Source organism: Malus sylvestris, chromosome 17 (genome assembly GCF_916048215.2).
Source record: "Malus sylvestris chromosome 17, drMalSylv7.2, whole genome shotgun sequence".
Taxonomy (NCBI): domain Eukaryota; kingdom Viridiplantae; phylum Streptophyta; class Magnoliopsida; order Rosales; family Rosaceae; genus Malus; species Malus sylvestris.
The window spans coordinates 21,925,081-22,213,438 of NC_062276.1; the positions used below are offsets into that span (position 1 = coordinate 21,925,081).

The 288,358-nt window shown below is 35.5% G+C and overlaps 7 protein-coding genes, 8 long non-coding RNA genes and 1 pseudogene across 33 annotated transcripts; 7 read left to right on the top strand and 9 right to left on the bottom strand.

Annotated features, from left to right (window-relative positions):
- The first annotated feature begins 17,380 nt into the window (after nt 1-17,380).
- Nucleotides 17,381-86,214, top strand: LOC126612383 (NEDD8-conjugating enzyme Ubc12-like). Of its 10 annotated transcripts, none has more exons than XR_007619022.1 (10): nt 17,381-17,512; nt 17,616-17,729; nt 18,017-18,125; nt 18,234-18,312; nt 18,417-18,533; nt 18,655-18,869; nt 19,753-19,811; nt 20,847-20,914; nt 21,001-21,075; nt 21,186-21,476. XR_007619022.1 is itself a non-coding variant. In XM_050280789.1 (6 exons), the coding sequence occupies exons 2-6, from the start codon at nt 17,621-17,623 to the stop codon at nt 85,210-85,212; spliced, it is 570 nt and encodes a 189-aa protein (XP_050136746.1). In that variant the 5' UTR covers nt 17,381-17,512; nt 17,616-17,620; the 3' UTR covers nt 85,213-85,350. The 10 variants fall into 10 exon arrangements, 2 of the variants coding, with proteins under 2 accessions (XP_050136746.1, XP_050136745.1); XR_007619024.1 differs by having other exon boundaries at nt 21,189-21,476; XR_007619023.1 differs by having other exon boundaries at nt 20,851-20,914.
- LOC126612399 (uncharacterized) lies at nt 38,630-211,016 on the bottom strand. The gene is made up of 3 exons (XR_007619044.1): nt 210,536-211,016; nt 115,797-115,858; nt 38,630-38,915 (listed from the first exon to the last, which is right to left on the bottom strand). It is a non-coding gene; the product is annotated as an uncharacterized LOC126612399 (long non-coding RNA).
- LOC126612385 (NEDD8-conjugating enzyme Ubc12-like) lies at nt 43,948-123,210 on the top strand. Of its 3 annotated transcripts, none has more exons than XR_007619030.1 (7): nt 43,948-44,020; nt 44,124-44,237; nt 44,531-44,639; nt 44,748-44,826; nt 44,931-45,047; nt 45,169-45,383; nt 123,151-123,210. XR_007619030.1 is itself a non-coding variant. In XM_050280791.1 (6 exons), the coding sequence occupies exons 2-6, from the start codon at nt 44,129-44,131 to the stop codon at nt 45,322-45,324; spliced, it is 570 nt and encodes a 189-aa protein (XP_050136748.1). In that variant the 5' UTR covers nt 43,948-44,020; nt 44,124-44,128; the 3' UTR covers nt 45,325-45,539. The 3 variants fall into 3 exon arrangements, 1 of the variants encoding a protein (XP_050136748.1); XR_007619031.1 differs by lacking the exon at nt 123,151-123,210 and adding an exon at nt 86,155-86,214; XM_050280791.1 differs by lacking the exon at nt 123,151-123,210 and having other exon boundaries at nt 45,169-45,539.
- LOC126612378 (NEDD8-conjugating enzyme Ubc12-like) lies at nt 43,997-122,423 on the top strand (annotated as a pseudogene).
- Nucleotides 56,096-72,208, bottom strand: LOC126612407 (uncharacterized). The gene is made up of 3 exons (XR_007619053.1): nt 72,043-72,208; nt 70,821-71,862; nt 56,096-56,717 (listed from the first exon to the last, which is right to left on the bottom strand). It is a non-coding gene; the product is annotated as an uncharacterized LOC126612407 (long non-coding RNA).
- On the bottom strand, nt 57,566-58,205 carry LOC126612405 (uncharacterized). Its single transcript, XR_007619051.1, has 2 exons — nt 57,939-58,205; nt 57,566-57,758 (listed from the first exon to the last, which is right to left on the bottom strand). It is a non-coding gene; the product is annotated as an uncharacterized LOC126612405 (long non-coding RNA).
- LOC126612398 (uncharacterized) lies at nt 73,452-75,484 on the bottom strand. The gene is made up of 4 exons (XR_007619042.1): nt 75,321-75,484; nt 75,115-75,237; nt 74,506-74,572; nt 73,452-73,681 (listed from the first exon to the last, which is right to left on the bottom strand). It is a non-coding gene; the product is annotated as an uncharacterized LOC126612398 (long non-coding RNA).
- On the bottom strand, nt 82,660-83,205 carry LOC126612397 (uncharacterized). The gene is made up of 2 exons (XR_007619041.1): nt 83,033-83,205; nt 82,660-82,852 (listed from the first exon to the last, which is right to left on the bottom strand). It is a non-coding gene; the product is annotated as an uncharacterized LOC126612397 (long non-coding RNA).
- On the bottom strand, nt 106,018-115,079 carry LOC126612395 (uncharacterized). The gene is made up of 7 exons (XR_007619039.1): nt 114,911-115,079; nt 114,655-114,776; nt 113,831-113,889; nt 108,442-112,851; nt 108,186-108,307; nt 107,362-107,420; nt 106,018-106,340 (listed from the first exon to the last, which is right to left on the bottom strand). It is a non-coding gene; the product is annotated as an uncharacterized LOC126612395 (long non-coding RNA).
- On the bottom strand, nt 128,268-159,777 carry LOC126612390 (uncharacterized). Its single transcript, XM_050280806.1, has 3 exons — nt 159,354-159,777; nt 130,408-130,461; nt 128,268-128,632 (listed from the first exon to the last, which is right to left on the bottom strand). The coding sequence occupies exons 1-3, from the start codon at nt 159,442-159,444 to the stop codon at nt 128,454-128,456; spliced, it is 324 nt and encodes a 107-aa protein (XP_050136763.1). The 5' UTR covers nt 159,445-159,777; the 3' UTR covers nt 128,268-128,453.
- On the bottom strand, nt 131,947-132,581 carry LOC126612400 (uncharacterized). Its single transcript, XR_007619045.1, has 2 exons — nt 132,320-132,581; nt 131,947-132,139 (listed from the first exon to the last, which is right to left on the bottom strand). It is a non-coding gene; the product is annotated as an uncharacterized LOC126612400 (long non-coding RNA).
- LOC126612387 (NEDD8-conjugating enzyme Ubc12-like) lies at nt 144,264-200,876 on the top strand. Of its 3 annotated transcripts, XM_050280795.1 has the most exons (9): nt 144,264-144,395; nt 144,499-144,612; nt 144,906-145,014; nt 147,951-148,029; nt 149,469-149,527; nt 150,560-150,627; nt 150,714-150,788; nt 150,899-150,964; nt 200,721-200,876. In XM_050280795.1, exons 2-6 carry the CDS (start codon nt 144,504-144,506, stop codon nt 150,606-150,608), a joined length of 405 nt encoding a protein of 134 aa, XP_050136752.1. In that variant the 5' UTR covers nt 144,264-144,395; nt 144,499-144,503; the 3' UTR covers nt 150,609-150,627; nt 150,714-150,788; nt 150,899-150,964; nt 200,721-200,876. The 3 variants fall into 3 exon arrangements, with proteins under 3 accessions (XP_050136752.1, XP_050136751.1, XP_050136750.1); XM_050280794.1 differs by lacking the exons at nt 150,560-150,627; nt 150,714-150,788; nt 150,899-150,964; nt 200,721-200,876 and adding an exon at nt 150,415-150,547; XM_050280793.1 differs by lacking the exons at nt 149,469-149,527; nt 150,560-150,627; nt 150,714-150,788; nt 150,899-150,964; nt 200,721-200,876 and adding exons at nt 148,133-148,249; nt 148,372-148,472.
- LOC126612382 (NEDD8-conjugating enzyme Ubc12-like) lies at nt 172,715-225,044 on the top strand. Of its 6 annotated transcripts, none has more exons than XR_007619020.1 (7): nt 172,715-172,846; nt 172,950-173,063; nt 173,360-173,468; nt 173,577-173,655; nt 173,760-173,876; nt 173,998-174,212; nt 224,985-225,044. XR_007619020.1 is itself a non-coding variant. In XM_050280786.1 (7 exons), the coding sequence occupies exons 2-7, from the start codon at nt 172,955-172,957 to the stop codon at nt 199,240-199,242; spliced, it is 564 nt and encodes a 187-aa protein (XP_050136743.1). In that variant the 5' UTR covers nt 172,715-172,846; nt 172,950-172,954; the 3' UTR covers nt 199,243-199,257. The 6 variants fall into 6 exon arrangements, 3 of the variants coding, with proteins under 3 accessions (XP_050136743.1, XP_050136741.1, XP_050136744.1); XR_007619021.1 differs by lacking the exon at nt 224,985-225,044 and adding an exon at nt 199,224-199,283; XR_007619019.1 differs by lacking the exon at nt 224,985-225,044 and adding an exon at nt 175,096-175,155.
- On the bottom strand, nt 186,323-186,957 carry LOC126612403 (uncharacterized). Its single transcript, XR_007619048.1, has 2 exons — nt 186,696-186,957; nt 186,323-186,515 (listed from the first exon to the last, which is right to left on the bottom strand). It is a non-coding gene; the product is annotated as an uncharacterized LOC126612403 (long non-coding RNA).
- On the top strand, nt 222,991-224,253 carry LOC126612391 (NEDD8-conjugating enzyme Ubc12-like). The gene is made up of 4 exons (XM_050280807.1): nt 222,991-223,122; nt 223,226-223,339; nt 223,633-223,741; nt 223,850-224,253. The coding sequence occupies exons 2-4, from the start codon at nt 223,231-223,233 to the stop codon at nt 223,887-223,889; spliced, it is 258 nt and encodes an 85-aa protein (XP_050136764.1). The 5' UTR covers nt 222,991-223,122; nt 223,226-223,230; the 3' UTR covers nt 223,890-224,253.
- A 42,877-nt stretch (nt 225,045-267,921) lies between the features above and the next one.
- LOC126612154 (uncharacterized) lies at nt 267,922-268,897 on the top strand. The gene is made up of 3 exons (XM_050280484.1): nt 267,922-268,070; nt 268,321-268,383; nt 268,473-268,897. The coding sequence occupies exons 1-3, from the start codon at nt 267,999-268,001 to the stop codon at nt 268,680-268,682; spliced, it is 345 nt and encodes a 114-aa protein (XP_050136441.1). The 5' UTR covers nt 267,922-267,998; the 3' UTR covers nt 268,683-268,897.
- Nucleotides 268,898-288,358: the final 19,461 nt, after the last annotated feature.

Genomic DNA, 288,358 nt, shown 5'->3' on the forward strand with positions numbered 1-288,358 from the left:
ATTTATTTTACCCTTTATTTTGTCTTTATCGTTAAAACTCAAAGTTTTCAAGTCATTTTCATTAGTTTTCCTAAAATTATATTGTTTGTTGAATGAGAAGGTCCAGAATAACATTTGGAGGCTCCTCAATCCAAACTACAAGCCTAAACAAGAAACATGTTTAATAGCCGATCCTTGGCATAAGGTCATGCTTGGAAAGACCTTTAGGAGTGGTTTGGGAGTGAGGTGCTTAAAAAAAAAACACTCATGAAAAAAAGCTGTAAGGGTTTTAGGTGTTTGGTAAACTAAAAAAAAAGGCTTATTTTGGAAGCTGTTGTGAGAATAAGCTGAAATCAAAGAAAAAAGCTGAAGCAGCTATTTACAGCTTTGGAAAACTAGTTTTTTTTCAAAGCACACAGAGTTACAGTGCTCCTTTAATGAAAATACCCACTATCAGACTGCTTTTTTTTTCCAAAAGCACTTTTACAAAAAAATTTACCAAACACTCGGCTGATTTATTTCACAGCCGCTTATTCTCACAGCAGCTTTTTGTCAAAGCACAACAATACCAAATCAGCCCTTAGTTACACTGAGCCACCTAAGACTAAAGGATTTCGAGTGTTCAAACTGGAGTGTGATATTGATGCTGGTCCACAATGGATGGAGGTTGTTGAACTTGGTGGTCGGGTATTATTTGTGAGCAACCACCATTCCGCCGTATATTGTACTCTATGGTCAAAAGGTAGAAAAAAAAACAATATTTATTTTGACTTTGATTACTCGTGTTATGACTCAACCGGATGTAACTATGGAATATTTTCCTTCACAAATAAGAGTATTAGGCATTTTAGTTGCCCCAAAAGTCGTTCTTGGTCGCAGTTGTATACCACATCTTTATGGTTCGTACCCAATCTTTGATAGGCTAGTTTAATTAAATTTTGTTTTGTTTCCTTTTTTAGTTGGAAATATTTGCTTTTTTATTCTTATTCTTATGAAAATCGTTTACTTCTTATACTTATATGCACTTAATACATATATAACTAATGTGAATATATGTATTTAATACAATCTCTTTTATAAGCTAGAAAAATTTAGAGCATCCAGATATTATATTAATTTGCATGGTTGATCTTATAATCCTTGTGCGGTATAAATAAAAAGTGTATATGTACAATCGTGGAAGTCGAATTGTGATGGTCCCGAGCTACATGAAACAAAATAATAAAATTCTAGACAAACTGTATATATGTGACCGGATTAAAATATAGAATACAGTAGCGTTTAGTACAATGCAAAAACGTCAAAGAGCCTTGCACTCTGTTCTAGCAAAACCATTCCTGATTTCATATATAAAATGAGGTACATGAGAGATGTAGTCTTTGTACTCTTTTCTAGCAGCCAAACATACAAAAATGGACTTAAATTAATGAGATCCCAACAAAAGTAGGCTTTTTAGCTAAAATGATCACTGAGATTTGCATAACTCATCACTTTGATACCTAAGATTTGAAATCAATAGAAGTGGTCTTTGAGTTTGTCGACAAGCAATCATTTTGGTCATTCCATGAAAAATTGTGTTAAATAAGGAGCAAAATGACAAAAATACCCTCAATTTAATAACAATGACCAAATGATTTGACAAAAAGTAAGGGTATTTTTGTCATTTTAGCATTATTTAATGAAATTTTTTCATGAAATGACCAAAATGATTGATGGTAGACAAACTCATGGACCACTTTTATTGATTTCAAATTTCAAGGACCAAAGTGAGAAGTTATACAAATTTCATAGACCATTTTGGCTAAAAAGCCACGAAAGTATTAGGCAGGATAGAGATCGCATTTACATAATTATATGTGTGATTTAGTACCGAGTAGGCATGCATCCCATTGTCCAATTAAAGCACAGCTTAAATTTTGAAAGAGAAATGATAAAGCAATAGAAATTCCAATTCACACCTAAATAAGGAGATCATCATTCGCCATTATTTATACCGAGCGAAGAGAGACTTACTTGCATATTAAACGTTAAGATGTCATTAGTTATAATAGTATTTTGAATTAATTACATATTATTTTGTTGTTTAATTTTTCTTCACGATAATAAATAATTGGTTTGAGATCTCACAACAGCGACATCGATCATGGCAATTTAAATTTGCGTACCTGTAGTAATGTTATGTATTATGCATTGATATATATATACACACAAACACACACGCACACATATATATGTGCATATATATATATATATTCATATGCAATTGCAATTTTGTGTAAATAATTGAGAGATGAAGTCATTATTTGCTGTTTTGAGGATCATGTATATATTCATATACAATTGCAATTTTGTATAAATAGTGCAACCTTGATGGATAATGTTACTGTTTTTGTGTAATTTTTCTTAGCCTCCGTCTGACTAACACCTAGTGCAACCTTGATGGATAATGTTACTGTTTTGTGTAAATGTAATGATAATCATGTTTCATATAGTCTATTTTCCTAACAAAGACATATCAAACACTGCAAGAAAACACGGCTACTGGGACAATATTTTATGCGAAGCCCAACAATTGTAACATTAGATCATGAAACATCGTTTCACCTATTGAGCGTAACTTGCACCTGGAAATCGCCATGCTAGGCTCAGTAACCATTTGGATTATAGGTCTCATTCTGTCGCAGTTTTCGATATGCCTAAAAGTACGAAAATACAGATAAATAGGATTTACCATTATAGTAATAACTAATCTCCGAGCTCAAAGACAAAAACCAAGACAACATCAAATTGTCGAGAAAATTTTCAGTGTCATGAGAATATGTCAAGTACACTAAGTGTTGAATACGTAAAAAAAATTTAACAATTTATATTATAACACTTTGCATCCTGTGCCGTTTTCGTGACACACTGAACACTTCCTCTGAAATGGGCACATTGAACACTTCCTCCAAAATGCCAGCTAATGACTTACCAAAGTTGAATTGAAATCCAAATTTCCAATTGAGGTGTGAAGAGGAGGTGGGAGGAGGAGGTTGGCTACACGTTTTTTTGTTTTTCTATTTTCATTTTTTGTTTATCCAAAGGGGTACAAAACAGGTCATGGCCTGGAGAGGACAAAGACGACGTTCTCGGCTCCCGGTTCAATGCCGCCTCATACGCCTTATTTTTTTTCTTTTTTTTTTTCTCTATTTTTTCAGGAATTGCTTTCAATAACAACACCAAGCATGCTCCAACAATTTTGGTCTAGCAATAGGTGGCTGCTTCGTTGTTTTGGTTTGTATTGTGGGAGAGCAAGGTGCCGGCCAAATGTGATGGAGAAGCTGGAGCTTGGTTTGCAAGAATAGTAGATATGTTGGTGTTCGGTTAGAGAGGTAAGAATGATTAAAATTTTAATCATTAAATTAATTTAATGTTGTTTAATATATACCCCTCTTACGATTTTCAGTGTACATATTCAAAATATTTGTGTACAGATTCAAAATATTTGTGTACAGATTCAAAAAATTTATTGTCGAAAATTAGAAATCCATTCCGACTTAACTCCTAGTTGAATCTTATTATTTAAATCATAAAGATATCATAAGAGTTGAACTCTAGCTTACCTGAAATAAATAATTTCATCTTTATCACAAACCGAATGTTGTATCCACCATTAGCTATTCATGGTTGGAACATAAAAAAAAAATAGAGATAATTAGTAAGTGATAATCATTTGACACGAACAATTCATAAGTTAGTTATCATTATCCATTCTATTTACGGAGCTATTTTGCTCTTGTTTGTCTTGTACGCCTGTTATTCTTACCGTAGAACCACTGGAGAATATGGAGGGGAATGGTCAGCAAGGTCAACAAGTAAGCCGCGATCAACAGGGGCGGGGCGACCGTGGCCGTCATCAACAAGCACGCGGTCGTCGTAGACGAGATCAACAAGATGTCGGCAAGGGTGGCAAAAAGCGGGAGTTGTTGCTGAACCGAAAATCAAATTCACCACAACAACAGTATGGTTTAGGGTTTAAGTGTTTTTCAATGCTTCTTTATAGCATTGTCTATTTTACTAATTACAGCTACCGCAACCATCACGTCCCCCATAGAATACCTTCATACACAGCTCCATCTCTAATATAATTATGGGGGCAATCATTCATTGATTTAGGTCAAAAATCATCCCAAAAAATAGTCATGTTCTTAGGAATAGGATGCATCAAGGAAGCAACAGAGATATTTTTATGGGCTCTAGGTATTTATTTACATATTATTATAGATCTCGAATGCATAATGTGCGTTTTTTTACCCTAGTATGTTGTTCCTACTACCTGATTTCCTTTGTCTTATTATTTAGACATAGTAGAGCCCTAAGTTTTCTGGATTTTGCCCTAGGGATAAATGCTGTAATTCTAATGCATTTTATAAAATTAACGGACAGTGGAAAAAATCTGAAAGATTATGAATATGCATTATTCGGGCTTTCAATTACAACTTGCATGTCTCTACTTTTATTTAAAAGTGATCAGGAGACTGTAATTGAAGGGATTGAGAATCCATAGACCTTTTTTCATTTTTAGGTGTATCATATATTTTCTCATTATTAGGGTTGCGAATTAAAATGGTACATATTAAAAATAAAAACATTATGATACACCTAAAAATGAAAAGAAAAACAAAGTTTTGTGGATTCACAATCGCTTCAATTACATTCTCCTAATGACTTCTAAATAAAAATAGAGAAATGCAAGTTGTAATTGAAAGAACGAATAATGCATATTCATAACCTTAAAGATTTTTTCCACCGTCCATCAATTTTATAAAACGCACTGGAATTACAGCATATATCCCTAGGGCAAAATCCAGAAAACTTAGGGCTCCACTATGTCTCAAAAATAAGACATAGGAAATCAGGTAGTAGGAACAACATGCTAGGGTAAAAACACAAATTATGCATTCGGGATCTATAATATTTTGTAAATAAAGACCCAGAGCCTATAAAAATATCTCTATTGCTTCCCTGATGCATCTTATTCCTAAGAACTTGACAATCTTTGGGGTGATTTTTTACTTAAATCGACAAATGATCTCCACCATAATTATATCACAAATCACATATTGAACTGTGGTACAAAGGTAATCTATAGGGGACGTGATGGCCGCGAAAGCTAGAATTAATAAAATAGATGGTGCTATAAAGAAGCATTGAAAGACATGGAAGCATACTGTTGCGGTGGTGAATTTGATTTCCGGTTCAGCAACAGCTCCCACTTCTTGACCACTGCCGCCAATATCTTGTTCAGCAATTGGTCCCCTTCTTGACCACTGTTGTCGACATATCATAAAGGATCCTGAAAGAGTCCGCATACCATTAATCCTGTTATTTTTGTGCTCTGCATTTTTTTTTTCACCGACTTTAAATTTCTTATCACACTAGCAAATCTTATACATAAATCTTAAAATAAATTACAAATTATTGAGTCTAGGATCAACAGAAGCAATTACGACATTTCAGATATGGGATAAAATACATTTTCATAGTTGGAAAATGATGCTAAAGCCTCTTGTGTTTCAGAAGGAAGTATATCCTTGCAGTGATGAGAGTTAGGAGGAATTGAGAAGGGAGAGAGAGTGAGGCGTGAAGATTGCAGAATGAATTGGGAAAAGATGAGGGTCTCAAGGAAGTATGAAATGATTTGGAATTGGGAAGGTGGTAGTGTTATTATATAGTGTTAGAGAAGCGAAAGGTTTTAGGGTTTTCATGTCTCAAATTACCTGACTCTCACTTCCCAAATTAACCTTGTAATGACCTATGAATATCCGCTAAAATATGTTGTGTGATCGCATAATTTGGCATGAGTAGTGGGGATACCTTGGTAAAAGAAAAGAGGTGAGGTTGGTAGGTGAGAGTAATGGGGATATCTTATTCAGTACGTACTATTTTGTTGTTTTTTTTATCTACTGCATTATTCACATCAATGCGTTTCGGGTTGGAAAGATAGAGAGGAGAGGGCTCGGCCTTGTTAGTTGTCACCATCCCAGAAACAGGCCCTTCACTTTCTGGGGCACATGAAAGTTGCATAGCATACAAACCCCCAATAGACATGCCCATTCAATTCAACTTTTTGTCCTCTCTCTTCCTCTCTGGTAACCTAGCTACATCCATTGTATTTTTTCAGTTTGCTTGCTCAATTGCTTTCTAGGAAGAAATTAAACATTCGATCAACAAGGAAAGTAATAATAATGATTTGTAGATGAAGGTCATCTCATATCTGTCCATCTTCTTTCTTGTGCCCAGAGCTTGCACCCACCTCAGTATATCAACATATCGAGGACTAGTGATTAGCGCGTACTGATGACTAATTACATGTTCGATTGAAATTTCTTTTCATTAAGATCAATGAAACAAGATGTATCTCTAGACCATCCATAACCGAAATGCAAAGTAAATCAAAGCTCTTATATCTGGGTTCAATCTTTTTATTGTTGGGAATACAAATCGGTCTTCAAAATATGTTAATTACTTGATCATATTTTCCTTATAATTTTGGGGTATTTTGATATGGGTCCAAAGTAACTAAAAATTGGACCTATTTCAAAAGTCAAAAGTCACTAAAAATTAGACCTATTTCAAAAATATGTTTATAAAATTGGACCTATTTCTAATTTTCCCTATAATTTTTCAGTTTTCAGGCTAATAATATAATAAGCATTCTTCATTACACATTGAAAATGCTAATTTACTTATTGTCTTTCATTTTTTTAGTGTCAAAGCGTAATTAAAATTGTAAATTTAATTCTCGTTTGTCAACAGCCTAGCCTAGGATTTAGCCAACTGGTTTCACACTAACGACCTCAACAATTTGGAAGATATTTGAGAATATGTATTCTAATTTATTGGAAGGTATCTCTATGGTTTAACACCGTCAACTTATTGGAAGATATTTTTATGCTCCCGGTGAATTAGCTCTATTTTCCAAATTTTGCAGCTATGTCAAGAGAAGGAGAAAATGGTATTGATTCCCCTCGATTATAGGAAATTAAACAAAGAGTAAATGGTAAGTTTTTTTTTCTCCAAAATAAATAATTAAATGCATAAACATAACCAAAATTACAGAATCACGTAATTTGAATTGAATAAAAACTGTTATTAGTACTTCAAAAATCTTATTCTACATTCTTCACAAATATATATATATATATATTTTTTTTTTTAATCATAAAAAATTTGGAATGAAAAATATAATTTGTGGAGTGCTAATAACAATTTACATTTTTAATTTATAGCTCTTTCTTACTCGTTCTTTTTATTTCTTTCAAAATCTGTATGCTATTTTTTTATTTATTTCTTTTTCATTATTTTTCCCTCCTCATGTGCCATATTCAGTTTTTCTCTCCCAAATATGAAATCTAGAATGGTTGACTGCTATTATTATTATTTTTTAGCACATCGATTTATTTTTAGAGTGTTGATAGACCAACTTCATTGTCCTATTTTTCCAGCAACATTCTAATTTCACTCACCTTAAAAAATTAAAAAATTGAAATGTTATTTTCTCACCCTTTATTATTTCTAAAGTAACCTTTAATATATATTAAAAATTTTATACATTTTTTTTAATCTATCCCATCCTTAATCGCAGCACCACATTCACGGTGCAGCCGAAGCCCCAACCCGCCTGCCCACTCATCCCCATCTCGCAACCCATCCACCACCACCTCTCAATAATCAATATCTTTGTCCCCTACCCACCACCACACTCTCTCCTGATACCTACCCCTCTGCCACCGAAACCTGTCCCCCTTTTCACGCCATAACCAAATCCTTCTCCAACTACATGGCCAACCCATAATAATTACTCTAGATAGCCCCCAACCCCTATCCTCATTTGGGATTTCAATGAATGTCATCCAACCTAAACCCTAGAACCCAACAATTTTTTTTTGGTTCAAATCTGTGGGTGTTCAAAAGTTTCTCCATTGAAGTGGTTATAGTAGTTGATGGTGGCGCAGTATTTACATGTCAGCTGCCCAATTATAAACAAGGGTTTAAAAGTATTTTTCTAAAATGAATATATGTCAATAACATTTTGATTACAAGGTGGGTGAGAAATGGGGTGAGTTTAGTAGCACTCTATTTTTATACTAAATGGAGGGGAGTTTGGCTAAACCACACAATGATCAACCTAATTTGGCATCAAATTCACCATCCACGCAATTCGAACCTAAAACATCTTACTTATGATGAATATCACCAAATCATAATACTGAGTGGCTGATTGACTGTTATTTAAATTAAACAAGTAACCTATACTTCCCATAAATGTACGAAAATGGTTTTGAAGAATCCGATGCATAGGATAGAAGCATGATGGGATTTGAACTCACAAGTTCTTTATGACGCATGACTAGGATTTAATAACCAACTTGCAAGGATTTTTAGGGTTTGGCCTGAGTAGATCAGGGATTTTACTTGATGTAATCAAAATTTGTAACTAAACACCAGTTGAAATCTGTGAGGGTGTTGGCAACCGGCAATATCTTCAATTTCGATAAACAACACTGAAGTCATAGAATTAGCCGACCAATGAGCACTTTCAATTTAGATAAACAGCATTGCTTTGAGACGGACTGATTATCTAAGTCTCTGTCATTAAATAATCTCTAAGTACTAGTTGGAATAGGTCATCTTATTAGTCTAAAATTTCATCAACTAATGATAGCTCGATCAAGAAATGAAAGCAAGCACGTGAAATTATGTACAATCTTTTATTACATTCTTATTTTATTGATTACATTCCTATTTTGTTTGTGCTTACGAAAATGGCATATCCCGTTGACGGTAGAGTCGAAACCGAAACTGCATGGTTAATCGCTGAAAGATGTTTCTTGTGTGGAAGAAATTTCATGAAAATTATAGCAGTCGGTATGGAACTAGTTGTAGGAAAAGTGCACTTACTAGTTACTAATATGATAAAAATTTTGAGTTTTGCATTAGGCAAATATAGAGATGCTCAGACAAAAGCGGTGAAAATTTATCAAGGTGACACAAATATTGGGGATGAGGTAAAAAAATTTCTAAGTTTTTTATTAGCACCTACTTTTATTTTTTTTGAAATAATTAATTTTTTCCCACTTTATTTGTTTTAGTTGATGCAAGCAAACAGTTGGTACCTAATTTTGCCCAAATTCATCACAAGGTTCAACCATCACAAATGTTGGAAAGTTGTGAAAATTTTGCCTAAAATACTGAATTATTAAGCTTGTTTCTAATGTTGTTCCCAAAAGACGACGCTAAGAGGTGAGACTGACAGGGAGAGTGGTTCATTTTATAGAAGTCAAGTTGAGTATGCAAGGAACTTGAGATTGATAAAAAAGATCGAAAAGCTATGTTCATGAAGGTTGACGACAAAGCATCACCAAACACACAAGCTTTTTGAACGCACAAATGAAGGAAAGTGACAAGAAGAAGAAATCTTTTCCATGATGACGGACATGGCATCTCGAATCTTAGTGAAGACGAACCTAGCACCACAAATTGGTCTGGGTACATATAATTATCAGGTTATCTTATTAGATTTTTAAGATGTACCCGTTTTTATTTGAGAAATAGAATTTAATTATAATGTGTCATTGATTTATGAAAAAATAAAAATTAACAAAGCACTTTAATTAAATATAATAGAACTATGTATTAAACAAATAAATCTCGAATAGTTACAAAAGTGTCCTTTAATATTTACTCCTCATTATTTGGGCTTTAATTAATATAATCGCAGATTGCATCCGCTATATTAATTGAACATAGCACCAATTAATTTACTTTTGCTCCTTATATTGTTCTTTTGCACTTTTCGAATTTACAGTTTTGTGAATTAAATCTTTGAAAATCTATATGCGCAGGTTTGAATCCCCAAGCATGTCGTAGGTTTGGGATATGTCACTTATGTCACTTGCGTTCGAGTTCAAATCTTTTTTCTCATAAGTTAGATGAAAGTGGAGTATTCACCAACTTGCATGGTCGGTCTTATAATTCTTGTGCGACATAAATAAAAAAGTGTACATGTATAATTGTGTATTAAAGTCAATTTTGATGCTCCCAAGCTACATGAATAAAAATGGTTACACCATTCACAGACTGTACATACATCATTGGATTTAGATTCATTGTCTCTGTTAGACTAAAAACTTGAGGGTTTTAGAAAATTGGAGGTCTTGTGCGGTAACACTACATGCACCATCCTACTTAAGTTAGGGAAAATAATACTGGTTTTTTGGATATTCAAGATAGAACAACCTGCAACTTAGCCGGGAGGCAGGAAATGGGTTTTTGGATATTTAGGGTGTGTGAATAGTTGAATAGAGAATACTTTATTGTACCGCAAACATAAATTGATAACCAAGTGTTATTATATAAGTAATTGAGCACTTCAAAATGATTTTTTGTTTGTTTATAATATGATATTTAGTATGCCAGACCGTGTTTTTGATACAATGAAAATTTTATGTGGCATGGTTACGTTTTTGTGACATGGCGGTTCCGTAAATGAATCCAGAGGACATAGAAAAAAAAAATGAAACGAAAGAACCTGAAGTCCCACGTCTAAAAGTGGACACATCAGCACTCTCAACTCAGTGGGTAACCAGAGGTTTAGTCAGCTATGACTGCCCACTAGGTCTCTTGACTTGGGCTGGATCTTGTAAAAAGTTGATGGGCCTCAACGTGGGTTGTCTCAAAGCTTTCACACAACGGTACTTGAGAAAATAAAAAGTTAGGATTAGATGCAACATGCATGTTTGTAACTCAAGTGATTGATCTAAGTTGTATGTTATTTTTTTATGAAACATGGTGTGGCTAAGGTAGCTAGAGTAATGTACGAACATTGTTCTCGTTATATTTTCAATAATATCTCCAAGTTAGCACGTGTGTTATAACGGATAAAATCGTAATAAGAGAACAGTCAAAATCATAATAGGAGATGGAATTTAAGAATGTTTTTAAGGAGACAATAATACCATATCTACTTGAACAAGGTTGAATTGAATTCCAGATTTCCAATTGAGGAGTGAAGAGGAGGTGGTACCTAGTGACCCTGTCAATGGGTGTAAAACTTGGGAAATTGACCATCTCCGGATTTCTTTCACCGACTTCACTAAATCAATAAATTTGGATCCTTGAAATTTGATTTAACGGTTAAAGTTATTATAACTTTTAAAGGAATCTCCAGTTTTTAACCGTTTGATCAAATTTCAAGATCCGAATTTATTGATTGGGTGGAGGGGTAGGTACCCCCTAGCTAAGACTGGACAAGATCAGCTTATCTCCTACGATTTTGGTACGATGTAGGCAGCTTATCTCCACAGACTATGACCTCAGGTCTGTGGCTGATGGGTGGAGACGTCCAATCGGTACAAATTAATTGATTATGATGGATCAATAGTAGAGCATTACAATAGCTGTGATTTCGTTCACCTAGCAAAGGATTCTGCATTTATGGAGTTGTTTATGATTTTTCATAAGAAAAATTAAAATAAAATTCAAAAAAAAAAAAAATAATGAAAAAAAAAAAACAAATAAAGCCGTAGTGAAAGATACTACAAAAAGATAAAAAGGTAATTTTAGTCGGACCTGGATTCTCTCCGAGGCAAACCCTCGGGATCTTGTTGAGCGACAAACACTACAAACAGGGAGTTCCTTTTAAAGTTATAATAATTGTAACCGTTGAATTGAAATTGAATGACCCATGTTTGTCTCTCAGCATGATCCCTAGGGTTTGCCTCAGAGGATCCAGTTCCATTTTAATCACCATTCCGCCGTTATATAGTATCCTATGGCCAGAAGGTTGAGAGAAACAATATTTATTTTACCTTTGATTACCTGATTTATGACTCAACCGGATGTGATTTTGGAGTATTTTCCTTCACAAATAAGAGAATTAGGCATTTTAGTTGCCCCAAGAGTCGTTCTTGATCCCAGTTGCATACTGCACCTGTATGGTTCGTACCTAATCTTTGATAGGTTAGTTTAATTAAATTTTGTTTTGTTTCCCTTTTTTAGTTGGAAAGATTTGCTTTTTTTTTTTTTTTTTATAAAAGTTGTTTACTTCTCATACAGTCATACTTATATGCACTTAATACATATATAAATCATGTGAACATGCATATTTAATATAATTACTACATTTAATCATTCATGAACGGAACATAACTACATTGGGATCAAATTATATAAAATAGATTTAATGTCGTGTGGAGTCTTGATTCAATAACTTTTTATTATTGTAGCAAGACGTCAATATAATGATAATCCCGTTTCATATAGTCCATTTTCCTAACAAAGACATATCAAACACTGCATGAAAAAACGGCTACTGGGATAATGTTTTATGCGAAGCCTAAGAATTGTCACATTAGATCATGAACATCGTTCCACCCTATTGAGCATAACTTCCACTTGGAAATCTCCATGCTAGGCTCAGTAACGCTATGGATTATAAGTCTCCTTGTGTCGCAATTTTCGATAAGCCTTAAAAAATGAAAATACAGATAAATAAGATTTACCATTATAGTAATAACTAATCTTCGAGCAAAAACCAAGACAACATCAAATTGTTGAGAAATTTTTTAATGTGCCGATAATATGTCAGGTACACCAAGTGTTGAATACTTAAAAAAATATTCAAATATTTGTCTTATAACACTTGGTATACCATGTCATTTTCCTGACACTGAACACTTCCTTTGAAATGGGCACACCGAACACTTCCTCCAAAATGCCAAAATGCCAACCAATGTCTTACCTAGATGTGAGAAGAATTCGTTGAGTTCTCCTAACAAGTCTCCAAGACCAAGCTCTCGGTCACAGACCAAACCTAAAAGGCTAAAACTAGAAGATGGAATTCAGTACTCACGATCTATATTGTGGAACTGTTAGCTACATTGCAAAAAATGAAAGATTAGTTCAAAAGAAGATGATATAGAGAGAGATTGAAGGCTCTTGAATTGATTGATGTCTCTGATACAATAGGTCTAGCATAATACACAAACACACATTACACCAAATGTTCTAATGCAATTTGTAGATTTTTTTTTTTAACTTTTCAACTAATTAAGTTATTACATGGGAACTTTAATGAAAAACTTACAGTATTGTTCACTTTAACGAAAAATCACATTTTTACACTAAAAAGTCAATCATGTTACTATTCATTATACCCTTTGTTTTATTTTTATATTAAAACTCAAAATTTTTAAACTTGTTTCATTAGTTTTCTTTTATTACATTTTGTTATACCAAACATTGTTCCTAATAGATTTTCAAAAATCTCTACAAGTTATCATGTGTGTTATGATGGATAAAATTGTAATAGGAGAACAGTCAAAATCGTAATCGGAGATTGAATTTAAGAATGTTTTTGACGAGACAATAATACCATATATACTTAAAAAAAGTTGAATTGAAATCCCAATTTCCAACTGAGGTGTGAGGAGGAGGTTGGCCACTTGTTTTTTATTTTTCTATTTTCATTTTCTGTTTGTCCAAAGGGGTACAAAACAGGTCATGGCCCGGAGATGACAAACACGACGATCTCGGGTTCCGATTCAATGCCGCCTCATACGGCTTTTTTTTTTTGGGAATTGTTTTCAATAACAACACCAAACCTGCTCCAACAATTTTGGTCTAGCAATAGGTGGCTGCTTCGCTGTTTTGGTTTGTATTGTGAAAGAGCAAGGTGCCGGGCAAATGTGAGGGAGAAGCTGGTGTTTGGTTTGCAAGAATAGTAGATATGTTGGTGTTAATATTGCCTGCGAAAATATGTTGTTTCGACTTGTATGGTCGGTCTTACGATATTTGTTTATGTAAATGAGTCTGGAATGTTCGAGTTCAAAATTTTCTTTCCACAAGTTAATTGAATTTAGAGCATATCTAAATATGTTGTTTCAACTTGTATGACCAGTCTTATGATTCTTGTACGGCACAAAAAAAGCGTGCACATGTACAATTGTGAAAGTCAAACTTGTGATGCACACTAGCTACATGAATAAAAATAGTAACATTTTGCGTAAAATGTATATTTGTGGCCGAGTTTAAAAATCTAGCTAGTCTACATACTTGCATGACTACATGGACAAAAACAGTAAGAGTATCCATAAAATGTATAAAGTTGATTGCAAAAGGAATGCAAGGGTATAATGATATTTTGCGTAAATATATATTCATATATTAGAGGATGGGACATAAATAGGAAAATTAAAAAGTTCCACTATTTTTATTTTATTTTTCAAATTAAGAAGCATCTGGTTGCTTCGTCAAGGTAGTCTATTTTTTTGGAGTCCAAAAAGACTTACCGAGTCATTTTAGCCTCCATAGCCATTATTGTGTATGCACAAGCGTCAAAAATTGAACAGAGGACATTACCGTGTGAAACATTGAAGATTGATTGTGGTCAACGAATACCATATAGGGAAAGAATTGTGTAGTCCTAATTATCTTCCTCGGACACTTACCTGAGCTTCTGTTCTTATCCGTTTGATAAAAATCCCATGGTCGTAATATAAAGATCAAAGTTAAAATTGAAAATATAATTTTTTTTCTTTTAGATGGAAGTTTCCTGCATGTTTCACTTCCCCTCTTTACTTTACGTCTCAATATCCTCCAGCAATTATTCAGCAGCCATGGATGAGAGGGAGAGATAGAGATCGAGACGGGCGATATTTAAGGGTGAGAATCAAACTCAAGATGTTGAATACTTAATTAAATAAGGGGTACCCTTAAATAAGCTACAAGTCCATCGTTGGTTGAATTGAATGCTTGAATTTAGGTGAACTGTTATGTCTTCGGGCCATTGGGGCCAAGCCCGTCTAAGCTTAATTGTTGCTTATAGATAATTATTTGTAAAAATAGTGTTTATTAATTAGCATATATGCTTCATGTATTCTTGGAACAATATGGGTTCACAATTTTAGTTCCATAGCTTTGAATACAAAATGATACGACAAATTCAAAAACTAGTTCCCGTTGTTACACTCGTGTAACTTTATTAACAAAAAAGAAAAACATCAACCTTGTTTTATGAAACTGGCGGGGTGAGCTAGACCAGAGTAAATGAGCATCCAACCATAGCTTAATCCGAGTGACGCCATTTTTGTCTCTGACTTGACGGGTCATATACTGTATTCTGTGTTACAGTTGCATCCCAAACTTGTTATATGAGAATAGTATGATATTTATTATTTCGATAAACTCGTTTTCGAGTTGCAAATTTATTGGTTCCTCCCATAGGCTCTGTTTACTTCTCTTCCAACCCAAAACCCAGCAAAAGGCCAAAAATTTCAGTGGGTATATATGTTCTATGTTGGGTCTGCAACATCTCACATCGATCAACAGAGAGAAAGTGATATTCCTTATATATACATGTTCTCCTCCATTTACTACGAGACCTTTTGAAACCTCACTGGCTTCGAAGTTCATCGGAACACCGAAGTTAAATGAGTTCGAGCGAGAACAATCCAAAGATGGATGATCCACTAAGAAGTTTTTGTGTTTTTCCATAAACAAAATCGTGCAAGATGAGCCTAAAGCAGATAATATCGTGCTACGATAAAATCAGTCTGGAATGAGACAGGGTCTGCGTTGCCGTGCTTGGTGTGTACTGAGGGGAGAAGTGCTGGGTCTGCGTTGTCGACACACCATCACAATATTTCAGTAATTTTCTGGGTCACCAAAATTATTGTATATATATAATTTTAAATTAACTTGGTCGTTGCTTGGTCTTACACACCAGTCCAAAAACAAGGCTAATTTGGTAAATTCATCAAAACCAGAAGCAGCAGAAAAGCCAGCCTCTTCCCTTCCCTCCCAAGCCCACTTAAACACCATGACCCAACCACTCCCACCCTCACCAGAGAAAAATGCGTGACAGAGTCCTTACCATAGGTAAATGAAAGTTGTGGCCCTCCCTCAGCCTGCGGTCAATCAGTCATCCCTCCCTCAGCCTGCGGTCAATCAGTCATAGCTTGTCACATCTTTCATAAGTTCATAGGTTCAACTGGCGTTTCCAAAAAAAAATGTGGAAACAAAGAATTTTGTTATTGCCAGAATCCAAATAAAGGTTTTACATATAATATTATTGTTTGTGTCAAACGATTATCACTTACTAATTATCTCCACTTCTTAAAGTTTCTCTTTCCACAAGTTAAGTGAATTTAGAACATATCCAAATATGTTATTTCAACTTGCATGACCGATCTTATGATTCTTGTACGATACATGAAAAAAAACAGTAACATTTTACGTAAAATGTATATAAGTGACCGGGTTTAAAAATTTAGCTTCTTTACATACTTGCATGACTACATGGACAAAAACAGTAATAGTATCGATAAAATGTATAAAGTTAATTGCAAAAGGAATGAAAGGGCATAATGGTATTCTGGATATCAGTGGACTGAGAGGGATAGTGGTTGGTGGGATTAAGTTTTAGGTTAAGGAGGTTTTGCACCAGTATACAGTTGCGGTCACAATGGCTACATGTTTTTTGATTTTCTGTTTTCCTTTTTTATTTGTCCAAAGGAATTTTTAGTACCTATTCCTACCAGCTGCTGCGTTTGAAATCCTATATTTACAGCTATAGTCACTCACTCACTCCCTCTCTCCCTTCTCTCTTACTCACTCCCTCTATCTCATTCCTCTGTCCCTCGTCTTTGTAAACTCGCTCCCTCTATCTCCTTGCTCTCTCCCTCTTCTCTGTAAACTCGCTCTCTCTCCTTCTTCTTTCTCCCTCTTCTCTCTTCCACCTTTCTGAAATGGAACATCCCGAGTTGGCTAACATTCTACCTTTCGTTTACGGAGGTATTTTCCTGCTTTTTATTCTATATACTTGTATTGTTTACTTAGGACAACCTGCAGAGGATGACAACCTGCGGAGGGGGAATGCTGCTCAGTTGAGCGTCATTCCCCCTCCGGAGGTTGTCCTTGAGCGTCATTCTCCTCCTCCGCAGGTTGTCCTAAGTAAATAATACAAGCATATAGGATAAAAAGCAGAAAAATACCTCCGTAAACGGAAGTTAGAATGTTATGTCGTTGATATAATTTGTATTTTTAGTTTTCGAATACATTTTTATTTTTTTATCAAATACAGTCAAGGATATGTTGTTGATATGATTTGTATTTTTAATTTTTGAACACATTTTTATTTTTATTTTTTCAAATACAACTGACGGCATGTCATTGATATGATTTGTACTTTGGAATTTTTTTTTCAAATACAGCCGACGACATGTCGTTGATATGATTTGTATTTTTAGTTTTCGAATACATTTTTTATTTTTTATTTCCAAATACAGTCGACTGCATGTTGATATGATTTGTATTTTTGGAAAGAGAAGCCTATGGCCGCACGAACCAGTAGCAGGAAGACAAGAATAGAGAAGAAAGGAAGATTATAAATCCGTTTCATTCCTTGGCCGTCTTCATTGTGCCTCTCCTATCTTTGCTTTCCCATTCCATTTCCTTTCCTTTTGCTTTTCTGCGGCATTTCGTCGAGCAGGTTTTCTTCGATGTTTTTGTTCACAAATTGTTAACACTTACAACAGACATGTATGGTTCATCTTATTACCCGTTTTAAATTTGTGCTTTTCTTTTAATTACAGAAACCATGATCAGATTGTTTAAAGTGAAAGAAAAGCAAAAGGAAACAGCTGAAAACGCAAAGGAGAATGGTCTCGTAAAGAAGCAAAGTGCAGGAGAATTGCGTCTTCATAGAGGTAAATATGATTTTAGGATGTATATATGTTATGATTTGTTGCAATGTGGTACAAAGTTATACGCTTACATGCATATTAAGTTCCTAAATACACGTTTAACTCCAACGTACGTAAAGGCAAGGTTTCTGTGTTTATTTTAATTCCTTCAACCAGTCCTTCAATTGTATTATGACACAGAAATCAACGCAATGACATTTTAGGATTCATATTGCCGATCCTATTTAGTGAGAAAAGGCTTTGTTGTTGTTGTTGTCGTCCTTCAATTGTATTATGATGTTGTCTTGTAGATATAAGTGAGTTGAACATGCCAGAAGAATGCAAGATTTCATTCCCCAATGGAAAGGATGATTTGATGGACTTTGAGATTACCATTACACCTTATCGGGGATATTATATGTAAGTAACCTTTGATCTGAAGCTTCATTTGGCTCTCTATACGTTGTTTGGATTTTGCAACTTCGATGTCATCTTGCTGACACCGACATTTTGTACCTCTTGTCGCAGGGGTAGTGGGTTTGTCTTCACGTTTAAAGTTCCCGCAGTCTACCATCATGATCCTCCGAAGGTCAAGTGCAAAACCAAGGTAACGAAACCTTAGTTATATCAGAACTTAACTTTCGTGTATATTGGTTACGATCCAAACCATAATATATATCTGGTGTTGTATAATGCATACCATATGTGCAGATCTACCATCCCAACATCGACTTAGAAGGAAACACTTGCCTTAACATTCTTCGGGAAGACTGGAAACCTGTCTTAAATATAAACACTGTTATTTACGGATTGTATCACCTATTCACGGTATCTTTGATCGCAACACAAAATATTTCGTGACCTCAAACAAACTATCCGTTTTGTTTTTTCTAGGTTTTATTTGGATGTGTTCCTGTTGTGAACTCAAATCCTGCATTTCTTCATGCAGGAACCTAACCATGAGGACCCTTTGAATCAAGAAGCAGCTGATCTTTTGAGGGACAATCCAAAATTGTTTGGTTTGAACGTGAGAAAATCGATCGAGGGAAACATATGGGTGGGAGGGGCCCATTTTCCTGGGTGCAAAACGGGTGACTTCTACTGATTTGGTTTATCTAGGGTTTTGCTTCTTCGTGGTCCAACCATGGTTGTATGAGGTTGAAGGTTTGTATGTTTTTTGGGTGTTTTCTGCATTTCAGGTGAGTACTTGGTGGGGGATTGTCTGGTGGCACATTTTCAGCCCATACTTGTAGCAGGAGAGTGTGTATTAGTGTAATTTTGATCTTCCTTCCATTAATAAGATGGCATCATGTTAAGGCTTGGTTTTGACTTGCTATTTCAATTTAACTGTCGTGACCTTTTTTTGTTGATGGTTCGATAATTTGGGGATGCAGTTATTAATAAAACAACAATTCAACATATCGTGTCTCCCAGTTCAACCTCAATCATTTACGGTCTTGTCTTGTGGCAAATTTTCAGCCCATAATTTGCGGGTGCATGTATAAAATCATAACTATTATACGTATGATTTAGCATTTTGCTCATTCGGAGTATTAGATTAAACTCATGAAAACATAAAACTTCAGAGAAATGGGACTACATAGTGGCAGTGTCCCAATCCCTCATGCATCGTCATGTGCTTTAATTTACTGACATAACATTTCATGATTAGTTTAAAACATCATCACTTTAGCATGTTAGTTGTATGCGAGTTCTTCTCCCAAAGATGCATCAATGCAAATTGCAATCAGTTTTTCTGCATGTTTGATCCATATCCCGTAATTTTGGGTTGGGCCTGGTGAAATAGGCATTAAATGTTGGAATTCAAAGCCCATTATCTTACCCAAAAGCCGTTTTCCTTCTTCCTCTTGTGCAACTCAAATCCCCATGAACACTGTTATTTACGGATTGTATCACCTGTTCACGGTATCTCTGATCGTAACACAAAATATTTCGTGACCTCAAACAAATTATCCGTTTTGTTGTTGCTAGGTTTTATTTGGATGTGTACCTGTTGTGAACTCAAATCCTGCATTTCTTCATGCAGGAACCTAACATCGACTTAGAAGCGGGAGCTGTTGCTGAACCGAAATCAAATTCATCACAGTATGCTTCCATGTCTTTCAATGCATCTTTATAGCACCGTTTATTTTTCTAATTCCATTTGTGAGATGATATGGTGGCGATCAATTGTCAATTTAGGACAAAAATCACCCTAAAGATAGTCAGGTTCTTAGGAATATGATGCATCAGGGAAAGCAATAGAGATATTTTTATGTCCTCTAGGTTTATGTAACGAAGATTATAGATCCCGAATGCATAATTTGCATTTTTACATAGTATGCTGTTCCTACCACCTGATTTCCTTTGTCTTATTTATTAGACATAGCCCTAAGTTTTCTGGATTTTGCCCTAGGAATAAATGCTGTATTTCTAGTGCATTTTATGAAATTGATAGGCAGTGGAAAAAATCTTAAAGGTTATGAATATGCATTATTTGGTCTTTCAATTACAACTTGCATCTTGTACTTTTATTTTAAAGTCATCAAGAGACTGTAATTGAAGGGATTGAGAATCCATGGACTTTTTTTTCTTCATTTTTCGGGTATCATACATAAAATGAAAAAGGTATGATACCCCAAAAATGAAAAAAAAAAAAAAAGTTCGTGGATTCTCAATCCCTTCAATTACAGTCTCTTGATGACTTTAAAATAAAAGTACAGGATGCAAGTTGTAATTGAAAGACCAAATAATGCATATTCATAACCTTTAAGGTTTTTTCCACTGTCTATCAATTTTATAAAATGCACTAGAATTACAACATTTATCCCTAGACAAAATCCAGAAAACTTAGAGCTCTACTATGTCTCAAAAATAAAATAAAAAAGGAAAGCAAGAATGCGAAATTATGTACAATCTTTTATTACATTCTTATTTAATTGATTACATTCCTATGTTGTTTGTGCTTACGAAAAGGCATATCCCGTTGAAGGTAGGGTCGAAACCGAAACTGCATGGTTAATCGCTAAAAGATGTTTTCTTGTGCGGAAGAAATTTCATGAAATTATAGCAGTCGGTATGGAACTAGTCGTAGGAAAAGTGCAGTTACTAGTATGATAAAAGATTTGAGTTTTGCATTAGGCAGTTGTTGAGATGCTCAGACAAAAGCGGTGAAAAATTATCAAGGTGACACAAATAATGGGGATGAGGTAACAATTTTCTATTTTTTTTTTTGTCAGCACCTACTTTTATTTTTTTTAGATAATTATTTTTTTTCCCACTTTATTTGTTTTAGTTGATGCGAGCAAACAGTTGGTACCTAATTTTGCCCAAATTCATCACAAGGTTCAACCATCACAAATGTTGGAAGGTTGTGAAAATTTGCCCAACATACTGAATTATTAAGTGTGTTTCTAACGTTGTTCCAAAGGAGACGACGTTAAAAGGTGAGACTGACAAGTAGAGTGGTTTATTTTATAGAAGTCAAGTTGAGTATGCAAGGAACTTCAGATTGATAAAAGAGATTGGGAAGCTATGTTCATGAAGGTTGACGACAAAGCATCGCCGAACACACAAGCTTTTTGTAGGCACAAATTAAGGAAAGTGACAAGAAGAAGAAATCTTTTATGTGATGAGGCACCTCGAACCTCAGTGAAGACGAACCTAGCATCACAAATTGGTTTGGGTACATATAATTATTAGGTTATCTTATTAGATTTTTAAGATGTACCCCTTTTTATTTGAGAAATAAAATTTAATTATAATGTTTCATTGATTTATGAAAAAAAACATAATTTAACAAAGCACTTTAATTAAATAATAGAACTATATATTAAACAAATAAATCTCGAATAGTTACAACAATGCCGTTTAATATTTACTTCTCATTACTTGGGCTTTAATTAATATAATTGCATATTGCATCCGCTATATTAATTGAACATAGCACCAATTAATTAAGTTTTGCTCTTTATATTGTTCTTTTACACTTTCTGAACTTACAGTTATGTGAATTAAATCTTTGAAAATATATGTGCCCCGGTTTGAATCCCCAAGCATGGTGTCGTAGGTTTGGTATATGCGTTCGAGTTCAAATCTTTTTTCTCATAAGTTATATGAATTTGGAGTATTCATCAACTTACATGGTCTGTCTTATAATCCTTGTGCGACATAAATAAAAAGTGTACATGTACAGTTGTGTTTTAAAGTCGAGATCTTGATGCTCCCAAGATACATGAACAAAAATAGTTACACTATTCATAGATTGTACATAAGTGATCGGATTTAGATTCATAGATTGTCTCTGTTAGACTAAAAACTTGAGGGTTTTAGAAAATTGGAGGTCTTGTACGGTAACACTACGTGCACCATTCTACTTAAGTTAGGGAAAATAATACTAATACCTTTGGATTAAGCCTAATGAAGTAGGTTCGAGGTTCATGGGTGGTCTTGCTTTAAGTTGATTATAGAAGGAGTGCAAAGGTATTACTGGTTTTTTGGATATTCAGGATAGAACCACCCGTAACTCAGCCGGGGGGCGGGAAATGGTTTTTGGATATTTAGGGTGTGTGAATAGTTGACAGAGAATACTTTAGGGGTGTGATATTCCCACACCCTATTTTACTTCTCACGCATACCTTTTTAATTTTCAACCGTAAGATTGGATGAATTGAAGAATATCAGCTGACATAATTTATCAATGGGTGTGTGAGAAGTAAAATGAGATGTGTGGATAGCACATCCCATACTTTCTTGTACCGCACACATAAATTGATAACCAAGTGTTATTATATAAGTAAATGAACACTTCAAGGCACTTGCCATTTAGTATGGTTGTGAGTTTGCTAGGCTTGCATAGAATTATTGTTGAATCAGATTCTAAAGAGAACATTTCTGCTTTGGCTCATGATATGTCCTCTGGCCGCTAGGAGGCTTATCCTACGTTGACTAAAATCTTAAGGCTTAAGGATATATTCCAATCATGCCGCTGGTCTTGGGTCCGAGATCGGTCAATCTGGCGGCGAACCGCTTGGCGTTGAGAAGTAACACGGAGATGTGCGGGTCTACTTGGATTAGCCGTCCCCCATCGTCGTTGGTTCATATTTTGAACAAGGATGGTCTCCCTTGTCCCCCATAATTGTATTTTGGTAGTGAAAAGGGTGACGCTTGGCACTTGGTGTTGTGTCTTTAGTCTGTACTCCCATCTTCACTGCTTTCTATTTTTCTCCTCTGGTTGTTGCCTCCTGGTAGGCTTCCTTGTGTTTTAGCTCCGGCCCTGGTTATGAATTTATCCAGTTTCTCAAAAAAAAAAAATTGGACACATCAGCACTTCAACTCAGTGGGTAACCAGAGGTTTAGTCAGCTATATGACTCGGTCCACTAGGCCTCTTGACTTGGGCTGGATCTTGTAAAAGTTGATGGGGCCTCAACGTGGGTTGTGTCAAAGCTTTTACACATTACAGTACTTGAGCAAATAAAATGTTAGGATTAGATGCAACATGCGGGTTTGGAACCCAAGTGATTGATTTAGGTTGTATGTTATTTTTTTTATGAACTTTGGTGTGGCTTAAGGTAGCTAGAGTAATGTACAAACATTGTTCTCGTTATATTTTAAAAAATCTCTCCATGTTAGCACGTGTGTTATGATGGATAAAATCGTAATAGCAGATGGAATTTAACAATGTTTTCAAGGAGACAATAATACGATATCTACTTGAATAAGGTTAATTGAATTCCAGATTTCCAATTGAGGAGTAAGGAGGAGGTGGGTCCCAGTGACCCTGCCAATGGGTGTAGGATTTTCTCCCTTCCTATTACCATCCCATTACATCCCCTCCTCTCACTCTTCTTTTTGCCTTATTTTCTATATAAAATTTTCGAAACAAGATATAAACATGGCGTAATTGCAATCGTTTAAATAAGAGGTGATGGAAGGGGGGAGAGATTAGGAGGGGAGTTCCTACTCCATAAAACTTGGACTCAGCAAATGTCACGCCTGTACAGCAATTGTTGATGGCAGATCACCGACTGCTTAGAAGCCGGACTTGTCTTTGTTTTATAGGCTCAGGCGCAGACGGCGTGTCTGGCTCTGATATGGACAAGGATTGTCTGCCCTCCATTTCCAGTGCCCTCCCCGTGCCCTCCTGTTTGTGTAATCACGGTTAAGCCACTTCAACATTTTATATTACTATTCATTTTTGTCTTATTATATATATAAAAAAAACAATATAAAATGTTGACGTGGCTTAACCATGACCACACAAAACAGAAGAGCACGGGGAGGGCATCAGAAGTGGAGGGCAGACAATCCTTATCCCTCTGATATGCCATGCTGCAGGCTATAGATGTCCTAAACCCTTTTTTTGGAGCTTTGTTTTTTAAGAAAACTAATGAAATGTTTGAAAACTTTGAGTTTTAATCATACAGACAAAATAGAAGGTAAAATAAGTAATATCATAATTGATATTTTAGTGTAAAAATGTAATTTTTCGTTAAAATATACAGTACCGAGAGGTTTTCTCTAAAATTTGTTTGTTTTTGTTGTTTGGGGGTAGGGGTAGACACCCCCTAGCTAAGACTAAGACTGGACAATATCAGCTTTTGTCCTACGATTTTGGTACGATGTAGGCAGCTTATCTCCTCAGACTATGACCTCGTTGCTTTGGTCTGTGGCTGATGGGTGGACACGTCCAATTGATACAAATTCGTTGACTATGATGGATCAAGAGTGGAGCATTACAATGGCCGTGATTTCGTTCACCTGCCAAAAGATTTTGCATCTATGGAGTTGCTTTTTTATTTTTTGGAAGGAAAAGTCGACATCATTAACTTGAAAAATTATAAAGAGTTATAACGAAAAGATCATAGTACTGTTTATTTTAACGAGAATTCACATTTTTATACTAAAAAGTCAAACTTGATACTATTTATTTTACCCTTTATTTTGTCATCATCGTTAAAACTCAAAGTTTTCAAGTCATTTTCATTAGTTTTCCTAAAATTATATTGTTTGTTGAATGAGAAGGTCCAGAATAACATTTGGAGGCTCCTCAATCCAAACTACAAGCCTAAACAAGAAACATGTTTAATAGCCGATCCTTGGCATAAGGTCATGCTTGGAAAGACCTTTAGGAGTGGTTTGGGAGTGAGGTGCTTAAAAAAAAACACTCATGAAAAAAAGCTGTAAGGGTTTTAGGTGTTTGGTAAACTAAAAAAAAGGCTTATTTTGGAAGCTGCTGTGAGAATAAGCTGAAATCAAAGAAAAAAGCTAAAGCAGCTATTTACAGCTTTGGAAAACTAGTTTTTTTTCAAAGCACACAGAGTTACAGTGCTCCTTTAACGAAAATACCCACTATCAGACTGCTTTTTTTTCCAAAAGCACTTTTACAAAAAAATTTACCAAACACTCGGTTGATTTATTTCACAGCCGCTTATTCTCACAGCAGCTTTTTGTCAAAGCACAACAATACCAAATCCGCCCTTAGTTACACTGAGCCACCTAAGACTAAAGGATTTCGAGTGTTCAAACTGGAATGTGATATTGATGCTGGTCCACAATGGATGGAGGTTGTTGAACTTGGTGGTCGGGTATTATTTGTGAGCAACCACCATTCCGCCGTATATTGTACTCTATGGTCAAAAGGTAGAAAAAAAAACAATATTTATTTTGACTTTGATTACTCGTGTTATGACTCAACCGGATGTAACTATGGAATATTTTCCTTCACAAATAAGAGTATTAGGCATTTTAGTTGCCCCAAAAGTCGTTCTTGGTCGCAGTTGTATACCACATCTTTATGGTTCGTACCCAATCTTTGATAGGCTAGTTTAATTAAATTTTGTTTTGTTTCCTTTTTTAGTTGGAAATATTTGCTTTTTTATTCTTATTCTTATGAAAATCGTTTACTTCTCAGACTTATTTGCACTTAATACATATATAACTAATGTGAATATATGTATTTAATACAATCTCTTTTATAAGCTAGATAAATTTAGAGCATCTAGATATTATATTAATTTGCATGGTTGATCTTATAATCCTTGTGCGGTATAAATAAAAAGTGTATATGTACAATCGTGAAAGTCGAATTGTGATGGTCCCGAGCTACATGAAACAAAATAATAAAATTCTAGACAAACTGTATATATGTGACCGGATTAAAATATAGAATACAGTAGCGTTCAGTACAATGCAAAAACGTCAAAGAGCCTTGCACTCTGTTCTAGCAAAACCATTCCTGATTTCATATATAAAATGAGGTACATGAGAGATGTAGTCTTTGTACTCTTTTCTAGCAGCCAAACATACAAAAATGGACTTAAATTAATGAGATCCCAACAAAAGTAGGCTTTTTAGCTAAAATGATCACTGAGATTTGCATAACTCATCACTTTGATACCTAAGATTTGAAATCAATAGAAGTGGTCTTTGAGTTTGTCCACAAGCAATCATTTTGGTCATTCCATGAAAAATTGTGTTAAATAAGGAGCAAAATGACAAAAATACCCTCAATTTAATGAACAATGACCAAATGATTTGACAAAAAGTAAGGGTATTTTTGTCATGCTAGGCTCAGTAACCATTTGGATTATAGGTCTCATTCTGTCGCAGTTTTCGATATGCCTAAAAGTACGAAAATACAGATAAATAGGATTTACCATTATAGTAATAACTAATCTCCGAGCTCAAAGACAAAAACCAAGACAACATCAAATTGTCTAGAAAATTTTCAGTGTCATGAGAATATCTCAAGTACACTAAGTGTTGAATACGTAAAAAAAATTTAACAATTTATATTATAACACTTTGTATCCTGTGCCGTTTTCGTGACACACTGAACACTTCCTCTGAAATGGGCACATTGAACACTTCCTCCAAAATGCCAGCTAATGACTTACCTAGACGTGAGAAGAACTCGTTGAGTTCTCCTAACAAGTCTCCAAGACCAAACCCCCGATCATATACCAAACCTAAAACTAGAAGATGGAATTCAGTACACACAATCTATCTAATGGAACTGTTAACTACGTTGCAAAAGATAAAAGATTAGTTCAAAAGAAGATGATATAGAGAGAAACAAGAGAGAGATTGAAAAGGAAAAATGAAAGCTCTTGAATTGATTGATCTTTATGATACAATAGGTCTAGCATAATATGCAAACACACATTACACCAAATGTTATAATGCAATTCGTAGATTCTTTTTTTTTTTTTAAGTTTCCAACTAATTGAGTTATTACATTTTGTTGTACCAAACATTGTTCCTGATAGATTTTCAAAAATCTCTCCAAATTATCATGTGTGTTATGATGGATAAAATTGTAATAGGAGAACTGTCAAAATCGTAATTGGAGATTGAATTTAACAATGTATTTAAGGAGACAATTATACCATATATACTTAAACAAAGTTGAATTGAAATCCAAATTTCCAATTGAGGTGTGAAGAGGAGGTGGGAGGAGGAGGTTGGCTACACGTTTTTTTGTTTTTCTATTTTCATTTTTTGTTTATCCAAAGGGGTACAAAACAGGTCATGGCCCGGAGAGGACAAAGACGACGTTCTCGGCTCCCGGTTCAATGCCGCCTCATACGCCTTTTTTTTTTTCTTTTCTTTTTCTCTATTTTTTCAGGAATTGCTTTCAATAACAACACCAAGCATGCTCCAACAATTTTGGTCTAGCAATAGGTGGATGCTTCGTTGTTTTGGTTTGTATTGTGGGAGAGCAAGGTGCCGGCCAAATGTGAGGGAGAAGCTGGAGCTTGGTTTGCAAGAATAGTAGATATGTTGGTGTTCGGTTAGAGAGGTAAGAATGATTAAAATTTTAATCATTAAATTAATTTAATGTTGTTTAATATATACCCCTCTTACGATTTTCAGTGTTTTAACAAAACTCCCTAGATTTTAAGAAGAGAAATTTTATTTGAGCTCAAATAACTTCATACGACTTAAAACCAACTTTAAATGTGGATTTTTTTTTTGTTATTTTTTTGGTTGTAATTATTTCATAATTATCATCAAGTAAAAGTTGGAATTAACAACAAAACTAAAATTTATGTATAAACTCACATTTAGTAATCAAACCTACTTCGCTCAATATTTATCATACGTTTTCTAGTGTGTTAATATTGCCTACGAAAATATGTTGTTTCGACTTTCATGGCTGGTCTTATGATATTTGTTTATGCAAAGGAATCTGGAATGTTGGAGTTCAAATTTCTCTTTCCATAAGTTAAGTGAATTTAGAGCATATCCAAATATGTTATTTCAACTTGCATGATTGGTCTTACAATTCTTGTACGACATAATAAAACGTGCACATGTACAATTGCGAAAATCGAACTTGTAATGCGCACGAGCACATGAACAAAAACAGTAACATTTTGCGTAAAATGTATATACGTGACTGAGTTAAAAAATCTAGGCTAGAGCTAGGCTTTTGACAAACGAGAATTAACTTTTCATTTTTATAATTGAGTAGACAACTATCAGAAATCAAACCATTTTGGTATCCGAATAAGTTGGGTGCATACTTTGAAAAAATTTATATCAGAAATTCCTAGTTATCAGAATTGCAAAATGCCATTCTGACTTTCATTTTAACTTTTGAAAAAACATTCAGATTCAAAATATTTGTGTACAGATTCAAAAAATTTATTGTCGAAAATTAGAAATCCATTCCGACTTAACTCCTAGTTGAATCTTATTATTTAAATCATAAAGATATCATAAGAGTTGAACTCTAGCTTACCTGAAATAAAAAATTTCATCTTTATCACAAACCGAATGTTGTATCCACCATTAGCTATTCATGGTTGGAACATAAAAAAAAATAGAGATAATTAGTAAGTGATAATCATTTGACACGAACAATTCATAAGTTAGTTATCATTATCCATTCTATTTACGGAGCTATTTTCCTCTTGTTTGTCTTGTACGCCTGTTATTCTTACCGTAGAACCACTGGAGGATGGGGAGGGGAATGGTCAGCAAGGTCAACAAGTAAGCCGCGATCAACAGGGGCGGGGCGATCGTGGCCGTCATCAACAAGCACGCGGTCGTCGTAGACGAGATCAACAAGATGTCGGCAAGGGTGGCAAAAAGCGGGAGTTGTTGCTGAACCGAAAATCAAATTCACCACAACAACAGTATGGTTTAGGGTTTAAGTGTTTTTCAATGCTTCTTTATAGCATTGTCTATTTTACTAATTACAGCTACCGCAACCATCACGTCCCCCATAGAATACCTTCATACACAGCTCCATCTCTAATATAATTATGGTGGCAATCATTCATTGATTTAGGTCAAAAATCATCCCAAAAAATAGTCATGTTCTTAGGAATAGGATGCATCAAGGAAGCAACAGAGATATTTTTATGGGCTCTAGGTATTTATTTACATATTATTATAGATCTCGAATGCATAATGTGCGTTTTTTTACCCTAGTATGTTGTTCCTATTACCTGATTTCCTTTGTCTTATTATTTAGACATAGTAGAGCCCTAAGTTTTCTGGATTTTGCCCTAGGGATAAATGCTGTAATTCTAATGCATTTTATAAAATTAACGGACAGTGGAAAAAATCTGAAAGATTATGAATATGCATTATTCGGGCTTTCAATTACAACTTGCATGTCTCTACTTTTATTTAAAAGTGATCAGGAGACTGTAATTGAAGGGATTGAGAATCCATAGACCTTTTTTCATTTTTAGGTGTATCATATATTTTCTCATTATTAGGGTTGCGAATTAAAATGGTACATATTAAAAATAAAAACATTATGATACACCTAAAAATGAAAAGAAAAACAAAGTTTTGAGGATTCACAATCCCTTCAATTACATTCTCCTAATGACTTTTAAATAAAAATAGAGAAATGCAAGTTGTAATTGAAAGAACGAATAATGCATATTCATAACCTTAAAGATTTTTTCCACCGTCCATCAATTTTATAAAACGCACTAGAATTACAGCATATATCCCTAGGGCAAAATCCAGAAAACTTAGGGCTCCACTATGTCTCAAAAATAAGACATAGGAAATCAGGTAGTAGGAACAACATACTAGGGTAAAAACACAAATTATGCATTCGGGATCTATAATATTTTGTAAATAAAGACCCAGAGCCTATAAAAATATCTCTATTGCTTCCCTGATGCATCTTATTCCTAAGAACTTGACAATCTTTGGGGTGATTTTTTACTTAAATCGACAAATGATCTCCAAAATATGTTAATTACTTGATCATATTTTCCTTATAATTTTGGGGTATTTTGATATGGGACCAAAGTAACTAAAAATTGGACCTATTTCAAAAGTCAAAAGTCACTAAAAATTAGACCTGTATTTTCCTTATATATATATATATATTTAATCATAAAAAATTTGGAATGAAAAATATAATTTGTGGAGTGCTAATAACAATTTACATTTTTAATTTATAGCTCGTTCTTACTCGTTCTTTTTATTTCTTTCAAAATCTGTATGCTATTTTTTTATTTATTTCTTTTTCATTATTTTTCCCTCCTCATGTGCCATATTCAGTTTTTCTCTCCCAAATATGAAATCCAGAATGGTTGACTGCTATTATTATTATTTTTTAGCACATCGATTTATTTTTAGAGTGTTGATAGACCAACTTCATTGTCCTATTTTTCCAGCAACATTCTAATTTCACTCACCTTAAAAAATTAAAAAATTGAAATGTTATTTTCTCACCCTTTATTATTTCTAAAGTAACCTTTAATATATATTAAAAAATTTATACATTTTTTTTAATCTATCCCATCCTTAATCGTAGCACCACATTCACGGTGCAGCCGAAGCCCCAACCCGCCTGCCCACTCATCCCCATCTCGCAACCCATCCACCACCACGTCTCAATAATCAATATCTTTGTCCCCTACCGACCACCAAACTCTCTCCTGATACCTACCCCTCTGCCACCGAAACCTGTCCCCCTTTTCACGCCATAACCAAATCCTTCTCCAACTACATGGCCAACCCATAATAATTACTCTAGATAGCCCCCAACCCCTATCCTCATTTGGGATTTCAATGAATGTCATCCAACCTAAACCCTAGAACCCAACAATTTTTTTTTGGTTCAAATCTGTGGGTGTTCAAAAGTTTCTCCATTGAAGTGGTTATAGTAGTTGATGGTGGCGCAGTATTTACATGTCAGCTGCCCAATTATAAACAAGGGTTTAAAAGTATTTTTCTAAAATGAATATATGTCAATAACATTTTGATTACAAGGTGGGTGAGAAATGGGGTGAGTTTAGTAGCACTCTATTTTTATACTAAATGGAGGGGAGTTTGGCTAAACCACACAATGATCAACCTAATTTGGCATCAAATTCACCATCCACGCAATTCGAACCTAAAACATCTTACTTATGATGAATATCACCAAATCATAATACTGAGTGGCTGATTGACTGTTATTTAAATTAAACAAGTAACCTATACTTCCCATAAATGTAGGAAAATGGTTTTGAAGAATCCGATGCATAGGATAGAAGCATGATGGGACTTGAACTCACAATTTGTTTATGACACATGACTAGGATTTAATAACCACCTTGCAAGGATTTTTAGGGTTTGTCCTAAGTAGATCAGGGATTTTACTTGATGTAATCAAAATTTGTAACTAAACACCAGTTGAAATCTGTGAGGGTGTTGGCAACCGGCAATATCTTCAATTTCGATAAACAACACTGAAGTCATAGAATTAGCCGACCAATGAGCACTTTCAATTTAGATAAACAGCATTGCTTTGAGACGGACTGATTATCTAAGTCTCTGTCAGCAAATAATCTCTAAGTACTTGTTGGAATAGGTCATCTTATTAGTCTAAAATTTCATCAACTAATGATAGCTCGATCAAGAAATGAAAGCAAGCACGCGAAATTATGTACAATCTTTTATTACATTCTTATTTTATTGATTACATTCCTATTTTGTTTGTGCTTACGAAAATGGCATATCCCGTTGACGGTAGAGTCGAAACCGAAACTGCATGGTTAATCGCTGAAAGATGTTTTCTTGTGTGGAAGAAATTTCATGAAAATTATAGCAGTCGGTATGGAACTAGTCGTAGGAAAAGTGCACTTACTAGTTACTAATATGATAAAAATTTTGAGTTTTGCATTAGGCAAATATAGAGATGCTCAGACAAAAGCGGTGAAAATTTATCAAGGTGACACAAATATTGGGGATGAGGTAAAAAATTTTCTAATTTTTTTATTAGCACCTACTTTTATTTTTTTTGAAATAATTAATTTTTTTTGAAATAATTAATTTTTTCCCACTTTATTTGTTTTAGTTGATGCAAGCAAACAGTTCGTACCTAATTTTGCCCAAATTCATCACAAGGTTCAACCATCACAAATGTTGGAAAGTTGTGAAAATTTTGCCTAAAATACTGAATTATTAAGCTTGTTTCTAATGTTGTTCCCAAAAGACGACGCTAAGAGGTGAGACTGACAGGGAGAGTGGTTCATTTTATAGAAGTCAAGTTGAGTATGCAAGGAACTTGAGATTGATAAAAAAGATCGAAAAGCTATGTTCATGAAGGTTGACGACAAAGCATCACCAAACACACAAGCTTTTTGAAGGCACAAATGAAGGAAAGTGACAAGAAGAAGAAAACTTTTCCATGATGACGGACATGGCATCTTGAAACCTAGCATCACAAATTGGTCTGGGTACATATAATTATCAGGTTATCTTATTAGATTTTTAAGATGTACCCGTTTTTATTTGAGAAATAGAATTTAATTATAATGTTTCATTGATTTATGAAAAAATAAAAATTAACAAAGCACTTTAATTAAATATAATAGAACTATATATTAAACAAATAAATCTCGAATAGTTACAAAAATGTCCTTTAATATTTACTCCTCATTATTTGGGCTTTAATTAATATAATCGCAGATTGCATCCGCTATATTAATTGAACATAGCACCAATTAATTTACTTTTGCTCCTTATATTGTTCTTTTGCACTTTCCGAATTTACAGTTTTGTGAATTAAATCTTTGAAAATCTATATGCGCAGGTTTGAATCCCCAAGCATGTCGTAGGTTTGGGATATGTCACTTGCGTTCGAGTTCAAATCTTTTTTCTCATAAGTTAGATGAAAGTGGAGTATTCACCAACTTGCATGGTCGGTCTTATAATTCTTGTGCGACATAAATAAAAAAGTGTACATGTATAATTGTGTATTAAAGTCAATTTTGATGCTCCCAAGCTACATGAATAAAAATGGTTACACCATTCACAGACTGTACATACATCATTGGATTTAGATTCATTGTCTCTGTTAGACTAAAAACTTGAGGGTTTTAGAAAATTGGAGGTCTTGTGCGGTAACACTACATGCACCATCCTACTTAAGTTAGGGAAAATAATACTGGTTTTTTGGATATTCAGGATAGAACTACCTGCAACTTAGCCGGGAGGCAGGAAATGGGTTTTTGGATATTTAGGGTGTGTGAATAGTTGAATAGAGAATACTTTATTGTACCGCAAACATAAATTGATAACCAAGTGTTATTATATAAGTAATTGAGCACTTCAAAATGATTTTTTGTTTGTTTATAATATGATATTTAGTATGCCAGACCGTGTTTTTGATACAATGAAAATTTTATGTGGCATGGTTACGTTTTTGTGACATGGCGGTTCCGTAAATGAATCCAGAGGACATAGAAAAAAAAAATGAAACGAAAGAATCCGAAGTCCCACGTCTAAAAGTGGACACATCAGCACTCTCAACTCAGTGGGTAACCAGAGGTTTAGTCAGCTATGACTGCCCACTAGGTCTCTTGACTTGGGCTGGATCTTGTAAAAATTTGATGGGCCTCAACGTGGGTTGTCTCAAAGCTTTCACACAACGATACTTGAGAAAATAAAAGGTTAGGATTAGATGCAACATGCATGTTTGTAACTCAAGTGATTGATCTAAGTTCTATGTTATTTTTTTATGAAACATGGTGTGGCTAGCTAGAGTAATGTACAAACATTGTTCTCGTTATATTTTCAATAATATCTCCAAGTTAGCACGTGTGTTATAACGGATAAAATCGTAATAAGAGAACAGTCAAAATCATAATAGGAGATGGAATTTAAGAATGTTTTTAAGGAGACAATAATACCATATCTACTTGAACAAGGTTGAATTGAATTCCAGATTTCCAATTGAGGAGTGAAGAGGAGGTGGTACCTAGTGACCCTGTCAATGGGTGTAAAACTTGGGAAATTGACCATCTCCGGATTTCTTTCACCGACTTCACTAAATCAATAAATTTGGATCCTTGAAATTTGATTTAACGGTTAAAGTTATTATAACTTTTAAAGGAATCTCCAGTTTTTAACCGTTTGATCAAATTTCAAGATCCGAATTTATTGATTGGGTGGAGGGGTAGGTACCCCTAGACTTGGCAGTCGTGTCGTGTTTTCCGTGTTCGTGTCGTTTTCGTGTCATACCCGATATCTTAACGGGTCGTGTCGTGTAACACCCGTTAAAATAAACGGGTAAAATGACCCGACCCGAAATCGACCCGATAATATTAACAGGTAATATGACCCGACCCGTTACCCGTTAAGGAAAATATATTTTAAACCAATAAATAATCAAATGAAAAACATAATACTAAATAAGTATATACATTCCATATTATCACATCCAAAACAAAAAAACGCAATTTTGTTTTAATTATATTTTCGCTTACCTAAAGTCTTTAATAGTTTTTTAATTAATGTAGAAGTGTAAAAAAATATAGAAAAAAATATATAAACACTCGTAATGACAAGCTTTATAACTTTCATGAAGAGCTTAACTTCGAAATTCGCCACTATAATCATATAAATCATAGATCAAAATTTAACCTTTGATTGTTGTTTACATTTATGCTTCATTGTTCTCATCAAATTTCATTTTTTTAGATTTTCTTTTTTGAAAATATGATCTATTAGAGGGTGCAGGTAGATGAACGGTTAGGATCGTTGATATTATATTTAGAGTTCTACGGTTAGTGAAAATATTGCTTGATGTTTATAAAGTTTCTACAAATTATATGACATTGACTCATATTTCAGTTAATCGTAAATATCGAAACGTGATATCATCTCCTTATATCCACCAGATGATCATGTTTTCAAAAAATAAAATTTTAAAAATGAAATTCAGTCAGAAGAATAAAGTGTAAATAACAATTGACGGTTAAATAAATTTAAGATTTCACTACTACAAAATTATCTATTGCTGGCGGTCCAAAATTTTTTTTCAACGATCCAACCGTCAAACTTATTTGTACACATTCCAAGATTGCATACATAAAAAATCTTTAAAAAACAAACATTAAGAGATTACGTAACGGAACAAAAGTTTTCGACGGTTATAAACGAAAAATCACAATTTAACGGTTATTTTAGCTCCGATCTTGATGATTTTTTACAAATACACTCCTCGACCTTATAAGACTGTAATGAATAAATTTGATCTTTAATTTAAAGTATTTACAATAGTGGATACCACAAAAACTTATTTTATACTTAATAGAAGTATAATATTAACTCTAAGTGTTTGTTTAATCTACCGTTTTGACGCAATATGCATTCTACGAAACTTTTTTCAACGATCCAACCGTCAAACTTATTTGTACACATTTCGAGATCTCATACGTAAAAAATTGTAAAAAACAAACATTCAGAGATTACGCAACGGAACAAAAGTTTTCGACGGTTATAAATGAAAAATCACAATTTAACAATAATTTGAGCTCCGATTTTGATGATTTTTTACAAAAACACTCCTCGACCCTATAAGAATGTAATGAATAAATTTGATCTTTCATTTAAAGTATTTACACTAGTGGATACCACAAAAACTTATTTTATACTTAATAGAAGTATAATATTAACTCTAAGTGTTTGTTTAATCTACCGTTTTGATGCAATATGCATTCTACGAAGCATTTTTCAACGATCCAACCGTCAAAATTATTTGTACACGTTCCAAGATCACATTCGTAAAAAATCGTAAAAAACAAACATTCAGAGATTACGTAATGGAATAAAAGTTTTCGACGGTTATAAACGAAAAATCACAATTTAACGGTTATTTTATCTCTGATTTTGATGATTTTTTACAGATACACTCTTCGACCCTATAAGAATGTAATGAATAAATTTGATCTTTAATTTAAAGTATTTACACTAGTGGATACCACAAAAACTTATTTTATACTTAATAGAAAGTATAATATTAACTCTAAGTGTTTGTTTAATGTACTGTTTTGACGCAATATGCATTCTACAAAACTTTTTTCTACGATCCAACCGTCAAACTTATTTGTACACATTCCGAGATCGCATACGTAAAAAATCATAAAAAACAAACATTCAGAAATTACGTAACGGTACAAAAGTTTTCGACGGTTATAAACGAAAAATCACAATTTAACAGTAATTTGAGCTCCGATTTTGATGATTTTTTACAGATACACTCCTCGACCCTATAACAACGTAATGAATAAATTTGATCTTTAATTTAAAGTATTTGCACTAGTGGATACCACAAAAACTTATTTTATACTTAATAGAATTATAATATTAACTCTAAGTGTTTGTTTAATCTACCGTTTTGACGCAATATACATTCTACGAAGCTTTTTTCAACGATCAAACCGTCAAACTTATTTGTACACATTCCGAGATCGCATACGTAAAAAATCGTAAAAAACAAACATTCAGAGATTACGTAATGGAACAAAAGTTTTCGGCGGTTATAAACGAAAAATCACAATTTAGCGGTTATTTTATCTTTGATTTTGATGATTTTTTTACAGATACACTCCTCGACCATATAAGAATGTAATGAATAAATTTGATCTTTAAATTAAAGCATTTACATTTTTTTATATATGAGTGATTGTATATATATATTTTACATTTTTTACACTTCTACAATAATTATTATTAATTTTATTAATTTTGCCCTCAAATAAAAAACATTATTCATGAGGGTTTGAAGGATTTTAAAAATCTAAACGATAATATAAGTGTAACAATTATCTATTTGTGGAGGAATAATGATAAATCACGAGTGTTTATATATTCTTTCACATTTTTCATACTTGTATGTATGTCTTTTTAGTTCTTGAATATACAAATACTATACCAGTATATTTTAATTTTGGACAAGAATATGTTATGTAAAATTTATCCTAGTAATGATAATAAGGAACTCTCATAATAAAAATAAATAATGACTAAAACTTTTTTTTTTAATTTTTTTTAAATTTATATAGAACAATAATACAAAACTATATATTTAATATAGAATATATTGTATATATTAATATGACTATTGTATTTTATAATAAATCTTTTAGTAATTAAACTTTAAAATTATTAAAATAATTTTTTTCTTAACGGGTCGAAACGGGTTACCCACGTGTTACCCGCGTGTATACCTGTTAAGAACTCGTTATTAACGGGTTCTTAACGGGTCACCCGATAGTGACCCGATAAGTTATCGTGTTGACCCGAAACCCGTTATTTTCGTGTCGTTTTCGTGTCGTGTCATCATGTCGTGTCAAAAACTGCCAAGTCTAGGTACCCCCTAGCTAAGACTGGACAAGATCAGCTTATCTCCTACGATTTTGGTACGATGTAGGCAGCTTATCTCCTCAGACTATGACCTCAGGTCTGTGGCTGATGGGTGGAGACGTCCAATCGATACAAATTAATTGATTATGATGGATCAATAGTAGAGCATTACAATAGCTGTGATTTCGTTCACCTAGCAAAGGATTCTGCATTTATGGAGTTGTTTATGATTTTTCATAAGAAAAATTAAAATAAAATTAAAAAAAAAAATAATAATGAAAAAAAAAAACAAATAAAGCCGTAGTGAAAGATACTACAAAAAGATAAAAAGGTAATTTTAGTCGGACCTGGATTCTCTCCGAGGCAAACCCTCGGGATCTTGCTGAGCGACAAACACTACAAACAGGGAGTTCCTTTTAAAGTTATAATAATTGTAACCGTTGAATTGAAATTGAATGACCCATGTTTGTCTCTCAGCATGATCCCTAGGGTTTGCCTCAGAGGATCCAGTTCCATTTTAATCACCATTCCGCCGTTATATAGTATCCTATGGCCAGAAGGTTGAGAGAAACAATATTTATTTTACCTTTGATTACCTGATTTATGACTCAACCGGATGTGATTTTGGAGTATTTTCCTTCACAAATAAGAGAATTAGGCATTTTAGTTGCCCCAAGAGTCGTTCTTGATCCCAGTTGCATACTGCACCTGTATGGTTCGTACCTAATCTTTGATAGGTTAGTTTAATTAAATTTTGTTTTGTTTCCCTTTTTTAGTTGGAAAGATTTGCTTTTTTATTTTTTATTTTTATAAAAGTTGTTTACTTCTCATACAGTCATACTTATATGCACTTAATACATATATAAATCATGTGAACATGCATATTTAATATAATTACTACATTTAATCATTCATGAACGGAACATAACTACATTGGGATCAAATTATATAAAATAGATTTAATGTCGTGTGGAGTCTTGGTTCAATAACTTTTTATTATTGTAGCAAGACGTCAATATAATGATAATCCCGTTTCATATAGTCCATTTTCCTAACAAAGACATATCAAACACTGCATGAAAAAACGGCTACTGGGATAATGTTTTATGCGAAGCCTAAGAATTGTCACATTAGATCATGAACATCGTTCCACCCTATTGAGCATAACTTGCACTTGGAAATCTCCATGCTAGGCTCAGTAACGCTATGGATTATAAGTCTCCTTGTGTCGCAATTTTCGATAAGCCTTAAAAAACGAAAATACAGATAAATAAGATTTACCATTATAGTAATAACTAATCTCCGAGCAAAAACCAAGACAACATCAAATTGTTGAGAAATTTTTTAATGTGCCGATAATATGTCAGGTACACCAAGTGTTGAATACTTAAAAAAATATTCAAATATTTGTCTTATAACACTTGGTATACCATGTCATTTTCCTGACACTGAACACTTCCTTTGAAATGGGCACACCGAACACTTCCTCCAAAATGCCAAAATGCCAACCAATGTCTTACCTAGATGTGAGAAGAATTCGTTGAGTTCTCCTAACAAGTCTCCAAGACCAAGCTCTCGGTCACAGACCAAACCTAAAAGGCTAAAACTAGAAGATGAAATTCAGTACTCACGATCTATCTTGTGGAACTGTTAGCTACATTGCAAAAAATGAAAGATTAGTTCAAAAGAAGATGATATAGAGAGAGATTGAAGGCTCTTGAATTGATTGATGTCTCTGATACAATAGGTCTAGCATAATACACAAACACACATTACACCAAATGTTCTAATGCAATTTGTAGATTTTTTTTTTAACTTTTCAACTAATTAAGTTATTACATGGGAACTTTAACGAAAAGCTTACAGTATTGTTCACTTTAACGAAAAATCACATTTTTACACTAAAAAGTCAATCATGTTACTATTCATTGTGCCCTTTGTTTTATTTTTATATTAAAACTCAAAATTTTCAAACTTGTTTCATTAGTTTTCTTTTATTACATTTTGTTATACCAAACATTGTTCCTGATAGATTTTCAAAAATCTCTACAAGTTATCATGTGTGTTATGATGTATAAAATTGTAATAGGAAAACAGTCAAAATCGTAATCAGAGATTGAATTTAACAATGTTTTTGACGAGACAATAATACCATATATACTTAAAAAAAGTTGAATTGAAATCCCAATTTCCAACTGAGGTGTGAGGAGGAGGTTGGCCACTTGTTTTTTGATTTTCTATTTTCATTTTTTGTTTGTCCAAAGGGGTACAAAACAGGTCATGGCCCGGAGATGACAAACACGACGATCTCGGGTTCCGATTCAATGCCGCCTCATACGGCTTTTTTTTTTTTGGGAATTGTTTTCAATAACAACACCAAGCCTGCTCCAACAATTTTGGTCTAGCAATAGGTGGCTGCTTCGCTGTTTTGGTTTGTATTGTGAGAGAGCAAGGTGCCGGGCAAATGTGAGGGAGAAGCTGGTGTTTGGTTTGCAAGAATAGTAGATATGTTGGTGTTAATATTGCCTGCGAAAATATGTTGTTTCGACTTGTATGGTCGGTCTTACGATATTTGTTTATGTAAATGAGTCTGGAATGTTCGAGTTCAAAATTTTCTTTCCACAAGTTAATTGAATTTAGACCATATCTAAATATGTTGTTTCAACTTGTATGACCAGTCTTATGATTCTTGTACGACACAAAAAAGCGTGCACATGTACAATTGTGAAAGTCAAACTTGTGATGCACACTAGCTACATGAATAAAAATAGTAACATTTTGCGTAAAATGTATATTTGTGACCGAGTTTAAAAATCTAGCTAGTCTACATACTTGCATGACTACATGGACAAAAACAGTAAGAGTATCCATAAAATGTATAAAGTTGATTGCAAAAGGAATGCAAGGGTATAATGATATTTTGCGTAAATATATATTCATATATTAGAGGATGGGACATAAATAGGAAAATTAAAAAGTTCCACTATTTTTATTTTATTTTTCAAATTAAGAAGCATCTGGTTGCTTCGTCAAGGTAGTCTATTTTTTTGGAGTCCAAAAAGACTTACCGAGTTATTTTAGCCTCCATAGCCATTATTGTGTATGCACAAGCGTCAAAAATTGAACAGAGGACATTACCGTGTGAAACATTGAAGATTGATTGTGGTCAACGAATACCATATAGGGAAAGAATTGTGTAGTCCTAATTATCTTCCTCGGACACTTACCTGAGCTTCTGTTCTTATCCGTTTGATAAAAATCCCATGGTCGTAATATAAAGATCAAAGTTAAAATTGAAAATATAATTTTTTTCTTTTAGATGGAAGTTTCCTGCATGTTTCACTTCCCCTCTTTACTTTACGTCTCAATATCCTCCAGCAATTATTCAGCAGCCATGGATGAGAGGGAGAGATAGAGATCGAGACGGGCGATATTTAAGGGTGAGAATCAAACTCAAGATGTTGAATACTTAATTAAATAAGGGGTACCCTTAAATAAGCTACAAGTCCATCGTTGGTTGAATTGAATGCTTGAATTTAGGCGAACTGTTATGTCTTCGGGCCATTGGGGCCAAGCCCGTCTAAGCTTAATTGTTGCTTATAGATAATTATTTGTAAAAATCGTGTTTATTAATTAGCATATATGCTTCATGTATTCTTGGAACAATATGGGTTCACAATTTTAGTTCCATAGCTTTGAATACAAAATGATACGACAAATTCAAAAACTAGTTCCCGTTGTTACACTCGTGTAACTTTATTAACAAAAAAGAAAAACATCAACCTTGTTTTATGAAACTGGCGGGGTGAGCTAGACCAGAGTAAATGAGCATCCAACCATAGCTTAATCCGAGCGACGCCATTTTTGTCTCTGACTTGACGGGTCATAGACTGTATTCTGTGTTACAGTTGCATCCCAAACTTGTTATATGAGAATAGTATGATATTTATTATTTCGATAAACTCGTTTTCGAGTTGCATATTAATTGGTTCCTCCCATAGGCTCTGTTTACTTCTCTTCCAACCCAAAACCCAGCAAAAGGCCAAAAATTTCAGTGGGTATATCTGTTCCATGCTGGGTCTGCAACATCTCATATCGATCAACAGAGAGAAAGTGATATGCCTTATATATACATGTTCACCTCCATTTACTACGAGACCTTTTGAAACCTCACTAGCTTCGAAGTTCATCGGAACTCCGAAGTTAAATGAGTTCGAGTGAGAACAATCCAAAGATGGATGATCCACTAAGAAGTTTTTGTGTTTTTCCATAAACAAAATCGTGCAAGCTGAGCCTAAAGAAGATAATATCGTGCTACGATAAAATCAGTCTGGAATGAGACAGGGTCTGCGTTGCCGTGCTTGGTGTGTACTGAGGGGAGAAGTGCTGGGTCTGCGTTGTCGACACACCATCACAATATTTCAGTAATTTTCTGGGTCACCAAAATTATTGTATATATCTAATTTTAAATTGACTTGGTCGTTGCTTGGTCTTACACACCAGTCCAAAAACAAGGCTAATTTGGTAAATTCATCAAAAACCAGAAGCAGCAGAAAAGCCAGCCTCTTCCCTTCCCTCCCAAGCCCACTTAAACACCATGACCCAACCACTCCCACCCTCACCAGAGAAAAATGCGTGACAGAGTCCTTACCATAGGTAAATGAAAGTTGTGGCCCTCCCTCAACCTGCGGTCAATCAGTCATCCCTCCCTCAGCCTGCGGTCAATCAGTCATAGCTTGTCACATCTTTCATAAGTTCATAGGTTCAACTGGCATTTCCAAAAAAAAAATGTGGAAACAAAGAATTTTGTTATTGCCAGAATCCAAATAAAGGTTTTACATATAATATTATTGTTTGTGTCAAACGATTATCACTTACTAATTATCTCCACTTCTTAAAGTTTCAAAGCTCATTTGATATCTTAATGATTTAAATAATAAGATTCAACTAGGGGTCCAAGTCGGAATGAGATTTTAATTTTTGACAATAAATTTTTTTGAATCTCTACACAAAAATTTCGAATTTGATGTTTTTTCAAAAGTTGAAATGAAAATTTGAAAGGATTGAGAGATTCTGATAACTAGGAATTTTCGATATAATCTTTTTTTCAAAGTGTGCACCTAACTTATGTCGATACCAACATGTTTTGATTTCTGATAGTTTTCTATTAAATTATAAAATGTGTTGTCAACTCTATATTTTAGTTTTAGATATAGTTTGTTCATTGATTTTTATATTAATCATACTTGTAAAATATGTTGTTTCGACTTGCACGGTCGATCTTATGATATTTGCTTATGCAAAGAAATCTTGAACATTCGAGTTCAAATTTCTCTTTCCACAAGTTAAGTGAATTTAGAACATATCCAAATATGTTATTTCAACTTGCATGACCGATCTTATGATTCTTGTACGATACATGAAAAAAAATAGTAACATTTTGCGTAAAATGTATGTAAGTGACCGGGTTTAAAAATTTAGCTTCTTTACATACTTGCATGACTACATGGACAAAAACAGTAATAGTATCGATAAAATGTATAAAGTTAATTGCAAAAGGAATGAAAGGGCATAATGGTATTCTGGATATCAGTGGACTGAGAGGGATAGTGGTTGGTGGGATTAAGTTTTAGGTTAAGGAGGTTTTGCACCAGTATACAGTTGCGGTCACAATGGCTACATGTTTTTTGATTTTCTGTTTTCCTTTTTTATTTGTCCAAAGGAATTTTTAGTACCCATTCCTACCAGCTGCTGCGTTTGAAATCCTATATTTACAGCTATAGTCACTCACTCACTCCCTCCCTCCCTTCTCTCTTACTCACTCCCTCTATCTCATTCCTCTGTCCCTCGTCTCTGTAAACTCGCTCCCTCTATCTCCTTCCTCTCTCCCTCTTCTCTGTAAACTCGCTCTCTCTCCTTCTTCTTTCTCCCTCTTCTCTCTTCCACCTTTCTGAAATGGAACATCCCGAGTTGGCTAACATTCTACCTTTCGTTTACGGAGGTATTTTCCTGCTTTTTATTCTATATACTTGTATTGTTTACTTAGGACAACCTGCGGAGGATGACAACCTCCAGAGGGGGAATGCTGCTCAGCTGAGCGTCATTCCCCCTGCGGAGGTTGTCCTTGAGCGTCATTCTCCTCCTCCGCAGGTTGTCCTAAGTAAATAATACAAGCATATAGGATAAAAAGCAGAAAAATACCTCCGTAAACGGAAGTTAGAATGTTATGTCGTTGATATAATTTGTATTTTTAGTTTTCGAATACATTTTTATTTTTTTTTCAAATACAGTCGAGGATATGTTGTTGATATGATTTGTATTTTTAATTTTTGAACACATTTTTATTTTTATTTTTTCAAATACAACTGACGGCATGTCATTGATATGATTTGTACTTTGGAATTTTTTTTTCAAATACAGCTGACGACATGTCGTTGATATGATTTGTATTTTTAGTTTTCGAATACATTTTTTATTTTTTTTTTCCAAATACAGTCGACTGCATGTTGATATGATTTGTATTTTTGGAAAGAGAAGCCTATGGCCGCACGAACCAGTAGCAGGAAGACAAGAATAGAGAGAAAGGAAGATTATAAATCCGTTTCATTCCTTGGCCGTCTTCATTGTGCCTCTCCTATCTTTGCTTTCCCATTCCATTTCCTTTCCTTTTGCTTTTCTGCGGCATTTCGTCGAGCAGGTTTTCTTCGATGTTTTTGTTCACAAATTGTTAACACTTACAACAGACATGTATGGTTCATCTTATTACCCGTTTTAAATTTGTGCTTTTCTTTTAATTACAGAAACCATGATCAGATTGTTTAAAGTGAAAGAAAAGCAAAAGGAAACAGCTGAAAACGCAAAGGAGAATGGTCTCGTAAAGAAGCAAAGCGCAGGAGAATTGCGTCTTCATAGAGGTAAATATGATTTTAGGATGTATATATGTTATGATTTGTTGCAATGTGGTACAAAGTTATACGCTTACATGCATATTAAGTTCCTAAATACACGTTTAACTCCAACGTACGTAAAGGCAAGGTTTCTGTGTTTATTTTAATTCCTTCAACCAGTCCTTCAATTGTATTATGACACAGAAATCAACGTAATGACGTTTTAGGATTCATATTGCCGATCCTATTTAGTGAGAAAAGGCTTTGTTGTTGTTGTTGTTGTTGTCGTCCTTCAATTGTATTATGATGTTGTCTTGTAGATATAAGTGAGTTGAACATGCCAGAAGAATGCAAGATTTCATTCCCCAATGGAAAGGATGATTTGATGGACTTTGAGATTACCATTACACCTTATCGGGGATATTATATGTAAGTAACCTTTGATCTGAAGCTTCATTTGGCTCTCTATACGTTGTTTGGATTTTGCAACTTCGATGTCATCTTGCTGACACCGACATTTTGTACCTCTTGTCGCAGGGGTGGTGGGTTTGTCTTCACGTTTAAAGTTCCCGCAGTCTACCCTCATGAGCCTCCGAAGGTGAAGTGCAAAACCAAGGTAACGAAACCTTAGTTATATCAGAACTTAACTTTCGTGTATATTGGTTACGATCCAAACCATAATATATATCTGGTGTTGTATAATGCATACCATATGTGCAGATCTACCATCCCAACATCGACTTAGAAAGAAACACTTGCCTTAACATTCTTCGGGAAGACTGGAAACCTGTCTTAAATATAAACACTGTTATTTACGGATTGTATCACCTATTCATGGTATCTCTGATCGCAACACAAAATATTTCGTGACCTCAAACAAACTATCCGTTTTGTTTTTTCTAGGTTTTATTTGGATGTGTACTTGTTGTGAACTCAAATCCTGCATTTCTTCATGCAGGAACCTAACCATGAGGACCCCTTGAATCAAGAAGCAGCTGATCTTTTGAGGGACAATCCAAAATTGTTTGGTTTGAACGTGAGAAAATCGATCGAGGGAAACATATGGGTGGGAGGGGCCCATTTTCCTGGGTGCAAAACGGGTGACTTCTACTGATTTGGTTTATCTAGGGTTTTGCTTCTTCGTGGTCCAACCATGGTTGTATGAGGTTGAAGGTTTGTATGTTTTTTGGGTGTTTTCTGCATTTCAGGTGAGTACTTGGTGGGGGATTGTCTGGTGGCACATTTTCAGCCCATACTTGTAGCAGGAGAGTGTGTATTAGTGTAATTTTGATCTTCCTTCCATTAATAAGATGGCATCATGTTAAGGCTTGGTTTTGACTTGCTATTTCAATTTAACTGTCGTGGCCTTTTTTTGTTGATGGTTCGATAATTTGGGGATGCAGTTATTAATAAAACAACAATTCAACATATCGTGTCTCCCAGTTCAACCTCAATCATTTACGGTCTTGTCTTGTGGCAAATTTTCAGCCCATAATTTGCGGGTGCATGTATAAAATCATAACTATTATACGTATGATTTAGCATTTTGCTCATTCGGAGTATTAGATTAAACTCATGAAAACATAAAACTTCAGAGAAATGGGACTACATAGTGGCGGTGTCCCAATCCCTTATGCATCGTCATGTGCTTTAATTTACTGACATAACATTTCATGATTAGTTTAAAACATCATCACTTTAGCATGTTAGTTGTATGCGAGTTCTTCTCCCAAAGATGCATGAATGCAAATTGCAATCAGTTTTTCAGCATGTTTGATCCATATCCCGTAATTTTGGGTTGGGCCTGGTGAAATAGGCATTAAATGTTGGAATTCAAAGCCCATTATCTTACCCAAAAGCCGTTTTCCTTCTTCCTCTTGTGCAACTCAAATCCCCATGAACACTGTTATTTACGGATTGTATCACCTGTTCACGGTATCTCTGATCGTAACACAAAATATTTCGTGACCTCAAACAAATTATCCGTTTTGTTGTTGCTAGGTTTTATTTGGATGTGTACCTGTTGTGAACTCAAATCCTGCATTTCTTCATGCAGGAACCTAACATCGGCTTAGAAGCGGGAGCTGTTGCTGAACCGAAATCAAATTGATCACAGTATGCTTCCATGTCTTTCAATGCATCTTTATAGCACCGTTTATTTTTCTAATTCCATTTGTGAGATGATATGGTGGCGATCAATTGTCAATTTAGGACAAAAATCACCCTAAAGATAGTCAGGTTCTTAGGAATATGATGCATCAGGGAAAGCAATAGAGATATTTTTATGTCCTCTAGGTTTATGTAACGAAGATTATAGATCCCGAATGCATAATTTGCATTTTTACATAGTATGTTGTTCCTACCACCTGATTTCCTTTGTCTTATTTATTAGACATAGCCCTAAGTTTTCTGGATTTTGCCCTAGGAATAAATGCTGTATTTCTAGTGCATTTTATGAAATTGATAGGCAGTGGAAAAAATCTTAAAGGTTATGAATATGCATTATTTGGTCTTTCAATTACAACTTGCATCTTGTACTTTTATTTTAAAGTCATCAAGAGACTGTAATTGAAGGGATTGAGAATCCACGGACTTTTTTTTCTTCATTTTTCGGGTATCATACATAAAATGAAAAAGGTATGATACCCCAAAAATGAAAAAAAAAAAAAGTTCGTGGATTCTCAATCCCTTCAATTACAGTCTCTTGATGACTTTAAAATAAAAGTATAGGATGCAAGTTGTAATTGAAAGACCAAATAATGCATATTCATAACCTTTAAGGTTTTTTCCACTGTCTATCAATTTTATAAAATGCACTAGAATTACAACATTTATCCCCAGACAAAATCCAGAAAACTTAGAGCTCTACTATGTCTCAAAAATAAAATAAAAAAGGAAAGCAAGAATGCAAAATTATGTACAATCTTTTATTACATTCTTATTTAATTGATTACATTCCTATGTTGTTTGTGCTTACGAAAAGGCATATCCCGTTGAAGGTAGGGTCGAAACCGAAACTGCATGGTTAATCGCTAAAAGATGTTTTCTTGTGCGGAAGAAATTTCATGAAATTATAGCAGTCGGTATGGAACTAGTCGTAGGAAAAGTGCACTTACTAGTATGATAAAAAATTTGAGTTTTGCATTAGGCAGTTGTTGAGATGCTCAGACAAAAGCAATGAAAAATTATCAAGGTGACACAAATAATGGGGATGAGGTAACAATTTTCTAATTTTTTTTTTTTGTCAGCACCTACTTTTATTTTTTTGAGATAATTATTTTTTTTCCCACTTTATTTGTTTTAGTTGATGCGAGCAAACAGTTGGTACCTAATTTTACCCAAATTCATCACAAGGTTCAACCATCACAAATGTTGGAAGGTTGTGAAAATTTGCCCAACATACTGAATTATTAAGTGTGTTTCTAACGTTGTTCCAAAGGAGACGACGTTAAAAGGTGAGACTGACAAGTAGAGTGGTTTATTTTATAGAAGTCAAGTTGAGTATGCAAGGAACTTCAGATTGATAAAAGAGATTGGGAAGCTATGTTCATGAAGGTTGACGACAAAGCATCGCCGAACACACAAGCTTTTTGTAGGCACAAATTAAGGAAAGTGACAAGAAGAAGAAATCTTTTATGTGATGAGGCACCTCGAACCTCTGTGAAGACGAACCTAGCATCACAAATTGGTTTGGGTACATATAATTATTAGGTTATCTTATTAGATTTTTAAGATGTACCCCTTTTTATTTGAGAAATAAAATTTAATTATAATGTTTCATTGATTTATGAAAAAAACATAATTTAACAAAGCACTTTAATTAAATAATAGAACTATATATTAAACAAATAAATCTCGAATAGTTACAACAATGCCGTTTAATATTTACTTCTCATTACTTGGGCTTTAATTAATATAATTGCAGATTGCATCCGCTATATTAATTGAACATAGCACCAATTAATTAAGTTTTGCTCTTTATATTGTTCTTTTACACTTTCTGAACTTACAGTTATGTGAATTAAATCTTTGAAAATATATGTGCCCCGGTTTGAATCCCCAAGCATGGTGTCGTAGGTTTGGTATATGCGTTCGAGTTCAAATCTTTTTTCTCATAAGTTATATGAATTTGGAGTATTCATCAACTTACATGGTCGGTCTTATAATCCTTGTGCGACATAAATAAAAAGTGTACATGTACAGTTGTGTATTAAAGTCGAGATCTTGATGCTCCCAAGATACATGAACAAAAATAGTTACACTATTCATAGATTGTACATAAGTGATCGGATTTAGATTCATAGATTGTCTCTGTTAGACTAAAAACTTGAGGGTTTTAGAAAATTGGAGGTCTTGTGCGGTAACACTACGTGCACCATTCTACTTAAGTTAGGGAAAATAATACTAATACCTTTGGATTAAGCCTAATGAAGTAGGTTCGAGGTTCATGGGTGGTCTTGCTTTAAGTTGATTATAGAAGGAGTGCAAAGGTATTACTGGTTTTTTGGATATTCAGGATAGAACCACCCGTAACTCAGCCGGGGGGCGGGAAATGGTTTTTGGATATTTAGGGTGTGTGAATAGTTGACAGAGAATACTTTAGGGGTGTGATATTCACACACCCCATTTTACTTCTCACGCATACCTTTTTAATTTTCAACCGTAAGATTGGATGAATTGAAGAATATCAACTGACATAATTTATCAATGGGTGTGTGAGAAGTAAAATGAGATGTGTGGATAGCACATCCCATACTTTCTTGTACCGCACACATAAATTGATAACCAAGTGTTATTATATAAGTAAATGAACACTTCAAGGCACTTGCCATTTGGTATGGTTGTGAGTTTGCTAAGTCTATGGGCTTGCATAGAATTATTGTTGAATCAGATTCTAAAGAGAACATTTCTGCTTTGGCTCATGATATGTCCTCTGGCCGCTAGGAGGCTTATCCTACGTTGACTAAAATCTTAAGGCTTAAGGATATCTTCCAATCATCCCGCTGGTCTTGGGTTCCGAGATCGGTCAATCTGGCGGCGAACCGCTTGGCGTCGAGAAGTAACACGGAGATGTGCGGGTCTACTTGGATTAACCATCCCCCATCGTCGTTGGTTCATATTTTGAACAAGGATGGTCTCCCTTGTCCCCCATAATTGTATTTTGGTAGTGAAAGGGGTGACGCTTGGCACTTGGTGCTGTGTCTTTAGTCTGTACTCCCATCTTCACTGTTTCTATTTTTTTCCTCTGGTTGTTGCCTCCTGGTAGGCTTCCTTGTGTTTTAGCTCCGGCCCTGTTTATGAATTTATCCAGTTTCTCAAAAAAAAAAAATTGGACACATCAGCACTTCAACTCAGTGGGTAACCAGAGGTTTAGTCAGCTATATGACTCGGTCCACTAGGCCTCTTGACTTGGGCTGGATCTTGTAAAAGTTGATGGGGCCTCAACGTGGGTTGTGTCAAAGCTTTTACACACTACAGTACTTGAGAAAATAAAATGTTAGGATTAGATGCAACATGGGGGTTTGGACCCCAAGTGATTGATTTAGGTTGTATGTTATTTTTTTTATGAACTATGGTGTGACTTAAGGTAGCTAGAGTAATGTAAAAACATTGTTCTCGTTATATTTTAAAAAATCTCTCCATGTTAGCACGTGTGTTATGATGGATAAAATCGTAATAGCAGATGGAATTTAACAATGTTTTCAAGGAGACAATAATACGATATCTACTTGAATAGGGTTAATTGAATTCCAGATTTCCAATTGAGGAGTAAGGAGGAGGTGGGTCCCAGTGACCCTGCCAATGGGTGTAGGATTTTCTCCCTTCCTATTACCATCCCATTACATCCCCTCCTCTCACTCTTCTTTTTGCCTTATTTTCTATATAAAATTTTCAAAACAAGTTATAAACATGGCGTAATTGCAACCGTTTAAATAAGAGGTGATGGAAGGGGGGAGAGATTAGGAGGGGAGTTCCTACTCCATAAAACTTGGACTCAGCAAATGTCACGCCTGTACAACAATTGTTGATGGCAGATCACCGACTGCTTAGAAGCCGGACTTGTCTTTGTTTTATAGGCTCAGGCGCAGACTGCGTGTCTGGCTCTGATATGGACAAGGATTGTCTGCCCTCCATTTCCAGTGCCCTCCCCGTGCCCTCCTGTTTGTGTAATCACGGTTAAGCCACGTCAACATTTTATATTACTATTCATTTTTGTCTTACTATATATATAAAAAAAAACAATATAAAATGTTGACGTGGCTTAACCATGACCACACAAAACAGAAGAGCACGGGGAGGGCATCAGAAGTGGAGGGCAGACAATCCTTATCCCTCTGATATGCCATGCTGCAGGCTATAGATGTCCTAAACCCTTTTTTTAGAGCTTTGTTTTTTAAGAAAACTAATGAAATGTTTGAAAACTTTGAGTTTTAATCATAAAGACAAAATAGAAGGTAAAATAAATAATATCATAATTGATATTTTAGTGTAAAAATGTAATTTTTCGTTAAAATATACAGTACCGAGAGGTTTTCTCTAAAATTTGTTTGTTTTTGTTGTTTGGGGGTAGGGGTAGACACCCACTAGCTAAGACTAAGACTGGACAATATTAGCTTTTGTCCTACGATTTTGGTACGATGTAGGCAGCTTATCTCCTCAGACTATGACCTCGTTGCTTTGGTCTGTGGCTGATGGGTGGACACGTCCAATTGATACAAATTCGTTGACTATGATGGATCAAGAGTGGAGCATTACAATGGCCGTGATTTCGTTCACCTGCCAAAAGATTTTGCATCTATGGAGTTGCTTTTTTATTTTTTGGAAGGAAAAGTCGACATCATTAACTTGAAAAATTATAAAGAGTTATAACGAAAAGATCATAGTACTGTTTATTTTAACGAGAATTCACATTTTTATACTAAAAAGTCAAACTTGATACTATTTATTTTACCCTTTATTTTGTCCTTATCGTTAAAACTCAAAGTTTTCAAGTCATTTTCATTAGTTTTCCTAAAATTATATTGTTTGTTGAATGAGAAGGTCCAGAATAACATTTGGAGGCTCCTCAATCCAAACTACAAGCCTAAACAAGAAACATGTTTAATAGCCGATCCTTGGCATAAGGTCATGCTTGGAAAGACCTTTAGGAGTGGTTTGGGAGTGAGGTGCTTAAAAAAAAAACACTCATGAAAAAAAGCTGTAAGGGTTTTAGGTGTTTGGTAAACTAAAAAAAAAGGCTTATTTTGGAAGCTGCTGTGAGAATAAGCTGAAATCAAAGAAAAAAGCTAAAGCAGCTATTTACAGCTTTGGAAAACTAGTTTTTTTTCAAAGCACACAGAGTTACAGTGCTCCTTTAATGAAAATACCCACTATCAGACTGCTTTTTTTTCCAAAAGCACTTTTACAAAAAAATTTACCAAACTCTCGGCTGATTTATTTCACAGCCGCTTATTCTCACAGCAGCTTTTTGTCAAAGCACAACAATACCAAATCAGCCCTTAGTTACACTGAGCCACCTAAGACTAAAGGATTTCGAGTGTTCAAACTGGAGTGTGATATTGATGCTGGTCCACAATGGATGGAGGTTGTTGAACTTGGTGGTCGGGTATTATTTGTGAGCAACCACCATTCCGCCGTATATTGTACTCTATGGTCAAAAGGTAGAAAATAAACAATATTTATTTTGACTTTGATTACTCGTGTTATGACTCAACCGGATGTAACTATGGAATATTTTCCTTCACAAATAAGAGTATTAGGCATTTTAGTTGCCCCAAAAGTCGTTCTTGGTCGCAGTTGTATACCACATCTTTATGGTTCGTACCCAATCTTTGATAGGCTAGTTTAATTAAATTTTGTTTTGTTTCCTTTTTTAGTTGGAAATATTTGCTTTTTTATTCTTATTCTTATGAAAATCGTTTACTTCTCATACTTATATGCACTTAATACATATATAACTAATGTGAATATATGTATTTAATACAATCTCTTTTATAAGCTAGATAAATTTAGAGCATCTAGATATTATATTAATTTGCATGGTTGATCTTATAATCCTTGTGCGGTATAAATAAAAAGTGTATATGTACAATCGTGAAAGTCGAATTGTGATGGTCCCGAGCTACATGAAACAAAATAATAAAATTCTAGACAAACTGTATATATGTGACCGGATTAAAATATAGAATACAGTAGCGTTTAGTACAATGCAAAAACGTCAAAGAGCCTTGCACTCTGTTCTAGCAAAACCATTCCTGATTTCATATATAAAATGAGGTACATGAGAGATGTAGTCTTTGTACTCTTTTCTAGCAGCCAAACATACAAAAATGGACTTAAATTAATGAGATCCCAACAAAAGTAGGCTTTTTAGCTAAAATGATCACTGAGATTTGCATAACTCATCACTTTGATACCTAAGACTTAAATTAATGAGATCCCAACAAAAGTAGGCTTTTTAGCTAAAATGATCACTGAGATTTGCATAACTCATCACTTTGATACCTAAGATTTGAAATCAATAGAAGTGGTCTTTGAGTTTGTCCGCAAGCAATCATTTTGGTCATTCCATGAAAAATTGTGTTAAATAAGGAGCAAAATGACAAAAATACCCTCAATTTAATGAACAATGACCAAATGATTTGACAAAAAGTAAGGGTATTTTTGTCATTTTAGCATTATTTAATGAAATTTTTTCATGAAATGACCAAAATGATTGATGGTAGACAAACTCATGGACCACTTTTATTGATTTCAAATTTCAAAGACCAAAGTGAGAACTTATACAAATTTTATAGACCATTTTGGCTAAAAAGCCACGAAAGTATTAGGCAGGATAGAGATCGCATTTACATAATTATATGTGTGATTTAGTACCGAGTAGGCATGCATCCCATTGTCCAATTAAAGCACAGCTTAAATTTTGAAAGAGAAATGATAAAGCAATAGAAATTCCAATTCACACCTAAATAAGGAGATCATCATTCGCCATTATTTATACCGAGCGAAGAGAGACTTACTTGCATATTAAATGTTAAGATGTCATTAGTTATAATAGTATTTTGAATTAATTACATATTATTTTGTTGTTTAATTTTTCTTCACGATAATAAATAATTGGTTTGAGATCTCACAACAGCGACATCGATCATGGCAATTTAAATTTGCGTACCTGTAGTAATGTTATGTGTTATGCATTGATATATATATACACACAAACACACACGCACACATATATATGTGCATATATATATATATATATTCATATGCAATTGCAATTTTGTGTAAATAATTGAGAGATGAAGTCATTATTTGCTGTTTTGAGGATCATGTATATATTCATATACAATTGCAATTTTGTATAAATAGTGCAACCTTGATGGATAATGTTACTGTTTTTGTGTAATTTTTCTTAACCTCCGTCTGACTAACACCTAGTACAACCTTGATGGATAATGTTACTGTTTTGTGTAAATGTAATGATAATCATGTTTCCTAACAAAGACATATCAAACACTGCAAGAAAACATGGCTACTGGGACAATATTTTATGCGAAGCCCAACAATTGTAACATTAGATCATGAAACATCGTTTCACCTATTGAGCGTAACTTGCACCTGGAAATCGCCATGCTAGGCTGAGTAACCATTTGGATTATAGGTCTCATTCTGTCGCAGTTTTCGATATGCCTAAAAGTACGAAAATACAGATAAATAGGATTTACCATTATAGTAATAACTAATCTCCGAGCTCAAAGACAAAAACCAAGACAACATCAAATTGTCGAGAAAATTTTCAGTGTCATGAGAATATGTCAAGTACGCTAAGTGTTGAATACGTAAAAAAAATTTAACAATTTATATTATAACACTTTGTATCCTGTGCCGTTTTCGTGACACACTGAACACTTCCTTTGAAATGGGCACATTGAACACTTCCTCAAAAATGCCAGCTAATGACTTCCCTAGACGTGAGAAGAACTCGTTGAGTTCTCCTAACAAGTCTCCAAGACCAAACCCCCGATCATATACCAAACCAAAAACTAGAAGATGGAATTCAGTACACACAATCTATCTAATGGAACTGTTAACTACGTTGCAAAAGATAAAAGATTAGTTCAAAAGAAGATGATATAGAGAGAAACAAGAGAGAGATTGAAAAGGAAAAATGAAAGCTCTTGAATTGATTGATCTTTATGATACAATAGGTCTAGCATAATATGCAAACACACATTACACCAAATGTTATAATGCAATTCGTAGATTCTTTTTTTTTTTTTTAAGTTTCCAACTAATTGAGTTGTTACATTTTGTTGTACCAAACATTGTTCCTGATAGATTTTCAAAAATCTCTCCAAATTATCATGTGTGTTATGATGGATAAAATTGTAATAGGAGAACTGTCAAAATCGTAATTGGAGATTGAATTTAACAATGTATTTAAGGAGACAATTATACCATATATACTTAAACAAAGTTGAATTGAAATCCAAATTTCCAATTGAGGTGTGAAGAGGAGGTGGGAGGAGGAGGTTGGCTACACGTTTTGTTGTTTTTCTATTTTCATTTTTTGTTTATCCAAAGGGGTACAAAACAGGTCATGGCCCGGAGAGGACAAAGACGACGTTCTCGGCTCCCGGTTCAATGCCGCCTCATACGCCTTTTTTTTTTCTTTTCTTTTTCTCTATTCTTTCAGGAATTGCTTTCAATAACAACACCAAGCATGCTCCAACAATTTTGGTCTAGCAATAGGTGGCTGCTTCGTTGTTTTGGTTTGTATTGTGGGAGAGCAAGGTGCCGGCCAAATGTGAGGGAGAAGCTGGAGCTTGGTTTGCAAGAATAGTAGATATGTTGGTGTTCGGTTAGAGAGGTAAGACTGATTAAAATTTTAATCATTAAATTAATTTAATGTTGTTTAATATATACCCCTCTTACGATTTTCAGTGTTTTAACAAAACTCCCTAGATTTTAAGAAGAGAAATTTTATTTGAGCTCAAATAACTTCATATGACTTAAAACCAACTTTAAATGTGGATTGTTTTTTTGTTATTTTTTTGTTTGTAATTATTTCATAATTATCATCAAGTAAAAGTTGGAATTAACAACAAAACTAAAATTTATGAATAAACTCACATTTAGTAATCAAACCTACTTCGCTCAATATTTATCATACGTTTTCTAGTGTGTTAATATTGCCTACGAAAATATGTTGTTTCGACTTTCATGGCTGGTCTTATGATATTTGTTTATGCAAAGGAATCTGGAATGTTCGAGTTCAAATTTCTCTTTCCATAAGTTAAGTGAATTTAGAGCATATCCAAATATGTTATTTCAACTTGCATGATTGGTCTTACAATTCTTGTACGACATAATAAAACGTGCACATGTACAATTGCGAAAATCGAACTTGTAATGCGCACGAGCACATGAACAAAAATAGTAACATTTTGCGTAAAATGTATATACGTGACTGAGTTAAAAAATCTAGGCTAGAGCTAGGCTTTTGATAAACGAGAATTAACTTTTCATTTTTATAATTGAGTAGACAACTATCAGAAATCAAACCATTTTGGTATCCGAATAAGTTGGGTGCATACTTTGAAAATATTTATATCAGAAATTCCTAGTTATCAGAATTGCAAAATGCCATTCTGACTTTCATTTTAACTTTTGAAAAAACATTCAGATTCAAAATATTTGTGTACAGATTCAAAAAAGTTATTGTCGAAAATTAGAAATCCATTCCGACTTAACTCCTAGTTGAATCTTATTATTTAAATCATAAAGATATCATAAGAGTTGAACTCTAGCTTACCTGAAATAAATAATTTCATCTTTATCACAAACCGAATGTTGTATCCACCATTAGCTATTCATGGTTGGAACATAAAAAAAAAATAGAGATAATTAGTAAGTGATAATCATTTGACACGAACAATTCATAAGTTAGTTATCATTATCCATTCTATTTACGGAGCTATTTTCCTCTTGTTTGTCTTGTACGCCTGTTATTCTTACCGTAGAACCACTGGAGGATGGGGAGGGGAATGGTCAGCAAGGTCAACAAGTAAGCCGCGATCAACAGGGGCGGGGCGACCGTGGCCGTCATCAACAAGCACGCGGTCGTCGTAGACGAGATCAACAAGATGTCGGCAAGGGTGGCAAAAAGCGGGAGTTGTTGCTGAACCGAAAATCAAATTCACCACAACAACAGTATGGTTTAGGGTTTAAGTGTTTTTCAATGCTTCTTTATAGCATTGTCTATTTTACTAATTACAGCTACCGCAACCATCACGTCCCCCATAGAATACCTTCATACACAGCTCCATCTCTAATATAATTATGGTGGCAATCATTCATTGATTTAGGTCAAAAATCATCCCAAAAAATAGTCATGTTCTTAGGAATAGGATGCATCAAGGAAGCAACAGAGATATTTTTATGGGCTCTAGGTATTTATTTACATATTATTATAGATCTCGAATGCATAATGTGCGTTTTTTTACCCTAGTATGTTGTTCCTAGTACCTGATTTCCTTTGTCTTATTATTTAGACATAGTAGAGCCCTAAGTTTTCTGGATTTGGCCCTAGGGATAAATGCTGTAATTCTAATGCATTTTATAAAATTAACGGACAGTGGAAAAAATCTGAAAGATTATGAATATGCATTATTCGGGCTTTCAATTACAACTTGCATGTCTCTACTTTTATTTAAAAGTGATCAGGAGACTGTAATTGAAGGGATTGAGAATCCATAGACCTTTTTTCATTTTTAGGTGTATCATATATTTTCTCATTATTAGGGTTGCGAATTAAAATGGTACATATTAAAAATAAAAACATTATGATACACCTAAAAATGAAAAGAAAAACAAAGTTTTGTGGATTCACAATCCCTTCAATTACATTCTCCTAATGACTTCTAAATAAAAATAGAGAAATGCAAGTTGTAATTGAAAGAACGAATAATGCATATTCATAACCTTAAAGATTTTTTCCACCGTCCATCAATTTTATAAAACGCACTGGAATTACAGCATTTATCCCTAGGGCAAAATCCAGAAAACTTAGGGCTCCACTATGTCTCAAAAATAAGACATAGGAAATCAGGTAGTAGGAACAACATACTAGGGTAAAAACACAAATTATGCATTCGGGATCTATAATATTTTGTAAATAAAGACCCAGAGCCTATAAAAATATCTCTATTGCTTCCCTGATGCATCTTATTCCTAAGAACTTGACAATCTTTGGGGTGATTTTTTACTTAAATCGACAAATGATCTCCACCATAATTATATCACAAATCACATATTGAACTGTGGTACAAAGGTAATCTATAGGGGACGTGATGGCCGCGAAAGCTAGAATTAATAAAATAGATGGTGCTATAAAGAAGCATTGAAAGACATGGAAGCATACTGTTGCGGTGGTGAATTTGATTTCCGGTTCAGCAACAGCTCCCACTTCTTGACCACTGCCGCCAATATCTTGTTCAGCAATTGGTCCCCTTCTTGACCACTGTTGTCGACATATCATAAAGGATCCTGAAAGAGTCCGCATACCATTAATCCTATTATTTTTGTGCTCTGCATTTTTTTTTTCACCGACTTTAAATTTCTTATCACACTAGCAAATCTTATACATAAATCTTAAAATAAATTACAAATTATTGAGTCTAGGATCAACAGAAGCAATTACGACATTTCAGATATGGGATAAAATACATTTTCATAGTTGGAAAATGATGCTAAAGCCTCTTGTGTTTCAGAAGGAAGTATATCCTTGCAGTGATGAGAGTTAGGAGGAATTGAGAAGGGAGAGAGAGCGAGGCGTGAAGATTGCAGAATGAATTGGGAAAAGATGAGGGTCTCAAGGAAGTATGAAATGATTTGGAATTGGGAAGGTGGTAGTGTTATTATATAGTGTTAGAGAAGCGAAAGGTTTTAGGGTTTTCATGTCTCAAATTACCTGACTCTCACTTCCCAAATTAACCTTGTAATGACCTATGAATATCCGCTAAAATATGTTGTGTGATCGCATAATTTGGCATGAGTAGTGGGGATACCTTGGTAAAAGAAAAGAGGTGAGGTTGGTAGGTGAGAGTAATGGCGATATCTTATTCAGTACGTACTATTTTGTTGTTTTTTTTATCTACTGCATTATTCACATCAATGCGTTTCGGGTTGGAAAGATAGAGAGGAGAGGGCTCGGCCTTGTTAGTTGTCACCATCCCAGAAACAAGCCCTTCACTTTCTGGGGCACATGAAAGTTGCATAGCATACAAACCCCCATTAGACATGCCCATTCAATTCAACTTTTTGTCCTCTCTCTTCCTCTCTGGTAACCTAGCTACATCCATTGTATTTTTTTCAGTTTGCTTGCTCAATTGCTTTCTAGGAAGAAATTAAACATTCGATCAACAAGGAAAGTAATAATAATGATTTGTAGATGAAGGTCATCTCATATCTGTCCATCTTCTTTCTTGTGCCCAGAGCTTGCACCCACCTCAGTATATCAACATATCGAGGACTAGTGAGTAGCGCGTACTGATGACTAATTACATGTTCGATTGAAATTTCTTTTCATTAAGATCAATGAAACAAGATGTATCTCTAGACCATCCATAACCGAAATGCAAAGTAAATCAAAGCTCTTATATCTGGGTTCAATCTTTTTATTGTTGGGAACACAAATCGGTCTTCAAAATATGTTAATTACTTGATCATATTTTCCTTATAATTTTGGGGTATTTTGATATGGGTCCAAAGTAACTAAAAATTGGACCTATTTCAAAAGTCAAAAGTCACTAAAAATTAGACATATTTCAAAAATATGTTTATAAAATTGGACCTATTTCTAATTTTCCCTATAATTTTTCAGTTTTCAGGCTAATAATATAATAAGCATTCTTCATTACACATTGAAAATGCTAATTTACTTATTGTCTTCCATTTTTTTTAGTGTCAAAGCGTAATTAAAATTGTAAATTTAATTCTCGTTTGTCCACAGCCTAGCCTAGGATTTAGCCAACTGGTTTCACACTAACGACCTCAACAATTTGGAAGATATTTGAGAATATGTATTCTAATTTATTGGAAGGTATCTCTATGGTTTAACACCGTCAACTTATTGGAAGATATTTTTATGCTCCCGGTGAATTAGCTCTATTTTCCAAATTTTGCAGCTATGTCAAGAGAAGGAGAAAATGGTATTGATTCCCCTCGATTATAGGAAATTAAACAGAGAGTAAATGGTAAGTTTTTTTTTTAAATGCATAAACATAACCAAAATTACAGAATCACGTAATTTGAATTGAATAAAAACTGTTATTAGTACTTCAAAAATCTTATTCTACATTCTTCACCAATATATATATATATATATTTTTTTTTTTAATCATAAAAAATTTGGAATGAAAAATATAATTTGTGGAGTGCTAATAACAATTTACATTTTTAATTTATAGCTCTTTCTTACTCGTTCTTTTTATTTCTTTCAAAATCTGTATGCTATTTTTTTATTTATTTCTTTTTCATTATTTTTCCCTCCTCATGTGCCATATTCAGTTTTTCTCTCCCAAATATGAAATCTAGAATGGTTGACTGCTATTATTATTATTTTTTAGCACATCGATTTATTTTTAGAGTGTTGATAGACCAACTTCATTGTCCTATTTTTCCAGCAACATTCTAATTTCACTCACCTTAAAAAATTAAAAAATTGAAATGTTATTTTCTCACCCTTTATTATTTCTAAAGTAACCTTTAATATATATTAAAAAATTTATACATTTTTTTTAATCTATCCCATCTTTAATCGCAGCACCACATTCACGGTGCAGCCGAAGCCCCAACCCGCCTGCCCACTCATCCCCATCTCGCAACCCATCCACCACCACGTCTCAATAATCAATATCTTTGTCCCCTACCCACCACCACACTCTCTCCTGATACCTACCCCTCTGCCACCGAAACCTGTCCCCCTTTTCACGCCATAACCAAATCCTTCTCCAACTACATGGCCAACCCATAATAATTACTCTATATAGCCCCCAACCCCTATCCTCATTTGGGATTTCAATGAATGTCATCCAACCTAAACCCTAGAACCCAACAATTTTTTTTTGGTTCAAATCTGTGGGTGTTCAAAAGTTTCTCCATTGAAGTGGTTATAGTAGTTGATGGTGGCGCAATATTTACATGTCAGCTGCCCAATTATAAACAAGGGTTTAAAAGTATTTTTCTAAAATGAATATATGTCAATAACATTTTGATTACAAGGTGGGTGAGAAATGGGGTGAGTTTAGTAGCACTCTATTTTTATACTAAATGGAGGGGAGTTTGGCTAAACCACACAATGATCAACCTAATTTGGCATCAAATTCACCATCCACGCAATTCGAACCTAAAACATCTTACTTATGATGAATATCACCAAATCATAATACTGAGTGGCTGATTGACTGTTATTTAAATTAAACAAGTAACCTATACTTCCCATAAATGTAGGAAAATGGTTTTGAAGAATCCGATGCATAGGATAGAAGCATGATGGGACTTGAACTCACAAGTTCTTTATGACGCATGACTAGGATTTAATAACCACCTTGCAAGGATTTTTAGGGTTTGGCCTGAGTAGATCAGGGATTTTACTTGATGTAATCAAAATTTGTAACTAAACACCAGTTGAAATCTGTGAGGGTGTTGGCAACCGGCAATATCTTCAATTTCGATAAACAACACTGAAGTCATAGAATTAGCCGACCAATGAGCACTTTCAATTTAGATAAACAGCATTGCTTTGAGACGGACTGATTATCTAAGTCTCTGTCAGCAAATAATCTCTAAGTACTTGTTGGAATAGGTCATCTTATTAGTCTAAAATTTCATCAACTAATGATAGCTCGATCAAGAAATGAAAGCAAGCACGTGAAATTATGTACAATCTTTTATTACATTCTTATTTTATTGATTACATTCCTATTTTGTTTGTGCTTACGAAAATGGCATATCCCGTTGACGGTAGAGTCGAAACCGAAACTGCATGGTTAATCGCTGAAAGATGTTTTCTTGTGTGGAAGAAATTTCATGAAAATTATAGCAGTCGGTATGGAACTAGGCGTAGGAAAAGTGCACTTACTAGTTACTAATATGATAAAAATTTTGAGTTTTGCATTAGGCAAATATAGAGATGCTCAGACAAAAGCGGTGAAAATTTATCAAGGTGACACAAATATTGGGGATGAGGTAAAAAATTTTCTAATTTTTTTATTAGCACCTACTTTTATTTTTTTTGAAATAATTAATTTTTTCCCACTTTATTTGTTTTAGTTGATGCAAGCAAACAGTTGGTACCTAATTTTGCCCAAATTCATCACAAGGTTCAACCATCACAAATGTTGGAAAGTTGTGAAAATTTTGCCTAAAATACTGAATTATTAAGCTTGTTTCTAATGTTGTTCCCAAAAGACGACGCTAAGAGGTGAGACTGACAGGGAGAGTGGTTCATTTTATAGAAGTCAAGTTGAGTATGCAAGGAACTTGAGATTGATAAAAAAGATCGAAAAGCTATGTTCATGAAGGTTGACAACAAAGCATCACCAAACACACAAGCTTTTTGAATGCACAAATGAAGGAAAGTGACAAGAAGAAGAAATCTTTTCCATGATGACGGACATGGCATCTCGAATCTTAGTGAAGACGAACCTAGCACCACAAATTGGTCTGGGTACATATAATTATCAGGTTATCTTATTAGATTTTTAAGATGTACCCGTTTTTATTTGAGAAATAGAATTTAATTATAATGTTTCATTGATTTATGAAAAAATAAAAATTAACAAAGCACTTTAATTAAATATAATAGAACTATATATTAAACAAATAAATCTCGAATAGTTACAAAAATGTCCTTTAATATTTACTCCTCATTATTTGGGCTTTAATTAATATAATCGCAGATTGCATCCGCTATATTAATTGAACATAGCACCAATTAATTTACTTTTGCTCCTTATATTGTTCTTTTGCACTTTCCGAATTTACAGTTTTGCGAATTAAATCTTTGAAAATCTATATGCGCAGGTTTGAATCCCCAAGCATGTCGTAGGTTTGGGATATGTCACTTGCGTTCGAGTTCAAATCTTTTTTCTCATAAGTTAGATGAAAGTGGAGTATTCACCAACTTGCATGGTCGGTCTTATAATTCTTGTGCGACATAAATAAAAAAGTGTACATGTATAATTGTGTATTAAAGTCAATTTTGATGCTCCCAAGCTACATGAATAAAAATGGTTACACCATTCACAGACTGTACATACATCATTGGATTTAGATTCATTGTCTCTGTTAGACTAAAAACTTGAGGGTTTTAGAAAATTGGAGGTCTTGTGCGGTAACACTACATGCACCATCCTACTTAAGTTAGGGAAAATAATACTGGTTTTTTGGATATTCAGGATAGAACTACCTGCAACTTAGCCGGGAGGCAGGAAATGGGGTTTTGGATATTTAGGGTGTGTGAATAGTTGAATAGAGAATACTTTATTGTACCGCAAACATAAATTGATAACCAAGTGTTATTATATAAGTAATTGAGCACTTCAAAATGATTTTTTGTTTGTTTATAATATGATATTTAGTATGCCAGACCGTGTTTTTGATCCAATGAAAATTTTATGTGGCATGGTTACGTTTTTGTGACATGGCGGTTCCGTAAATGAGTCCAGAGGACATAGAAAAAAAAATGAAACGAAAGAATCCGAAGTCCCACGTCTAAAAGTGGACACATCAGCACTCTCAACTCAGTGGGTAACCAGAGGTTTAGTCAGCTATGACTGCCCACTAGGTCTCTTGACTTGGGCTGGATCTTGTAAAAAGTTGATGGGCCTCAACGTGGGTTGTCTCAAAGCTTTCACACAACGGTACTTGAGAAAATAAAAGGTTAGGATTAGATGCAACATGCATGTTTGTAACTCAAGTGATTGATCTAAGTTCTATGTTATTTTTTTATGAAACATGGTGTGGCTAAGGTAGCTAGAGTAATGTACGAACATTGTTCTCGTAATATTTTCAATAATATCTCCAAGTTAGCACGTGTGTTATAACGGATAAAATCGTAATAAGAGAACAGTCAAAATCATAATAGGAGATGGAATTTAAGAATGTTTTTAAGGAGACAATAACACCATATCTACTTGAACAAGGTTGAATTGAATTCCAGATTTCCAATTGAGGAGTGAAGAGGAGGTGGTACCTAGTGACCCTGTCAATGGGTGTAAAAGTTGGGAAATTGACCATCTCCGGATTTCTTTCACCGACTTCACTAAATCAATAAATTTGGATCCTTGAAATTTGATTTAACGGTTAACGTTATTATAACTTTTAAAGGAATCTCCAGTTTTTAACCGTTTGATCAAATTTCAAGATCCGAATTTATTGATTGGGTGGAGGGGTAGGTACCCCCTAGCTAAGACTGGACAAGATCAGCTTATCTCCTACGATTTTGGTACGATGTAGGCAGTTTATCTCCTCAGACTATGACCTCAGGTCTGTGGCTGATGGGTGGAGACGTCCAATCGGTACAAATTAATTGATTATGATGGATCAATAGTAGAGCATTACAATAGCTGTGATTTCGTTCACCTAGCAAAGGATTCTGCATTTATGGAGTTGTTTATGATTTTTCATAAGAAAAATTAAAATAAAATTCAAAAAAAAAAATAATAATGAAAAAAAAAAACAAATAAAGCCGTAGTGAAAGATACTACAAGAAGATAAAAAGGTAATTTTAGTCGGACCTGGATTCTCTCCGAGGCAAACCCTCGGGATCTTGCTGAGCGACAAACACTACAAACAGGGAGTTCCTTTTAAAGTTATAATAATTGTAACCGTTGAATTGAAATTGAATGATCAATGTTTGTCTCTCAGCATGATCCCTAGGGTTTGCCTCAGAGGATCCAGTTCCATTTTAATCACCATTCCGCCGTTATATAGTATCCTATGGCCAGAAGGTTGAGAGAAACAATATTTATTTTACCTTTGATTACCTGATTTATGACTCAACCGGATGTGATTTTGGAGTATTTTCCTTCACAAATAAGAGAATTAGGCATTTTAGTTGCCCCAAGAGTCGTTCTTGATCCCAGTTGCATACTGCACCTGTATGGTTCGTACCTAATCTTTGATAGGTTAGTTTAATTAAATTTTGTTTTGTTTCCCTTTTTTAGTTGGAAAGATTTGCTTTTTTATTTTTTTTTTATAAAAGTTGTTTACTTCTCATACAGTCATACTTATATGCACTTAATACATATATAAATCATGTGAACATGCATATTTAATATAATTACTACATTTAATCATTCATGAACGGAACATAACTACATTGGGATCAAATTATATAAAATAGATTTAATGTCGTGTGGAGTCTTGATTCAATAACTTTTTATTATTGTAGCAAGACGTCAATATAATGATAATCCCGTTTCATATAGTCCATTTTCCTAACAAAGACATATCAAACACTGCATGAAAAAACGGCTACTGGGATAATGTTTTATGCGAAGCCTAAGAATTGTCACATTAGATCATGAACATCGTTCCACCCTATTGAGCATAACTTGCACTTGGAAATCTCCATGCTAGGCTCAGTAACGCTATGGATTATAAGTCTCCTTGTGTCGCAATTTTCGATAAGCCTTAAAAAACGAAAATACAGATAAATAAGATTTACCATTATAGTAATAACTAATCTCCGAGCAAAAACCAAGACAACATCAAATTGTTGAGAAATTTTTTAATGTGCCGATAATATGTTAGGTACACCAAGTGTTGAATACTTAAAAAAATATTCAAATATTTGTCTTATAACACTTGGTATACCATGTCATTTTCCTGACACTGAACACTTCCTTTGAAATGGGCACACCGAACACTTCCTCCAAAATGCCAAAATGCCAACCAATGTCTTACCTAGATGTGAGAAGAATTCGTTGAGTTCTCCTAACAAGTCTCCAAGACCAAGCTCTCGGTCACAGACCAAACCTAAAAGGCTAAAACTAGAAGATGGAATTCAGTACTCACGATCTATCTTGTGGAACTGTTAGCTACATTGCAAAAAATGAAAGATTAGTTCAAAAGAAGATGATATAGAGAGAGATTGAAGGCTCTTTAATTGATTGATGTCTCTGATACAATAGGTCTAGCATAATACACAAACATACATTACACCAAATGTTCTAATGCAATTTGTAGATTTTTTTTTTTTAACTTTTCAACTAGTTAAGTTATTACATGGGAACTTTAACGAAAAGCTTACAGTATTGTTCACTTTAACGAAAAATCACATTTTTACACTAAAAAGTCAATCATGTTACTATTCATTGTACCCTTTGTTTTATTTTTATATTAAAACTCAAAATTTTCAAACTTGTTTCATTAGTTTTCTTTTATTACATTTTGTTATACCAAACATTGTTCCTGATAGATTTTCAAAAATCTCTACAAGTTATCATGTGTGTTATGATGGATAAAATTGTAATAGGAGAACAGTCAAAATCGTAATAAGAGATTGAATTTAACAATGTTTTTGACGAGACAATAATACCATATATACTTAAAAAAAGTTGAATTGAAATCCCAATTTCCAACTGAGGTGTGAGGAGGAGGTTGGCCACTTGTTTTTTGTTTTTCTATTTTCATTTTTTGTTTGTCCAAAGGGGTACAAAACAGGTCATGGCCAATTGATGGAGGTTGTTGAACTTGGTGGTCGGGTATTATTTGTGAGCAACCACCATTCCGCCGTATATTGTACTCTATGGTCAAAAGGTAGAAAAAAAACAATATTTATTTTGACTTTGATTACTCGTGTTATGACTCAACCGGATGTAACTATGGAATATTTTCCTTCACAAATAAGAGTATTAGGCATTTTAGTTGCCCCAAAAGTCGTTCTTGGTCGCAGTTGTATACCACATCTTTATGGTTCGTACCCAATCTTTGATAGGCTAGTTTAATTAAATTTTGTTTTGTTTCCTTTTTTAGTTGGAAATATTTGCTTTTTTATTCTTATTCTTATGAAAATCGTTTACTTCTCATACTTATATGCACTTAATACATATATAACTAATGTGAATATATGTATTTAATACAATCTCTTTTATAAGCTAGATAAATTGAGAGCATCTAGATATTATATTAATTTGCATGGTTGATCTTATAATCCTTGTGCGGTATAAATAAAAAGTGTATATGTACAATCGTGAAAGTCGAATTGTGATGGTCCCGAGCTACATGAAACAAAATAATAAAATTCTAGACAAACTGTATATATGTGACCGGATTAAAATATAGAATACAGTAGCGTTTAGTACAATGCAAAAACGTCAAAGAGCCTTGCACTCTGTTCTAGCAAAACCATTCCTGATTTCATATATAAAATGAGGTACATGAGAGATGTAGTCTTTGTACTCTTTTCTAGCAGCCAAACATACAAAAATGGACTTAAATTAATGAGATCCCAACAAAAGTAGGCTTTTTAGCTAAAATGATCACTGAGATTTGCATAACTCATCACTTCGATACCTAAGATTTGAAATCAATAGAAGTGGTCTTTGAGTTTGTCCGCAAGCAATCATTTTGGTCATTCCATGAAAAATTGTGTTAAATAAGGAGCAAAATGACAAAAATACCCTCAATTTAATGAACAATGACCAAATGATTTGACAAAAAGTAAGGGTATTTTTGTCATTTTAGCATTATTTAATGAATTTTTTTAATGAAATGACCTAAATGATTGATGGTAGACAAACTCATGGACCACTTTTATTGATTTCAAATTTCAAGGACCAAAGTGAGAAGTTATACAAATTTCATAGACCATTTTGGCTAAAAAGCCACAAAAGTATTAGGCAGGATAGAGATCGCATTTACATAATTATATGTGTGATTTAGTACCGAGTAGGCATGCATCCCATTGTCCAATTAAAGCACCGCTTAAATTTTGAAAGAGAAATGATAAAGCAATAGAAATTCCAATTCACACCTAAATAAGGAGATCATCATTCGCCATTATTTATACCGAGCGAAGAGAGACTTACTTGCATATTAAACGTTAAGATGTCATTAGTTATAATAGTATTTTGAATTAATTACATATTATTTTGTTGTTTAATTTTTCTTCACGATAATAAATAATTGGTTTGAGATCTCACAACAGCGACATCGATCATGGCAATTTAAATTTGAGTACCTGTAGTAATGTTATTATGCATTGATATATATATACACACAAACACACACGCACACACGCACACATATATATGTGCATATATATATATATATATATATATTCATATGCAATTGCAATTTTGTGTAAATAATTGAGAGATGAAGTCATTATTTGCTGTTTTGAGGATCATGTATATATTCATATACAATTGCAATTTTGTATAAATAGTGCAACCTTGATGGATAATGTTACTGTTTTTGTGTAATTTTTCTTAGCCTCCGTCTGACTAACACCTAGTGCAACCTTGATGGATAATGTTACTGTTTTGTGTAAATGTAATGATAATCATGTTTCATATAGTCTATTTTCCTAACAAAGACATATCAAACACTGCAAGAAAACACGGCTACTGGGACAATATTTTATGCGAAGCCCAACAATTGTAACATTAGATCATGAAACATCGTTTCACCTATTGAGCGTAACTTGCACCTGGAAATCGCCATGCTAGGCTCAGTAACCATTTGGATTATAGGTCTCATTCTGTCGCAGTTTTCGATATGCCTAAAAGTACGACAATACAGATAAATAGGATTTACGATTATAGTAATAACTAATCTCCGAGCTCAAAGACAAAAACCAAGACAACATCAAATTGTCGAGAAAATTTTCAGTGTCATGAGAATATGTCAAGTACACTAAGTGTTGAATACGTAAAAAAAATTTAACAATTTATATTATAACACTTTGTATCCTGTGCCGTTTTCGTGACACACTGAACACTTCCTCTGAAATGGGCACATTGAACACTTCCTCCAAAATGCCAGCTAATGACTTACCTAGACGTGAGAAGAACTCATTGAGTTCTCCTAACAAGTCTCCAAGACCAAACCCCCGATCATATACCAAACCTAAAACTAGAAGATGGAATTCAGTACACACAATCTATCTAATGGAACTGTTAACTACGTTGCAAAAGATAAAAGATTAGTTCAAAAGAAGATGATATAGAGAGAAACAAGAGAGAGATTGAAAAGGATAAATGAAAGCTCTTGAATTGATTGATCTTTATGATACAATAGGTCTAGCATAATATGCAAACACACATTACACCAAATGTTATAATGCAATTCGTAGATTTTTTTTTTTTTTTTTAAGTTTCCAACTAATTGAGTTGTTACATTTTGTTGTACCAAACATTGTTCCTGATAGATTTTCAAAAATCTCTCCAAATTATCATGTGTGTTATGATGGATAAAATTGTAATAGGAGAACTGTCAAAATCGTAATTGGAGATTGAATTTAACAATGTAATTAAGGAGACAATTATACCATATATACTTAAACAAAGTTGAATTGAAATCCAAATTTCCAATTGAGGTGTGAAGAGGAGGTGGGAGGAGGAGGTTGGCTACACGTTTTGTTGTTTTTCTATTTTCATTTTTTGTTTATCCAAAGGGGTACAAAACAGGTCATGGCCCGGAGAGGACAAAGACGACGTTCTCGGCTCCCGGTTCAATGCCGCCTCATTCGCCTTTTTATTTTTCTTTTCTTTTTCTCTATTTTTTCAGGAATTGCTTTCAATAACAACACCAAGCATGCTCCAACAATTTTGGTCTAGCAATAGGTGGCTGCTTCGTTGTTTTGGTTTGTATTGTGGGAGAGCAAGGTGCCGGCCAAATGTGAGGGAGAAGCTGGAGCTTGGTTTGCAAGAATAGTAGATATGTTGGTGTTCGGTTAGAGAGGTAAGACTGATTAAAATTTTAATCATTAAATTAATTTAATGTTGTTTAATATATACCCCTCTTACGATTTTCAGTGTTTTAACAAAACTCCCTAGATTTTAAGAAGAGAAATTTTATTTGAGCTCAAATAACTTCATATGACTTAAAACCAACTTTAAATGTGGATTGTTTTTTTGTTATTTTTTTGTTTGTAATTATTTCATAATTATCATCAAGTAAAAGTTGGAATTAACAACAAAACTAAAATTTATGAATAAACTCACATTTAGTAATCAAACCTACTTCGCTCAATATTTATCATACGTTTTCTAGTGTGTTAATATTGCCTACGAAAATATGTTGTTTCGACTTTCATGGCTGGTCTTATGATATTTGTTTATGCAAAGGAATCTGGAATGTTCGAGTTCAAATTTCTCTTTCCATAAGTTAAGTGAATTTAGAGCATATCCAAATATGTTATTTCAACTTGCATGATTGGTCTTACAATTCTTGTACGACATAATAAAACGTGCACATGTATAATTGCGAAAATCGAACTTATAATGCGCACGAGCACATGAACAAAAACAGTAACATTTTGCGTAAAATGTATATACGTGACTGAGTTAAAAAACCTAGGCTAGAGCTAGGCTTTTGACAAACGAGAATTAACTTTTCATTTTTATAATTGAGTAGACAACTATCAGAAATCAAACCATTTTGGTATCCGAATAAGTTGGGTGCATACTTTGAAAATATTTATATCAGAAATTCCTAGTTATCAGAATTGCAAAATGCCATTCTGACTTTCATTTTAACTTTTGAAAAAACATTCAGATTCAAAATATTTGTGTACAGATTCAAAAAATTTATTGTCGAAAATTAGAAATCCATTCCAACTTAACTCCTAGTTGAATCTTATTATTTAAATCATAAAGATATCATAAGAGTTGAACTCTAGCTTACCTGAAATAAATAATTTCATCTTTATCACAAACCGAATGTTGTATCCACCATTAGCTATTCATGGTTGGAACATAAAAAAAAATAGAGATAATTAGTAAGTGATAATCATTTGACACGAACAATTCATAAGTTAGTTATCATTATCCATTCTATTTACGGAGCTATTTTCCTCTTGTTTGTCTTGTACGCCTGTTATTCTTACCGTAGAACCACTGGAGGATGGGGAGGGGAATGGTCAGCAAGGTCAACAAGTAAGCCACGATCAACAGGGGCGGGGCGACCGTGGCCGTCATCAACAAGCACGCGGTCGTCGTAGACGAGATCAACAAGATGTCGGCAAGGGTGGCAAAAAGCGGGAGTTGTTGCTGAACCGAAAATCAAATTCACCACAACAACAGTATGGTTTAGGGTTTAAGTGTTTTTCAATGCTTCTTTATAGCATTGTCTATTTTACTAATTACAGTTACCACAACCATCACGTCCCCCATAGAATACCTTCATACACAGCTCCATCTCTAATATAATTATGGTGGCAATCATTCATTGATTTAGGTCAAAAATCATCCCAAAAAATAGTCATGTTCTGAGGAATAGGATGCATCAAGGAAGCAACAGAGATATTTTTATGGGCTCTAGGTATTTATTTACATATTATTATAGATCTCGAATGCATAATGTGCATTTTTTTACCCTAGTATGTTGTTCCTACTACCTGATTTCCTTTGTCTTATTATTTAGACATAGTAGAGCCCTAAGTTTTCTGGATTTTGCCCTAGGGATAAATGTTGTAATTCTAATGCATTTTATAAAATTAACGGACAGTGGAAAAAATCTGAAAGATTATGAATATGCATTATTCGGGCTTTCAATTACAACTTGCATGTCTCTACTTTTATTTAAAAGTGATCAGGAGACTGTAATTGAAGGGATTGAGAATCCATAGACCTTTTTTCATTTTTAGGTGTATCATATATTTTCTCATTATTAGGGTTGCGAATTAAAATGGTACATATTAAAAATAAAAACATTATGATACACCTAAAAATGAAAAGAAAAACAAAGTTTTGTGGATTCACAATCCCTTCAATTACATTCTCCTAATGACTTTTAAATAAAAATAGAGAAATGCAAGTTGTAATTGAAAGAACGAATAATGCATATTCATAACCTTAAAGATTTTTTCCACCGTCCATCAATTTTATAAAACGCACTGGAATTACAGCATATATCCCTAGGGCAAAATCCAGAAAACTTAGGGCTCCACTATGTCTCAAAAATAAGACATAGGAAATCAGGTAGTAGGAACAACATACTAGGGTAAAAACACAAATTATGCATTCGGGATCTATAATATTTTGTAAATAAAGACCCAGAGCCAATAAAAATATCTCTATTGCTTCCCTGATGCATCTTATTCCTAAGAACTTGACAATCTTTGGGGTGATTTTTTACTTAAATCGACAAATGATCTCCACCATAATTATATCACAAATCACATATTGAACTGTGGTACAAAGGTAATCTATAGGGGACGTGATGGCCGCGAAAGCTAGAATTAATAAAATAGATGGTGCTATAAAGAAGCATTGAAAGACATGGAAGCATACTGTTGCGGTGGTGAATTTGATTTCCGGTTCAGCAACAGCTCCCACTTCTTGACCACTGCCGCCAATATCTTGTTCAGCAATTGGTCCCCTTCTTGACCACTCTTGTCGACATATCATAAAGGATCCTGAAAGGATCCGCATACCATTAATCCTGTTATTTTTGTGCTCTGCATTTTTTTTTTCACCGACTTTAAATTTCTTATCACACTAGCAAATCTTATACATAAATCTTAAAATAAATTACAAATTATTGAGTCTAGGATCAACAGAAGCAATTACGACATTTCAGATATGGGATAAAATACATTTTCATAGTTGGAAAATGATGCTAAAGCCTCTTGTGTTTCAGAAGGAAGTATATCCTTGCAGTGATGAGAGTTAGGAGGAATTGAGAAGGGAGAGATAGTGAGGCGTGAAGATTGCAGAATGAATTGGGAAAAGATGAGGGTCTCAAGGAAGTATGAAATGATTTGGAATTGGGAAGGTGGTAGTGTTATTATATAGTGTTAGAGAAGCGAAAGGTTTTAGGGTTTTCATGTCTCAAATTACCTGACTCTCACTTCCCAAATTAACCTTGTAATGACCTATGAATATCCGCTAAAATATGTTGTGCGATCGCATAATTTGGCATGAGTAGTGGGGATACCTTGGTAAAAGAAAAAAGGTGAGGTTGGTAGGTGAGAGTAATGGGGATATCTTATTCAGTACGTACTATTTTGTTGTTTTTTTTATCTATTGCATTATTCACATCAATGCGTTTCGGGTTGGAAAGATAGAGAGGAGAGGGCTCGGCCTTGTTAGTTGTCACCATCCCAGAAACAAGCCCTTCACTTTCTGGGGCACATGAAAGTTGCATAGCATACAAACCCCCAATAGACATGCCCATTCAATTCAACTTTTTGTCCTCTCTCTTCCTCTCTGGTAACCTAGCTACATCCATTGTATTTTTTCAGTTTGCTTGCTCAATTGCTTTCTAGGAAGAAATTAAACATTCGATCAACAAGGAAAGTAATAATAATGATTTGTAGATGAAGGTCATCTCATATCTGTCCATCTTCTTTCTTGTGCCCAGAGCTTGCACCCACCTCAGTATATCAACATATCGAGGACTAGGTAGTAGCGCGTACTGATGACTAATTACATGTTCGATTGAAATTTCTTTTCATTAAGATCAATGAAACAAGATGTATCTCTAGACCATCCATAACTGAAATGCAAAGTAAATCAAAGCTCTTATATCTGGGTTCAATCTTTTTATTGTTGGGAACACAAATCGGTCTTCAAAATATGTTAATTACTTGATCATATTTTCCTTATAATTTTGGGGTATTTTGATATGGGTCCAAAGTAACTAAAAATTGGACCTATTTCAAAAGTCAAAAGTCACTAAAAATTAGACCTATTTCAAAAATATGTTTATAAAATTGGACCTATTTCTAATTTTCCCTATAATTTTTCAGTTTTCAGGCTAATAATATAATAAGCATTCTTCATTACACATTGAAAATGCTAATTTACTTATTGTCTTCCATTCTTTTTAGTGTCAAAGCGTAATTAAAATTGTAAATTTAATTCTCGTTTGTCAACAGCCTAGCCTAGGATTTAGCCAACTGGTTTCACACTAACGATGACACACCCTAACCGAAGACTAGGACGTGCTGGCCGTCACGTGAGCGTGACGTAACCATAAACGCAAGCGGAAACGATTTAATAATAAAATACGAGTCAACAAAAACCACTAATTATACAATTGTTTACAACCTAGCATTCTATGTGCATAAGAGTGTACTAAACACACATAAACAGAGCATAAGCATCTAGGTGCAGTCAAGTAGGAACATAGCTATTTTACCACACCCTCGGGTGAGTCCTACATTATTTATTCTGTCAGAAACACCGAAGTAGTCCTCGCAAGTCACCAACGCCTCAACTATCGACTAGAACCTGGAGGGGCGAAAAACAGAAAACGTGAGTGGGCGAAAATCAAGCTTTTCCAAATCATTTCATAAATCCACATTTATAACCCCTTTTTGGAAAACCTGTATACTTTCCCAGAAAAATAGCATATAGCATATATACATCTCAACATCTCGATCATCAATCTTATAACAGATTCAATAAGAATGTACCATGCCCATTTCAACAGTTTAGTATGAATGCATTGACATAATATAATTCAGGTAAAAGAAATAATCAATCGGAGGCCCTCTAATAGCCCTGAACGATTGAACCAAGAGCTCAGTACATATCACTCTCACTCTGCCGGAGTCACTCCGCGTGACCTGTCCGGCCTTCTGCACATAAGTCGGAACCACCTAATGTAGTCTGAACGACTCATGGTAATATTCGCTCTAGTGCTTCTCTCATCAATCATCTGTATACAATAATCTAAGGTCACCCACCAGTCATAATCTCACTAACACTCTATGACTGGCCCGTCGCACCCACTTCGCGTGGACTGTGCGACCAGCATCTACTTGGATCCAAGGCGAGCGTGCGATGCGGTGAATACTATAAGCACTAAACCATGGTGCAGGATATGAGCTCAATATATCACATCATCATCATAATATTAATTAAATACTTACCTGTGCGTCCACAGCACCATCATACATATATGCATCATACGACAGTTCATAATATCCATAATATTCTATGCATGGCAATCACATCATATTTCATTTCATTTCAATATACTTTTCATTTAAATTTGATTTCTGGGGAAATCGAGTATATAGGTATATATATAAAAACAAATGCCCACTCACTGGTATGTCGCCGGGTCGTAACCCCCTTGACGCCCCTGGTTATGCTCGTCCTCGTTATATGACCCACCTATAAGTGAAATAACTTAAAACAATCATTTAACGCACATTTAACGCACCTAAACCAAACTAGACAATTAATTCTTCATACGATGCCCAAATTGGGTATATGAATATACCACAGTGACCTACACAACCTCAGGATCATCCCCGTATTTTTAAAATAATTTTTGGAGTCCTCACGCGCCCCCACGCGCCAAATAGTGCACTGACCTACGCGCCCCCCACGCGCGGCCCACGTGCTTGGCACACTGACGGCTACAGTTAACGCCGTCAGAATATTCCTGGAATATTCCGTTAACTCCTAACGGTTTCCGTTAACGGCGTCAGTCAACGCCGTCAGCATATTCCGTCAGTTTTGACGGAATATTCCCTGTCTTCTCCGGCGAACCCTCGCCGGACTCCGGTCACCGGAAAACTGGGAAAAACTTCCATTTCACTGTTCTCACTCGTTTTTGGTCCATTTTTCGTGTAATTTGTACCAAAATGAAGCATTTCACATGTACAATCACGTTGGAAGGTTTTTAAACACTAAAAACAACAAGATCAAACCTTTTCAAAATTCCTCAAACTCGGCCAAACTCGAAACCATTGATCCCGACGTCCATTTTGTTCAAACGAGGCACTCCGAGCCTCCTTGGGACTTCCTAAGACTCGTGGTGATCTTTGTTTAACCTAAAACACAACCATATTTAAGTTTGTGAACAGTACAAAATCACGGGGTGTTTTAAAACTAGGGTTTTTGAAATAGAACTTACCTGAAACTTATACCCCCGTGCTTGTGAAGTTCCCAAGATCACGATGGTGATCTTAGATTGGACGTTGGTACTAGTTTGTGATTGTTCTTGGTTCTTGCAGTGTATACGAGGGTAAGAGAGAGAATGAGAGAGAATTACTGAAATGAAGAAAGAGAGAGAGTCTGACTAAGGAGAGCTGAGGAAGAAAGAGACAATAAACGGGAAATGGGGAAGGATTTCAGGAGGTAGGACCCTACCTAAAGTCCAAATACAAAATATTAACACAACAATTATAAATCTAACCCTAGTTTAGGATCTTAAAGTAAAACAAATGTCAAAATTACGCACCTTAATCCCGTTTAAGGGCGTTTCTGTAATTTCACGTCCTCGGAATTAAAATTCCGGGACGGGCTGTGACAAACGACCTCAACAATTTGGAAGATATTTGAGAATATGTATTCTAATTTATTGGAAGGTATCTCTATGGTTTAACACCATCAACTTATTGGAAGATATTTTTATGCTCCCGGTGAATTAGCTCTATTTTCCAAATTTTGCAGCTATGTCAAGAGAAGGAGAAAATGGTATTGATTCCCCTCGATTATAGGAAATTAAACAGAGAGTAAATGGTAAGTTTTTTTTTCTCCAAAATAAATAATTAAATGCATAAACATAACCAAAATTACAGAATCACGTAATTTGAATTGAATAAAAACTGTTATTAGTACTTCAAAAATCTTATTCTACATTCTTCAGAAATATATATATATATATATATATTTTTTTTTTTAATCATAAAAAATTTGGAATGAAAAATATAATTTGTGGAGTGCTAATAACAATTTACATTTTTAATTTATAGCTCTTTCTTACTCGTTCTTTTTATTTCTTTCAAAATCTGTATGCTATTTTTTTATTTATTTCTTTTTCATTATTTTTCCCTCCTCATGTGCCATATTCAGTTTTTCTCTCCCAAATATGAAATCTAGAATGGTTGACTGCTATTATTATTATTTTTTAGCACATCGATTTATTTTTAGAGTGTTGATAGACCAACTTCATTGTCCTATTTTTCCAGCAACATTCTAATTTCACTCACCTTAAAAAATAAAAAAATTGAAATGTTATTTTCTCACCCTTTATTATTTCTAAAGTAACCTTTAATATATATTCAAAAATTTATACATTTTTTTAATCTATCCCATCCTTAATCGTAACACCACATTCACGGTGCAGCCGAAGTCCAAACCCGCCTGCCCACTCATCCCAATCTCGCAACCCATCCACCACCACCTCTCAATAATCAATATCTTTGTCCCCTACCCACCACCACACTCTCTCCTGATACCTACCCCTCTGCCACCGAAACCTGTCCCCCTTTTCACGCCATAACCAAATCCTTCTCCAACTACATGGCCAACCCATAATAATTACTCTAGTTAGCCCCCAACCCCTATCCTCATTTGGGATTTCAATGAATGTCATCCAACCTAAACCCTAGAACCCAACAATTTTTTTTTGGTTCAAATCTGTGGGTGTTCAAAAGTTTCTCCATTGAAGTGGTTATAGTAGTTGATGGTGGCGCAGTATTTACATGTCAGCTGCCCAATTATAAACAAGGGTTTAAAAGTATTTTTCTAAAATGAATATATGTCAATAACATTTTGATTACAAGGTGGGTGAGAAATGGGGTGAGTTTAGTAGCACTCTATTTTTATACTAAATGGAGGGGAGTTTGGCTAAACCACACAATGATCAACCTAATTTGGCATCAAATTCACCATCCACGCAATTCGAACCTAAAACATCTTACTTATGATGAATATCACCAAATCATAATACTGAGTGGCTGATTGACTGTTATTTAAATTAAACAAGTAACCTATACTTCCCATAAATGTAGGAAAATGGTTTTGAAGAATCCAATGCATAGGATAGAAGCATGCTGGGACTTGAACTCACAATTTGTTTATGACACATGACTAGGATTTAATAACCACCTTGCAAGGATTTTTAGGGTTTGGCCTGAGTAGATCAGGGATTTTACTTGATGTAATCAAAATTTGTAACTAAACACCAGTTGAAATCTGTGAGGGTGTTGGCAACCGGCAATATCTTCAATTTCGATAAACAACACTGAAGTCATAGAATTAGCCGACCAATGAGCACTTTCAATTTAGATAAACAACATTGCTTTGAGACAGACTGATTATCTAAGTCTCTGTCAGCAAATAATCTCTAAGTACTTGTTGGAATAGGTCATCTTATTAGTCTAAAATTTCATCAACTAATGATAGCTCGATCAAGAAATGAAAGCAAGCACGCGAAATTATGTACAATCTTTTATTACATTCTTATTTTATTGATTACATTCCTATTTTGTTTGTGCTTACGAAAATGGCATATCCCGTTGACGGTAGAGTCGAAACCGAAACTGCATGGTTAATCGCTGAAAGATGTTTTCTTGTGTGGAAGAAATTTCATGAAAATTATAGCAGTCGGTATGGAAATAGTCGTAGGAAAAGTGCACTTACTAGTTACTAATATGATAAAAATTTTGAGTTTTGCATTAGGCAAATATAGAGATGCTCAAACAAAAGCGGTGAAAATTTATCAAGGTGACACAAATATTGGGGATGAGGTAAAAAATTTTCTAATTTTTTTATTAGCACCTATTTTTATTTTTTTTGAAATAATTAATTTTTTCCCACTTTATTTGTTTTAGTTGATGCAAGCAAACAGTTGGTACCTAATTTTGCCCAAATTCATCACAAGGTTCAACCATCATAAATGTTGGAAAGTTGTGAAAATTTTGCTTAAAATACTGAATTATTAAGCTTGTTTCTAATGTTGTTCCCAAAAGACGACACTAAGAGGTGAGACTGACAGGGAGAGTGGTTCATTTTATAGAAGTCAAGTTGACTATGCAAGGAACTTGAGATTGATAAAAAAGATCGAAAAGCTATGTTCATGAAGGTTGACGACAAAGCATCACCAAACACACAAGCTTTTTGAAGGCACAAATGAAGGAAAGTGACAAGAAGAAGAAATCTTTTCCATGATGACGGACATGGCATCTCGAATCTTAGTGAAGACGAACCTAGCACCACAAATTGGTCTGGGTACATATAATTATCAGGTTATCTTATTAGATTTTTAAGATGTACCCGTTTTTATTTGAGAAATAGAATTTAATTATAATGTTTCATTGATTTATGAAAAAATAAAAATTAACAAAGCACTTTAATTAAATATAATAGAACTATATATTAAACAAATAAATCTCGAATAGTTACAAAAATGTCCTTTAATATTTACTCCTCATTATTTGGGCTTTAATTAATATAATCGCAGATTGCATCCGCTATATTAATTGAACATAGCACCAATTAATTTACTTTTGCTCCTTATATTGTTCTTTTGCACTTTCCGAATTTACAGTTTTGCGAATTAAATCTTTGAAAATCTATATGCGCATGTTTGAATCCCCAAGCATGTCGTAGGTTTGGGATATGTCACTTGCGTTCGAGTTCAAATCTTTTTTCTCATAAGTTAGATGAAAGTGGAGTATTCACCAACTTGCATGGTCGGTCTTAAAATTCTTGTGCGACATAATAAAAAAGTGTACATGTATAATTGTGTATTAAAGTCAATTTTGATTCTCCCAAGCTACATGAATAAAAATGGTTACACCATTCACAGACTGTACATACATCATTGGATTTAGATTCATTGTCTCTGTTAGACTAAAAACTTGAGGGTTTTAGAAAATTGGAGGTCTTGTGCGGTAACACTACATGCACCATCCTACTTAAGTTAGGGAAAATAATACTGTTTTTTTGGATATTCAGGATAGAACTACCTGCAACTTAGCCGGGAGGCAGGAAATGGGTTTTTGGATATTTAGGGTGTGTGAATAGTTGAATAGAGAATACTTTATTGTACCGCAAACATAAATTGATAACCAAGTGTTATTATATAAGTAATTGAGCACTTCAAAATGATTTTTTGTTTGTTTATAATATGATATTTAGTATGCCAGACCGTGTTTTTGATACATTGAAAATTTTATGTGGCATGGTTACGTTTTTGTGACATGGCGGTTCCGTAAATGAATCCAGAGGACATAGAAAAAAAAATGAAACGAAAGAATCCGAAGTCCCACGTCTAAAAGTGGACACATCAGCACTCTCAACTCAGTGGGTAACCAGAGGTTTAGTCAGCTATGACTGCCCACTAGGTCTCTTGACTTGGGCTGGATCTTGTAAAAAGTTGATGGGCCTCAACGTGGGTTGTCTCAAAGCTTTCACACAACGGTACTTGAGAAAATAAAAGGTTAGGATTAGATGCAACATGCATCTTTGTAACTCAAGTGATTGATCTAAGTTCTATGTTATTTTTTTATGAAACATGGTGTGGCTAAGGTAGCTAGAGTAATGTAAGAACATTGTTCTCGTTATATTTTCAATAATATCTCCAAGTTAGCACGTGTGTTATAACGGATAAAATCGTAATAAGAGAACAGTCAAAATCATAATAGGAGATGGAATTTAAGAATGTTTTTAAGGAGACAATAATACCATATCTACTTGAACAAGGTTGAATTGAATTCCAGATTTCCAATTGAGGAGTGAAGAGGAGGTGGTACCTAGTGACCCTGTCAATGGGTGTAAAACTTGGGAAATTGACCATCTCCGGATTTCTTTCACCGACTTCACTAAATCAATAAATTTGGATCCTTGAAATTTGATTTAACGGTTAAAGTTATTATAACTTTTAAAGGAATCTGCAGTTTTTAACCGTTTGATCAAATTTCAAGATCCGAATTTATTGATTGGGTGGAGGGGTAGGTACCCCCTAGCTAAGACTGGACAAGATCAGCTTATCTCCTACGATTTTGGTACGATGTAGGCAGCTTATCTGCTCAGACTATGACCTCAGGTCTGTGGCTGATGGGTGGAGACGTCCAATCGGTACAAATTAATTGATTATGATGGATCAATAGTAGAGCATTACAATAGCTGTGATTTCGTTCACCTAGCAAAGGATTCTGCATTTATGGAGTTGTTTATGATTTTTCATAAGAAAAATTAAAATAAAATTAAAAAAAAATAATAATGAAAAAAAAAAACAAATAAAGCCGTAGTGAAAGATACTACAAAAAGATAAAAAGGTAATTTTAGTCGGACCTGGATTCTCTCCGAGGCAAACCCTCGGGATCTTGCTGAGCGACAAACACTACAAACAGGGAGTTCATTTTAAAGTTATAATAATTGTAACCGTTGAATTGAAATTGAATGACCCATGTTTGTCTCTCAGCATGATCCCTAGGGTTTGCCTCAGAGGATCCTGTTCCATTTTAATCACCATTCCACCGTTATATAGTATCCTATGGCCAGAAGGTTGAGAGAAACAATATTTATTTTACCTTTGATTACCTGATTTATGACTCAACCGGATGTGATTTTGGAGTATTTTCCTTCACAAATAAGAGAATTAGGCATTTTAGTTGCCCCAAGAGTCGTTCTTGATCCCAGTTGCATACTGCACCTGTATGGTTCGTACCTAATCTTTGATAGGTTAGTTTAATTAAATTTTGTTTTGTTTCCCTTTTTTAGTTGGAAAGATTTGCTTTTTTATTTTTTTTTTATAAAAGTTGTTTACTTCTCATACAGTCATACTTATATGCACTTAATACATATATAAATCATGTGAACATGCATATTTAATAAAATTACTACATTTAATCATTCATGAACGGAACATAACTACATTGGGATCAAATTATATAAAATAGATTTAATGTCGTGTGGAGTCTTGATTCAATAACTTTTTATTATTGTAGCAAGACGTCAATATAATGATAATCCCGTTTCATATAGTCCATTTTCCTAACAAAGACATATCAAACACTGCATGAAAAAACGGCTACTGGGATAATGTTTTATGGGAAGCCTAAGAATTGTCACATTAGATCATGAACATCGTTCCACCTTATTGAGCATAACTTCCACTTGGAAATCTCCATGCTAGGCTCAGTAACGCTATGGATTATAAGTCTCCTTGTGTCACAATTTTCGATAAGCCTTAAAAAACGAAAATACAGATAAATAATATTTACCATTATAGTAATAACTAATCTCCGAGCAAAAACCAAGACAACATCAAATTGTTGAGAAATTTTTTAATGTGCCGATAATATGTCAGGTACACCAAGTGTTGAATACTTAAAAAAATATTCAAATATTTGTCTTATAACACTTGGTATACCATGTCATTTTCCTGACACTGAACACTTCCTTTGAAATGGGCACACCGAACACTTCCTCCAAAATGCCAAAATGCCAACCAATGTCTTACCTAGATGTGAGAAGAATTCGTTGAGTTCTCCTAACAAGTCTCCAAGACCAAGCTCTCGGTCACAGACCAAACCTAAAAGGCTAAAACTAGAAGATGGAATTCAGTACTCACGATCTATCTTGTGGAACTGTTAGCTACATTGCAAAAAATGAAAGATTAGTTCAAAAGAAGATGATATAGAGAGAGATTGAAGGCTCTTGAATTGATTGATGTCTCTGATACAATAGGTCTAGCATAATACACAAACACACATTACACCAAATGTTCTAATGCAATTTGTAGATTTTTTTTTTAACTTTTCAACTAATTAAGTTATTACATGGGAACTTTAACGAAAAGCTTACAGTATTGTTCACTTTAACGAAAAATCACATTTTTACACTAAAAAGTCAATCATGTTACTATTCATTGTACCCTTTGTTTTATTTTTATATTAAAACTCAAAATTTTCAAACTTGTTTCATTAGTTTTCTTTTATTACATTTTGTTATACCAAACATTGTTCCTGATAGATTTTCAAAAATCTCTACAAGTTATCATGTGTGTTATGATGGATAAAATTGTAATAGGAGAACAGTCAAAATCGTAATCGGAGATTGAATTTAACAATCTTTTTGACGAGACAATAATACCATATATACTTAAAAAAAGTTGAATTGAAATCCCAATTTCCAACTGAGGTGTGAGGAGGAGGTTGGCCACTTGTTTTTTGTTTTTCTATTTTCATTTTCTGTTTGTCCAAAGGGGTAAAAACAGGTTGTAGGAACAACATACTAGGGTAAACACACAAATTATGCATTCGGGATCTATAATATTTTGTAAATAAAGACCCAGAGCCTATAAAAATATCTCTATTGCTTCCCTGATGCATCTTATTCCTAAGAACTTGACAATCTTTGGGGTGATTTTTTACTTAAATCGACAAATGATCTCCACCATAATTATATCACAAATCACATATTGAACTGTGGTACAAAGGTAATCTATAGGGGACGTGATGGCCGCGAAAGCTAGAATTAATAAAATAGATGGTGCTATAAAGAAGCATTGAAAGACATGGAAGCATACTGTTGCGGTGGTGAATTTGATTTCCGGTTCAGCAACAGCTCCCACTTCTTGACCACTGCCGCCAATATCTTGTTCAGCAATTGGTCCCCTTCTTGACCACTGTTGTCGACATATCATAAAGGATCCTGAAAGAGTCCGCATACCATTAATCCTGTTATTTTTGTGCTCTGCATTTTTTTTTTCACCGACTTTAAATTTTTTATCACACTAGCAAATCTTATACATAAATCTTAAAATAAATTATAAATTATTGAGTCTAGGATCAACAGAAGCAATTACGACATTTCAGATATGGGATAAAATACATTTTCATAGTTGGAAAATGATGCTAAAGCCTCTTGTGTTTCAGAAGGAAGTATATCCTTGCAGTGATGAGAGTTAGGAGGAATTGAGAAGGGAGAGAGAGTGAGGCGTGAAGATTGCAGAATGAATTGGGAAAAGATGAGGGTCTCAAGGAAGTATGAAATGATTTGGAATTGGGAAGGTGGTAGTGTTATTATATAGTGTTAGAGAAGCGAAAGGTTTTAGGGTTTTCATGTCTCAAATTACCTGACTCTCACTTCCCAAATTAACCTTGTAATGACCTATGAATATCCGCTAAAATATGTTGTGCGATCGCATAATTTTGCATGAGTAGTGGGGATACCTTGGTAAAAGAAAAGAGGTAAGGTTGGTAGGTGAGAGTAATGGGGATATCTTATTCAGTACATACTATTTTGTTGTTTTTTTTATCTACTGCATTATTCACATCAATGCGTTTCGGGTTGGAAAGATAGAGAGGAGAGGGCTCAGCCTTGTTAGTTGTCACCATCCCAGAAACAAGCCCTTCACTTTCTGGGGCACATGAAAGTTGCATAGCATACAAACCCCCAATAGACATGCCCATTCAATTCAACTTTTTGTCCTCTCTCTTCCTCTCTGGTAACCTAGCTACATCCATTGTATTTTTTCAGTTTGCTTGCTCAATTGCTTTCTAGGAAGAAATTAAACATTCGATCAACAAGGAAAGTAATAATAATGATTTGTAGATGAAGGTCATCTCATATCTGTCCATCTTCTTTCTTGTGCCCAGAGCTTGCACCCACCTCGGTATATCAACATATCGAGGACTAGCGAGTAGCGCGTACTGATGACTAATTACATGTTCGATTGAAATTTCTTTTCATTAAGATCAATGAAACAAGATGTATCTCTAGACCATCCATAACTGAAATGCAAAGTAAATCAAAGCTCTTATATCTGGGTTCAATCTTTTTATTGTTGGGAACACAAATCGGTCTTCAAAATATGTTAATTACTTGATCATATTTTCCTTATAATTTTGGGGTATTTTGATATGGGTCCAAAGTAACTAAAAATTGGACCTATTTCAAAAGTCAAAAGTCACTAAAAATTAGACCTATTTCAAAAATATGTTTATAAAATTGGACCTATTTCTAATTTTCCCTCTAATTTTTCAGGCTAATAATATAATAAGCATTCTTCATTACACATTGAAAATGCTAATTTACTTATTGTCTTCCATTTTTTTTAGTGTCAAAGCGTAATTAAAATTGTAAATTTAATTCTCGTTTGTCAACAGCCTAGCCTAGGATTTAGCCAACTGGTTTCACACTAACGACCTCAACAATTTGGAAGATATTTGAGAATATGTATTCTAATTTATTGGAAGGTATCTCTATGGTTTAACACCGTCAACTTATTGGAAGATATTTTTATGCTCCCGGTGAATTAGCTCTATTTTCCAAATTTTGCAACTATGTCAAGAGAAGGAGAAAATGGTATTGATTCCCCTCGATTATAGGAAATTAAACAGAGAGTAAATGGTAAGTTTTGTTTTCTCCAAAATAAATAATTAAATGCATAAACATAACCAAAATTACAGAATCACGTAATTTGAATTGAATAAAAACTGTTATTAGTACTTCAAAAATCTTATTCTACAGTCTACCCTCATGAGCCTCCGAAGGTCAAGTGCAAAACCAAGGTAACGAAACCTTAGTTATATCAGAACTTAACTTTCGTGTATATTGGTTACGATCCAAACCATAATATATATCTGGTGTTGTATAATGCATACCATATGTGCAGATCTACCATCCGAACATCGACTTAGAAGGAAACACTTGCCTTAACATTCTTCGGGAAGACTGGAAACCTGTCTTAAATATAAACACTGTTATTTACGGATTGTATCACCTATTCACGGTATCTCTGATCGCAACACAAAATATTTCGTGACCTCAAACAAACTATCCGTTTTGTTTTTTCTAGGTTTTATTTGGATGTGTACCTGTTGTGAACTCAAATCCTGCATTTCTTCATGCAGGAACCTAACCATGAGGACCCCTTGAATCAAGAAGCAGCTGATCTTTTGAGGGACAATCCAAAATTGTTTGGTTTGAACGTGAGAAAATCGATCGAGGGAAACATATGGGTGGGAGGGGCCCATTTTCCTGGGTGCAAAACGGGTGACTTCTACTGATTTGGTTTATCTAGGGTTTTGCTTCTTCGTGGTCCAACCATGGTTGTATGAGGTTGAAGGTTTGTATGTTTTTTGGGTGTTTTCTGCATTTCAGGTGAGTACTTGGTGGGGGATTGTCTGTTGGCACATTTTCAGCCCATACTTGTAGCAGGAGAGTGTGTATTAGTGTAATTTTGATCTTCCTTCCATTAATAAGATGGCATCATGTTAAGGCTTGGTTTTGACTTGCTATTTCAATTTAACTGTCGTGGCCTTTTTTTGTTGATGGTTCGATAATTTGGGGATGCAGTTATTAATAAAACAACAATTCAACATATCGTGTCTCCCAGTTCAACCTCAATCATTTACGGTCTTGTCTTGTGGCAAATTTTCAGCCCATAATTTGCGGGTGCATGTATAAAATCATAACTATTATACGTATGATTTAGCATTTTGCTCATTCGGAGTATTAGATTAAACTCATGAAAACATAAAACTTCAGAGAAATGGGACTACATAGTGGCGGTGTCCCAATCCCTTATGCATCGTCATGTGCTTTAATTTATTGACATAACATTTCATGATTAGTTTAAAACATCATCACTTTAGCATGTTAGTTGTATGCGAGTTCTTCTCCCAAAGATGCATGAATGCAAATTGCAATCAGTTTTTCAGCATGTTTGATCCATATCCTGTAATTTTGGGTTGGGCCTGGTGAAATAGGCATTAAATGTTGGAATTCAAAGCCCATTATCTTACCCAAAAGCCGTTTTCCTTCATCCTCTTGTGCAACTCAAATCCCCATGAACACTGTTATTTACGGATTGTATCACCTGTTCACGGTATCTCTGATCGTAACACAAAATATTTCGTGACCTCAAACAAATTATCCGTTTTGTTGTTGCTAGGTTTTATTTGGATGTGTACCTGTTGTGAACTCAAATCCTGCATTTCTTCATGCAGGAACCTAACATCGACTTAGAAGCGGGAGCTGTTGCTGAACCGAAATCAAATTCATCACAGTATGCTTCCATGTCTTTCAATGCATCTTTATAGCACCGTTTATTTTTCTAATTCCATTTGTGAGATGATATGGTGGCGATCAATTGTCAATTTAGGACAAAAATCACCCTAAAGATAGTCAGGTTCTTAGGAATATGATGCATCAGGGAAAACAATAGAGATATTTTTATGTCCTCTAGGTTTATGTAACGAAGACTATAGATCCCGAATGCATAATTTGCATTTTTACATAGTATGCTGTTCCTACCACCTGATTTCCTTTGTCTTATTTATTAGACATAGCCCTAAGTTTTCTGGATTTTGCCCTAGGAATAAATGCTGTATTTCTAGTGCATTTTATGAAATTGATAGGCAGTGGAAAAAATCTTAAAGGTTATGAATATGCATTATTTGGTCTTTCAATTACAACTTGTATCTTGTACTTTTATTTTAAAGTCATCAAGAGACTGTAATTGAAGGGATTGAGAATCCACGGACTTTTTTTTCTTCATTTTTCGGGTATCATACATAACATGAAAAAGGTATGATACCCCAAAAATGAAAAAAAAAAGTTCGTGGATTCTCAATCCCTTCAATTACAGTCTCTTGATGACTTTAAAATAAAAGTACAGGATGCAAGTTGTAATTGAAAGACCAAATAATTTGGAATTGGGAAGGTGGTAGTGTTATTATATAGTGTTAGAGAAGCGAAAGGTTTTAGGGTTTTCATGTCTCAAATTACCTGACTCTCACTTCCCATATTAACCTTGTAATGACCTATGAATATTCGCTAAAATATGTTGTGTGATCGCATAATTTGGCATGAGTAGTGGGGATACCTTGGTAAAAGAAAAGAGGTGAGGTTGGTAGGTGAGAGTAATGGGGATATCTTATTCAGTACGTACTATTTTGTTGTTTTTTTTATCTACTGCATTATTCACATCAATGCGTTTCGGGTTGGAAAGATAGAGAGGAGAGGGCTCGGCCTTGTTAGTTGTCACCATCCCAGAAACAAGCCCTTCACTTTCTGGGGCACATGAAAGTTGCATAGCATACAAACCCCCAATAGACATGCCCATTCAATTCAACTTTTTGTCCTCTCTCTTCCTCTCTGGTAACCTAGCTACATCCATTGTATTTTTTCAGTTTGCTTGCTCAATTGCTTTCTAGGAAGAAATTAAACATTCGATCAACAAGGAAAGTAATAATAATGATTTGTAGATGAAGGTCATCTCATATCTGTCCATCTTCTTTCTTGTGCCCAGAGCTTGCACCCACCTCAGTATATCAACATATCGAGGACTAGGGAGTAGCGCGTACTGATGACTAATTACATGTTCGATTGAAATTTCTTTTCATTAAGATCAATGAAACAAGATGTATCTCTAGACCATCCATAACCGAAATGCAAAGTAAATCAAAGCTCTTATATCTGGGTTCAATCTTTTTATTGTTGGGAACACAAATCGGTCTTCAAAATATGTTAATTACTTGATCATATTTTCCTTATAATTTTGGGGTATTTTGATATGGGTCCAAAGTAACTAAAAATTGGACCTATTTCAAAAGTCAAAAGTCACTAAAAATTAGACCTATTTCAAAAATATGTTTATAAAATTGGACCTATTTCTAATTTTCCCTATAATTTTTCAGTTTTCAGGCTAATAATATAATAAGCATTCTTCATTACACATTGAAAATGCTAATTTACTTATTGTCTTCCATTTTTTTTTGTGTCAAAGCGTAATTAAAATTGTAAAATTTAATTCTCGTTTGTCAACAGCCTAGCCTAGGATTTAGCCAACTGGTTTCACACTAACGACCTCAACAATTTGGAAGATATTTGAGAATATGTATTCGAATTTATTGGAAGGTATCTCTATGGTTTAACACCGTCAACTTATTGGAAGATATTTTTATGCTCCCGGTGAATTAGCTCTATTTTCCAAATTTTGCAGCTATGTCAAGAGAAGGAGAAAATGGTATTGATTCCCCTCGATTATAGGAAATTAAACAGAGAGTAAATGGTAAGTTTTTTTTTCTCCAAAATAAATAATTAAATGCATAAACATAACCAAAATTACAGAATCATGAAATTTGAATTGAATAAAAACTGTTATTAGTACTTCAAAAATCTTATTCTACATTCTTCACAAATATATATATATATATATATATTTAATCATAAAAAATTTGGAATGAAAAATATAATTTGTGGAGTGCTAATAACAATTTACATTTTTAATTTATAGCTCTTTCTTACTCGTTCTTTTTATTTCTTTCAAAATATGTATGCTATTTTTTTATTTATTTCTTTTTCATTATTTTTCCCTCCTCATGTGCCATATTCAGTTTTTCTCTCCCAAATATGAAATCGAGAATGGTTGACTGCTATTATTATTAATTTTTAGCACATCGATTTATTTTTAGAGTGTTGATAGACCAACTTCATTGTCCTATTTTTCCAGCAACATTCTAATTTCACTCACCTTAAAAAATTAAAAAATTGAAATGTTATTTTCTCACCCTTTATTATTTCTAAAGTAACCTTTAATATATATTAAAAATTTTAAACATTTTTTTTAATCTATCCCATCCTTAATCGCAGCACCACATTCACGGTGCAGCCGAAGCCCCAACCCGCCTGCCCACTCATCCCCATCTCGCAACCCATCCACCACCATGTCTCAATAATCAATATCTTTGTCCCCTACCGACCACCACACTCTCTCCTGATACCTACCCCTCTGCCACCGAAACCTGTCCCCCTTTTCACGCCATAACCAAATCCTTCTCCAACTACATGGCCAACCCATAATAATTACTCTAGATAGCCCCCAACCCCTATCCTCATTTGGGATTTCAATGAATGTCATCCAACCTAAACCCTAGAACCCAACAATTTTGTTTTGGCTCAAATCTGTGGGTGTTCAAAAGTTTCTCCATTGAAGTGGTTATAGTAGTTGATGGTGGCGCAGTATTTACATGTCAGCTGCCCAATTATAAACAAGGGTTTAAAAGTATTTTTCTAAAATGAATATATGTCAATAACATTTTGATTACAAGGTGGGTGAGAAATGGGGTGAGTTTAGTAGCACTCTATTTTTATACTAAATGGAGGGGAGTTTGGCTAAACCACACAATGATCAACCTAATTTGGAATCAAATTCACCATCCACGCAATTCGAACCTAAAACATCTTACTTATGATGAATATCACCAAATCATAATACTGAGTGGCTGATTGACTGTTATTTAAATTAAACAAGTAACCTATACTTCCCATAAAGGTAGGAAAATGGTTTTGAAGAATCCGATGCATAGGATAGAAGCATGATGGGACTTGAACTCACAAGTTCTTTATGACGCATGACTAGGATTTAATAACCACCTTGCAAGGATTTTTAGGGTTTGGCCTGAGTAGATCAGGGATTTTACTTGATGTAATCAAAATTTGTAACTAAACATCAGTTGAAATCTGTGAGGGTGTTGGCAACCGGCAATATCTTCAATTTCGATAAACAACACTGAAGTCATAGAATTAGCCGACCAATGAGCACTTTCAATTTAGATAAACAGCATTGCTTTGAGACGGACTGATTATCTAAGTCTCTGTCAGCAAATAATCTCTAAGTACTTGTTGGAATAGGTCATCTTATTAGTCTAAAATTTCATCAACTAATGATGGCTCGATCAAGAAATGAAAGCAAGCACGCGAAATTATGTACAATCTTTTATTACATTCTTATTTTATTGATTACATTCCTATTTTGTTTGTGCTTACGAAAATGGCATATCCCGTTGACGGTAGAGTCGAAACCGAAACTGCATGGTTAATCGCTGAAAGATGTTTTCTTGTGTGGAAGAAATTTCATGAAAATTATAGCAGTCGGTATGGAACTAGTCGTAGGAAAAGTGCACTTACTAGTTACTAATATGATAAAAATTTTGAGTTTTGCATTAGGCAAATATAGAGATGCTCAGACAAAAGCGGTGAAAATTTATCAAGGTGACACAAATATTGGGGATGAGGTAAAAAATTTTCTAATTTTTTTATTAGCACCTACTTTTATTTTTTTTGAAATAATTAATTTTTTCCCACTTTATTTGTTTTAGTTGATGCAAGCAAACAGTTGGTACCTAATTTTGCCCAAATTCATCACAAGGTTCAACCATCACAAATGTTGGAAAGTTGTGAAAATTTTGCCTAAAATACTGAATTATTAAGCTTGTTTCTAATGTTGTTCCCAAAAGACGACGCTAAGAGGTGAGACTGATAGGGAGAGTGGTTCATTTTATAGAAGTCAAGTTGAGTATGCAAGGAACTTGAGATTGATAAAAAAGATCGAAAAGCTATGTTCATGAAGGTTGACGACAAAGCATCACCAAACACACAGGCTTTTAGAAGGCACAAATGAAGGAAAGTGACAAGAAGAAGAAAACTTTTCCATGATGACGGACATGGCATCTCGAAACCTAGCATCACAAATTGGTCTGGGTACATATAATTATCAGGTTATCTTATTAGATTTTTAAGATGTACCCGTTTTTATTTGAGAAATAGAATTTAATTATAATGTTTCATTGATTTATGAAAAAATAAAAATTAACAAAGCACTTTAATTAAATATAATAGAACTATATATTAAACAAATAAATCTCGAATAGTTACAAAAATGTCCTTTAATATTTACTCCTCATTATTTGGGCTTTAATTAATATAATCGCAGATTGCATCCGCTATATTAATTGAACATAGCACCAATTAATTTACTTTTGCTCCTTATATTGTTCTTTTGCACTTTCCGAATTTACAGTTTTGCGAATTAAATCTTTGAAAATCTATATGCGCAGGTTTGAATCCCCAAGCATGTCGTAGGTTTGGGATATGTCACTTGCGTTCGAGTTCAAATCTTTTTTCTCATAAGTGAGATGAAAGTGGAGTATTCACCAACTTGCATGGTCGGTCTTATAATTCTTGTGCGACATAAATAAAAAAGTGTACATGTATAATTGTGTATTAAAGTCAATTTTGATGCTCCCAAGCTACATGAATAAAAATGGTTACACCATTCACAGACTGTACATACATCATTGGATTTAGATTCATTGTCTCTGTTAGACTAAAAACTTGAGGGTTTTAGAAAATTGGAGGTCTTGTGCGGTAACACTACATGCACCATCCTACTTAAGTTAGGGAAAATAATACTGGTTTTTTGGATATTCAGGATAGAACTACCTGCAACTTAGCCGGGAGGCAGGAAATGGGTTTTTGGATATTTAGGGTGTGTGAATAGTTGAATAGAGAATACTTTATTGTACCGCAAACATAAATTGATAACCAAGTGTTATTATATAAGTAATTGAGCACTTCAAAATGATTTTTTGTTTGTTTATAATATGATATTTAGTATGCCAGACCGTGTTTTTGATCCAATGAAAATTTTATGTGGCATGGTTACGTTTTTGTGACATGGAAGTTCCGTAAATGAATCCAGAGGACATAGAAAAAAAAAATGAAACGAAAGAATCCGAAGTCCCACGTCTAAAAGTGGACACATCAGCACTCTCAACTCAGTGGGTAACCAGAGGTTTAGTCAGCTATGACTGCCCACTAGGTCTCTTGACTTGGGCTGGATCTTGTAAAAAGTTGATGGGCCTCAACGTGGGTTGTCTCAAAGCTTTCACACAACGATACTTGAGAAAATAAAAGGTTAGGATTAGATGCAACATGCATGTTTGTAACTCAAGTGATTGATCTAAGTTCTATGTTATTTTTTTATGAAACATGGTGTGGCTAAGGTAGCTAGAGTAATGTACGAACATTGTTCTCGTTATATTTTCAATAATATCTCCAAGTTAGCACGTGTGTTATAACGGATAAAATCGTAATAAGATAACAGTCAAAATCATAATAGGAGATGGAATTTAAGAATGTTTTTAAGGAGACAATAATACCATATCTACTTGAACAAGGTTGAATTGAATTCCAGATTTCCAATTGAAGAGTGAAGAGGAGGTGGTACCTAGTGACCCTGTCAATGGGTGTAAAACTTGGGAAATTGACCATCTCCGGATTTCTTTCACCGACTTCACTAAATCAATAAATTTGGATCCTTGAAATTTGATTTAACGGTTAAAGTTATTATAACTTTTAAAGGAATCTGCAGTTTTTAACCGTTTGATCAAATTTCAAGATCCGAATTTATTGATTGGGTGGAGGGGTAGGTACCCCCTAGCTAAGACTGGACAAGATCAGCTTATCTCCTACCATTTTGGTACGATGTAGGCAGCTTATCTCCTCAGACTATGACCTCAGGTCTGTGGCTGATGGGTGGAGACGTCCAATCGGTACAAATTAATTACTTATGATGGATCAATAGTAGAGCATTACAATAGCTGTGATTTCGTTCACCTAGCAAAGGATTATGCATTTATGGAGTTGTTTATGATTTTTCATAAGAAAAATTAAAATAAAATTCAAAAAAAAAATAATAATGAAAAAAAACAAATAAAGCCGTAGTGAAAGATACTACAAAAAGATAAAAAGGTAATTTTAGTCGGACCTGGATTCTCTCCGAGGCAAACCCTCGGGATCTTGCTGAGCGACAAACACTACAAACAGGGAGTTCCTTTTAAAGTTATAATAATTGTAACCGTTGAATTGAAATTGAATGACCCATGTTTGTCTCTCAGCATGATCCCTAGGGTTTGCCTCAGAGGATCCAGTTCCATTTTAATCACCATTCCGCCGTTATATAGTATCCTATGGCCAGAAGGTTGAGAGAAACAATATTTATTTTACCTTTGATTACCTGATTTATGACTCAACCGGATGTGATTTTGGAGTATTTTCCTTCACAAATAAGAGAATTAGGCATTTTAGTTGCCCCAAGAGTCGTTCTTGATCCCAGTTGCATACTGCACCTGTATGGTTCTTAGGAATATGATGCATCAGGGAAAGCAATAGAGATATTTTCATGTCCTCTAGGTTTATGTAACGAAGATTATAGATCCCGAATGCATAATTTGCATTTTTACATAGTATGCTGTTCCTACCACCTGATTTCCTTTGTCTTATTTATTAGACATAGCCCTAAGTTTTCTGGATTTTGCCCTAGGAATAAATGTTGTATTTCTAGTGCATTTTATGAAATTGATAGGCAGTGGAAAAAATCTTAAAGGTTATGAATATGCATTATTTGGTCTTTCAATTACAACTTGCATCTTGTACTTTTATTTTAAAGTCATCAAGAGACTGTAATTGAAGGGATTGAGAATCCACGGACTTTTTTTTCAAATCTTTTTTCTCATAAGTTATATGAATTTGGAGTATTCATCAACTTACATGGTCGGTCTTATAATCCTTGTGCGACATAAATAAAAAGTGTACATGTACAGTTGTGTATTAAAGTCGAGATCTTGATGCTCCCAAGATACATGAACAAAAATAGTTACACTATTCATAGATTGTACATAAGTGATCGGATTTAGATTCATAGATTGTCTCTGTTAGACTAAAAACTTGAGGGTTTTAGAAAATTGGAGGTCTTGTGCGGTAACACTACGTGCACCATTCTACTTAAGTTAGGGAAAATAATACTAATACCTTTGGATTAAGCCTAATGAAGTAGGTTCGAGGTTCATGGGTGGTCTTGCTTTAAGTTGATTATAGAAGGAGTGCAAAGGTATTACTAGTTTTTTGGATATTCAGGATAGAACCACCCGTAACTCAGCCGGGGGGCGGGAAATGGTTTTTGGATATTTAGGGTGTGTGAATAGTTGACAGAGAATACTTTAGGGGTGTGATATTCACACACCCCATTTTACTTCTCACACATACCTTTTTAATTTTCAACCGTAAGATTGGATGAATTGAAGAATATCAACTGACATAATTTATCATTGGGTGTGTGAGAAGTAAAATGAGATGTGTGGATAGCACATCCCATACTTTCTTGTACCGCACACATAAATTGATAACCAAGTGTTATTATATAAGTAAATGAACACTTCAAGGCACTTGCCATTTGGTATGGTTGTGAGTTTGCTAAGTAAGTCTATGGGCTTGCATAGAATTATTGTTGAATCAGATTCTAAAGAGAACATTTCTGCTTTGGCTCATGATATGTCCTCTGGCCGTTAGGAGGCTTATCCTACGTTGACGAAAATCTTGAGGCTTAAGGATATCTTCCAATCATGCCGCTGGTCTTGGGTTCCGAGATCGGTCAATCTGGCGGCGAACCGCTTGGCGTCGAGAAGTAACACGGAGATGTGCGGGTCTACTTGGATTAGTCGTCCCCCATCGTCGTTGGTTCATATTTTGAACAAGGATGGTCTCCCTTGTCCCCCATAATTGTATTTTGGTAGTGAAAGGGGTAACGTTTGGCACTTGGTGTTGTGTCTTTAGTCTGTACTCCCATCTTCACTGCTTTCTATTTTTCTCCTCTGGTTGTTGCCTCCTGGTAGGCTTCCTTGTGTTTTAGCTCCGGCCCTGGTTATGAATTTATCCAGTTTCTCAAAAAAAAAAATTGGACACATCAGCACTTTAACTCAGTGGGTAACCAGAGGTTTAGTCAGCTATATGACTCGGTCCACCAGGCCTCTTGACTTAGGCTGGATCTTGTAAAAGTTGATGGGGCCTCAACGTGGGTTGTGTCAAAGCTTTTACACACTACAGTACTTGAGAAAATAAAATGTTAGGATTAGATGCAACATGCGGGTTTGGAACCCAAGTGATTGATTTAGGTTGTATGTTATTTTTTTTATGAACTATGGTGTGGCTTAAGGTAGCTAGAGTAATGTACAAACATTGTTCTCGTTATATTTTAAAAAATCTCTCCATGTTAGCACGTGTGTTGTGATGGATAAAATCGTAATAGCAGATGGAATTTAACAATGTTTTCAAGGAGACAATAATACGATATCTACTTGAATAGGGTTAATTGAATTCCAGATTTCCAATTGAGGAGTAAGGAGGAGGTGGGTCCCAGTGACCCTGCCAATGGGTGTAGGATTTTCTCCCTTCCTATTACCATCCCATTACATCCCCTCCTCTCACTCTTCCTTTTGCCTTATTTTCTATATAAAATTTTCAAAACAAGATATAAACATGGCGTAATTGCAACCGTTTAAATAAGAGGTGATGGAAGGGGGGAGAGATTAGAAGGGGAGTTCCTACTCCATAAAACTTAGACTCAGCAAATGTCACGCCTGTACAACAATTGTTGATGGCAGATCACCGACTGCTTAGAAGCCGGACTTGTCTTTGTTTTATAGGCTCAGGCGCAGACTGCGTGTCTGGCTCTGATATGGACAAGGATTGTCTGCCCTCCATTTCCAGTGCCCTCCCCGTGCCCTCCTGTTTGTGTAATCACGGTTAAGCCACGTCAACATTTTATATTACTATTCATTTTTGTCTTATTATATATATAAAAAAACAATATAAAATGTTGACGTGGCTTAACCATGACCACACAAAACAGAAGAGCACGGGGAGGGCATCAGAAGTGGAGGGCAGACAATCCTTATCCCTCTGATATGCCATGCTGCAGGCTATAGATGTCCTAAACCCTTTTTTTGGAGCTTTGTTTTTTAAGAAAACTAATGAAATGTTTGAAAACTTTGAGTTTTAATCATAAAGACAAAATAAAAGGTAAAATAAATAATATCATAATTGATATTTTAGTGTAAAAATGTAATTTTTCGTTAAAATACACAGTACCGAGAGGTTTTCTCTAAAATTTGTTTGTTTTTGTTGTTTGGGGGTAGGGGTAGACACCCCCTAGCTAAGACTAAGACTGGACAATATCAGCTTTTGTCCTACGATTTTGGTACGATGTAGGCAGCTTATCTCCTCAGACTATGACCTCGTTGCTTTGGTATGTGGCTGATGGGTGGACACGTCCAATTGATACAAATTCGTTGACTATGATGGATCAAGAGTGGAGCATTACAATGGCCGTGATTTCGTTCACCTGCCAAAAGATTTTGCATCTATGGAGTTGCTTTTTTATTTTTTGGAAGGAAAAGTCGACATCATTAACTTGAAAAATTATAAAGAGTTATAACGAAAAGATCATAGTACTGTTTATTTTAACGAGAATTCACATTTTTATACTAAAAAGTCAAACTTGATACTATTTATTTACCCTTTATTTTGTCCTTATCGTTAAAACTCAAAGTTTTCAAGTCATTTTCATTAGTTTTTCCTAAAAATTATATTGTTTGTTGAATGAGAAGGTCCAGAATAACATTTGGAGGCTCCTCAATCCAAACTACAAGCCTAAACAAGAAACATGTTTAATAGCCGATCCTTGGCATAAGGTCATGCTTGGAAAGACCTTTAGGAGTGGTTTGGGAGTGAGGTGCTTAAAAAAAAAACACTCATGAAAAAAAGCTGTAAGGGTTTTAGGTGTTTGGTAAACTAAAAAAAAAGGCTTATTTTGGAAGCTGCTGTGAGAATAAGCTGAAATCAAAGAAAAAAGCTAAAGCAGCTATTTACAGCTTTGGAAAACTAGTTTTTTTTCAAAGCACACAGAGTTACAGTGCTCCTTTAATGAAAATACCCACTATCAGACTGCTTTTTTTTCCAAAAGCACTTTTACAAAAAAATTTACCAAACTCTCGGCTGATTTATTTCACAGCCGCTTATTCTCACAGCAGCTTTTTGTCAAAGCACAACAATACCAAATCAGCCCTTAGTTACACTGAGCCACCTAAGACTAAAGGATTTCGAGTGTTCAAACTGGAGTGTGATATTGATGCTGGTCCACAATGGATGGAGGTTGTTGAACTTGGTGGTCGGGTATTATTTGTGAGCAACCACCATTCCGCCGTATATTGTACTCTATGGTCAAAAGGTAGAAAATAAACAATATTTATTTTGACTTTGATTACTCGTGTTATGACTCAACCGGATGTAACTATGGAATATTTTCCTTCACAAATAAGAGTATTAGGCATTTTAGTTGCCCCAAAAGTCGTTCTTGGTCGCAGTTGTATACCACATCTTTATGGTTCGTACCCAATCTTTGATAGGCTAGTTTAATTAAATTTTGTTTTGTTTCCTTTTTTAGTTGGAAATATTTGCTTTTTTATTCTTATTCTTATGAAAATCGTTTACTTCTCATACTTATATGCACTTAATACATATATAACTAATGTGAATATATGTATTTAATACAATCTCTTTTATAAGCTAGATAAATTTAGAGCATCTAGATATTATATTAATTTGCATGGTTGATCTTATAATCCTTGTGCGGTATAAATAAAAAGTGTATATGTACAATCGTGAAAGTCGAATTGTGATGGTCCCGAGCTACATGAAACAAAATAATAAAATTCTAGACAAACTGTATATATGTGACCGGATTAAAATATAGAATACAGTAGCGTTTAGTACAATGCAAAAACGTCAAAGAGCCTTGCACTCTGTTCTAGCAAAACCATTCCTGATTTCATATATAAAATGAGGTACATGAGAGATGTAGTCTTTGTACTCTTTTCTAGCAGCCAAACATACAAAAATGGACTTAAATTAATGAGATCCCAACAAAAGTAGGCTTTTTAGCTAAAATGATCACTGAGATTTGCATAACTCATCACTTTGATACCTAAGATTTGAAATCAATAGAAGTGGTCTTTGAGTTTGTCCACAAGCAATCATTTTGGCCATTCCATGAAAAATTGTGTTAAATAAGGAGCAAAATGACAAAAATACCCTCAATTTAATGAACAATGACCAAATGATTTGACAAAAAGTAAGGGTATTTTTGTCATTTTAACATTATTTAATGAAATTTTTTCATGAAATGACCAAAATGATTGATGGTAGACAAACTCATGGACCACTTTTATTGATTTCAAATTTCAAGGACCAAAGTGAGAAGTTATACAAATTTCATAGACCATTTTGGCTAAAAAGCCACGAAAGTATTAGGCAGGATAGAGATCGCATTTACATAATTATATGTGTGATTTAGTACCGAGTAGGCATGCATCCCATTGTCCAATTAAAGCACAGCTTAAATTTTGAAAGAGAAATGATAAAGCAATAGAAATTCCAATTCACACCTAAATAAGGAGATCATCATTCGCCATTATTTATACCGAGCGAAGAGAGACTTACTTGCATATTAAACGTTAAGATGTCATTAGTTATAATAGTATTTTGAATTAATTACATATTATTTTGTTGTTTAATTTTTCTTCACGATAATAAATAATTGGTTTGAGATCTCACAACAGCGACATCGATCATGGCAATTTAAATTTGCGTACCTGTAGTAATGTTATGTATTATGCATTGATATATATATACACACAAACACACACGCACACATATATATGTGCATATATATATATATATATATATATATATATATATATATATATATATATATATTCATATGCAATTGCAATTTTGTGTAAATAATTGAGAGATGAAGTCATTATTTGCTGTTTTGAGGATCATGTATATATTCATATACAATTGCAATTTTGTATAAATAGTGCAACCTTGATGGATAATGTTACTGTTTTTGTGTAATTTTTCTTAGCCTCCGTCTAACTAACACCTAGTGCAACCTTGATGGATAATGTTACTGTTTTGTGTAAATGTAATGATAATCATGTTTCATATAGTCTATTTTCCTAACAAAGACAAATCAAACACTGCAAGAAAACACGGCTACTGGGACAATATTTTATGCGAAGCCCAACAATTGTAACATTAGATCATGAAACATCGTTTCACCTATTGAGCGTAACTTGCACCTGGAAATCGCCATGCTAGGCTCAGTAACCATTTGGATTATAGGTCTCATTCTGTCGCAGTTTTCGATATGCCTAAAAGTACGACAATACAGATAAATAGGATTTACCATTATAGTAATAACTAATCTCCGAGCTCAAAGACAAAAACCAAGACAACATCAAATTGTCGAGAAAATTTTCAGTGTCATGAGAATATGTCAAGTACACTAAGTGTTGAATACGTAAAAAAAATGTAACAATTTAAATTATAACACTTTGTATCCTGTGCCGTTTTCGTGTCACACTGAACACTTCCTCTGAAATGGGCACATTGAACACTTCCTCCAAAATGCCAGCTAATGACTTACCTAGACGTGAGAAGAACTCGTTGAGTTCTCCTAACAAGTCTCCAAGACCAAACCCCCGATCATATACCAAACCTAAAACTAGAAGATGGAATTCAGTACACACAATCTATCTAATGGAACTGTTAACTACGTTGCAAAAGATAAAAGATTAGTTCAAAAGAAGATGATATAGAGAGAAACAAGAGAGAGATTGAAAAGGAAAAATGAAAGCTCTTGAATTGATTGATCTTTATGATACAATAGGTCTAGCATAATATGCAAACACACATTACACCAAATGTTATAATGCAATTCGTAGATTCTTTTTTTTTTTTTAAGTTTCCAACTAATTGAGTTATTACATTTTGTTGTACCAAACATTGTTCCTGATAGATTTTCAAAAATCTCTCCAAATTATCATGTGTGTTATGATGGATAAAATTGTAATAGGAGAACTGTCAAAATCGTAATTGGAGATTGAATTTAACAATGTATTTAAGGAGACAATTATACCATATATACTTAAACAAAGTTGAATTGAAATCCAAATTTCCAATTGAGGTGTGCAGAGGAGGTGGGAGGAGGAGGTTGGCTACACGTTTTTTTGTTTTTCTATTTTCATTTTTTGTTTATCCAAAGGGGTACAAAACAGGTCATGGCCCGTACTGATGACCTAGCTACATCCATTGTATTTTTTCAGTTTGCTTGCTCAATTGCTTTCTAGGAAGAAATTAAACATTCGATCAACAAGGAAAGTAATAATAATGATTTGTAGATGAAGGTCATCTCATATCTGTCCATCTTCTTTCTTGTGCCCAGAGTTTGCACCCACCTCAGTATATCAACATATCGAGGACTAGTGAGTAGCGCGTACTGATGACTAATTACATGTTCGATTGAAATTTCTTTTCATTAAGATCAATGAAACAAGATGTATCTCTAGACCATCCATAACCGAAATGCAAAGTAAATCAAAGCTCTTATATCTGGGTTCAATCTTTTTATTGTTGGGAACAAAAATCGGTCTTCAAAATATGTTAATTACTTGATCATATTTTCCTTATAATTTTGGGATATTTTGATATGGGTCCAAAGTAACTAAAAATTGGACCTATTTCAAAAGTCAAAAGTCACTAAAAATTAGACCTATTTCAAAAATATGTTTATAAAATTGGACCTATTTCTAATTTTCCCTATAATTTTTCAGTTTTCAGGCTAATAATATAATAAGCATTCTTCATTACACATTGAAAATGCTAATTTACTTATTGTCTTCCATTTTTTTTAGTGTCAAAGCGTAATTAAAATTGTAAATTTAATTCTCGTTTGTCAACAGCCTAGCCTAGGATTTAGCCAACTGGTTTCACACTAACGACCTCAACAATTTGGAAGATATTTGAGAATATGTATTCTAATTTATTGGAAGGTATCTCTATGGTTTAACACCGTCAACTTATTGGAAGATATTTTTATGCTCCCGGTGAATTAGCTCTATTTTCCAAATTTTGCAGCTATGTCAAGAGAAGGAGAAAATGGTATTGATTCCCCTCGATTATAGGAAATTAAACAGAGAGTAAATGGTAAGTTTTTTTTTCTCCAAAATAAATAATTAAATGCATAAACATAACCAAAATTACAGAATCACATAATTTGAATTGAATAAAAACTGTTATTAGTACTTCAAAAATCTTATTCTACATTCTTCACAAATATATATATATATATATATTTTTTTTTTAATCATAAAAAATTTGGAATGAAAAATATAATTTGTGGAGTGCTAATAACAATTTACATTTTTAATTTATAGCTCTTTCTTACTCGTTCTTTTTATTTCTTTCAAAATCTGTATGCTATTTTTTTTTTTATTTCTTTTTCATTATTTTTCCCTCCTCATGTGCCATATTCAGTTTTTCTCTCCCAAATATGAAATCTAGAATGGTTGACTGCTATTATTATTATTTTTTAGCACATCGATTTATTTTTAGAGTGTTGATAGACCAACTTCATTGTCTTATTTTTCCAGCAACATTCTAATTTCACTCACCTTAAAAAATTAAAAAATTGAAATGTTATTTTCTCACCCTTTATTATTTCTAAAGTAACCTTTAATATATATTAAAAATTTTATACATTTTTTTTTAATCTATCCCATCCTTAATCGCAGCACCACATTCACGGTGCAGCCGAAACCCCAACCCGCCTGCCCACTCATCCCCATCTCACAACCCATCCACCACCACCTCTCAATAATCAATATCTTTGTCCCCTACCCACCACCACACTCTCTCCTGATACCTACCCCTCTGCCACCGAAACCTGTCCCCCTTTTCACGCCATAACCAAATCCTTCTCCAACTACATGGCCAACCCATAATAATTACTCTAGATAGCCCCCAACCCCTATCCTCATTTGGGATTTCAATGAATGTCATCCAACCTAAACCCTAGAACCCAACAATTTTTTTTTGGTTCAAATCTGTGGGTGTTCAAAAGTTTCTCCATTGAAGTGGTTATAGTAGTTGATGGTGGCGCAGTATTTACATGTCAGCTGCCCAATTATAAACAAGGGTTTAAAAGTATTTTTCTAAAATGAATATATGTCAATAACATTTTGATTACAAGGTGGGTGAGAAATGGGGTGAGTTTAGTAGCACTCTATTTTTATACTAAATGGAGGGGAGTTTGGCTAAACCACACAATGATCAACCTAATTTGGCATCAAATTCACCATCCACGCAATTCGAACCTAAAACATCTTACTTATGATGAATATCACCAAATCATAATACTGAGTGGCTGATTGACTGTTATTTAAATTAAACAAGTAACCTATACTTCCCATAAATGTAGGAAAATGGTTTTGAAGAATCCGATGCATAGGATAGAAGCATGATGGGACTTGAACTCACAATTTGTTTATGACACATGACTAGGATTTAATAACCACCTTGCAAGGATTTTTAAGGTTTGTCCTGAGTAGATCAGGGATTTTACTTGATGTAATCAAAATTTGTAACTAAACACCAGTTGAAATCTGTGAAGGTGTTGGCAACCGGCAATATCTTCAATTTCGATAAACAACACTAAAGTCATAGAATTAGCCGACCAATGAGCACTTTCAATTTAGATAAACAGCATTGCTTTGAGACGGACTGATTATCTAAGTCTCTGTCAGCGAATAATCTCTAAGTACTTGTTGGAATAGGTCATCTTATTAGTCTAAAATTTCATCAACTAATGACAGCTCGATCAAGAAATGAAAGCAAGCACGCGAAATTATGTACAATCTTTTATTACATTCTTATTTTATTGATTACATTCCTATTTTGTTTGTGCTTACGAAAATGGCATATCCCGTTGACGGTAGAGTCGAAACCGAAACTGCATGGTTAATCGCTGAAAAATGTTTTCTTGTGTGGAAGAAATTTCATGAAAATTATAGCAGTCAGTATGGAACTAGTCGTAGGAAAAGTGCATTTACTAGTTACTAATATGATAAAAATTTTGAGTTTTGCATTAGGCAAATGTAGAGATGCTCAGACAAAAGCGGTGAAAATTTATCAAGGTGACACAAATATTGGGGATGAGGTAAAAAATTTTCTAATTTTTTTATTAGCACCTACTTTTATTTTTTTTGAAATAATTAATTTTTTCCCACTTTATTTGTTTTAGTTGATGCAAGCAAACAGTTGGTACCTAATTTTGCCCAAATTCATCACAAGGTTCAACCATCACAAATGTTGGAAAGTTGTGAAAATTTTGCCTAAAATACTGAATTATTAAGCTTGTTTCTAATGTTGTTCCCAAAAGACGACGCTAAGAGGTGAGACTGACAGGGAGAGTGGTTCATTTTATAGAAGTCAAGTTGAGTATGCAAGGAACTTGAGATTGATAAAAAAGATCGAAAAGCTATGTTCATGAAGGTTGACGACAAAGCATCACCAAACACATAAGCTTTTTGAAGGCACAACTGAAGGAAAGTGACAAGAAGAAGAAATCTTTTCCATGATGACGGACATGGCATCTCGAATCTTAGTGAAGACGAACCTAGCACCACAAATTGGTCTGGGTACATTTAATTATCAGGTTATCTTATTAGATTTTTAAGATGTACCCGTTTTTATTTGAGAAATAGAATTTAATTATAATGTTTCATTGATTTATGAAAAAATAAAAATTAACAAAGCACTTTAATTAAATATAATAGAACTATATATTAAACAAATAAATCTCGAATAGTTACAAAAATGTCCTTTAATATTTACTCCTCATTATTTGGGCTTTAATTAATATAATCGCAGATTGCATTCGCTATATTAATTGAACATAGCACCAATTAATTTACTTTTGCTCCTTATATTGTTCTTTTGCACTTTCCGAATTTACAGTTTTGTGAATTAAATCTTTGAAAATCTATATGCGCAGGTTTGAATCCCCAAGCATGTCGTAGGTTTGGGATATGTCACTTGCGTTCGAGTTCAAATCTTTTTTCTCATAAGTTAGATGAAAGTGGAGTATTCACCAACTTGCATGGTCGGTCTTATAATTCTTGTGCGACATAAATAAAAAAGTGTACATGTATAATTGTGTATTAAAGTCAATTTTGATGCTCCCAAGCTACATGAATAAAAATGGTTACACCATTCACAGACTGTACATACATCATTGGATTTAGATTCATTGTCTCTGTTAGACTAAAAACTTGAGGGTTTTAGAAAATTGGAGGTCTTGTGCGGTAACACTACATGCACCATCCTACTTAAGTTAGGGAAAATAATACTGGTTTTTTGGATATTCAGGATAGAACTACCTGCAACTTAGCCGGGAGGCAGGAAATGGGTTTTTGGATATTTAGGGTGTGTGAATAGTTGAATAGAGAATACTTTATTGTACCGCAAACATAAATTGATAACCAAGTGTTATTATATAAGTAATTAAGCACTTCAAAATGATTTTTTGTTTGTTTATAATATGATATTTAGTATGCCAGACCGTGTTTTTGATACAATGAAAATTTTATGTGGCATGGTTACGTTTTTGTGACATGGCGGTTCCGTAAATGAATCCAGAGGACATAGAAAAAAAAATGAAACGAAAGAATCCGAAGTCCCACGTCTAAAAGTGGACACATCAGCACTCTCAACTCAGTGGGTAACCAGAGGTTTAGTCAGCTATGACTGCCCACTAGGTCTCTTGACTTGGGCTGGATCTTGTAAAAAGTTGATGGGCCTCAACGTGGGTTGTCTCAAAGCTTTCACACAACGGTACTTGAGAAAATAAAAGGTTAGGATTAGATGCAACATGCATGTTTGTAACTCAAGTGATTGATCTAAGTTCTATGTTATTTTTTTATGAAACATGGTGTGGCTAAGGTAGCTAGAGTAATGTACGAACATTGTTCTCGTTATATTTTCAATAATATCTCCAAGTTAGCACGTGTGTTATAACGGATAAAATCGTAATAAGAGAACAGTCAAAATCATAATAAGAGATGGGATTTAAGAATGTTTTTAAGGAGACAATAATACCATATCTACTTGAACAAGGTTGAATTGAATTCCAGATTTCCAATTGAGGAGTGAAGAGGAGGTGGTACCTAGTGACCCTGTCAATGGGTGTAAAACTTGGGAAATTGACCATCTCCGGATTTCCTTCACCGACTTCACTAAATCAATAAATTTGGATCCTTGAAATTTGATTTAACGGTTAAAGTTATTATAACTTTTAAAGGAATCTCCAGTTTTTAACCGTTTGATCAAATTTCAAGATCCGAATTTATTGATTGGGTGGAGGGGTAGGTACCCCCTAGCTAAGACTGGACAAGATCAGCTTATCTCCTACGATTTTGGTACGATGTAGGCACCTTATCTCCTCAGACTATGACCTCAGGTCTGTGGCTGATGGGTGGAGACGTCCAATCGGTACAAATTAATTGATTATGATGGATCAATAGTAGAGCATTACAATAGCTGTGATTTCGTTCACCTAGCAAAGGATTATGCATTTATGGAGTTGTTTATGATTTTTCATAAGAAAAATTAAAATAAAATTCAAAAAAAAAATAATAATGAAAAAAAAAACAAATAAAGCCGTAGTGAAAGATACTACAAAAAGATAAAAAGGTAATTTTAGTCGGACCTGGATTCTCTCCGAGGCAAACCCTCGCGATCTTGCTGAGCGACAAACACTACAAACAGGGAGTTCCTTTTAAAGTTATAATAATTGTAACCGTTGAATTGAAATTGAATGACCCATGTTTGTCTCTCAGCATGATCCCTAGGGTTTGCCTCAGAGGATCCAGTTCCATTTTAATCACCATTCCGCCGTTATATAGTATCCTATGGCCAGAAGGTTGAGAGAAACAATATTTATTTTACCTTTGATTACCTGATTTATGACTCAACCGGATGTGATTTTGGAGTATTTTCCTTCACAAATAAGAGAATTAGGCATTTTAGTTGCCCCAAGAGTCGTTCTTGATCCCAGTTGCATACTGCACCTGTATGGTTCGTACCTAATCTTTGATAGGTTAGTTTAATTAAATTTTGTTTTGTTTCCCTTTTTTAGTTGGAAAGATTTGCTTTTTTATTTTTATTTTTATAAAAGTTGTTTACTTCTCATACAGTCATACTTATATGCACTTAATACATATATAAATCATGTGAACATGCATATTTAATATAATTACTACATTTAATCATTCATGAACGGAACATAACTACATTGGGATCAAATTATATAAAATAGATTTAATGTCGTGTGGAGTCTTGATTCAATAACTTTTTATTATTGTAGCAAGACGTCAATATAATGATAATCCCGTTTCATATAGTCCATTTTCCTAACAAAGTGACACACCCCGTCCCGAAGGAGGGCATGCTGGCCGTCACGTGGGAGTGACGTAACCATTTGCACAGTACGGAAGCTTTAAATTTACAACTCCTAAGATGATACACCCGAAGGTGAGTCCTAATTTTGTCCATTCTGTCAGAACACCGTTGGATTCCTCGTAGTCACCACACCTCAGCAATCTTGAACCTGGAGGGGCGCAAAACCAAATTGAGTGGGTCAGTAAAACAAATCTTTTCCAAATCCAAACATTTCTCAAAACGTTGTAACCCCTCTCCGTAAAACTTGTATACTTTCCCATAAATGTAAAATATAAATATATATATATATATATATATATATATATATATATATATATATATTCTCAAAACTTCAAATCACTATCTCAATATTTTTCATTACAAATATGCCATGCCAATTTCAACAGTTTAGTATGAATGCATTAACATAAATCAGGTGGAAGAAAATAAACAACCGGAGACCCTACAATGGTCCTGTACGGCTGAATTTAGAGCTCAAATCTCATCTAACCGGAGTCACCAACTGTGACCTGTACGGCCCTGCCGGAGTCACCTAGTATGACCTGTACGGCACTACACTGCACATAAGTCGGAACCACCTAATGTAGTCTGTACGACTTAATGGTTAATATTACGCTCTAGTGCTTCTCTCATCAATCATCTGTGCACATAATCTAAGGTCACCTACCAGTCGGAACCCCTCTAATGGTCTATACAACTGGCATGTCGGAACCACCTCTAGTGGTCTGTACGACTAGCATCTACTTGAATCCAAGGTGAGCGTGTGATGCGGTGCATAATAATAAGCACTAATACCAAGGTGCAGGTTATGAGCTCAATATATCTCAACATCATCATAGCAGTAAAAATACTCACCTGATACTCACCTGTGCGTCCACAGCACCAATTCATACATATGCATCATATCTCAATTCATACTTTTCATATCATTTCATGCATGGCAATTCGATTCACATTTCTATATACTTTTCATATCATTTCTATGCATGGCATTTCAAATCACATTTTTCATATGAATCTACGCATGGCATTTGAAAACATACTTTTCATATAATTTTATACATTGCATTTAAAGTATACTTTCATTCAATTTCAATTTCTGTGAAAACGTCAAGTGTATATATATATATATATATATATATATACGGAAAACAAAACTGCCCACTCACCTGAAGTTCGTCCAACAACTCCCTAGCACCACACATCAAGGCGTCATGACGATCGCCGCCTAGAATAGTAATCAAATCCAACCTCAGAATTCATATCGATAGAATATATAACTTATATAAAATACGTCACTACGTAGATCGATTCGGAAGATCTGCCACTCAGATTTTAAATCCATAACTTCCAGAGGTCCATAATATATCTCTAGGAAAATATCCTAAAATTTCATCATCATCCAACGGTCAGATCTCCGTCAATTAAAAAAACTAAGTGACGGTTTACATTCTATTTTATGAACTTACAACTCCAATTCCGGAAGATCCGTAAATCGGATTCCCAATCCGTAAGTTCCTATAATCCTCAAATATTACGTATTACAACGTATCAAAGTTTGGTGACGATCCAACGGTCGGATCGTCAATTCACATTTTCACCTATATGCGAAAACTATAAAACCTTATTTAAAGCACCTCACCAACAATTCGTAATAACTTTCTCATACGGTGCTCAATTTGGGTATATGAATATACCACAGTGATCTACTCGACGTCACAGATGTCGACATATTTTTAAAATAATTTTTTGATGTGGCACGCGCTCCCACGCGCCAGGGCAAGCATGGGGACATGCGCCCCCACGCGCATCATCTTCCTCAGCCAGTCGCCGGACTGGTTTTTTCCCGATGGCCGGTTTCCGGCCAAACTTCAAATGCCCTATTCTCCTTCGTTTTTCACCCATTTTCTTCGTATAATATATCAAATTGAAGCCCCAAACATGTAGAATCACAATACACTACTTTAAGGCTCTAAAAACAACTAAATCTCACCGGAAAAATTCAAGCAAAACCGGCCAACGTCGAACTCGACGATCCTGACGTCCAAAACTTCCAAATGAACGTCCCCGAGCTTCCTTAGGACCTCACTAAGCTCACTATAAGCTTAGAATTCCCTGGAACACAACATTTCACGTGTGCATGAACAGTACTCAAAAACTGGGGTTCGGGTTTAGGGGTTTTTCGAAGGTTCTACGTCCTAAAACTAACACCAATCAACTCAGAACTTCAAGAGGGTGAAGATTCTTACCTTATTTGCTTCGATCCACGAAGTTTTGGGTGGTTTTGGTTGCCGTCCGTACGATGTGGGTGAGAGAGAGGAAGAATCGTGAGGGAGGAGAGAGAGAGTGATACGGGGAGAGGGAGAGAGAGAACAGGGAGTTTTAGGTGTGGGTGGTCCACTCAATCCCCACCATCCATTTCATCCTAACCATACAAAAATGAAAAACCCAATTTTTTTTTTTAATCCATATACAACTTTCCAAACTTTAGGAAAATATGCATAATCCATAATGTGTCACACACATGCCTTAGCACCCACTAAGGGCAAACCCGTCAATTCACATTCCCGTCAAATGTACCTTCGGGACGGGTTGTGACAATCTTCCTTCCTTATAGAATTTCGTCCCCGATATTCCCATAACCAAATAAACCACTCAATACCCATAGAACAACCTTGGTACATCTATCTCATTCGATCTTCTGTCTCCCAGATAGCTTATTCTACAGAATGGTTCCTCCACAACACCTTCACCCAACTCACCATTTTGTTCCTTAGAACCTTATCCTTCCAATCCAAGATAGTCACTGGTTCCTCATCATACGTCAAATCCGGATTGATCTCCAACGGTTGAGGAGGAATCACATGTGAAGGATCAGAAATATAATGTCGAAGCATAGAGACGTGAAACACATTATGGACTTTAGATAACTCCGGAGGCAACTCCAACCGGTAGGCAACTTCACCAATTCTTTCAGTGATCTCATAGGGTCCAATGTATCTCGGACTTAACTTTCCTCTTTTCCCAAATCATACCACACCTCTCCAAGGTGACAATTTCAAGAACACTAAATTATCCACATCATACACTCGATCAGTGGCATGTCGATCAGCTAAACTCTTCTGTCGATCCTGGGCTGCTTTCAGGTTAAACTTAATCACCTGAATATTTTGAGTAGTCTCTTCTACTAACTCAGGGCCTTAAAATTGACTTTTTGTGGTTAAACCTTTTTGCTCCCCAAAATACCATCCGTTCACAATTCTAACAGTTTTGAAACACAAGACACAGCTTTCCACGACCTTATGGCGTTGCTCTCGGGAACAAGTTGACAGGACCAACATACCCAAGAAGTTCAACAGATCCGTAAGACCAAATCTCTTTTCCATAAGACAAATAAATAACTGTTGCACTTCTGGAAAGGTGATTGCTCTTTCATTGAAGAATACTGCTCTGCTTTAGTAAACAAATCAATTATCACCTCAAATTTCATTATAACCGTTTCGTGAACGAGGAACTTGCACACACAATCTATATTAATATTTTCTCATTTCCACAGTGGAACGGGAAGTGACTACATCAATCCAAAAGACTTATTTCTTTCTGATTTAACCTGCTGTCCAATTATACACTATTAATATATACCAAAGTTTCTCTTTTCATACTTGACCAATAGTAATATGATCGAATGGTATAATACATATCAGTACCCCCAGGATGCATTGCATAAACTGAACAGTACGCTAATTCCAAAATTACTTCCTTAACTCCATAACATTAGGTACAAATACCTTGTTCTCTTGCATCAACTTGCCATCTGATTCTCTGACTCTGAGGTCTTTCTTTTCCTCGCTATTCCTTGCTTTAAATAAATACTTGAATTTCTTCATCAAACGCTTGAGTCTCGAGTACGATCTACCAATTAGGTCAACTTGAAAATTAGCAAGTTCATTTTCGATCTTCCATTCCTAACTTTACTCCAATAGATCTCAAATCCACAAGAAGATGAACATGACAAATGTACCAAACATTAATTCTCACTAGGGTCTTCCTACTAAAAACATTGGCCACAACATTTGTATGATCATCTTGTCGTGCAATCATAATCACTAAGCAGATCTAACCACCTTCGTTGCCTAAGATTAAGATCCTTCGAGTAAACAGATATTAGAGACTCTTAAAATCCATAACAATTTTGTATTTCTCACCACAACGATAATATCTCCAAAATTTCAAAGTAAGGATGATAGTTGCAAAGTCCAAATTACGAGTAGAGTAATTCATTTCATGAAGCTTCGATTGCCGAGAAGCATAGGCAATCTCTCTACCTTACTACATTAACACTCATCCAAAACCAATCAAAGAAGCATCACTAAGGATCTCGTAATTACCGCTATCTCCGGTGAGCGCTAGAATACGCGTACGAGTGAGGAAATACTTCAACTGTTGAAACCCTTGCTCGCAATTATCATCCCATTCAATCTTAACTTCTGTTCTCGTCAATCTCGACAATGGAAAAGTAAGGACTAGAAAATCTTTCACGAACCGTCCGTAATAGTCTGCCGAACTACGAAACTTTCAATCTCAATCACGGTTCGTGGTTGTTCCAAATTCTCAATTTTTCCGCTACCTTTTAAAAATTCGCTTGAATACCTTTAGCAAATATAACTTATCTCATAAATGCTTCTTGGTTCATCCAACATTGGCATTTGCTAAACTTAGCATACAACCAACGTTCTTTCAATCTTTGCTTCACCGACTTAATATGTTTTACATGCTCTGCTCTGGCTCAGAGTATACCAGAATATCATCAACGAAAACGATAACAATCTATCATGGCATTCCTGGAATACTTCATCCATCAACTCATAAAACAGCATGAGTATCCGTATAGCATCACCAAAGTTCATAAAGACCATAACGAGTCCAGAAAACAATCTTAGGAACAACGTCACTCATAATCTTCAATTGGTAATAACCAGACCTCAAATCAATCTTTGAAAGTACACAAACACCTCTGAGCTGATCAAATAAACATCAGTACACCACAATGGATAACAGTTCTCAATTGTTACCCGATTCCATTATCTATAATCAATGAATAGTCTTTAAAGTCCATTTTCTTTCTCATCAACGAACTGGGGTTCCTCAAAAGTGTTGTACTAGGTTGAATGAAACTTTTGTCAACCAATTCTTTCAACTAAATTTCCAATTCTCTTAACTCATCATGAACTAATCTCTAACATAAAATTTATACCTAGAAACAAATCAATAGTGAATTCCACATCTCTGCCTGAAGGCAATCCAGGTAAACTCTCAGGGAAGACATCAAGAAAGTCTAACCCCTTTACATTTTCCAAACTACTAGGAGCAACATTATGTAGTACCGCATAAGCTAAGTAGCCTTGTAACCTTTTGATAACAATCTTTTTGCTCTCTCAGCAATGTTAACGGCCTGACTCAATCCACTTTGCATGCCCACCAGAGTAACCTTTGATCAATCAAATCGATGGAAAGTAACTAATTTCCCGTAGCAATCCATCTTGTCATGATTTAACGCAATTAACTATGCCTAAAATCACTTTCAGTTCCTCGATGTCCCACCAAATAAACTCACTAGCATAACTTTATCTTTCACCATTACTAAACACCTTGAATAACACCAAACTCATGTAAGTAACCTACCTGTTTACTTGCTTAACAGATCCAACGAATAAGTTATAAATATTACGGTCTGCAGCCCGCAATACAGATAACTCACTGTTGTTTCGATAAGTAAGTAACAATTTCTGAAGGTGTAATACTATCACCTTGTTCTTCATTAGAAATACACATATATGCCTCGATTATGCTCAAACATTACTTTCTTTGGTATCATCGTCCATAATAAGAAATATATCAGCCGGAGTCAACTAGAATGACCTGGACGGCTGATTCTCTAGCTCAACCATCTATGCTAGCACATTAGTCGGAGTCACTTATAGTGACCTATACGACTTACTCATCTTTTTCCAAGTAATATGTATGCCGGAGAAATAATTCTTTTCTTTAACAAGTCCTTAAACAATTCTAAATCGGTTGTTTCCTCCGGTGACAACAAATAATACTCCTGTTTCCACCAGGATACAAGTTCATAACCCAAAACCAGGTAGTCGTCTCGACCCACCTGTTGAGAAGAAGATTCCTTTGATTTTGCATAATCCAAAACGTCTTTTCAAATGATTAAGTCATCACTCTGATCCATCAGGTTCATCATTTCCATAAAGTGATTCAAATTCAACTTATAACCCTTTTTAAATGTCCCTTTAGATAATAAACTGAATCACCATAATAATAGTTTCCCCTACACTACTATATCAGGGAGACTAGGTTCATCTGAACTACGTGGCTTGCTACGAGGCGGTATAGTTCTGACAGAATTCACTCGGAAATTCTCAAGATGTCCAGGATTGCAAACTAAGCTCTGATACCAACTGACACACCCCGTCCCGAAGGAGGGCATGATGGCCGTCACGTGGGAGTGACGTAACCATTTGCACAGTACGGAAGCTTTAAATTTACAACTCCTAAGATGATACACCCGAAGGTGAGTCCTAATTTTGTCCATTCTGTCAGAACACCGTTGGATTCCTCGTAGTCACCACACCTCAGCAATCTTGAACCTGGAGGGGCGCAAAACCAAATTGAGTGGGTCAGTAAAACAAATCTTTTCCAAATCCAAACATTTCTCAAAACGTTGTAACCCCTCTCCGTAAAACTTGTATACTTTCCCATAAATGTAAAATATAAATATATATATATATATATTCTCAAAACTTCAAATCACTATCTCAATATTTTTCATTACAAATATGCCATGCCAATTTCAACAGTTTAGTATGAATGCATTAACATAAATCAGGTGGAAGAAAATAAACAACCGGAGACCCTACAATGGTCCTGTACGGCTGAATTTAGAGCTCAAATCTCATCTAACCGGAGTCACCAACTGTGACCTGTACGGCCATGCCGGAATCACCTAGTATGACCTGTACGGCACTACACTGCACATAAGTTGGAACCACCTAATGTAGTCTGTACGACTTAATGGTTAATATTACGCTCTAGTGCTTCTCTCATCAATCATCTGTGCACATAATCTAAGGTCACCTACCAGTCGGAACCCCTCTAATGGTCTATACAACTGGCATGTCGGAACCACCTCTAGTGGTCTGTACGACTAGCATCTACTTGGATCCAAGGTGAGCGTGCGATGCGGTGCATAATAATAAGCACTAATACCAAGGTGCAGGTTATGAGCTCAATATATCTCAACATCATCATAGCAGTAAAAATACTCACCTGATACTCACCTGTGCGTCCACAGCACCAATTCATACATATGCATCATATCTCAATTCATATTTTTCATATCATTTCATGCATGGCAATTCGATTCACATTTCTATATACTTTTTATATCATTTCTATGCATGGCATTTCAAATCACATTTTTCATATGAATCTACGCATGGCATTTGAAAACATACTTTTCATATAATTTTATACATTGCATTTAAAGTATACTTTCATTCAATTTCAATTTCTGGGAAAACGTCAAGTATATATATATATATACGGAAAACAAAACTGCCCACTCACCTGAAGTTCGTCCAACAACTCCCTAGCACCACACATCAAGGCGTCATGACGATCGCCGCCTAGAACAGTAATCAAATCCAACCTCAGAATTCATATCGATAGAATATATAACTTATATAAAATACGTCACTACGTAGATCGATCCGGAAGATCTGCCACTCAGATTTTAAATCCATAACTTCCAGAGGTCCACAATATATCTCTAGGACAACATCCTAAAATTTCATCATCATCCAACGGTCGGATCTCCGTCAATTAACAAAACTAAGTGACGGTTTACATTCTATTTTATGAACTTACAACTCCAATTCCGGAAGATCCGTAAATCGGATTCCCAATCCGTAAGTTCCTATAATCCTCAAATATTACGTATTACAACGTATCAAAGTTTGGTGACGATCCAACGGTCGGATCGTCAATTCACATTTTCACCTATATGCGAAAACTATAAAACCTTATTTAAAGCACCTCACCAACAATTCGTAATAACTTTCTCATACAGTGCTCAATTTGGGTATATGAATATACCACAGTGATCTACTCGACGTCATGGACGTCTTCATATTTTTAAAATAATTTTTTCATGTGGAACGCGCCCCCACGCGCCAGGGCAAGCATGGGGACACGCGCCCCCACGCGCATCATCTTCCTCAGCCAGTCGCCGGACTGGTTTTTTCCCGGTGGCCGGTTTCCGGCCAAACTTCAAATGCCCTATTCTCCTTCGTTGTTCACCCATTTTCTTCGTATAATATATCAAATTGAAGCCCCAAACATGTAGAATCACAATACACTACTTTAAGGCTCTAAAAACAACTAAATCTCACCGGAAAAATTCAAGCAAAACCGGCCAACGTCGAACTCGATGATCCCGACGTCCAAAACTTCCAAACGAACGTCCCCGAGCTTCCTTAGGACCTCACTAAGCTCACTATAAGCTTAGAATTCCCTGAAACACAACATTTCACGTGTGCATGAACAGTACTAAAAAACTGGGGTTCGGGTTCAGGGGTTTTTCGATGGTTCTACGTCCTAAAACTAACACCAATCAACTCAGAACTTCAAGAGGGTGAAGATTCTTACCTTATTTGCTTCGATCCACGAAGTTTTGGGTGGTTTTGGTTGCCGTCCGTACGATGTGGGTGAGAGAGAGGAAGAATCGTGAGGGAGGAGAGAGAGAGTGATACGGGGAGAGGGAGAGAGAGAACAGGGAGTTTTAGGTGTGGGTGGTCCACTCAATCCCCACCATCCATTTCATCCTAACCATACAAAAATGAAAAACCCAATTTTTTTTTTAATCCATATACAACTTTCCAAACTTTAGGAAAATATCCATAATCCATAATGTGTCACACACATACCTTAGCACCCACTAAGGGCAAACCCGTCAATTCACATTCCCTCAAATGTACCTTCGGGACGGGTTGTGACACAAAGACATATCAAACACTGCATGAAAAAACGGCTACTGGGATAATGTTTTATGCGAAGCCTAAGAATTGTCACATTAGATCATGAACATCGTTCCACCCTATTGAGCATAACTTCCACTTGGAAATCTCCATGCTAGGCTCAGTAACGCTATGGATTATAAGTCTCCTTGTGTCGCAATTTTCGATAAGCCTTAAAAAACGAAAATACAGATAAATAAGATTTACCATTATAGTAATAACTAATCTCCGAGCAAAAACCAAGACAACATCAAATTGTTGAGAAATTTTTTAATGTGCCGATAATATGTCAGGTACACCAAGTGTTGAATACTTAAAAAAATATTCAAATATTTGTCTTATAACACTTGGTATACCATGTCATTTTCCTGACACTGAACACTTCCTTTGAAATGGGCACACCGAACACTTCCTCCAAAATGCCAAAATGCCAACCAATGTCTTACCTAGATGTGAGAAAAATTCGTTGAGTTCTCCTAACAAGTCTCCAAGACCAAGCTCTCGGTCACAGACCAAACCTAAAAGGCTAAAACTAGAAGATGGAATTCAGTACTCACGATCTATCTTGTGGAACTGTTAGCTACATTGCGAAAAATGAAAGATTAGTTCAAAAGAAGATGATATAGAGAGAGATTGAAGGCTCTTGAATTGATTGATGTCTCTGATACAATAGGTCTAGCATAATACACAAACACACATTACACCAAATGTTCTAATGCAATTTGTAGATTTTTTTTTTAACTTTTCAACTAATTAAGTTATTACATGGGAACTTTAACGAAAAGCGTACAGTATTGTTCACTTTAACGAAAAATCACATTTTTACACTAAAAAGTCAATCATGTTACTATTCATTGTACCCTTTGTTTTATTTTTATATTAAAACTCAAAATTTTCAAACTTGTTTCATTAGTTTTCTTTTATTACATTTTGTTATACCAAACATTGTTCCTGATAGATTTTCAAAAATCTCTACAAGTTATCATGTGTGTTATGATGGATAAAATTGTAATAGGAGAACAGTCAAAATCGTAATCGGAGATTGAATTTAACAATGTTTTTGACGAGACAATAATACCATATATACTTAAAAAAAGTTGAATTGAAATCCCAATTTCCAACTGAGGTGTGAGGAGGAGGTTGGCCACTTGTTTTTTGTTTTTCTATTTTCATTTTCTGTTTGTCCAAAGGGGTACAAAACAGGTCATGGCCCGGAGATGACAAACACGACGATCTCGGGTTCCGATTCAATGCCGCCTCATACGGCTTTTTTTTTTTTGGGAATTGTTTTCAATAACAACACCAAGCCTGCTCCAACAATTTTGGTCTAGCAATAGGTGGCTGCTTCGCTGTTTTGGTTTGTATTGTGAGAGAGCAAGGTGCCGGGCAAATGTGAGGGAGAAGCTGGTGTTTGGTTTGCAAGAATAGTAGATATGTTGGTGTTAATATTGCCTGCGAAAATATGTTGTTTCGACTTGTATGGTCGGTCTTACGATATTTGTTTATGTAAATGAGTCTGGAATGTTCGAGTTCAAAATTTTCTTTCCACAAGTTAATTGAATTTAGACCATATCTAAATATGTTGTTTCAACTTGTATAACCAGTCTTATGATTCTTGTACGACACAAAAAAAGCGTGCACATGTACAATTGTGAAAGTCAAACTTGTGATGCACACTAGCTACATGAATAAAAATAGTAACATTTTGCGTAAAATGTATATTTGTGACCGAGTTTAAAAATCTAGCTAGTCTACATACTTGCATGACTACATGGACAAAAACAGTAAGAGTATCCATAAAATGTATAAAATTGATTGCAAAAGGAATGCAAGGGTATAATGATATTTTGCGTAAATATATATTCATATATTAGAGGATGGGACATAAATAGGAAAATTAAAAAGTTCCACTATTTTTATTTTATTTTTCAAATTAAGAAGCATCTGGTTGCTTCGTCAAGGTAGTCTATTTTTTTGGAGTCCAAAAAGACTTACCGAGTTATTTTAGCCTCCATAGCCATTATTGTGTATGCACAAGCGTAAAAAATTGAATAGAGGACATTACCGTGTGAAACATTGAAGATTGATTGTGGTCAACGAATACCATATAGGGAAAGAATTGTGTAGTCCTAATTATCTTCCTCGGACACTTACCTGAGCTTCTGTTCTTATCCGTTTGATAAAAATCCCATGGTCGTAATATAAAGATCAAAGTTAAAATTGAAATTATAATTTTTTTTCTTTTAGATGGAAGTTTCCTGCATGTTTCACTTCCCCTCTTTACTTTACGTCTCAATATCCTCCAGCAATTATTCAGCAGCCATGGATGAGAGGGAGAGATAGAGATCGAGACGGGCGATATTTAAGGGTGAGAATCAAACTCAAGATGTTGAATACTTAATTAAATAAGGGGTACCCTTAAATAAGCTACAAGTCCATCGTTGGTTGAATTGAATGCTTGAATTTAGGCGAACTGTTATGTCTTCGGGCCATTGGGGCCAAGCCCGTCTAAGCTTAATTGTTGCTGATAGATAATTATTTGTAAAAATCGTGTTTATTAATTAGCATATATGCTTCATGTATTCTTGGAACAATATGGGTTCACAATTTTAGTTCCATAGCTTTGAATACAAAATGATACGACAAATTCAAAAACTAGTTCCCGTTGTTACACTCGTGTAACTTTATTAACAAAAAAGAAAAACATCAACCTTGTTTTATGAAACTGGCGGGGTGAGCTAGACCAGAGTAAATGAGCATCCAACCATAGCTTAATCCGAGCGACGCCATTTTTGTCTCTGACTTGACGGGTCATAGACTGTATTCTGTGTTACAGTTGCATCCCAAACTTGTTATATGAGAATAGTATGATATTTATTATTTCGATAAACTCGTTTTCGAGTTGCATATTAATTGGTTCCTCCCATAGGCTCTGTTTACTTCTCTTCCAACCCAAAACCCAGCAAAAGGCCAAAAATTTCAGTGGGTATATCTGTTCCATGCTGGGTCTGCAACATCTCACATCGATCAACAGAGAGAAAGTGATATGCCTTATATATACATGTTCACCTCCATTTACAACGAGACCTTTTGAAACCTCACTGGCTTCGAAGTTCATCGGAACTCCGAAGTTAAATGAGTTCGAGCGAGAACAATCCAAAGATGGATGATCCACTAAGAAGTTTTTGTGTTTTTCCATAAACAAAATCGTGCAAGCTGAGCCTAAAACAGATAATATCGTGCTACGATAAAATCAGTCTGGAATGAGACAGGGTCTGCGTTGTCGTGCTTGGTGTGTACTGAGGGGAGAAGTGCTGGGTCTGCGTTGTCGACACACCATCACAATATTTAAGTAATTTTCTGGGTCACCAAAATTATTGTATATATCTAATTTTAAATTGACTTGATCGTTGCTTGGTCTTACACACCAGTCCAAAAACAAGGCTAATTTGGTAAATTCATCAAAACCAGAAGCAGCAGAAAAGCCAGCCTTTTCCCTTCCCTCCCAAGCCCACTTAAACACCATGACCCAACCACTCCCACCCTCACCAGAGAAAAATGTGTGACAGAGTCCTTACCATAGGTAAATGAAAGTTGTGGCCCTCCCTCAGCCTGCGGTCAATCAATCATCCCTCCCTCAGCTTGCGGTCAATCAGTCATAGCTTGTCACATCTTTCATAAGTTCATAGGTTAAACTGGCGTTTCCAAAAAAAAAAATGTGGAAACAAAGAATTTTGTTATTGCCAGAATCCAAATAAAGGTTTTACATATAATATTATTGTTTGTGTCAAACGATTATCACTTACTAATTATCTCCACTTCTTAAAGTTTCAAAGCTCATTTGATATCTTAATGATTTAAATAATAAGATTCAACTAGGGGTCCAAGTCGGAATGAGATTTTAATTTTTGACAATAAATTTTTTTGAATCTCTACACAAAAATTTCGAATTTGATGTTTTTTCAAAAGTTGAAATGAAAATTTGAAAGGATTGAGAGATTCTGATAACTAGGAATTTTCGATATAATCTTTTTTTCAAAGTGTGCACCTAACTTATGTCGATACCAACATGTTTTGATTTCTGATAGTTTTCTATTAAATTATAAAATGTGTTGTCAACTCTGTATTTTAGTTTTAGATATAGTTTGTTCATTGATTTTTATATTAATCATACTTGTAAAATATGTTGTTTCGACTTGCACGGTCGATCTTATGATATTTGCTTATGCAAAGAAATCTTGAACATTCGAGTTCAAATTTCTCTTTCCACAAGTTAAGTGAATTTAGAACATATCCAAATACGTTATTTCAACTTGCATGACCGATCTTATGATTCTTGTACGATACATGAAAAAAAACAGTAACATTTTGCGTAAAATGTATATAAGTGACCGAGTTTAAAAATTTAGCTTCTTTACATACTTGCATGACTACATGGACAAAAACAGTAATAGTATCGATAAAATGTATAAAGTTAATTGCAAAAGGAATGAAAGGGCATAATCGTATTCTGGATATCAGTGGACTGAGAGGGATAATGGTTGGTGGGATTAAGTTTTAGGTTAAGGAGGTTTTGCACCAGTATACAGTTGCGGTCACAATGGCTACATGTTTTTTGATTTTCTGTTTTCCTTTTTTATTTGTCCAAAGGAATTTTTAGTACCCATTCCTACCAGCTGCTGCGTTTGAAATCCTATATTTACAGCTATAGTCACTCACTCACTCCCTCCCTCCCTTCTCTCTTACTCACTCCCTCTATCTCATTCCTCTGTCCCTCGTCTCTGTAAACTCGCTCCCTCTATCTCCTTCCTCTCTCCCTCTTCTCTGTAAACTCGCTCTCTCTCCTTCTTCTTTCTCCCTCTTCTCTCTTCCACCTTTCTGAAATGGAACATCCCAAGTTGGCTAACATTCTACCTTTCGTTTACGGAGGTATTTTACTGCTTTTTATTCTATATACTTGTATTGTTTACTTAGGACAACCTGCGGAGGATGACAACCTCCGGAGGGGGAATGCTGCTCAGCTGAGCGTCATTCCCCCTCCGGAGGTTGTCCTTGAGCGTCATTCTCCTCCTCCGCAGGTTGTCCTAAGTAAATAATACAAGCATATAGGATAAAAAGCAGAAAAATACCTCCGTAAACGGAAGTTAGAATGTTATGTCGTTGATATAATTTGTGTTTTTAGTTTTCGAATACATTTTTATTTTTTTTTTCAAATACAGTCGAGGATATGTTGTTGATATGATTTGTATTTTTAATTTTTGAACACATTTTTATTTTTATTTTTTCAAATACAACTGACGGCATGTCATTGATATGATTTGTACTTTGGAATTTTTTTTTCAAATACAGCCGACGACATGTCGTTGATATGATTTGTATTTTTAGTTTTCGAATACATTTTTTATTTTTTTTTCCAAATACAGTCGACTGTATGTTGATATGATTTGTATTTTTGGAAAGAGAAGCCTATGGCCGCACGAACCAGTAGCAGGAAGACAAGAATAGAGAAGAAAGGAAGATTATAAATCCGTTTCATTCCTTGGCCGTCTTCATTGTGCCTCTCCTATCTTTGCTTTCCCATTCCATTTCCTTTCCTTTTGCTTTTCTGCGGCATTTCGTCGAGCAGGTTTTCTTCGATGTTTTTGTTCACAAATTGTTAACACTTACAACAGACATGTATGGTTCATCTTATTACCCGTTTTAAATTTGTGCTTTTCTTTTAATTACAGAAACCATGATCAGATTGTTTAAAGTGAAAGAAAAGCAAAAGGAAACAGCTGAAAACGCAAAGGAGAATGGTCTCGTAAAGAAGCAAAGTGCAGGAGAATTGCGTCTTCATAGAGGTAAATATGATTTTAGGATGTATATATGTTATGATTTGTTGCAATGTGGTACAAAGTTATACGCTTACATGCATATTAAGTTCCTAAATACACGTTTAACTCCAACGTACGTAAAGGCAAGGTTTCTGTGTTTATTTTAATTCCTTCAACCAGTCCTTCAATTGTATTATGACACAGAAATCAACGCAATGACGTTTTACGATTCATATTGCCGATCCTATTTAGTGAGAAAAGGCTTTGTTGTTGTTGTTGTTTTTGTCGTCCTTCAATTGTATTATGATGTTGTCTTGTAGATATAAGTGAGTTGAACATGCCAGAAGAATGCAAGATTTCATTCCCCAATGGAAAGGATGATTTGATGGACTTTGAGATTACCATTACACCTTATCGGGGATATTATATGTAAGTAACCTTTGATCTGAAGCTTCATTTGGCTCTCTATACGTTGTTTGGATTTTGCAACTTCGATGTCATCTTGCCGACACCGACATTTTGTACCTCTTGTCGCAGGGGTGGTGGGTTTGTCTTCACGTTTAAAGTTCCCGCAGTCTACCCTCATGAGCCTCCGAAGGTCAAGTGCAAAACCAAGGTAACGAAACCTTAGTTATATCAGAACTTAACTTTCGTGTATATTGGTTACGATCCAAACCATAATATATATCTGGTGTTGTATAATGCATACCATATGTGCAGATCTACCATCCGAACATCGACTTAGAAGGAAACACTTGCCTTAACATTCTTCGGGAAGACTGGAAACCTGTCTTAAATATAAACACTGTTATTTACGGATTGTATCACCTATTCACGGTATCTCTGATCGCAACACAAAATATTTCGTGACCTCAAACAAACTATCCGTTTTGTTTTTTCTAGGTTTTATTTGGATGTGTACCTGTTGTGAACTCAAATCCTGCATTTCTTCATGCAGGAACCTAACCATGAGGACCCCTTGAATCAAGAAGCAGCTGATCTTTTGAGGGACAATCCAAAATTGTTTGGTTTGAACGTGAGAAAATCGATCGAGGGAAACATATGGGTGGGAGGGGCCCATTTTCCTGGGTGCAAAACGGGTGACTTCTACTGATTTGGTTTATCTAGGGTTTTGCTTCTTCGTGGTCCAACCATGGTTGTATGAGGTTGAAGGTTTGTATGTTTTTTGGGTGTTTTCTGCATTTCAGGTGAGTACTTGGTGGGGGATTGTCTGGTGGCACATTTTCAGCCCATACTTGTAGCAGGAGAGTGTGTATTAGTGTAATTTTGATCTTCCTTCCATTAATAAGATGGCATCATGTTAAGGCTTGGTTTTGACTTGCTATTTCAATTTAACTGTCGTGGCCTTTTTTTGTTGATGGTTCGATAATTTGGGGATGCAGTTATTAATAAAACAACAATTCAACATATCATGTCTCCCAGTTCAACCTCAATCATTTACGGTCTTGTCTTGTGGCAAATTTTCAGCCCATAATTTGCGGGTGCATGTATAAAATCATAACTATTATACGTATGATTTAGCATTTTGCTCATTCAGAGTATTAGATTAAACTCATGAAAACATAAAACTTCAGAGAAATGGGACTACATAGTGGCGGTGTCCCAATCCCTTATGCATCGTCATGTGCTTTAATTTACTGACATAACATTTCATGATTAGTTTAAAACATCATCACTTTAGCATGTTAGTTGTATGCGAGTTCTTCTCCCAAAGATGCATGAATGCAAATTGCAATCAGTTTTTCAGCATGTTTGATCCATATCCTGTAATTTTGGGTTGGGCCTGGTGAAATAGGCATTAAATGTTGGAATTCAAAGCCCATTATCTTACCCAAAAGCCGTTTTCCTTCTTCCTCTTGTGCAACTCAAATCCCCATGAACACTGTTATTTACGGATTGTATCACCTGTTCACGGTATCTCTGATCGTAACACAAAAAATTTCGTGACCTCAAACAAATTATCCGTTTTGTTGTTGCTAGGTTTTATTTGGATGTGTACCTGTTGTGAACTCAAATCCTGCATTTCTTCATGCAGGAACCTAACATCGACTTAGAAGCGGGAGCTGTTGCTGAACCGAAATCAAATTCATCACAGTATGCTTCCATGTCTTTCAATGCATCTTTATAGCACCGTTTATTTTTCTAATTCCATTTGTGAGATGATATGGTGGCGATCAATTGTCAATTTAGGACAAAAATCACCCTAAAGATAGTCAGGTTCTTAGGAATATGATGCATCAGGGAAAGCAATAGAGATATTTTTATGTCCTCTAGGTTTATGTAACGAAGATTATAGATCCCGAATGCATAATTTGCATTTTTACATAGTATGCTGTTCCTACCACCTGATTTCCTTTGTCTTATTTATTAGACATAGCCCTAAGTTTTCTGGATTTTGCCCTAGGAATAAATGCTGTATTTCTAGTGCATTTTATGAAATTGATAGGCAGTGGAAAAAATCTTAAAGGTTATGTTATGTCCTCTGGCCGCTAGGAGGCTTATCCTACGTTGACTAAAATCTTAAGGCTTAAGGATATCTTCCAATCATGCCGCTGGTCTTGGGTTCCGAGATCGGTCAATCTGGCGGCAAACCGCTTGGCGTCGAGAAGTAACACGGAGATGTGCGGGTCTACTTGGATTAGCTGTCCCCCATCGTCGTTGGTTCATATTTTGAACAAGGATGGTCTCCCTTGTCCCCCATAATTGTATTTTGGTAGTGAAAGGGGTGACGCTTGGCACTTGGTGCTGTGTCTTTAGTCTGTACTCCCATCTTCACTGCTTTCTATTTTTCTCCTCTGGTTGTTGCCTCCTGGTAGGCTTCCTTGTGTTTTAGCTCCGGCCCTGTTTATGAATTTATCCAGTTTCTCAAAAAAAAAAAATTGGACACATCAGCACTTCAACTCAGTGGGTAACCAGAGGTTTAGTCAGCTATATGACTCGGTCCACTAGGCCTCTTGACTTGGGCTGGATCTTGTAAAAGTTGATGGGGCCTCAACGTGGGTTGTGTCAAAGCTTTTACACACTACAGTACTTGAGAAAATAAAATGTTAGGATTAGATGCAACATGCGGGTTTGGAACCCAAGTGATTGATTTAGGTTGTATGTTATTTTTTTTATGAACTATGGTGTGGCTTAAGGTAGCTAGAGTAATGTACAAACATTGTTCTCGTTATATTTTAAAAAATCTCTCCATGTTAGCACGTGTGTTATGATGGATAAAATTGTAATAGCAGATGGAATTTAACAATGTTTTCAAGGAGACAATAATACGATATCTACTTGAATAGGGTTAATTGAATTCCAGATTTCCAATTGAGGAGTAAGGAGGAGGTGGGTCCCAGTGACCCTGCCAATGGGTGTAGGATTTTCTCCCTTCCTATTACCATCCCATTACATCCCCTCCTCTCACTCTTCTTTTTGCCTTATTTTCTATATAAAATTTTCAAAACAAGATATAAACATGGCGTAATTGCAACCGTTTAAATAAGAGGTGATGGAAGGGGGGAGAGATTAGGAGGGGAGTTCCTACTCCATAAAACTTGGACTCAGCAAATGTCACGCCTGTACAACAATTGTTGATGGCAGATCACCGACTGCTTAGAAGCCGGACTTGTCTTTGTTTTATAGGCTCAGGCGCAGACTGCGTGTCTGGCTCTGATATGGACAAGGATTGTCTGCCCTCCATTTCCAGTGCCCTCCCCGTGCCCTCCTGTTTGTGTAATCACGGTTAAGCCACGTCAACATTTTATATTACTATTCATTTTTGTCTTATTATATATATAAAAAAAACAATATAAAATGTTGACGTGGCTTAACCATGACCACACAAAACAGAAGAGCACGAGGAGGGCATCAGAAGTGGAGGGCAGACAATCCTTATCCCTCTGATATGCCATGCTGCAGGCTATAGATGTCCTAAACCCTTTTTTTGGAGCTTTGTTTTTTAAGAAAACTAATGAAATGTTTGAAAACTTTGAGTTTTAATCATAAAGACAAAATAAAAGGTAAAATAAATAATATCATAATTGATATTTTAGTGTAAAAATGTAATTTTTCGTTAAAATATACAGTACCGAGAGGTTTTCTCTAAAATTTGTTTGTTTTTGTTGTTTGGGGGTAGGGGTAGACACCCCCTAGCTAAGACTAAGACTGGACAATATCAGCTTTTGTCCTACGATTTTGGTACGATGTAGGCAGCTTATCTCCTCAGACTATGACCTCGTTGCTTGGGTCTGTGGCTGATGGGTGGACACGTCCAATTGATACAAATTCGTTGACTATGATGGATCAAGAGTGGAGCATTACAATGGTCGTGATTTCGTTCACCTGCCAAAAGATTTTGCATCTATGGAGTTGCTTTTTTATTTTTTGGAAGGAAAGGTCGACATCATTAACTTGAAAAATTATAAAGAGTTATAACGAAAAGATCATAGTACTGTTTATTTTAACGAGAAGTCACATTTTTATACTAAAAAGTCAAACTTGATATTATTTATTTTACCCTTTATTTTATCCTTATCGTTAAAACTCAAAGTTTTCAAGTCATTTTCATTAGTTTTCCTAAAATTATATTGTTTGTTGAATGAGAAGGTCCAGAATAACATTTGGAGGCTCCTCAATCCAAACTACAAGCCTAAACAAGAAACATGTTTAATAGCCGATCCTTGGCATAAGGTCATGCTTGGAAAGACCTTTAGGAGTGGTTTGGGAGTGAGGTGCTTAAAAAAAAACACTCATGAAAAAAAGCTGTAAGGGTTTTAGGTGTTTGGTAAACTAAAAAAAAAGGCTTATTTTGGAAGCTGCTGTGAGAATAAGCTGAAATCAAAGAAAAAAGCTGAAGCAGCTATTTACAGCTTTGGAAAACTAGTTTTTTTTCAAAGCACACAGAGTTACAGTGCTCCTTTAATGAAAATACCCACTATCAGACTGCTTTTTTTTCCAAAAGCACTTTTACAAAAAAATTTACCAAACACTCGGCTGATTTATTTCATAGCCGCTTATTCTCACAGCAGCTTTTTGTCAAAGTACAACAATACCAAATCAGCCCTTAGTTACACTGAGCCACCTAAGACTAAAGGATTTCGAGTGTTCAAACTGGAGTGTGATATTGATGCTGGTCCACAATGGATGGAGGTTGTTGAACTTGGTGGTCGGGTATTATTTGTGAGCAACCACCATTCCGCCGTATATTGTACTCTATGGTCAAAAGGTAGAAAAAAAAACAATATTTATTTTGACTTTGATTACTCGTGTTATGACTCAACCGGATGTAACTATGAAATATTTTCCTTCACAAATAAGAGTATTAGGCATTTTAGTTGCCCCAAAAGTCGTTCTTGGTCGCAGTTGTATACCACATCTTTATGGTTCGTACCCAATCTTTGATAGGCTAGTTTAATTAAATTTTGTTTTGTTTCCTTTTTTAGTTGGAAATATTTGCTTTTTTATTCTTATTCTTATGAAAATCGTTTACTTCTCATACTTATATGCACTTAATACATATATAACTAATGTGAATATATGTATTTAATACAATCTCTTTTATAAGCTAGAAAAATTTAGAGCATCCAGATATTATATTAATTTGCATGGTTGATCTTATAATCCTTGTGCGGTATAAATAAAAAGTGTATATGTACAATCGTGGAAGTCGAATTGTGATGGTCCCGAGCTACATGAAACAAAATAATAAAATTCTAGACAAACTGTATATATGTGACCGGATTAAAATATAGAATACAGTAGCGTTTAGTACAATGCAAAAACGTCAAAGAGCCTTGCACTCTGTTCTAGCAAAACCATTCCTGATTTCATATATAAAATGAGGTACATGAGAGATGTAGTCTTTGTATTCTTTTCTAGCAGCCAAACATACAAAAATGGACTTAAATTAATGAGATCCCAACAAAAGTAGGCTTTTTAGCTAAAATGATCACTGAGATTTGCATAACTCATCACTTTGATACCTAAGATTTGAAATCAATAGAAGTGGTCTTTGAGTTTGTCCACAAGCAATCATTTTGGTCATTCCATGAAAAATTGTGTTAAATAAGGAGCAAAATGACAAAAATACCCTCAATTTAATGAACAATGACCAAATGATTTGACAAAAAGTAAGGGTATTTTTGTCATTTTAACATTATTTAATGAAATTTTTTCATGAAATGACCAAAATGATTGATGGTGGACAAACTCATGGACCACTTTTATTGATTTCAAATTTCAAGGACCAAAGTGAGAAGTTATACAAATTTCATAGACCATTTTGGCTAAAAAGCCACGAAAGTATTAGGCAGGATAGAGATCGCATTTACATAATTATATGTGTGATTTAGTACCGAGTAGGCATGCATCCCATTGTCCAATTAAAGCACAGCTTAAATTTTGAAAGAGAAATGATAAAGCAATAGAAATTCCAATTCACACCTAAATAAGGAGATCATCATTCGCCATTATTTATACCGAGCGAAGAGAGACTTACTTGCATATTAAACGTTAAGATGTCATTAGTTATAATAGTATTTTGAATTAATTACATATTATTTTGTTGTTTAATTTTTCTTCACGATAATAAATAATTGGTTTGAGATCTCACAACAGCGACATCGATCATGGCAATTTAAATTTGCGTACCTGTAGTAATGTTATGTATTATGCATTGATATATATATACACACAAACACACACGCACACATATATATGTGCATATATATATATATATATATATTCATATGCAATTGCAATTTTGTGTTAATAATTGAGAGATGAAGTCATTATTTGCTGTTTTGAGGATCATGTATATATTCATATACAATTGCAATTTTGTATAAATAGTGCAACCTTGATGGATAATGTTACTGTTTTTGTGTAATTTTTCTTAGCCTCCGTCTGACTAACACCTAGTGCAACCTTGATGGATAATGTTACTGTTTTGTGTAAATGTAATGATAATCATGTTTCATATAGTCTATTTTCCTAACAAAGACATATCAAACACTGCAAGAAAACACGGCTACTGGGACAATATTTTATGCGAAGCCCAACAATTGTAACATTAGATCATGAAACATCGTTTCACCTATTGAGCGTAACTTGCACCTGGAAATCGCCATGCTAGGCTCAATAACCATTTGGATTATAGGTCTCATTCTGTCGCAGTTTTCGATATGCCTAAAAGTACGATAATACAGATAAATAGGATTTACCATTATAGTAATAACTAATCTCCGAGCTCAAAGACAAAAACCAAGACAACATCAAATTGTCGAGAAAATTTTCAGTGTCATGAGAATATGTCAAGTACACTAAGTGTTGAATACGTAAAAAAAATTTAAAAATTTAAATTATAACACTTTGTATCCTGTGCTGTTTTCGTGACACACTGAACACTTCCTCTGAAATGGGCACATTGAACACTTCCTCCAAAATGCCAGCTAATGACTTACCCAGACGTGAGAAGAACTCGTTGAGTTCTCCTAACAAGTCTCCAAGACCAAACCCCCGATCATATACCAAACCTAAAACTAGAAGATGGAATTCAGTACACACAATCTATCTAATGGAACTGTTAACTACGTTGCAAAAGATAAAAGATTAGTTCAAAAGAAGATGATATAGAGAGAAACAAGAGAGAGATTGAAAAGGAAAAATGAAATCTCTTGAATTGATTGATCTTTATGATACAATAGGTCTAGCATAATATGCAAACACACATTACACCAAATGTTATAATGCAATTCGTAGATTCTTTTTTTTTTTTTAAGTTTCCAACTAATTGAGTTATTACATTTTGTTGTACCAAACATTGTTCCTGATAGATTTTCAAAAATCTCTCCAAATTATCATGTGTGTTATGATGGATAAAATTGTAATAGGAGAACAGTCAAAATCGTAATTGGAGATTGAATTTAACAATGTATTTAAGGAGACAATTATACCATATATACTTAAACAAAGTTGAATTGAAATCCAAATTTCCAATTGAGGTGTGAAGAGGAGGTGGGAGGAGGAGGTTGGCTACACGTTTTTTTGTTTTTCTATTTTCATTTTTTGTTTATCCAAAGGGGTACAAAACAGGTCATGGCTCGGAGAGGACAAAGACGACGTTCTCGACTCCCGGTTCAATGCCGCCTCATACGCCTTTTTTTTTCTTCTTTTCTTTTTCTCTATTTTTTCAGGAATTGCTTTCAATAACAACACCAAGCATGCTCCAACAATTTTGGTCTAGCAATAGGTGGCTGCTTCGTTGTTTTGGTTTGTATTGTGGGAGAGCAAGGTGCCGGCCAAATGTGAGGGAGAAGCTGGAGCTTGGTTTGCAAGAATAGTAGATATGTTGGTGTTCGGTTAGAGAGGTAAGAATGATTAAAATTTTAATCATTAAATTAATTTAATGTTGTTTAATATATACCCCTCTTACGATTTTCAGTGTTTTAACAAAACTCCCTAGATTTTAAGAAGAGAAATTTTATTTGAGCTCAAATAACTTCATATGACTTAAAACCAACTTTAAATGTGGATTGTTTTTTTGTTATTTTTTTGTTTGTAATTATTTCATAATTATCATCAAGTAAAAGTTGGAATTAACAACAAAACTAAAATTTATGAATAAACTCACATTTAGTAATCAAACCTACTTCGCTCAATATTTATCATACGTTTTCTAGTGTGTTAATATTGCCTACGAAAATATGTTGTTTCGACTTTCATGGCTGGTCTTATGATATTTGTTTATGCAAATCTGGAATGTTCGAGTTCAAATTTCTCTTTCCATAAGTTAAGTGAATTTAGAGCATATCCAAATATGTTATTTCAACTTGCATGATTGGTCTTACAATTCTTGTACGACATAATAAAACGTGCACACGTACAATTGCGAAAATCGAACTTGTAATGCGCACGAGCACATGAACAAAAACAGTAACATTTTGCGTAAAATGTATATACGTGACTGAGTTAAAAAATCTAGGCTAGAGCTAGGCTTTTGACAAACGAGAATTAACTTTTCATTTTTATAATTGAGTAGACAACTATCAGAAATCAAACCATTTTGGTATCCGAATAAGTTGGGTGCATACTTTGAAAAAATTTATATCAGAAATTCCTAGTTATCAGAATTGCAAAATGCCATTTTGACTTTCATTTTAACTTTTGAAAAAACATTCAGATTCAAAATATTTGTGTACAGATTCAAAAAATTTATTGTCGAAAATTAGAAATCCATTCCGACTTAACTCCTAGTTGAATCTTATTATTTAAATCATAAAGATATCATAAGAGTTGAACTCTAGCTTACCTGAAATAAATAATTTCATCTTTATCACAAACCGAATGTTGTATCCACCATTACCTATTCATGGTTGGAACATAAAAAAAAATAGAGATAATTAGTAAGTGATAATCATTTGACACGAACAATTCATAAGTTAGTTATCATTATCCATTCTATTTACGGAGCTATTTTCCTCTTGTTTGTCTTGTACGCCTGTTATTCTTACCGTAAAACCACTGGAGGATGGGGAGGGGAATGGTCAGCAAGGTCAACAAGTAAGCCGCGACCAACAGGGGCGGGGCGACCGTGGCCGTCATCAACAAGCACGCGGTCGTCGTAGACGAGATCAACAAGATGTCGGCAAGGGTGGCAAAAAGCGGGAGTTGTTGCTGAACCGAAAATCAAATTCACCACAACAACAGTATGGTTTAGGGTTTAAGTGTTTTTCAATGCTTCTTTATAGCATTGTCTATTTTACTAATTACATCTACCGCAACCATCACGTCCCCCATAGAATACCTTCATACACAGCTCCATCTCTAATATAATTATGGTGGCAATCATTCATTGATTTAGGTCAAAAATCATCCCAAAAAATAGTCATGTTCTTAGGAATAGGATGCATCAAGGAAGCAACAGAGATATTTTTATGGGCTCTATGTATTTATTTACATATTATTATAGATCTCGAATGCATAATGTGCGTTTTTTTACCCTAGTATGTTGTTCCTACTACCTGATTTCCTTTGTCTTATTATTTAGACATAGTAGAGCCCTAAGTTTTCTGGATTTTGCCCTAGGGATAAATGCTGTAATTCTAATGCATTTTATAAAATTAACGGACAGTGGAAAAAATCTGAAAGATTATGAATATGCATTATTCGGGCTTTCAATTACAACTTGCATGTCTCTACTTTTATTTAAAAGTGATCAGGAGACTGTAATTGAAGGGATTGAGAATCCATAGACCTTTTTTCATTTTTAGGTGTATCATATATTTTCTCATTATTAGGGTTGCGAATTAAAATGGTACATATTAAAAATAAAAACATTATGATACACCTAAAAATGAAAAGAAAAACAAAGTTTTGTGGATTCACAATCCCTTCAATTACATTCTCCTAATGACTTTTAAATAAAAATAGAGAAATGCAAGTTGTAATTGAAAGAACGAATAATGCATATTCATAACCTTAAAGATTTTTTCCACCGTCCATCAATTTTATAAAACGCACTGGAATTACAGTATATATCCCTAGGGCAAAATCCAGAAAACTTAGGGCTCCACTATGTCTCAAAAATAAGACATAGGAAATCAGGTAGTAGGAACAACATACTAGGGTAAAAACACAAATTATGCATTCGGGATCTATAATATTTTTTAAATAAAGACCCAGAGCCTATAAAAATATCTCTATTGCTTCCCTGATGCATCTTATTCCTAAGAACTTGACAATCTTTGGGGTGATTTTTTACTTAAATCGACAAATGATCTCCACCATAATTATATCACAAATCACATATTGAACTGTGGTACAAAGGTAATCTATAGGGGACGTGATGGCCGCGAAAGCTAGAATTAATAAAATAGATGGTGCTATAAAGAAGCATTGAAAGACATGGAAGCATACTGTTGCGGTGGTGAATTTGATTTCCGGTTCAGCAACAGCTCCCACTTCTTGACCACTGCCGCCAATATCTTGTTCAGCAATTGGTCCCCTTCTTGACCACTGTTGTCGACATATCATAAAGGATCCTGAAAGAGTCCGCATACCATTAATCCTGTTATTTTTGTGCTCTGCATTTTTTTTTTCACCGACTTTAAATTTCTTATCACACTAGCAAATCTTATACATAAATCTTAAAATAAATTACAAATTATTGAGTCTAGGATCAACAGAAGCAATTACGACATTTCAGATATGGGATAAAATACATTTTCATAGTTGGAAAATGATGCTAAAGCCTCTTGTGTTTCAGAACGAAGTATATCCTTGCAGTGATGAGAGTTAGGAGGAATTGAGAAGGGAGAGAGAGTGAGGCGTGAAGATTGCAGAATGAATTGGGAAAAGATGAGGGTCTCAAGGAAGTATGAAATGATTTGGAATTGGGAAGGTGGTAGTGTTATTATATAGTGTTAGAGAAGCGAAAGGTTTTAGGGTTTTCATGTCTCAAATTACCTGACTCTCACTTCCCAAATTAACCTTGTAATGACCTATGAATATCCGCTAAAATATGTTGTGTGATCGCATAATTTGGCATGAGTAGTGGGGATACCTTGGTAAAATAAAAGAGGTGAGGTTGGTAGGTGAGAGTAATGGGGATATCTTATTCAGTACGTACTATTTTGTTGTTTTTTTTATCTACTGCATTATTCACATCAATGCGTTTCGGGTTGGAAAGATAGAGAGGAGAGGGCTCGGCCTTGTTAGTTGTCACCATCCCAGAAACAAGCCCTTCACTTTCTGGGGCACATGAAAGTTGCATAGCATACAAACCCCCAATAGACATGCCCATTCAATTCAACTTTTTGTCCTCTCTCTTCCTCTCTGGTAACCTAGCTACATCCATTGTATTTTTTCAGTTTGCTTGCTCAATTGCTTTCTAGGAAGAAAGTAAACATTCGATCAACAAGGAAAGTAATAATAATGATTTGTAGATGAAGGTCATCTCATATCTGTCCATCTTCTTTCTTGTGCCCAGAGCTTGCACCCACCTCAGTATATCAACATATCGAGGACTAGCGAGTAGCGCGTACTGATGACTAATTACATGTTCGATTGAAATTTCTTTTCATTAAGATCAATGAAACAAGATGTATCTCTAGACCATCCATAACCGAAATGCAAAGTAAATCAAAGCTCTTATATCTGGGTTCAATCTTTTTATTGTTGGGAACACAAATCGGTCTTCAAAATATGTTAATTACTTGATCATATTTTCCTTATAATTTTGGGGTATTTTGATATGGGTCCAAAGTAACTAAAAATTGGACCTATTTCAAAAGTCAAAAGTCACTAAAAATTAGACCTATTTCAAAAATATGTTTATAAAATTGGACCGATTTCAAATTTTCCCTATAATTTTTCAGTTTTCAGGCTAATAATATAATAAGCATTCTTCATTACACATTGAAAATGCTAATTTACTTATTGTCTTCCATTTTTTTTAGTGTCAAAGCGTAATTAAAATTGTAAATTTAATTCTCGTTTGTCAACAGCCTAGCCTAGGATTTAGCCAACTGGTTTCACACTAACGACCTCAACAATTTGGAAGATATTTGAGAATATGTATTCTAATTTATTGGAAGGTATCTCTATGGTTTAACACCGTCAACTTATTGGAAGATATTTTTATGCTCCCGGTGAATTAGCTCTATTTTCCAAATTTTGCAGCTATGTCAAGAGAAGGAGAAAATGGTATTGATTCCCCTCGATTATAGGAAATTAAACAGAGAGTAAATGGTAAGTTTTTTTTTTCTCCAAAATAAATAATTAAATGCATAAACATAACCAAAATTACAGAATCACGTAATTTGAATTGAATAAAAACTGTTATTAGTACTTCAAAAATCTTATTCTACATTCTTCACAAATATATATATATATATATATATATATATATATTTTTAATCATAAAAAATTTGGAATGAAAAATATAATTTGTGGAGTGCTAATAACAATTTACATTTTTAATTTATAGCTCTTTCTTACTCGTTCTTTTTATTTCTTTCAAAATCTGTATGCTATTTTTTTATTTATTTCTTTTTCATTATTTTTCCCTCCTCATGTGCCATATTCAGTTTTTCTCTCCCAAATATGAAATCTAGAATGGTTGACTGCTATTATTATTATTTTTTAGCACATCGATTTATTTTTAGAGTGTTGATAGACCAACTTCATTGTCCTATTTTTCCAGCAACATTCTAATTTCACTCACCTTAAAAAATTAAAAAATTGAAATGTTATTTTCTCACCCTTTATTATTTCTAAAGTAACCTTTAATATATATTAAAAATTTTATACATTTTTTTAATCTATCCCATCCTTAATCGCAGCACCACATTCACGGTGCAGCCGAAGCCCCAACCCGCCTGCCCACTCATCCCCATCTCACAACCCATCCACCACCACCTCTCAATAATCAATATCTTTGTCCCCTACCCACCACCACACTCTCTCCTGATACCTACCCCTCTGCCACCGAAACCTGTCGCCCTTTTCACGCCATAACCAAATCCTTCTCCAACTACATGGCTAACCCATAATAATTACTCTAGATAGCCCCCAACCCCTATCCTCATTTGGGATTTCAATGAATGTCATCCAACCTAAACCCTAGAACCCAACAATTTTTTTTTGGTTCAAATCTGTAGGTGTTCAAAAGTTTCTCCATTGAAGTGGTTATAGTAGTTGATGGTGGCGCAGTATTTACATGTCAGCTGCCCAATTATAAACAAGGGTTTAAAAGTATTTTTCTAAAATGAATATATGTCAATAACATTTTGATTACAAGGTGGGTGAGAAATGGGGTGAGTTTAGTAGCACTCTATTTTTACACTAAATGGAGGGGAGTTTGGCTAAACCACACAATGATCAACCTAATTTGGCATCAAATTCACCATCCACGCAATTCGAACCTAAAACATCTTACTTATGATGAATATCACCAAATCATAATACTGAGTGGCTGATTGACTGTTATTTAAATTAAACAAGTAACCTATACTTCCCATAAATGTAGGAAAATGGTTTTGAAGAATCCGATGCATAGGATAGAAGCATGATGGGACTTGAACTCACAAGTTCTTTATGACGCATGACTAGGATTTAATAACCACCTTGCAAGGATTTTTAGGGTTTGGCCTGAGTAGATCAGGGATTTTACTTGATGTAATCAAAATTTGTAACTAAACACCAGTTGAAATCTGTGAGGGTGTTGGCAACCGGCAATATCTTCAATTTCGATAAACAACACTGAAGTCATAGAATTAGCCGATCAATGAGCACTTTCAATTTAGATAAACAGCATTGCTTTGAGACGGACTGATTATCTAAGTCTCTGTCAGCAAATAATCTCTAAGTACTTGTTGGAATAGGTCATCTTATTAGTCTAAAATTTCATCAACTAATGATAGCTCGATCAAGAAATGAAAGCAAGCACGCGAAATTATGTACAATCTTTTATTACATTCTTATTTTATTGATTACATTCCTATTTTGTTTGTGCTTACGAAAATGGCATATCCCGTTGACAGTAGAGTCGAAACCGAAACTGCATGGTTAATCGCTGAAAGATGTTTTCTTGTGTGGAAGAAATTTCATGAAAATTATAGCAGTCGGTATGGAACTAGTCGTAGGAAAAGTGCACTTACTAGTTACTAATATGATAAAAATTTTGAGTTTTGCATTAGGCAAATATAGACATGCTCAGACAAAAGCGGTGAAAATTTATCAAGGTGACACAAATATTGGGGATGAGGTAAAAAATTTTCTAGTTTTTTTATTAGCACCTACTTTTATTTTTTTTGAAATAATTAATTTTTTCCCACTTTATTTGTTTTAGTTGATGCAAGCAAACAGTTGGTACCTAATTTTGCCCAAATTCATCACAAGGTTCAACCATCACAAATGTTGGAAAGTTGTGAAAATTTTGCCTAAAATACTGAATTATTAAGCTTGTTTCTAATGTTGTTCCCAAAAGACGACGCTAAGATGTGAGACTGACAGGGAGAGTGGTTCATTTTATAGAAGTCAAGTTGAGTATGCAAGGAACTTGAGATTGATAAAAAAGATCGAAAAGCTATGTTCATGAAGGTTGACGACAAAGCATCACCAAACACACAAGCTTTTTGAAGGCACAAATGAAGGAAAGTGACAAGAAGAAGAAATCTTTTCCATGATGACGGACATGGCATCTCGAATCTTAGTGAAGACGAACCTAGCACCACAAATTGGTCTGGGTACATATAATTATCAGGTTATCTTATTAGATTTTTAAGATGTACCCGTTTTTATTTGAGAAATAGAATTTAATTATAATGTTTCATTGATTTATGAAAAAATAAAAATTAACAAAGCACTTTAATTAAATATAATAGAACTATATATTAAACAAATAAATCTCGAATAGTTACAAAAATGTCCTTTAATATTTACTCCTGATTATTTGGGCTTTAATTAATATAATCACAGATTGCATCCGCTATATTAATTGAACGTAGCACCAATTAATTTACTTTTGCTCCTTATATTGTTCTTTTGCACTTTCCGAATTTACAGTTTTGCGAATTAAATCTTTGAAAATCTATATGCGCAGGTTTGAATCCCCAAGCATGTCGTAGGTTTGGGATATGTCACTTGCGTTCGAGTTCAAATCTTTTTTCTCATAAGTTAGATGAAAGTGGAGTATTCACCAACTTGCATGGTCGGTCTTATAATTCTTGTGCGACATAAATAAAAAAGTGTACATGTATAATTGTGTATTAAAGTCAATTTTGATGCTCCCAAGCTACATGAATAAAAATGGTTACACCATTCACAGACTGTACATACATCATTGGATTTAGATTCATTGTCTCTATTAGACTAAAAACTTGAGGGTTTTAGAAAATTGGAGGTCTTGTGCGGTAACACTACATGCACCATCCTACTTAAGTTAGGGAAAATAATACTGGTTTTTTGGATATTCAGGATAGAACTACCTGCAACTTAGCCGGGAGGCAGGAAATGGGTGTTTGGATATTTAGGGTGTGTGAATAGTTGAATAGAGAATACTTTATTGTACCGCAAACATAAATTGATAACCAAGTGTTATTATATAAGTAATTGAGCACTTCAAAATGATTTTTTGTTTGTTTATAATATGATATTTAGTATGCTAGACCGTGTTTTTGATAGAATGAAAATTTTATGTGGCATGGTTACGTTTTTGTGACATGGCGGTTCCGTAAATGAATCCAGAGGACATAGAAAAAAAAAATGAAACGAAAGAATCCGAAGTCCCACGTCTAAAAGTGGACACATCAGCACTCTCAACTCAGTGGGTAACCAGAGGTTTAGTCAGCTATGACTGCCCACTAGGTCTCTTGACTTGGGCTGGATCTTGTAAAAAGTTGATGGGCCTCAACGTGGGTTGTCTCAAAGCTTTCACACAACGGTACTTGAGAAAATAAAAGGTTAGGATTAGATGCAACATGCATGTTTGTAACTCAAGTGATTGATCTAAGTTCTATGTTATTTTTTTATGAAACATGGTGTGGCTAAGGTAGCTAGAGTAATGTACGAACATTGTTCTCGTTATATTTTCAATAATATCTCCAAGTTAGCACGTGTGTTATAACGGATAAAATCGTAATAAGAGAACAGTCAAAATCATAATAGGAGATGGAATTTAAGAATGTTTTTAAGGAGACAATAATACCATATCTACTTGAACAAGGTTGAATTGAATTCCAGATTTCCAATTGAGGAGTGAAGAGGAGGTGGTACCTAGTGACCCTGTCAATGGGTGTAAAACTTGGGAAATTGACCATCTCCGAATTTCTTTCACCGACTTCACTAAATCAATTAATTTGGATCCTTGAAATTTGATTTAACGGTTAAAGTTATTATAACTTTTAAAGGAATCTCCAGTTTTTAACCGTTTGATCAAATTTCAAGATCCGAATTTATTGATTGGGTGGAGGGGTAGGTACCCCCTAGCTAAGACTGGACAAGATCAGCTTATCTCCTACGATTTTGGTACGATGTAGGCAGCTTATCTCCTCAGACTATGACCTCAGGTCTGTGGCTGATGGGTGGAGACGTCCAATCGGTACAAATTAATTGATTATGATGGATCAATAGTAGAGCATTACAATAGCTGTGATTTCGTTCACCTAGCAAAGGATTCTGCATTTATGGAGTTGTTTATGATTTTTCATAAGAAAAAGTAAAATAAAATTAAAAAAAAATAATAATGAAAAAAAAAACAAATAAAGCCGTAGTGAAAGATACTACAAAAAGCTAAAAAGGTAATTTTAGTCGGACCTGGATTCTCTCCGAGGCAAACCCTCGGGATCTTGCTGAGCGACAAACATTACAAACAGGGTGTTCCTTTTAATCACCAATCCGCCGTTATATAGTATCCTATGGCCAGAAGGTTGAGAGAAACAATATTTATTTTACCTTTGATTACCTGATTTATGACTCAACCGGATGTGATTTTGGAGTATTTTCCTTCACAAATAAGAGAATTAGGCATTTTAGTTGCCCCAAGAGTCGTTCTTGATCCCAGTTGCATACTGCACCTGTATGGTTCGTACCTAATCTTTGATAGGTTAGTTTAATTAAATTTTGTTTTGTTTCCCTTTTTTAGTTGGAAAGATTTGCTTTTTTATTTTTTTTTTTATAAAAGTTGTTTACTTCTCATACAGTCATACTTATATGCACTTAATACATATATAAATCATGTGAACATGCATATTTAATATAATTACTACATTTAATCATTCATGAACGGAACATAACTACATTGGGATCAAATTATATAAAATAGATTTAATGTCGTGTGGAGTCTTGATTCAATAACTTTTTATTATTGTAGCAAGACGTCAATATAATGATAATCCCGTTTCATATAGTCCATTTTCCTAACAAAGACATATCAAACACTGCATGAAAAAACGGCTACTGGGATAATGTTTTATGTGAAGCCTAAGAATTGTCACATTAGATCATGAACATCGTTCCACCCTATTGAGCATAACTTGCACTTGGAAATCTCCATGCTAGGCTCAGTAACGCTATGGATTATAAGTCTCCTTGTGTCGCAATTTTCGATAAGCCTTAAAAAATGAAAATACAGATAAATAAGATTTACCATTATAGTAATAACTAATCTCCGAGCAAAAACCAAGACAACATCAAATTGTTGAGAAATTTTTTAATGTGCCGATAATATGTCAGGTACACCAAGTGTTGAATACTTAAAAAAATATTCAAATATTTGTCTTATAACACTTGGTATACCATGTCATTTTCCTGACACTGAACACTTCCTTTGAAATGGGCACACCGAACACTTCCTCCAAAATGCCAAAATGCCAACCAATGTCTTACCTAGATGTGAGAAGAATTCGTTGAGTTCTCCTAACAAGTCTCCAAGACCAAGCTCTCGGTCACAGACCAAACCTAAAAGGCTAAAACTAGAAGATGGAATTCAGTACTCACGATCTATCTTGTGGAACTGTTAGCTACATTGCAAAAAATGAAAGATTAGTTCAAAAGAAGATGATATAGAGAGAGATTGAAGGCTCTTGAATTGATTGATGTCTCTGATACAATAGGTCTAGCATAATACACAAACACACATTACACCAAATGTTCTAATGCAATTTGTAGATTTTTTTTTTTTAACTTTTCAACTAATTAAGTTATTACATGGGAACTTTAACGAAAAGCTTACAGTAATATTCACTTTAACGAAAAATCACATTTTTACACTAAAAAATCAATCATGTTACTATTCATTATACCCTTTGTTTTATTTTTATATTAAAACTCAAAATTTTTAAACTTGTTTCATTAGTTTTCTTTTATTACATTTTGTTATACCAAACATTGTTCCTGATAGATTTTCTAAAATCTCTACAAGTTATCATGTGTGTTATGATGGATAAAATTGTAATAGGAGAACAGTCAAAATCGTAATCGGAGATTGAATTTAAGAATGTTTTTGACGAGACAATAATACCATATATACTTAAAAAAAGTTGAATTGAAATCCCAATTTCCAACTGAGGTGTGAGGAGGAGGTTGGCCATTTGTTTTTTGTTTTTCTATTTTCATTTTCTGTTTGTCCAAAGGGGTACAAAACAGGTCATGGCCCGGAGATGACAAACACGACAATCTCGGGTTCCGATTCAATGCCGCCTCATACGGATTTTTTTTTTTGGGAATTGTTTTCAATAACAAGACCAAGCCTGCTCCAACAATTTTGGTCTAGCAATAGGTGGCTGCTTCGCTGTTTTGGTTTGTATTGTGAGAGAGCAAGGTGCCGGGCAAATGTGAGGGAGAAGCTGGTGTTTGGTTTGCAAGAATAGTAGATATGTTGGTGTTAATATTGCCTGCGAAAATATGTTGTTTCGACTTGTATGGTCGGTCTTACGATATTTGTTTATGTAAATGAGTCTGGAATGTTCGAGTTCAAAATTTTCTTTCCACAAGTTAATTGAATTTAGAGCATATCTAAATATGTTGTTTCAACTTGTATGACCAGTCTTATGATTCTTGTACGACACAAAAAAAGCGTGCACATGTACAATTGTGAAAGTCAAACTTGTGATGCACACTAGCTACATGAATAAAAATAGTAACATTTTGCGTAAAATGTATATTTGTGACCGAGTTTAAAAATCTAGCTAGTCTACATACTTGCATGACTACATGGACAAAAACAGTAAGAGTATCCATAAAATGTATAAAGTTGATTGCAAAAGGAATGCAAGGGTATAATGATATTTTGCGTAAATATATATTCATATATTAGAGGATGGGACATAAATAGGAAAATTAAAAAGTTCCACTATTTTTATTTTATTTTTCAAATTAAGAAGCATATGGTTGCTTCGTCAAGGTAGTCTATTTTTTTGGAGTCCAAAAAGACTTACCGAGTTATTTTAGCCTCCATAGCCATTATTGTGTATGCACAAGCGTCAAAAATTGAACAGAGGACATTACCGTGTGAAACATTGAAGATTGATTGTGGTCAACGAATACCATATAGGGAAAGAATTGTGTAGTCCTAATTATCTTCCTCGGACACTTACCTGAGCTTCTGTTCTTATCCGTTTGATAAAAATCCCATGGTCGTAATATAAAGATCAAAGTTAAAATTGAAAATATAATTTTTTTTCTTTTAGATGGAAGTTTCCTGCATGTTTCACTTCCCCTCTTTACTTTACGTCTCAATATCCTCCAGCAATTATTCAGCAGCCATGGATGAGAGGGAGAGATAGAAATCGAGACGGTCGATATTTAAGGGTGAGAATCAAACTCAATTGTTGCTTATAGATAATTATTTGTAAAAATCGTGTTTATTAATTAGCATATATGCTTCATGTATTCTTGGAACAATATGGGTTCACAATTTTAGTTCCATAGCTTTGAATACAAAATGATACGACAAATTCAAAAACTAGTTCCCGTTGTTACACTCGTGTAACTTTATTAACAAAAAAGAAAAACATCAACCTTGTTTTATGAAATTAGCGGGGTGAGCTAGACCAGAGTAAATGAGCATCCAACCATAGCTTAATCCGAGCGACGCCATTTTTATCTCTGACTTGACGGGTCATAGACTGTATTCTGTGTTACAGTTGCATCCCAAACTTGTTATATGAGAATAGTATGATATTTATTATTTCGATAAACTCGTTTTCGAGTTGCATATTAATTGGTTCCTCCCATAGGCTCTGTTTACTTCTCTTCCAACCCAAAACCCAGCAAAAGGCCAAAAATTTCAGTGGGTATATCTGTTCCATGCTGGGTCTGCAACATCTCACATCGATCAACAGAGAGAAAGTGATATGCCTTATATATACATGTTCACCTCCATTTACTACGAGACCTTTTTCCATAAACAAAATCGTGCAAGCTGAGCCTAAAGCAGATAATATCGTGCTACGATAAAATCAGTTTGGAATGAGACAGGGTCTGCGTTGCCGTGCTTGGTGTGTACCGAGGGGAGAAGTGCTGGGTCTACGTTGTCGACACACCATCACAATATTTCAGTAATTTTCTGGGTCACCAAAATTATTGTATATATCTAATTTTAAATTGACTTGGTCGTTGCTTGGTCTTACACACCAGTCCAAAAACAAGGCTAATTTGGTAAATTCATCAAAACCAGAAGCAGCAGAAAAGCCAGCCTCTTCCCTTCCCTCCCAAGCCCACTTAAACACCATGACCCAACCACTCCCACCCTCACCAGAGAAAAATGCGTGACAGAGTCCTTACCATAGGTAAATGAAAGTTGTGGCCCTCCCTCAGCCTGCGGTCAATCAGTCATCCCTCCCTCAGCCTGCGGTCAATCAGTCATAGCTTGTCACATCTTTCATAAGTTCATAGGTTCAACTGGCGTTTCCAAAAAAAAATGTGGAAACAAAGAATTTTGTTATTGCCAGAATCCAAATAAAGGTTTTACATATAATATTATTGTTTGTGTCAAACGATTATCACTTACTAATTATCTCCACTTCTTAAAGTTTCAAAGCTCATTTGATATCTTAATGATTTAAATAATAAGATTCAACTAGGGGTCCAAGTCGGAATGAGATTTTAATTTTTGACAATAAATTTTTTTGAATCTCTACACAAAAATTTCGAATTTGATGTTTTTTCAAAAGTTGAAATGAAAATTTGAATGGATTGAGAGATTCTGATAACTAGGAATTTTCGATATAATCTTTTTTTCAAAGTGTGCACCTAACTTATGTCGATACCAACATGTTTTGATTTCTGATAGTTTTCTATTAAATTATAAAATGTGTTGTCAACTCTGTATTTTAGTTTTAGATATAGTTTGTTCATTGATTTTTATATTAATCATACTTGTAAAATATGTTGTTTCGACTTGCACGGTCGATCTTATGATATTTGCTTATGCAAAGAAATCTTGAACATTCGAGTTCAAATTTCTCTTTCCACAAGTTAAGTGAATTTAGAACATATCCAAATATGTTATTTCAACTTGCATGACCGATCTTATGATTCTTGTACGATACATGAAAAAAAACAGTAACATTTTGCGTAAAATGTATATAAGTGACCGGGTTTAAAAATTTAGCTTCTTTACATACTTGCATGACTACATGGACAAAAACAGTAATAGTATCGATAAAATGTATAAAGTTAATTGCAAAAGGAATGAAAGGGCATAATGGTATTCTGGATATCAGTGGACTGAGAGGGATAATGGGTGGTGGGATTAAGTTTTAGGTTAAGGACGTTTTGCACCAGTATACAGTTGCGGTCACAATGGCTACATGTTTTTTGATTTTCTGTTTTCCTTTTTTATTTTTCCAAAGGAATTTTTAGTACCCATTCCTACCAGCTGCTGCGTTTGAAATCCTATATTTACAGCTATAGTCACTCACTCACTCCCTCCCTCCCTTCACTCTTACTCACTCCCTCTATCTCATTCCTCTGTCCCTCGTCTCTGTAAACTCGCTCCCTCTATCTCCTTCCTCTCTCCCTCTTCTCTGTAAACTCGCTCTCTCTCCTTCTTCTTTCTCCCTCTTCTCTCTTCCACCTTTCTGAAATGGAACATCCCGAGTTGGCTAACATTCTACCTTTCGTTTACGGAGGTATTTTCCTGCTTTTTATTCTATATACTTGTATTGTTTACTTAGGACAACCTGCGGAGGATGACAACCTTCGGAGGGGGAATGCTGCTCAGCTGAGCGTCATTCCCCCTCCGGAGGTTGGCCTTGAGCGTCATTCTCCTCCTCCGCAGGTTGTCCTAAGTAAATAATACAAGCATATAGGATAAAAAGCAGAAAAATACCTCCGTAAACGGAAGTTAGAATGTTATGTCGTTGATATAATTTGTATTTTTAGTTTTCGAATACATTTTTATTTTTTTTTCAAATACAGTCGAGGATATGTTGTTGATATGATTTGTATTTTTAATTTTTGAACACATTTTTATTTTTATTTTTTCAAATACAACTGACGGCATGTCATTGATATGATTTGTACTTTGGAATTTTTTTTTCAAATACAGCCGACGACATGTCGTTGATATGATTTGTATTTTTAGTTTTCGAATACAGTTTTCGAATACATTTTGTATTTTTGGAAAGAGAAGCCTATGGCCGCACGAACCAGTAGCAGGAAGACAAGAATAGAGAAGAAAGGAAGATTATAAATCCGTTTCATTCCTTGGCCGTCTTCATTGTGCCTCTCCTATCTTTGCTTTCCCATTCCATTTCCTTTCCTTTTGCTTTTCTGCGGCATTTCGTCGAGCAGGTTTTCTTCGATGTTTTTGTTCACAAATTGTTAACACTTACAACAGACATGTATGGTTCATCTTATTACCCGTTTTAAATTTGTGCTTTTCTTTTAATTACAGAAACCATGATCAGATTGTTTAAAGTGAAAGAAAAGCAAAAGGAAACAGCTGAAAACGCAAAGGAGAATGGTCTCGTAAAGAAGCAAAGTGCAGGAGAATTGCGTCTTCATAGAGGTAAATATGATTTTAGGATGTATATATGTTATGATTTGTTGCAATGTGGTACAAAGTTATACGCTTACATGCATATTAAGTTCCTAAATACACGTTTAACTCCAACGTACGTAAAGGCAAGGTTTCTGTGTTTATTTTAATTCCTTCAACCAGTCCTTCAATTGTATTATGACACAGAAATCAACGCAATGACGTTTTAGGATTCATATTGCCGATCCTATTTAGTGAGAAAAGGCTTTGTTGTTGTTGTTGTTGTTGTCGTCCTTCAATTGTATTATGATGTTGTCTTGTAGATATAAGTGAGTTGAACATGCCAGAAGAATGCAAGATTTCATTCCCCAATGGAAAGGATGATTTGATGGACTTTGAGATTACCATTACACCTTATCGGGGATATTATATGTAAGTAACCTTTGATCTGAAGCTTCATTTGGCTCTCTACACGTTGTTTGGATTTTGCAACTTCGATCACCCACTTCCCACACGCAGCAGTAGCTCATGGGTACCATAGATAACTTTGCCAAAGTTCTCTGCCAAAGTTGAGCACGTGAAGCTTGCAGCTCCCACTACATCGCTCTGACCAAGAAGGGTAAAAGAATAGCAACGAAACAGCACTAACAAAGCTTAGACACATAAATTTTGAAGGTCTAGCTACCATGTTATTACCCACAAGGGTAAAGGAACAGTACCACTGCTGGATAATTGGAAAGTCCCTGCGTGTCAACCTCTGTGCTTCGTGGCAAGGTAGACTAGCAAACATGCCCAACCTTTACTCACATTCGAGAAAACACTCCCAACAAGATTGCTTGCTCCAAAATCGAAGATGCACCGTCCTCCGAATCTCGAGAGCCAGACTCCCAACATGACTACTTTCTCAAAAATTGAAGAGAGGGTAAAGGAACAGTACCATTGCTGGATAATTGGAAAGTCCCTGTGTGTCAACCTCTGTGCTTCGTGGCAAGGTAGACTAGCAAACATGCCCAACCTTTACTCACATTCGAGAAAACACTCCCAACAAGATTCCTTGCTCCAAAATCGAAGAGGCACCGTTCTCCGCATCTCGAGAGCCAGACTCCCAACATGATTAATTTCTCAAAAATCGAAGAGACACCGATCTCCGAATCTCGAGAGCCAGATCCCCAGCATGATTGCTTTCTCAAAAATCGAAGAGGCATCGTTTCCAAATCTCGAGAGCCAGATCCCCGATAGGTTTGCTTGTTCGAAAACCGAAGAGGCAGCACTTTCCCAACTGCAAGAGCCGGATCTCCTTGGATAAAGCTGTATGTAATCTTCACACGCAACATCAGCTTTCCAGATACCACAGACCACTTTTTCAAAGTGCTCTGACAAAATTAAAACATGTGAAGCTGGCAGCTCCCACTACCGTGCTATGACCAAGTAGGGTAAAGGAATAGCATTACTACTTGTTGTTAAGGAGACTCCTATATATGTCGACTTCCATCCCCAACGGACAGGCAGACCTGCAAAAATGCTCAACCCTTCCTCATATCTGAGAGGGCACTCCCAACGAAGCCTTTCGAAATATTCAGTTGTCTTTCCCCCCAATAATTCCTCTGCAAACAAGCTATACTAGAGCAAGAATATCTCATATCATCAGGGTTAAAAGCAAGAGTATCCCATATCATGCTTTTTCCCTGTCTTTTCCTTTGGCCTTGTTCTTACCTGCAAGACAAGGAGAAAGAGAGCAATCAGTCAGCACTTGGAATCAAGCTTCCAGCCAGGAACTGACTGCCTGGAACTTACTTACTTAGCATTGCTCTCGAGTACTCATCTTCAACATCTTATGCTTCCAGGGAAGATACCGCATCTGCCTGAGGAACAGATAGGGCAAGTGAGAAGGATACAAGGAAGCGGGTAGAGACAAGCGTAACAGCACTCGTGCCGATACATCCATTACTCTGTCAAAGCAAAAGTATCCCATATCAGCAGGGTCGAACGTACTCTAGATTTGATGGACTTGTTTTGATCCTCAAATTCTTCAGTCGGCCTTATACTCCGGAGGAAACCAGAAAACCCTCCAGCTCAGTTCAAGAATAAGCCTGTGGAAAGTTACTTCTTCAAAAGCAAAAGTATCCCATATCATCTCTTCTCATTTTTCTTCTCTTTATCCTTCATGCTGCCTGCAAGATAGGGAGAATGTGAACAATCAGCCGGAGCTCTGATTGCTTACCTTGTCTGTCACCTCTTTCAGCAGATCCCCTAGCTCGGCGACTTGGGGGGCTCCCACTACATGGTTTGTATCACGCTTGACCAAGCCTAAAACTACAAGTAAGCTTCAAGTGAAATTGATACATTACCTTGTGCATCTCCACCAGTTAAAGATACCACCCCTGGATGGAGGAAGAGTACTTCCAGAGAAGATGCCACATCTACCTATGAGACAGATAAAGCAAGTCAAGACGATACCACACTCCGATACTTAGAAGTTTCGTGATTACGAGATCATTCTCCCACAATATTTCCTAATGTCATTTATACTAAATCACTCACATGTACTTCACTAAATCATTCATTTATACTAAATTAATGAGAACTCCTCTATTCCGTGGACATAGCCAATCTGGGTGAACCACATACATCTTGTGTTTGCTTTCCTATCTCTATCCATTTATATACTTATCCACACTAATGACCGGAGCAATCTAGCGAAGATCACAAAAAGCGACTGTTTTCGCTACCTAGGATCTATCGTGCAAGAGAACAGAGAATTAGATGGAGATCTCAACCATAGAATACAAGTTGGATGGATGAAGTGTAAGAGTGCATCCGGCGTGTTGTGTGACCGTCGTAGGCCACTGAAGCTTAAGGGAAAATTTTATAGGACAGCAATAAGGCCAGCGATGTTGTATGGCACATAATGTTGGGCGATGAAGCATCAACACGTACACAAAATGGGTGTGGCGGAGATGAGGATGCTTCGTGGGATGTGTGGGCACACGAGAAAGGATAAGATTGGGAATGAGGATATCCGAGGTAAAGTAGGAGTAGCCGAAATTGAAGGAAAGATGAGAGAAAATCGGTTCCGGTGATTTGGACATGTGCAAAGAAGGCCTACAGATGCGCAGGTTCGAAGATGTGACTACGAGACAGAGGTTTAGGGCCGAAAGGGTAGAGGAAGACCTAGGAAAACTTTGGAAGAGACTCTAAGAAAAGACTTAAGAGTACTTGGATCTAACGGAGGACATGACACAAAACCAAGCGCAATGGCGTTCTAGGATTCATATAGTCGACCCCACTTAGTGGGAAAAGGCTTTGTTGTTGTTGTTGTTGTTTGATGTCATCTTGCTGACACCGACATTTTGTACCTCTTGTCGCAGGGGTGGTGGGTTTGTCTTCACGTTTAAAGTTCCCGCAGTCTACCCTCATGAGCCTCCGAAGGTCAAGTGCAAAACCAAGGTAACGAAACCTTAGTTATATCAGAACTTAACTTTCGTGTATATTGGTTACGATCCAAACCATAAATATATCTGGTGTTGTATAATGCATACCATATGTGCAGATCTACCATCCCAACATCGACTTAGAAGGAAACACTTGCCTTAACATTCTTTGGGAAGACTGGAAACCTGTCTTAAATATAAACACTGTTATTTACGGATTGTATCACATATTCACGGTATCTCTGATCGCAACACAAAATATTTCGTGACCTCAAACAAACTATCTGTTTTGTTTTTTTCTAGGTTTTATTTGGATGTGTACCTGTTGTGAACTCAAATCCTGCATTTCTTCATGCAGGAACCTAACCATGAGGACCCCTTGAATCAAGAAGCAGCTGATCTTTTGAGGGCAATCCAAAATTGTTTGATTTGAATGTGAGAAAATCGATCGAGGGAAACATATGGGTGGGAGGGCCCCATTTTCCTGGGTGCAAAACGGGTGACTTCTACTGATTTGGTTTATCTAGGGTTTTGCTTCTTCGTGGTCCAACCATGGTTGTATGAGGTTGAAGGTTTGTATGTTTTTTGGGTGTTTTCTGCATTTCAGGTGAGTACTTGGTGGGGGATTGTCTGGTGGCACATTTTCAGCCCATACTTGTAGCAGGAGAGTGTGTATTAGTGTAATTTTGATCTTCCTTCCATTAATAAGATGGCATCATGTTAAGGCTTGGTTATGACTTGCTATTTCAATTTAACTGTCGTGGCCTGTTTTTGTTGATGGTTCGATAATTTGGGGATGCAGTTATTAATAAAACAACAATTCAACATATCGTGTCTCCCAGTTCAACCTCAATCATTTACGGTCTTGTCTTGTGGCAAATTTTCAGCCCATAATTTGCGCGTGCATGTATAAAATCATAACTATTATACGTATGATTTAGCATTTTGCTCATTCGGAGTATTAGATTAAACTCATGAAAACATAAAACTTCAGAGAAATGGGACTACATAGTGGCGGTGTCCCAATCCCTTATGCATCGTCATGTGCTTTAATTTACTGACATAACATTTCATGATTAGTTTAAAACATCATCACTTTAGCATGTTAGTTGTATGCGAGTTCTTCTCCCAAAGATGCATGAATGCAAATTGCAATCAGTTTTTCAGCATGTTTGATCCATATCCCGTAATTTTGGGTTGGGCCTGGTGAAATAGGCATTAAATGTTGGAATTCAAAGCCCATTATCTTACCCAAAAGCCGTTTTCCTTCTTCCTCTTGTGCAACTCAAATCCCCATGAACACTGTTATTTACGGATTGTATCACCTGTTCACGGTATCTCTTATCATAACACAAAATATTTCGTGACCTCAAACAAATTATCCGTTTTGTTGTTGCTAGGTTTTATTTGGATGTGTACCTGTTGTGAACTCAAATCCTGCATTTCTTCATGCAGGAACCTAACATCGACTTAGAAGCGGGAGCTGTTGCTGAACCGAAATCAAATTCATCACAGTATGCTTCCATGTCTTTCAATGCATCTTTATAGCACCGTTTATTTTTCTAATTCCATTTGTGAGATGATATGGTGGCGATCAATTGTCAATTTAGGACAAAAATCACCCTAAAGATAGTCAGGTTCTTAGGAATATGATGCATCAGGGAAAGCAATAGAGATATTTTTATGTCCTCTAGGTTTATGTAACGAAGATTATAGATCCCGAATGCATAATTTGCATTTTTACATAGTATGATGTTCCTACCACCTGATTTCCTTTGTCTTATTTATTAGACATGGCCCTAAGTTTTCTGGATTTTGCCCTAGGAATAAATGCTATATTTCTAGTGCATTTTATGAAATTGATAGGCAGTGGAAAAAATCTTAAAGGTTATGAATATGCATTATTTGGTCTTTCAATTACAACTTGCATCTTGTACTTTTATTTTAAAGTCATCAAGAGACTGTAATTGAAGGGATTGAGAATCCACGGGCTTTTTTTTCTTCATTTTTCGGGTATCATACATAAAATGAAAAAGGTATGATACCCCAAAAATGAAAAAAAAAAAAGTTTGTGGATTCTCAATCCCTTCAATTACAGTCTCTTGATGACTTTAAAATAAAAGTACAGGATGCAAGTTGTAACTGAAAGACCAAATAATGCATATTCATAACCTTTAAGGTTTTTCCCACTGTCTATCAATTTTATAAAATGCACTAGAATTACAACATTTATCCCCAGACAAAATCCAGAAAACTTAGAGCTCTACTATGTCTCAAAAATAAAATAAAAAAGGAAAGCAAGAATGCGAAATTATGTACAATCTTTTATTACATTCTAATTTAATTGATTACATTCCTATGTTGTTTGTGCTTACGAAAAGGCATATCCCGTTGAAGGTAGGGTCGAAACCGAAACTGCATGGTTAATCGCTAAAAGATGTTTTCTTGTGCGGAAGAAATTTCATGAAATTATAGCAGTCGGTATGGAACTAGTCGTAGGAAAAGTGCACTTACCAGTATGATAAAAATTTTGAGTTTTGCATTAGGCAGTTGTTGAGATGCTCAGACAAAAGCGGTGAAACATTATCAAGGTGACACAAATAATGGGGATGAGGTAACAATTTTCTATTTTTTTTTTGTCAGCACCTACTTTTATTTTTTTTGAGATAATTATTTTTTTTCCCACTTTATTTGTTTTAGTTGATGCGAGCAAACAGTTGGTACCTAATTTTGCCCAAATTCATCACAAGGTTCAACCATCACAAATGTTGGAAGGTTGTGAAAATTTGCCCAACATACTGAATTATTAAGTGTGTTTCTAACGTTGTTCCAAAGGAGACGACGTTAAAAGGTGAGACTGACAAGTAGAGTGGTTTATTTTATAGAAGTCAAGTTGAGCATGCAAGGAACTTCAGATTGATAAAATAGATTGGGAAGCTATGTTCATGAAGGTTGACGACAAAGCATCGCCGAACACGCAAGCTTTTTGTAGGCACAAATTAAGGAAAGTGACAAGAAGAAGAAATCTTTTATGTGATGAGGCACCTCGAACCTCAGTGAAGACGAACCTAGCATCACAAATTGGTTTGGGTACATATAATTATTAGGTTATCTTATTAGATTTTTAAGATGTACCCCTTTTTATTTGAGAAATAAAATTTAATTATAATGTTTCATTGATTTATGAAAAAAAACATAATTTAACAAAGCACTTTAATTAAATAATAGAACTATATATTAAACAAATAAATCTCGAATAGTTACAACAATGCCGTTTAATATTTACTTCTCATTACTTGGGCTTTAATTAATATAATTGCAGATTGCATCCGCTATATTAATTGAACATAGCACCAATTAATTAAGTTTTTCTCTTTATATTGTTCTTTTACACTTTATGAACTTACAGTTATGTGAATTAAATCTTTGAAAATATATGTGCCCCGGTTTGAATCCCCAAGCATGGTGTCGTAGGTTTGGTATATGCGTTCGAGTTCAAATCTTTTTTCTCATAAGTTATATGAATTTGGAGTATTCATCAACTTACATGGTCGGTCTTATAATCCTTGTGCGACATAAATAAAAAGTGTACATGTACAGTTGTGTTTTAAAGTCGAGATCTTGATGCTCCCAAGATACATGAACAAAAATAGTTACACTATTCATAGATTGTACATAAGTGATCGGATTTAGATTCATAGATTGTCTCTGTTAGACTAAAAACTTGAGGGTTTTAGAAAATTGGAGGTCTTGTGAGGTAACACTACGTGCACCATTCTACTTAAGTTAGGGAAAATAATACTAATACCTTTGGATTAAGCCTAATGAAGTAGGTTCGAGGTTCATGGGTGGTCTTGCTTTAAGTTGATTATAGAAGGAGTGCAAAGGTATTACTGGTTTTTTGGATATTCAGGATAGAACCACCCGTAACTCAGTCGGGGGGCGGGAAATGGTTTTTGGATATTTAGGGTGTGTGAATAGTTGACAGAGAATACTTTAGGGGTGTGATATTCACACACCCCATTTTACTTCTCACACATACCTTTTTAATTTTCAACCGTAAGATTGGATGAATTGAAGAATATCAACTGACATAATTTATCAATGGGTGTGTGAGAAGTAAAATGAGATGTGTGGATAGCACATCCCATACTTTCTTGTACCACACACATAAATTGATAACCAAGTGTTATTATATAAGTAAATGAACACTTCAAGGCACTTGCCATTTGGTATGGTTGTGAGTTTGCTAAGTCTATGGGCTTGCATAGAATTATTGTTGAATCAGATTCTAAAGAGAACATTTCTGCTTTGGCTCATGATATGTCCTCTGGCCGCTAGGAGGCTTATCCTACGTTGACTAAAATCTTAAGGCTTAAGGATATCTTCCAATCATGCCGCTGGTCTTGGGTTCCGAGATCGGTCAATCTGGCGGCGAACCGCTTGGCGTCGAGAAGTAACACGGAGATGTGCGGGTCTACTTGGATTAGCCGTCCCCCATCGTCGTTGGTTCATATTTTGAACAAGGATGGTCTCCCTTGTCCCCCATAATTGTATTTTGGTAGTGAAATGGGTGACGCTTGGCACTTGGTGCTGTGTCTTTAGTCTGTACTCCCATCTTCACTGCTTTCTATTTTTCTCCTCTGGTTGTTGCCTCCTGGTAGGCTTCCTTGTGTTTTAGCTCCGGCCCTGGTTATGAATTTATCCAGTTTCTCAAAAAAAAAAAAAAATTGGACACATCAGCACTTCAACTCAGTGGGTAACCAGAGGTTTAGTCAGCTATATGACTCGGTCCACTAGGCCTCTTGACTTGGGCTGGATCTTGTAAAAGTTGATGGGGCCTCAACGTGGGTTGTGTCAAAGCTTTTACACACTACAGTACTTGAGAAAATAAAATGTTAGGATTAGATGCAACATGCGGGTTTGGAACCCAAGTGATTGATTTAGGTTGTATGTTATTTTTTTTATGAACTATGGTGTGGCTTAAGGTAGCTAGAGTAATGTACAAACATTGTTCTCGTTATATTTTAAAAAATCTCTCCATGTTAGCACGTGTGTTATGATGGATAAAATCGTAATAGCAGATGGAATTTAACAATGTTTTCAAGGAGACAATAATACGATATCTACTTGAATAGGGTTAATTGAATTCCAGATTTCCAATTGAGGAGTAAGGAGGAGGTGGGTCCCAGTGACCCTGCCAATGGGTGTAGGATTTTCTTCCTTCCTATTACCATCCCATTACATCCCCTCCTCTCACTCTTCTTTTTGCCTTATTTTCTATATAAAATTTTCAAAACAAGATATAAACATGGCGTAATTGCAACCGTTTAAATAAGAGGTGATGGAAGGGGGGAGAGATTAGGAGGGGAGTTCCTACTCCATAAAACTTGGACTCAGCAAATGTCACGCCTGTACAACAATTGTTGATGGCAGATCACCGACTGCTTAGAAGCCGGACTTGTCTTTGTTTTATAGGCTCAGGCGCAGACTGTGTGTCTGGCTCTGATATGGACAAGGATTGTCTGCCCTCCATTTCCAGTGCCCTCCCCGTGCCCTCCTGTTTGTGTAATCACGGTTAAGCCACGTCAACATTTTATATTACTATTCATTTTTGTCTTATTATATATATAAAAAAAAACAATATAAAATGTTGACGTGGCTTAACCATGACCACACAAAACAGAAGAGCACGGGGAGGGCATCAGAAGTGGAGGGCAGACAATCCTTATCCCTCTGATATGCCATGTTGTAGGCTATAGATGTCCTAAACCCTTTTTTTGGAGCTTTGTTTTTTAAGAAAACTAATGAAATGTTTGAAAACTTTGAGTTTTAATCATAAAGACAAAATAAAAGGTAAAATAAATAATATCATAATTGATATTTTAGTGTAAAAATGTAATTTTTCGTTAAAATATACAGTACCGAGAGGTTTTCTCTAAAATTTGTTTGTTTTTGTTGTTTGGGGGTAGGGGTAGACACCCCCTAGCTAAGACTAAGACTGGACAATATCAGCTTTTGTCCTACGATTTTGGTACGATGTAGGCAGCTTATCTCCTCAGACTATGACCTCGTTGCTTTGGTCTGTGGCTGATGGGTGGACACGTCCAATTGATACAAATTCGTTGACTATGATGGATCAAGAGTGGAGCATTACAATGGCCGTGATTTCGTTCACCTGCCAAAAGATTTTGCATCTATGGAGTTGCTTTTTTATTTTTTGGAAGGAAAAGTCGACATCATTAACTTGAAAAATTATAAAGAGTTATAACGAAAAGATCATAGTACTGTTTATTTTAACGAGAATTCACATTTTTATACTAAAAAGTCAAACTTGATACTATTTATTTTACCCTTTATTTTGTCCTTATCGTTAAAACTCAAAGTTTTCAAGTCATTTTCATTAGTTTTCCTAATATTATATTGTTTGTTGAATGAGAAGGTCCAGAATAACATTTGGAGGCTCCTCAATCCAAACTACAAGCCTAAACAAGAAACATGTTTAATAGCCGATCCTTGGCATAAGGTCATGCTTGGAAAGACCTTTAGGAGTGGTTTGGGAGTGAGGTGCTTAAAAAGAAACACTCATGAAAAAAAGCTGTAAGGGATTTAGGTGTTTGGTAAACTAAAAAAAAAGGCTTATTTTGGAAGATGCTGTGAGAATAAGCTGAAATCAAAGAAAAAAGCTAAAGCAGCTATTTACAGCTTTGGAAAACTAGTTTTTTTTCAAAGCACACAGAGTTACAGTGCTCCTTTAATGAAAATACCCACTATCAGACTGCTTTTTTTTCCAAAAGCACTTTTACAAAAAAATTTACCAAACACTCGGCTGATTTATTTCACAGCCGCTTATTCTCACAGCAGCTTTTTGTCAAAGCACAACAATACCAAATCAGCCCTTAGTTACACTGAGCCACCTAAGACTAAAGGATTTCGAGTGTTCAAACTGGAGTGTGATATTGATGCTGGTCCACAATGGATGGAGGTTGTTGAACTTGGTGGTCGGGTATTATTTGTGAGCAACCACCATTCCGCCGTATATTGTACTCTATGGTCAAAAGGTAGAAAAAAAACAATATTTATTTTGACTTTGATTACTCGTGTTATGACTCAACCGGATGTAACTATGGAATATTTTCCTTCACAAATAAGAGTATTAGGCATTTTAGTTGCCCCAAAAGTCGTTCTTGGTCGCAGTTGTATACCACATCTTTATGGTTCGTACCCGATCTTTGATAGGCTAGTTTAATTAAATTTTGTTTTGTTTCCTTTTTTAGTTGGAAATATTTGGTTTTTTATTCTTATTCTTATGAAAATCGTTTGCTTCTCATACTTATATGCACCTAATACATATATAACTAATGTGAATATATGTATTTAATACAATCTCTTTTATAAGCTAGATAAATTTAGAGCATCCAGATATTATATTAATTTGCATGGTTGATCTTATAATCCTTGTGCGGTATAAATAAAAAGTGTATATGTACAATCGTGAAAGTCGAATTGTGATGGTCCCGAGCTACATGAAACAAAATAATAAAATTCTAGACAAACTGTATATATGTGACCGGATTAAAATATAGAATACAATAGCGTTTAGTACAATGCAAAAACGTCAAAGAGCCTTGCACTCTGTTCTAGCAAAACCATTCCTGATTTCATATATAAAATGAGGTACATGAGAGATGTAGTCTTTGTACTCTTTTCTAGCAGCCAAACATACAAAAATGGACTTAAATTAATGAGATCCCAACAAAAGTAGGCTTTTTAGCTAAAATGATCATTGAGATTTGCATAACTCATCACTTTGATACCTAAGATTTGAAATCAATAGAAGTGGTCTTTGAGTTTGTCCACAAGCAATCATTTTGGTCATTCCATGAAAAATTGTGTTAAATAAGGAGCAAAATGACAAAAATACCCTCAATTTAATGAACAATGACCAAATGATTTGACAAAAAGTAAGGGTATTTTTGTCATTTTAGCATTATTTAATGAAATTTTTTCATGAAATGACCAAAATGATTGATGGTAGACAAACTCATGAACCACCTTTATTGATTTCTAATTTCAAGGACCAAAGTGAGAAGTTATACAAATTTCATAGACCATTTTGGCTAAAAAGCCACGAAAGTATTAGGCAGGATAGAGATCGCATTTACATAATTATATGTGTGATTTAGTACCGAGTAGGCATGCATCCCATTGTCCAATTAAAGCACAGCTTAAATTTTGAAAGAGAAATGATAAAGCAATAGAAATTCCAATTCACACCTAAATAAGGAGATCATCATTCGCCATTATTTATACCGAGCGAAGAGAGACTTACTTGCATATTAAACGTTAAGATGTCATTAGTTATAATAGTATTTTGAATTAATTACATATTATTTTGTTGTTTAATTTTTCTTCACGATAATAAATAATTGGTTTGAGATCTCACAACAGCGACATCGATCATGGCAATTTAAATTTGCGTACCTGTAGTAATGTTATGTATTATGCATTGATATATATATACACACAAACACACACGCACACATATATATGTGCATATATATATATATATTCATATGCAATTGCAATTTTGTGTAAATAATTGAGAGATGAAGTCATTATTTGCTGTTTTGAGGATCATGTATATATTCATATACAATTGCAATTTTGTATAAATAGTGCAACCTTGATGGATAATGTTACTGTTTTTGTGTAATTTTTCTTATCCTCCGTCTGACTAACACCTAGTGCAACCTTGATGGATAATGTTACTGTTTTGTGTAAATGTAATGATAATCATGTTTCATATAGTCTATTTTCCTAACAAAGACATATCAAACACTGCAAGAAAACACGGCTACTGGGACAATATTTTATGCGAAGCCCAACAATTGTAACATTAGATCATGAAACATCGTTTCACCTATTGAGCGTAACTTGCACCTGGAAATCGCCATGCTAGGCTCAGTAACCATTTGGATTATAGGTCTCATTCTGTCGCAGTTTTCGATATGCCTAAAAGTACGACAATACAGATAAATAGGATTTACCATTATAGTAATAACTAATCTCCGAGCTCAAAGACAAAAACCAAGACAACATCAAATTGTCGAGAAAATTTTCAGTGTCATGAGAATATGTCAAGTACACTAAGTGTTGAATACGTAAAAAAAATTTAACAATTTATATTATAACACTTTGTATCCTGTGCCGTTTTCGTGACACACTGAACACTTCCTCTGAAATGGGCACATTGAATACTTCCTCCAAAATGCCAGCTAATGACTTACCTAGACGTGAGAAGAACTCGTTGAGTTCTCCTAACAAGTCTCCAAGACCAAACCCCCGATCATATACCAAACCTAAAACTAGAAGATGGAATTCAGTACACACAATCTATCTAATGGAACTGTTAACTACGTTGCAAAAGATAAAAGATTAGTTCAAAAGAAGATGATATAGAGAGAAACAAGAGAGAGATTGAAAAGGAAAAATGAAAGCTCTTGAATTGATTGATCTTTATGATACAATAGGTCTAGCATAATATGCAAACACACATTACACCAAATGTTATAATGCAATTCGTAGATTCTTTTTTTTTTTTTAAGTTTCCAACTAATTGAGTTATTACATTTTGTTGTACCAAACATTGTTCCTGATAGATTTTCAAAACTCTCCAAATTATCATGTGTGTTATGTTGGATAAAATTGTAATAGGAGAACTGTCAAAATCGTAATTGGAGATTGAATTTAACAATGTATTTAAGGAGACAATTATACCATATATACTTAAACAAAGTTGAATTGAAATTCAAATTTCCAATTGAGGTGTGAAGAGGAGGTGGGAGGAGGAGGTTGGCTACACGTTTTTTTGTTTTTCTATTTTCATTTTTTGTTTATCCAAAGGGGTACAAAACAGGTCATGGCCCGGAGAGGACAAAGACGACGTTCTCAGCTCCCGGTTCAATGCCGCTTCATACGCCTCTTTTTTTTTTCTCTTCTTTTTCTCTATTTTTTCAGGAATTGCTTTCAATAACAACACCAAGCATGCTCCAACAATTTTGGTCTAGCAATAGGTGGCTGCTTCGTTGTTTTGGTTTGTATTGTGGGAGAGCAAGGTGCCGGCCAAATGTGAGGGAGAAACTGGAGCTTGGTTTGCAAGAATAGTAGATATGTTGGTGTTCGGTTAGAGAGGTAAGAATGATTAAAATTTTAATCATTAAATTAATTTAATGTTGTTTAATATATACCCCTCTTACGATTTTCAGTGTTTTAACAAAACTCCCTAGATTTTAAGAAGAGAAATTTTATTTGAGCTCAAATAACTTCATATGAATTAAAACCAACTTTAAATGTGGATTGTTTTTTTGTTATTTTTTTGTTTGTAATTATTTCATAATTATCATCAAGTAAAAGTTGGAATTAACAACAAAACTAAAATTTATGAATAAACTCACATTTAGTAATCAAACCTACTTCGCTCAATATTTATCATACGTTTTCTAGTGTGTTAATATTGCCTACGAAAATATGTTGTTTCGACTTTCATGGCTGGTCTTATGATATTTGTTTATGCAAAGGAATCTGGAATGTTCGAGTTCAAATTTCTCTTTCCATAAGTTAAGTGAATTTAGAGCATATCCAAATATGTTATTTCAACTTGCATGATTGGTCTTACAATTCTTGTACGACATAATAAAACGTCCACATGTACAATTGCGAAAATCGAACTTGTAATGCGCACGAGCACATGAACAAAAACAGTAACATTTTGCGTAAAATGTATATACGTGACTGAGTTAAAAAATCTAGGCTAGAGCTAGGCTTTTGACAAACGAGAATTAACTTTTCATTTTTATAATTGAGTAGACAACTATCAGAAATCAAACCATTTTGGTATCCGAATAAGTTGGGTGCATACTTTGAAAAAATTTATATCAGAAATTCCTAGTTATCAGAATTGCAAAATGCCATTCTGACTTTCATTTTAACTTTTGAAAAAACATTCAGATTCAAAATATTTGTGTACAGATTCAAAAAATTTATTGTCGAAAATTAGAAATCCATTCCGACTTAACTCCTAGTTGAATCTTATTATTTAAATCATAAAGATATCATAAGAGTTGAACTCTAGCTTACCTGAAATAAATAATTTCATCTTTATCACAAACCGAATGTTGTATCCATCATTAGCTATTCATGGTTGGAACATAAAAAAAATAGAGATAATTAGTAAGTGATAATCATTTGACACGAACAATTCATAAGTTAGTTATCATTATCCATTCTATTTACGGAGCTATTTTCCTCTTGTTTGTCTTGTACGCCTGTTATTCTTACCGTAGAACCACTGGAGGATGGGGAGGGGAATGGTCAGCAAGGTCAACAAGTAAGCCGCGATCAACAGGGGCGGGGCGACCGTGGCCGTCATCAACAAGCACGCGGTCGTCGTAGACGAGATCAACAAGATGTCGGCAAGGGTGGTAAAAAGCGGGAGTTGTTGCTGAACCGAAAATCAAATTCACCACAACAACAGTATGGTTTAGGGTTTAAGTGTTTTTCAATGCTTCTTTATAGCATTGTCTATTTTACTAATTACAGCTACAGCAACCATCACGTCCCCCATAGAATACCTTCATACACAGCACCATCTCTAATATAATTATGGTGGCAATCATTCATTGATTTAGGTCAAAAATCATCCCAAAAAATAGTCATGTTCTTAGGAATAGGATGCATCAAGGAAGCAACAGAGATATTTTTATGGGCTCTAGGTATTTATTTCCATATTATTATAGATCTCGAATGCATTATGTGCGTTTTTTTACCCTAGTATGTTGTTCCTACTACCTGATTTCCTTTGTCTTATTATTTAGACATAGTAGAGCCCTAAGTTTTCTGGATTTTGCCCTAGGGATAAATGCTGTAATTCTAATGCATTTTATAAAATTAACGGACAGTGGAAAAATCTGAAAGATTATGAATATGCATTATTCGGGCTTTCAATTACAACTTGCATGTCTCTACTTTTATTTAAAAGTGATCAGGAGACTGTAATTGAAGGGATTGAGAATCCATAGACCTTTTTTCATTTTTAGGTGTATCATATATTTTCTCATTATTAGGGTTGCGAATTAAAATGGTACATATTAAAAATAAAAACATTATGATACACCTAAAAATGAAAAGAAAAACAAAGTTTTGTGGATTCACAATCCCTTCAATTACATTCTCCTAATGACTTTTAAATAAAAATAGAGAAATGCAAGTTGTAATTGAAAGAACGAATAATGCATATTCATAACCTTAAAGATTTTTTCCATCGTCCATCAATTTTATAAAACGCACTGGAATTACAGCATATATCCCTAGGGCAAAATCCAGAAAACTTAGGGCTCCACTATGTCTCAAAAATAAGACATAGGAAATCAGGTAGTAGGAACAACATACTAGGGTAAAAACACAAATTATGCATTCGGTATCTATAATATTTTGTAAATAAAGACCCAGAGCCTATAAAAATATCTCTATTGCTTCCCTGATGCATCTTATTCCTAAGAACTTGACAATCTTTGGGGTGATTTTTTACTTAAATCGACAAATGATCTCCACCATAATTATATCACAAATCACATATTGAACTGTGGTACAAAGGTAATCTATAGGGGACGTGATGGCCGCAAAAGCTAGAATTAATAAAATAGATGGTGCTATAAAGAAGCATTGAAAGACATGGAAGCATACTGTTGCGGTGGTGAATTTGATTTCCGGTTCAGCAACAGCTCCCACTTCTTGACCACTGCCGCCAATATCTTGTTCAGCAATTGGTCCCCTTCTTGACCACTGTTGTCGACATATCATAAAGGATCCTAAATGAGTCTGCATACCATTAATCCTGTTATTTTTGTGCTCTGCATTTTTTTTTTCACCGACTTTAAATTTCTTATCACACTAGCAAATCTTATACATAAATCTTAAAATAAATTACAAATTGTTGAGTCTAGGATCAACAGAAGCAATTACGACATTTCAGATATGGGATAAAATACATTTTCATAGTTGGAAAATGATGCTAAAGCCTCTTGTGTTTCAGAAGGAAGTATATCCTTGCAGTGATGAGAGTTAGGAGGAATTGAGAAGGGAGAGAGAGTGAGGCGTGAAGATTGCAGAATGAATTGGGAAAAGATGAGGGTCTCAAGGAAGTATGAAATGATTTGGAATTGGGAAGGTGGTAGTGTTATTATATAGTGTTAGAGAAGCGAAAGGTTTTAGGGTTTTCATGTCTCAAATTACCTGACTCTCACTTCCCAAATTAACCTTGTAATGACCTATGAATATCCTCTAAAATATGTTGTGTGATCGCATAATTTGGCATGAGTAGTGGGGATACCTTGGTAAAAGAAAAGAGGTGAGGTTGGTAGGTGAGAGTAATGGGGATATCTTATTCAGTACGTACTATTTTGTTGTTTTTTTTATCTACTGCATTATTCACATCAATGCGTTTCGGGTTGGAAAGATAGAGAGGAGAGGGCTCGACCTTGTTAGTTGTCACCATCCCAAAAACAAGCCCTTCACTTTCTGGGGCACATGAAAGTTGCATAGCATACAAACCCCCAATAGACATGCCCATTCAATTCAACTTTTTGTCCTCTCTCTTCCTCTCTGGTAACCTAGCTATATCCATTGTATTTTTTCAGTTTGCTTGCTCAATTGCTTTCTAGGAAGAAATTAAACATTCGATCAACAAGGAAAGTAATAATAATGATTTGTAGATGAAGGTCATCTCATATCTGTCCATCTTCTTTCTTGTGCCTAGAGCTTGCACCCACCTCAGTATATCAACATATCGAGGACTTGCGAGTAGCGCGTACTGATGACTAATTACATGTTCGATTGAAATTTCTTTTCATTAAGATCAATGAAACAAGATGTATCTCTAGACCATCCATAACCGAAATGCAAAGTAAATCAAAGCTCTTATATCTGGGTTCAATCTTTTTATTGTTGGGAACATAAATCGGTCTTCAAAATATGTTAATTACTTGATCATATTTTCCTTATAATTTTGGGGTATTTTGATATGGGTCCAAAGTAACTAAAAATTGGACCTATTTCAAAAGTCAAAAGTCACTAAAAATTAGACCTATTTCAAAAATATGTTTATAAAATTGGACCTATTTCTAATTTTCCCTATAATTTTTCAGTTTTCAGGCTAATAATATAATAAGCATTCTTCATTACACATTGAAAATGCTAATTTACTTATTGTTTTCCATTTTTTTTAGTGTCAAAGCGTAATTAAAATTGTAAATTTAATTCTCGTTTGTCAACAGCCTAGCCTAGGATTTAGCCAACTGGTTTCACACTAACGACCTCAACAATTTGGAAGATATTTGAGAATATGTATTCTAATTTATTGGAAGGTATCTCTATGGTTTAACACCGTCAACTTATTGGAAGATATTTTTATGCTCCCGGTGAATTAGCTCTATTTTCCAAATTTTGCAGCTATGTCAAGAGAAGGAGAAAATGGTATTGATTCCCCTCGATTATAGGAAATTAAACAGAGAGTAAATGGTAAGTTTTTTTTTCTCCAAAATAAATAATTAAATGCATAAACATAACCAAAATTACAGAATCACGTAATTTGAATTGAATAAAAACTGTTATTAGTACTTCAAAAATCTTATTCTACATTCTTCACAAATATATATATATATATATATATATATATATTTTAATCATAAAAAATTTGGAATGAAAAATATAATTTGTGGAGTGCTAATAACAATTTACATTTTTAATTTATAGCTCTTTCTTACTCGTTCTTTTTATTTCTTTCAAAATCTGTATGCTATTTTTTTATTTATTTCTTTTTCATTATTTTTCCCTCCTCATGTGCCATATTCAGTTTTTCTCTCCCAAATATGAAATCTAGAATGGTTGACTGCTATTATTATTATTTTTTAGCACATCGATTTATTTTTAGAGTGTTGATAGACCAACTTCATTGTCCTATTTTTCCAGCAACATTCTAATTTCACTCACCTTAAAAAATTAAAAAATTGAAATGTTATTTTCTCACCCTTTATTATTTCTAAAGTAACCTTTAATATATATTAAAAAATTTATACATTTTTTTTAATCTATCCCATCCTTAATCGCAGCACTACATTCACGGTGCAGCCGAAGCCCCAACCCGCCTGCCCACTCATCCCCATCTCGCAACCCATCCACCACCACCTCTCAATAATCAATATCTTTGTCCCCTACCCATCACCACACTCTCTCCTGATACCTACCCCTCTGCCACCGAAACCTGTCCCCCTTTTCACGCCATAACCAAATCCTTCTCCAACTACATGGCCAACCTATAATAATTACTCTAGATAGCCCCCAACCCCTATCCTCATTTGGGATTTCAATGAATGTCATCCAACCTAAACCCTAGAACCCAACAATTTTTTTTTGGTTCAAATCTGTGGGTGTTCAAAAGTTTCTCCATTGAAGTGGTTATAGTAGTTGATGGTGGCGCAGTATTTACATGTCAGCTGCCCAATTATAAACAAGGGTTTAAAAGTATTTTTCTAAAATGAATATATGTCAATAACATTTTGATTACAAGGTGGGTGAGAAATGGGGTGAGTTTAGTAGCACTCTATTTTTATACTAAATGGAGGGGAGTTTGGCTAAACCACACAATGATCAACCTAATTTGGCATCAAATTCACCATCCACGCAATTCGAACCTAAAACATCTTACTTATGATAAATATCACCAAATCATAATACTGAGTGGCTGATTGACTGTTATTTAAATTAAACAAGTAACCTATACTTCCCATAAACGTAGGAAAATGGTTTTGAAGAATCCGATGCATAGGATAGAAGCATGATGGGACTTGAACTCACAAGTTCTTTATGACGCATGACTAGGATTTAATAACCACCTTGCAAGGATTTTTAGGGTTTTGCCTGAGTAGATCAGGGATTTTACTTGATGTAATCAAAATTTGTAACTAAACACCAGTTGAAATCTATGAGGGTGTTGGCAACCGGCAATATCTTCAATTTCGATAAACAACACTGAAGTCATAGAATTACCCGACCAATGAGCACTTTCAATTTAGATAAACAGCATTGCTTTGAGACGGACTGATTATCTAAGTCTCTGTCAGCAAATAATCTCTAAGTACTTGTTGGAATAGGTCATCTTATTAGTCTAAAATTTCATCAACTAATGATAGCTCGATCAAGAAATGAAAGCAAGCACGCGAAATTATGTACAATCTTTTATTACATTCTTATTTTATTGATTACATTCCTATTTTGTTTGTGCTTACGAAAATGGCATATCCCGTTGACGGTAGAGTCGAAACCAAAACTGCATGGTTAATCGCTGAAAGATGTTTTCTTGTGTGGAAGAAATTTCATGAAAATTATAGCAGTCGGTATGGAACTAGTCGTAGGAAAAGTGCACTTACTAGTTACTAATATGATAAAAATTTTGAGTTTTGCATTAGGCAAATATAGAGATGCTCAGACAAAAGCGGTGAAAATTTATCAAGGTGACACAAATATTGGGGATGAGGTAAAAAATTTTCTAATTTTTTTATTAGCACCTACTTTTATTTTTTTTTGAAATAATTAATTTTTTCCCACTTTATTTGTTTTAGTTGATGCAAGCAAACAGTTGGTACCTAATTTTGCCCAAATTCATCACAAGGTTCAACCATCACAAATGTTGGAAAGTTGTGAAAATTTTGCCTAAAATACTGAATTATTAAGCTTGTTTCTAATGTTGTTCCCAAAAGACGACGCTAAGAGGTGAGACTGACAGGGAGAGTGGTTCATTTTATAGAAGTCAAGTTGAGTATGCAAGGAACTTGAGATTGATAAAAAAGATCGAAAAGCTATGTTCATGAAGGTTGACGACAAAGCATCACCAAACACACAAGCTTTTTGAAGGCACAAATGAAGGAAAGTGACAAGAAGAAGAAATCTTTTCCATGATGACGGACATGGCATCTCGAATCTTAGTGAAGACGAACCTAGCACCACAAATTGGTCTGGGTACATATAATTATCAGGTTATCTTATTAGATTTTTAAGATGTACCCGTTTTTATTTGAGAAATAGAATTTAATTATAATGTTTCATTGATTTATGAAAAAATAAAAATTAACAAAGCACTTTAATTAAATATAATAGAACTATATATTAAACAAATAAATCTCGAATAGTTACAAAAATGTCCTTTAATATTTACTCCTCATTATTTGGGCTTTAATTAATATAATCGCAGATTGCATTCGCTATATTAATTGAGCATAGCACCAATTAATTTACTTTTGCTCCTTATATTGTTCTTTTGCACTTTCCGAATTTACAGTTTTGTGAATTAAATCTTTGAAAATCTATATGCGCAGGTTTGAATCCCCAAGCATGTCGTAGGTTTGGGATATGTCACTTGCGTTCGAGTTCAAATCTTTTTTCTCATAAGTTAGATGAAAGTGGAGTATTCACCAACTTGCATGGTCGGTCTTATAATTCTTGTGCGACATAAATAAAAAAGTGTACATGTATAATTGTGTATTAAAGTCAATTTTGATGCTCCCAAGCTACATGAATAAAAATGGTTACACCATTCACAGACTGTACATACATCATTGGATTTAGATTCATTGTCTCTGTTAGACTAAAAACTTGAGGGTTTTAGAAAATTGGAGGTCTTGTGCGGTAACACTACATGCACCATCCTACTTAAGTTAGGGAAAATAATACTGGTTTTTTGGATATTCAGGATAGAACTACCTGCAACTTAGCCGGGAGGCAGGAAATGGGTTTTTGGATATTTAGGGTGTGTGAATAGTTGAATAGAGAATACTTTATTGTACCGCAAACATAAATTGATAACCAAGTGTTATTATATAAGTAATTGAGCACTTCAAAATGATTTTTTGTTTGTTTATAATATGATATTTAGTATGCCAGACCCTGTGTTTGATACAATGAAAATTTAATGTGGCATGGTTACGTTTTTGTGACATGGCGGTTCCGTAAATGAATCAAGAGGACATAGAAAAAAAAATGAAACGAAAGAATCCGAAGTCCCACGTCTAAAAGTGGACACATCAGCACTCTCAACTCAGTGGGTAACCAGAGGTTTAGTCAGCTATGACTGCCCACTAGGTCTCTTGACTTGGGCTTGATCTTGTAAAAAGTTGATGGGCCTCAACGTGGGTTGTCTCAAAGCTTTCACACAACGGTACTTGAGAAAATAAAAGGTTAGGATTAGATGCAACATGCATGTTTGTAACTCAAGTGATTGATCTAAGTTCTATGTTATTTTTTTATGAAACATGGTGTGGCTAAGGTAGCTAGAGTAATGTACGAACATTGTTCTCGTTATATTTTCAATAATATCTCCAAGTTAGCACGTGTGTTATAACGGATAAAATCGTAATAAGAGAACAGTCAAAATCATAATAGGAGATGGAATTTAAGAATGTTTTTAAGGAGACAATAATACCATATCTACATGAACAAGGTTGAATTGAATTCCAGATTTCCAATTGAGGAGTGCAGAGGAGGTGGTACCTAGTGACCCTGTCAATGGGTGTAAAACTTGGGAAATTGATCATCTTCGGATTTCTTACACCGACTTCACTAAATCAATAAATTTGGATCCTTGAAATTTGATTTAACGGTTAAAGTTATTATAACTTTTAAAGGAATCTCCAGTTTTTAACCGTTTGATCAAATTTCAAGATCCGAATTTATTGATTGGGTGGAGGGGTAGGTACCCCCTAGCTAAGACTGGACAAGATCAGCTTATCTCCTACGATTTTGGTACGATTTAGGCAGCTTATCTCCTCAGACTATGACCTCAGGTCTGTGGCTGATGGGTGGAGACGTCCAATCGGTACAAATTAATTGATTATGATGGATCAATAGTAGAGCATTACAATAGCTGTGATTTCGTTCACCTAGCAAAGGATATGCATTTATGGAGTTGTTTATGATTTTTCATAAGAAAAATTAAAATAAAATTCAAAAAAAAAATAATAATGAAAAAAAAAACAAATAAAGCCGTAGTGAAAGATACTACAAAAAGATAAAAAGGTAATTTTAGTCGGACCTGGATTCTCTCCGAGGCAAACCTTCGGGATCTTGCTGAGCGACAAACACTACAAACAGGGACTTCCTTTTAAAGTTATAATAATTGTAGCCGTTGAATTGAAATTGAATGACCCATGTTTGTCTCTCAGCATGATCCCTAGGGTTTGCCTCAAAGGATCCAGTTCCATTTTAATCACCATTCCGCCGTTATATAGTATCCTATGGCCAGAAGGTTGAGAGAAACAATATTTATTTTACCTTTGATTACCTGATTTATGACTCAACCGGATGTGATTTTGGAGTATTTTCCTTCACAAATAAGAGAATTAGGCATTTTAGTTGCCCCAAGAGTCGTTCTTGATCCCAGTTGCATACTGCACCTGTATGGTTCGTACCTAATCTTTGATAGGTTAGTTTAATTAAATTTTGTTTTGTTTCCCTTTTTTAGTTGGAAAGATTTGCTTTTTTATTTTTTTTTTATAAAAGTTGTTTAATTTTTTAATGTGCCGATAATATGTCAGGTACACCAAGTGTTGAATACTTAAAAAAATATTCAAATATTTGTCTTATAACACTTGGTATACCATGTCATTTTCCTGACACTGAACACTTCCTTTGAAATGGGCACATCGAACACTTCCTCCAAAATGCCAAAATGCCAACCAATGTCTTACCTAAATGTGAGAAGAATTCGTTGAGTTCTCCTAACAAGTCTCCAAGACCAAGCTCTCGGTCACAGACCAAACCTAAAAGGCTAAAACTAGAAGATGGAATTCAGTACTCACGATCTATCTTGTGGAACTGTTAGCTACATTGCATAAAATGAAAGATTAGTTCAAAAGAAGATGATATAGAGAGAGATTGAAGGCTCTTGAATTAATTGATGTCTCTGATACAATAGATCTAGCATAATGCACAAACACACATTACACCAAATGTTCTAATGCAATTTGTAGATTTTTTTTTTAACTTTTCAACTAATTAAGTTATTACATGGGAACTTTAACGAAAAGCTTACAGTATTGTTCAGTTTAACGAAAAATCGCATTTTTACACTAAAAAGTCAATCATGTTACTATTCATTGTACCCTTTGTTTTATTTTTATATTAAAACTCAAAATTTTCAAACTTGTTTCATTAGTTTTCTTTTATTACATTTTGTTATACCAAACATTGTTCCTGATAGATTTTAAAAAATCTCTACAAGTTATCATGTGTGTTATGATGGATAAAATTGTAATAGGAGAACAGTCAAAATCGTAATCGGAGATTGAATTTAACAATGTTTTTGACGAGACAATAATACCATATATACTTAAAAAAAGTTGAATTGAAATCCCAATTTCCAACTGAGGTGTGAGGAGGAGGTTGGCCACTTGTTTTTTGTTTTTCTATTTTCATTTTCTGTTTGTCCAAAGGGGTACAAAACAGGTCATGGCCCGGAGATGACAAACACGACGATCTCGGGTTCCGATTCAATGCCGCCTCATACGGCTTTTTTTTTTTGGGAATTGTTTTCAATAACAACACCAAGCCTGCTCCAACAATTTTGGTCTAGCAATAGGTGGCTGCTTCGCTGTTTTGGTTTGTATTGTGAGAGAGCAAGGTGCCGGGCAAATGTGAGGGAGAAGCTGGTGTTTGGTTTGCAAGAATAGTAGATATGTTGGTGTTAATACTGCCTGCGAAAATATGTTGTTTCGACTTGTATGGTCGGTCTTACGATATTTGTTTATGTAAATGAGTCTGGAATGTTCGAGTTCAAAATTTTCTTTCCACAAGTTAATTGAATTTAGAGCATATCTAAATATGTTGTTTCAACTTGTATGACCAGTCTTATGATTCTTGTACGACACAAAAAAAGCGTGCACATGTACAATTGTGAAAGTCAAACTTGTGATGCACACTAGCTACATGAATAAAAATAGTAACATTTTGCGTAAAATGTATATTTGTGACCGAGTTTAAAAATCTAGCTAGTCTACATACTTGCATGACTACATGGACAAAAACAGTAAGAGTATCCATAAAATGTATAAAGTTGATTGCAAAAGGAATGCAAGGGTATAATGATATTTTGCGTAAATATATATTCATATATTAGAGGATGGGACATAAATAGGAAAATTAAAAAGTTCCACTAATTTTATTTTATTTTTCAAATTAAGAAGCATTTGGTTGCTTCGTCAAGGTAGTCTATTTTTTTGGAGTCCAAAAAGACTTACCGAGTTATTTTAGCCTCCATAGCCATTATTGTGTATGCACAAGCGTCAAAAATTGAACAGAGGACATTACCGTGTGAAACATTGAAGATTGATTGTGGTCAATGAATACCATATAGGGAAAGAATTGTGTAGTCCTAATTATCTTCCTCGGACACTTACCTGAGCTTCTGTTCTTATCCGTTTGATAAAAATCCCATGGTCGTAATATAAAGATCAAAGTTAAAATTGAAAATATAATTTTTTTTCTTTTAGATGGAAGTTTCCTGCATGTTTCACTTCCCCTCTTTACTTTACGTCTCAATATCCTCCAGCAATTATTCAGCAGCCATGGATGAGAGGGAGAGATAGAGATCGAGACGGGCGATATTTAAGGGTGAGAATCAAACTCAAGATGTTGAATACTTAATTAAATAAGGGGTACCCTTAAATAAGCTACAAGTCCATCGTTGGTTGAATTGAATGCTTAAATTTAGGCGAACTGTTATGTCTTCGGGCCATTGGGGCCAAGCCCGACTAAGTTTAATTGTTGCTTATAGATAATTATTTGTAAAAATCGTGTTTATTAATTAGCATATATGCTTCATGTATTCTTGGAACAATATGGGTTCACAATTTTAGTTCCATAGCTTTGAATACAAAATGATACGACAAATTCAAAAACTAGTTCCCGTTGTTACACTCGTGTAACTTTATTAACAAAAAAGAAAAATATCAACCTTGTTTTATGAAACTGGCGGGGTGAGCTAGACCAGAGTAAATGAGCATCCAACCATAGCTTAATCCGAGCGACGCCATTTTTGTCTCTGACTTGACGGGTCATAGACTGTATTCTGTGTTACAGTTGCATCCCAAACTTGTTATATGAGAATAGTATGATATTTATTATTTCGATAAACTCGTTTTCGAGTTGCATATTAATTGGTTCCTCCCATAGGCTCTATTTACTTCTCTTCCAACCCAAAACCCAGCAAAAGGCCAAAAATTTCAGTGGGTATATCTGTTCCATGCTGGGTCTGCAACATCTCACATCGATCAACAGAGAGAAAGTGATATGCCTTATATATACATGTTCACCTCCATTTACTACTAGACCTTTTGAAACCTCACTGGCTTCGAAGTTCATCGGAACTCCGAAGTTAAATGAGTTCGAGCGAGAACAATCCAAAGATGGATGATCCACTAAGAAGTTTTTGTGTTTTTCCATAAACAAAATCGTGCAAGCTGAGCCTAAAACAGATAATATCGTGCTACGATAAAATCAGTCTGGAATGAGACAGGGTCTGCGTTGCCGTGCTTGGTGTGTACTGAGGGGAGAAGTGCTGGGTCTGCGTTGTCGACACACCATCACAATATTTCAGTAATTTTCTAGGTCACCAAAATTATTGTATATATCTAATTTTAAATTGACTTGGTCGTTGCTTGGTCTTACACACCAGTCCAAAAACAAGGCTAATTTTGTAAATTCATCAAAACCAGATGCAGCAGAAAAGCCAGCCTCTTCGCTTCCCTCCCAAGCCCACTTAAACACCATGACCCAACCACTCCCACCCACACCAGAGAAAAATGCGTGACAGAGTCCTTACCATAGGTAAATGAAAGTTGTGGCCCTCCCTTAGCCTGCGGTCAATCAGTCATCCTTCCTTCAGCCTGCGGTCAATCAGTCATAGCTTGTCACATCTTTCATAAGTTCATAGGTTCAACTGGCGTTTCCAAAAAAAAATGTGGAAACAAAGAATTTTGTTATTGCCAGAATCCAAATAAAGGTTTTACATATAATATTATTGTTTGTGTCAAACGATTATCACTTACTAATTATCTCCACTTCTTAAAGTTTCAAAGCTCATTTGATATCTTAATGATTTAAATAATAAGATTCAACTAGGGGTCCAAGTCGGAATGAGATTTTAATTTTTGACAATAAATTTTTTTGAATCTCTACACAAAAATTTCGAATTTGATGTTTTTTCAAAAGTTGAAATGAAAATTTGAATGGATTGAGAGATTATGATAACTAGGAATTTTCGATATAATCTTTTTTTCAAAGTGTGCACCTAACTTATGTCGATACCAACATGTTTTGATTTCTGATAGTTTTCTATTAAATTATAAAATGTGTTGTCAACTCTGTATTTTAGTTTTAGATATAGTTTGTTCATTGATTTTTATATTAATCATACTTGTAAAATATGTTGTTTCGACTTGCACGGTCGATCTTATGATATTTGCTTATGCAAAGAAATCTTGAACATTCGAGTTCAAATTTCTGTTTCCACAAGTTAAGTGAATTTAGAACATATCCAAATATGTTATTTCAACTTGCATGACCGATCTTATGATTCTTGTACGATACATGAAAAAAAACAGTAACATTTTGCGTAAAATGTATATAAGTGACCGGGTTTAAAAATTTAGCTTCTTTACATACTTGCATGACTACATGGACAAAAACAGTAATAGTATCGATAAAATGTATAAAGTTAATTGCAAAAGGAATGAAAGGGCATAATGGTATTCTGGATATCAGTGGACTGAGAGGGATAGTGGTTGGTGGGATTAAGTTTTAGGTTAAGGAGGTTTTGCACCAGTATACAGTTGCGGTCACAATGGCTACATGTTTTTTGATTTTCTGTTTTCCTTTTTTATTTGTCCAAAGGAATTTTTAGTACCCATTCCTACCAGCTGCTGCGTTTGAAATCCTATATTTACAGCTATAGTCACTCACTCACTCCCTCCCTCCCTTCTCTCTTACTCACTCCCTCTATCTTATTCCTCTGTCCCTCGTCTCTGTAAACTCGCTCCCTCTATCTCCTTCCTCTCTCCCTCTTCTCTGTAAACTCGCTTTCTCTCCTTCTTCTTTCTCCCTCTTCTCTCTTCCACCTTTCTGAAATGGAACATCCCGAGTTGGCTAACATTCTACCTTTCGTTTACGGAGGTATTTTCCTGCTTTTTATTCTATATACTTGTATTGTTTACTTAGGACAACCTGCGGAGGATGACAACCTCCGGAGGGGGAATGCTGCTCAGCTGAGCGTCATTCCCCCTCCGGAGGTTGTCCTTGAGCGTCAATCTCCTCCTTCGCAGTCGAGGATATGTTGTTGATATGATTTGTATTTTTAATTTTTGAACACATTTTTATTTTTATTTTTTCAAATACAACTGACGGCATGTCATTGATATGATTTGTACTTTGGAATTTTTTTTTCAAATACAGCCGACGACATGTCGTTGATATGATTTGTATTTTTAGTTTTCGAATACATTTTTTATTTTTTTTTTCCAAATACAGTCGACTGCATGTTGATATGATTTGTATTTTTGGAAAGAGAAGCCTATGGCCGCACGAACCAGTAGCAGGAAGACAAGAATAGAGAAGAAAGGAAGATTATAAATCCGTTTCATTCCTTGGCCGTCTTCATTGTGCCTCTCCTATCTTTGCTTTCCCATTCCATTTCCTTTCCTTTTGCTTTTCTGCGGCATTTCGTCGAGCAGGTTTTCTTCGATGTTTTTGTTCACAAATTGTTAACACTTACAACAGACATGTATGGTTCATCTTATTACCCGTTTTAAATTTGTGCTTTTCTTTTAATTACAGAAACCATGATCAGATTGTTTAAAGTGAAAGAAAAGCAAAAGGAAACAGCTGAAAACGCAAAGGAGAATGGTCTCGTAAAGAAGCAAAGTGCAGGAGAATTGCGTCTTCATAGAGGTAAATATGATTTTAGGATGTATATATGTTATGATTTGTTGCAATGTGGTACAAAGTTATACGCTTACATGCATATTAAGTTCCTAAATACACGTTTAACTCCAACGTACGTAAAGGCAAGGTTTCTGTGTTTATTTTAATTCCTTCAACCAGTCCTTCAATTGTATTATGATTCAGAAATCAACGCAATGACGTTTTAGGATTCATATTGCCGATCCTATTTAGTGAGAAAAGGCTTTGTTGTTGTTGTTGTTGTTGTTGTCGTCCTTCAATTATATTATGATGTTGTCTTGTAGATATAAGTGAGTTGAACATGCCAGAAGAATGCAAGATTTCATTCCCCAATGGAAAGGATGATTTGATGGACTTTGAGATTACCATTACACCTTATCGGGGATATTATATGTAAGTAACCTTTGATCTGAAGCTTCATTTGGCTCTCTATACGTTGTTTGGATTTTGCAACTTCGATGTCATCTTGCTGACACCGACATTTTGTACCTCTTGTCGCAGGGGTGGTGGGTTTGTCTTCACGTTTAAAGTTCCCGCAGTCTACCCTCATGAGCCTCCGAAGGTCAAGTGCAAAACCAAGGTAACGAAACCTTAGTTATATCAGAACTTAACTTTCGTGTATATTGGTTACGATCGAAACCATAATATATATTTGGTGTTGTATAATGTATACCATATGTGCAGATCTACCATCCCAACATCGACTTAGAAGGAAACACTTGCCTTAACATTCTTCGGGAAGACTGGAAACCTGTCTTAAATATAAACACTGTTATTTACGGATTGTATCACCTATTCACGGTATCTCTGATCGCAACACAAAATATTTTGTGACCTCATACAAACTATCCGTTTTGTTTTTTCTAGGTTTTATTTGGATGTGTACCTGTTGTGAACTCAAATCCTGTATTTCTTCATGCAGGAACCTAACCATGAGGACCCCTTGAATCAAGAAGCAGCTGATCTTTTGAGGGACAATCCAAAATTGTTTGGTTTGAACGTGAGAAAATCGATCGAGGGAAACATATGGGTGGGAGGGGCCCATTTTCCTAGGTGCAAAACGGGTGACTTCTACTGATTTGGTTTATCTAGGGTTTTGCTTCTTCGTGGTCCAACCATGGTTGTATGAGGTTGAAGGTTTGTATGTTTTTTGGGTGTTTTCTGCATTTCAGGTGAGTACTTGGTGGGGGATTGTCTGGTGGCACATTTTCAGCCCATACTTGTAGCAGGAGAGTGTGTATTAGTGTAATTTTGATCTTCCTTCCATTAATAAGATGGCATCATGTTAAGGCTTGGTTTTGACTTGCTATTTCAATTTAACTGTCATGGCCTTTTTTTGTTGATGGTTCGATAATTTGGGGATGCAGTTATTAATAAAACAACAATTCAACATATCGTGTCTCCCAGTTCAACCTCAATCATTTACGGTCTTGTCTTGTGGCAAATTTTCAGCCCATAATTTGCGGGTGCATGTATAAAATCATAACTATTATACGTATGATTTAGCATTTTGCTCATTCGGAGTATTAGATTAAACTCATGAAAACATAAAACTTCAGAGAAATGGGACTACATAGTGGCGGTGTCCCAATCCCTTATGCATCGTCATGTGCTTTAATTTACTGACATAACATTTCATGATTAGTTTAAAACATCATCACTTTAGCATGTTAGTTGTATGCGAGTTCTTCTCCCAAAGATGCATGAATGCAAATTGCAATCAGTTTTTCTGCATGTTTGATCCATATCCCGTAATTTTGGGTTGGGCCTGGTGAAATAGGCATTAAATGTTGGAATTCAAAGCCCATTATCTTACCCAAAAGCCGTTTTCCTTCTTCCTCTTGTGCAACTCAAATCCCCATGAACACTGTTATTTACGGATTGTATCACCTGTTCATGTTATCTCTGATCGTAACACAAAATATTTCGTGACCTCAAACAAATTATCCGTTTTGTTGTTGCTAGGTTTTATTTGGATGTGTACCTGTTGTGAACTCAAATCCTGCATTTCTTCATGCAGGAACCTAACATCGACTTAGAAGCGGGAGCTGTTGCTGAACCGAAATCAAATTCATCACAGTATGCTTCCATGTCTTTCAATGCATCTTTATAGCACCGTTTATTTTTCTAATTCCATTTGTGAGATGATATGGTGGCGATCAATTGTCAATTTAGGACAAAAATCACCCTAAAGATAGTCAGGTTCTTAGGAATATGATGCATCAGGGAAAGCAATAGAGATATATTTATGTCCTCTAGGTTTATGTAACGAAGATTATAGATCCCGAATGCATAATTTGCATTTTTACATAGTATGATGTTCCTACCACCTGATTTCCTTTGTCTTATTTATTAGACATAGCCCTAAGTTTTCTGGATTTTGCCCTAGGAATAAATGCTGTATTTCTAGTGCATTTTATGAAATTGATAGGCAGTGGAAAAAATCTTAAAGGTTATGAATATGCATTATTGGTCTTTCAATTACAACTTGCATCTTGTACTTTTATTTTAAAGTCATCAAGAGACTGTAATTGAAGGGATTGAGAATCCATGGACTTTTTTTTCTTCATTTTTCGGGTATCATACATAAAATGAAAAAGGTATGATACCCCAAAAATGTAAAAAAAAAAAAAAAAGTTCGTGGATTCTCAATCCCTTCAATTACAGTCTCTTGATGACTTTAAAATAAAAGTACAAGATGCAAGTTGTAATTGAAAGACCAAATAATGCATATTCATAACCTTTAAGGTTTTTTCCACTGTCTATCAATTTTATAAAATGCACTAGAATTACAACATTTATCCCTAGACAAAATCCAGAAAACTTAGAGCTCTACTATGTCTCAAAAATAAAATAAAAAAGGAAAGCAAGAATGCGAAATTATGTACAATCTTTCATTACATTCTTATTTAATTGATTACATTCCTATGTTGTTTGTGCTTACGAAAAGGCATATCCCGTTGAAGGTAGGGTCGAAACCGAAACTGCATGGTTAATCGCTAAAAGATGTTTTCTTGTGCGGAAGAAATTTCATGAAATTATAGCAGTCGGTATGGAACTAGTCGTAGGAAAAGTGCACTTACTAGTATGATAAAAAATTTGAGTTTTGCATTAGGCAGTTGTTGAGATGCTCAGACAAAAGCGGTGAAAAATTATCAAGGTGACACAAATAATGGGGATGAGGTAACAATTTTCTATTTTTTGTTTTTTGTCAGCACCTACTTTTATTTTTTTGAGATAATTATTTTTTTTTCCACTTTATTTGTTTTAGTTGATGCGAGCAAACAGTTGGTACCTAATTTTGCCCAAATTCATCACAAGGTTCAACCATCACAAATGTTGGAAGGTTGTGAAAATTTGCCCAACATACTGAATTATTAAGTGTGTTTCTAACGTTGTTCCAAAGGAGACGACGTTAAAAGGTGAGACTGACAAGTAGAGTGGTTTATTTTATAGAAGTCAAGTTGAGTATGCAAGGAACTTCAGATTGATAAAAGAGATTGGGAAGCTATGTTCATGAAGGTTGACGACAAAGCATCGCCGAACACACAAGCTTTTTGTAGGCACAAATTAAGGAAAGTGACAAGAAGAAGAAATCTTTTATGTGATGAGGCACCTCGAACCTCAATGAAGACGAACCTAGCATCACAAATTGGTTTGGGTACATATAATTATTAGGTTATCTTATTAGATTTTTAAGATGTACCCCTTTTTATTTGAGAAATAAAATTTAATTATAATGTTTCATTGATTTATGAAAAAAACATAATTTAACAAAGCACTTTAATTAAATAATAGAACTATATATTAAACAAATAAATCTCGAATAGTTACAACAATGCCGTTTAATATTTACTTCTCATTACTTGGGCTTTAATTAATATAATTGCAGATTGCATCCGCTATATTAATTGAACATAGCACCAATTAATTAAGTTTTGCTCTTTATATTGTTCTTTTACACTTTCTGAACTTACAGTTATGTGAATTTAATCTTTGAAAATATATGTGCCCCGCTTTGAATCCCCAAGCATGGTGTCGTAGGTTTGGTATATGCGTTCGAGTTCAAATCTTTTTTCTCATAAGTTATATGAATTTGGAGTATTCATCAACTTACATGGTCGGTCTTATAATCCTTGTGCGACATAAATAAAAAGTGTACATGTACAGTTGTGTTTTAAAGTCGAGATCTTGATGCTCCCAAGATACATGAACAAAAATAGTTACACTATTCATAGATTGTACATAAGTGATCGGATTTAGATTCATAGATTGTCTCTGTTAGACTAAAAACTTGAGGGTTTTAGAAAATTGGAGGTCTTGTGCGGTAACACTACGTGCACCATTCTACTTAAGTTAGGGAAAATAATACTAATACCTTTGGATTAAGCCTAATGAAGTAGGTTCGAGGTTCATGGGTGGTCTTGCTTTAAGTTGATTATAGAAGGAGTGCAAAGGTATTACTGGTTTTTTGGATATTCAGGATAGAACCACCCGTAACTCAGCCGGGGGGCGGGAAATGGTTTTTGGATATTTAGGGTGTGTGAATAGTTGACAGAGAATACTTTAGGGGTGTGATATTCACACACCCCATTTTACTTCTCACACATACCTTTTTAATTTTCAATCGTAAGATTGAATGAATTGAAGAATATCAACTGACATAATTTATCAATGGGTGTGTGAGAAGTAAAATGAGATGTGTGGATACCACATCCCATACTTTCTTGTACCGCACACATAAATTGATAACCAAGTGTTATTATATAAGTAAATGAACACTTCAAGGCACTTGCCATTTGGTATGGTTGTGAGTTTGCTAAGTCTATGGGCTTGCATAGAATTATTGTTGAATCAGATTCTAAAGAGAACATTTCTGCTTTGGCTCATGATATGTACTCTGGTCGCTAGGAGGCTTATCCTACGTTGACTAAAATCTTAAGGCTTAAGGATATCTTCCAATCATGCCGCTGGTCTTGGGTTCCGAGATCGGTCAATCTGGCGGCGAACCGCTTGGCGTTGAGAAGTAACACGGAGATGTGCGGGTCTACATGGATTAGCCGTCCCCCATCGTCGTTGGTTCATATTTTGAACAAGGATGGTCTCCCTTGTCCCCCATAATTGTATTTTGGTAGTGAAAGGGGTGACGCTTGGCACTTGGTGCTGTGTCTTTAGTCTGTACTCCCATCTTCACTGCTTTCTATTTTTCTCCTCTGGTTGTTGCCTCCTGGTAGGCTTCCTTGTGTTTTAGCTCCGGCCCTGGTTATGAATTTATCCAGTTTCTCAAAAAAAAAAAATTGGACACATCAGCACTTCAACTCAGTGGGTAACCAGAGGTTTAGTCAGCTATATGACTCTGTCCACTAGGCCTCTTGACTTGGGCTGGATCTTGTAAAAGTTGATGGGGCCTCAACGTGGGTTGTGTCAAAGCTTTTACACACTACAGTACTTGAGAAAATAAAATGTTAGGATTAGATGCAACATGCGGGTTTGGAACCCAAGTGATTGATTTAGGTTGTATGTTATTTTTTTTATGAACTATGGTGTGGCTTAAGGTAGCTAGAGTAATGTACAAACATTGTTCTCTTTATATTTTAAAAAATCTCTCCATGTTAGCACGTGTGTTATGATGGATAAAATCGTAATAGCAGATGGAATTTAACAATGTTTTCAAGGAGACAATAATACGATATCTACTTGAATAGGGTTAATTGAATTCCAGATTTCCAATTGAGGAGTAAGGAGGAGGTGGGACCCAGTGACCCTGCCAATGGGTGTAGGATTTTCTCCCTTCCTATTACCATCCCATTACATCCCCTGCTCTCACTCTTCTTTTTGCCTTATTTTCTATATAAAATTTTCAAAACAAGATATAAACATGGCGTAATTGCAACCGTTTAAATAAGAGGTGATGGAAGGAGGGAGAGATTAGGAGGGGAGTTCCTACTCCATAAAACTTGGACTCAGCAAATGTCACGCCTGTACAACAATTGTTGATGGCAGATCACCGACTGCTTAGAAGCCGAACTTGTCTTTGTTTTATAGGCTCAGGCGCAGACTGCGTGTCTGGCTCTGATATGGACAAGGATTGTCTGCCCTCCATTTCCAGTGCCCTCCCCGTGCCCTCCTGTTTGTGTAATCACGGTTAAGCTACGTCAACATTTTATATTACTATTCATTTTTGTCTTATTATATATATAAAAAAAACAATATAAAATGTTGACGTGGCTTAACCATGACCACACAAAACAGAAGAGCACGGGGAGGGCATCAGAAGTGGAGGGCAGACAATCCTTATCCCTCTGATATGCCATGCTGCAGGCTATAGATGTCCTAAACACTTTTTTTGGAGCTTTGTTTTTTAAGAAAACTAATGAAATGTTTGAAAACTTTGAGTTTTAATCATAAAGACAAAATAAAAGGTAAAATAAATAATATCATAATTGATATTTTAGTGTAAAAATGTAATTTTTCGTTAAAATATACAGTACCGAGAGGTTTTCTCTAAAATTTGTTTGTTTTTGTTGTTTGGGGGTAGGGGTAGACACCCCCTAGCTAAGACTAAGACTGGACAATATCAGCTTTTGTCCTACGATTTTGGTACGATGTAGGCAGCTTATCTCCTCAGACTATGACCTCGTTGCTTTGGTCTGTGGCTGATGGGTGGACACGTCCAATTGATACAAATTCGTTGACTATGATGGATCAAGAGTGGAGCATTACAATGGCCGTGATTTCGTTCACCTGCCAAAAGATTTTGCATCTATGGAGTTGCTTTTTTATTTTTTTGGAAGGAAAAGTCGACATCATTAACTTGAAAAATTATAAAGAGTTATAACGAAAAGATCATAGTACTGTTTATTTTAACGAGAATTCACATTTTTATACTAAAAAGTCAAACTTGATACTATTTATTTTACCCTTTATTTTGTCCTTATCGTTAAAACTCAAAGTTTTCAAGTCATTTTCATTAGTTTTCCTAAAATTATATTGTTTGTTGAATGAGAAGGTCCAGAATAACATTTGGAGGCTCCTCAATCCAAACTACAAGCCTAAACAAGAAACATGTTTAATAGCCGATCCTTGGCATAAGGTCATGCTTGGAAAGACCTTTAGGAGTGGTTTGGGAGTGAGGTGCTTAAAAAAAAAACACTCATGAAAAAAAGCTGTAAGGGTTTTAGGTGTTTGGTAAACTAAAAAAAAAAGGCTTATTTTGGAAGCTGGTGTGAGAATAAGCTGAAATCAAAGAAAAAAGCTAAAGCAGCTATTTACAGCTTTGGAAAACTAGTTTTTTTTCAAAGCACACAGAGTTACAGTGCTCCTTTAATGAAAATACCCACTATCAGACTGCTTTTTTTTCCAAAAGCACTTTTACAAAAAAATTTACCAAACACTCGGCTGATTTATTTCACAGCCGCTTATTCTCACAGCAGCTTTTTGTCAAAGCACAACAATACCAAATCAGCCCTTAGTTACACTGAGCCACCTAAGACTAAAGGATTTCGAGTGTTCAAACTGGAGTGTGATATTGATGCTGGTCCACAATGGATGGAGGTTGTTGAACTTGGTGGTCGGGTATTATTTGTGAGCAACCACCATTCCGCCGTATATTGTACTCTATGGTCAAAAGGTAGAAAAAAAACAATATTTAGTTTGACTTTGATTACTCGTGTTATGACTCAACCGGATGTAACTATGGAATATTTTCCTTCACAAATAAGAGTATTAGGCATTTTAGTTGCCCCAAAAGTCGTTCTTGGTCGCAGTTGTATACCACATCTTTATGGTTCGTACCCGATCTTTGATAGGCTAGTTTAATTAAATTTTGTTTTGTTTCCTTTTTTAGTTGGAAATATTTGCTTTTTTATTCTTATTCTTATGAAAATCGTTTACTTCTCATACTTATATGCACTTAATACATATATAACTAATGTGAATATATGTATTTAATACAATCTCTTTTATAAGCTAGATAAATTTAGAGCATCTAGATATTATATTAATTTGCATGGTTGATCTTATAATCCTTGTGCGGTATAAATAAAAAGTGTATATGTACAATCGTGAAAGTCGAATTGTGATGGTCCCGAGCTACATGAAACAAAATAATAAAATTCTAGACAAACTGTATACATGTGACCGGATTAAAATATAGAATACAGTAGCGTTTAGTACAATGCAAAAACGTCAAAGAGCCTTGCACTCTGTTCTAGCAAAACCATTCCTGATTTCATATATAAAATGAGGTACATGAGAGATGTAGTCTTTGTACTCTTTTCTAGCAGCCAAACATACAAAAATGGACTTAAATTAATGAGATCCCAACAAAAGTAGGCTTTTTAGCTAAAATGATCACTGAGATTTGCATAACTCATCACTTTGATACCTAAGATTTGAAATCAATAGAAGTGGTCTTTGAGTTTGTCCACAAGCAATCATTTTGGTCATTCCATGAAAAATTGTGTTAAATAAGGAGCAAAATGACAAAAATACCCTCAATTTAATGAACAATGACCAAATGATTTGACAAAAAGTAAGGGTATTTTTGTCATTTTAGCATTATTTAATGAAATTTTTTCATGAAATGACCAAAATGATTGATGGTGGACAAACTCATGGACCAATTTTATTGATTTCAAATTTCAAGGACCAAAGTGAGAAGTTATACAAATTTCATAGACCATTTTGGCTAAAAAGCCACGAAAGTATTAGGCAGGATAGAGATCGCATTTACATAATTATATGTGTGATTTAGTACCGAGTAGGCATGCATCCCATTGTCCAATTAAAGCACAGCTTAAATTTTGAAAGAGAAATGATAAAGCAATAGAAATTCCAATTCACACCTAAATAAGGAGATCATCATTCGCCATTATTTATACCGAGCGAAGAGAGACTTACTTGCATATTAAACGTTAAGATGTCATTAGTTATAATAGTATTTTGAATTAATTACATATTATTTTGTTGTTTAATTTTTCTTCACGATAATAAATAATTGGTTTGAGATCTCACAACAGCGACATCGATCATGGCAATTTAAATTTGCGTACCTGTAGTAATGTTATGTATTATGCATTGATATATATATACACACAAACACACACGCACACATATATATGTGCATATATATATATATATTCATATGCAATTGCAATTTTGTGTAAATAATTGAGAGATGAAGTCATTATTTGCTGTTTTGAGGATCATGTATATATTCATATACAATTGCAATTTTGTATAAATAGTGCAACCTTGATGGATAATGTTACTGTTTTTGTGTAATTTTTCTTAGCCTCCGTCTGACTAACACCTAGTGCAACCTTGATGGATAATGTTACTGTTTTGTGTAAATGTAATGATAATCACGTTTCATATAGTCTATTTTCCTAACAAAGACATATCAAACACTGCAAGAAAACACGGCTACTGGGACAATATTTTATGCGAAGCCCAACAATTGTAACATTAGATCATGAAACATCGTTTCACCTATTGAGCGTAACTTGCACCTGGAAATCGCCATGCTAGGCTCAGTAACCATTTGGATTATAGGTCTCATTCTGTCGCAGTTTTCGATATGCCTAAAACTACGACAATACAGATAATAGGATTTACCATTATAGTAATAACTAATCTCCGAGCTCAAAGACAAAAACCAAGACAACATCAAATTGTCGAGAAAATTTTCAGTGTCATGAGAATATGTCAAGTACACTAAGTGTTGAATACGTAAAAAAAATTTAACAATTTATATTATAACACTTTGTATCCTATGCCGTTTTCGTGACACACTGAACACTTCCTCTGAAATGGGCACATTGAACACTTCCTCCAAAATGCCAGCTAATGACTTACCTAGACGTGAGAAGAACTCGTTGAGTTCTCCTAACAAGTCTCCAAGACCAAACCCCCGATCATATACCAAACCTAAAACTAGAAGATGGAATTCAGTACACACAATCTATCTAATGGAACTATTAACTACGTTGCAAAAGATAAAAGATTAGTTCAAAAGAAGATGATATAGAGAGAAACAAGAGAGAGATTGAAAAGGAAAAATGAAAGCTCTTGAATTGATTGATCTTTTTGATACAATAGGTCTAGCATAATATGCAAACACACATTACACCAAATGTTATAATGCAATTCGTAGATTCTTTTTTTTTTTTTTAAGTTTCCAACTAATTGAGTTATTACATTTTGTTGTACCAAACATTGTTCCTGATAGATTTTCAAAAATCTCTCCAAATTATCATGTGTGTTATGATGGATAAAATTGTAATAGGAGAACTGTCAAAATCGTAATTGGAGATTGAATTTAACAATGTATTTAAGGAGACAATTATACCATATATACTTAAACAAAGTTGAATTGAAATCCAAATTTCCAATTGAGGTGTGAAGAGGAGGTGGGAGGAGGAGGTTGGCTACACGTTTTTTTGTTTTTCTATTTTCATTTTTTGTTTATCCAAAGGGGTACAAAACAGGTCATGGCCCGGAGAGGACAAAGACGACGTTCTCGACTCCCGGTTCAATGCCGCCTCATACGCCTTTTTTTTTTCTTTTCTTTTTCTCTATTTTTTCAGGAATTGCTTTCAATAACAACACCAAGCATGCTCCAATAATTTTGGTCTAGCAATAGGTGGCTGCTTCGTTGTTTTGGTTTGTATTGTGGGAGAGCAAGGTGCCGGCCAAATGTGAGGGAGAAGCTGGAGCTTGGTTTGCAAGAATAGTAGATATGTTGGTGTTCGGTTAGAGAGGTAAGAATGATTAAAATTTTAATCATTAAATTAATTTAATGTTGTTTAATATATACCCCTCTTACGATTTTCAGTGTTTTAACAAAACTTCCTAGATTTTAAGAAGAGAAATTTTATTTGAGCTCAAATAACTTCATATGACTTAAAACCAACTTTAAATGTGGATTGTTTTTTTGTTATTTTTTTGTTTGTAATTATTTCATAATTATCATCAAGTAAAAGTTGGAATTAACAACAAAACTAAAATTTATGAATAAACTCACATTTAGTAATCAAACCTATTTCGCTCACTATTTATCATACGTTTTCTAGTGTGTTAATATTGCCTACGAAAATATGTTGTTTCGACTTTCATGGCTGGTCTTATGATATTTGTTTATGCAAAGGAATCTGGAATGTTCGAGTTCAAATTTCTCTTTCCATAAGTTAAGTGAATTTATAGCATATCCAAATATGTTATTTCAACTTGCATGATTGGTCTTACAATTCTTGTACGACATAATAAAACGTGCACATGTACAATTGCGAAAATCGAACTTGTAATGCGCACGAGCACATGAACAAAAACAGTAACATTTTGCGTAAAATGTATAAACGTGACTGAGTTAAAAAATCTAGGCTAGAGCTAGGCTTTTGACAAACGAGAATTAACTTTTCATTTTTATAATTGAGTAGACAACTATCAGAAATCAAACCATTTTGGTATCCGAATAAGTTGGGTGCATACTTTGAAAAAATTTATATCAGAAATTCCTAGTTATCAGAATTGCAAAATGCCATTCTGACTTTCATTTTAACTTTTGAAAAAACATTCAGATTCAAAATATTTGTGTACAGATTCAAAAAATTTATTGTCGAAAATTAGAAATCCATTCCGACTTAACTCCGAGTTGAATCTTATTATTTAAATCATAAAGATATCATAAGAGTTGAACTCTAGCTTACCTGAAATAAATAATTTCATCTTTATCACAAACCGAATGTTGTATCCACCATTAGCTATTCATGGTTGGAACATCAAAAAAAATAGAGATAATTAGTAAGTGATAATCATTTGACACGAACAATTAATAAGTTAGTTATCATTATCCATTCTATTTACGGAGCTATTTTCCTCTTGTTTGTCTTGTACGCCTGTTATTCTTACCGTAGAACCACTGGAGGATATGGAGGGGAATGGTCAGCAAGGTCAACAAGTAAGCCGCGATCAACAGGGGCGGGGCGACCGTGGCCGTCATCAACAAGCACGCGGTCGTCGTAGACGAGATCAACAAGATGTCGGCAAGGGTGGCAAAAAGCGGGAGTTGTTGCTGAACCGAAAATCAAATTCACCACAACAACAGTATGGTTTAGGGTTTAAGTGTTTTTCAATGCTTCTTTATAGCATTGTCTATTTTACTAATTACAACTACCGCAACCATCACGTCCCCCATAGAATACCTTCATACACAGCTCCATCTCTAATATAATTATGGTGGCAATCATTCATTGATTTAGGTCAAAAATCATCCCAAAAAATAGTCATGTTCTTAGGAATAGGATGCATCAAGGAAGCAACAGAGATATTTTTATGGGCTCTAGGTATTTATTTACATATTATTATAGATCTCGAATACATAATGTGCGTTTTTTTACCCTAGTATGTTGTTCCTACTACCTGATTTCCTTTGTCTTATTATTTAGACATAGTAGAGCCCTAAGTTTTCTGGATTTTGCCCTAGGGATAAATGCTGTAATTCTAATGCATTTTATAAAATTAACGGACAGTGGAAAAAATCTGAAAGATTATGAATATGCATTATTCGGGCTTTCAATTACAACTTGCATGTCTCTACTTTTATTTAAAAGTGATCAGGAGACTGTAATTGAAGGGATTGAGAATCCATAGACCTTTTTTCATTTTTAGGTGTATCATATATTTTCTCATTATTAGGGTTGCGAATTAAAATGGTACATATTAAAAATAAAAACATTATGATACACCTAAAAATGAAAAGAAAAACAAAGTTTTGTGGATTCACAATCCCTTCAATTACATTCTCCTAATGACTTTTAAATAAAAATAGAGAAATGCAAGTTGTAATTGAAAGAACGAATAATGCATATTCATAACCTTAAAGATTTTTTCCACCGTCCGTCAATTTTATAAAACGCACTAGAATTACAGCATATATCCCTAGGGCAAAATGCAGAAAACTTAGGGCTCCACTATGTCTCAAAAATAAGACATAAGAAATCAGGTAGTAGGAACAACATACTAGGGTAAAAACACAAATTATGCATTCGGGATCTATAATATTTTGTAAATAAAGACCCAGAGCCTATAAAAATATCTCTATTGCTTCCCTGATGCATCTTATTCCTAAGAACTTGACAATCTTTGGGGTGATTTCTTACTTAAATCGACAAATGATCTCCACCATAATTATATCACAAATCACATATTGAACTATGGTACAAAGGTAATCTATAGGGGACGTGATGGCCGCGAAAGCTAGAATTAATAAAATAGATGGTGCTATAAAGAAGCATTGAAAGACATGGAAGCATACTGTTGCGGTGGTGAATTTGATTTCCGGTTCAGCAACAGCTCCCACTTCTTGACCACTGCCGCCAATATCTTGTTCAGCAATTGGTCCCCTTCTTGACCACTATTGTCGACATATCATAAAGGATCCTGAAAGAGTCCGCATACCATTAATCCTGTTATTTTTGTGCTCTTTATTTTTTTTTTCACCGACTTTAAATTTCTTATCACACTAGCAAATCTTATACATAAATCTTAAAATAAATTACAAATTATTGAGTCTAGGATCAACAGAAGCAATTACGACATTTCAGATATGGGATAAAATACATTTTCATAGTTGGAAAATGATGCTAAAGCCTCTTGTGTTTCAGAAGGAAGTATATCCTTGCAGTGATGAGAGTTAGGAGGAATTGAGAAGGGAGAGAGAGTGAGGCGTGAAGATTGCAGAATGAATTGGGAAAAGATGAGGGTCTCAAGGAAGTATGAAATGATTTGGAATTGGGAAGGTGGTAGTGTTATTATATAGTGTTAGAGAAGCGAAAGGTTTTAGGGTTTTCATGTCTCAAATTACCTGACTCTCACTTCCCAAATTAACCTTGTAATGACCTATGAATATCCGCTAAAATATGTTGTGTGATCGCATAATTTGGCATGAGTAGTGGGGATACCTTGGTAAAAGAAAAGAGGTGAGGTTGGTAGGTGAGAGTAATGGGGATATCTTATTCAGTACGTACTATTTTGTTGTTTTTTTTATCTACTGCATTATTCACATCAATGCGTTTCGGGTTGGAAAGATAGAGAGGAGATGGCTCGGCCTTGTTAGTTGTCACCATCCCAGAAACAGGCCCTTCACTTTCTGGGGCACATGAAAGTTGCATAGCATACAAACCCCCAATAGACATGCCCATTCAATTCAACTTTTTGTCCTCTCTCTTCCTCTCTGGTAACCTAGCTACATCCATTGTATTTTTTCAGTTTGCTTGCTCAATTGCTTTCTAGGAAGAAATTAAACATTCGATCAACAAGGAAAGTAATAATAATGATTTGTAGATGAAGGTCATCTCATATCTGTCCATCTTCTTTCTTGTGCCCAGAGCTTGCACCCACCTCAGTATATCAACGTATCAAGGACTAGTGAGTAGCGCGTACTGATGACTAATTACATGTTCGATTGAAATTTCTTTTCATTAAGACCAATGAAACAAGATGTATCTCTAGACCATCCATAACCGAAATGCAAAGTAAATCAAAGCTCTTATATCTGGGTTCAATCTTTTTATTGTTGGGAACACAAATCGGTCTTCAAAATATGTTAATTACTTGATCATATTTTCCTTATAATTTTGGGGTATTTTGATATGGGTCCAAAGTAACTAAAAATTGGACCTATTTCAAAAGTCAAAAGTCACTAAAAATTAGACCTATTTCAAAAATATGTTTATAAAATTGGACCTATTTCTAATTTTCCCTATAATTTTTCAGTTTTCAGGCTAATAATATAATAAGCATTCTTCATTACACATTGAAAATGCTAATTTACTTATTGTCTTCCATTTTTTTTAGTGTCAAAGCATAATTAAAATTGTAAATTTAATTCTCGTTTGTCAACAGCCTAGCCTAGGATTTAGCCAACTGGTTTCACACTAACGACCTCAACAATTTGGAAGATATTTGAGAATATGTATTCTAATTTATTGGAAGGTATCTCTATGGTTTAACACCGTCAACTTATTGGAAGATATTTTTATGCTCCCGGTGAATTAGCTCTATTTTCCAAATTTTGCAGCTATGTCAAGAGAAGGAGAAAATGGTATTGATTCCCCTCGATTATAGGAAATTAAACAGAGAGTAAATGGTAAGTTTTTTTTTCTCCAAAATAAATAATTAAATGCATAAACATAACCAAAATTACAGAATCACGTAATTTGAATTGAATAAAAACTGTTATTAGTACTTCAAAAATCTTATTCTACATTCTTCACAAATATATATATATATATATATTTTTTTTTTTTAATCATAAAAAATTTGGAATGAAAAATATAATTTGTGGAGTGCTAATAACAATTTACATTTTTAATTTATAGCTCTTTCTTACTCGTTCTTTTTATTTCTTTCAAAATCTGTATGCTATTTTTTTATTTATTTCTTTTTCATTATTTTTCCCTCCTCATGTGCCATATTCAGTTTTTCTCTCCCAAATATGAAATCTAGAATGGTTGACTGGTATTATTATTATTTTTTAGCACATCGATTTATTTTTAGAGTGTTGATAGACCAACTTCATTGTCCTATTTTTCCAGCAACATTCTAATTTCACTCACCTTAAAAAATTAAAAAATTGAAATGTTATTTTCTCACCCTTTATTATTTCTAAAGTAACCTTTAATATATATTAAAAATTTTATACATTTTTTTTAATCTATCCCATCCTTAATCGCAGCAGCACATTCACGGTGCAGCCGAAGCCCCAACCCGCCTGCCCACTCATCCCCATCTCGCAACCCATCCACCACCACCTCTCAATAATCAATATCTTTGTCCCCTACCCACCACCACACTCTCTCCTGATACCTACCCCTCTGCCACCGAAACCTGTCCCCCTTTTCACGCCATAACCAAAGGACAAGGATTGTCTGCCCTCCTAGTTGTGGTGCCCTTCCATGCCCTCCTATTTTATGTGGTCACGGTTAAGCAATGTTAATATTTTATATTTTTATTGTTTTTTGTCTTCTTATCTCATTAAAAAATTAATATAAAATATTGACGTGGCTTAACCGTGACCGCACAAAATAGGAGGGCATGGAAGGGCACCACAATTAGGAGGGCAGACAATCTTTGTCCATAACGAAATCCTTCTCCAACTACATGGCCAACCCATAATAATTACTCTAGATAGCCCCCAACCCCTATCCTCATTTGGGATTTCAATGAATGTCATCCAACCTAAACCCTAGAACCCAACAATTTTTTTTTGGTTCAAATCTGTGGGAGTTCAAAAGTTTCTCCATTGAAGTGGTTATAGTAGTTGATGGTGGCGCAGTATTTACATGTCAGCTGCCCAATTATAAACAAGGGTTTAAAAGTATTTTTCTAAAATGAATATATGTCAATAACATTTTGATTACAAGGTGGGTGAGAAATGGGGTGAGTTTAGTAGCACTCTATTTTTATACTAAATGGAGGGGAGTTTGGCTAAACCACACAATGATCAACCTAATTTGGCATCAAATTCACCATCCACGCAATTCGAACCTAAAACATCTTACTTATGATGAATATCACCAAATCATAATACTGAGTGGCTGATTGACTGTTATTTAAATTAAACAAGTAATCTATACTTCCCATAAATGTAGGAAAATGGTTTTGAAGAATCCGATGCATAGGATAGAAGCATGATGGGACTTGAACTCACAAGTTCTTTATGACGCATGACTAGGATTTAATAACCACCTTGCAAGGATTTTTAGGGTTTTGCCTGAGTAGATCAGGGATTTTACTTGATGTAATAAAAATTTGTAACTAAACACTAGTTGAAATCTGTGAGGGTGTTGGCAACCGACAATATCTTCAATTTCGATAAACAACACTGAAGTCATAGAATTAGCCGACCAATGAGCACTTTCAATTTAGATAAACAGCATTGCTTTGAGACGGACTGATTATCTAAGTCTCTGTCAGCAAATAATCTCTAAGTACTTGTTGGAATAGGTCATCTTATTAGTCTAAAATTTCATCAACTAATGATAGCTCGATCAAGAAATGAAAGCAAGCACGCGAAATTATGTACAATCTTTTATTACATTCTTATTTTATTGATTACATTCCTATTTTGTTTGTGCTTACGAAAATGGCATATCCCGTTGACGGTAGAGTCGAAACCGAAACTGCATGGTTAATCGCTGAAAGATGTTTTCTTGTGTGGAAGAAATTTCATGAAAATTATAGCAGTCGGTATGGAACTAGTCGTAGGAAAAGTGCACTTACTAGTTACTAATATGATAAAAATTTTGAGTTTTGCATTAGGCAAATATAGAGATGCTCAGACAAAAGCGGTGAAAATTTATCAAGGTGACACAAATATTGGGGATGAGGTAAAAAATTTTCTAATTTTTTTATTAGCACCTACTTTTATTTTTTTTGAAATAATTAATTTTTTCCCACTTTATTTGTTTTAGTTGATGCAAGCAAACAGTTGGTACCTAATTTTGCCCAAATTCATCACAAGGTTCAACCATCACAAATGTTGGAAAGTTGTGAAAATTTTGCCTAAAATACTGAATTATTAAGCTTGTTTCTAATGTTGTTCCCAAAAGACGACGCTAAGAGGTGAGACTGACAGGGAGAGTGGTTCATTTTATAGAAGTCAAGTTGAGTATGCAAGGAACATGAGATTGATAAAAAAGATCGAAAAGCTATGTTCATGAAGGTTGACGACAAAGCATCACCAAACACACAAGCTTTTTGAAGGCACAAATGAAGGAAAGTGACAAGAAGAAGAAATCTTTTCCATGATGACGGACATGGCATCTCGAATCTTAGTGAAGACGAACCTAGCACCACAAATTGGTCTGGGTACATATAATTATCAGGTTATCTTATTAGATTTTTAAGATGTACCCGTTTTTATTTGAGAAATAGAATTTAATTATAATGTTTCATTGATTTATGAAAAAATAAAAATTAACAAAGCACTTTAATTAAATATAATAGAACTATATATTAAACAAATAAATCTCGAATAGTTACAAAAATGTCCTTTAATATTTACTCCTCGTTATTTGGGCTTTAATTAATATAATCGCAGATTGCATCCGCTATATTAATTGAACATAGCACCAATTAATTTACTTTTGCTCCTTATATTGTTCTTTTGCACTTTCCGAATTTACAGTTTTGCGAATTAAATCTTTGAAAATCTATATGCGCAGGTTTGAATCCCCAAGCATGTCGTAGGTTTGGGATATGTCACTTGCGTTCGAGTTCAAATCTTTTTTCTCATAAGTTAGATGAAAGTGGAGTATTCACCAACTTGCATGGTCGGTCTTATAATTCTTGTGCGACATAAATAAAAAAGTGTACATGTATAATTGTGTATTAAAGTCAATTTTGATGCTCCCAAGCTACATGAATAAAAATGGTTACACCATTCACAGACTGTACATACATCATTGGATTTAGATTCATTGTCTCTGTTAGACTAAAAACTTGAGGGTTTTAGAAAATTGGAGGTCTTGTGCGGTAACACTACATGCACCATCCTACTTAAGTTAGGGAAAATAATACTGGTTTTTTGGATATTCAGGATAGAACTACCTGCAACTTAGCTGGGAGGCAGGAAATGGGTTTTTGGATATTTAGGGTGTGTGAATAGTTGAATAGAGAATACTTTATTGTACCGCAAACATAAATTGATAACCAAGTGTTATTATATAAGTAATTGAGCACTTCAAAATGATTTTTTGTTTGTTTATAATATGATATTTAGTATGCCAGACCGTGTTTTTGATACAATGAAAATTTTATGTGGCATGGTTACGTTTTTGTGACATGGCGGTTCCGTAAATGAATCCAGAGGACATAGAAAAAAAATGAAACGAAAGAATCCGAAGTCCCACGTCTAAAAGTGGACACATCAGCACTCTCAACTTAGTGGGTAACCAGAGGTTTAGTCAGCTATGACTGCCCACTAGGTCTCTTGACTTGGGCTGGATCTTGTAAAAAGTTGATTGGCCTCAACGTGGGTTGTCTCAAAGCTTTCACACAACGGTACTTGAGAAAATAAAAGGTTAGGATTAGATGCAACATGCATGTTTGTAACTCAAGTGATTGATCTAAGTTCTATGTTATTTTTTTATGAAACATGGTGTGGCTAAGGTAGCTAGAGTAATGTACGAACATTGTTCTCGTTATATTTTCAATAATATCTCCAAGTTAGCACGTGTGTTATAACGGATAAAATCGTAATAAGAGAACAGTCAAAATCATAATAAGGAGACAATAATACCATATCTACTTGAACAAGGTTGAATTGAATTCCAAATTTCCAATTGAGGAGTGAAGAGGAGGTGGTACCTAGTGACCCTGTCAATGGGTGTAAAACTTGGGAAATTGACCATCTCCGGATTTCTTTCACCGACTTCACTAAATCAATAAATTTGGATCCTTAAAATTTGATTTAACGGTTAAAGTTATTATAACTTTTAAAGGAATCTCCAGTTTTTAACCGTTTGATCAAATTTCAAGATCCGAATTTATTGATTGGGTGGAGGGGTAGGTACCCCCTAGCTAAGACTGGACAAGATCAGTTTATCTCCTACCATTTTGGTACGATGTAGGCAGCTTATCTCCTCAGACTATGACCTCAGGTCTGTGGCTGATGGGTGGAGACGTCCAATCGGTACAAATTAATTGATTATGATGGATCAATAGTAGAGCATTACAATAGCTGTGATTTCGTTCACCTAGCAAAGGATTATGCATTTATGGAGTTGTTTATGATTTTTCATAAGAAAAATTAAAATAAAATTCAAAAAAAAAATAATAATGAAAAAAAACAAATAAAGCCGTAGTGAAAGATACTACAAAAAGATAAAAGGGTAATTTTAGTCGGACCTGGATTCTCTCCGAGGCAAACCCTCGGGATCTTGCTGAGCGACAAACACTACAAACAGGGAGTTCCTTTTAATGTTATAATAATTGTAACCGTTGAATTGAAATTGAATGACCCATGTTTGTCTCTCAGCATGATCCCTAGGGTTTGCCTCAGAGGATCCAGTTCCATTTTAATCACCATTCCGCCGTTATATAGTATCCTATGGCCAGAAGGTTGAGAGAAACAATATTTATTTTACCTTTGATTACCTGATTTATGACTCAACCGGATGTGATTTTGGAGTATTTTCCTTCACAAATAAGAGAATTAGGCATTTTAGTTGCCCCAAGAGTCGTTCTTGATCCCAGTTGCATACTGCACCTGTATGGTTCGTACCTAATCTTTGATAGGTTAGTATAATTAAATTTTGTTTTGTTTCCCTTTTTTAGTTGGAAAGATTTGCTTTTTTATTTTTTTTTTATAAAAGTTGTTTACTTCTCATACAGTCATACTTATATGCACTTAATACATATATAAATCATGTGAACATGCATATTTAATATAATTACTACATTTAATCATTCATGAACGGAACATACCTACATTGGGATCAAATTATATAAAATATATTTAATGTCGTGTGGAGTCTTGATTCAATAACTTTTTATTATTGTAGCAAGACGTCAATATAATGATAATCCCGTTTCATATAGTCCATTTTCCTAACAAAGACATATCAAACACTGCATGAAAAAACGGCTACTGGGATAATGTTTTATGCGAAGCCTAAGAATTGTCACATTAGATCATGAACATCGTTCCACACTATTGAGCATAACTTCCACTTGGAAATCTCCATGCTAGGCTCAGTAACGCTATGGATTATAAGTCTCCTTGTGTCGCAATTTTCGATAAGCCTTAAAAAACGAAAATACAGATAAATAAGATTTACCATTATAGTAATAACTAATCTCCGAGCAAAAACCAAGACAACATCAAATTGTTGAGAAATTTTTTAATGTGCCGATAATATGTCAGGTACACCAAGTGTTGAATACTTAAAAAAATATTTAAATATTTGTCTTATAACACTTGGTATACCATGTCATTTTCCTGACACTGAACACTTCCTTTGAAATGGGCACACCGAACACTTCCTCCAAAATGCCAAAATGCCAACCAATGTCTTACCTAGATGTGAGAAGAATTCGTTGAGTTCTCCTAACAAGTCTCCAAGACCAAGCTCTCGGTCACAGACCAAACCTAAAAGGCTAAAACTAGAAGATGGAATTCAGTACTCACGATCTATCTTGTGGAACTGTTAGCTACATTGCAAAAAATGAAAGATTAGTTCAAAAGAAGATGATATAGAGAGAGATTGAAGGCTCTTGAATTGATTGATGTCTTTGATACAATAGGTCTAGCATAATACACAAACACACATTACACCAAATGTTCTAATGCAATTTGTAGATTTTTTTTTTTAACTTTTCAACTAATTAAGTTATTACATGGGAACTTTAACAAAAAGCTTACAGTATTGTTCACTTTAACGAAAAATCACATTTTTACACTAAAAAGTCAATCATGTTACTATTCATTGTACCCTTTGTTTTATTTTTATATTAAAACTCAAAATTTTCAAACTTGTTTCATTAGTTTTCTTTTATTACATTTTGTTATACCAAACATTGTTCCTGATAGATTTTAAAAAATCTCTACAAGTTATCATGTGTGTTATGATGGATAAAATTGTAATAGGAGAACAGTCAAAATCGTAATCGGAGATTGAATTTAACAATGTTTTTGACGAGACAATAATACCATATATACTTAAAAAAAGTTGAATTGAAATCCCAATTCCCAACTGAGGTGTGAGGAGGAGGTTGGCCACTTGTTTTTTGTTTTTCTATTTTCATTTTCTGTTTGTCCAAAGGGGTACAAAACAGGTCATGGCCTGGAGATGACAAACACGACGATCTCGGGTTCCGATTCAATGCCGCCTCATACGGCTTTTTTTTTTTGGGAATTGTTTTCAATAACAACACCAAGCCTGCTCCAACAATTTTGGTCTAGCAATAGGTGGCTGCTTCGCTGTTTTGGTTTGTATTGTGAGAGAGCAAGGTGCCGGGCAAATGTGAGGGAGAAGCTGGTGTTTGGTTTGCAAGAATAGTAGATATGTTGGTGTTAATATTGCCAGCGAAAATATGTTGTTTCAACTTGGATGGTCGGTCTTACGATATTTGTTTATGTAAATGAGTCTGGAATGTTCGAGTTCAAAATTTTCTTTCCACAAGTTAATTGAATTTAGAGCATATCTAAATATGTTGTTTCAACTTGTATGACCAGTCTTATGATTCTTGTACGACACAAAAAAAGCGTGCACATGTACAATTGTGAAAGTCAAACTTGTGATGCACACTAGCTACATGAATAAAAATAGTAACATTTTGCGTAAAATGTATATTTGTGACCGAGTTTAAAAATCTAGCTAGTCTACATACTTGCATGACTACAGGACAAAAACAGTAAGAGTATCCATAAAATGTATAAAGTTGATTGCAAAAGGAATGCAAGGGTATAATGATATTTTGCGTAAATATATATTCATATATTAGAGGATGGGACATAAATAGGAAAATTAAAAAGTTCCACTATTTTTATTTTATTTTTCAAATTAAGAAGCATCTGGTTGCTTCGTCAAGGTAGTCTATTTTTTTGGAGTCCAAAAAGACTTACCGAGTTATTTTAGCCTCCATAGCCATTATTGTGTATGCACAAGCGTCAAAAATTGAACAGAGGACATTACCGTGTGAAACATTGAAGATTGATTGTGGTCAACGAATACCATATAGGGAAAGAATTGTGTAGTCCTAATTATCTTCCTCGGACACTTACCTGAGCTTCTGTTCTTATCCGTTTGATAAAAATACCATGGTCGTAATATAAAGATCAAAGTTAAAATTGAAAATATAATTTTTTTTCTTTTAGATGGAAGTTTCCTGCATGTTTCACTTCCCCTCTTTACTTTACGTCTCAATATCCTCCAGCAATTATTCAGCAGCCATGAATGAGAGGGAGAGATAGAGATCGAGACGGGCGATATTTAAGGGTGAGAATCAAACTCAAGATGTTGAATACTTAATTAAATAAGGGGTACCCTTAAATAAGCTACAAGTCCATCGTTGGTTGAATTGAATGCTTGAATTTAGGCGAACTGTTATGTCTTCGGGCCATTGGGGCCAAGCCCGTCTAAGCTTAATTGTTGCTTATAGATAATTATTTGTAAAAATCGTGTTTATTAATTAGCATATATGCTTCATGTATTCTTGGAACAATATGGGTTCACAATTTTAGTTCCATAGCTTTGAATACAAAATGATACGACAAATTCAAAAACTAGTTCCCGTTGTTACACTCGTGTAACTTTATTAACAAAAAAGAAAAACATCAACCTTGTTTTATGAAACTGGCGGGGTGAGCTAGACCAGAGTAAATGAGCATCCAACCATAGCTTAATCCGAGCGACGCCATTTTTGTCTTTGACTTGACGGGTCATAGACTGTATTTTGTGTTACAGTTGCATCCCAAACTTGTTATATGAGAATAGTATGATATTTATTATTTCGATAAACTCGTTTTCGAGTTGCATATTAATTGGTTCCTCCCATAGGCTCTATTTACTTCTCTTCCAACCCAAAACCCAGCAAAAGGCCAAAAATTTCAGTGGGTATATCTGTTCTATGCTGGGTCTGCAACATCTCACATCGATCAACAGAGAGAAAGTGATATGCCTTATATATACATGTTCACCTCCATTTACTACGAGACCTTTTGAAACCTCACTGGCTTCGAAGTTCATCGGAACTCCGAAGTTAAATGAGTTTGAGTGAGAACAATCCAAAGATGGATGATCCACTAAGAAGTTTTTGTGTTTTTCCATAAACAAAATCGTGCAAGCTGAGCCTAAAGAAGATAATATCGTGCTACGATAAAATCAGTCTGGAATGAGACAGGGTCTGCGTTGCCGTGCTTGGTGTGTACTGAGGGGAGAAGTGCTGGGTCTGCGTTGTCGACACACCATCACAATATTTCAGTAATTTTCTGGGTCACCAAAATTATTGTATATATCTAATTTTAAATTGACTTGGTCGTTGCTTGGTCTTACACACCAGTCCAAAAACAAGGCTAATTTGGTAAATTCATCAAAACCAGAAGCAGCAGAAAAGCCAGCCTCTTCCCTTCCCTCCCAAGCCCACTTAAACACCATGACCCAACCACTCCCACCCTCACCAGAGAAAAATGCGTGACAGAGTCCTTACCATAGGTAAATGAAAGTTGTGGCCCTCCCTCAGCCTGCGGTTCAACTGGCGTTTCCAAAAAAAAATGTGGAAACAAAGAATTTTGTTATTGCCAGAATCCAAATAAAGGTTTTACATATAATATTATTGTTTGTGTCAAACGATTATCACTTACTAATTATCTCCACTTCTTAAAGTTTCAAAGCTCATTTGATAACTTAATGATTTAAATAATAAGATTCAACTAGGGGTCCAAGTCGGAATGAGATTTTAATTTTTGACAATAAATTTTTTTGAATCTCTACACAAAAATTTCGAATTTGATGTTTTTTCAAAAGTTGAAATGAAAATTTGAAAGGATTGAGAGATTCTGATAACTAGGAATTTTCGATATAATCTTTTTTTCAAAGTGTGCACCTAACTTATGTCGATACCAACATGTTTTGATTTCTGATAGTTTTCTATTAAATTATAAAATGTGTTGTCAACTCTGTATTTTAGTTTTAGATATAGTTTGTTCATTGATTTTTATATTAATCATACTTGTAAAATATGTTGTTTCGACTTGCACGGTCGATCTTATGATATTTGCTTATGCAAAGAAATCTTGAACATTCGAGTTCAAATTTCTCTTTCCACAAGTTAAGTGAATTTAGAACATATCCAAATACGTTATTTCAACTTGCATGACCGATCTTATGATTCTTGTACGATACATGAAAAAAAATAGTAACATTTTGCGTAAAATGTATATAAGTGACCGGGTTTAAAAATTTAGCTTCTTTACATACTTGCATGACTACATGGACAAAAACAGTAATAGTATCGATAAAATGTATAAAGTTAATTACAAAAGGAATGAAAGGGCATAATGGTATTCTGGATCGAGGGAAACATACGGGTGGGAGGGGCAATCCAAAATTGTTTGGTTTGAACGTGAGAAAATCGATCGAGGGAAACATATGGGTGGGAGGGGCCCATTTTCCTGGGTGCAAAACGGGTGACTTCTACTGATTTGGTTTATCTAGGGTTTTGCTTCTTCGTGGTCCAACCATGGTTGTATGAGGTTGAAGGTTTGTATGTTTTTTGGGTGTTTTCTGCATTTCAGGTGAGTACTTGGTGGGGGATTGTCTGGTGGCACATTTTCAGCCCATACTTGTAGCAGGAGAGTGTGTATTAGTGTAATTTTGATCTTCCTTCCATTAATAAGATGGCATCATGTTAAGGCTTGGTTTTGACTTGCTATTTCAATTTAACTGTCGTGGCCTTTTTTTGTTGATGGTTCAATAATTTGGGGATGCAGTTATTAATGAAACAACAATTCAACATATCGTGTCTCCCAGTTCAACCTCAATCATTTACGGTCTTGTCTTGCGGCAAATTTTCAGCCCATAATTTGCGGGTGCATGTATAAAATCATAACTATTATACGTATGATTTAGCATTTTGCTCATTCGGAGTATTAGATTAAACTCATGAAAACATAAAACTTCAGAGAAATGGGACTACATAGTGGCGGTGTCCCAATCCCTCATGCATCGTCATGTGCTTTAATTTACTGACATAACATTTCATGATTAGTTTAAAACATCATCACTTTAGCATGTTAGTTGTATGCGAGTTCTTCTCCCAAAGATGCATGAATGCAAATTGCAATCAGTTTTTCTGCATGTTTGATCTATATCCCGTAATTTTGGGTTGGGCCTGGTGAAATAGGCATTAAATGTTGGAATTCAAAGCCCATTATCTTACCCAAAAGCCGTTTTCCTTCTTCCTCTTGTGCAACTCAAATCCCCATGAACACTGTTATTTACGGATTGTATCACCTGTTCACGGTATCTCTGATCGTAACACAAAATATTTCGTGACCTCAAACAAATTATCCGTTTTGTTGTTGCTAGGTTTTATTTGGATGTGTACCTGTTGTGAACTCAAATCCTGCATTTCTTCATGCAGGAACCTAACATCGACTTAGAAGCGGGAGCTGTTGCTGAACCGAAATCAAATTCATCACAGTATGCTTCCATGTCTTTCAATGCATCTTTATAGCACCGTTTATTTTTCTAATTCCATTTGTGAGATGATATGGTGGCGATCAATTGTCAATTTAGGACAAAAATCACCCTAAAGATAGTCAGGTTCTTAGGAATATGATGCATCAGGGAAAGCAATAGAGATATTTTTATGTCCTCTAGGTTTATGTAATGAAGATTATAGATCCCGAATGCATAATTTGCATTTTTACATAGTATGCTGTTCCTACCACCTGATTTCCTTTGTCTTATTTATTAGACATAGCCCTAAGTTTTCTGGATTTTGCCCTAGGAATAAATGCTGTATTTCTAGTGCATTTTATGAAATTGATAGGCAGTGGAAAAAATCTTAAAGGTTATGAATATGCATTATTGATCTTTCAATTACAACTTGCATCTTGTACTTTTATTTTAAAGTCATCAAGAGACTGTAATTGAAGGGATTGAGAATCCATGGACTTTTTTTTCTTCATTTTTCGGGTATCATACATAAAATGAAAAAGGTATGATACCCCAAAAATGTAAAAAAAAAAAAAAAAGTTTGTGGATTCTCAATCCCTTCAATTACAGTCTCTTGATGACTTTAAAATAAAAGTACAGGATGCAAGTTGTAATTGAAAGACCAAATAATGCATATTCATAACCTTTAAGGTTTTTTCCACTGTCTATCAATTTTATAAAATGCACTAGAATTACAACATTTATCCCTAGACAAAATCCAGAAAACTTAGAGCTCTACTATGTCTCAAAAATAAAATAAAAAAGGAAAGCAAGAATGCGAAATTATGTACAATCTTTTATTACATTCTTATTTAATTGATTACATTCCTATGTTGTTTGTGCTTACGAAAAGGCATATCCCGTTGAAGGTAGGGTCGAAACCGAAACTGCATGGTTAATCGCTAAAAGATGTTTTCTTGTGCGGAAGAAATTTCATGAAATTATAGCAGTCGGTATGGAACTAGTCGTAGGAAAAGTGCAGTTACTAGTATGATAAAAAATTTGAGTTTTGCATTAGGCAGTTGTTGAGATGCTCAGACAAAAGCGGTGAAAAATTATCAAGGTGACACAAATAATGGGGATGAGGTAACAATTTTCTATTTTTTTTTTCAGCACCTACTTTTATTTTTTTGAGATAATTATTTTTTTTCCCACTTTATTTGTTTTAGTTGATGCGAGCAAACAGTTGGTACCTAATTTTGCCCAAATTCATCACAAGGTTCAACCATCACAAATGTTGGAAGGTTGTGAAAATTTGCCCAACATACTGAATTATTAAGTGTGTTTCTAACGTTGTTCCAAAGGAGACGACGTTAAAAGGTGAGACTGACAAGTAGAGTGGTTTATTTTATAGAAGTCAAGTTGAGTATGCAAGGAACTTCAGATTGATAAAAGAGATTGGGAAGCTATGTTCATGAAGGTTGACGACAAAGCATCGCCGAACACACAAGCTTTTTGTAGGCACAAATTAAGGAAAGTGACAAGAAGAAGAAATCTTTTATGTGATGAGGCACCTCGAACCTCAGTGAAGACGAACCTAGCATCACAAATTGGTTTGGGTACATATAATTATTAGGTTATCTTATTAGATTTTTAAGATGTTCCCCTTTTTATTTGAGAAATAAAATTTAATTATAATGTTTCATTGATTTATGAAACAAACATAATTTAACAAAGCACTTTAATTAAATAATAGAACTATATATTAAACAAATAAATCTCGAATAGTTACAACAATGCCGTTTAATATTTACTTCTCATTACTTGGGCTTTAATTAATATAATTGCAGATTGCATCCGCTATATTAATTGAACATAGCACCAATTAATTAAGTTTTGCTCTTTATATTGTTCTTTTACACTTTCTGAACTTACAGTTATGTGAATTAAATCTTTGAAAATATATGTGCCCCGGTTTGAATCCCCAAGCATGGTGTCGTAGGTTTGGTATATGCGTTCGAGTTCAAATCTTTTTTCTCATAAGTTATATGAATTTGGAGTATTCATCAACTTACATGGTCGGTCTTATAATCCTTGTGCGACATAAATAAAAAGTGTACATGTACAGTTGTGTATTAAAGTCGAGATCTTGATGCTCCCAAGATACATGAACAAAAATAGTTACACTATTCATAGATTGTACATAAGTGATCGGATTTAGATTCATAGATTGTCTCTGTTAGACTAAAAACTTGAGGGTTTTAGAAAATTGGAGGTCTTGTGCGGTAACACTACGTGCACCATTCTACTTAAGTTAGGGAAAATAATACTAATACCTTTGGATTAAGCCTAATGAAGTAGGTTCGAGGTTCATGGGTGGTCTTGCTTTAAGTTGATTATAGAAGGAGTGCAAAGGTATTACTGGTTTTTTGGATATTCAGGATAGAACCACCCGTAACTCAGCCGGGGGGCGGGAAATGGTTTTTGGATATTTAGGGTGTGTGAATAGTTGACAGAGAATACTTTAGGGGTGTGATATTCACACACCCCATTTTACTTCTCACACATACCTTTTTAATTTTCAATCGTAAGATTGGATGAATTGAAGAATATCAACTGACATAATTTATCAATGGGTGTATGAGAAGTAAAATGAGATGTGTGGATACCACATCCCATACTTTCTTGTACCGCACACATAAATTGATAACCAAGTGTTATTATATAAGTAAATGAACACTTCAAGGCACTTGCCATTTGGTATGGTTGTGAGTTTGCTAAGTCTATGGGCTTGCATAGAATTATTGTTGAATCAGATTCTAAAGAGAACATTTCTGCTTTGGCTCATGATATGTCCTCTGGTCGCTAGGAGGCTTATCCTACGTTGACTAAAATCTTAAGGCTTAAGGATATCTTCCAATCATGCCGCTGGTCTTGGGTTCCGAGATCAGTCAATCTGGCGGCGAACCGCTTGGCGTCGAGAAGTAACACGGAGATGTGCGGGTCTACTTGGATTAGCCGTCCCCCATCGTCATTGGTTCATATTTTGAACAAGGATGGTCTCCCTTGTCCCCTATAATTGTATTTTGGTAGTGAAAGGGGTGACGTTTGGCACTTGGTGCTGTGTCTTTAGTATGTACTCCCATCTTCACTGCTTTCTATTTTTCTCCTCTGGTTGTTGCCTCCTGGTAGGCTTCCTTGTGTTTTAGCTCCGGCCCTGGTTATGAATTTATCCAGTTTCTCAAAAAAAAAAAAAATTGGACACATCAACACTTCAACTCAGTGGGTAACCAGAGGTTTAGTCAGCTATATGACTCGGTCCACTAGGCCTCTTGACTTGGGCTGGATCTTGTAAAAGTTGATGGGGCCTCAACGTGGGTTGTGTCAAAGCTTTTACACACTACAGTACTTGAGAAAATAAAATGTTAGGATTAGATGCAACATGCGGGTTTGGAACCCAAGTGATTGATTTAGGTTGTATGTTATTTTTTTTATGAACTATGGTGTGGCTTAAGGTAGCTAGAGTAATGTACAAACATTGTTCTCGTTATATTTTAAAAAATCTCTCCATGTTAGCACGTGTGTTATGATGGATAAAATCGTAATAGCAGATGGAATTTAACAATGTTTTCAAGGAGACAATAATACGATATCTACTTGAATAGGGTTAATTGAATTCCAGATTTCCAATTGAGGAGTAAGGAGGAGGTGGGTCCCAGTGACCCTGCCAATGGGTGTAGGATTTTCTCCCTTCCTATTACCATCCCATTACATCCCCTCCTCTCACTCTTCTTTTTGCCTTATTTTCTATATAAAATTTTCAAAACAAGATATAAACATAGCGTAATTGCAACCGTTTAAATAAGAGGTGATGGAAGGGGGGAGAGATTAGGAGGGGAGTTCCTACTCCATAGAACTTGGACTCAGCAAATGTCACGCCTGTACAACAATTATTGATGGCAGATCACCGACTGCTTAGAAGCCGGACTTGTCTTTGTTTTATAGGCTCAGGCGCAGACTGCGTGTCTGGCTCTGATATGGACAAGGATTGTCTGCCCTCCATTTCCAGTGCCCTCCCCGTGCCCTCCTGTTTGTGTAATCACGGTTAAGCCACGTCAACATTTTATATTACTATTCATTTTTGTCTTATTATATATATAAAAAAAACAATATAAAATGTTGACGTGGCTTAACCATGACCACACAAAACAGAAGAGCACGGGGAGGGCATCAGAAGTGGAGGGCAGACAATCCTTATCCCTCTGATATGCCATGCTGCAGGCTATAGATGTCCTAAACCCTTTTTTTGGAGCTTTGTTTTTTAAGAAAACTAATGTAATGTTTGAAAACTTTGAGTTTTAATCATAAAGAGAAAATAAAAGGTAAAATAAATAATATCATAATTGATATTTTAGTGTAAAAATGTAATTTTTCGTTAAAATATACAGTACCGAGAGGTTTTCTCTAAAATTTGTTTGTTTTTGTTGTTTGGGGGTAGGGGTAGACACCCCCTAGCTAAGACTAAGACTGGAAAATATCAGCTTTTGTCCTACGATTTTGGTACGATGTAGGCAGCTTATCTCCTCAGACTATGACCTCGTTGCTTTGGTCTGTGGCTGATGGGTGGACACGTCCAATTGATACAAATTCGTTGACTATGATGGATCAAGAGTGGAGCATTACAATGGCCGTGATTTCGTTCACCTGCCAAAAGATTTTGCATCTATGGAGTTGCTTTTTTATTTTTTGGAAGGAAAAGTCGACATCATTAACTTGAAAAATTATAAAGAGTTATAACGAAAAGATCATAGTACTGTTTATTTTAACGAGAATTCACATTTTTATACTAAAAAGTCAAACTTGATACTATTTATTTTACCCTTTATTTTGTCCTTATCGTTAAAACTCAAAGTTTTCAAGTCATTTTCATTAGTTTTCCTAAAATTATATTGTTTGTTGAATGAGAAGGTCCAGAATAACATTTGGAGGCTCCTCAATCCAAACTACAAGCCTAAACAAGAAACATGTTTAATAGCCGATCCTTGGCATAAGATCATGCTTGGAAAGACCTTTAGGAGTGGTTTGGGATTGAGGTGCTTAAAAAAAAAACACTCATGAAAAAAAGCTGTAAGGGTTTTAGGTGTTTGGTAAACTAAAAAAAAAGGCTTATTTTGGAAGCTGGTGTGAGAATAAGCTGAAATCAAAGAAAAAAGCTAAAGCAGCTATTTACAGCTTTGGAAAACTAGTTTTTTTTCAAAGCACACAGAGTTACAGTGCTCCTTTAATGAAAATACCCACTATCAGACTGCCTTTTTTTCCAAAAGCACTTTTACAAAAAAATTTACCAAACACTCGGCTGATTTATTTCACAGCCGCTTATTCTCACAGCAGCTTTTTGTCAAAGCACAACAATACCAAATCAGCCCTTAGTTACACTGAGCCACCTAAGACTAAAGGATTTCGAGTGTTCAAACTGGAGTGTGATATTGATGCTGGTCCACAATGGATGGAGGTTGTTGAACTTGGTGGTCGGGTATTATTTGTGAGCAACCACCATTCCGCCGTATATTGTACTCTATGGTCAAAAGGTAGAAAAAAAACAATATTTAGTTTGACTTTGATTACTCGTGTTATGACTCAACCGGATGTAACTATGGAATATTTTCCTTCACAAATAAGAGTATTAGGCATTTTAGTTGCCCCAAAAGTCGTTCTTGGTCGCAGTTGTATACCACATCTTTATGGTTCGTACCCGATCTTTGATAGGCTAGTTTAATTAAATTTTGTTTTGTTTCCTTTTTTAGTTGGAAATATTTGCTTTTTTATTCTTATTCTTATGAAAATCGTTTACTTCTCATACTTATATGCACTTAATACATATATAACTAATGTGAATATATGTATTTAATACAATCTCTTTTATAAGCTAGATAAATTTAGAGCATCTAGATATTATATTAATTTGCATGGTTGATCTTATAATCCTTGTGCGGTATAAATAAAAAGTGTATATGTACAATCGTGAAAGTCGAATTGTGATGGTCCCGAGCTACATGAAACAAAATAATAAAATTCTAGACAAACTGTATACATGTGACCGGATTAAAATATAGAATACAGTAGCGTTTAGTACAATGCAAAAACGTCAAAGAGCCTTGCACTCTGTTCTAGCAAAACCATTCCTGATTTCATATATAAAATGAGGTACATGAGAGATGTAGTCTTTGTACTCTTTTCTAGCAGCCAAACATACAAAAATGGACTTAAATTAATGAGATCCCAACAAAAGTAGGCTTTTTAGCTAAAATGATCACTGAGATTTGCATAACTCATCACTTTGATACCTAAGATTTGAAATCAATAGAAGTGGTCTTTGAGTTTGTCCACAAGCAATCATTTTGGTCATTCCATGAAAAATTGTGTTAAATAAGGAGCAAAATGACAAAAATACCCTCAATTTAATGAACAATGACCAAATGATTTGACAAAAAGTAAGGGTGTTTTTGTCATTTTAGCATTATTTAATGAAATTTTTTCATGAAATGACCAAAATGATTGATGGTAGACAAACTCATGGACCACTTTTATTGATTTCAAATTTCAAGGACCAAAGTGAGAAGTTATACAAATTTCATAGACCATTTTGGCTAAAAAGCCACGAAAGTATTAGGCAGTATAGAGATTGCATTTACATAATTATATGTGTGATTTAGTACCGAGTGGGCATGCATCCCATTGTCCAATTAAAGCACAGCTTAAATTTTGAAAGAGAAATGATAAAGCAATAGAAATTCCAATTCACACCTAAATAAGGAGATCATCATTCGCCATTATTTATACCGAGCGAAGAGAGACTTACTTGCATATTAAACGTTAAGATGTCATTAGTTATAATAGTATTTTGAATTAATTACATATTATTTTGTTGTTTAATTTTTCTTCACGATAATAAATAATTGGTTTGAGATCTCACAACAGCGACATCGATCATGGCAATTTAAATTTGCGTACCTGTAGTAATGTTATGTATTATGCATTGATATATATATACACACAAACACACACGCACACATATATATGTGCATATATATATATATATATATATATATATATATATATATTCATATGCAATTGCAATTTTGTGTAAATAATTGAGAGATGAAGTCATTATTTGCTGTTTTGAGGATCATGTATATATTCATATACAATTGCAATTTTGTATAAATAGTGCAACCTTGATGGATAATGTTACTGTTTTTGTGTAATTTTTCTTAGCCTCCGTCTGACTAACACCTAGTGCAACCTTGATGGATAATGTTATTGTTTTGTGTAAATGTAATGATAATCATGTTTCATATAGTCTATTTTCCTAACAAAGACATATCAAACACTGCAAGAAAACACGGCTACTGGGACAATATTTTATGCGAAGCCCAACAATTGTAACATTAGATCATGAAACATCGTTTCACCTATTGAGCGTAACTTGCACCTGGAAATCGCCATGCTAGGCTCAGTAACCATTTGGATTATAGGTCTCATTCTGTCGCAGTTTTCGATATGCCTAAAACTACGACAATACAGATAAATAGGATTTACCATTATAGTAATAACTAATCTCCGAGCTCAAAGACAAAAACCAAGACAACATCAAATTGTCGAGAAAATTTTCAGTGTCATGAGAATATGTCAAGTACACTAAGTGTTGAATACGTAAAAAAAATTTAACAATTTATATTATAACACTTTGTATCCTGCGCCGTTTTCGTGACACACTGAACACTTCCTCTGAAATGGGCACATTGAACACTTCCTCCAAAATGCCAGCTAATGACTTACCTAGACGTGAGAAGAACTCGTTGAGTTCTCCTAACAAGTCTCCAAGACCAAACCCCCGATCATATACCAAACCTAAAACTAGAAGATGGAATTCAGTACACACAATCTATCTAATGGAACTGTTAACTACGTTGCAAAAGATAAAAGATTAGTTCAAAAGAAGATGATATAGAGAGAAACAAGAGAGAGATTGAAAAGGAAAAATGAAAGCTCTTGAATTGATTGATCTTTTTGATACAATAGGTCTAGCATAATATGCAAACACACATTACACCAAATGTTATAATGCAATTCGTAGATTCTTTTTTTTTTTTTTAAGTTTCCAACTAATTGAGTTATTACATTTTGTTGTACCAAACATTGTTCCTGATAGATTTTCAAAAATCTCTCCAAATTATCATGTGTGTTATGATGGATAAAATTGTAATAGGAGAACTGTCAAAATCGTAATTGGAGATTGAATTTAACAATGTATTTAAGGAGACAATTATACCATATATACTTAAACAAAGTTGAATTGAAATCCAAATTTCCAATTGAGGTGTGAAGAGGAGGTGGGAGGAGGAGGTTGGCTACACGTTTTTTTGTTTTTCTATTTTCATTTTTTGTTTATCCAAAGGGGTACAAAACAGGTCATGGCCCGGAGAGGACAAAGACGACGTTCTCGACTCCCGGTTCAATGCCGCCTCATACGCCTTTTTTTTTTCTTTTCTTTTTCTCTATTTTTTCAGGAATTGCTTTCAATAACAACACCAAGCATGCTCCAATAATTTTGGTCTAGCAATAGGTGGCTGCTTCGTTGTTTTGGTTTGTATTGTGGGAGAGCAAGGTGCCGGCCAAATGTGAGGGAGAAGCTGGAGCTTGGTTTGCAAGAATAGTAGATATGTTGGTGTTCGGTTAGAGAGGTAAGAATGATTAAAATTTTAATCATTAAATTAATTTAATGTTGTTTAATATATACCCCTCTTACGATTTTCAGTGTTTTAACAAAACTCCCTAGATTTTAAGAAGAGAAATTTTATTTGAGCTCAAATAACTTCATATGACTTAAAACCAACTTTAAATGTGGATTGTTTTTTTGTTATTTTTTTGTTTGTAATTATTTCATAATTATCATCAAGTAAAAGTTGGAATTAACAACAAAACTAAAATTTATGAATAAACTCACATTTAGTAATCAAACCTATTTCGCTCACTATTTATCATACGTTTTCTAGTGTGTTAATATTGCCTACGAAAATATGTTGTTTCGACTTTCATGGCTGGTCTTATGATATTTGTTTATGCAAAGGAATCTGGAATGTTCGAGTTCAAATTTCTCTTTCCATAAGTTAATTGAATTTATAGCATATCCAAATATGTTATTTCAACTTGCATGATTGGTCTTACAATTCTTGTACGACATAATAAAACGTGCACATGTACAATTGCGAAAATCGAATTTGTAATGCGCACGAGCACATGAACAAAAACAGTAACATTTTGCGTAAAATGTATAAACGTGACTGAGTTAAAAAATCTAGGCTAGAGCTAGGCTTTTGACAAACGAGAATTAACTTTTCATTTTTATAATTGAGTAGACAACTATCAGAAATCAAACCATTTTGGTATTCGAATAAGTTGGGTGCATACTTTGAAAAAATTTATATCAGAAATTCCTAGTTATCAGAATTGCAAAATGCCATTCTGACTTTCATTTTAACTTTTGAAAAAACATTCAGATTCAAAATATTTGTGTACAGATTCAAAAAATTTATTGTCGAAAATTAGAAATCCATTCCGACTTAACTCCTAGTTGAATCTTATTATTTAAATCATAAAGATATCATAAGAGTTGAACTCTAGCTTACCTGAAATAAATAATTTCATCTTTATCACAAACCGAATGTTGTATCCACCATTAGCTATTCATGGTTGGAACATAAAAAAAAATAGAGATAATTAGTAAGTGATAATCATTTGACACGAACAATTCATAAGTTAGTTATCATTATCCATTCTATTTACGGAGCTATTTTCCTCTTGTTTGTCTTGTACGCCTGTTATTCTTATCGTAGAACCACTGGAGGATATGGAGGGGAATGGTCAGCAAGGTCAACAAGTAAGCCGCGATCAACAGGGGCGGGGCGACCGTGGCCGTCATCAACAAGCACGCGGTCGTCGTAGACGAGATCAACAAGATGTCGGCAAGGGTGGCAAAAAGCGGGAGTTGTTGCTGAACCGAAAATCAAATTCACCACAACAACAGTATGGTTTAGGGTTTAAGTGTTTTTCAATGCTTCTTTATAGCATTGTCTATTTTACTAATTACAGCTACCGCAACCATCACGTCCCCCATAGAATACCTTCATACACAGCTCCATCTCTAATATAATTATGGTGGCAATCATTCATTGATTTAGGTCAAAAATCATCCCAAAAAATAGTCATGTTCTTAGGAATAGGATGCATCAAGGAAGCAACAGAGATATTTTTATGGGCTCTAGGTATTTATTTACATATTATTATAGATCTCGAATGCATAATGTGCGTTTTTTTACCCTAGTATGTTGTTCCTACTACCTGATTTCCTTTGTCTTATTATTTAGACATAGTAGAGCCCTAAGTTTTCTGGATTTTGCCCTAGGGATAAATGCTGTAATTCTAATGCATTTTATAAAATTAACGGACAGTGGAAAAAATCTGAAAGATTATGAATATGCATTATTCGGGCTTTCAATTACAACTTGCATGTCTCTACTTTTATTTAAAAGTGATCAGGAGACTGTAATTGAAGGGATTGAGAATCCATAGACCTTTTTTCATTTTTAGGTGTATCATATATTTTCTCATTATTAGGGTTGCGAATTAAAATGGTACATATTAAAAATAAAAACATTATGATACACCTAAAAATGAAAAGAAAAACAAAGTTTTGTGGATTCACAATCCCTTCAATTACATTCTCCTAATGACTTTTAAATAAAAATAGAGAAATGCAAGTTGTAATTGAAAGAACGAATAATGCATATTCATAACCTTAAAGATTTTTTCCACCGTCCGTCAATTTTATAAAACGCACTAGAATTACAGCATATATCCCTAGGGCAAAATGCAGAAAACTTAGGGCTCCACTATGTCTCAAAAATAAGACATAGGAAACCAGGTAGTAGGAACAACATACTAGGGTAAAACACAAATTATGCATTCGGGATCTATAATATTTTGTAAATAAAGACCCAGAGCCTATAAAAATATCTCTATTGCTTCCCTGATGCATCTTATTCCTAAGAACTTGACAATCTTTGGGGTGATTTTTTACTTAAATCGACAAATGATCTCCACCATAATTATATCACAAATCACATATTGAACTATGGTACAAAGGTAATCTATAGGGGACGTGATGGCCGCGAAAGCTAGAATTAATAAAATAGATGGTGCTATAAAGAAGCATTGAAAGACATGGAAGCATACTGTTGCGGTGGTGAATTTGATTTCCGGTTCAGCAACAGCTCCCACTTCTTGACCACTGCCGCCAATATCTTGTTCAGCAATTGGTCCCCTTCTTGACCACTGTTGTCGACATATCATAAAGGATCCTGAAAGAGTCCGCATACCATTAATCCTGTTATTTTTGTGCTCTGCATTTTTTTTTTCACCGACTTTAAATTTCTTATCACACTAGCAAATCTTATACATAAATCTTAAAATAAATTACAAATTATTGAGTCTAGGATCAACAGAAGCAATTACGACATTTCAGATATGGGATAAAATACATTTTCATAGTTGGAAAATGATGCTAAAGCCTCTTGTGTTTCAGAAGGAAGTATATCCTTGCAGTGATGAGAGTTAGGAGGAATTGAGAAGGGAGAGAGAGTGAGGCGTGAAGATTGCAGAATGAATTGGGAAAAGATGAGGGTCTCAAGGAAGTATGAAATGATTTGGAATTGGGAAGGTGGTAGTGTTATTATATAGTGTTAGAGAAGCGAAAGGTTTTAGGGTTTTCATGTCTCAAATTACCTGACTCTCACTTCCCAAATTAACCTTGTAATGACCTATGAATATCCGCTAAAATATGTTGTGTGATCGCATAATTTGGCATGAGTAGTGGGGATACCTTGGTAAAAGAAAAGAGGTGAGGTTGGTAGGTGAGAGTAATGGGGATATCTTATTCAGTACGTACTATTTTGTTGTTTTTTTTATCTACTGCATTATTCACATCAATGCGTTTCGGGTTGGAAAGATAGAGAGGAGAGGGCTCGGCCTTGTTAGTTGTCACCATCCCAGAAACAGGCCCTTCACTTTCTGGGGCACATGAAAGTTGCATAGCATACAAACCCCCAATAGACATGCCCATTCAATTCAACTTTTTGTCCTCTCTCTTCCTCTCTGGTAACCTAGCTACATCCATTGTATTTTTTCAGTTTGCTTGCTCAATTGCTTTCTAGGAAGAAATTAAACATTAGATCAACAAGGAAAGTAATAATAATGATTTGTAGATGAAGGTCATCTCATATCTGTCCATCTTCTTTCTTGTGCCCAGAGCTTGCACCCACCTCAGTATATCAACATATCGAGGACTAGTGAGTAGCGCGTACTGATGACTAATTACATGTTCGATTGAAATTTCTTTTCATTAAGACCAATGAAACAAGATGTATCTCTAGACCATCCATAACCGAAATGCAAAGTAAATCAAAGCTCTTATATCTGGGTTCAATCTTTTTATTGTTGGGAACACAAATCGGTCTTCAAAATATGTTAATTACTTGATCATATTTTCCTTATAATTTTGGGGTATTTTGATATGGGTCCAAAGTAACTAAAAATTGGACCTATTTCAAAAGTCAAAAGTCACTAAAAATTAGACCTATTTCAAAAATATGTTTATAAAATTGGACCTATTTCTAATTTTCCCTATAATTTTTCAGTTTTCAGGCTAATAATATAATAAGCATTCTTCATTACACATTGAAAATGCTAATTTACTTATTGTCTTCCATTTTTTTTAGTGTCAAAGCATAATTAAAATTGTAAATTTAATTCTCGTTTGTCAACAGCCTAGCCTAGGATTTAGCCAACTGGTTTCACACTAACGACCTCAACAATTTGGAAGATATTTGAGAATATGTATTCTAATTTATTGGAAGGTATCTCTATGGTTTAACACCGTCAACTTATTGGAAGATATTTTTATGCTCCCGGTGAATTAGCTCTATTTTCCAAATTTTGCAGCTATGTCAAGAGAAGGAGAAAATGGTATTGATTCCCCTCGATTATAGGAAATTAAACAGAGAGTAAATGGTAAGTTTTTTTTTTCTCCAAAATAAATAATTAAATGCATAAACATAACCAAAATTACAGAATCACGTAATTTGAATTGAATAAAAACTGTTATTAGTACTTCAAAAATCTTATTCTACATTCTTCACAAATATATATATATATATATATATATATTTTTTTTTAATCATAAAAAATTTGGAATGAAAAATATAATTTGTGGAGTGCTAATAACAATTTACATTTTTAATTTATAGCTCTTTCTTACTCGTTCTTTTTATTTCTTTCAAAATCTGTATGCTATTTTTTTATTTATTTCTTTTTCATTATTTTTCCCTCCTCATGTGCCATATTCAGTTTTTCTCTCCCAAATATGAAATCTAGAATGGTTGACTGCTATTATTATTATTTTTTAGCACATCGATTTATTTTTAGAGTGTTGATAGACCAACTTCATTGTCCTATTTTTCCAGCAACATTCTAATTTCACTCACCTTAAAAAATTAAAAAATTGAAATGTTATTTTCTCACCCTTTATTATTTCTAAAGTAACCTTTAATATATATTAAAAAATTTATACATTTTTTTTAATCTATCCCATCCTTAATCGCAGCACCACATTCACGGTGCAGCCGAAGCCCCAACCTGCCTGCCCACTCATCCCCATCTCGCAACCCATCCACCACCACGTCTCAATAATCAATATCTTTGTCCCCTACCCACCACCACACTCTCTCCTGATACCTACCCCTCTGCCACCGAAACCTGTCCCCCTTTTCACGCCATAACCAAATCCTTCTCCAACTACATGGCCAACCCATAATAATTACTCTAGATAGCCCCCAACCCCTATCCTCATTTGGGATTTCAATGAATGTCATCCAACCTAAACCCTAGAACCCAACAATTTTTTTTTTGGTTCAAATCTGTGGGTGTTCAAAAGTTTCTCCATTGAAGTGGTTATAGTAGTTGATGGTGGCGCAGTATTTACATGTCAGCTGCCCAATTATAAACAAGGGTTTAAAAGTATTTTTCTAAAATGAATATATGTCAATAACATTTTGATTACAAGGTGGATGAGAAATGGGGTGAGTTTAGTAGCACTCTATTTTTATACTAAATGGAGGGGAGTTTGGCTAAACCACACAATGATCAACCTAATTTGGCATCAAATTCACCATCCACGCAATTCGAACCTAAAACATCTTACTTATGATGAATATCACCAAATCATAATACTGAGTGGCTGATTGACTGTTATTTAAATTAAACAAGTAACCTATACTTCCCATAAATGTAGGAAAATGGTTTTGAAGAATCCGATGCATAGGATAGAAGCATGCTGGGACCAATGAGCACTTTCAATTTCGATAAACAACACTGAAGTCATAGAATTAGCCGACCAATGAGCACTTTCAATTTAGATAAACAGCATTGCTTTGAGACGGACTAATTATCTAAGTCTCTGTCAGCAAATAATCTCTAAGTACTTGTTGGAATAGGTCATCTTATTAGTCTAAAATTTCATCAACTAATGATAGCTCGATCAAGAAATGAAAGCAAGCACGCGAAATTATGTACAATCTTTTATTACATTCTTATTTTATTGATTACATTCCTATTTTGTTTGTGCTTACGAAAATGGCATATCCCGTTGACGGTAGAGTCGAAACCGAAACTGCATGGTTAATCGCTGAAAGATGTTTTCTTGTGTGGAAGAAATTTCATGAAAATTATAGCAGTCGGTATGGAACTAGTCGTAGGAAAAGTGCACTTACTAGTTACTAATATGATAAAAATTTTGAGTTTTGTATTAGGCAAATATAGAGATGCTCAGACAAAAGCGGTGAAAATTTATCAAGGTGACACAAATATTGGGGATGAGGTAAAAAATTTTCTAATTTTTTTATTAGCACCTACTTTTATTTTTTTTGAAATAATTAATTTTTTCCCACTTTATTTGTTTTAGTTGATGCAAGCAAACAGTTGGTACCTAATTTTGCCCAAATTCATCACAAGGTTCAACCATCACAAATGTTGGAAAGTTGTGAAAATTTTGCCTAAAATACTGAATTATTAAGCTTGTTTCTAATGTTGTTCCCAAAAGACGACGCTAAGAGGTGAGACTGACAGGGAGAGTGGTTCATTTTATAGAAGTCAAGTTGAGTATGCAAGGAACTTGAGATTGATAAAAAAGATCGAAAAGCTATGTTCATGAAGGTTGACGACAAAGCATCACCAAACACACAAGCTTTTTGAAGGCACAAATGAAGGAAAGTGACAAGAAGAAGAAATCTTTTCCATGATGACGGACATGGCATCTCGAATCTTAGTGAAGACGAACCTAGCACCACAAATTGGTCTGGGTACATATAATTATCAGGTTATCTTATTAGATTTTTAAGATGTACCCGTTTTTATTTGAGAAATAGAATTTAATTATAATGTTTCATTGATTTATGAAAAAATAAAAATTAACAAAGCACTTTAATTAAATATAATAGAACTATATATTAAACAAATAAATCTCGAATAGTTACAAAAATGTCCTTTAATATTTACTCCTCGTTATTTGGGCTTTAATTAATATAATCGCAGATTGCATCCGCTATATTAATTGAACATAGCACCAATTAATTTACTTTTGCTCCTTATATTGTTCTTTTGCACTTTCCGAATTTACAGTTTTGCGAATTAAATCTTTGAAAATCTATATGCGCAGGTTTGAATCCCCAAGCATGTCGTAGGTTTGGGATATGTCACTTGCGTTCGAGTTCAAATCTTTTTTCTCATAAGTTAGATGAAAGTGGAGTATTCACCAACTTGCATGGTCGGTCTTATAATTCTTGTGCGACATAAATAAAAAAGTGTACATGTATAATTGTGTATTAAAGTCAATTTTGATGCTCCCAAGCTACATGAATAAAAATGGTTACACCATTCACAGACTGTACATACATCATTGGATTTAGATTCATTGTCTCTGTTAGACTAAAAACTTGAGGGTTTTAGAAAATTGGAGGTCTTGTGCGGTAACACTACATGCACCATCCTACTTAAGTTAGGGAAAATAATACTGGTTTTTTGGATATTTAGGATAGAACTACCTGCAACTTAGCCGGGAGGCAGGAAATGGGTTTTTGGATATTTAGGGTGTGTGAATAGTTGAATAGAGAATACTTTATTGTACCGCAAACATAAATTGATAACCAAGTGTTATTATATAAGTAATTGAGCACTTCAAAATGATTTTTTGTTTGTTTATAATATGATATTTAGTATGCCAGACCGTGTTTTTGATACAATGAAAATTTTATGTGGCATGGTTACGTTTTTGTGACATGGCGGTTCCGTAAATGAATCCAGAGGACATAGAAAAAAAAATGAAACGAAAGAATCCGAAGTCCCACGTCTAAAAGTGGACACATCAGCACTCTCAACTCAGTGGGTAACCAGAGGTTTAGTCAGCTATGACTGCCCACTAGGTCTCTTGACTTGGGCTGGATCTTGTAAAAAGTTGATGGGCCTCAACGTGGGTTGTCTCAAAGCTTTCACACAACGGTACTTGAGAAAATAAAAGGTTAGGATTAGATGCAACATGCATGTTTGTAACTCAAGTGATTGATCTAAGTTCTATGTTATTTTTTTATGAAACATGGTGTGGCTAAGGTAGCTAGAGTAATGTACGAACATTGTTCTCGTTATATTTTCAATAATATCTCCCAAGTTAGCACGTGTGTTATAACGGATAAAATCGTAATAAGAGAACAGTCAAAATCATAATAGGAGATGGAATTTAAGAATGTTTTTAAGGAGACAATAATACCATATCTACTTGAACAAGGTTGAATTGAATTCCAGATTTCCAATTGAGGAGTGAAGAGGAGGTGGTACCTAGTGACCCTGTCAATGGGTGTAAAACTTGGGAAATTGACCATCTCCGGATTTCTTTCACCGACTTCACTAAATCAATAAATTTGGATCCTTGAAATTTGATTTAACGGTTAAAGTTATTATAACTTTTAAAGGAATCTCCAGTTTTTAACCGTTTGATCAAATTTCAAGATCCGAATTTATTGATTGGGTGGAGGGGTAGGTACCCCCTAGCTAAGACTGGACAAGATCAGCTTATCTCCTACCATTTTGGTACGATGTAGGCAGCTTATCTCCTCAGACTATGACCTCAGGTCTGTGGCTGATGGGTGGAGACGTCCAATCAGTACAAATTAATTGATTATGATGGATCAATAGTAGAGCATTACAATAGCTGTGATTTCGTTCACCTAGCAAAGGATTCTGCATTTATGGAGTTGTTTATGATTTTTCATAAGAAAAATTAAAATTAAATTAAAAAAAATAATAATTAACAAAAAAAACAAATAAAGCCGTAGTGAAAGATACTACAAAAAGATAAAAAGGTAATTTTAGTCGGACCTGGATTCTCTCCGAGGCAAACCCTCGGGATCTTGCTGAGCGACAAACACTACAAACAGGGAGTTCCTTTTAAAGTTATAATAATTGTAACCGTTGAATTGAAATTGAATGACCCATGTTTGTCTCTCAGCATGATCCCTAGGGTTTGCCTCAGAGGATCCAGTTCCATTTTAATCACCATTCCGCCGTTATATAGTATCCTATGGCCAGAAGGTTGAGAGAAACAATATTTATTTTACCTTTGATTACCTGATTTATGACTCAACCGGATGTGATTTTGGAGTATTTTCCTTCACAAATAAGAGAATTAGGCATTTTAGTTGCCCCAAGAGTCGTTCTTGATCCCAGTTGCATACTGCACCTGTATGGTTCGTACCTAATCTTTGATAGGTTAGTTTAATTAAATTTTGTTTTGTTTCCCTTTTTTAGTTGGAAAGATTTGCTTTTTTATTTTTTTTTTATAAAAGTTGTTTACTTCTCATACAGTCATACTTATATGCACTTAATACATATATAAATCATGTGAACATGCATATTTAATATAATTACTACATTTAATCATTCATGAACGGAACATACCTACATTGGGATCAAATTATATAAAATAGATTTAATGTCGTGTGGAGTCTTGATTCAATAACTTTTTATTATTGTAGCAAGACGTCAATATAATGATAATCCCGTTTCATATAGTCCATTTTCCTAACAAAGACATATCAAACACTGCATGAAAAAACGGCTACTGGGATAATGTTTTATGCGAAGCCTAAGAATTGTCACATTAGATCATGAACATCGTTCCACCCTATTGAGCATAACTTGCACTTGGAAATCTCCATGCTAGGCTCAGTAACGCTATGGATTATAAGTCTCCTTGTGTCGCTATTTTCGATAAGCCTTAAAAAACGAAAATACAGATAAATAAGATTTACCATTATAGTAATAACTAATCTCCGAGCAAAAACCAAGACAACATCAAATTGTTGAGAAATTTTTTAATGTGCCGATAATATGTCAGGTACACCAAGGGTTGAATACTTAAAAAAATATTCAAATATTTGTCTTATAACACTTGGTATACCATGTCATTTTCCTGACACTGAACACTTCCTTTGAAATGGGCACACCGAACACTTCCTCCAAAATGCCAAAATGCCAACCAATGTCTTACCTAGATGTGAGAAGAATTCGTTGAGTTCTCCTAACAAGTCTCCAAGACCAAGCTCTCGGTCACAGACCAAACCTAAAAGGCTAAAACTAGAAGATGGAATTCAGTACTCACGATCTATCTTGTGGAACTGTTAGCTACATTGCAAAAAATGAAAGATTAGTTCAAAAGAAGATGATATAGAGAGAGATTGAAGGCTCTTGAATTGATTGATGTCTCTGATACAATAGGTTTAGCATGATACACAAACACACATTACACCAAATGTTCTAATGCAATTTGTAGATTTTTTTTTTAACTTTTCAACTAATTAAGTTATTACATGGGAACTTTAACGAAAAGCTTACAGTATTGTTCACTTTAACGAAAAATCACATTTTTACACTAAAAAGTCAATCATGTTACTATTCATTGTACCCTTTGTTTTATTTTTATATTAAAACTCAAAATTTTCAAACTTGTTTCATTAGTTTTCTTTTATTACATTTTGTTATACCAAACATTGTTCCTGATAGATTTTCAAAAATCTCTACAAGTTATCATGTGTGTTATGATGGATAAAATTGTAATAGGAGAACAGTCAAAATCGTAATCGGAGATTGAATTTAACAATGTTTTTTACGAGACAATAATACCATATATACTTAAAAAAAGTTGAATTGAAATCCCAATTTCCAACTGAGGTGTGAGGAGGAGGTTGGCCACTTGTTTTTTGTTTTTCTATTTTCATTTTTTGTTTGTCCAAAGGGGTACAAAACAGGTCATGGCCCGGAGATGACAAACACGACGATCTCGGGTTCCGATTCAATGCCGCCTCATACGGCTTTTTTTTTTTTGGAATTGTTTTCAATAACAACACCAAGCCTGCTCCAACAATTTTGGTCTAGCAATAGGTGGCTGCTTCGCTGTTTTGGTTTGTATTGTGAGAGAGCAAGGTGCCGGGCAAATGTGAGGGAGAAGCTGGTGTTTGGTTTGCAAGAATAGTAGATATGTTGGTGTTAATATTGCCTGCGAAAATATGTTGTTTCGACTTGTATGGTCGGTCTTACGATATTTGTTTATGTAAATGAGTCTGGAATGTTCGAGTTCAAAATTTTCTTTCCACAAGTTAATTGAATTTAGAGCATATCTAAATATGTTGTTTCAACTTGTATGACCAGTCTTATGATTCTTGTACGACACAAAAAAAGCGTGCACATGTACAATTGTGAAAGTCAAACTTGTGATGCACACTAGCTACATGAATAAAAATAGTAACATTTTGCGTAAAATGTATATTTGTGACCGAGTTTAAAAATCTAGCTAGTCTACATACTTGCATGACTACATGGACAAAAACAGTAAGAGTATCCATAAAATGTATAAAGTTGATTGCAAAAGGAATGTAAGGGTATAATGATATTTTGCGTAAATATATATTCATATATTAGAGGATGGGACATAAATAGGAAAATTAAAAAGTTCCACTAATTTTATTTTATTTTTCAAATTAAGAAGCATTTGGTTGCTTCGTCAAGGTAGTCTATTTTTTTGGAGTCCAAAAAGACTTACCGAGTTATTTTAGCCTCCATAGCCATTATTGTGTATGCACAAGCGTCAAAAATTGAACAGAGGACATTACCGTGTGAAACATTGAAGATTGATTGTGGTCAACGAATACCATATAGGGAAAGAATTGTGTAGTCCTAATTATCTTCCTCGGACACTTACCTGAGCTTCTGTTCTTATCCGTTTGATAAAAATCCCATGGTCGTAATATAAAGATCAAAGTTAAAATTGAAAATATAATTATTTTTCTTTTAGATGGAAGTTTCCTGCATGTTTCACTTCCCCTCTTTACTTTACGTCTCAATATCCTCCAGCAATTATTCAACAGCCATGGATGAGAGGGAGAGATAGAGATCGAGACGGGCGATATTTAAGGGTGAGAATCAAACTCAAGATGTTGAATACTTCATTAAATAAGGGGTACCCTTAAATAAGCTACAAGTCCATCGTTGGTTGAATTGAATGAGGCGAACTGTTATGTCTTCGGGCCATTGGGGCCAAGCCCGTCTAAGCTTAATTGTTGCTTATAGATAATTATTTGTAAAAATCGTGTTTTTTAATTAGCATATATGCTTCATGTATTCTTGGAACAATATGGGTTCACAATTTTAGTTCCATAGCTTTGAATACAAAATGATACGACAAATTCAAAAACTAGTTCCCGTTGTTACACTCGTGTAACTTTATTAACAAAAAAGAAAAACATCAACCTTGTTTTATGAAACTGGCGGGGTGAGCTAGACCAGAGTAAATGAGCATCCAACCATAGCTTAACCCGAGCGACGCCATTTTTGTCTCTGACTTGACGGGTCATAGACTGTATTCTGTGTTACAGTTGCATCCCAAACTTGTTATATGAGAATAGTATGATATTTATTATTTCGATAAACTCGTTTTCGAGTTGCATATTAATTGGTTCCTCCTATAGGCTCTGTTTACTTCTCTTCCAACCCAAAACCCAGCAAAAGGCCAAAAATTTCAGTGGGTATATCTGTTCCATGTTGGGTCTGCAACATCTCACATCGATCAACAGAGAGAAAGTGATATGCCTTATATATACATGTTCACCTCCATTTACTACGAGACCTTTTGAAACCTCACTGGCTTCGAAGTTCATCGGAACTCCGAAGTTAAATGAGTTCGAGCGAGAACAATCCAAAGATGGATGATCCACTAAGAAGTTTTTGTGTTTTTCCATAAACAAAATCGTGCAAGCTGAGCCTAAAGCAGATAATATCGTGCTACGATAAAATCAGTCTGGAATGAGACAGGGTCTGCGTTGCCGTGCTTGGTGTGTACTGAGAGGAGAAGTGCTTGGTCTGCGTTGTCGACACACCATCACAATATTTCAGTAATTTTCTGGGTCACCAAAATTATTGTATATATCTAATTTTAAATTGACTTGGTCGTTGCTTGGTCTTACACACCAGTCCAAAAACAAGGCTAATTTGGTAAATTCATCAAAACCAGAAGCAGCAGAAAAGCCAGCCTCTTCCCTTCCCTCCCAAGCCCACTTAAACACCATGACCCAACCACTCCCACCCTCACCAGAGAAAAATGCGTGACAGAGTCCTTACCATAGGTAAATGAAAGTTGTGGCCCTCCCTCAGCCTGCGGTCAATCAGTCATCCCTCCCTCAGCCTGTGATCAATCAGTCATAGCTTGTCACATCTTTCATAAGTTCATAGGTTCAACTGGCGTTTCCAAAAAAAAATGTGGAAACAAAGAATTTTGTTATTGCCAGAATCCAAATAAAGGTTTTACATATAATATTATTGTTTGTGTCAAACGATTATCACTTACTAATTATCTCCACTTCTTAAAGTGTCAAAGCTCATTTGATATCTTAATGATTTAAATAATAAGATTCAACTAGGGGTCCAAGTCGGAATGAGATTTTAATTTTTGACAATAAATTTTTTTGAATCTCTACACAAAAATTTCGAATTTGATGTTTTTTCAAAAGTTGAAATGAAAATTTGAATGGATTGAGAGATTCTGATAACTAGGAATTTTCGATATAATCTTTTTTTCAAAGTGTGCACCTAACTTATGTCGATACCAACATGTTTTGATTTCTGATAGTTTTCTATTAAATTATAAAATGTGTTGTCAACTCTGTATTTTAGTTTTAGATATAGTTTGTTCATTGATTTTTATATTAATCATACTTGTAAAATATGTTGTTTCGACTTGCACGGTCGATCTTATGATATTTGCTTATGCAAAGAAATCTTGAACATTCGAGTTCAAATTTCTCTTTCCACAAGTTAAGTGAATTTAGAACATATCCAAATATGTTATTTCAACTTGCATGACCGATCTTATGATTCTTGTACGATACATGAAAAAAAACAGTAACATTTTGCGTAAAATGTATATAAGTGACCGGGTTTAAAAATTTAGCTTCTTTACATACTTGCATGACTACATGGACAAAAACAGTAATAGTATCGATAAAATGTATAAAGTTAATTGCAAAAGGAATGAAAGGGCATAATGGTATTCTGGATATCAGTGGACTGAGAGGGATAGTGGTTGGTGGGATTAAGTTTTAGGTTAAGGAGGTTTTGCACCAGTATACAGTTGCGGTCACAATGGCTACATGTTTTTTGATTTTCTGTTTTCCTTTTTTATTTGTCCAAAGGAATTTTTAGTACCCATTCCTACCAGCTGCTGCGTTTGAAATCCTATATTTACAGCTATAGTCACTCACTCACTCCCTCCCTCCCTTCTCTCTTACTCACTCCCTCTATCTCATTCCTCTGTCCCTCGTCTCTGTAAACTCGCTCCCTCTATCTCCTTCCTCTCTCCCTCTTCTCTGTAAACTCGCTCTCTGTCCTTCTTCTTTCTCCCTCTTCTCTCTTCCACCTTTCTGAAATGGAACATCCCGAGTTGGCTAACATTCTACCTTTCGTTTACGGAGGTATTTTCCTGCTTTTTATTCTATATACTTGTATTGTTTACTTAGGACAACCTGCGGAGGATGACAACCTCCGGAGGGGGAATGCTGCTCAGCTGAGCGTCATTCCCCCTCCAGAGGTTGTCCTTGAGCGTCATTCTCCTCCTCCGCAGGTTGTCCTAAGTAAATAATACAAGCATATAGGATAAAAAGCAGAAAAATACCTCCGTAAACGGAAGTTAGAATGTTATGTCGTTGATATAATTTGTATTTTTAGTTTTCGAATACATTTTTATTTTTTTTTTCAAATACAGTCGAGGATATGTTGTTGATATGATTTGTATTTTTAATTTTTGAACACATTTTTATTTTTATTTTTTCAAATACAACTGACGGCATGTCATTGATATGATTTGTACTTTGGAATTTTTTTTTCAAATACAGCCGACCACATGTCGTTGATATGATTTGTATTTTTAGTTTTCGAATACATTTTTTATTTTTTATTTTCCAAATACAGTCGACTGCATGTTGATATGATTTGTATTTTTGGAAAGAGAAGCCTATGGCCGCACGAACCAGTAGCAGGAAGACAAGAATAGAGAAGAAAGGAAGATTATAAATCCGTTTCATTCCTTGGCCGTCTTCATTGTGCCTCTCCTATCTTTGCTTTCCCATTCCATTTCCTTTCCTTTTGCTTTTCTGCGGCATTTCGTCGAGCAGGTTTTCTTCGATGTTTTTGTTCACAAATTGTTAACACTTACAACAGACATGTATGGTTCATCTTATTACCCGTTTTAAATTTGTGCTTTTCTTTTAATTACAGAAACCATGATCAGATTGTTTAAAGTGAAAGAAAAGCAAAAGGAAACAGCTGAAAACGCAAAGGAGAATGGTCTCGTAAAGAAGCAAAGTGCAGGAGAATTGCGTCTTCATAGAGGTAAATATGATTTTAGGATGTATATATGTTATGATTTGTTGCAACGTGGTACAAAGTTATACGCTTACATGCATATTAAGTTCCTAAATACACGTTTAACTCCAACGTACGTAAAGGCAAGGTTTCTGTGTTTATTTTAATTCCTTCAACCAGTCCTTCAATTGTATTATGACACAGAAATCAACGCAATGACGTTTTAGGATTCATATTGCCGATCCTATTTAGTGAGAAAAGGCTTTGTTGTTGTTGTTGTTGTTGTTGTCCTTCAATTGTATTATGATGTTGTCTTGTAGATATAAGTGAGTTGAACATGCCAGAAGAATGCAAGATTTCATTCCCCAATGGAAAGGATGATTTGATGGACTTTGAGATTACCATTACACCTTATCGGGGATATTATATGTAAGTAACCTTTGATCTGAAGCTTCATTTGGCTCTCTATACGTTGTTTGGATTTTGCAACTTCGATGTCATCTTGCTGACACCGACATTTTGTACCTCTTGTCGCAGGGGTGTTGTGAACTCAAATCCTGCATTTCTTCATGCATGAACCTAATCATGAGGACCCCTTGAATCAAGAAGCAGCTGATCTTTTGAGGGACAATCCAAAATTGTTTGGTTTGAACGTGAGAAAATCGATCGAGGGAAACATATGGGTGGGAGGGGCCCATTTTCCTGGGTGCAAAACGGGTGACTTCTACTGATTTGGTTTATCTAGGGTTTTGCTTCTTCGTGGTCCAACCATGGTTGTATGAGGTTGAAGGTTTGTATGTTTTTTGGGTGTTTTCTGCATTTCAGGTGAGTACTTGGTGGGGATTGTCTGGTGGCACATTTTCAGCCCATACTTGTAGCAGGAGAGTGTGTATTAGTGTAATTTTGATCTTCCTTCCATTAATAAGATGGCATCATGTTAAGGCTTGGTTTTGACTTGCTATTTCAATTTAACTGTCGTGGCCTTTTTTTGTTGATGGTTCGATAATTTGGGGATGCAGTTATTAATAAAACAACAATTCAACATATCGTGTCTCCCAGTTCAACCTCAATCATTTACGGTCTTGTCTTGTGGCAAATTTTCAGCCCATAATTTGCGGGTGCATGTATAAAATCATAACTATTATACGTATGATTTAGCATTTTGCTCATTCGGAGTATTAGATTAAACTCATGAAAACATAAAACTTCAGAGAAATGGGACTACATAGTGGCGGTGTCCCAATCCCTTATGCATCGTCATGTGCTTTAATTTACTGACATAACATTTCATGATTAGTTTAAAACATCATCACTTTAGCATGTTAGTTGTATGCGAGTTCTTCTCCCAAAGATGCATGAATGCAAATTGCAATCAGTTTTTCAGCATGTTTGATCCATATCCTGTAATTTTGGGTTGGGCCTGGTGAAATAGGCATTAAATGTTGGAATTCAAAGCCCATTATCTTACCCAAAAGCCGTTTTCCTTCTTCCTATTGTGCAACTCAAATCCCCATGAACACTGTTATTTACGTATTGTATCACCTGTTCACGGTATCTCTGATCGTAACACAAAATATTTCGTGACCTCAAACAAATTATCCGTTTTGTTGTTGCTAGGTTTTATTTGGATGTGTACCTGTTGTGAACTCAAATCCTGCATTTCTTCATGCAGGAACCTAACATCGACTTAGAAGCGGGAGCTGTTGCTGAACCGAAATCAAATTCATCACAGTATGCTTCCATGTCTTTCAATGCATCTTTATAGCACCGTTTATTTTTCTAATTCCATTTGTGAGATGATATGGTGGCGATCAATTGTCAATTTAGGACAAAAATCACCCTAAAGATAGGGAACTTCAGATTGATAAAAGAGATTGGGAAGCTATGTTCATGAAGGTTGACGACAAAGCATCGCCGAACACACAAGCTTTTTGTAGGCACAAATTAAGGAAAGTGACAAGAAGAAGAAATCGTTTATGTGATGAGGCACCTCGAACCTCAGTGAAGACGAACCTAGCATCACAAATTGGTTTGGGTACATATAATTATTAGGTTATGTTATTAGATTTTTAAGATGTACCCCTTTTTATTTGAGAAATAAAATTTAATTATAATGTTTCATTGATTTATGAAAAAAACATAATTTAACAAAGCACTTTAATTAAATAATAGAACTATATATTAAATAAATAAATCTCGAATAGTTACAACAATGCCGTTTAATATTTACTTCTCATTACTTGGGCTTTAATTAATATAATTGCAGATTGCATCCGCTATATTAATTGAACATAGCACCAATTAATTAAGTTTTGCTCTTTATATTGTTCTTTTACACTTTCTGAACTTACAGTTATGTGAATTAAATCTTTGAAAATATATGTGCCCCGGTTTGAATCCCCAAGCATGGTGTCGTAGGTTTGGTATATGCGTTCGAGTTCAAATCTTTTTTCTCATAAGTTATATGAATTTGGAGTATTCATCAACTTACATGGTCGGTCTTATAATCCTTGTGCGACATAAATAAAAAGTGTACATGTACAGTTGTGTATTAAAGTCGAGATCTTGATGCTCCCAAGATACATGAACAAAAATAGTTACACTATTCATAGATTGTACATAAGTGATCGGATTTAGATTCATAGATTGTCTCTGTTAGACTAAAAACTTGAGGGTTTTAGAAAATTGGAGGTCTTGTGCGGTAACACTACGTGCACCATTCTACTTAAGTTAGGGAAAATAATACTAATACCTTTGGATTAAGCCTAATGAAGTAGGTTCGAGGTTCATGGGTGGTCTTGCTTTAAGTTGATTATAGAAGGAGTGCAAAGGTATTACTGGTTTTTTGGATATTCAGGATAGAACCACCCGTAACTCAGCCGGGGGGCGGGAAATGGTTTTTGGATATTTAGGGTGTGTGAATAGTTGACAGAGAATACTTTAGGGGTGTGATATTCACACACCCCATTTTACTTCTCACACATACCTTTTTAATTTTCAATCGTAAGATTGGATGAATTGAAGAATATCAACTGACATAATTTATCAATGGGTGTGTGAGAAGTAAAATGAGATGTGTGGATACCACATCCCATACTTTCTTGTACCGCACACATAAATTGATAACCAAGTGTTATTATATAAGTAAATGAACACTTCAAGGCACTTGCCATTTGGTATGGTTGTGAGTTTGCTAAGTCTATGGGCTTGCATAGAATTATTGTTGAATCAGATTCTAAAGAGAACATTTCTGCTTTGGCTCATGATATGTCCTCTGGTCGCTAGGAGGCTTATCCTACGTTGACTAAAATCTTAAGGCTTAAGGATATCTTCCAATCATGCCGCTGGTCTTGGGTTCCGAGATCAGTCAATCTGGCGGCGAACCGCTTGGCGTCGAGAAGTAACACGGAGATGTGCGGGTCTACTTGGATTAGCCGTCCCCCATCGTCGTTGGTTCATATTTTGAACAAGGATGGTCTCCCTTGTCCCCCATAATTGTATTTTGGTAGTGAAAGGGGTGACGCTTGGCACTTGGTGATGTGTCTTTAGTCTGTACTCCCATCTTCACTGCTTTCTATTTTTCTCCTCTGGTTGTTGCCTCCTGGTAGGCTTCCTTGTGTTTTAGCTCCGGCCCTGGTTATGAATTTATCCAGTTTCTCAAAAAAAAAAAAATTGGACACATCAGCACTTCAACTCAGTGGGTAACCAGAGGTTTAGTCAGCTATATGACTCGGTCCACTAGGCCTCTTGACTTGGGTTGGATCTTGTAAAAGTTGATGGGGCCTCAACGTGGGTTGTGTCAAAGCTTTTACACACTACAGTACTTGAGAAAATAAAATGTTAGGATTAGATGCAACATGCGGGTTTGGAACCCAAGTGATTGATTTAGGTTGTATGTTATTTTTTTTATGAACTATGGTGTGGCTTAAGGTAGCTAGAGTAATGTACAAACATTGTTCTCGTTATATTTTAAAAAATCTCTCCATGTTAGCACGTGTGTTATGATGGATAAAATCGTAATAGCAGATGGAATTTAACAATGTTTTCAAGGAGACAATAATACGATATCTACTTGAATAGGGTTAATTGAATTCCAGATTTCCAATTGAGGAGTAAGGAGGAGGTGGGTCCCAGTGACCCTGCCAATGGGTGTAGGATTTTCTCCCTTCCTATTACCATCCCATTACATCCCCTCCTCTCACTCTTCTTTTTGCCTTATTTTCTATATAAAATTTTCAAAACAAGATATAAACATGGCGTAATTGCAACTGTTTAAATAAGAGGTGATGGAAGGGGGGAGAGATTAGGAGGGGAGTTCCTACTCCATAAAACTTGGACTCAGCAAATGTCACGCATGTACAACAATTGTTGATGGCAGATCACCGACTGCTTAGAAGCTGGACTTGTCTTTGTTTTATAGGCTCAGGCGCAGACTGCGTGTCTGGCTCTGATATGGACAAGGATTGTCTGCCCTCCATTTCCAGTGCCCTCCCCGTGCCCTCCTGTTTGTGTAATCATGGTTAAGCCACGTCAACATTTTATATTACTATTCATTTTTGTCTTATTATATATATAAAAAAAACAATATAAAATGTTGATGTGGCTTAACCATGACCACACAAAACAGAAGAGCACGGGGAGGGCATCAGAAGTGGAGGGCAGACAATCCTTATCCCTCTGATATGCCATGCTGCAGGCTATAGATGTCCTAAACCCTTTTTTTGGAGCTTTGTTTTTTAAGAAAACTAATGAAATGTTCGAAAACTTTGAGTTTTAATCATAAAGACAAAATAAAAGGTAAAATAAATAATATCATAATTGATATTTTAGTGTAAAAATGTAATTTTTCGTTAAAATATACAGTACCGAGAGGTTTTCTCTAAAATTTGTTTGTTTTTGTTGTTTGGGGGTAGGGGTAGACACCCCCTAGCTAAGACTAAGACTGGACAATATCAGCTTTTGTCCTACGATTTTGGTACGATGTAGGCAGCTTATCTCCTCAGACTATGACCTCGTTGCTTTGGTCTGTGGCTGATGGGTGGACACGTCCAATTGATACAAATTCGTTGACTATGATGGATCAAGAATGGAGCATTACAATGGCCGTGATTTCGTTCACCTGCCAAAAGATTTTGCATCTATGGAGTTGCTTTTTTACTTTTTGGAAGGAAAAGTCGACATCATTAACTTGAAAAATTATAAAGAGTTATAACGAAAAGATCATAGTACTGTTTATTTTAACAAGAATTCACATTTTTATACTAAAAAGTCAAACTTGATACTATTTATTTTACCCTTTATTTTGTCTTTATCGTTAAAACTCAAAGTTTTCAAGTCATTTTCATTAGTTTTCCTAAAATTATATTGTTTGTTGAATGAGAAGGTCCAGAATAACATTTGGAGGCTCCTCAATCCAAACTACAAGCCTAAACAAGAAACATGTTTAATAGCCGATCCTTGGCATAAGGTCATGCTTGGAAAGACCTTTAGGAGTGGTTTGGGAGTGAGGTGCTTAAAAAAAAACACTCATGAAAAAAAGCTGTAAGGGTTTTAGGTGTTTGGTAAACTAAAAAAAAAGGCTTATTTTGGAAGCTGCTGTGAGAATAAGCTGAAATCAAAGAAAAAAGCTAAAGCATCTATTTACAGCTTTGGAAAACTAGTTTTTTTTCAAAGCACACAGAGTTACAGTGCTCCTTTAATGAAAATACCCACTATCAGACTGCTTTTTTTTCCAAAAGCACTTTTACAAAAAAATTTACCAAACACTAGGCTGATTTATTTCACAGCCGCTTATTCTCACGCAGCTTTTTGTCAAAGCACAACAATACCAAATCAGCCCTTAGTTACACTGAGCCACCTAAGACTAAAGGATTTCGAGTGTTCAAACTGGAGTGTGATATTGATGCTGGTCCACAATGGATGGAGGTTGTTGAACTTGGTGGTCGGGTATTATTTGTGAGCAACCACCATTCCGCCGTATATTGTACTCTATGGTCAAAAGGTATAAAAAAAACAATATTTATTTTGACTTTGATTACTCGTGTTATGACTCAACCGGATGTAACTATGGAATATTTTCCTTCACAAATAAGAGTATTAGGCATTTTAGTTGCCCCAAAAGTCGTTCTTGGTCGCAGTTGTATACCACATCTTTATGGTTCGTACCCAATCTTTGATAGGCTAGTTTAATTAAATTTTGTTTTGTTTCCTTTTTTAGTTGGAAATATTTGCTTTTTTATTCTTATTCTTATGAAAATCGTTTACTTCTCATACTTATATGCACTTAATACATATATAACTAATGTGAATATATGTATTTAATACAATCTCTTTTATAAGCTAGATAAATTTAGAGCATCTAGATATTATATTAATTTGCATGGTTGATCTTATAATCCTTGTGCGGTATAAATAAAAAGTGTATATGTACAATCGTGAAAGTCGAATTGTGATGGTCCCGAGCTACATGAAACAAAATAATAAAATTCTAGACAAACTGTATATATGTGACCGGATTAAAATATAGAATACAGTAGCGTTTAGTACAATGCAAAAACGTCAAAGAGCCTTGCACTCTGTTCTAGCAAAACCATTCCTGATTTCATATATAAAATGAGGTACATGAGAGATGTAGTCTTTGTACTCTTTTCTAGCAGCCAAACATACAAAAATGGACTTAAATTAATGAGATCCCAACAAAAGTAGGCTTTTTAGCTAAAATGATCACTGAGATTTGCATAACTCATCACTTTGATACCTAAGATTTGAAATCAATAGAAGTGGTCTTTGAGTTTGTCCACAAGCAATCATTTTGGTCATTCCATGAAAAATTGTGTTAAATAAGGAGCAAAATGACAAAAATACCCTCAATTTAATGAACAATGACCAAATGATTTTACAAAAAGTAAGGGTATTTTTGTCATTTTAGCATTATTTAATGAAATTTTTTCATGAAATGACCAAAATGATTGATGGTAGACAAACTCATGGACCACTTTTATTGATTTCAAATTTCAAGGACCAAAGTGAGAAGTTATACAAATTTCATAGACCATTTTGGCTAAAAAGCCACGAAAGTATTAGGCAGGATAGAGATCGCATTTACATAATTATATGTGTGATTTAGTACCGAGTAGGCATGCATCCCATTGTCCAATTAAAGCACAGCTTAAATTTTGAAAGAGAAATGATAAAGCAATAGAAATTCCAATTCACACCTAAATAAGGAGATCATCATTCGCCATTATTTATACCGAGCGAAGAGAGACTTACTTGCATATTAAACGTTAAGATGTCATTAGTTATAATAGTATTTTGAATTAATTACATATTATTTTGTTGTTTAATTTTTCTTCACGATAATAAATAATTGGTTTGAGATCTCACAACAACGACATCGATCATGGCAATTTAAATTTGCGTACCTATAGTAATGTTATGTATTATGCATTGATATATATATACACACAAACACACACGCACACATATATATGTGCATATATATATATATATATATATATATATATATATATATATATTCATATGCAATTGCAATTTTGTGTAAATAATTGAGAGATGAAGTCATTATTTGCTGTTTTGAGGATCATGTATATATTCATATACAATTGCAATTTTGTATAAATAGTGCAACCTTGATGGATAATGTTACTGTTTTTGTGTAATTTTTCTTAGCCTCCGTCTGACTAACACCTAGTGCAACCTTGATGGATAATGTTACTGTTTTGTGTAAATGTAATGATAATCATGTTTCATATAGTCTATTTTCCTAACAAAGACATATCAAACACTGCAAGAAAACACGGCTACTGGGACAATATTTTATGCGAAGCCCAACAATTGTAACATTAGATCATGAAACATCGTTTCACCTATTGAGCGTAACTTGCACCTGGAAATCGCCATGCTAGGCTCAGTAACCATTTGGATTATAGGTCTCATTCTGTCGCAGTTTTCGATATGCCTAAAAGTACGAAAATACAGATAAATAGGATTTACCATTATAGTAATAACTAATCTCCGAGCTCAAAGACAAAAACCAAGACAACATCAAATTGTCGAGAAAATTTTCAGTGTCATGAGAATATGTCAAGTACACTAAGTGTTGAATACGTAAAAAAAATTTAACAATTTATATTATAACACTTTGTATCCTGTGCCGTTTTCGTGACACACTGAACACTTCCTCTGAAATGGGCACATTGAACACTTCCTCCAAAATGCCAGCTAATGACTTACCTAGACGTGAGAAGAACTCGTTGAGTTCTCCTAACAAGTCTCCAAGACCAAACCCCCGATCATATACCAAACCTAAAACTAGAAGATGGAATTCAGTACACACAATCTATCTAATGGAACTGTTAACTACGTTGCAAAAGATAAAAGATTAGTTCAAAAGAAGATGATATAGAGAGAAACAAGAGAGAGATTGAAAAGGAAAAATGAAAGCTCATGAATTGATTGATCTTTATGATACAATAGGTCTAGCATAATATGCAAACACACATTACACCAAATGTTATAATGCAATTCGTAGATTCTTTTTTTTTTTTTAAGTTTCCAACTAATTGAGTTATTACATTTTGTTGTACCAAACATTGTTCCTGATAGATTTTCAAAAATCTCTCCAAATTATCATGTGTGTTATGATGGATAAAATTGTAATAGGAGAACTGTCAAAATCGTAATTGGAGATTGAATTTAACAATGTATTTAAGGAGATAATTATACCATATATACTTAAACAAAGTTGAATTGAAATCCAAATTTCCAATTGAGGTGTGAAGAGGAGGTGGGAGGAGGAGGTTGGCTACACGTTTTTTTGTTTTTCTATTTTCATTTTTTGTTTATCCAAAGGGGTAAAAAACAGGTCATGGCCCGGAGAGGACAAATACGACGTTCTCGGCTCCCGGTTCAATGCCGCCTCATACGCCTTTTTTTTTTCTTTTCTTTTTCTCTATTTTTTCAGGAATTGCTTTCAATAACAACACCAAGCATGCTCCAACAATTTTGGTCTAGCAATAGGTGGCTGCTTCGTTGTTTTGGTTTGTATTGTGGGAGAGCAAGGTGCCGGCCAAATGTGAGGGAGAAGCTGGAGCTTGGTTTGCAAGAATAGTAGATATGTTGGTGTTCGGTTAGAGAGGTAAGAATGATTAAAATTTTAATCATTAAATTAATTTAATGTTGTTTAATATATACCCCTCTTACGATTTTCAGTGTTTTAACAAAACTCCCTAGATTTTAAGAAGAGAAATTTTATTTGAGCTCAAATAACTTCATATGACTTAAAACCAACTTTAAATGTGGATTGTTTTTTTGTTATTTTTTTGTTTGTAATTATTTCATAATTATCATCAAGTAAAAGTTGGAATTAACAACAAAACTAAAATTTATGAATAAACTCACATTTAGTAATCAAACCTACTTCGCTCAATATTTATCATACGTTTTCTAGTGTGTTAATATTGCCTACGAAAATATGTTGTTTCGACTTTCATGGCTGGTCTTATGATATTTGTTTATGCAAAGGAATCTGGAATGTTCGAGTTCAAATTTCTCTTTCCATAAGTTAAGTGAATTTAGAGCATATCCAAATATGTTATTTCAACTTGCATGATTGGTCTTACAATTCTTGTACGACATAATATAACGTGCACATGTATAATTGCGAAAATCGAACTTGTAATGCGCACGAGCACATGAACAAAAACAGTAACATTTTGCGTAAAATGTATATACGTGACTGAGTTAAAAAATCTAGGCTAGAGCTAGGCTTTTGACAAACGAGAATTAACCTTTCATTTTTATAATTGAGTAGACAACTATCAGAAATCAAACCATTTTGGTATCAGAATAAGTTGGGTGCATACTTTGAAAAAATTTATATCAGAAATTCCTAGTTATCAGAATTGCAAAATGCCATTCTGACTTTCATTTTAACTTTTGAAAAAACATTCAGATTCAAAATATTTGTGTACAGATTCAAAAAATTTATTGTCGAAAATTAGAAATCCATTCCGACTTAACTCCTAGTTGAATCTTATTATTTAAATCATAAAGATATCATAAGAGTTGAACTCTAGCTTACCTGAAATAAATAATTTCATCTTTATCACAAACCGAATGTTGTATCCACCATTAGCTATTCATGGTTGGAACATCAAAAAAAATAGAGATAATTAGTAAGTGATAATCATTTGACACGAACAATTCATAAGTTAGTTATCATTATCCATTCTATTTACCGAGCTATTTTCCTCTTGTTTGTCTTGTACGCCTGTTATTCTTACCGTAGAACCACTGGAGGATGGGGAGGGGAATGGTCAGCAAGGTCAACAAGTAAGCCGCGATCAACAGGGGCGGGGCGACCGTGGCCGTCATCAACAAGCACGCGGTCGTCGTAGACGAGATCAACAAGATGTCGGCAAGGGTGGCAAAAAGCGGGAGTTGTTGCTGAACCGAAAATCAAATTCACCACAACAACACTATGGTTTAGGGTTTAAGTGTTTTTCAATGCTTCTTTATAGCATTGTCTATTTTACTAATTACAGCTACCGCAACCATCACGTCCCCCATAGAATACCTTCATACACAGCTCCATCTCTAATATAATTATGGTGGCAATCATTCATTGATTTAGGTCAAAAATCATCCCAAAAAATAGTCATGTTCTTAGGAATAGGATGCATCAAGGAAGCAACAGAGATATTTTTATGGGCTCTAGGTATTTATTTACATATTATTATAGATCTCGAATGCATAATGTGCGTTTTTTTACCCTAGTATGTTGTTCCTACTACCTGATTTCCTTTGTCTTATTATTTAGACATAGTAGAGCCCTAAGTTTTCTCGATTTTGCCCTAGGGATAAATGTTGTAATTCTAATGCATTTTATAAAATTAACGGACAGTGGAAAAAATCTGAAAGATTATGAATATGCATTATTCGGGCTTTCAATTACAACTTGCATGTCTCTACTTTTATTTAAAAGTGATCAGGAGACTGTAATTGAAGGGATTGAGAATCCATAGACCTTTTTTCATTTTTAGGTGTATCATATATTTTCTCATTATTAGGGTTGCGAATTAAAATGGTACATATTAAAAATAAAAACATTATGATACACCTAAAAATGAAAAGAAAAACAAAGTTTTGTGGATTCACAATCCCTTCAATTACATTCTCCTAATGACTTTTAAATAAAAATAGAGAAATGCAAGTTGTAATTGAAAGAACGAATAATGCATATTCATAACCTTAAAGATTTTTTCCACCGTCCATCAATTTTATAAAACGCACTGGAATTACAGCATATATCCCTAGGGCAAAATCCAGAAAACTTAGGGCTCCACTATGTCTCAAAAATAAGACATAGGAAATCAGGTAGTAGGAACAACATACTAGGGTAAAAACACAAATTATGCATTCGGGATCTATAATATTTTGTAAATAAAGACCCAGAGCCTATAAAAATATCTCTATTGCTTCCCTGATGCATCTTATTCCTAAGAACTTGACAATCTTTGGGGTGATTTTTTACTTAAATCGACAAATGATCTCCACCATAATTATATCACAAATCACATATTGAACTGTGGTACAAAGGTAATCTATAGGGGACGTGATGGCCGCGAAAGCTAGAATTAATAAAATAGATGGTGCTATAAAGAAGCATTGAAAGACATGGAAGCATACTGTTGCGGTGGTGAATTTGATTTCCGGTTCAGCAACAGCTCCCACTTCTTGACCACTGCCGCCAATATCTTGTTCAGCAATTGGTCCCCTTCTTGACCACTGTTGTCGACATATCATAAAGGATCCCGAAAGAGTCCGCATACCATTAATCCTGTTATTTTTGTGCTCTACATTTTTTTTTTTCACCGACTTTAAATTTCTTATCACACTAGCAAATCTTATACATAAATCTTAAAATAAATTACAAATTATTGAGTCTAGGATCAACAGAAGCAATTACGACATTTCATATATGGGATAAAATACATTTTCATAGTTGGAAAATGATGCTAAAGCCTCTTGTGTTTCAGAAGGAAGTATATCCTTGCAGTGATGAGAGTTAGGAGGAATTGAGAAGGGAGAGAGAGTGAGGCGTGAAGATTGCAGAATGAATTGGGAAAAGATGAGGGTCTCAAGGAAGTATGAAATGATTTGGAATTGGGAAGGTGGTAGTGTTATTATATAGTGTTAGAGAAGCGAAAGGTTTTAGGGTTTTCATGTCTCAAATTACCTGACTCTCACTTCCCAAATTAACCTTGTAATGACCTATGAATATCCGCTAAAATATGTTGTGTGATCGCATAATTTGGCATGAGTAGTGGGGATACCTTGGTAAAAGAAAAGAGGTGAGGTTGGTAGGTGAGAGTAATGGGGATATCTTATTCAGTACGTACTATTTTGTTGTTTTTTTTATCTACTGCATTATTCACATCAATGCGTTTCGGGTTGGAAAGATAGAGAGGAGAGGGCTCGGCCTTGTTAGTTGTCACCATCCCAGAAACAGGCCCTTCACTTTCTGGGGCACATGAAAGTTGCATAGCATACAAACCCCCAATAGACATGCCCATTCAATTCAACTTTTTGTCCTCTCTCTTCCTCTCTGGTAACCTAGCTACATCCATTGTATTTTTTCAGTTTGCTTGCTCAATTGCTTTCTAGGAAGAAATTAAACATTCGATCAACAAGGAAAGTAATAATAATGATTTGTAGATGAAGGTCATCTCATATCTGTCCATCTTCTTTCTTGTGCCCAGAGCTTGCACCCACCTCAGTATATCAACATATCGAGGACTAGTGAGTAGCGCGTACTGATGACTAATTACATGTTCGATTGAAATTTCTTTTCATTAAGATCAATGAAACAAGATGTATCTCTAGACCATCCATAACCGAAATGCAAAGTAAATCAAAGCTCTTATATCTGGGTTCAATCTTTTTATTGTTGGGAACACAAATCGGTCTTCAAAATATGTTAATTACTTGATCATATTTTCCTTATAATTTTGGGGTATTTTGATATGGGTCCAAAGTAACTAAAAATTGGACCTATTTCAAAAGTCAAAAGTCACTAAAAATTAGACCTATTTCAAAAATATGTTTATAAAATTGGACCTATTTCTAATTTTCCCTATAATTTTTCAGTTTTCAGGCTAATAATATAATAAGCATTCTTCATTACACATTGAAAATGCTAATTTACTTATTGTCTTCCATTTTTTTTAGTGTCAAAGCGTAATTAAAATTGTAAATTTAATTCTCGTTTGTTAACAGCCTAGCCTAGGATTTAGCCAACTGGTTTCACACTAACGACCTCAACAATTTGGAAGATATTTGAGAATATGTATTCTAATTTATTGGAAGGTATCTCTATGGTTTAACACCGTCAACTTATTGGAAGATATTTTTATGCTCCCGGTGAATTAGCTCTATTTTCCAAATTTTGCAGCTATGTCAAGAGAAGGAGAAAATGGTATTGATTCCCCTCGATTATAGGAAATTAAACAGAGAGTAAATGGTAAGTTATTTTTTCTCCAAAATAAATAATTAAATGCATAAACATAACCAAAATTACAGAATCACGTAATTTGAATTGAATAAAAACTGTTATTAGTACTTCAAAAATCTTATTCTACATTCTTCACAAATATATATATATATATATTTTTTTAATCATAAAAAATTTGGAATGAAAAATATAATTTGTGGAGTGCTAATAACAATTTACATTTTTAATTTATAGCTCTTTCTTACTCGTTCTTTTTATTTCTTTCAAAATCTGTATGCTATTTTTTTATTTATTTCTTTTTCATTATTTTTCCCTCCTCATGTGCCATATTCAGTTTTTCTCTCCCAAATATGAAATCTAGAATGGTTGACTGCTATTATTATTATTTTTTAGCACATCGATTTATTTTTAGAGTGTTGATAGACCAACTTCATTGTCCTATTTTTCCAGGAACATTCTAATTTCACTCACCTTAAAAAATTAAAAAATTGAAATGTTATTTTCTCACCCTTTATTATTTCTAAAGTAACCTTTAATATATATTAAAAATTTTATACATTTTTTTTAATCTATCCCATCCTTAATCGCAGCAGCACATTCACGGTGCAGCCGAAGCCCCAACCCGCCTGCCCACTCATCCCCATCTCGCAACCCATCCACCACCACCTCTCAATAATCAATATCTTTGTCCCCTAACCACCACCACACTCTCTCCTGATACCTACCCCTCTGCCACCGAAACCTGTCCCCCTTTTCACGCCATAACCAAATCCTTCTCCAACTACATGGCCAACCCATAATAATTACTCTAGATAGCCCCCAACCCCTATCCTCATTTGGGATTTCAATGAATGTCATCCAACCTAAACCCTAGAACCCAACAATTTTTTTTTGGTTCAAATCTGTGGGTGTTCAAAAGTTTCTCCATTGAAGTGGTTATAGTAGTTGATGGTGGCGCAGTATTTACATGTCAGCTGCCCAATTATAAACAAGGGTTTAAAAGTATTTTTCTAAAATGAATATATGTCAATAACATTTTGATTACAAGGTGGGTGAGAAATGGGGTGAGTTTAGTAGCACTCTATTTTTATACTAAATGGAGGGGAGTTTGGCTAAACCACACAATGATCAACCTAATTTGGCATCAAATTCACCATCCACGCAATTCGAACCTAAAACATCTTACTTATGATGAATATCACCAAATCATAATACTGAGTGGCTGATTGACTGTTATTTAAATTAAACAAGTAACCTATACTTCCCATAAATGTAGGAAAATTGTTTTGAAGAATCCGATGCATAGGATAGAAGCATGATGGGACTTGAACTCACAAGTTCTTTATGACGCATGACTAGGATTTAATAACCACCTTCCAAGGATTTTTAGGGTTTGGCCTGAGTAGATCAGGGATTTTACTTGATGTAATCAAAATTTGTAACTAAACACCAGTTGAAATCTGTGAGGGTGTTGGCAACCGGCAATATCTTCAATTTCGATAAACAACACTGAAGTCATAGAATTAGCCGACCAATGAGCACTTTCAATTTAGATAAACAACATTGCTTTGAGACGGACTGATTATCTAAGTCTCTGTCAGCAAATAATCTCTAAGTACTTGTTGGAATAGGTCATCTTATTAGTCTAAAATTTCATCAACTAATGATAGCTCGATCAAGAAATGAAAGCAAGCACGCGAAATTATGTACAATCTTTTATTACATTCTTATTTTATTGATTACATTCCTATTTTGTTTGTGCTTACGAAAATGGCATATCCCGTTGACGGTAGAGTCGAAACCGAAACTGCATGGTTAATCGCTGAAAGATGTTTTCTTGTGTGGAAGAAATTTCATGAAAATTATAGCAGTCGGTATGGAACTAGTCGTAGGAAAAGTGCACTTACTAGTTACTAATATGATAAAAATTTTGAGTTTTGCATTAGGCAAATATAGAGATGCTCAGACAAAAGCGGTGAATATTTATCAAGGTGACACAAATATTGGGGATGAGGTAAAAAAATTTCTAATTTTTTTATTAGCACCTACTTTTATTTTTTTTGAAATAATTAATTTTTTCCCACTTTATTTGTTTTAGTTGATGCAAGCAAACAGTTGGTACCTAATTTTGCCCAAATTCATCACAAGGTTCAACCATCACAAATGTTGGAAAGTTGTGAAAATTTTGCCTAAAATACTGAATTATTAAGCTTGTTTCTAATGTTGTTCCCAAAAGACGACGCTAAGAGGTGAGACTGACAGGGAGAGTGGTTCATTTTATAGAAGTCAAGTTGAGTATGCAAGGAACTTGAGATTGATAAAAAAGATCGAAAAGCTATGTTCATGAAGGTTGACGACAAAGCATCACCAAACATACAAGCTTTTTGAAGGCACAAATGAAGGAAAGTGACAAGAAGAAGAAATCTTTTCCATGATGATGGACATGGCATCTCGAATCTTAGTGAAGACGAACCTAGCACCACAAATTGGTCTGGGTACATATAATTATCAGGTTATCTTATTAGATTTTTGGCTGCGCTCTTCCCCTGCTTTTTCGATAAATGATGAACGGTAGTTCAATAACATTTGGTTTGTTTTGTTCGAGTACTGTGAATGATTTTGACATGTATATCTGGCAAATAGGATCATATATTTCATTACACAATTGTTAATGCATAACACGAACCAGAGGTTAAAGTTAGGAATACACAGCTTTTGTCCAAATCTTCTTTCTCCACCTTTTGGATTTGATTTTGACCACAGCTTGTTTGACCATATAAGCTCCAAGCCTTCAGATTGCCAGCTCCTTAAAACATATGAAAGAAAAGGTAAAAGAACAGATAAGCAAATGCATATGTACCATCGATCCTCTAAACCAAATTAAGCTCGTAAATAAAGTCAGCTTCCATTGACTTATCATATAGTTGGTAGCTCAAGCAGCGAGAGAGAGAGAGAGAGAGGAAAAATTAATTAATTATAAAAACTAGAATTAAACTAGTTATTCGTGATGAACCACCCACGTATTAACCTTAAGCAAGCACGTTTTCCAAAGCAAAACCTTAAGCAAGCACATGGCTATGCAAAAGTCAGTTGGCCATCCTATTAGGAGGCTCATATTCCTCTCCTTGTTTGTTTATTTTTTTTTTATATTTGAGTGTTGAAAGTTAGTCAATATTATTCCAACTCTGTGATGAATGAAAACAAGCGGTGATATATTTTTGTTTCGTATAAGTTTCTCTTCTTTAGTAGTGATGTATTTACCGTTATTTTTCTCTTATTTTTTTAAAGGATCGTGCTACTTAATTAAAATTGATTATTTCTCCTCCTCTAATTGTGGTTTAATTTGTAAACAAAAGGTCTCACAAATTTTAGGAACAAATGTGAAAAAGTCATAAAAGCTCGGTCCACTCCCATAACATCAACCAAGTTATTCGTATCAAGCTTAAGGTTTAGGCTTATTTATCATTTTCTTTTTATACAAGCGATATTGAAAAATGAAAGATTCGAACTTTAACCTCGATTAGGTGCAAGAAAGAATACCTTAAACTACAAGTCCCTTGCATGCAGTGGTCCTAAAGTTTACCAAGGGAGCTGCGAAATGATACTAAAGTTTACAAAGATCTTATAAAAAAGTACACAATAAGATATGAACTCAATTTCAGTAGGATGTTATGTACACATTTTTTTTTTACCTTTCACATAATTCGTGTTAACTTATGTCCTTTGATTTTCTTTTCACGACTGAAAATTATAAGGAGTATGTAAAAGGAAAAAAGGAATGTGTGGATGTGACCACTCTTAGGTATAAGTATAACCCCATATGTTTTTTATTTGGCTTTCATTCCCAATATGCCCTTAAGTTTACATAGTACTGTCCCGTGTTCCGGGCACACAAAAATCTCTCGCTATGTAGGAACACTAGTGTATCTCCTATGGATAATGCTACGATTAGTGTCATAAGCACCAATGGTCAGAAAGTGCACACATGCGTGTAAGCAACTAAATGAAGAAAGTTGACACTAGTAGAAAAAACTGCTTGTGCGACGAAGAAGATTTCGTCTCATAAGTGTACCTTGTGCGGTGGAAACATACTTATGTCGTGCAAACATCGATGAATTAAAAAAAAAAAAACTTTGTATGACAAACAATTTCGTCACGCATGATGACTTAGTGCAACGATTACTATTGTTTGTCGAGCAAGAAAAGGCGGGTAAATAAAATTTGGTGTCAAAAGTTTGGGCGATGAGTTTTTCTACATGTTCATGGCGCAAAGTGTTGCTGAAAACGATCAACCACACATTAAACGCTCTGTATTTATAGTGCACATTTGTAACAACTTTGCCCGACCAAGGATTCGTCGTGCAAAGTGTGTCAAGTAATTTATATAAACACAGTTTCAGAACCCTGTTTTGCAAAGGTTTGATATCAAACAATGACCAATTCGGTTTCAGATTCAAAGCAAAGCTGGGAGGGAGAAGGCTCTCGTGAAGAGAAAGGTAAAAAAAAAAAAAATTATTGTTGAATTAATTGTTTTACATTTGATATGGTTGAAATTATTGTTTTAATAGGCTATTACGTTTTAAATTTTTGTGGTAGGAAAAAAAAATGAAGAAAGTTGTGGTGACAATAGAGAGGAAACAACGTAAGCGTTTGCCCTTGTTTGATGACAAAAGTTCGGTTAAAGTGTCCGCCGAACTGAGGTTCGATATGGGAGGATTGGTGCGGAAACAGTGTTCTACAGAGTTTAACTCATTGGAAAATGGTGCATGTGGACTTGGAGAACTCCATGGTGCATGAGTTATTGGTAAGTTTGTATTAAAGAATGTGTAATTGTTTTTGTTTAAAAATAATATTTTTGCGATAACTAATTTAATTTTATTGCCATTATAGGTTGTTTAGGATATTGATGAAACTGATGAGAATCAGCGGAAGTATGTGGACGACCTTTTCAAGAAGCAGTTTCGGCAGTGGAAGTTCGATGTACAGGGCTACAGAGCGCAATGCCGTTATCAATGCCCCTGCTGATGACCCAGAGGACGAGTGAACTTAATTTGATTTTTTTGTTTGTTTATGAAATAAGATTTATTTGAACATTATGTTGGACTTTATTTTTAAAATTTATGTTACATGGATGGATAGCTTAAAGTTTACATTAGTTATAATATATATTTTAGTTAATAAATTAGTTTTAATAAATATTTTGGTAATATATAATTTGGTTTGATAATTTTAATTGGATAAAAAAAAATTTACATTAGTTAGAAAGAAAACGGAAAAAAAATAAAAAAAATAATGCAACTTGTGCGACGAATATAGTGTTCGTTGCGCAAATAGCTTACATTAGTAAATTATAAAGAAAACGAAAAAGAGAATTTTGCGAAAAAAATGACACTTGTTTGACGAAATCATATTTGATCACGTAAAAGCAACTTGCGCAATGAGTTTGATGTTTGCCTCTGCAATTGTTTCCCTTCGTCTTTCTTCAACTTGGGATCCGTCATTCTCATTTTCTCTCAATTTCTTCCTCTAATACTTCATGCATCTAAATCTCTATGTTCTCTAGGTTGATCAAGCTATTTCGTTGTGTTTGGTAAGGATTTTTGTTATTTTCTTTTCAAATTATCAATGTCAATTCATACTAACACCGTAAAATTTGTTGTGTATAGGGATGTTGTATGTGACTAGCGCTCGGTAGATAACGATTTGGAAGATTTTCTTCGTTTTATTTAAAAAAATATTAATTAGTTAAATTATATTGAAATTATGTTGTTATTTTTATATTAAGTTGTTAAATTATATTTATTATTTTTATATTAAGTTGTTAAATTATATTTATTACAAAAAATTTTATGTTATAATTATGTATAATGTTGAATTGTATATGTACAAATTTGTACGTGACGTACAAAAATGTGTTGTGATGTAAGGAGTTAATTGTAATTAACTTCGTACTAGTTTTTTTAGCAAAGCTTAGTTTCCCGGTTGAGGATTAGTTGGATGGATGTGAAAGCATGACTGCGGTTCAATTGATTCTTGAATTATCCCATTATTTGGATAGTTTGGGAATGCAAAGTTATGCCGCATAGTTTACGGTTAAAGGATTAGGTTTCGGTTGTTCGGATTTCAATGCCATCTTTAAACTTTCTTCGGGTGGCACATAGGTATTTCATATCTATGTCATGCACTTGAAGAATTGTACCGATATGCTGCCGAAAATTTTTCACGTTGAAATCTAATATGAAGTAGCCGTAAATTACGTGACATAATTTTGCTCTCCCGAATGGGATAGGCCCTTACCGGAGGCATAAGGTGACAAGATCATGTAGAAGTTGTTGTGATTGTTGTACTGTTATTGTGGTTGTAGGAATGATGGACAAAACGTGGATGCATAACCCAAACAGATACACCAACGATTACTTGAACGGAATCGAGGATTTTATTGACTTTGCACGTACACACAATCCGGGTGCAACTAGATTCCGGTGTTCTTGTAAGAGGTGTAACAACACGTTAAGGGAAAATATTGAAAATGTCCGATTTCATTTAGTAAGGAATGGAATGGTAGAGACCTATAATATTTGGAACCATCATGGGGAACAATTAGACAATGCTTCGTCTTTAAATGTGACAAGAGTGGGCAATGTTGAACATAATATGGATCCTAATGAACAAACCATGGAAATCTTAAATGACGTTTTTCCATTTGCGTCGACAAATACCAATTAGGAAGTGGAAGATGACGTGCCTACACCAATGGATAGTGGAGAATTTGAACCATATGAAAAATTATTAAAAAATACCAACCAAGAGTTATACCGGGGGTGTGAGGGATTTTCCATTCTCATAGCTATTGTGGAACTAATGCACGTGAAAATAAAGTATCGTATGTCGAACCAGTGTTTTGATTACTTTTTGGGGGTTTTTAAAAGTATGCTACCAAGGGACAATTGTTTGCCGAAAGACCATAGAAACACTCAAAAGGAGTTGAATGGTTTTGGATTAGGTTATGAAAAAATTCACGCTTGCAAAAATAATTGTGTATATTATTCTATAAGGAGAATGAAGCGTTGGATAAATGCCTTGTATGCAATGAGTTGAGGTTTAAAATGACATCTCAGAGTAGATTGACGAAGATAAAGTCATGCGTTATTTTCCTTTAAAGCCTAGGTTGCATCGGTTGTATATGTCAACGCATACTACCATCGATATGAGATGGCATAAGGAGGTAGATGGCGATGTCTTGAGGCATCCTGCATGTTGGAAGTATACCCACAAAACCACTCATTTGATGTAATAGCTTTTGGAATACTTATTGTATTAAAATATTATATGTTTAATGAAGGGCAAAGCTTATTGTTAATCACTATTTATTGTATCATGTGTTTAAGCAATAAGGGAATCCAAAGAATGTATTTGATCTAAGAGAGAAGTGATTTAAGTAAGTTAGATTAACGAGACCTTTCTCTTATGTTCATTCCTAAAACGTTCCTAGCCATAGGATTGCCAATTGGGCATTGACAATCCGCTAAGGTTAGTATGTGTTATGTCAACTCAAGCGTGAGTATGACTAGTCTTAAGTCATTTAGTGTTGGACACTAAGACAAACACATAGGTGCTTGAAAGAGTAATCGAGTACACTGAACAACGATCAAAAGAGAGTTCGAACATACATGTCATGTAAGACCTCATTAGTTGCAATATGCAAAGTAGTCCTTTGACCTGAGGCATCATAGATGTCTAATGGTTAGGTCCTTGATCTTTGATCATGTCAAAGGCATTCCATTGACAGTGTCCACGACATTGTTGGGGTCAAGCTATCTAGTCATGTAGGCATATGAATGCACAACAAGGGATCTTTAACCTTCCATGGTGGAAGGAGAATACTCTAAGATATGATTCTGGAGTCTTTGGCCAAATCATACGAATATGACTTAGGAAGTATGTTCCAAATCATATTCAATTGAATCATATAGAGAAGTATCACATTGGATAGTAGACATGATACAAACTATCACTCAAACAATATGATTAAGAGTATTGTATTAGAGAAGGACCGTATTGCACTGTAATTGTAACTGGATAGGTTCTCCAACCAATTCTATTTAGCTTGGGTAGCCATGACATGTTTCTAGGTGTCACTCATGGCTTGTGGAAGCCCTGAAGATTAGCAAACACTAATCAGAATCAAAGGGAGAATTGAAATGTAGTTTCAATTCACAATCGATCGTTAAGAGTAACAATCGCCCACTGCCTCGCTAATTGGAACCTAATGGATCGTACACCAAGTAAGGGTGAAAGTGAAGAAATATAAATGAGATAAGCGATTAAATGGTTTAATTGAAAATGGTCAAGATTAATTAATTAGTTAATTAATTTTACGAAAGGTTCGTATTGGGCTGTTAAGTTGGTTTTGGGTTTCGGGGCCCAAAAGTGTTTTGGTCCACAAGGCTCATTATGTTTAAGTTGTATGACAACTAAACAAAAAGGGCAATAAGCTCAATCACTTAAAAGAGGCCGGCCATAGTGAGGGGAGTGTGAAGGTTTGCTTAATTGCAAGTTTCCACTCACCTAAGAAAAGAGATATAAAAGCATCTTTATAGCTTTTTCTCATTAGGGTTTCTTGAGACAAAAGATGAGAAACACTTTCTCTCTTTTTCTCCAATAGAGGCCGGCCACTTAGAGAGGAGATAGCTAGCAATCTTTTCTTCTCTAAGTCATCCATTTCATCTTCACACCTCATCCTTGGTGTGGAGACTTAGAGACACCAAATCTTTGGTGTTTTGGAGATCCTTTCGTCACATCCTCAAGGAGCAAAGGAGCATCAAAAGGAAGAAAATCACAAGGAAGATCCAAGAAGCTAGGAGGTGACTTGAAGGCCCTCCACTTGGGTGAATCCCTTGTGTAAACAAGGATGAGCTTCAAGGGTAATGAATCTCTAAAACCTTCTTTCTCTTTAATGTTGTTAAAGAGTCTTGTGGTTCACCATTCACTAGGCTTTGAAAGTTATGGGTTTTAGAATTGTTTTTGAATGCATGCTTACTTTAATGTGTTAATAGTTTGCATATGTGTTCAAATGTTCTCACATGTTCTTAGCTAGGACAAAATTTTTCCTTCACTGCAAATGGGGAGGCATGGAAGGAGTTCGATCGAATGTTCCCTGGTTTTGTTGTTGATCTTCAGAACGTTAGATTGGGACTTGCGACTAACGGATTGAATCCGTTCAGGATTCTAAACCAACACGACAGTACTTGGCTGATTTTCGTATAATTTTCTGCCATGGAAATGTATGAAAAAAGAATACATGATGATGACTCTATTGATAACTGAGGATCTTGGTAGGTCAATCAATGTATACTTATGGCCGTTGGTGGATGAGCTAAAGGATTTATGGACACACAGTGTGCGCACATACGATAAGTGTACTAGCAATATGTTCACTTTGCGAGCAGGAGTAATGTGGACTGTGAACAATTTCCCCGCATATGCAATAGTTTCCAGGTAGAGCACTAGGCGTTATATGGCATGCCCTGTATGCAAAGAAGATGTAACATCTAGTTGGCATGCCGAAAAAGTTTGTTACCTTGGTCATCGGAGATGATTTCCATAGGACCATGAATGGCGAAAAAAGGATAAAGAGTTCGACAGGGAAAAAGAGCATCACCTCAGACCCAAAGAATGGTACGGTGATTAGATTTTGGAACAACTTAATCGTTTGGATTTTGCTCTGTTTGGGATAAATGTCAGTATGACCAAACCTTCTACACATATGAAATGGATGCACAAGTCTATATTTTTTGAGCTTTTATTGGTCGAAACTAAATTTGAGACACAACCTTGATGTTATGCATGTTAAGAAAAATGTATTTGACACATTGGTTGGCACAATTCTAGATATCGAGGGCAAGACAAAGGACACGATCAAAGCTCGTCTTGATTTGGAATGAATGGGAATACGATGGGGTTTATGGATGAATAGGGATAGTGATAAAGCCAAAAGGGATCTTGCATTTTTTTCCATGAAACCGAATGACAAAAAAGAATTTTTAAAGTTTTTATCGTCTGTAAAGTTTCCCGATGGGTATGCTTCAAATATCGCGCATTGCGTGAACATTGACAAAGGTAAATTAGCTGGACTAAAGAGTTATGATTGCCATGTGGTTCTACAACGCCTACTTCCTATTGGTATTCGACGTCTCTTGCCAGCCAATGTAGTGAAACCAATCATGTTGTTGTCCAGTTGTTTTTTTTCGCAATTGACGTCAAGATTGTTGCGAATGACTAATGTTAATCAGTTAACTCTATGCAAGTTTAAGATGATATTTCTTCCACATTTCTTCACAAATATGTCACTTACCGGAAGAGGCATTGCTTGCTGGCCCAATCAACTTGCAATGGATGTATCCAATAGAAAGGTATATATTCGTCACCATTTGTATTAATCAATATCTTATGATTAGTAAAATTTGTATCGTATCGTTTTATTTTGGCAGGCTTGTCAGAGACTTAAAGAAAAGTGTACGATAAAATCGAACCTCAAATGATCAATTATACAAGCTTGGGTGGCATATGGGGCACTTACATTTTGTGGAATGTATTTAAAGGATGTGGAGACAACTTTCAATCGTCCTCCTTGCAATAATGATGGGGGTGTGAGAAAGGAAAAACTTTTAGTTTTTGCCCAAATTGCTCGACCCTTTGGAGATCCTATACAAGGCGAGTCGTCTTCCAAAAAGGACTTGAAGAGGTAATGTCCGTCCCTCTCTACATCACTCAACTCGTCTCTTCGTCACTCTCTTCGGACTTCAAGTCTTCATCTCCAAGAGGTAATTTTCTCTTAATTTTTTATTTCAATTTTCTTTATTTACCATGTTAATTAGGGTTTATAGATTAACGGTGTTTTTTTTTTTTCAAATTGGGGGTTAGAATTAGGGCAGTGGGGTTAGATTTAGGGTTCGTAAATTAGGAGTTACGTTTAGGTTCTTAAATTAGAGTTTGTAGGGTTCTTAAGTTAGATTTAGGTCTTAAATTAGGGGAATAACTTTGGGCATTGAGGTTAGATTAGGTTTTCTTAAATTGGGGGTTTTTTAATTTCAAGTAAAGGGTCAGAATTAAGGCCGTGGGGTTTTTTAATTTGAAGAACATAAATAGATTTAGTGTGCTTCCCTGAAGAACTATTTTGCTCATTCCCAGTAACTCTAATCTCCACAATCCATCAATAAAAGAATTGAAGGTGATAATACTTATTTGTAATATATATATATATATATATAGGTGAAAATGTAGAATTAGTCCCAGATAGTATTACTGCATTTTGGTACAAGTGAACGAAAGAAACAATGACTTAAGAAATACTTTCTTTTTATTTATCTCATCTTAAAATTATTACAGGTATTAATTGATTGAATTATTAGCTTAATTAGGGTTTATCCCTTAAACCCTAGGTATTCGTTCGGACTAAATGAGAGAACTTCCTTGTATTGCTTATTGACAATACTTATAAAACCACCATAGTAATACTTGTAAGTTATGTATGTGTAAACATGAAAATTCTGTAACGAATGAGACGAGAACACGTGTACAAAGTAGATTTGTATTGATTTGAATTTGTATGTTACAATATGTTTACAATTTTCCTTTGATTTAGTTTTCAAATTTGATGTAGATGCGTAGGTTGTTGATCCAAGTAGGGGTGGGTTCAAAAAACTGAAAACCGAAAAAAACCGAAAACCGAAAACCGAACCGAACCGAAACCGAAAAAACCGAACCGAAAGAAAAAACCGAACCGAATTGAAAAAACCGAACCAAACTGAACTCTTTTGGTTCGGTTCGGTTTTGGTGGTCTAGAAACCGAACCAAACCGAACCGAACTGAAATAATTAAATTAATATTTTTTTTAAATTTTATTTATTTAATTATTTGATTTTATTATATTAGAATATGATACTTCAGACTGCTGCTTTGGTAGGACTTATTTGCTTTCCAATTCAAATTGTATTCTCAGCTTCTCCATCTACAACAAAAATTAGAACTTATACCATTACATGCAATATTTCTAGTTTATATCATTAAGTGCAACACATATATAAGAACACATATCTCAATTGCACTGCAGTTGATTAGGGAAAGCAAACAGCGTATAAAAGTCTCATGAGTTTATTAAACACTACGAGATCAAAAACAAAATTCAAACTTTCTCACCTATGGCCAAGTATAGTAGCTTCCGTGGCCTAACAATTTAGAAAAGTATATCAATATATTCAAAAATATTGATGAACACCTCTTCAAAATTATATTATGTAACCACATATATAGATAAAAAAAATTCGGACCATAAAGATAAAGAAAATATCAAAAATTGTTACCTAGACAATAATCAAAATAAATAGTATATTATAGAATGTTTATCTTATTGCTAGTGAAGAATACATGTATAGAGAGAGAGAGAGAGAGAGAGAGAGAGAGAGAGAGAGAGAGAGAGAGAGAGAGAGAGAGAGAGAGAGAGAGAGAGATTGAGAGAAAGAGAGGAATGAATAAGGTCGTACTCCATCATCATCGTCTAAAAAGAAATCTATTTACAGTTAAACTTTAAACCCAAAATATTTAAAAAAAACCTTTATGTTATAATTCTAGTTGAACTTTAAATGTTTATTTTCATTATCTTTAAATCTAGTCGGAATATTTATGTTATGATTGTGTTGGATATGTTAAAATTTAATATTTAATATTTTTTTCATTTTTTGAAAAAAAAACCGAAATTGAATAGGAAAAAACCAAACCGAAAAAAAATTGAACCGAACCGAACCAAACGAAATTTCCGTTCGGTTTCGATTTTGGCAAAAAACCGAATCGATTTGAACTGAACCCACCCCTAGATCCAAGGGTAGTGATGACTTGATCTCGGATGAACGGTTGAACGATTGCTTTAAGTTTTAAGTTGAAACTATGCGTGTTTAGTCTTCACCTCTAGTTTAGGATTGCGGCAAAGGCAATGTTGATGTAGAATTTCGTTGATTCAAGGGTCTTAGCGATTTGATCTTGAATCGAATGTCATTGCAAGTTTTGAGCTTGCAATAAAGTCTTGAAGGAATTGACATAAGTGCTTGTTGATTATTCAAGGGAATGCTTTGGCTTTGGTCGAAAGAAAGCTTTGACTTTGGTTGCATGTTTTTTGAATAGAGCTTTGGCAGTGTATTAGTGTTCAAAGATTTGGCAAAGGTTCTTCTCAATGTGAGCATTTTGGCCTTTGAATGTGGAAATTGTCGACCTTGAATGTAGGAATTGTTGACCTTTATGCTTGTCTGAGAACCTTGTATTTATAAACTTCTCAAAGCTTGCCTTTGGATGGATTCGGCTTTGATTTGTGTCTTGATTCGTCCATGGGAGAATTTAGACATGTTTTGTGTCTTAATTTCAGCCACTTTCCCTTGCTTGGCCGAAGTCTAGGGCTTGCTTGCCTATTTTGTGAGCAATCTTCAATTCTTGCTTGTTTTGTGAAGATCCTTTATCTTTATTTTCGGTTTTGGGAGAAATTTGGGCCCCTTGCCGATTTTAAAGGATTTCTTCCCCGTTTTGCCTAGTTTTGGGGAAGTTTTATTCTTCATTTGTTTGATTTGTGCCACATGTCATTGATGACTTGTCCATTTGTGATGAGTCATATGCCATCTGGAGCTTTGTTATGCATCATTTGAATGCAACGAAATTTACATGTCTACAAATGCCCCCACTTCAACGCGCGTTGTAGGCATGTGCTTGTCACATGTAGGAAACGTGTTTTGAAGTCCTGCAATGCGAATGTTATAACTCACGGGTCGTCGAGACTTGATCTTGAATTACTTTGCTTCTTCAAGGGTTGTAGAGGTGTATTTCTTGAATGGAAATGTTTCTTCAAGGGCCGTTGAGGTGTATTTCTTGAATTGAAATGATGAATTTTGTCAAGGGCCTTGAGGCTTGGTCTTGAATGAAATGAAAATTTTCTTCAAGGGCCTTAGAGGCTTAATCTTGAATGAAATGGAAATTTTCTTCAAAGGCCGTAGAGGCTTGATCTTGAATGAAATGAAAATTTTCTTCAAGGGCCGTAGAGGCTTAATCTTGAATGAAAATTTCGACAAATGGATAAATCGGCACATACTTATTGTGTGTCTTGATTCTCTATAATTGTTTTGACAAAATACATTTGGTGTATTTTGGGACTTTAATTTTTTCCTTGTGGGTATGGGAAAAAATGCTTTTCCTCCCTTAGGTAGGAATCTCCCTCAATTTTGGTAATGAGGGTGATTTCCTTCAAGATGTTGGAAAACTTTAGTGATTTCCTTCAAGGTTTTGGAAAAATTAAATGTTTGTCCTTGGGTGAGTAGGATTTGCATTTTTTTCCTTTCCTTTTTTCTTTTCCACGGAAAAGAGGGTATTTTCCCTTTTGGTTTGGAAAACTTGAAGACGTGTCCTTGGTTTGGGAAACACGTCATCTGACTTGCACGCCAAGTTTGAGGTCGATTTCTCTTCTAGAAAATTTCGTAAAAATATGGGAAATGTAGCTTTATCTCTTATTGTTTCAGGCATATATCACACACTACTAGGAAAAATCGGAAAATCCTTCAACTCATCATGTTCCCACAGCTGCGCAGTTCTGACGGGAAAACAACTTCTGCGGGATTAACTTTGAAAATTGGGACGTTTGGCTTTAGGGAAAATTATAAAATTTGGATAAAATGATCATGAGCCTCTTAGCTTCCTTCTCCAATTAGCTTTGAATAAAAACTCCTCCAAAAATTCGAATTATCACAAAAAATGTCCTGCTTGCGCAGATTGGCTGAAACTTGCCTTTCTTTGCTAGGAATTTACTTACTTCTTTTGGTTGGTATGCACATGAATTTAGGAGACTACATCTTGATTGACTTGATAAAATAAACTAATATAATCACTACTATATATAGTGAAAACTAAAGCAAAACCCTAATCCTTAAAGGGCAAGAAACTCTAATATCCTTGGCCCATAAGAAAACCATAAACAATAATAAAATAATAACTAATTTTCCAACACTCCCATCAAACTTATGGCGGTACACATCATGAGTTTGCCAACAAGTAGATGGAGATGCAAGCTTCTTTAGGCGGACACGACAAGGCAAGCTCCGTTAGGCGGATAAGACAAGACAAGCTCTGTTAGGCGGACAAGACAAGACAAGCTCTGTTAGGCGGACAAGACAAGCAAGCAATCAACTGAGCGAGTGAAAGTATTCCAAGTGGTGCAAGTGCAAGATTCCATTCCAATGCCAGTGCGAACTTTCAATTAAGCAAACTTTAGTTCACCAGCACACAACGTCACTCTAGTGGTTACCAATTCAAGTACTTGAGTAATCGTTGCAATAACAAGCTCCAACAACAGGTTATTTCCATGATATCCGTGTGGGCCTCAAAAAGGCCAAAAAAAAAAAAAAAAAAACAAACGGCAGATTTTCTCCTTGCCCGTATGAGCCTCAAATCAGCAAGTAGAAATCCACACGATATGGGCCTTTCTAAACAAACATCAAATGGTTTTTTTCCGTTCTTTTTCTTTTTCTTTTTCTTTTTTTTTTCCTTTTTTTTTCTTTTCAAACTTTTTTCCAATATTTTCTGAGCTTTTTCTTCCAGAACGTGAGTCCAGCAGTAGTGATGAAATCCAGGAGCGGGTGATTCTACAAGAGGGCAGGTTGCAACAGGTGGGTCGGGTCAGTAAGATGTAGCAGCGGGGATGTGGGTACATCAAGTGCAGTAGCGAAGTCAGTAGGTCATGTGCGGATAGCGGTGGACAACAACAAAATCGATCCAAGCAGTGGAGTCGTGATTACAGGGTGGCGAGGAATGCAATATCGAGGGTGCGAGTTCAATGACTGACAAATAGCAGTGCAGAATGACTCTAGCACGACATGGCTCTAGTGGCTCAATTCTGGCATGGCTTCAAAAGACAAATTAATAACAACCAAAGCAGATTAAATCCCAAAGGATTGAACATGATCTGTTACCAAGTTGTATATCAGAATGCGAGATGAACAAACGAACAAACTGAATATGAAACTTTAATGAACAGAATTGCCAAGAAAGCTACATGAACTTAAGAAACTATATCTTGATTGACTTGATAAAATAAACTAATACAATCAACAAGCAAGAAACTCTAATATCCTTGGTCTACAAGAAAACCATAAACAGTAATAAAATAATCATTAATGTTTCAACACTTCCTTGTTTTGATTTTCCTTTTGCTATTTGGTATGTACTTTCCCCGTAGCATTAGGAAACAATTTACCCTTATTTATAGGACAATTGGGTGTGTGTTTTTGCCACAACACACCCTTGCCGTGCACTGCCACTATGCTTGTTGTTGTGCTGTGCCTTATTGCTGCTTACTACCGTGTGTAATTGCTGGTTGGACCTTGTTGCAGTGCGTCACTTTTTACCGCTTGTTGCTGTGCAAAAGATTGGAGCAGAGTTTCGTTGTATAGTGACTTTTGGTCACAGTTTTCCCTTGATGGTGATGTTGCCGTGCAGTGCAAGGAACTGCTTGCGTAATTGTTGCGGGGTTGCGTAGAATTTTGGTTTTCTTTGATACTGTGGCGTGCTTTGAATGACCGTCTTATAGCTGCCCTCTTTGCTGTGCTGCTCAAGCTTTGTAATTGATTTTTTTTCACCGTTGTGATGGCAATTTTGCTGTACACATTTTATGCTTTTGATGGCTAAGATCGTTGGGTGTCGTATTTTAAGCTCATGTGAATAAGGAGCATTGTTGCCATGTGCAGTTTAGGCTCGTACAAGTGAGGAGCTTTGTGGCGTGTGCAGTTTAGGCTCATGCAGGCGAGGAGCATTGGGTGTCACCTTTTAAGCTCATGTGAACAAGGAGCATTGTTGTCATGTGCATTTTAGGCTTGTGCAAGCGAGGAGGTTTATACCGTGCTACAGTTTCAGTTCATACATGCGAGGAGCATTTGGTGCCGTGTTGCAGTTTCAGCTCGCTTGCATGAGGAACATTTGGTGCCGTGTTGCAATTTCAGCTCATGTAGGCGAGGAGCAGTTTTGGTGTGGATGCGGTTTAGGGATAATAGCACTTTAAGAACCTACCATTGATGGGGCTGATTTTTAAGCCATCTTCCGCCATGATTAAGTAGGCGCTGTTGGTGTAGACCTCTTGTATTACATAAGGTCCATCCCACTTTGATGTGAACTTGCTTTTTGTTTTGTGAGTTGTGGTGATGAGTCTTCGTAATGCCAAGACAAGATCTATACTTTGGAAAAACCTTGGGTGGATCTTCTTGTTAAATGCCTTAGATAGCCGTGCTTGGTAACATTCCAAGTGTTGTTGAGCTTCGAGCCTCTTTTCACTGAGTGCTTCTAACTCTTGAAGTTGTAGCTTTGAATTTTCTTCTTTAGTCAAACCTTCTGGTATAGCCATCCTTAGTGAGAGGATTTGACTTTCGAGCAACAGAACAACTTCCACGCCATATACAAAAGAATAAGAAGTAGCTTGGGTAGGTGTCCTATGTGCCATCCTAATGCCCAAAATGTTTCTCTTATTTTTTCATGCCAGTCTCTCTTTGTTCGGCTGATTACCTTCTTTAGGAGGTTGCACATTTCGTGAGACCATTGGTCGGAGCATGATACATGGAAGTTTTGTGCTGTTTGAACTTGTATTTCTTGTAGACTTCGCATGAGTCGGTTGGAGAACTATTTTCCGTTATCGGTGATGATGTAGCAAGGCACACCATATCAGTGGATGATATGCTCATTGATGAAACAGATGACAGTTTCCTTCTTGACTTCCCTTGTATGAGTTCAGTCCACTTGGAGAAGTAAACTGTTGTAGCTAGGATGTAAGTTTCTCTTGCAGATGACTTTGGTGTGATTGGTCATACGACGTCTAAGCCCCATGTATCGAACGACCATGAAACAACTGTAGGGTGTAATTAGGGTTGGGTTCAAAAAATTGAAAATTGAAAAAAATTGAATACTAGACTGAACTGAAGCCGAACAAAACTAAACCGAAAAAAACTAGACCAAAACTGAAAAATCGAACCGAACTGAGTCTGATTCAGTTCAGTTTGGTTTTTGGGGTTTGGAAACCGAACTGAACCGAACCAAAGTTTTTAGAATTAATTAAAATTAAGTAATTTTTATTATTAAATGGTGTTGTTCACTTGTTCTTTTAGTCTGAAACTGAAACCCTACCTCCTTACCCTTCGCCACCTTTTAGTCTGAAACCATTCCCTTCTTTTATCCTTCCTAAATCCTAAGTTCCTAGTTCCCATTCGCAGCCTCCGCTGCTCCGCGCATTTGCGACCTGTCTTTGTCTTTTTCCTTCCCAGCAACCTGCGACGGTGCAACCCGTCTCACTCTCAGTCAGTGTCACCATCTCACTCTCAATCTCTCACCCCTATGACCTGTGACGGCATGACCCGCGCCTCCTCTAGCTTTGAGTCATTTCGCCATTTCCAGTCTTAAGTCTCTCGAACCATGACTTCCTTTGCAAGGTTAGTCAGCCAGTCTTTCATGTTCTACAGATTTTCTTTGATAGTAATGCTTACTATTGTTGTCAATTAGAAGAATCTGATGGGCGAGGAAGGGTTTGTCAATTAGAGAAAATGGGAGGTTTTGATTTAAAGGTTTATAACCATTGGCTGTGCATCCGAACATTCATACCCTTGTGGTGAAAACTGGGTTCGACTTCAATGTTTTTGTTAAAACCAATTTGCTCTTTTTGTATGCAAAATGTGGGTATTTGGAACATGCACATAAGATATTTGATGAAATGCTGGAGAAAAATGTTGTTTCTTGGACTACCATGATTTGTGGGTACATTAAAGGGTCTTTTGTGTATGGTTATTCTCTTTTAAAGATTTAATCTCTTCACTTATTATGGTAGAAAGGTACTTGCATAATCTAGATATCTCTATTGAGATTTGGTGTAATTAGCACCGCATAGCTGTTTGATTTATTCATATCTAAACCTTCTAGCGGTGAATTATGCATTTACTAATCTGGCTGTTACCTTGCTTTCATTTTCCCATGTCAGCTTGTATGCAAATAATAACTTGATGTGTTTTTCTTAATGCGAATGTACATCTTAACTGCCTGAAGGGGAATTTAAAACCCGATTGCTATGCCATCGTAAAGGCATAGTGAATGTTTTATCTTACAATTGAACTGATCTTCTTTCTCAATTTGATTGGTAACCATACAACTATTCAAATGGTCCTGCACTAGTTTGTATCTTCCAACTAACCCATTAGATGTTATGTTATGTTCTTTACAGTTATATGTTATGTAATTGGTGTATGGGAAAGCTTTGAGCTTGAGGACTTGAAGAGAAGAAGTGTGTGCAAAGACGTGAAGTGATGAAACCTTGAAGGTTTATTTGATTTTATTATGTTGGAAGACTTGAACTGTGATTGTATTAGAGATGTTAAGATTTTCAATTTTTTTGAAAAAAAAAAACCCGAAAAAAAAACCAAAACTAAAAAAAAAAAAAAACCAAAACCGAAAAAGTCGAACCGAAAAAAACTGAAAAAGGGCTGAATCGAATCGAACCGAAATTTTGGTTCGGTTTTGGTTTTGTCAAAAAACCGAACTGATTTGAACTAAACCCAGCCCTAGGTGTAATGGCTCAGGTGGTTGATGTATGAAGTTGGAGTGGAATTGGCAGGCTTAGCACCTATTGACGTATTCTAGGCAATCCTTCACCATGCTCGGCCAGTAGTAACCCATTCTTTTGAGTTTAAAGTGTAGCTTCGGTCTGGATTGATGCGCTGCACATACGCGTGAGTGTGATTCTTCTATGGCTTAATTAGCTTCTTCCTCACCTAGGCATCTTAGAAGTACTCATTCAAAAGAGCGTCGGTAGAGTGTTCCTTTGTAGTAGAAGAAGCGAGGTGGTTGTTGACGTATTTCAGAGCGGTGTCTAGGATCGTCTGGAAGCTTTCCATGCTGCAAGTAGTCAATCAACGATTGTCACCACTCTTCAATGTTGACTGGAAGTACTAAGATGACATTGTATCATCTAGTAGCAGTTTAGTGACAAGTGGGATCATACATCTTTGGCAAACTGGCACATTCGTAGTTTCGTCTTCTCCTAGCGCCATACTTGATGCTAGGTTAGCGAGAACGTCTGCCATTTGATTTTCTTTTCTTGGCACATGTTCTAGCTTCATGACCTTAAATTTTTGTAGCAGTTGGGTTGCTAGCCAAAAGTATAGGACAAGATCATCTTTCCTCACTTTATATTCAGTTAAGAGTTGATTGATTATGAGCTTGAAGTCGCCATACACTTCTAGTGTTGTGATTTCCATGTTGATCGCCATTTGGAGTCCAATGATCAGTGCTTAGTACTCATCGACTTTGTTGGAGCGTAGCTCACTTAGTCGGAATGAATAAGGTAGTACTTGTCTTTATGGTGACATGAATACTACTTCTGCTCCTACTCCGTCCATTCGTACGAATCCTTCGAAGAACATTGTCCATGTCGGGAAGATGTCAATGTAGAACACCTTATTGTCAGGCAAGTTATCTGAGATTTTCAATTGGTTGGGATTGGATGGTCAGCAAGGAAATCTGCTATGGCTTGTCCCTTGATGGCTTTAGCTGGGATGTAGATGATCTCTTATTGATTGATAAGCAACGCCCATTTAGCTTGTCACTTTGTCAGAACGGGTTTGGGCATAATGTATGTGATTGGGTTGGCTTTAGCAACCAAGTGGATGGTGTAAGGATGCATGTAGTGTCTTAGCTTTTGGACAGCGAAGACTAGGGCAAGGCACATCTTCTCGATTGGTGAGTAGTTGAGCTTGGCACCAATGAGAGTTCTACCTAGGTAGTATAATGCTTTTTCCTTTTGGTCTTCATTTTCTTGTACTAAGAGTGCTCAAACGGAACCTCTTGTGCGGTAATGTATAGGATGAATGACTTTCCAAGCACGGGCACTCCTAAGATAGATGGGCTTGCCAGGTACCTTTTTATGATTTCAAAGGTATTGCAACATGCATCATCGCATATGAATGGAGTGCCCTTCTTCATAAGTCGACTGAAGGGTTGACCGCGTCCAGCAAGGTTGAAGATAAAACGTATGATAAAGGCAAGCCGTCCTTGTAGACTTTTCAACTCCTGTGGGTTCCTTGGCTCACGCATGCTTGAAATGGCCTTGATCATTGACTGGTCCACTTCAATGGCACGGTGCTTGACAATGAAGTTGAGGAACTTCCCAGAAGTGACGCCAAATGCACACTTCAACAGGTTTATTTTGAGGTTGAAGTGTCATAGTTTGTCAAACACCATTTGTAAATCATTCAAGTGATTAGATCTCTTTTTGGTCTTGACAACTATGTCGTCTACATAACATTCTACGTTTTTGTGTATCATATCGTTGAAGATCTTTTGCATTGCGGGTTGATATGTAGCTCCAGCGTTCTTCTAGCCAAATAGCATTACCTTGTAGCAGTAGAACCTTTTGGAGTGCGGAAAACTATTAGTTCTTTGTCTTTAGGAACTAAGCATATTTGATTGTACCCAGATGAGTTGTCTATGAATGATAGCGCCTCGTGGCTAGTGGTCGTGTCCACCATGATTTCGATGATTAGCAAGGGAAAGTCATCCTTTAGGCAAGCATCGTTAAGGTATCGGAAGTCTACGTAAACACGTATTTGTCCAGATTTCTTCAGGACAATGATGATGTTGGAGATCCATTTAGGGTATTACACCTCTTGAATGAAGCCCTCTTTGATTAGCTTGTCAATCTCGGACTCAATTTGTGGGATAAGCTCAGATCGATATCGTTTTTTAGTTTACTTTATCGGTCGTGTTTTAGGCTTGACTGCAAGAAAATGTACGGTGATAGTAGGGTCAAGGATGGGCATTTCTTATAGGGTCCAAGCAAAGACATCTTTGTACTTCATTAGCAGTTGGTAGTACTCCACGATCTCGTCCGTACTTAGTAGTGCATTTACGAAGATAGGTTTCGATTCCTTGCTTGTGCCTAAGTTAAGCTCCTTGAGATCATCAACTGTGGTTTGCCTTTTATCCTTGAGCTGTGATGGCGCAACAATGATATCTTCCTCGGGGATTTCGTCTACTTTATCTTCTTGGATTGTGATGTGGAAGACGTCTTAGACCTTTTCTTCAGTGTTGTACCTTTAGGCTTGTTGGCATGAAGATTGGCTAGTGTGTACAATGGTATGCCTCTTTACCTTTAGTTTTCCTTTTGTGTTGACTTCTAAGGTTGCTTGGCACTTTATCTTTGAAGAAATCGAGCTTCGAACATTGTCTTTTGCTGCTAGACCATCGAGTTTTTCTTCTTTTGGAGTTGTCTTTCTCTTTCTCGAAGGCTGCTTGGTTTTTTTAAATATTTCTAAGGCCGACCGTCGTGGAGAAGAGCTAGTTATGTTGCTTTGTTTCTTAGGTTTGATAGCCTTTCAAAAATAGAGCTTTGGGGTGCTGGCGTGTTAAGCTGCTTGAAGATGGAAGTTCGATCTTGACCACCAATGCGATCAAATGCCAAAATTCTGGGTTTTGAACAATTCAGCCTATCGAAGACTGACGTTCGATGGGCGGGTTTAGGCTCATCTTGATCTTGTTCAACGCTTATGCTAATGTGTTGAGCGCTAGCATTTTTCATTTTTCCTGAAATCTTCACGGATGTATTTGGTGTGAAGCCAAGTCTAGCTTTATTGTTGTCAACTTTATAACCATGCTCCTTCAACTTCTTATGAGTCTCAGTGAGGTTTCGTTCTTTGTTGTTGACGATGTTTGCATTATTCTTTCCAAAATTTGAAGAGGAGGCGAAATCGTACCCAACCTTTGACATGAGTTTGTAGACGTTCGGGTCGAAACCTTCTTTAGTCCTCTTGGTTGGAAAAGAGCTTGGTTCCGCCCTCTTTGGTAAGGTTTTATGAAACCTTGCGATAGTTTTGAAACTTTAGCATTCCCTAGCTGTGTCAGAGGTAAAATTGTATTTGTCTTGAGTAGTTTTACATCGTCATTGTGTAGATGTGTGTCGGCTTTGCTTTTTCCAGTTTCGAATGGGGATTACCCATTCTTTCTTCTCGACATGGGGATGTATTGAAAGACATGTGTGTTTGGTCTTTTTAAAGGCGTCACACTCCCTTTGATTGTTGTAGGTTTAGCAGGCTCATTGTCCTCTTTGCCTGAAGATGGCACGACTTCCCCTTCTTGCTTTTTGGGCACAGCTTACCACTCATGTTTCTTAGGTGCAGCTTTGTAGGAGGAGCTTCAGGCACCATGTCTTCATCCATGTAAAACTTGGCATTCGCGAAGTGTGATTCGGCTTCGGTGAATGGCTTGGTGTCGCCTTATATCACCTTCACTCATTATCGGTAGAATTTTAAGCATTGGTGGAGGGTGGATGACACTACTCCATTCTTATGGATCCAAGAACTTCTTACAACTAGCTCTTAGGATCATACCATCATTCTTTGTCCTCCTTGGTTAAAAACTTGGATTAGGAGGCGGCTTCAGGATAGTTCATCCACCTTGATGCCGATTGTGACCATTGTTGACTTTGGCATGATACTTATGGTTGACCCATTATCCGTAAGCATGAGATTGATTTTGTTCTCTCTAACGTACCCAGAGACAAAGAGAGGACAATTGTGAGGCTTTGACCTTAGCAGCAAGTCTTTGTTAGTGAAATTGATTGCTTCATCGGCATGATAACATATGGCATATTCATGTGGCGAAGATTTAAGCCTTCGTTCTTGCTTACTTGCACCTTGTGGACATTAGGACTGGCCAAGACCGCTACTAGTGCTTTTCGCATCTCCTTAGGCAATCGTAGTGCTTCCTCAATGCTAAAGTGTATCGGCAAGCTTTCTTTGGTCGTGATGGTTCTTCTATCTCCACTTCAACCATGTGACAGGTAACAATGGTGCACTGTTGGAAGAAGTCCTTTAGGAAGTATTTGTGCATGGAGACGAGAATGAGCGACTCTTGCTCTATAGGTTCCCTTACATATGTTGGCTTATCAGCTCTTACGCTCATTTTTGGCTTTCTATTATTGTGACGATTATTCTTTCTCCCTTGTTCCACCTTTAGCCATATGGCTTGTTGTCTTGGCTTTCTTGCCTTTTGTAGGTCACCAGTGTCCACCCTTCTTCATTGTCGATATGTGCATTTTGGTTGCTTGCCCATAGCGATGTTTGTGTAGAAATTGTAGTGTAGCTTGAGCATGGACGGGGGTGGTCAAGCATCACCTGGAGAGGCACGAGATCAAATGATCCAAACGCAATCATAGTAGTGTGTGTTGCGGCTATGTCTTCAAGGTCAAGTTCGATTTACCCTTGCTGTGCTAGCTTCATGATGAGGTCCTTGAGGACAAAGCACTTGCCAACAGGATGAATCACGATATGATGGTACTTGCAGTACCTAGGATCATTAATGCGATTCATCTCTTCAGGATGCTTGTATTCAGGTAGCTCAATCACCTTATTTTCCAGCAAGTCATCTAGCATTGCAGCCACATTAGAGTCAGGAAAAAGGTACGTCTTCTGCTCCAGTTCTTTCAAGGTGTTTTTGTACATGTCTTGGGTGCGAGAAGGCTCACATCTTTTCATCTCATTCGTTCTGTTCTTAAAGGAGATCTTGATGGGGGGTAGTGTTAACGGTAAAAGTTTCCTTAGCGGGCTTCTTTCTAGTCTTGTCCACCTTCAGGGCAAACACCTTGTCCTTCTTGAAGTCGGTGATTGGCTTCTTTTTCCCATGATTGGCGATACGTAGCTCCAGTCTTGGGATTGAGTTCCCAACTCCTCAAATGTTCTCGGTTTTATGACCTGGAGGATGTAATGTAACCACCAGTGCATGCCTTGAACACACATCTCAATGGCAGAGGTTTTAAAAAGCCAATATTTGAAATCTAGACTTAATGAATGCCATCTATTGATGCAGTCAACGACAGGTTCATCATTCCACTGCTTTGTACTCGTCAGCTCTAACATGTTTATGGTGCGGCAAGTGTTGTAGAAGCAGTTGAGGAATTCCCTTTCAAGCTAGTCCCAACTGTTGAGAGGCTCGAGCTCGAGGTCATTGTACCAATCAAAGGCATTACCTTTTAGTGAGTGCATAAACTACTTGATGAGGTAGTCTTTCTCCATCCTAGCATTGTTGTAAGTTTCAATGAAATGGGCAATATGTTGTTTAGGATTGCCCTTTCCATCGAATGCATGAATTTTGGCGGCTGACAACCCTTGGAATCCTCAAGGCGTCAATCTTCTTGGAGTATGGCTTTGAGTACAGCACAGAGTCATGTGAGCTTCCTTCGTACTGTGCCTTGATCGTGATTGTGATAATCTTGGTAGCTGTTGGATAGAGAGAGATCTCATAAGTGTCGCAGCTTGGTCCACCTCTAGCTTTTACTCAGCTTTCTTTACCAGAAACTCCTCTTTCTGGTTGGTTTCCTCATTTAGCAGATCAACCTTTTGGTTAGATTTCTTGTCGTACTGCGCATCTAAATGGTTGACAAGTGTAGCAATCTGCAAGTCATTTTCCTCTACGATTATTGTCAGCTTTGCAATTGCTTCATTTATTTAGGCCAGCTTCTCCTTAATGGATGTCGCATTAGTAGTCATAACTTGTATGGCTACAGGATACGAGCTGCTGCTTGAGTCGGCATCAGAATTCAATGATTCAGAGTTCCTCATCGGGCTTTCTTCCCTTGGCGTTCTTAGTGAGGCCAAGGTGATCACAGGCTCATGCCTCGGGTGGTATTACTTATTCGGCAGAGTTGATGTAGGGTGGAAGGCACGGCAGAGAGAACTTTTGCCATGCTTCGGGTTGTGACGCCCAAAGTACCATCACTTGTGGCAAGGATGTTCTTGTTATTTGCATTGATTGTGGGAACAACTTGATCTTTTCTCGATACCATTTGTGCTTTTTGCGGATTTAAAGACAGAGATAAAAGGCGAAGATGTCCCACTGGGCGTGCCAAATTTGTAAACACGAAAATTCTGTAACGAATGAAACGTGAACACATGTACAAAGTAGATTTGTATTGATTTGAATTTGTAGGTTACAATCTCTGTTTACAATTTTCCTTTGATTCAGTCTTCAAATTTGATGTAGATGCTAGGTTGTTGATTCAAGGGTCGTGATGATTTGATATCGGATGAACGGTTGAACGATTGCTTCAAGTTTTGAGCTTGAAATGATACGTGTATAGTCTTCATCTCAGGTTTAGGGTTGCGGCAAATGTAATGTTGATGTAGAATTTCGTTGATTCAAGGGTCTTCGTGACTTGATCTTGAATCGAACGTCGTTGCAAGTTTTGAACTTGCAGCAAAGTCTTGAAGGAATCGGCACAAGTGCTTGTTGATTATTCAAAGGAATGCTTCGACTTTGGTCGAAAGAAAGCTTCGTCTTTAGTTGTACGTTTTTCGAAGAAAGCTTTGGCAGCATATAAGTCTTCAAAGATTTGGCAAGGGTTCTTCTCAATATGAGAATTTCAGCCTTTCAATGTAGAAATTGTCGACCTTGAATGTAGAAATTGTCGACTTTTATGCTTGTCTAAGAACCTTGTATTTATAGACTTCTCAAAGCTTGCCTTAGGATGGATTTGGCTTTGATTTGTGTCTTTGATTCTTCCATGGGAGAATTTAGGCATGTTTTGTGTCTTAATTTCAGCCACTTTCCCTTGCTTGGCCGAAATCTAGGGCCTTCTTGCCTATTTTGTGAGCAATCTTCAATTCTTGCTTGTTTTGTGAAGATGCTTTAGCTTTCTTTCTGGTTTTGGGAGCAATTTGGGCCCCTTGCCGATTTTAAAGGATTTCTTCCCCCTTTTGCCGAGTTTTAGGGAAGTTTTATTCTTCCTTTGCTTGATTTGTGCCACATGTCATTGATGAGTTATCCATTTGTGATGAGTCATATGCCATGTGGAGCTTTGTTATGCATAATTTGTATGCAACAAAATTTACATGTCTACAGTATGACTTTGCTAAGAAGGTTTTCTTGCAATACCAAATTCATATTCATAGTTAGCAAATAGTCTACATATGTGAAGAAGCACCCCAGTTTACCAAGTTTTTCAAATGATTTAAACATCATTTGGCAAGAATAAATGTCGTGAAATTGCATATGTCAGATATCAAAACTGCATGTTACCATGCACTCTCACCTTTTTGAGTTAGAAATGAGGTTAAGGAGTTTATATTCACTACAAGGGATTGTGATACTACCCACTGGATAATCATATCCAAATTCTTCTTCAGCCTGACATAACATTTATTGGAATGAAGAGTGGTTCAAGTATGAGATCAAAATCACAAAAAATTGGTGCAATGTTGGTTTTATATCCAGCTACAAAATTGGCACTCCTTTATTCTAGTTTCTTCTTATAAGTTATAATTGTTGGGTCTGTATCTTATCTGACATTGATTAGTTTGTGTATAGTAGATGCAGTTTTAATTTTTGTTTCTGCCAAACTTGAACTGGGTTTAGAATTAAGGTTTTTAAATTTCGTTTTAAATTTAAGTAGAAATTATTATGCATGTGTACGATAATTTTAATCTTTGTAATCTAACAAAATTATTTCCAATTTTGTAGATGTCACAGCTCATCAGAACCCGGAAGGCGGTGACTTCTACACCTCGTCCGACGACTACACCTACTACTGCCGCCACTACTCCGGCAGAGATGGACCATAGGCCGGTCAATCCGGTTGACCTAGTTGGTCCTCTAATACCACAGGCACCGACATTCGATGGCTCTACCTAATAGCTCCCGACGTGCTCATCAGCACCCCGGCACTACAGAGCAGATGTCGTCATCGGGATCCACAATCGATGCTCGGGTCCACAGCCAGGTATACCATCCTAATTTACACCTTCTTTCCCATGTTAACTTAGTTTTGTTATTTTAGGTTTAGTTTGTTAAGTTATTCATTTAAGGATTAAAAAGTTATTTTATATATATATATATATTGTTTATTGTTGTCATCGTTCCAAGCCCATTATTAAACAGTTGTGAACATCGTGTTTGATACATCTATTGTTTATGTTATTTTCAGGGTTTTGGGAAATGTTTTAATTATATGGAGGTTATGCCAAAATTTTGGGAGGACTTGTTATTAGTTTTGGGTGAACGTTAATTTTTCATTTCTTTACAGCCAAGAAAAACACCTAGGGACCTTGTCGGCAATTGAAGATGGCAAAGGTCACTCGGGTGACCAATTATCGTATCACAATCGGATACGATAAGCGACATCGGGTAACACCAACGGCGAAGCAGCATAGTGCATTGGTCCACGACATTGGGCATGTTGTGTAGACCTATTGCCCTAATACTTTCATAATATTTGTTACATTGCAGACAAACTACAATTTCGAGGACATCAATGAGGACATGTTGGCGTACCTCAATCAGATCTTCTTCGAACGCTACAAGCAGTGGAATAGTAACATACGCCAGTATTTCGAGATGTTCGATGATCCGTAGGTCGCTCTTGAGGAGGGTTGCCCGAATGAGTTCAAGGACCGATGAGATAGTTGGGTTTGGATCTGCGGTCATTTTTCAGAAGCCGAGCAATGTGGTGCGTTTTTAATTAGGACTTCTTTCATTTTAGTTTTTAAAATTTTTACTAATGTTTATTTTGAATTTTTTTTATTTTCTTTAAATATTACAACTAATACGTTTATTTTGTGTATAACAGAAAAAGGCGAAGGTGAACAAGATCAATCGAGAGAAGAAGACTCTTCTCCACCATTCAGGTTCGAGGCCTTTCTCGTATAGGATGGAGGCACGGCAGAAGGTATATGTTACAACTTTCATTTCCAATTTTAAAATGTCACTAATAATTTTTATCTTTTTTTGTTTCTGTACTAACGTTTTCCTTATCTTTTTCTATTTAAAGAGGGTACAAAATTTTCGAAGATCGACGTCTTTGCTAACGTTTATGCTCGACCTGGGGATGAGTTGACCGAGTCCCTTCATGTAAGTAATTTCTTATGCATTAAAGATTTATACTAATTATTTCAAATTGTTTGCTATTAATATTCCATATTTTATTTCACAGGCGACTATGGTGGATAAGGGTCAGTCGGTTCTTCAGGAGTCCGCCTCCCAGCTTCCCTTGGACACGCCGATTGAGTCTGTGGATCCCTTGAGGATGCTGGGTTTCACATTCTTACAGAGACGTTGGACCAAACTTTCGATTGAAGACTAGGGACATATTGTTGGGGGATGGGAAAAGCCAAGCAGTGGGAGAGTGGAGCCTCTTCATCTTCGCAGTCGAAGGGTGAGGTTACGGCTTTTACGCAAGAAGTTGCTAGCTTGAGGAGTGAGCTCGCATCTTACAAGACTCAGATGTCATTGATTGTATAGGCCGTTAGTTCCTCTAGGATCCGTTTCCCCAATTTTCTGCACCACCATTGTCAGAGCTCCACCCTGAGCATACACAACAATTAGACCCGTCGACCTCTAACCCTGTCCCTAACCCCACCCCATTCCAGCAGCATGATTACCAAGCACCTCCGAACGACTTGCCCATAAATTATGCCTCATTTTTTTTTGTAGTTTTTTTTTCCCGCTTTCTTTTTAAACTTTGTATTTGTACATACATTTTTATTTATATTATAAATAAATTGTTTTTCTATTCATTAAATATTTTTTTTGGTCAATTGTATGAAATATTTTTTTTAATAATATTCCATTTATTTTTATTAAAAGTTACACTTGCGCGATGAAGATATGTCGTCGTGCAAAACCATGTGCGTTTCACATGTTTCGTCGCGCAAACATTTTCGAGATGAATTATAGACGTCCCCAAAAATTTCTCGTCACAAAGCACACTTGTACCCTTTTATATCACGCGATGAAAACCTTTGTCCGTATACATTTCTTGCGACGAGCAGTAAAGCATCGCGCAATCATTTAGCTACGTGACGAATGTGCACTCTTCGTCACACAAGGTCTTTCTTCACGACCTTTGCGCAACAAATTCCACGTGACGATTTCTGCGTCACCATAGGTTTTGTGCGACTTGGAAATGCTTTGAGCGACAAATACTCCCTCATCGTGCTAAGTGTTTAATTTAGTAGTGTGAGGTTCCACTATAAAACCAATTGACAATATGGGAGTACCCAACTTACTTATAAGCTTGCAAGGTTTCTCCTTTCATTGATGTGAGACTCTTCACCTTCATATCCTCACACACTTCCTCACATGTGACAAATTTTGAAGTCAAACATATGGACAATACAAATTGGGTGACATGGAGCATGTGTGTCCAATGGACTTACATGTGGGCTAACATGCTGTGATACTATGAAGAAAGTTGAGGTTTCACCATAAAAACTCATATCCACACAATACAACTTGTATAAAACCAATGAACTATATATGGACAATACCAATTGGCCATTACAAAGTTTCTCCTTTGACCAATTTGAGACTTTTTAACCTTCATATCCTCACACTAAACATAACACAACTCGTGCCGATAGCCAAACATTGGCATAAAATGAAGTAGATAATTCCAAGATTTTGAAAAAAGGAGAATCATAAAATTTTGTGCGCTGGCCGGTAATTCCAAGACTTGTAATATATGATCGTACAAGCTTGTAAAATCATGAAGGCGAGCATTTTGGTTTCACACCCAATGATCATCAACATGCGTGTGGACAACATGCGTGTGAATCAAACAATGGTTACTTCACATCAATCAACGATTGTTAGTTAGATGCTAGAGCTTTTCACCTTGATGATCATATAGTTGGTTAACAAATATTGAACATTACAAAGAACCTTTTTGAGCAATCCATCAATATCAAATCAAATCGAGTAACCATATATCATGCAGTTTCTCACCCCTTACAGCTCATACAAAACTCCTACGTACCTACGTACTCTCCACCACCAAAATTGTCAACCATATGAACCAATTTCTATCAGAGAAGCACGGGATGTATGAGAAAGTGTCACTTTGCTTTATAACCTCAGTTTCTATACCAGTCACTATTGAACCCGTGACTTTGCCTAAAATATCGGCCAAAACCATGCTATATGCCTCACTATATATATAGACTAAACAGTGATAGTAACAGCACTGACTTGGTGGTCATTGACATGCTTGGGATTCATTTGCTACCCAGTTGGATTGCTGGAGAGATTATTTAATCTTCTGTTCATTTCATGGCTAAAGTTTGCTGTTCAATCGAGACGGAGCCTAGAACCTTGAGTGAAGGGCAACTCAACCATGCTAGGGTTCGTAATTTTTAAAAACTAATTTTTCTTATATAATTCATCACAACTACGTGTTTTTTTTTACTTTGATTAAGTGATGATATTGGGGCAGGGGTGAGTAGAACTCAATTGGGAGCATGGTTGCAAGAGAGAATGTTTTTAACTGACTTAACCATAAACTCCGTGCATCACATTACGTTCATGTTGAGCTTCTTGTTTTTAATTTGGATTTTTTGTAATCTTCTAAATGTTTCTCATCATATATTTGCAGGAAATAGCTGCTGATGTCGTTGAGAAAATGGAACCAACAGAAGCCTCAGCTATATTCATTGAAGTATGTTTTCATACTAGCATTTGAATTAATTCATATATATCTTACAATTACATGCTTCTAAATTACATTTTCTATACATATGTATATAGGGACTGAGACCAGTACTTGATTCAGTGAAGGAGATGAAGCATATGACTGACGAAGAGGGTGAGCAACTACAATTGCAGACTAAGCTTGTGGAGTGGAAGGAGGAGGCTCAAATTTTAGAAGGGCCTTGCCAATGCTTGTGCTCTACTGCCATTGTTGAAACTCCCGATCAAGAAACGCGGCTTACAGAACCCGTGTCGGCCCCATTTTGATAGCTTTCGTTGTTCAAAATTTATAATTTAACATATTGTGTTATCAGATACTCGATTGTGTGATTAGAGAATATTATATATATGTGAAATAAATATATACAAGCTTTTGGACCAATTTTAAATGTAACATTAATTAACAACGGTTCAAAATCACATTTTAACAGTTATTGTAGTGTTAATATTTCCAAAGAATGCAGATGTAATTATTGGGTCTCCATAGCAACTTATGTTTTCTGTTTTAATTAGGGGATGTTCGGGGCTTTGCGTATACTTGTAGCATGTGCAAACAAAGAGTAGGGCTACATTTATTATATATTTGTACTATTTCTTTAATAAAGGTAGAGCGCACCAATACATATTGGTTTTATCTCTATTAGAGAGGTAATACAAATACTGGTACAAATAGATGGTAAAAATAACATTTTGGCAAACAAATGCCATGCTTATACAATGTCAGTCGTATTTGGGCTTTCGTCACGCATCAAGAAATAGGATACATAGAAATGATCATTAAATTGTAGAACATAAGCTGAGTTCCATCAGCAATTCAGAATCCACCAAATATAGAGACAACTGTAGAATTTATTTGATAGTATTCCTAAAGTTGTTTATATAGTTTCAAGACCTATAATTCAAAAACTTCGGTACAAGTTTATGGAAACAAGTCTTCAGACAAAACACCTAGAGATTTATAAAACTGATCGTTCTTTATTGTTTGCTTGTCGAGCTACTTGAAAAGTCTATAACGTCAACTTTCAAAATATGGCAGCATTAAATAATCTTCTAACTCTTGAATTTTTAATTTTCCAATCACTTTTTCTTCATTAAAAGTCGTGTTTTCCTTTAATTCTAATGTATTTAAAATAACTGAATTTTCTGAGCTACATCATTTCGTGACAGTATGAGAAAGATTAGAAAGAGGCTTTAATGTCCATTTATCCAATACAATATGTAGGAATTTAGTACAGTGACAGAGCCAATATTTAAAGTGGGTTTGGTTGAACTAACATACTAAATTTGGTACCCGTTAAGGAATGTTGTTGATACATGTCGTTTAAATGACAGTGTGTCATATGTCTTGAGCGTTATTTTTGGCTTACATGTGGCATTAAATGTGAATTAGGATTCAAAAGTCATTTTAAAAATAACAAATAAGAGCAACTCCAAGCCACTTAGTAAGATGATATAATAGTATTCATCTTCATTTATAAGTGAGAGATTTTAGGTTTGATTCTCACCAATTGCAAATTTGAGCCACATTATTGTTAGCTCATTGTGAGGCTAAGCCCACCCCTCTCCCTTTTAAGTGTAGATAATATTGTTTGTTCCAAAAAAGGGAGCATCTTCAAAGAAGATATCAAATTCTAAATGAAATGTCACATAATAAAATTTGAAGGTACACACAAGTTACAACTGGTTGTGTGCTGCCAATAGACATATGAGAAAATATGATGTCAAATTATTTTTTAAATGTTTTGTTGTGTGAGCCCTAGTAATATGCACCGATCATAAATCTTGAAAGTTAGTTTTGAAGAGTGAGTCCTACAAATATTAATTGAATAAGAACAAACATATGATTGGAGCAAAAGAAAATTTAACATTGCCATGTAAGTCTTCAAATTTATATTTGACATCTACATTGGAGATGCATTACGATTACAAGAATTCAAACGTTCTCATATAATAAATTGGTTTTGTAAAGCTTTTAGGCTTCTATAAATTGATCTAAATCAAGCTGGACCTGTCACTTGCATAAGAATGTTTTTTTATTTATAACAAACGATATTATCTACACTAAAAGGGAAAGGGTAGGCTTAACCTCATAATGAACTAGCAATAATGTGGTTTAAATTCTCGTTTGACGGTAATTAAACCTAAGACATCTCATAAGAATGTTAAATTTGAAGGTTGTTGGAAGGTTGAAGATCTTTGAGTTGTAAGTTTGATAGTATATAGGATTTTAGGATGATTTGATGTTGTAGAAGAAAAACTTTAAAATTTAAAAGCAAAAATAATTGGGTTTAAGCCCAAACTACCCGAACCAAACCGTCCAACATTGATTTGACTTAGTTATTGCTTTTTATAATAATTTTATCAAAATCGAAACAAATCAAACTATTAGACTGTAGTAATTGGTCGATTGTACTTGTAGCCGGTTCAAATTTTACTCCTGTCTTTAGTGTACATTAGTGTTGAATATCAAAGATTTTGAAAATAATTAAGTACCTAAAACCCCTAACCTTTTGGTATGATTCCAAATTAGTCTCAACATTTTCAAACATTCCAAAAGAGTATCCAACGTATAGGAAATATCATTTCCGTTAAGTCCTAAGTTAAGAGAACTGTTAAGTACTTACATGGCATTCTTGGTCATTTTTTATTTATTGAAAAATATCATAATTTCCAAACTTAAGTGGATTTCTTCCTATTAATAGGCGATGGAAATCAAAAAGCCTCAAAATATTTCTTCAAAACCTTAACTTCTCCTTCTTTTGAAACAACAAAGTTAGGATTGCATACTAAAAAACCAATCGCGGTGCCATGGCTTAGAGATTGCGTATCGAAGGGAGGATGCGGCCATGTTACATTAAGTATTAAGGTTTAGGTTCATGTGGATGCAAGCTTCCGCCGTCTATTCCCTTGACGAAAATGCATCTGTAAAATAATAACACCTAAGACTAAGGCCAAAAGCCTCATGCGCCCACAATGAATGGAGGGTTTTGGCCGAAGAATATCCGATATCAAAGTTAGAATTATGAAAAGAATGTATTTAAGAGTTTGTGAGTAGCAAATGACTTAGCATTTTAGTGGGATAAGTGGGGTATTTATAGGAGGGTGGCCGATCATTTGGGGTGGAGAGTGGCCGACCATATATGATGGTAATTGGAGAATAATTGCATGATATTTTGTGAAATAATATATTGTAATTAACATGAAAATTATTCCTAAATTAAATAAGAAGTTTTAGGAGTTATCTTTTGAATAAAATCAATAAAGGATTAATGAGGAGTGATGAGAGGGATTTGAATAAATACCATATTGATCACCTTTTCCTTTATTGAGCCATTATTATCTGTTGCATGTGGGTGGGAATCCCGGTGTGCCTCGAGGGTAATTTTGTCATTTTTACTCAAAAGTTCACGTGTCTCCTTCATAAGTGTTTGGATTATTTTTTACTCCACAAATGCCCCCACACCTGCTGGGCTGCTCGTAGGAAAGAGCGGTAGGTGTAGAGATTTTCCCTTACTTTTAGGAAACATAAGATTGTTTCCTATTTTGATGTAGATTCCCACTTTGATTGGAAATTAGATCCTTCTAGGAAAGAGAAATAAATTACATCGAAATTCTATTTAAGTTTACTTTAAGTAGGTGATTAAATCAACTTCAGAGAGCAATTAGTTAACCCTACAAGAAAGAGAAAGCTATAGGCTATTTGTTCCCCTTCCTCTAGCATTCTTCTTCACTTGCTTGTGCAAAGGACCGTTTTTTGTTGTTTTCTTCGTCTTCATGCCGCACCAAGGTAAGAAAAAATTAATTTCCTTGTCTTCTTAATTTTTCGGAGCCTCGTGGCGTGAAATGAGAGAGAGAGAGAGAGAGAGAGAGAGAGAGAGAGGAAGGTGCAGGATGACAACCCCCTTTCCAATTGGATTGGGCCATGAGGCTTACTGGGCCGAGAGGCAGAGAGAGGGACAGTCTGGCGTGCTGAGCCTCCTAGTGCGCTGGGCCAACTGGTGTATTGGGCTTTTTCATGGGGCAGTCAGCTGGGCTTCAGCCTGGTGCATTGCTTCATGTAATTTTTTTTTTTTTGCAGCCGTCTAACAATCATTCCTTGTGTCTTTGTAGAATTTCTTCGAACATGTCTTCTTCAAGTCACAAGAGTGATGATGGTGTGCTATCATTGTATCACCAAGGCGGGTCTTTGAGTAAAGTGGGCTACTTGAAAATTAATTTTGACGATTCATTTAGGGATTTCCTTACCGGCATGCCATTCCATTTGGGGTGCATGTGAAGCATGTCCAGGAGTAGAGCAGTTGTGAGCCATGTAATGGGGCTTAGAGAGCTATCAAGTTTCACTATTATTACCTCATGTTAAGATTTACTTCTCCCATGCTGCGTTTCTTCCAAGAAGTACTTTGTTCCATGAAGTATGCCTCTGCTCAGTGTTCTCCAAGTAGGGTCAAGGATTCCTCAATCTGATCCAATTCTTTGACTTGGATTTAACTATCAACGAATTCTAGTACTTATTTGACATAGGTCATATTGACGAAATTGGGTAGCTACAATCCCGCCATAGACTCTTTGATAATTCGAGCAAGGGAGATCATAAATGGGCAAATGAGACTTTAGAGATAAGTGGAGAATGAGAGTTTGATTCCTCCCCTAAGCTGCGCGTTCCGACGATTTTCATCACCGATAAGTAAACTGCTTTATCATTAGGCTGTTTTGTGCTTGCTATGCTGCTCTCAATGATTGTCTTCTTCTGTTTATGTAGATTTGAATTGCTCAGCATAAAGGTTTTGTCGTTCCCCTAGTGCTGAAGTCTATACCAAGATGTCCATTAGAAGCTAAGTACGATTGACCTTTAAACAAGCTTGCTACTATGAAGAGCGATAAGGTAGACTCTGCTGTTAAAGTGGCACCTAGGCCTAGTCCTCTTATTGCTGAAACTAGTTCGCCTGCTAAGAAAGAGGACACTGCTCACGTGGGCAGTTATAAGAAATCCACTAAGCCTGTTTCTAGAGAGTCTGTTGAGATATGTGTGCTTTTAAAGCCCAATCTGCTTGAAGACATGGATGCGTGTGCCAAGCTTATTGATGGTGTCAAAGGGGTTGTTTCCTTTGCGAAGCATACACATAATATAAGAAGATTGCTCTACTTGCTATGATGCAGAATACGGCGATTCTGATAACTAAGTCTATGCTCTTTAACTAAGAGAAACCAAGGCTGCCAAAGAGATGACGACAACTATTGCAACTAAGGCTTACTCTTCTACCGAAAAGATAAAAAAGTTAGGGTTTGAGCTCATTGCTAAAGGGTGCGATATCTCCGCCCCTACTTCTATGCAGCTTGAGACTACTCTCCAGGAGATCGTTGACTTGGAGACTAGGTTTAACGCGATCCAAGTTAAGTATGAAATTGTAAAGAAGGAGATTGGTCGTTACATACCTCAAATTCAAGATCTTGAGCATGTCGTTTTGGGGCTTCGTTCTGCTACTTTTGTAAAGGATGAAGAGTTATTGGCCACTTATAATTAAGTAATATACTTTTAGAAGATCGTTAATAAGCTTGAACCTTATGTGTTGGAACTCCAAAGTATGTTTGAAGATCAATGAAAATCTAAAGAAGGAAATGGATCAGCTACATTGCGTCCGTGTCGGTCTGCTCGAGGAGAATGAGCAGTTGAAGAGTGAGAAAGTTGGACTCGAGGCTTCACTTGTTCAGTGTCAGGCTGATTTCTACAAGTTGGGTTATGTAAATCATCTCTTCGATAGGCCGTCTAACTTTGAGTTTACTGGGGTAGCTAGGTGTGAAGTGTTAGATGATGTCACTGCTGAAAGTGTGGCGGTTGATGAAGGCGTGGCGACCAAGTAGTCATGGGATGCCCAAGCTGCTGAAGAGTAATTTTCTAGGTAGCCTTTAGGATTTTCTTTATTTTCCTTGTTGCTATTTGCTTTGCTTCAACTCCATTGGCCTTTTCTATTTGTTAATCAATTTTGCTAGAAAATTTAATAAACTTGTTACCTTCGTCTTTCTTCATCTTCGCTTTTTTCGTTTACGCCCAACCTTTGACCCCTAGACCAGTGCTATATGTGTTGCTTTTCTATTAAGCAGACATGCCCATGTAGCATATGAAGCCGTAGGTTTTGGTGTAGAACCTTTGCAAAGCTTTTAGCCATAGGGTTGGTAGCCAGACGCCTTATTTACAGAAGCAGACGAGTACGTGTGACCATTTGGCTGTTAGCTTTGGCTTTCTTTAATCCTTTGAGCTATGTGGCCAGCATCACAAAAGACTAAATATTTTTTATTCATAAAATTCGCTAACCTTTCATACCAAAAGAACACTTTGCACTTTATATAACCAATTCTGTGAGTTGCGTAGCAAGTATCATAACACTTTAGGAATTAGTGTAGATTTGAGTAATCATTCCGCGATTGGCGGAGATGAAACTTATTGATTGCGTAGTGTGGAGCCTAAAATAATCCTAAAAATTCTACATGCAACACGTGGACTTTTATTCAAGGGAGACAAGATTGCCCTTCATATATGGGCAGGTTTCTTATATGCTCCCACGCACAGCTCACACCCTTGGAGGTCTTAGCAGCTGAACACAACTGCCTACAACTCACATGCTCTTGGCAAGGAATTAAAGATAAGGATTAATTACCCAAATCCTATCTTTAATACATTACTAATTGAAGATTGACTCCAATCAAGTAAGTAATCCTAATTTAAATTAATTTGGGATAATTACCTTATTATCTCAAGATATTATTTCCTATTAAGTATCTTGGGAATATTTAGAGAATATATCTCCATTAAACACTATATGGCCGAGTGCATTTTTGCTCACCACCATAAATTATGGTGTATGTTCACCATACACCTAATCACTTGACACGTGTTATTTCACTTAACTCTAGTTAACTTTCACATTAAATGTTAGTTTTTCAATTTTGAAAAAAATTAACCAAGATTAAGTGAAATGACATGTGTCAATTGATTAGGTGTATGGTGAGCATACACCATAGTTTATGGTGGTGAGCAAAAATGCTCCCCTATATGGCCAGCCTTAGCCCTATAAATACCCCACATTCTACCAAATTTTGTGAGCTTTTGCAACCCTAAAAAATCCCTAAACACTTTACTCTATCAGAAAAACTAACTTAGGCATCGGAGATCCGTTGTCCTAACCCCCCCCCCCCACCTCATGGGCGCATGAGGTTTAGGTCTTTGATCAAAGGTGTTAATTGTTTTGTAGGTGCATTTTCGTCAAGATTGAAGACGGTGGAAATTTGCATCAAAAAATTGGTGCTTTCATTGAGAGCTAATTCAAAATACTTGAAGAAGCCTCTTGCATTAGATTCTTGAATTTTCTGTTACGTTGAATTTCTCACATGTCGCATCAATTAATTTTTCCTAGAAAAGTTTCTTGATCAATCCCTGGAGAAAGGATACAATGGTAGGAAATTCAAAAACTACTATAAACGGATCTTCCTATGTGCAAGGATTTGGACCAGAGATTTGAGACGAGGACATAGCCCCACGATGAAAGTCCTCAAGGCTCAACATAGAGGTAGGATGAGCCCCACTGCCTAGGAGACGCGCCACCACCATCACCACCGTGACCTAGTAGTCATGGCAAGGCCACCAGGCCACGACACCACTTTCACCATCGTTACCCCTGCAACACTTTACCTTACCAAACCCTAGACAGGGGCCCAGGTCCAATTCGAAGCCCATGGGCAAGAGGCCCAAAACTTGGCAGTTGCCACGGCAAGCCCTGGGCAGGAAACCCAGCCTAACGCTATAATTGTAGCGAGCCAAACAGCTCAACAGGCCCAAGCCCAAGCCACTCAGCTAGCAGGCCGAGATGTGGTAGCCCAACAACCATACAAAACTAAGGTGAATAGGCGCTAGTCCAACTCATTCTGACAACCTGGATCGCGGCCCAATCCATTCCAAGGCCATCTTCGGCGATCCAAATTTCGACCACCAGTCCCGCGATCGATTCAGCGTTACCTACACCCCACTTTTTGCAGGAATGCCCGTTTTGGGCCCGAATTTTGTACCTGTAGTCCATTACACTTCCACCACACATAGAGACGCCCATCTTCTAAGCTCTTCCAATCTAAATGGTGAGCACCACCTGCCTAGTAGGTTGCCAATTTGACAAGCACCCTTGCGCAGCAGACCACCTTGGTTAACCAACTTCTAAAGCTCATCGAGATGCAGCATGCCCTAAATGAGGTGTCCCAAAGCAGGACAATGATGGAAGAACGTGACTCATTCCAACGATGTCCTGGTAAAGAACCGTTCAACCCATAACAAACTGTGCGTTCAGGTAGTGTGCATTCTTGTTTGGGCCTACATGGAAACATTTTCTCCTGCCTAGATATGCAAAGAAGCGTTCATTCCCTACTCGGATTACGAGTTAGTGTGCATTCGAGGTTGGGTCCACACTTCGATGAGCATTCAGGACATTCCAGGCGAAATGTCTACATGAGTCTAGGGCTACAAGGAGATCCTCTTACGGGGCAACATAGTAGACAACCACTTAACGCCCAAAGAAGAGCACGTGAATAGTCCAACTTCAATTCTACTGGCAGCCTCCGCTCAAAGCGACGATGAGCAGCATAAGGTGAACCACGTGCACACCAACTGCGGCATAAATGAGCAAGACATGCCTTGGAGCAACGTAGACCAACATGTCAGCACCAGGGGTAACTGGAGGCTCCACTGCCCCCACCAGGAGCAAATCCAAGAGGAAATACAAAGGTTCGTAGCAGAGCAATCGTGCGGATTTCAGTGCATTGATACTACCGACAATGTCTTTCGAATAGACGTGGCCAAGTTAAGCAGGTCACCATTTGTAGATGAGATCGAGCAGATGAAGCCACCGCAGAAGTTCAACCCGCCACATTTTCCCTTGTTCAAAGGAGATGAAGATTCGAATAGACACTTGATACACTACCGAAGTGCCATGACCCTCTATGTTAACAATGACGCTCTCATGTGCAAGATCTTTGCGACGACTCTCCAAGGCGAGGTGCAAGACTGGTTCCACACCCTACCGCCATTTTCAATCCAGAACTTTAGCGAACTTTCTTTGGTTTTGACTAAGGAATATTCGTCTACTGCTCAATCAAAAAGAAATCTAACTACCTCTTCAACATGAAGATTGTTGGATGTGATGACAACCTCGCATGCTCAGCTTTCCAAAAAAGGCTCCCAGTAGATCACCCTTTATTCGGAGAATTAATCATGGACAAGAACCTATCCTTGGCAAACTCTTATGCTTTGGAAGAAAATCATTCACTCTGGGATAAGGAAAAATACTCCCAGAAGCCGCTTGAGCAGCCGCATAGAACCGCGAAACCAACTCAGAAGAAGGCAAGCGATAAACCGCTCAACATCAAAAGCAAGCCAGGAGATAAACGAAGGGATCGGTCCCCAGCAAAGGAATGTATATCGCCCAAGACATACACCAAGTTCTCAGTCTCGATCAGCCAAATCATTCGTGACCTCAAAGATACAGCGTGGTTTAACCTGCCGCTACCCATGAGAGGGGACACCTCCAAGAAAGACTAAACAAAGTACTGTGTATTCCATAGAAGCCCTAGGCACGCAACCAACGCCTGCACCATATGGTAAACATACCTCGAGCAACTCGTGAATGAAGGCAAATGCGACCGGTATGCCAACAGACCAGTTGCCCGACCAAGGCGAGAAGTAGATACCGAAGTCAAACCCCCAACCAAGACAATCCAAATAAACTGAATCTTTGTCGAATCTGAGCATCTAAAGGCCACCAATAATTCCAATAAAAGGAAGATCTCGCAGGCGAGATCGGTCTATCAGGTTCAAATCACTGATGCTGTACCTGGACCAATCGTCGGCTTCATCGAGCAAAACTCTGAGGGAGTAGACTTTCCCCACGGTGACGCCTTGGTGATTTTTGTTTAACTGGCCCATGCCATCGTTGACAGAATTATGGTGGACAACGGCAGCTCAGCCAACATCCTACAACTGTCAGTCATCCAAAAGATAGACCTGGAAAGCACGATCCAACGTAAGGTGTAGGTCTTGACTAGATTGAACAAACTTACCTCAACCGCCATTGGCACTATCACACTCGACGTCACGAGCCCACCAATTGTCTCATCATAGATCTTCATAATCGTTAAGGACCCATCTCCCCATAACGGGATACTGGGTTGACCCTAGCTCGTGAATATTAAAACTGTGACCTCAATTGAGTATCAAAAAATCTGATTTCGCATCCTAGGAGGAGCAGTCAGAGAGATCAAGGACGACCAAGCCTTATCCAGGCGATGCATTGTACAAGTTCTAAAGGAATCAAATAATAAGTCTTTTGTCCCAGTAGTAGCAGCTGAAATGCAGAAAGATGACTCTACCTTCGCTAAATAGCAATTACAGCAAGCAGGTCAAGAAGATGGCGTCAAGATCGACAATGCCCTGAAAGATGAATCAGGATGAAAACCCGAAAAGGACGCCGAAGACACCATTCTTGATCCCTACCAGCCAAAAATGACGACTAGAATCGGTTCACGTCTAAGCCTGGCGGAGAAATAAGAACTCACAGCTTTCCTTAGGGAAAATCGTGATGTTTTTGCACGGTCACCCTCTGACATTCCCAGCATTGATCCAACGATAACTTGCCACAAGCTGCATGTTAACCTCGCTGCCAAACTTATGATCCCGAAAAATGTGACATTTTGCACCTGAGCGAGTGGCGATTATTGAGGCGGAAATCAATAAGTTGTTGTAAGCTGGATTCATTGAGGAAGTGGTGCATTCAGCATGGCTGGCCAATGTCATGCTAATGATGAAAAAAAAAAAAGGGCCAATGGAGAGTATATGTGGATTACACCAATCTCAATAAGGTATTCCCTAAAGACAACTACCCAATTCCTTAGATCGACCTGCTCATTGACTCAACATTTGGGAACCAGTTGCTCAGCTTATTGGATGCGTACTCAGGCTACAATTAGATTGCCATGCATAAGCCTGACAAAGAAAACACCGCGTTCGTGATCAAGCAAGGCATATACTGCTACAAAGTCATGGCATTTGGCCTCAAGAACGCGGGAGCAACCTACCAACGGCTCGTAAACACGATGTTCAAAAAGCAGATCGGATTTACCATGGAAGTCTACGTTGACGACATCATGGTGAAAGGCAAGCAGCGGTCAGACCACATTCGTAACTTGGCGGAGACTTTTGACATCCTCTGAGAATACAACATGAAGCTTAACCAAGCCAAGTGCACTTTTGGCATCTTCTCAGGCCAATTCTTAGGGTACCTTGTAACCCAACGAGGAATCAAGGCTCATCCAAGTTAGATCCGAGCGATCCTGGACATGAAATCACCCACGACTCTGAATGAGATTGAAAGTCTAACCGGATGAGTAGCTGCGCTTAATCGTTTCCTCTTGCGATCCACCGACCGATGTAAGCCCTTCTTCAAGCCAATCAAAAATGCATAGAAGGACAAGTAGGACCATGAGTGCGAGAAAGCATTTGAGGACCTGAAACGGTACCTAACATCACCTCCACTATTATCCAAGCTGGAAGCAGTGGAGAACCTATATATCTATCTGGCGGTATCAAAAGTAGCAGTAAGCTCTGCCCTTATACGAGAAGAGGCCACGATAGTCCTTCCTCCAGGATAGACTTAGGGCTGGTTTGGTATTGCTGTGCTTTGGAAAAAAAAACTGTTTCTGTTGTGCTGTGAGAATAAGCAATTATGAAATAAAGCAGAAGAGTGTTTAGTAAACTTTTTTGTAAAAGTGTTTTTGGAAAGAAAAAAAACTGTATTATAATGTTTGGTAAACTTTTATGTAAAACAACTATGACTGTGTGAAATGACCAAAAAGGGTATAATACTAGATGTGCCATTAATTTAATTTTCTTAACAAATAAAGGTGAATTACTAAATACACTTTATTTTTAAAAGAAAAATATTTATAAACTTAATATTAAACATATAATCCAACATTTCACAATAAATTATAATCCAACGTTAAACAAGAAATCATAATCCAACATTCAACATATAATCCAACAGTTATGTTGCTTCACGCTTTCAGCTTTTTTTGAAAGCTCATTTTTGCTGCTCCACGTTTTCAGCTTTTTTTTTTCATCCAAAACTGTGAAAGTAAGCCGTTTTTATGTGTTTACCAAACACATTTTGAGCTCAACTTTTTTTTTATATCCACATTTTATAAAAGCACATCAGTACCAAACCAGTACTTAGCTAACTGAAAGATTCAATTCCGTGGGATCCCGGGTCTCTAAACAGAAAAGATGCTAAGTGCAGGACCCCTGGCCATGAAATAATTCGCGTAACAAGATGGTCATTCCTCGACGTGCAAATCTTCATGAAGTGGCTTGATTTTAAAGTGTTGTAATACTAGTTAAGCAACCTGTGGAATCAAAGCTGCGACTATGAAGGATATGGCCTCTGAGACGCGATTTTACCTACACCTCATGCCTAAAATGCCTCCGAGATGCCATGGATGATGCCTGAAGTGGTTACGCGGTTCGTCTGCTTCTGTAAGTAAGACGCCCGGTCGACGGCCCAATGGCTAAAAGCCCATTGCAATTCGTAAACCAATACTTACACTTGTTATGACTACGTGGAGTCGCCTGCTTACTGACAAGCAGCACTTCCGGCCGACGATTTACAATTTAAGTTTTGCTAGAACAAAGCTGAGGTACAACTATAGTGGATACCCAGACCTCCTCTACTTTCTACGAGAAACATGAGTCCCGCCAACAACTCTAGAAGTTAAACACTTCGCAACACGCCTAGGGAGGGCCAATGCTCAAGAAGCCATTCTAAAGCCGAGGTATGACTATAGAGGATATGTAGACCTTCTCTGCTTTATACGAGAAGCATGAGTCCCGCAGATGACTCTATAAGTTAAACATTTCGCAACACGCCCCGAAAGGGCCAAGGCTCAAGAAGCCACTCCAAAGCTGAGGTACGACTATAATGCTCCTCTGCTTCTTACAGGAAGCATAAGTCTTGCCAACAACTCTATAAGTTAAACACTTCGCAGCACGCCCCGGGAGGGCCGAAGCTCAAGAAGCCGCACAAAAGTTGAAGTACAACCATAAAAGCTACGCGAACTTCTCTGCTTCCCACGAGAAGCACAAGTCCGACCGCTGGCCCTATAGGTTAAACATTTTGTAAATACACCCCAGGAAGGCTAAAGGTTCATGAAGCCATTCAAAGCTAAGATTCACAACTATAGTAACTACACGAACTTATCTGGTCTTTGCGGGAGCATGAGTTCGGCCACCGATTCTATAAGTTAGAAATCTTCCATTTTTCCTCTTGCAGGTAAAGCTCTATGTAGGGCTGGAAAAAAATCCCAAAAATCCCAAACCAAACCAAAAAAATCCCGATCCCAAACCAAAATTCCCGAAATTTTCGAGATGTAATCCCAAACCAAACCGAAAGTTTCGGTATGGGATTCGACATTGCATTTCATTTTTTCGGTATTCCCATACCGAACCGAAAATATATATATATATATATATATATAATTTTTAATTATAAGTGAATTATTTCAACCGTTGATTGTTTTGGATTTAATCTGTGCCGTTGATTTGTTTTTAGGTCAGATCACATTTTAGTTCCTCCGTTCATTTGTTTCGAAGTGCAGCCCTGCCCTGACCCTTAGCCTCCGGCCCTCACCAACGTCGTCCCTCACCAGACTGTCAAATTCCGACCAGCCACCGGCCCACCACCACACCATACTCTCGTCTCTGACTATCCAGGCTTCCTTCACCACACAACCACCACTCTCTCTCGCGATCTCTCTCTCTCACGGACAGAACTGGGGATCTCTCTCACGGTCTCCCTTGGTTTTCTGAAATTAGGTAATTCATTTAGTTTTCTGAAATCTCTCTATCTAACTGTCACACACACACCTCTCGCTCTTTCTCTTTTCTTTTGCGATTTTGTCTCTTCACAGAATTTAGTCAGGTATGTTGTGGTTTTCTAGGGAGCATTGATTCGGGGGTTACGGCATGAGGCAATAGTTCAACTAAATCTCTGTGATTAAGCAAATTTCATGTCTTTCGCTCCTATCTGACGACCCCTGTGATTGTTTCTCTAGTTTTGAATTTAAACTTGATGTTTGTGTCAAAATTGCGCTTAGTTTTTCATCCAATCAATTTCTCCCTTTTGTTTTTTGCCTGTTTGCCGAGTATGGATACGGATTTTGCAAATTTTCTCCTGGAATTATCCTATCCCACATTTTGTTAAACCCCTGAGATTATCATGGTACCACTACCAAGTGCCATTGTTGTGCATTGTCCTTCATCATTGTGCTCTCATTTGTTTGTTGTGATATTTTAATTGTATTTGTAAATGCAAGCATGTCTGAGATTGTTGGTGCCGGTATTGTTTACTACTAAATGTCAATCCATTTCTTCTGCGTGGAATGCTTATCTGATCCCTCCCAAGGCCGAACCGGGTTTTAAACTATGGCAATAAAATTGATACTATATTTTTGCAACATCAAGATTGCTTAATTGTTTGGTATTTGTTCTCTCGAGTATCTCACACTACCTATGGCAGCATCAATCGTTATTCCAATCTGAGTGGACGGTGATGTTTTGTGTTTTGGTCTCTCGCCGTAATGGCCTCTTTGGCCTTGCCAACTACTGTGATATTGCATCAATTGTCCGAGTCCATGAAACCTTTAAGCATATGCAGTTCATCAATTGGACCAATATTAGTTTTTTTTGTCCAAAAGCCCAAAAGCCCAAAATTATTTCGGGATTCCCGATTTGTCCCGAAATCCCGAAACTATTTCGGGATTCCCGAAATTGGGATTCCTGAAAATTTGGTTTGGGATCGGTATTGAAATTGGGATTCCCGAAAATTTCGGTATGGGAATCGGGACAAGGGTTTCGGTATGAGATCCCATACCGAACCACCCCTAGCTCTATGAGTATCAAAGCCAAAACTAAAGCCTAAAGTGACCACGCAAGTCAACTGCTCCATCAAAGTAGACAACTCAACTGCTCATCCTACGGCGAAGTTTTGCAAGTTGCCTCCAACAGGTAAGGTTCCCAAGCCCTGAAGCTGAAACTAAAACCTAAGTGATGACCTGGGATCAACTGCTTCATTGAAGCAGCTCACCTAACCACCCGTCCTACGGTAAATTTTCGCAAAAGACATGGTAAAATAGAAAGATGAAGCAAAAACAAGGAAATCTGTTTATTAAATTTCTAGCAACTTGATAAACCGGCTCGAATGCCAACAAAGTTCAAGCAAAAAATAACAAAAAAGAAGAGAAGAAAACTCATAAGTCTTAGCAAAAAGACTACTCATTGGCAGTCTGTGTAACCACTGGTTTCTCAACTGCCACGCTTTCAACAGCCGTGCCATTCACAGCAGCTAAAGTTTCCATCAGCTCATATTCAGCCGCCTCTGCCTGGACTGCCTGATCCTCAGCTGCTCCACCAAAAGCAACCTCAAACTAGAAATCAAGCAGATCAACTAGAGAAATGGAAAAAGTCTCAAAGTCCTTCTCGGAAAACTCATAATCCGACAACCTGCTCTGAAGATGGTCTACATAGCTAAGCTTGTAGAAATCGGCCTGACAATAAGCAAGCCTAGTGTGATCACCTTACAGCTCATCCAATTTCTTTTTCAGGTTCTCACTAATAGACATCGCACCTTGCAGATCCATTTCCTTGGACTCAAGTTTACTGGCAACCTTCTTGAGATAAAGCACTTCAGCATACATGAAGATAAACTCCTCGTCCTTGGAAAAACAAGTAGATCGTAGCTCCAAATTGACATGCTTAAGGTCCTCGACCATCGGAGAAACACAACTAACTTCATTCTCTACAACTTTTAACATTGCCTAAGTCGCACTAAGCATAGCATTCAAGTGTACGAGCTTCTGATGAGCGATCTTCAGTTGCAAAGAAGTGGGGGTAGACACTTGACAACATAATGATCAATGCGCATAAACTTGGTTGCTATGATCAAAGTCTTATACATCGTAGCAATTAGGGAAGACCTCTTCGGGTAGGTAGAACGCTTCACAAAAGAGTTCGAACAGACGACAACTTTCCTAACACTATCAACAAACTTGGCGCATGCATCAACTTCCTCAAGCAAGTCAGCCTTCAGCAGGACACAAACTTCAAGAAACTCTCCAACCTCAGATTCGGTGGATCTCTCACAACTGCCAATACGCCTCTGAGAAGCAGAGCCAGACTCAACTCCCGATGGACGCTTCGATACAAACCGGGATACCGAATGCGTCACCGAACTCTTTCGCTGAGCAAGTTTCTTAGCAATGGGTGTGGTCACCTACAGAGTAACAGGTTTCACAGGCTCGGGCTCAACGGTCATCTTCACCCCCTTGGGGGAAGTTAGATCAATGACAAGCTTCTTGGCAGCAAATGAGCTCCCATAAGCAGTAGAATAAGTCATTGGCTTCTTCTCAGCTGAAGGCTCATAAACAGGTAAAGAATACTTCTTCTTTCCACCACCATTGGCAGTAAGCTCTACAGCATCGATCGGGCGAGCCAACACCTCATACTTTATCCTCTTTATCTCTTCCCTCGGAGGCAGGCCACCTTTCTCTCAATGAAGAGGGCTAAGCAGCCATTGCTACTCACGGTACTCAGCAAGAATGCCTAAGGTGACGTGCACTTTCTTCATATCTGTCGAAGTCCTAGGAGTTGAGCAAACTCTTAATCTACGCAAAGTAAAAAAAACGATCAATAAATTAAAGTCATGGATGAGCTCAACAAAAACTCAAGCAAGACAAGAATGAAGCAGTTCACTTACCACTGATAAAGGTAGTAGGGACACGCAGTCAAACTCCCACTCTCCACTTACCCTCAAGGTATCTCTTGCCTACTCATGATCACCTTTACTAATAGCATCGAGCAGCCTATGGTAAGACCTCAGCTGCCCTACACCTTCCTTGTGGCTAATCTCAAAGAAGGAATAAAACTCATTTATGGTCAAGCTAAGATAAAAAAACCTGCTCAGGTTCGAGAACCCCACCATCGTACGAACTGCATTCGGGAAGCACTAAGCAGGCGCACATCTCATGAAGCATATCACCTCCTGGAAGAAATGCAACGTAGGAAAAGTAAATCCCAACACAAAGTAGTACGGATGGAATTTGATAGCTCTCTTCCTAGCAGAGGCACCCTCACCGCATGGTTCATGGTCGCTATCATCTTTCACTTGCTTGACGTGAACCCCTGATGGAATCACATGCTTGTACGCCTCAAGAAAATCCCAAAACAGCTCGTCGGAATTGATCTTGACATGTACAACTTTAAAGTAACCCACCTTGCCGGAAGAAAGACCTTGACGGTACAAAGGTGGAGGATATTCGTCACTTTTATGGTCGGGGGAAAACATCTTAAAGTCTCTGTGAGAAGTACAAGGAAAAATATTTAGAAATCATTTCATGATGAGAGAATAAAAGAATAAATAAATAAAAGAAGAAGAACGTAAGCCCAACGCCCTCACGTAAAGCCTCACGACCCTTATACTCTCTTTTCCCCACACACTGAGCAGTCCAACTAGGCCTAAAGCCTCTCGGCCCTCTTTTTCTCACACACGGACTGACCCAACGTGGGGGGAGGACCATTCCTCTTCTCCCTTCTCCGCTCTCACGTTAAGCGCCCAACAAAGCAGGGTTGGGTCATGCGACCCAGGCCACCAAAGACCGAGAGCCAGCCTAAGCCCGTCTCTCCCTCTCTCTTGTCTCTCTACTACATGGTCCCCTACCCAGCAACCTGCAAGGTTTGGCCCATGCCAACCTTTCAGCACCCTAGCACCGCCGACACCTTGGCTAAGCCGAGCTGACCCTCTTACCGCACTACCTGTAGCCTCGTGGTATCCCTACCACACCACTCACATCTCCTTGGCATCCACCAAGCTAATTTTTCAAATCCCAAGACTCCCAAAAAATTCAGGAAGAAGAAATTCAAATTTTTTCTTACCTTAATACGGCACGGAGAAGAAGAACAATGAGAAACGACTCTTTGCAAGGGCAAGAAAAGAAGAACGCTAAGGGAGGAGGAATAAAAATTTCCTTTGGCTTCACTTTCATGTTGGGTTAATAATTGTTCTCCAAATTTATTTAATCCCCTGCTTAAGGCAAATTTAAATAGGTTTTGGTGCACGTAGACCACTTGATTTTTCCTACAGATTTCTACGTGCTTGACAAAGAGGACTCATGCCACTCTCCACCATCGCCACTCTTACTTGGACGAACTTTCATAAAAACTGCCCACACCAAGATTGACGTAGCCAAGGGAGCCTTAACTATGGAGTTTGGTGGTGATATGATCAACTTTAAAGTTTTTGAATCTATTAAGAATCCTAATGATGTTCGTCCTTGTTTTGCCATTAATGTAATTAAAAATATAGGGAATGAAAGTTCAACACCAATTAAGAAGGATGAATTTTGAACCACCAACGAATATGGAATTGGAGTAAAGCATAAGGAACACGCCCCAATCCTCAAACCATCAAATCTGGCTGAGAACACCCCTTATGCATCTGTTGACAGTGCTGCCACTTCATTGCAGCACATTGGTAAGCCACCTCCTCCAATTCCAATTCCCATTTCAAATAATAGGTTGTTACCTCCTTTGGTGCAGGTACCTAGTCGAATTCAAGGTGGTGGGAGAGTTCATGTTGACTTACGGAAGCAAAACACCATAATCATGAAGGATCACTATCCTTTCCCATTCAAATATCCAAAGTATGAAGTATTTCGAAGGGTAGGTTGTGGAGGAAATACTCCTCCAGTCAGTGGGCTCCAATGAAGCTTAAAAGGAGGTATCGTCCGGCTGGAAGACGTTAAAGCAAGCGCTTCTTTAAAGGCAACCCATGCGTTCAAATAAAGAAGACCTAAGAAGCTCTGACTTCATAACCAAATTTGCGTTCTTAAACTCTACTCCTTATTGCTTTTACTTTGACATGCTTGTCATGATTGTTAGTTGTGTTGTTTGCTTGCTTGCGTGTGAGTTTATGTTTGAAACATTGAGGACAATGTTTGGTTTAAGTGTGGGGTGGGGGGGGGGGTAAACAAGTGTTTTTGTTGAAAATTCGTAGGATTTTACCACCTAGCACCTCTAGAGATGTCTCTCACTGTTTTTAAATGTTTTTAGTGTGTTTTGAACTGTTTTAGTGTGTCTTGAAAGAAAAATACGAAAATTTGAAAAAAAATAGAAAACGTTTTGAAAAACCCAAAAAGTGTCGTTTTTAGAGTCATTTTTGTGTGTTTGTGTCTTAGGGTACCTTCCAACACAATGATGAGGATTTGGTTCTTTATAGTTGGAGGTGAATTCAAAGCCATGATTATATGTTTTATATGAATTGATTACATCTAGTTATTGTTTCTTGAGTCTTGAATGTGATTTGCTTATCTGAGTTATCAAAACTTATTTATGTATGTAGATTGAGGGTCGACACTTAATTTGCATGCATGAATTTAATGCTAGAGTATAAGAGAGTTTTACCTAATCATTATGAAATTATATTCACAAGTAGTGGAAGACACTAGTCATGATTGTGTTAAGTAAATTCTTGGCAGGAGTATCATGCTTTTCATAGTTACGAATGCCTCATCAATGCTTATGGTTTTCAAAAAACTTAATGACCTTTGATATGTTTTTCTATCATGCTTTTCATAGTTAGGGAACTTGATAAGGATAATTTGGTTGCAATGCGTATTCTATCCAATTCAATGAGTTAAGGAAAATTTGATGGTTAATTTGTGGTATCACGGTTAACTTAGGGTGTTGTCATTCATAGTCTAAAGGAATAATAACTGGAAATTGGTTTGTATGCATATGTCATGTGTGGAGAATGACCCTCTGACTAGCCATTCACCCTTTAAATCACCAATTTCATTTAAAATTA

Coding starts and splice junctions, on each gene's coding strand:
- LOC126612383 (XM_050280789.1), top strand. CDS start 17,621: ATGATCAGATTGTTTAAAGTGAAAGAAAAGCAAAAGGAAACAGCTGAA. Junction 18,126..18,233: donor CCTTATCGGGGATATTATAT/GTAAGTAACCTT, acceptor CTCTTGTCGCAG/GGGTAGTGGGTTTGTCTTCA. Junction 18,534..85,056: donor GATTGTATCACCTATTCACG/GTATCTTTGATC, acceptor TTCTTCATGCAG/GAACCTAACCATGAGGACCC.
- LOC126612385 (XM_050280791.1), top strand. CDS start 44,129: ATGATCAGATTGTTTAAAGTGAAAGAAAAGCAAAAGGAAACAGCTGAA. Junction 44,640..44,747: donor CCTTATCGGGGATATTATAT/GTAAGTAACCTT, acceptor CTCTTGTCGCAG/GGGTGGTGGGTTTGTCTTCA. Junction 45,048..45,168: donor GATTGTATCACCTATTCATG/GTATCTCTGATC, acceptor TTCTTCATGCAG/GAACCTAACCATGAGGACCC.
- LOC126612387 (XM_050280793.1), top strand. CDS start 144,504: ATGATCAGATTGTTTAAAGTGAAAGAAAAGCAAAAGGAAACAGCTGAA. Junction 145,015..147,950: donor CCTTATCGGGGATATTATAT/GTAAGTAACCTT, acceptor CTCTTGTCGCAG/GGGTGGTGGGTTTGTCTTCA. Junction 148,250..148,371: donor GATTGTATCACATATTCACG/GTATCTCTGATC, acceptor TTCTTCATGCAG/GAACCTAACCATGAGGACCC.
- LOC126612390 (XM_050280806.1), bottom strand. CDS start 159,444: ATGACGGCCACGGTCGCCCCGCCCCTGTTGATCGCGGCTTACTTGTTG. Junction 130,462..159,353: donor CATCCTCCAGTGGTTCTACG/GTAAGAATAACA, acceptor AACCATGAATAG/GTAATGGTGGATACAACATT. Junction 128,633..130,407: donor GATGAAATTATTTATTTCAG/GTAAGCTAGAGT, acceptor TTCTAGTTTTAG/GTTTGGTATATGATCGGGGG.
- LOC126612382 (XM_050280786.1), top strand. CDS start 172,955: ATGATCAGATTGTTTAAAGTGAAAGAAAAGCAAAAGGAAACAGCTGAA. Junction 173,064..173,359: donor AGAATTGCGTCTTCATAGAG/GTAAATATGATT, acceptor GTTGTCTTGTAG/ATATAAGTGAGTTGAACATG. Junction 173,469..173,576: donor CCTTATCGGGGATATTATAT/GTAAGTAACCTT, acceptor CTCTTGTCGCAG/GGGTGGTGGGTTTGTCTTCA.
- LOC126612391 (XM_050280807.1), top strand. CDS start 223,231: ATGATCAGATTGTTTAAAGTGAAAGAAAAGCAAAAGGAAACAGCTGAA. Junction 223,340..223,632: donor AGAATTGCGTCTTCATAGAG/GTAAATATGATT, acceptor GTTGTCTTGTAG/ATATAAGTGAGTTGAACATG. Junction 223,742..223,849: donor CCTTATCGGGGATATTATAT/GTAAGTAACCTT, acceptor CTCTTGTCGCAG/GGGTGTTGTGAACTCAAATC.
- LOC126612154 (XM_050280484.1), top strand. CDS start 267,999: ATGGCTAAAGTTTGCTGTTCAATCGAGACGGAGCCTAGAACCTTGAGT. Junction 268,071..268,320: donor GGCAACTCAACCATGCTAGG/GTTCGTAATTTT, acceptor ATATATTTGCAG/GAAATAGCTGCTGATGTCGT. Junction 268,384..268,472: donor CCTCAGCTATATTCATTGAA/GTATGTTTTCAT, acceptor ATATGTATATAG/GGACTGAGACCAGTACTTGA.